The 222,451-nt window shown below is 41.6% G+C and overlaps 3 protein-coding genes across 13 annotated transcripts; all 3 read right to left on the bottom strand.

Moving 5' to 3' along the window:
• Positions 1 to 50,193: 50,193 nt before the first annotated feature.
• Positions 50,194 to 57,349, bottom strand: RPS17 (ribosomal protein S17). Its single transcript, XM_072627844.1, has 5 exons — positions 57,046 to 57,349; positions 56,605 to 56,756; positions 52,379 to 52,484; positions 50,514 to 50,579; positions 50,194 to 50,319 (listed from the first exon to the last, which is right to left on the bottom strand). The coding sequence occupies exons 1-5, from the start codon at positions 57,046 to 57,048 to the stop codon at positions 50,239 to 50,241; spliced, it is 408 nt and encodes a 135-aa protein (XP_072483945.1). The 5' UTR covers positions 57,049 to 57,349; the 3' UTR covers positions 50,194 to 50,238.
• A 2,883-nt stretch (positions 57,350 to 60,232) lies between these two features.
• Positions 60,233 to 135,124, bottom strand: CPEB1 (cytoplasmic polyadenylation element binding protein 1). 9 transcript variants are annotated; one of them, XM_072627812.1, is made up of 12 exons: positions 134,905 to 135,124; positions 124,806 to 124,980; positions 95,423 to 95,611; positions 75,522 to 75,748; positions 74,148 to 74,397; positions 71,659 to 71,772; positions 71,325 to 71,414; positions 70,233 to 70,369; positions 66,360 to 66,558; positions 65,220 to 65,314; positions 64,448 to 64,528; positions 60,233 to 61,691 (listed from the first exon to the last, which is right to left on the bottom strand). In XM_072627812.1, the coding sequence occupies exons 1-12, from the start codon at positions 134,917 to 134,919 to the stop codon at positions 61,581 to 61,583; spliced, it is 1,683 nt and encodes a 560-aa protein (XP_072483913.1). In that variant the 5' UTR covers positions 134,920 to 135,124; the 3' UTR covers positions 60,233 to 61,580. The 9 variants fall into 9 exon arrangements, with proteins under 9 accessions (XP_072483913.1, XP_072483902.1, XP_072483896.1 ...); XM_072627801.1 differs by having other exon boundaries at positions 71,310 to 71,414; positions 134,905 to 135,109; XM_072627795.1 differs by lacking the exon at positions 134,905 to 135,124 and adding an exon at positions 134,436 to 134,660.
• Positions 135,125 to 168,378: 33,254 nt separating this feature from the next.
• AP3B2 (adaptor related protein complex 3 subunit beta 2) lies at positions 168,379 to 221,284 on the bottom strand. 3 transcript variants are annotated; one of them, XM_072627853.1, is made up of 26 exons: positions 221,049 to 221,284; positions 199,111 to 199,186; positions 198,677 to 198,751; positions 198,330 to 198,425; positions 196,541 to 196,701; positions 196,239 to 196,305; positions 195,858 to 196,040; positions 195,165 to 195,451; positions 194,858 to 194,912; positions 193,601 to 193,672; positions 192,538 to 192,600; positions 191,987 to 192,119; positions 191,427 to 191,536; positions 191,046 to 191,222; positions 184,625 to 184,811; positions 179,258 to 179,376; positions 175,070 to 175,178; positions 174,275 to 174,440; positions 172,692 to 172,884; positions 172,472 to 172,532; positions 171,702 to 171,808; positions 171,190 to 171,421; positions 169,973 to 170,057; positions 169,605 to 169,702; positions 169,180 to 169,318; positions 168,379 to 168,878 (listed from the first exon to the last, which is right to left on the bottom strand). In XM_072627853.1, exons 1-26 carry the CDS (start codon positions 221,159 to 221,161, stop codon positions 168,728 to 168,730), a joined length of 3,315 nt encoding a protein of 1,104 aa, XP_072483954.1. In that variant the 5' UTR covers positions 221,162 to 221,284; the 3' UTR covers positions 168,379 to 168,727. The 3 variants fall into 3 exon arrangements, with proteins under 3 accessions (XP_072483954.1, XP_072483970.1, XP_072483962.1); XM_072627869.1 differs by lacking the exon at positions 221,049 to 221,284 and adding an exon at positions 216,069 to 216,330; XM_072627861.1 differs by lacking the exon at positions 221,049 to 221,284 and adding an exon at positions 209,602 to 209,812.
• Between the last annotated feature and the right edge of the window lie 1,167 nt (positions 221,285 to 222,451).

A 222,451-nucleotide genomic window follows, 5' to 3' on the forward strand; every position in this document is an offset into this window, starting at 1 on the left:
TTGACTGATCTCTAAAGTCCTTTCCACCTCTAGGCTTCTAAGTTCCTATGATTCTGGGACAATACTGTACGTACCATGAGACCCTGAGGCTCTCAGTGATTCTGAAATGTAAGCACAAGTTGATAAAAATATGTTTTCAATCAAAACCCTCTGCTACCTCTTCCCCAGGGTCAAATCAGTAGTAGAATGACAACTAGAGGATGTATTACTGATTTCTAAGCTTCTTTTTCATGTTTGTTTATTTGTTCCTACTCATATCACATCACTGCTCCTGTAACTCCCCCCACCTTGCCTATCTCACTCCAGGGAGAAGCTTTCTAAGATATCACTACCTGATCCCATGTTGGTAAGTGCTATTGTGGATCTTAAATTGGTCCTTTAGAATGTTGCCAGATGTTTGAGAAGACTCAGAACTTATATGGAGCAGTATTAAAGTGCACTCATGCTGCAGTCAACTGTAGCAATCACTGATTCTCCATGTGGCCCCAGAATTATAGAAGATTCCATCTTTAACACAGCCTAAGGGCATAAAACACCAAGTTTCCAAGTCATTGTTTTCTTAAAAAGAGCTTGATACCCTCCTTACCAGGTGTTCTGAAAGATCACTGTGCCGTCCATTTGAATGAAATGTCACTTCCGGTAGAACCCCAACAAGAGTGTGGACAATGCCCCAGGTTGTATGTGATAGGAAATGGTTATACCCGTTTAGGGTAGTATGGGTAAGGGAGGGGAGGTGATGGTACTGAGGCTGCTTTGAATATGTGTACATTAGGAGGTGGGAAAGGGTGTTAATCTTCAATTAGCTCAACTGAAATTCCCTCAGTCTATAAGACTAACCTAATCAGCTGTGTGACTTTAGGTAAATCATCTCACTTGAAGCCTCAGCTTCAGTTTCCTCATCTCTAAAACGAGAAGATTGAATTAAATGATTACATCCAGATTCGAAGTCCTATGGTTTCCATGGGTGATTCATCAAAGTATGATCTGACAGCTAACATTTCATACCCACTTACCCAGGCTTAGTAATTATGATGTCACTACAACACTGTCATTCTTGCCACCTACTCTCTTGGATGGAAGGAAAGAAAATAGGAAAGTAGTAGGGCATACTAAACATCTTTAGAGGTATGCCTCTATTTATATCTTATTCATTTCTATTTATTATTAAATTTATATCTTATTCATTTTCTATTCTATTTATGTCTTATTCATAAGAGGCCTATTCTTATATTTATGTTACTTAATGGAAGAGTAATAACTCACACAGTAATCCTATGAGGTGAGTAGTGCAAATACTAAGCCCATTTTAAAGATGATGAAACTGAGCTTCAAAGAACTTAAATGATTTGCCTCTTGTTGCATAGCTAGTAAGTGGCAGAACTGATCTATTAATCTAATTCTCCTAATTTCAGATCTGGTGTTCTTTCATCTTACCGTGGCTTATTGGGTAAAGTCACATGAAAGGTCTCCAAACATTCACTGGAATCCTCAACAATGCAATAACAACATCTGCCATTTTTTACCTTTAATGTTTCTCTGAGTAGCTCTTCTATAATGTGATAGAGTCCTCATATTCACTGGGAGGAATAAAAGCTACAAACAGAGCAAATGCTTCAGAAAAAGGAAAGAGAAAAGAGGTGACTCATCCAGTCATCTGACTGTGGTCACTACAGTCTACACAAGATGAGCCAGCGTTCTCTGGGAAACTCACTCCCAAGAAACAAAGGCATTTTCCATTTCAATTCAACAAACATGTATAAAGCACTTTCTATATGCAAAGTTATATTCTAGGTCCTATGGGTCAAATAAATATCATCCCTACTTTCAACAAGGCACTTATAATCCTTAAGACAGGATAAAGCACAATATAGCTGTACAAATAGCTGTAAGGCAAAATGGAACATCATAAGTTCATAATATTTTTCAAAAGAGGTAAAGGCACATTACCCACAATTACCTTCACTTGTGTGAGCAAGTTCAGTAAATATTCCTATCTCCACTTACTAGGCACAGTTTCTGCAGGGATTAGTTCTCAATTGCCCACTACATTGAATTCAAATGCTTTAGCTTGGTATCCAAAGTTCTGCATGATACAATTTCATTGAATGTGCTAAATTGAAACCTTTTAAAACCTTGGTTAATTAGTAATCTCATCAATATGGGTACTCTCCCAAGGAGTGCTGATTGCACTTCATCTACTCATCCTGTATGATTCTTGTCCATACTTACCCATAAATCCTCCACAAATAATCTACATAGGCTAGAAGCCTTCCTCTAGGTCTCAGTATTGGGTGCCAAGATAGCCCTTGGGCAGCTGTTAATCCCTTGTTCTTGGTTTGTAGCCAGCCCATCTCCTTGTCCAGTCATACATTTCCTTGAGATACCTTTTCTTCTACTTCTTGAGAATAAGTCATCATGGTAATATACTGCAGCATACCTCCACCCACCATCACCCTTCACTCAGCATTCTAATTTTTCCAAGCTTGTAGTGTGTTAAGTGATTTTGAACCATGCAGCTAAAAAAAAAATACTGCTATTAAAAAAGATGGTTCTTGTGTTAGAGAGCAACTTCAGTTCACCAAGAGTACTACTGCACAGTTGCCCAAGCAGAATTCATCCAAAACTCTTCCTCCTTTTCAATTTTGGACGCAGTTCATTGTCCATCTGCAATACCTGTACAAAACAAGTTACTGATGTGCTGACCCATTCAACTGCAGGTCATAGTTTGTGTAAATAGACATTTCCCATTCGGTTGCTCCTGTGTGTATTAACTAGCTCATTCTCATTAAAGAGACCTTATACATTCTAGATCTTGAAGCAATAGCCACAAAGTCATCCTCAAATGAGCATACAGAATATTTCACCATCTATTGGGAGTCCCTCTTGCATCTGAGTCCCCCATGACTGTAGCAGGCATCTTCAGTAAGCAAGCATCTCCTTCTTTAATATCCATAATTAGAGGATCATGGAATCAAGTTATTTTGTTGTTATAACTTTCAAGGAATATTATATAATTCTAATATATTTATGACAGACAACTTATAAGAGGAGAGTCTTTAAGGGTGAGTTTTGTGCTAGTGAGTCAAATGCTTTAAAAAAAAAAACAACAACAAACACAGCGGGAGCTTGTATTTTCTACATATTTCAACCAGTTGTGTGACTCTGAAGATATCTGCCATAGAAAATTTCTCTGCAAAAGGCAGCCTAATCCCTTCCTATATTTTCATCAAGGAAAACTTCAGTGTTTTTATGGTTTATCTCCCACAAAGATCTTAGATTAAGAAAAACCTTTGAGGTATAGTTGTCTTCTTCCTTGATCTTCTACTTTTTAATAATAATATGGTCTATGATTTTTTTTCTAATCATTTGGGGTCTTTCTCTTTTTAAGACACTTCACAAAACAAACTCTTGATGTTTTAAACATTGTTCCACCTCTAGCCCAGCTTTCCTTTGTACACTTGATCTGTTCAAGCTATTATTTCCTACTTCATCTTCAGTGTCACCTCCATTTTGTCATATCATGTACTAAAGTGTTAAAAATTCAGATGTTGTGGTATCATTATCATTGATGATAAGACTAGATCACTCTGGAAATGCTAGCAAATCTATTGCATTTCCCACCAAATGTTTTTCTCCAAGTTTCATCTGTAAATGCCATTGGAATGCTCCGAACGAGGGTTCTCATTTTGCCCTGTTTTTCACTGTTTTACTCTAACGTTCATATCTTGCAATGCATTTGTTCTTGGCTGCTTCTGCTGACTTTCTGCTTGTCAATGATATCAAGTATTGAATGGCTAATGTAGTCTCTGGGTACTTTTATCCTCCTCATTGTAGCAACTAATTTGTAACAGATTAACTTAGGAAATTATGGCAATCAGAATCACATCCATTTCCTATTTTTCAGAGTCAACATCTTATTTTAAAAAGTCAGTATGGAGTTGTGATAGTTACACACAATTTTTTTTATCTTTATCTTTTCTTCTAATTTTGTGCTGACTTTGACCTTTGCTAAATAGTTAATGGGATAGCTGCCCAAAGATGACTGATTTTGAAATGGCTGTAATGTCAATATCCAATTGTTTCCTATCTTAAGGTATAACCAATTCATCTTTCATGTTGCTTTTATGTGCTTACTATATCAATGCTTTCCAATTCTCTTCTGCAAGAAAATATTCATGATATGCATATCCATGACTTCTATATGATCTGGAAGCCTTGTTCTCTTTAATTTCTAAATCCTGGTTCATATTTTCCATCATAGTTTTTGCCCATTCCCCCTTGTGCCTACTTATGAATTGATGTCACTGAGTAGCAAAATATATATTGGATCTTGTCACATTCTTCACAGAATTTCCCTACTTCTTTCTCCTCTACAATAGATAATGGCAAGTACATATACACTTATCTCCATGGTGGTCTCTTTGTTTATGTTCACCATGAGGTGTCCTATTAAATTATGTTCCGAGGTTGTCATTAAGTGTAGGATGAAATAAGTCCTACCATCTCTTAGATTTGCCTCTCCACAAAGAATCTATGAGCCATACCTTCATTTAATTACAATTTCTTGATGTCTTAATACAGTGAGAATGTCAGTAGTGATGTGGTTCAGCTCTTCCAGTAATGTATCAACTCAGTCATTAGAAAAAGATCTCATATTTAGAGTAAGAGCAGTTAAATACATATTTGTAGGTGATCTAAAATCTTTTTTCCCATTCTTAACATGTTCTTCCCCATTTTTCACTAGTCTATTGCCATCATTTCAGAGGTGGAAGGAGACTGTTTGAGACTGAGGTCCAATTCTTCTTTTCTTTGTTTTGCAGGTTTCCAAAGTCAGACAAGTTGACCTTATGGTCAACCTACTGGTGATAAACTTCTCTGTCCTTAGCCGTCCTCATACAGCAGATACAGTCAGTGTCCTTGACAATACCTGAAGCCTTTCCAACCTAATTTTTTTATTGTATTTATTGATTTTTAGATTTTTGACATTAATTTCCACAAAATTTTGAGTTCCAATTTTTCTCCCCATCTTTCCCCTCCCCCCACCTCATAATACCTTGCATTCTGATTACCCCTACCCTCAATGTACCCTCCCTTCTATCACACCCCACCCTTCCCTTATCCCCATCTTCTCTCTTTTCTTGTAGGGCAAGATAAATTTCTATACCCCATTACCTGTGTTTCTTATTTCCCAGTTATATGCAATAATAATTCTCAACATTTGTTTCTAATACTTTGAATTCCAACTTCTCTCCCTACCTACCTACCTACCCATCCCCACTGAGAAGGCAAGCAATTCAATACAGGCTATATATGTGTCATTTTGCAAATGACTTCTGTAATAATCATGTTCTGTTACTATATTGCCCTCTATCCTACCCTGTCTCACCTTTTTTAAATTCTTTCATTTGACCTTGTCCTTCCCAAAAGTGTTTTCTTCTAGTTTCTCCCTTCTCCCATTTGTCCTCCCTTCTATCATCCCCCTCACCCCACTTGTCCCCTCCTCCCCTACTTTCCTGTAGCGTAAGATAGATTTTCATACCAAATTTAGTGAGCATGTTAGTCCCTCCTTAAGCCATATATGAAGAGAGTAAGCTTCCCTTTTCCCCTCTCACCTTCTCCCTTTTCTCCTCCATTGAACAAGATTTTTCTTATCTTTCATGAGTTATAGTCTGCCCCATTCCATTTCTCCCTTTCTCTTCCCAGTATTTTTCTCCCTCATCCCTTAATATTTTTATTTTATTTTTTTATGGATATCATCTCTTCTGATTCAACTCAACCTGTACTCTCTGTCTATATGTGTGTGTGTGTGTGTGTGTGTGTGTGTGTCTGTGTAATCCCTCCACCTACCCCAAATACTGAGAAAAGTCTCAAGAGTTACAAATATTATCTTTCCATGTAGGAATGTAAACAGTTCAACTTTAGAAAGTCCTTTATGATTTCTCTTTCCTCTTTACCTTTTCATGCTTCTCTTGATTATTGTGTTTGAAAGTCAAATTTTCTATTCAGTTCTGGTCTTTTCATCATGAATGCTTGATAGTCCTCTATTTCATTGAATGACTATTTATTCCCTTGAAGTATTATACATAGTTTTGTTGGGTAGGTGATTCTTGGTTTTAATCCCAGTTCCTTTGACTTCTGGAATGTCCTATTCCAAGCCCTTCAATCCCTTAATGTAGAAGCTGCCAGATCTTGTGTTATCCTGATTGTATTTCCAGAATACTTGAATTGTTTCTTTCTAGCTGCTTGCAATATTTTCTCTTTGACCTGGGAACTCTGAAATTTGGCCACAATATTCCTAGGAGATTCCCTTTTCAGGTCTCTTTCAGGAGGTGATTGGTGGATTCTTTCAATATTTATTTTGCCCTCTGGTTCTAGAATATCAGGGTAGTTTTCCTTGATAATTTCATGGAAGATAATGTCCAGGCTCTTTTTTTGGATCATGGCTTTCAATGGTCCCATAATTTTTAAATTGTCTCTCCTGGATCTATTTTCCAGATCAGTTGTTTCTCCAATGAGATGTTTCACATTTTCTTCTAATTTTTCAAACTTTTGGTTTTGTTTTCTACCTTCTTGGTTTATCTCATAGTCATTAGCTTTCCTGAACTCGATTCTCTCTGTTAAAGAATGATTTTGTTCAGTGAGCTTTTGAATCTTCTTTTCCATTTGGTTAATTCTGCTTTTTTAAGCCTCCTTCTCCTCATTGGTTTTTTGGACCTCTTTTTCCAATTGAATTAGCCTCTTTTTAAAGGTGTTATTTTCCTCAGCATTTTTTTGATTCTTCTTTAGTAGGCTGCTGACACGCTTTTCAAGCTCTTCTATGGCCTGAGCCCATTTCATATTCATTTTGGAGGTACTAGAGGCAGAGGCCTTGACTTCCTCTGACAGTATGCCTTGTTCTTCCTCATCTGAAAGGATGGAAGGAGACACCTGTTCACCAAAAAAGTAACCTTCTATGGTCTTATTTTTTTTTTCCCTTTTTGGGGCATTTTCCCAGCCAGTTACTTGACTTCTGAATCCTTTGTCAAGAGGAGGGTCTTAGTGCTCCTCCTCTCCGCAGTACCATGCTCAAGGCTGAAGTTCAGATCAGCTGCTCTATTCCCCTAGGGGCTTTGGGTTGGGGCAGGGCCGCCACTGAGTGCTGAGGTTCAGATCAGCTGCTCAATCCACCAGAGGCTTTAAGCTGAGCTGCCTGGACAATGGGCCCAGGCTGCTTCCACATAGCCACCCATCACCTGCTGCTGCTGCCTCTTGGGGCCAATGCTGAGGGAACCCTGTTCCCTTCTCTCCCAACTGGGAAAGCCCTCCCACACTGACCTTTGGAGCTTTCTTTGTCACTTGTGGGTTGAGGGATCTGGGACCCTCCCTGCTGGGAATTCTGCCCTGGAGGGCTGTTCAGGTCCTGTTCCTCCCAGTGCTGAACAGCCAGGGCTGGGCTCTGCTCTACTCAGAGTCCCGTGAGATAGACCTTTCCTGTCAGCCTTCCAGGTTACCTTTGGCTTAAAAATTCTTTCACTCTGTTGTTCTGTGGCTTCTGCTGCTCTAGAATTTGTTGAGAGTCATTTTTTACAGATATTTTGTGGGCTGTGGGAGAAGCACTAGAGTATATGCATCTTTCTACTCTGCCATCTTGGCTCTGCCTCTCCTTTCCAGCCTATTAAAACTTGCCAGAGTATGTGTTTTGCTAGTATAGCCTTTGAGAACCTTGGATCACCTCTAGATCCAAACTTGCAGTAGGTTTTTGTGAAGGAAGCAGCAAAAACTGTTCTCCTCCTGGACTCCTCCTACCCTGCCAAGGGTTGGGGTTACATATGAAGTCCTGTCATGTCACTAGATAAACACATGGTTTTCTCAGGGATAAGCCCTTTGGTTGTCACAAACCAGCAGTTATAACTACTAAAAAAAACAAGCAAACAAACCATGGGAAGTCCCTGTTTCCCTCCAAATCCGTTAATCAAAAGTCCTGATCCCAGTGCTTACTCCTCCTTCCTCAATGCCTGATAACATCTTCTTTTTTCCTGTTGAGCAGCCTCTGTTCCCAGCTAGACAGGACAACCCTATCATAGAGGGAAAGGAACCAGAGTAAACGGAGCTGGGCTATTTGAGGAAACTGGCTAATATATCCCTGCAACATGGGAAAAGCTTGTGTGTGAGACCAGAGCAAGGGCAGGAGTCAAGTGAGGCTTAGGGGTGTAGCTCAATGGTGCAGCCGACATGGGAAGGAGCCTAGGCATTCTGCATTCTGGACTTGATCCCCTGGCGTGATTATGGGGCATGTTGCTCATCTCCCCCCATTACCCCCCCCCCCCCCCCCCGAGAATGGAAGTCAGGCCCCATGTCCCCCAGGGATAGGATCTGAATGTGACTCTTATTTTCCCTCTCTGGAGTCTGGGACATTCACATACAGGAATCTGATTTTGAGATTTTTTTCTTCTAGGAACATGCTTTTGTCCATGGTGGAGGACCCTTAACAGTTAAGCCCTGGGAATCATAAGCCTTGGCTAATTAGTGATGGGGGTTCATGCTTACCTTCCTGCATGATTCTATATTTTATTGGGTCTATGATGTTATTGATGGGGATAGGCCCTCCACAGATATTGACCAAAACCTATCCAAACCTCATTATGGAATAGTCTTGTTCCTTCTTACACACACATACACACACACACACACACACACACACACACAAAATGCTATACATGCTATTCATGATAACTGGTTTGTCAGTGGCCATCAGAGCCCCTCTGACCTCCTCCCACTTGTCCAGCTGGCCCCTATCTTCCCTATACTTCTCTTTCTTCCACAAGAGTATGGGCTCAAAACCCACACTGACCTTCTGAATTCAGGAAGGTACCCTAACTCTTTCTATTTGCCTTTCTGCCTCCCAGGCCCTACAATGCAGCATATGGAGTGGCCTAGGGGTGGGAGAAGCACAGCTAGTTCCTCCTGCACCAAGGAAAGGGAGCTTATACTAAGAAGATTTTTGTCATCCTCACCATTCTTGCCAGCCTGAAACATCATTCACACTTCAAGGAAGTATAGCTTCACAACCTACATGGGAAGGGCGGAATTTCATTCATCACTGACAAATGGATGGGGTAAAGACTGAAGCCTGGAGACCACAAGCCATGATCCAGGCTAGAGGAAGCAAGAGGCTAGACTAGGAGAGAGACAATGGTAATGAAGAAGCATGGATACATTAAAACAGTGTTCGGGAGGTAGAATTAATTGATGGACCTAAATGAGCAAAAAGGGGAAGACTTTTGAGTTCACCTAAGCCAAGGTCCTCAGAGTCAACAGCCACACACTCAGCTGGTAACTATGGAGGGATCCCTCTTGTAACAAGGGTGAAGGAAAGGTTTTCTTCACTCTACTCGCAGGAGGGCAAATTGCTAGATCCTTCCCAAGTAGAAAGAAGAATATCAGACTCAGTCATACCTTAAATTAATAGAGTGTCTTTGCCTATCATCACATCCAAACAACTTCACAGATTTATCAGCCATTTTCTATTACAGAGCTAATGTCAGAGCTAGAAGGGAACTGAAAGAATATAGCCCACCCCCCTCATTTTACAGATGAGGAAAATGTGGCCAAGAGAGGGAAACTGACTTGCCCAACGACGTACTAGAAGTTAAGTCTCCTAAGATCCAGTCTTGGGCTTGTCCTGCTCTATCATACTATTCTCCTTATCTTCCCCCTTCTGCATAGGAATACATCTTTAAAGAAGTGCAAAGATATCCCAGACCAAAAAGTGTCTTAAGGTTCATGTGCATCATTATTACAAACATATATACACCACTACAAATTCAAATGTCCATATATACACATATGTAAACATTTTGGTCTGTACCCATTATTTCTTCAGCTAGGAGAATTCCCAGTGTGGAAATGTCATTCATCAATGTAGATTAGCAACTCACCTATGCATTATTTGTTTCTTAGAGAGTCACATGGGGAAGTAAGAGTTTAAATGATTTGTCCATACCCAGCTAGGGCTTGACCCCAGGTATCTTTGACTCTATTATGCCACACAGCCTCTCCTATATATCATATAGGCCTCCATCAAAGTCCTAGATGTAGTTCCATGCTCTTAGTGGCTGTACCTCTGGAACATTCACCCTAACAGGCCCTGCCAAGCTGGAGAGGCTTATACAATGGACCTGACAATGGATTATGTGTCTGGCATTTAAGAATCAGCCTACAGAAGTTCAGAGAGACTCTTCTCTGGAAGGATTCAGCCATTGAAATTCTTGAAGAGCATCTAAAAGGCATGTCCCACATTGACAAAATCAGGGACCTTCAAATCTTTGAAGTTACACCAATGTAGAACTCAGAATCTAACCTCATCAATCTCATGCCTACAGCTAGCAAGGAAGGGAATCAGCTTTGCTCACCTGGATACACCTGGGAATTCTGAGTATTCATGAAGAAAGTTAAAAGTACTGGAACTGAAAAAAAGCAAAGAGAGTCTTGGAGATGTGGGTAGAACCATAAGGGCAATAGCTGACTGTGGGAGAAAACCAATCACAGAAGGCAGATTCAATTTTGTTGGAAAGTAGAATTACAAGAAATAGAAAAGGTTGTGGTTTATCAAATAAACATGACAACTAAGAAGAAAAGGAAGAGGGAGAAATAGAAGGGTAGAAGGAAGGAACAATGAGGAGAGAAAATCATGTGGTCCAGAGAAAGAAAACATCTCTGGCCCAATGGAGAAATATATTTTTCAGAGTTTCATTGATGCTCAGTTGACTGTTGTGAATCATTTCTGTTTGTTCACTGACAGTTTCTTACTCTTTGATCTCAACTAACCCAGTTTTCCAGAATGGGTCTATAATTAAAAGGACCATCTTCTTGTTGTTTGGTCATGTCCAACTCTTTGATTCCCTTTTGGGGTTTTCTTGGTAAAGATATTGGAGTGGTCTGCCATCTTCTTCTCTGGCTCATTTTACAGATGAGAAACTGAGGCAAACAGTTCAGTGGCTTGTCCAGGGACATACAGCTAGTAAGTAGCTTCAGGAAAATGGCTGATGATAATCACTGGTATTTATCTAGTGTTTTAATGTTTATAACACACTTTAAGTGCTTGCCTCATTGGATTCTCATAACAACCCTGGAAAGAAGCAGTGTGGCCTAACGGCTAGTCAGTCAACCTCAAAGTCAGGAAGATCAAGATTCAGTCGTGTCTCTAACTGGCTTCATGACCCTGAGCAAGTTATTTTTATCTTTCTGTGTCCTAGGCAATTTTCGGGAATGATAAGTTGCAGAACACTTGTTAACCTGTATTGGTAGAGGGAGTTCTTTACATCAGTGACTTTCAGCACAGAACAATATGAGGTAAGTAATAGAACTATTTTTGCCCCCATTTGGAAGCTGGATAACCTAAAGCTCAGGGAGAAAGAATGATTTATCCAGGGTCACACAGTTAAGTGGCAAAATTGGAACTCAACCCAAAGTCTTCTGACTCCCAATCCAATGCCTCACCACCATTCTTCAACCCCTCCTTGCCTCTCTTTATGTTTCTTGCCACATATCTCCTTCCTCTATAGCTACCATTAGTCATGTTGTTACCCCAGCCTTGGATGCCCTCCTTTCCCATTTTAATCTATCTGGATCTTATACAGCTTTCAGGGCCCAGCTCACATCCCCCTTCCAACACGAGCTCTTCTCCACCCATGCTGACCACAATGACCTCCTCTTTCTCTAAGTTATTCTTAACCAACCTCAGGACTGCTGAGAAGGAGGGGATGGGACCCTCCTCTCTTCCCAAAGACATCCTGGGCCATCTCCAGTTGTCCTAATGAGTATTGGGCCACCAGACCCAGATGGCTCAGGAGGAGAAAGTGAGGCTGGTGACCTTGCCCAGCCCTCCCTCCCTCAAATCAAAGTCAACTGCAAGTCATGGCATCAGCTCCCTGATGTCATGGTCCTCTTTGAGAGCAAAGGACAAACACACAACCTCTAAGTCCTAATTATTCCAACAATCAGCCCTCTCATTTGGATGCATTTTTGTCCTTGTGCTGTTATGTGTGTTTGGTCCCTAGATTGAATGGAAGCTTCCTGAAGTAAGGAACCACGGCCCCTCATGGCTCTTGTCCCTCCTCCCCCATTCCCCTTAATGCAGCACTTGCCACTTGTGAGTAATCAGTAAACATGAATCGAATTGAATTGGAGGCAAAGGAAGAGTTGCATGAACTAGACTGATGCTGCAAGGATGCCAACAATTGGATGAAAATAATCTATAGATACCTCAGCTCCCAGCCCCTGACCCATTCTACTTACCATGTGGAGGAAGTGTGAGACCATGCAGAGTCTGACCACTGGTAAACGGATGAATAGCTGAAGTTTTCTAGAAAGCTGGTGGGGCTGCAGGATGTGCTACCCTTAACTTGGGAAATTGATTAAGGTGGAAGATAGTGAACTGCCTCAGGAACCGGGGGGATTCCAAAGGAATTTCTAGGCATGAACATGAGCTAGAAGAAAAGGTTTTCCTTCACTTAAACCTCTAGATGGTATGTAAGAACACTACAATTTTGCTAGTAGAATTCCAAATAATTGGGAAAGAACACACCATCTTTATAACCTGTTACCAGGCAAGTTGACTTAGGTACAGGTCACTTGCCTGAAGATGCCTGAGAAATTGTCCTATTTAAAAACCAAGTCAAGCCCTATTCCAAGGTTCTCTAAATACCAATAATGTTCCTACTCATTCAATTGCTCAGAATCAGTCCTCAGTCCTCTGCTCCTCTCCTTCCAAATGATCTTCTCAGAGAGCTTGCCCATTTTCATGGCTTCAGGGAGAGAAAGACAGGGAGCTAGAGAAAAAGAGAGAGGATAGAGAGAGAAGAGAGAAAGACAGAGAGAAAAAGAGAGGGAAAAGAGAAAGGGGAAAGAGGCAAAAACAGAGAGAAAGGAGATCCACTAAACAAATTGAAGTCATTGGAGACTATTGATCGTTATTTCAAGTATTCAAGATTCTCCATTTTGATTCCCTCCATTTACTGAAATTTTTTGTTAATATCGAAAACACTATAGCCTTGTATGAAGGGACTAAACCTCAGTACACCGAGAGGTACCATAGATAAATGTTTCCAGGCCTCCTGAGTTGGGAACTACACACCAAAAAACTAAGAAACTCCCTCCAAAATGTACCCAGGCCCTTTGGGTCACCAGAGGCTCTCAGACAAGAGTTATACAAAAGTCCTGGTGGGGTATCCTGTGTAAATGCTAACAGCTAGAAGAGTGCTTGACACTTAGTAGGACTTTAATAAATGTTTCAATTTATTGATTGATTATCTCATGTGTCCCTCAAAGCAATCCTATGAGGAAGGTGGAGCAAGTATTTTATCCTCATTTTTGTCGTGTTATTCTGTCATATCTGATTCTTCATGACTCCATTTGGAGTTTTCTCGGCAAAGATTCTAAAGTGATTTGTCATTTCCTTCTCCAGCTCATTTTACAGATGAGGAATTGAGGCAAAGAGGGTTAAATGACTTACCCAGGGTCACCCAGCTAGTATCTAAGGCCAGATTTAGTGCTCTGTCCACTGCGACACCAGGAAACAAGTTCAAGGATGCTATTACTTGTTCAAGCTCCCAAAGCAAGTGGCAGAGTCAAGACTATAGGTTGAACAATCTTTCCACTATACCACACTGCTTCCTCTTATTTCCCTTAATAGAAGAATGTCTCCCTCAAGTTGGAAGGGGTCCCACAGGTTGGTAAACAAGTCTGTGTTCAGCTTGCTACATGATTTTGTGAATTCTGGTTTTATCTCTTCTCTTTTCAAACTGATAAGTAACAATTACAGCCATAGAATCATTGATGATTAGAGCTTGTCTGACTCTCTAATTTTACAGATAAGAAAACTGAGGCCCAGGGAGTTTCCATGAATTGTCCAAAGTTAATCTGTTGGCTAATGACAGAACCAGGATTTGTAGGCACTCCGTACCTTTGATCGTCTTATCTGATGATCTCTGGACTTTCTTCAATTCTGTAATGTCTTTCTTAATAGGCAGTGACCGGAATGACAGATGCCAAGCACAGATATAACATGGATTAGTAGAAGTATAGGAACAAAAAGGTGGTGCAGTGAGTGGAACATTGGGCCTGGAGCAAGGAAGACCTGAGTTCAAATCCAGCCTTAAAACATTTTCTAGCTATGTAACCCTTGGCAAGTCACTTAACCTCTCTCTGCCTCAGTTTCCTCAACTATAGATAATAACACCCACCTCCCAAGACTGCTGTGGGGATTAAATATTTGTAATAATATTTGTAAAATGCTTCTAACCATGCTAGTATAAAGTAGGCCTTAAAAATTCCTTGTTCCCTCCTCGCCCCTTTTCATCCATTAATTTTCCAACAGATAGCCATAAAGTCTTAAATCTGTTTCTGTCGTCCGTGAGGGGATCAATGCAGGGAACGGAAAAAGCTTCACTCTGATGGGTTGTAGTGATACAGAAGACCAGCTATCTCTCCTTGAGTAAGGCCTTTAAATTTACCTGTTCCTCATTTACCCGTTCCACCTAGGTAGCCAATGTTGCTAGATCAATATCAAATTGTGCCAGCAGGTGGTGCCATTATCCCATGACTCCTCCCCATGACTGAAGTCCAAGGTATTTCTATCCTTTTCTCCATTAGCTAGCTCCCCTCACTGCAGCTCTTTGGTGGTTTCATTCCCCAGCCCACTTACTACACTGGGCAGCCCAGTTTCTCTGCTTGGGAAATTGATTTGCCTTTTCACCACACAAACAACCACTTCAACCACTGCCAGGCTAGTGTCTAGTTTCTTAGTCTCCAGGGACCTGACAGCAGCCCTGAAGTCACTTACCTTAAATAGATTGAGGGAAAACCAGACACCTGCTTCCTTTCATCCAGGATCCTGCCCCTCCCCCACAGCCCAGAGCACACAGCTGCACCCTCTTTCCCATTAGCCCCAATAGTACCATCAACTCACACCCTTTATTCCAGTTTTATTCCTCAGCATCTACCAACCAGTTTTTCCCACTTCCAAGGTCCTCATCCCCTTTTGTCTTAGCAAGGTGGATTTTCAAATGGCATCCAATTGAATCCCCAAAGGCTTACATAACATTCATTTAAATCTCAGAGGAAACTCCAGGCAAATTCGAAGTCCCAGATCTTCACATTGGAAAATAATCTTAAATTTTTCCCTAGCATTTCCTCCCAACTTCAAAATAAACACAGTGTTTCTGACTTTATCCTTTAATACTCCAACAACTTTCCACAAAGTGCTTGGAGATTTAGAATGTTGGCACGGGGAAGGACCTGGGGGTGGGGTGAGGTGTCATCTAGCCCACCCTCTCATTAAAATGCAAGTCTTTTCCCTACAATTCAGATAGCAAAGAGAATCTTTACCAGTCTTGGAAATGAGTGTCTGCAACAGGGCTGGTTAAGGCGTTTGGATTTTATTCTGTAGGCTGACCTTTCTCAAATTGGGCTCCTGTGCTTCCAAAAGAAAAAGACTTAAAATGTGGATGGGCACAAGAGGGAAGATTACAGCTGCTAGAAATTCCGAAGGAGCACCAGTAAGCTCCTGTTGGTCCTTGGGCTGAATCAAAAGCCCACCCTCTCTGACTGCGAGTCTCCCAATCTGGGATGCTGGCACAAACTCAGAAATGGGACTGGCGAGGACTCAGCCATCACTGCCCCTGTGAGACTCATCGTACCCAACCCTTTGGTGCAGCTCCAGCTGCAGCATCCCAGCACACCGTCAGGGAAAACCAGCCAGGTGCCGCTGGGTGCTGACTCTCCTGACAACACAACCATCTCTGGAGCATTAAGGGGAGTGTAACCAGCTGGTGTCACTGTGGAGGCAAGTTTTGCCTTTTTTTTTTTAACTGCCTCCTTTTAACTGGAAAAGGAGAGAAATGGAGCCTTCCCAGGGCATGCATTTCTCCTCCCCCTGGACAGCCCAGAAGTATGACTTTACACTGGTCTCTGTTCTGTTCTAGTACGTTCTTCTTTCCCTTTGGAGGAAGGTCTGAAAGGCCAGCCTCTAAGTAGCATCCTAAGGGACTCACTCTTTTATCTGTAGTGCAAAGTGGCCCCAGTTCACGTGGTTGTCTCTCTGCTATTTGGAACCTATATGACCAACAATATTAATATTATCCTAACTATAAAGCTCTTCTTCCCTTCAGTTCACACAAAGCCGCAGGTCAAGATTACAGCCTGACCATCAGCAAAGAGTTTTAGATCTCTGACTTGTTAAAATTCTATGTATTTCTAGCTAGTCAGTGGCACCCTCTGTTTTGCCTTTCCCTGGGGCCGAATATCCTGTAGGACATACGCACAAAAAGTTATAACTGAGCAAAGATATTTTTATGTGAAACGAAGCGAGAAATAAAAACAACTTAAAGAAAGAGCAAGAAGAAATCCTTTAGAAGGACCTGCTTTAGAAGCAGGCACCAGACAGACAAAGAGGAGAGGTCTTTAAAGGCTTTCACCAAAGGAACTCTCACAAGTGATGGGTTCAGTCTGAGTTCTCTGTTCCAGAAAGCCAACTTGACCCTGATAACAGCCTGCTTATTCCTAGTCCTCAAGCATAGAACTCATACCACAAGAAGCCTGCAGGGACTCAATCACCATGGCGCTACAACCACGGCTCCCTTCTCAGCTTTGTCTCCTCTCTCCTTTGACCCCTAGAGAATCCTTCAAAAGTCCCTTCAATTCACCTTGACTCAAACCTCAAGATAAAACCAGTCTCTTCCAAGGCTGTGAGGGCTACAATTCTCAGCATTCCTAGCTAGGTTTCAGACCTTTTTGCACCAACTGCAAAGAAATTAATCCAAACAAGTCTCACTACTTAGTTTTACTAGTACAGGGGCTCCTAGCCTGGAGTCTTGTGAACTTGTCAGATGGATGGAAAGATGGATTAGATAGATAGATAGATAGATAGATAGATAGATAGATAGATAGATAGATAGATAGATAAGTAGGTAGGTAGGTAGGTAGATCAGATAGATAATAGATAAATAAAAGATAAGTATATTTCAATATAATTGGTTTCTTTGTAATCCTATATACATAGGATTAATTTTATGCATTTAAAAACATGATTCTGAGAAGGGGTACATAGACTTCACCAGACTACCCAAGGGGTCCGTGGAACATAAAAAGGGTATGAACCCCTGCTCTCATATGTACTTTTCATGATCCTGCAGGAAAGAACAGTGTCCTAAGAGGCTAAGATCAAAAGGTCTTAATGGTTCTGGGAGGACCAGGGTGTGGAAGCTGTTCAAACTTGATCCATTCTGCCTCTCCTGGATTGACCCCAGAAGGGGTCTACAGAACAGAAATGCTAGTCTGGGCAGAGAAGCTTTTGGCCCAATGCCTAGATAGGCCCCATTTGAAATCTGGCAGGCACAGCACTCCTTCAGAGCAATAATCCATAAGTGTGGGGGTGGAGAGATCTGGGCCCTTTTTCTTCCATGCAATGCTATGGCCCAGTTAGATAAGGAAGAAAGTTCCAACTAAGTCATTTTGACTATTATAAATATCCAAATTAAAAGCAAAGGACTTTAAGAAAGATGCTATCTACATCCAGAGAAAGAACTGATTAATAGAAGTATGTATAGAATAATTTATATATATATGTGTGTGTGTGTTTGTGTGTGTGTATTATATATATATATATATATATACCTATTTGTGTCTAATGTTAGCCATTTGGGGCAGAGGGGTATGGAGGAGGAAAGAAAAAGAAATGTACATGATAACTTTATTATATATATATTTTAAAAGAATAGCAGGCTGTACATAATAGATTTGCAGTTTCATGTGCAATCATCTTTTTTTTATTATACTGTTATAAAAATGCTTGTTTTATTCCACAAATTAATTTTTTAATGTAGTATTCTGTACTCATCATCTCCTACCTCTGCAAAGAAGGAACACACATTCTTTTATCTATTCTTTGGTGCCAAGCTTGATGATTATAATTTCACGGCATTCAATTTCAAAAAGAGAGAGAGAGAGAGTTCCTAGGATTATTTAACCCCCAACCTGGGACAAGACTAGAGCCTCAGATCCAGAGAGGATAATGGGGGGAATGAATGAATGAATGAATGAATGAATAACATTTATTAAATGCTTAAGAGGTGGCTTAGCAGATATAACCTTTGTTCTGGAGTCAGGAAGACCTGAGTTCAAATCAGGCCTCAGGCAATCACTAGTTTTGTGACCCTTCTGTTTGCCTTAATCCACGGGTCCATGGGGTCATGAAGTCAACTCTATTTTTAGGAATAGATGGGGAGAGGGGAAGGAAGAAGGAAGTGGAAGGAGGAGGGCTGCCCCCAGGCAGGTCTATTCCCCACCTTTATGGCAGATGGCTAAAGAACCAGGAGCATGTGGGGACTTAGTATATCGGGATCCCTAGGGACTCCATATCTTTAAGCTGGTACTGATGCTCAGGCTTGGGATGGAGTCTGAAACAAGCTTTCCTTTCAAGTCCTCTTCCTATCTATGCTCCCGCAGTCTTCCCTGGATAGGATATAAACACACACACACACACACACACACACACACACACACACACACACACACACACACACACACACACACACACACACACACACACACACACACACACACACACACACACACACACACACACACACACACACACCCCTATACTCTCCTCCGCCCCTAGGACCTTGCCCAGTCAGTTCAGCTTTAGATTTAGGAAGGGGATGTTGAGTGAAGAGGAAAGAGGAGGAAAATTCCATAGAAACAGCTGAGCTCTTTGGGAGTGTAGAGAATGCTGAGAACATCTACATTGAACCAGTGACCAGGCCCCCTCAATGTAGCCCCTCCTGGCCCCTGCCCTGGAATTCAAACAATACCTTACAGAGCTCTCATTATGAATCTCCTGCACACCCTTGCCCAAATTGAATTCTGGGAAATCAGGTGGGTCCAAAGATAGACAGTGTCAGATTGTAGGGTAAAACTGAGCTCCTGGAAGAGTTTTGAAAATGACTTTTCCATCAGGGCTGAACCTATAGAACGAACTTGTGGGAGAAGAAAAGTTCATTCTATATGACATTTGTCTCTAAAATAGGAGATATTTAACCTTTTCTATGTCACAGAACACTTTATGAAAAAAATAAATACAGTTATTAAGATTAAAAAAACAACAACAAATTCATGGACTCCAGGTTAAGAATCCTTGCCCTAGGAGAAAGGGACAGGAGAAAGGGACAGTCCATAGGAATAGAGCTCACAGCAAATGGACTCTGTGTCCAATGTTTTCTTAGACCTGCCTGCAGGTTCTCAGGATGCACTGCTCAGGGTACCGACTCCTGGCTCTGAGTCTGATGTCCATGGGGGGGAATGAGGCTGCTCCAGTCACCCTAGCCTTCTCTTGCTTTCTCCTGCTGGCCCTGAGGTCCTCAGTTTATTCCTTGCCCCAGAGGGGAAAGTCTCCTTTGGGGAGGGACTACAATTGTGGACAGAGCTAGGATCATAGTTTTAGAGCTATAAGGGATCTTATTTTTACAGATGAAACAAAGATAAAAATCAGTTATAGATAAAGAGGCAAGATGACTAATCCAATGGGTCACACAAGCCATGGATAATAGAGCTGGGATTCAAAACCAGGTCCACTGACTCCTAATCCCATGCTCTTGTCTCGACCCCCACAACTGCAGTGTTATGATAGTGAGGCAGGGCTGGTGACCTTTGCATCATGACCTTAGCATGGGCATCATCAGCTCAGGTATCTGGCACAAAAGAAGCATCACCCAGTGGGACACACCTGCCCAGCTCTATTTCTGACAGCTCAGTTAATGTTGTGGGCATACCATCTGTCATCCAAGTTTATACTCAGTTCTCCATCCACAGTGAGAGTGACCCCAGCAACAGGGAGCCAGTGGGATGTCTTTCTAGGACTCCAGGGAATCCTTGACATGGAATCTAAGCTGCAATGCAATGGAAACCATCCTTTATGTGTGTGTTTTAGGGGAGTAAGAGATAAGCATGAAGAAAAAGGAACCATTATTAAATATGCCAAGTTGTGATTAAGACCAGGATTTGAGAAGTACATCGCTCTAAGATCTGAGTCATGTTAGAAACACAAGGGGAATCTCACATTGCAGGGGGAAGATGAGGGAAGGAATCACATGCCCTTTTTGACAAAACCACACCATTCATTCAAAAAAGCATTTATGATGCACTTATTGTATAATAAGCATCTTCCTGGCTCATAGTAAGATTTTAGAAAAATCTTTGTTGACTGACTGTATCTGCCCTGTGTCTGACAGAGCCAAATAAAGATTTTCTAGGAGCTTACTATGTGCCAGGAATTGTGTTAGACATTGGGAAAATGGAAAAAGACAAAGGTATAGTCTCTTCTCTCAAGGAGCTCACATTCCAATGGGAGACAAAATATGCAAATAGCTATGTATATAAAATATGCACAATATACCTACAGTATAAATGGGCAGTAATCTTAAAGGGAAGGGACTAGCAATAGGGAAGCCAGGAAGGGCATCCAGAAAAAGGTAGGATTTGAGCTGAGTCTTGAAGGAAACCAGAAAAATCAAGAGGCAGTGGTGAGGGGTAAAGCATTTCAGGTCTGAAGGGCAACCAGTACAAACGCATGGAGTGGGGAAATGGAGCCTCATGTGCAAGGAACAGCAAGTAGCTGAATTGTAGAGCACCTAAAGGGTAATCACGTGTAAGAAGACCTGAAAGATAGGGAAGAGTCAGGTCAGGGAGGGCTCTAAATACCAAAGGGAAGTTTTTAATTTTTTTCCAAAGATAATCAAAAGCCATTGGAGTTATTTTTTTATTATTTTTATTTATCTAGTTAAAATTTCTCAAATGACATGAAAAAGGTTTTCTTTAATCCTTTTTTTTAAATTTTGAGTTCCAAATTTTCTTCCTCCCTCCTGTCTCTTTTCCACCCCTTGAGAATGCAAATAATATGATATTTTTCCCAAAATATTTTTATTTCATTAAATATTTTCCAATTATGTGTAAATATTTTAACATTTTTTTTTATTTTTGAGTTGCAAATTCTCTCACTCCCTCTGGCCCTTCCCCTCTCCTTAAGAAGGAAAGCAATTTTATATCAATTATACATTTGAAGTCTGAAAAACATTTCCATAATAGCCATGTTGTGAAAAAAAATACAGACAAAAAATAAAACAAAAAGTGAAAATAATATGCTTCAATCTGCATTCAGACTTCATAGTTCTTTCTCAGGACGTGGATAGCATTTTCCATCATGATTCTTTCGGAATTGTCTTAGATCATTGTATTGCTAGAAAGAGCTAAATCAATCATCGTTGACCATCACATGATGTTGCTGATACTGTGTAAAGTGTTCTCCTGGTTCTGCTCACTTCACTCAGCATCAGTTCATGTAAGTTTTTCCAAGCTTTTCTGAAATCTGCCTGCTCATCATTTCTTATAGCACAATAGTATTCCCTTACATATATACCACACCTTGTTCAGTCATTCCCCAATTGATGAACATCCCCTCAATTTCCAATTCTTTGCCACCACAAAAAGAGCTGCTATAAATATTTTCCTGTTTGCTTTGATCTCTTTGGGATATAGACCTAGTTGTGGTATTGCTGAAGTAAAGGTATGCATAGTTTTCTATCCCTTTGGGCATAGTTCCAAACTGTTCTCCAGAATAGTTTGATCAGTTCACAATTCCAATGGTGGTTTTTCTCTTTTGTTCTGATTAATTTGATCTTCTGATTGACTAATACTTGCACATGTATAACCTGTATCAGATTACTTGCTATCTTGGGGAGAGGAAGTCGAGGAAAGAAGAGAGAAAAAATTTGGAACTTAAAGTCTTATGAAAATGAATGTTGAAAATTATCTTTACATGTAATTGAAAAAAATAAAATACTATTAAGTGGGGAGACAAATAAAGTTTAAAAAAATATATGCTTCCATCTGCACTCAGAGTTCATCAGTTCTCTCTCTGGAGATGGATAGCATTTTTCATCAAGGGTTAATGGAATTGTCTTGGATCATTGTCTTGACCAGAGTAGCTGTCTTCCACAGTTGATACTCCTCACAATATTACCATTAACATGTATAATGTTCTCCTGGTTCTGCTCACTTTACTTTGCTTGAGTTCATACAAGTCTTCCCAGGGTTTTCTGGGAGCCATCCTGCTTGTCATTTCCTATAGCATGATAGTATTCTCTCACAATCATATATCATAACTTGTTTAGCTATTCCCCTATTGGTGCGCATCCTCTCAATTTCCAATTCTTTGCCACCACAAAAAGAGCTACTATAAATATTTTTGCACATATAAGTCCTTTTCCTTTTTCTTTTATCTCTTTGGAGACCTAGTAGTGGTATTGCTGGATCAAAGGGTATGCAATGCTTCCTAGCCCTTTGGATGTAGTTCCAAACTATTCTTCAGGAGGGTTGGACCAGTTCACAACTCCACCAACAATGCATTAGCCTCTAGAGTTTATGGAGCAGCATAGTCAGATCTGAACTTCAGGAAAATCATTTTGGCAGCTGATTGGAGGATGAATTGGAATGAAAAGACACTTGAAGCAAGGAGACAAATGAGAAGATTATTTTGGTAGCCCTCACAAGATGTGATAAGGGATTAGAAACGACAGTGAGTATGCAAATGGAGGAGGCTTAAGTGAGAGATGATCTGAAGGTAAAAATGATGAGATTTGACAAGTTGGATATGTGGGATGAGTGCAAGTGAGAAGCTGAGGATGACACTGAGGTCATGAGCCTGGGTGACCAAGGGCACGGGAGTGTCCTAAAGAATAATAGGAAAATTTGAAGACAAGAAGAGAGGTTGGAGAAAAAAAAGCGAGTTCTGTTTTAGACTTGCTGCATTTGAGACACTATGGACATCCAGTTTGATATCCAAGAGGTAACTGAGATGCAAGATTGGAACTAAGGAGAGAGATTAGGATGAGATGTATAGATCTGGGAACCATCTGCATAGAGCTGATCATTGAAGCCTTGGGATCTGATAAGATCAAAGTGGGGAGAAGAGAGGGAGAGAAAAGAGAGAGAGAGAATGAGTGTGAGAGAGAGAGACAGAGAGAGAGAGACAGAGAGAGAGAGGGAGGGAGAGAGGGAGGGAGAAAGGGTGAGCACCCAGGACAGAACCTTGTGGAATACTTGTGGTTAGCTGTCAACAACAATATGAAGATCCAGCAAAGGAAACTTGACAAGAAGCAGTCAGACAGGGAGAATGAATGGAACCAGGAGAGAATAGTGTCCAAAAACACCTAGAGGGGAGAGAGCACCCACAAGAGGGTGATCAGCAGCGTCAAAAACTGTAGTGGTCAAGAAGGATGAAGATTGAGGAAAGGCTGTTAGATTTGGCAATTAAGAGGTCCTTGGTAACAATTACAATCTTTTATTTACAGAGATGATTAAGAAATGAGACCATTTGAGAAAGGAAAAACCCCCAGTAGTTGGGGAAATGGAGAGGTTTCCCAAAAAACATGGCATCTGAGTTTAGTTTTTAAGACAGCCAAGGCTTTAAGAGGCAGAAATGAAAACATACATTGCAGAGATGAGGTACCAACTGTACAAAGTCAGGGAAGCAAGAGATGGAATGCCAAATTCACAGAACACTAAACAGGTCAATGTGGCTGGAATGTAGAGTGTGTGAAGGTGGCATATTTGAAAGGTAGTCTAGAGTCAGATTGTAAATGAGCTTTAGATACCAAACTGAGAATTCTATATTTTATTGTAGAGGCAAAAGGCAGACACTGAACATTCAGACCCTGTTTCACAGATTATTTTGGTGGTTCTGTAGAGGCTGTCTTAAAGACAAGAAGGCCTATAAAAAAAAACCTCAGGACTGAGAGATAGTGAGCCCCTGGAGCATCAGTCGTTCACTGAACAAGGATGGGGCTCAATTGAGTCAATGAATTACCCCAGACCACTTTAAAAAAACTAACAAGATACTCTAGCCCTTGTATCATTATCAAATAAGAATATCTCTGTTGGATAAGTCAAAGACAATAAATAAATATATGCCTGGCCATGCCCTGTGGGTCTTCTATAAAAGAGTAAATCAGTTTAGTTTGGAAGTGGTAAGCCAAGAGAGAATAATTCCAGCCAGGCTTGGGTGGGAAGGAGAAAATCCTTGGTGGTCTCCTCCCCTTCCCCTTTGACCAGAGGAGGATTTTGTGAATTTCAAGGATTGGAGGATTTAGACTTCTCTTTGGTATCTTGACAGCAACCCTGGGGCAGTGTGCGTATAAGGAGCCAAGGACAAACTAGACATGCTGAGGAAAGGCAGTTTTAAGACTTCACAAGGAACATTGTGAAAAACTTTACTATATTTAGAGGGAACTTCACAAGAGCCCCAAGACAGGAAAAAAGGTCTTCCTGCAAAATAAAAAAAAAAAAAACATTCAGGAACTCTAAATTACCCCCTTTGCCACATGTGCCCTAAACTTGATCCTACCTTCCCTGAACTCTATATGTACTTGCAGGAGAATATGACCTTCATTAGGGTGGATTTTGATCCAAACTTTTGTAATGTAATGCTTTATCAAATATCTTTCTCTAGAAGCTAGGAAGCCCACATGTGAGATTTGTGAGTGATAGTATTACAAAAGCAACCCCTCAGATGCTCAAGGACTTCTTGTTGTTGTGTTCATCCTTCATTTTCCAAGAGTATCATAACATCATAACATCATCAAGATGATGACATGACTTGCATTTTACCTTGTTTTGAGTGAGAGAGGGCTGTGCAAGGTCACAAGCCTCACTTCTCCACAGCCATCTGAATCCAGTGACTAGATATTTATCAGGATGACTGCAGACAGCATAGAATGCAATGGGAGACCTTGGCCTTTTAGTCTAAGGCCTTTTCAGGTACTCACTTAAAGTGACGTAATGCCCATCCAGTGAATACACCTCTTTAAAAAGTAGTCAGGGGGATGGTCCCTTTAATAGAAAATAAAAAATAAATAAATAGATAAATCATACTGGGAAGGGTCTTCTAGATCCTTGAGGGGAGAAGTAGCATTTACCCTCTGGGGACCCAAAGTGCTATCGTGAGTAGGAGTTGAGGTAGTAAACCCAAAGCATGTGCTATATTGGCATAATAGAAAATACCCTAGGAGAGAGTCAAGATGGTGGAGTAAAGGCAGGGACTCATCTAAGGTCTTCCAAATTCCCCTCCAAACAACTTTAAAATAATGTCTCAAAATGAATTCCAGAGTGGCAGAATCCACAAAAGGATGAGGTGGCACAATTTTCCAGCCCAAGACAACTTAAAAGGTTGGCAGGAAAGGTCTGTCTCACTGGGGTGAGAGTGGATCACAGTCCAGTACATATCACTCCAGTCCAGGCCACATCCTGGCAAGCCAGCAGCAGACTTTGGAGGCATCTCCATCTCTGGAGCTTTTAGTCCACAGACAATAAGGGGACAGATGATCAGGAGATTACAAAGAACCGTTGGCTGGCACAGGATGCAGGACTCTGTTGCATTGCTCACACATGGATCCAGTGACTATCATGGGTCCCACTCCCAGGGTGAGGAGGAGCACTGGCATACTGGTGCTTGCAGACCCAAGGGATGAGGGACCCTGGTCATAGTTCACAAGAGGAAAAGAGTACTTGTGGTTGCTTATAGACCAGAGCACAAGCAAGGAGAGCAATGACCATAGTTCTTCTTGGTTAATACCAACTTGGAAGAGCTGGAAACCTACAGAAACACACCCCCCAAAAAAGCTCTGCAAATAGCAGTACAAAAAACTTGAAACTTGAAACAGTACTGTCTCCACCTAGGGAAAGGAGCTAAACAAAAAGGAGCTTGACAAAAGTCAAGAAATAGACTGGAAATAAATGAGCAAACAACAACAACAAAAAGAACCTAATCTTAGAAAGATACTGTGGTGACAGGGAAGATTAAGACACAAACCCAGAAGAAGACAATGAAATTAACACAGTCACATCCAAAGCCTCAAAAAAAAAATATGAATTGGTCACAACCACAGAAAAGAACTCAGAAGAGTTCTCAGAAGAACTCAAAAAGGACTTTCAAGATCAAACAAGTGAGGTACAGAAAAAAATTGGGAAAAGAAATGAGAAAGATGCAAGAAAATCATGAAAAGAAAGAGCTTGGTAAAAGAGGCATAAAAATCTACTGAAGAGAATCCCTTAATAAGCAGAATTGGCCAAATGGAGAAAAAGAGGTACAAAAGAAATTACTAAAGAAAAGAACTCCTTAATAAAAGTAGAATTGGCCAAAAGGAAAAGGAGGTACAAAAGCTCACTGTAGAAAATAATTCAGTAAAAATTAGAATTGGGCAAGTGCTACTGACTCCATGAGACATCAAAAAACAATAAATCAAAATCAAAAGAATGAAAAAATAGAAGAAAATGTGAAATGTCATATTGAAAAAATGATGAACCTGGAAAATAGATCAAGAATTACTGAACTACCTGAAAGTCATGATTAAAAAAAAGAGCCTAGACATCATAATTCAAGAAATTATCAAGGAAAACTCTCCTGATATCCTGAAATCAGAGGATAAAATAGAAATTAAAAGAATCCACTGATCACCTCCTGAAAGAGATTCCAAAATGAAAACTCCTGGCCAAATTCCAGAGCAACCAGATCAAGAAGAAAATGTTTCAAGTAGTCAGAAAGAAACAAGTCAGTTGTGGAGCCACAGTCAGGATAATACAAAATTTAGTAGCTTCTGCATTAAAGGATTAGAAGACTTGGAATATGAAATGCCAGAGTACAAAGGAGATAAAATTACAATTATGAACCACCTATCCAGCAAAACTGAGCATAATCCTTCAGAGGGACAAAATATACAATTAATGAATAGAGGATTTTCAAACATTCTTGATGAAAAGACCAGAGCTGAGTAGAAAATTTGACTTTCAAATGGAAGATTCAAGAGAATCATAAAAAGGTAAACATGAAAGAGAAATCACAAGGAATTCAAAAAGGTCAGACGGTTTACATTCCTACATGGTAAGATGATACTTGTAACTCATAAGAACTTTCTCATTATTAGGGCAGTTAGAAAGAGTATATATAGATAGAAGGCATAGGTGTGAGTTGATTATAAGGAGATGATTTTTTAAAAAATAAATTAAGGGGTGAGAGAAAGGTTTGTAGTGAGAGAAGAGGAAAGAGAAAGAAACAATGGGGTACAGTATCTCACATAAAAGAGACATGAAAGGAAGAGCTTTTATAGAGGAGGAGAAGATAGGGGAACGGGAAATCCCTGAACCTCTGTCTCATTAGAATTGGCCCAACGAGGGAATAACATGCAAACTCAGTTGGGTATAGAAATCTATCTTAACCTACAGGAGGAGGATAAAGAAGTGAGGGAGTTGATAGAAAGGAGGGTAGATTGGGGGAGGTGGTGGCCAGAAGCAAAACATCTTTGAAGAAGGACAAGGTGAAAGGAGAGAGAGAGAAGGATAAACAGAAAGGAAAACAGAATGGAGGGAAATACAGTTAGTAATCATAACTGTGAATGTGAATGAGATAAACTCATTCATAAAATAAAAGCAGATAGCAGAGAGGGTTAAAAACCAGAATCCTACCATATGTTGTTTACAAAAAACATACCTGAAACAGAGAGACACACACAGAGCAAAGGTAAAAGGCTGGAGCAGAATCTATTATGCTTCAGCTGGCATAAGAAAAGCAACAGTAGCAATTATAATCTCAGACAAAGCAAAAGCTAAACTAGATCTAATTAAAAAAGATAAGCAGGAAACTAAATTTTGCTAAAAGGTGCCATAAACAGTGAAATAATATCAATACTAAATATATATGTGCTAAATGGTATGGCATCTAAACTCTTTTTGGGGGGAGAGGGGAAGCAATTAAGGCTAAAGGACTTGCCCAGGGTAACACAACTAGTAAGTGCCTGAGGTTGAATTTGAATTCAGGTCCTCCTGATTCCAGGGCCAGTGCTCTTCCCACTGTACCACTTAGCTGTCCCTAGCATCCAAATTCTTAAAGGAATAGTGAAATGAATTACAGGAGGAAATATATGGTAAAACTATATTAGTGGAGAACCTCAATTTCCCTGTCTCAGAACTGGATAAATCTAACCAAAAAAATAAACAAGAAAGAAGTTAAGTAGATGAATAGGATTTTAGAAAAAATAGATATGATAGACCCCTGGAGAAAAGTTAATGGGACTAGAAGGGAATATAACTTTTTCTCAGTGGTATATGGTACCTATATAAAAATTAAACACATATTAGGGCATAAAATCTCACAACCAAATGCAGAAAAGCAGCCCATTTTGCAGATGAGGAAACTGAGGCAAACAGGATTAAGTGACTTGCCTAGGGTCATACAGCTAGTATCTGAGGACTGAATTTGAACTAATGAATATGAGTCTTCTTTATTCCAAGCCCAGTGCTCTATCCACTGCACCATCTAGCTGCTCTACTTATAAAACAACTAATTCCAATACTATATAAACTATTGGGGAAAATAATCAAAAAAGAAATCCTACCAAATTCCTATTACAACAAATATGGTGCTGATACCTAAACCAAGAAGAGCAAAAACAAAAAAAGAAAACTATAAACCAATTTCCCTAATGAACCTTAATGAAAAAAAATTAAATAAAATATTAGCAAGGAGATTATAGCAATATATCACAAAGATCATACACTAGGACAACGTGCAATTTATGCTAAGAATGCAGGGATGGTTCAATGTTAGGAAAACTATTAGCATAATTGATCATATAAATAATAAAACCAACAAAATCATATGCTTGTCTCTAGAGATGCAGAGAAAGCTTTTGACAAAATGCACTGTTCATTCCTATTAAAAACATTAAAAAGCATAGATACTTTCCTTAAGATGATAAGTAGTGTCTATCTAAAACCATCGGCAAGCATTGTCTGTAATAAGGATGAGCTAGAAGCCTTCCAAATAAGATCAGGGGTGAAGCAAGGACACCCATTATCACCACTATTTTCAATACTGTACAAGAAATGCTAGGTATAGCAATAAGAGAAGTAAAAGAACTTTAAGGAATTAAATTAGCCAATGAAGAAACAAAACTATCATTCTTTGCAGATGATACAGATGAGAATCTGAGAGAATCAACTAAAAAACTAGTTGAAATAATTAACAACTTTAGCAAAGTTGCAGGATATAAAATAAATCCACATAAATTATCAGCATTTCTATATATTACCAGCAAAATCCCACAGCAAGAGATAGAAAAAGAAATTCCATTTAAAAGAACTATAAACAAGAGTCTACCTGCCAAGACAAACCAAGGAACTATATGAACACGAATATAAAACATTTCACACAAATAAAGTCAGATCTAAACAATTAGAAAAATATCCATAGCACATGGGGAGGCCAAGTCAATATAATAAAAATGACAACCCTACCTAAATTAATGTACTTATTCAATGCCATACCAATCAAACTACTAAAAAATTATTTGTAGAACTAGAAAAAGTAGCAACAAAATTCATCTAGGAGAACAAAAGTTCAAGAATATCAAGAAAATTAAGAAAAATAATGCAAAGGAAGATGGTCTAGCAGTACCAGATTTCAAACTGTATTACAAAGCAATAATCATCAAAATAATCTGGTACTGGCTAACATAACAAATGGATCAGGGGAACAGATTAGATCTAAAATGCACAGCAATAAATGACCATAGTAATCTAACATTTGATCAATGTTTTGTTTGAGGACAAAAACTCACTATTTGACAAAAATTGCTGGGAAGACTCGAAAGCACTTTAGCAAAAACAAGGTATATACTAATATCTCACACCACATAACAAGATATGAGGACTTACACACAAAGGTTTACCTGTCAGATCTATGGAAAAGGGAATAATTTATGACCAAATAAGAGATAGAAATCATTACAGGATATAAAATGGACAATTTTGATCACATTAAATTAAAAGGGTTTTGCACAGACAAAACCATTGCAGCCAAAATTAGAAGGAAAGCAGAAAACTGGAGTTGGGGAGGGGAAATTTACAGCAAGTTTCTGATGAAAGCTTCATATCTCAACTATATAGGGAACTAAGTCAAATTTATAAGAATATGAGTCATTCTCACAATTGACAAATGGTCAAAAGCTATCTTTAATCATATGAAAAAATGCTCTAAATCAGTATTGATTAGAGAAATGCAAATTAAAACCACCCTGAGTTTCTACGTCATACCTATCAGATTGGCTAATATGACAGAAAAGGAAAATGACAAATGTTGAAGGGGATGTGGAAAAAATGGGACAATAATGTATTATTGGTGGAGTTGTGAATGGATCCAACTATATTGGAGGACAATTTGGAACTATACCCAAAGGACTATAAAACTGCATAACCTTTGACCCAATAATACCACTACTAGGTCTGTATCCAAAGAGAATGAAGAAAAGAGGAAAGAACCTATTCGTATAAAAAATATTTAGACCTGCTCTTTTTGTGTTGCCAAAGAATTGGAAATTGAGGGAATGACCACCACTTGGGGAATGGCTGAACAAGTTGTGGCATGTGATTGTGAGGGAATACTATTGTGCTATAAGAAATGGTAAGCAGGATGCCCTCAGAAAAACCTGGAAAGATTTATTTGAACTGATGCAAAGTGAAGTGAGCAGAACCAGGAGAGCATTGTACATAGTAACAACAATATTGTAGTAACAGTGACTTAGCTATTCTCAGAAGTACAGTAACCTAAGATAATTCTGAAAAAAAACTATCCACATCCAGAGAAAGAACTGATTGAGTCTGAATACAGATCAAAGCATACTTTTTTTTACTTTGTTTTTCTTGTTTGTGTCTTTTTGGTCTGTTTTCTTTTGTAACATAGTTAATGTTTTGTCTGACTGTACATGTATAATTTATATCAAATTGCTTGCCTTCTCAAGTAGTGGGGTGGGGAGAGGGGAGAAAGAGAATTTGGAACTCAACATTTTAAAAAGTGAAAGTTAAAATTGTTTTTATGTGTAATTTGAAAAAAATATTTTTTAAATGCCCTTACCTTGAAGTCAAGAGACTTTAACTGATAGCCTACCTCTGATACTTAGTAGTTTTCACCATGTAATCTCTCTGAACTTCAGTTTCCCTGTCTGTATAATAGGGATAATACTTACCCTATCTACTTCACAGGGTTATTGGAAAGAAATGATTTTGTAACCTTAAGGCTCTACTTAAAGTTTGTGAGCTGTGATCAGGTCTAGGACTCCGAGAGACAGCACACTGAGCTTAGCAAAGGGGAACGGAGAGGGAAACAGTGGCCAGGAGCTCCTCAGGCTCGTTCTTTCCCTCATTCTCTCAGGGACAGACCTAAGGGGATACTCACCAGCTGGGATATCTCATGAACCTTTTGCTGGGACTCAGGCTTTGGTAGTTCAGACCATTAAGATGAACCAATTAGAAACTCAAATCCCAGACTCATTCAATTCAAAGTAATATTTATTAAATGTATCTACTGTGTACAAGACATTAGACATTGGGATTACAAAAATAGCTACCATAAGCAATCTTATGTGAACTCAATCTTACATGATCCAATTTTACATAAACAAAAGACGTTTGAGGTTCACCTGGGATACGTCTCCCACAGTCTTGTCAAAATTGAAGATCGTTACTCCACTTTTGGTGGGGTACCAGGTTCATCAAGCTATTTGGGTGAACATTTCTTCATACCTAGAGATATGAGCCCCTACTGTGCCAGACAATTCCAAACAAAGCTATTAGCACAGAGTTAGCAGAGTTTTGCCCCAGGGTGTAAAATAGGGGAAGGAGGTACTTCTTTCCCTGGAGGAACCATCTCAACTGTGACCATCATGTCCATGCCTAACTTTTTTCCTCCAACAGTCATGCCATTATGTAAGCACCATTTGGGAGTCACTCACCCAGCCCTGCCCAGTTCCCATTGTCATGGTATCTCACAGAATCCCCTTCCCCCACAAACTCCAAGAGGGAAAGAACTGAACCATCCCCTCTCTGGGGTGGCTGTGCCTGTGGTCTGATTATCCCTACTGCCTGTCACTTAATCCTCAATCTGCCCCTTCCTTTCCTCTGCATCCAGGCTGGACTTCTTCCTGCTAGGCTCATTTCTCTTATCCCCCTTAAATATCCTTATCTTATTTTTTCCATTAAAGTGATGCCTCATCATGGTGTGATGGTTACCACAGAATTTCAAAGTTGGAAGGAAGCTTGGAAGCCATTTAGTCAATGCATACCTGGGACAAGAATATCTTCTATAACCTAGAACTCAAGTGGTGATCCAGTCTTTGCTTAAAGCCTTTCAGTGAATATTCAATGTAATATATCCAAGATTCAGGACTTGAACCCACTACATCCTATATTCTCTTTTAGAATAGTCCAAATTGAGAGGCAATTTTTCCTTTCCTAAAACCCAAATCAGTTTCTGTGCAACTTGCATCCAATGCTCTTAGCTCTGTCTTCAGGAACCAAGCAGAATAAGTCCATATGATAACCCTTCAAATATTTGAAAGAGCCAAGATCTTGGCTGGGCCATTTCCTAACTATGAAATCCTAGGCAAGTCTTTTCACCTCACTGGGCCTCTGGCTGTGTGACATTTAGTAGAAAAAGTGTTAAATGTGGAGTCAGAAGTCTTGGATTCAAATTCAGCTATGACACTTCCTAGTTTGCTTGGGCAAGTCTACTCCCACCCCTTCCATTCAACTGGTTTACCTCTAGAAGAAAATATTCCCAGTTTTATCTTAATGCCAGATGATACATGAAGTCAAATTACAAGGGATATAATTAAAACAAAATAAAAAGATAAATACAAGGAACTGAATCAGGTAAGAATTAGGTAACTACCCAGTGAGTCCTACTGTTTCCCAACACCACAAAAGAACACAATCAGATCACTCATGAAAATTAATCAGAAACCACAACACTTATTTAATCACAGTCTAGCCGTCTAGCAAGTTTCTTTCTACATGGCTCTGAGGGGTCCATTTTCTCAGATACTTGAGTTTCAGGACCCTGAGAACTAGGTCTATGCTAACCATGTCTGTGCCAGGCATTGGTGTGGCTCAGATGCAGTTGCTTCCTTTCCATCACTCCTATATTTACTGCTACCCACAGTTCCAGCCACCTGGCTTGAACAACTTTTTATGGGATGCTGATAGTGCTTTTTTTAGCCTTTCCATCCTCGGAACATTTCTCATCCAAAGTATGCATTGGATAATGGAGTCACCAAAAAGGCCCTCTGAGAAATGCAACCCACATAATTTTCCCACGGTGTGTGAAGTTCTCTAGGCTGCAAAGGTTGAAGGAACATGAAGCCCATGGACATGCCCTCCACATAAAGAGACAATCTCACCAGAAGGAACTCAGAAGTATTGCTGGTATTATGAAGTCCTGGGTGAGAAACTTAAGACCTTAGAGGAAAGCAGGTGATATTTTCATCACTGCTGCCAATTAAAGGTAGGGGCTTAAAAATAGAAAAGCAAACTTCAAAAGTGAACAAATGGTTAAGAGGATGTTTTCTGAGAAAAGGATTTGGATTTCTCCATCCTGGCTTTAAATACAGGAGTGATGATAGGCTCTTGGTCAGGGATGGAATCTATCTAAAGATGGTTGATAAAAAATATATTTGCCTAGAGGCTTGCAAATCAGATCAAGAGGGCTTTACATTTTAAATGTTAGATTTGGGATTATCTAGCAGAGAGATTTATTGATGGAGGCTCAGATCTTTAGATATGAGCAAAGCTCACCCAAATAGCTCAGTGAACTTGAGTATAAGTAAAAAAGAGTGTCACATTTACATGTGACATGTAAATCTCCAGGAGTGGGTGTTGGTCTGCAGTTTTGACAAGTCTCTGGTGTCTCTGGGAGATATATTCTAGGAGAACCAAAAACATCTTTTGCTCATGTAAAATTGGGTCATGTAAGATTGAGTTCATAAAGGACTGTTTATATAGATGAAATCTGTTTTCTATTTCTGTAATTCCCATGTCTGTCACAGTGTCTTGCACACCGTGTCGTTGAGTTGTTTCAATCATGTCCAACTCTTCATGACCCCATTTGGGGTTTTATTAGCAAAGACACTGGAATGGTTTGCCATTTCTTTCTCTAGCTCATTTTACAGATGAGGAACTGAAGCAAATAGATCTAAGATCATCAGAATAGAGATGGTCATCAAAACTATGGGGGTTGATGGGAATCACCAAATGAAAGAGTATAGAGGAAGAAGACAAAAGGGGTCCTGGGGGATACCCACCTGGACAAAGATGCAGCAAAAGAGACTGAGAAGAAGCAATCAAACAGGTAAGAGGAGAACCAGAGTTGTCCTAGGAAACCTAGGAAAGAAGAGGGTATCAAGGATTAGAAGGTAATTGGCAGGGTCAACAGCAACAGTGAGGTCAAAAAGGATGAGGATTGAGAAAAAGACCATTAGATCTGGCCATAACAAGGTCATTGGCAACTTTGGAGAAAGCACTTTCAGTTGAATGATGAGGTTGGAAGTCAGACTGCAGAAAGTTAAGAGGATGAAAGGAAAGGAAGTCATTATAGAGGGCCTCTTCAATAATTTTAGCCACAGAGGAGAGATTTAGGACAATAGTTCTCAGGGAAGGACAGATCAAGTGAGGGGGGTTTTGAGGATAGGAGACAAATTTGTACTCCTATCTTTGAGCTTATCAGCTTCCATACTCTAGCCCATCATTTTTCTGTCCGTGTTTTCCATCTCAGCCATCTTGGGAATCATTAGAAGACACAGAAACTGTGCCCTTGGATATACTTCTACAGGAGTGACTTTGACTGACGTCAGACCCTAGAACTGCGCCCACTGGAGTACAATCACCATCCCATTCCACAGGATTCCATTTACCTATGAAATGGAAGCATTGGGTTAAATAAATTCCAAGATCTCTTCTAACTTTAAATGTTATGATTCTATAACTCTTCACTCACAATGCTTCACTTAGCCCATTCCACTTTCTGATAGCACTAATTATTTGGAAGTCTTTCCTTATATAAGCTTGAAATGATCCCCCTGCAACTCCTACCCATTGCTCCTAGTTTTAAGGCCAAGCAGAATAAAGCTAATCCCTCTTTCTCAGAATAACCCTTTAAATACTTAATGACAGAGATCATGTTCCCCATTCCTTCTGCAGGAACTCTTTTTTTCTCAGCCAGGCATCCTCAATTCCTTCCACTTTTGTCTAAATGACAGAATCTGTGGACCACTGTGCACCCTGCTTGCCCTCCTCCGGACATCCTTCCTTTTTATTGGTGTCTTTCCTAAAATGCACTGCCTACATCAAAGACAAAGACAACATTGAGAAAACATAGCAAAATTTTAGCATGCAGCCAAAGCAGCCCTTAGGGGAAATTTTATAATGTTAAATACCTTCAGCAACAAAACAGAGAAAGAACAAAACAATGAATTGAACATGCAGCTAAAAGCAATGTAGGATCATGATGACCCACCTGTACAAAAACATTTATAGCAACTCTTTTTTTGTTACAGCAAAGAACTAGAAACTAAGCAGGTGTCCGTCAACTGAAGTGACTAAACAATTATTGAATGTGTAATTAAATATTCAATATGAATATAAATGAATATTGCACAAGATCTAATGAAATGGATGATTTCAGAGAAACCTGGGAAGATTTGTATAAAGTGAGCACAATGAGGAGAACAATTTATACAATAACAATCTCATTGTAAAGACTTAGTCAACTTGGAGAACCCTGAGAACTCTGATTCATGCAATGATCAATCACAATTCTAAAGGCCTGATGATGAAGCATGCTAGCTAGCTGCTGACAAAGGATGATGGACTCGAAAGTACAGAATGAGACATCCATCTGATTGCACTGCCAACAAAGGAATTTGCTTGTCTTGACTGTATATATTTACGGTCAAGGGGTTTTCCCCCCTTTTCTTTTTCTGCGGGAAGAAGATGGGGATAGGGAAAGAGAAGAAAAAGGAAAAGAATGAAAAAAAAAAAGTCATTGAAACATATTTTTTTTTTAATGTACAGAAAGAAGGCCAGAAAGAAACACAAGCCAAATAGGACAACTTTGAATGGTCTATGTTGAATTTATTACATATTATTATATATGGTTATATACTTTAAAAGGAAAGCAAACTGTACACAATAGAGATTCTCAGTTTCATGACCAATTCTTTTCTGTTGCATCATCTATATGGAAAGACCCATTTTGTTTGATGCTTTAAAAGGGAAGAAAAAACACTGAGAATTCTAGAGTACACATAATAAAACACATCCCCTCCTTTATGGCAGAGAGGTAAAGAACAATAGAACAGAATATTTTATAAATTGTCAGAAGCAGTCATCATGTTGAATGTTTTTGCTTAATAGTTTTTCCTTGTCATAGGAGAGAACTCAGCCTTGAGAGGCTGAAATGACTGTGATCTATAAAATTTATTTTTTAAAAAAACTTCCACAGAAAAGATAAGTAGTCTATGTGGATGCCTATTTTATTTTTCAGACTCAGCTTGTTACGTTAGTCAGGATGCAGCTGTTTTGTGGCATACTCCATCTTCTCAGTCTTATTCTTCTAACATAATATTGATTTTGATCTTAGCTCGATAGTCTGACTGCACACAGGCAGCTAATTCAGAAATGACTCCCCGTCAGCTAAGATAGTGTCAGTTTCGTTTCTTGTGATGTTGGATGTTTTTCACCTAACAACTCCTGTCTCTCTTCTGGAAGAAAGCGTTAGTGGATGGAGGCAGGAGGTTTCTGGGTATTACACAAATCCTTTCTGATATTTCTTCATCCTAAACAGTACTTTGTAAGTGATTTTTCATTGTCTTTTTTCCATATATATATATATATTGCATTGTGGTCATTGAGTAGGAAAGTATGTGTTAATTTCATTTGGAGAGTGTGATCAAATTCTACATGGAACGGTCTTTACCCCCTCACCTCTGAAAAGAGGTGCTGGTGAATAAGCTGCAATTTTATCCGTGTGTTTTTGGTGTTGGCTGGGGCACAATTAGTTCTCTCTCCCTCATTTTGTACATATTGTCTCCCTCTCCCCCTCCCAGGGAATGTTTTATTTCTGTCTTCATATACCCAGCACTCAGCACGGTGCCTTGACTGAAGGAGGTACATAATAAATAACTGTTTAATTTAATTAAACTTCTCCACAGATATTTTTAAATACTAGGATTAGCTGGATGGCGTTATCATCCTCCACTCCTAACATTCCCCCACTTTCTGTCTGGTGACATCAGACCTTGATCTCCTTCCTCCACCCCCACCCCCCCCCAGGGCTTAGAAAGCCGAACTTTTTGCCCTTTAGTGAGCCTTGGGCTTGGAGTCAGGAGACCCTGGCTGTGTGATCATGGACATATGGTTTCCCTGAGCTTCAGTTTCCTCATTTGTAAAATGGGGACAATGTTACTTGCACTACCCTAGCTGACAAGGTTGTTGTAAACCTTCTAACAATGTAGAAACATGAGTGGTTGTTGTTTTTCTATGCTTTGCTGCTCCAACTGCGGTCACAGTGGCAGACCCACAGAGACCAGGGTCCAACTTCTCATTGGATGCAAACATAAAAACAACTATGTGCCAATAATAATCACTAAAACTAGCAACCAATAGTTACATTTACATGACTAATTTTTATTTAGCTAATTAATATTTATATAACGCTTTAAGTTCTACAAATGGTTTTACATAAATTATCTCATTTGATTCTCACAACAACCAGATAAGGTAGATATTGTTATTTCCACTTTACAGATGGAGAAACTGAGTCTGAGGAACATTGTAATGTACCTAGGGTCACCCAGCTAGTAATGGAGTCAGATTTTAAATTCAGGTCTTCCTGACTACAGACCGATTGGTCTATCCACTATTCTACACATTCTTAATGAGGTTGCATGGTTTAGGAGCCCACACTAACTCAGGAGAGAGCTCTTAGTAGCTGTCTCAAAAACATGATAAGAGAAGAAACTGGCTGTAAGCCGTCCCCATTTTTCACTGAAATGTCTCATTGGATATAGCATCAGAAAACAAAATGGCAACAACCAAAAGTACTGAGGCAAAATGCTGTTGTCTTACATAGGACAGCTGGAAACTTATTAAGGAGTAGACCAGATGGGTGCAAAGGAAGACAGGCACATCCTAGAAGCCACATACACTGTGCCCCTAGAAGCCACAGAAAGACAGCATTCCCTTGATTTTGTCATCGAATTTCATGCCTTAAATCTTTTTTTATTTTCTTTAACTGTTCTAATAAAAAAAAAAAATGTTCCCCCAGTGCACCAGAAAAGGTGGTGTGTGCCAGGGAGACATGAACATGAAGAAGGCTTAGCTCGCTGGGGGAATGCTCCAGCATTTGGGGTTCCCTTGGGGAACAGGCAAACAAACCAACAAAAACATCCAAAGCCTTCTCTTAGAGCTCCAGAGCCTGCAGAGTCCCGCAGATCTCCCTGGCCTTTCATTTGCTGGGCTGATGGCAGACATCTCCAGGTGAGGAAGCTGGAATGTCAATGGGAGAGGATGCTGTACACGTGCAGCAAGGCTTCTCCTGACCCTTGACATCTGATCAGCTCAGCAGGGTACGTCCCCACAGCAGCAGCTTTACAAAACACAAGGTCATTTAAGAAGGCATGATGTGAAGGAAGAAAAGTCAGCTAACATGAAACATGGCATAATGAGGCAAGTCAAAAAGCCAATTAAACGTACCAAATTAGATCAACATTTGTAGAGGGTATGTACCCACACTACTCACAACACATGTTGACACTGTTGCTAGGGGTAGTTTTCCCCTTTACCGATACTTTCGCCTCTTACCTGGGCTTGAGAGGAGAGGGCATCAGTAACTCCATGTTCCCCAGGTGGGTGTGGTGGTCTAGAGTATCTACTCACAGTACAATCTCAGCATGAGCCAAGTCCCCAAGACTCTTTCAGATATGCTCAGACCTATGCAGTTAGCCTGAATCTCTGTACACACATTGGAAAGTCCTCCAGCCTTCTCCCAGGACCTTCCTATATCCCAGCAGGCCCAATTTAGGGTTTAAAATGTAAAATCATTACCATATGATATTGCATGAATTTATCCCAGTTGGTTAGTGCCCCCATTTCCCATGACCTTCTTAACTTCTGGAGGTGTGAATTGGTCTAATCATTTTGGCAAGGAATTTGGAACTGTCTAATGAGTTATCAAACTGTGTACTGTTTGACCCAGCAATCCCATGACTATATGGAAAGGAGATCAAAGAATGTGAAAAAGAACCCAAATGGACAAAAAATTTACAGCAGCTCTTCATTGTGGTGGCAAAGGGATGTCCAACTTTTAAAATTATGTATACTATTGTACAGTAAGAAATGATGAAAGAAGCCTGGAAAGATTTGACTGAAGTCAGAAGAACCAGGAGAACAGTTTATGCAATAAAAGCAACACTATAAATATACACAACTTTGAAAAACCTGAGAACTCTGATTATTGCAATGACCAGCCACAATTCCAGAGGACTGATGATGAAGCATGTTCTCTGTCCCTGACAGAAAAATGATGAATTCAGGGTGCAGAATATGTACATGCATATAAATTATGCATGATTTATATATTTGTATATACATTTTTGTGTGTAAAGCGAGTTATATAATACATATAAATTTGTGCACATGTGTATATGTATGGATATTTATACATGTAATATATATTTGAGCTATACATTTACATACACACATGTATGTGTGCACTATATGTATACATACACATGTGCATGAGCATTTATTTGCACATCTATGTGCACCCACATGTCACATATAATTTATAGACACGTGTGTGTGTGTGTGTGTGTGTGTGTGTGTGTGACGGCCACACAGGACTAGAATCAGAAAGTCCTCAATTCAAATCCAGCCTCAGACACTTACTGACTGCGTGACTCTGGGCAAGGCATTTAACCTCTGTTTGCCTCAGTTTCTTTGTCTATAAAATGGGGATAATAATAGTACCTACTTGCAGGGTCGGTGTGAAGATCAAATGAGATAATAATTGTTAAATGCTGAGTACAGTGCCTGGCACATAGTAAACACTACAGAAATGTTAGCTAGTGTTATTATTACACATTATTTGTTATAAGGATTTTTTTTCCAAATGGGAGAGGTAGGAAGGAAAGAAAATGTTTTTAAGAAAAATAAAATTTGATTTTTAAAAAGATTCTTATCTCTTTCTTTATTTCATGTGACCTATAAAGAAAATACTTAGAATACATTTACCCTCTGGAATCTGAATTTTAAAGTACATGTATAGAATTAAATTCCTTGCCACTTCTTGCCCTAGTAAGATCTGAGAACCTTCCTTAATCTGTCTTCAATCAGGCTTTACCAGGGCACCCAAGTGACCTTTTAAGACAGCATTCCAATGGGGAAAAGAGAGAAAGGAACTTTCCCTGAAGCTCCCTGTGGCTTGGTTAGCAGTTCATCAGGAATCCAGGCAAAAAGGGCTGCTTGTTATCTCCACTCTAATCGTCCCCAATCTCTACACTCATCTCCTTGCCTTGCCACCTCCATGAGATCTTGTTGGTGTCTCTGCCATCTGAGGAAATCTATGTGGTCCCAGGACAGTCAGGTAGAGATGTATAATTCAGGACTGCATGTAGGAGAGAGATAAGGACTGAATACATACACTGGGAAATCATCAGCAGAGTTCATTGAATCTCTGAAAATCGATGAGATCAGTTGTTGTTGTGTTTGTCCTTCGTTCTCGAAGAGGATCATGACATCAAGATGATGACATGACTTGCAGATGACTTTGATTTCAGTGCGGGGGGGGGGGGGGGGGGGGGGGGGGAAGGGGAGGGGCACGCGGGAACTGAGTAAGGTCACCAGCCTCACTTTCTTCTCCTGAGCCATCTGGATCCAGTGACCAGATATTCATCAGGACTACTAGAAATGGCCCAGGATGCAATGTGAGACCCTGGCCCTTTCAGGCTAAGATCTTATCACATTCTCACTTTGAGTGAGATGCACCCATTGAGCGAACAGGCTTCTTTAAGTAGTTGTTCAAGGGATGGTCCCTTTAAACAAACAAACAAAAAATCAAATTGGGAGAAGACCCTCAGGGTTCAGGTTGTGTTTGTCAAACACAACCTGATGAGATCAGTAGAGAAAAGAGAAAGAAAAGACCCAGTTCAGCCCCTGGGGGACATCCAAGATTAGACAGTAGGAAACTGATAATGAACCAGCAAAGGAGATTCAGAACAATTTAACAGAAGAACCAGGAGAAAAGCAGGGCTACACAAGCCAAAGAAGGAAAGTCTTTTGCAGATAAGGTGATCAACAGTGTGAAAAGTTGCTGAGAGGTCAGTACCTGACAGAGAGGCACCTGGGGTATATTCTCTGACATGGGTTCTGAGGAAAGCTACCCCTAGTTCAGGGTAGTCTATGGATTAGTACCCACTCAAGGCCCCACCTCACCGCTAGTTCCCAATCAAAAACTACAACTCCTTAATCTCCCCGATTGTGTTTATTTTTACCAGCCTAGATGAAGACACATTGGGTCTAGAGATAGTTAATCCAATGGAACAGTAGGTAAGGAGGGATTGGAGGGGAACTTGAATAAGAAAGAAGATACTGTGAAGAAGATTTAAAGGGCTTTGAACTCCCAAAAAGTCCTGAGAGTGAATTGGGGGAGGGGGAGAGAAATTTTGGAGAACTTGAAGAAAAAAACAGTATGAGCTGCAGGAAGAAAATGATTGATTAAGATGGAAGAAGAAGGTACTTGACAAAGTAAGGAAGAAAAAGTGAGCAAAATAAACCTGTAACTCAAGATCAAAGGTCCAGGAGAAAAGGGAAAGGAGGCTGGGTGTGGCTCTGAAATCACTGAAAGGTGATAAAAGGGAATTAAAAAGATGATTTTTAAGGCAGTTATAATGAACTTCCCTGGAAACAATCCTGAGGCAATTTAGACAATTAGGACAGAAAACTTTAATCAATATGGAGAGCCAATGAAATTGTACAGTGACTTGCTCCATGAATGATATTTAAACACTGATGCCATAACTGTGACCACTACCTTTGCTCAATATGTAGACTTGATCTCCCTCCTGAAAGAAGTGAAGGGACCCAATGAATACCTCAATGCACTTCTGGTCATCAGGTACAAAATAAAATCCCTTAAAACACTAGAAACAGGACTTAAATGGGGTGGGGGTGGGGTGGTATCTAAAAATCCCAGAAGAAACCAAAACTGTATCAGGGGGTTGGAATAGGGGGAAATGACAGGCAAAGAAGGAAAGGAAAAAGGACGACAGCATACTTGGAGATGAGAAATAAACTTGAGGCGCTTCCTGATAAAGGACATTGGGACGCTCTGAGTAGAAAGTAGGGGCTCATTCTCCAAAGAATAAGATGTATGTAGAATAGGATGTAAATAGACCTGTAGGTGTTATCAGGTGAGAGATGGTCTAGTAAGGGTCAGAAGAGACCAAAGAAAGTGTGGCTTTTGTGATTTCCTGTTAAAGGGTTTTCAACCTTATAATAATAGGTGTGTTGTCTTCCTGAGATTGGTACACATAACAGGGACTGGTCCAAATAAATGACTACTACTCAGTTCTCATTCACACAAATGGCCAGAAGCAACCTAGAAAATACTGCTAAGAATTACAAAGTCTCATGAGAAGACACTGAATGCCATAAAGCCACAGATAGTGTTCCCATCACTGCCACCCATTAAAGGAAAGGGATGAAGGAGAGATCTTTATTCAGTATATCTGTGAGCAACAAAATTTCAGGGATCTTCTAACAAATGGTAAGAAAGAATTAGATCTGTCCCAGTTGTAATGAAGTCATTTGTGTTCCTTTTTAAAATAATTTTTATTACCTTTTGGTTTTAGGTCACCTGAATTTCCCAGTGTATTCCTCCCTCTTCCTAGCTCCTTTCTAAAAAGACTATCTTTTATTTATATAAATCCTTTACAACTTCTATATGGTGTTCAAAGTCCTTCTCTTCATAACCTAATCCCCTCTTATCTTTCCGATCTTCTTACACCTTACTCTCTGACATGTACTGTCAGACACTCTATCTCTCTGAGAACTCTGGGTACCAAATACTGACCTTTATAGGTTCTGAGGGTTACTGGTTGATGGAGGGGTCTTGGGCCCTTTCTCACTGATAACCAGCACAAAACCAAGAGTGCGTGGCACTTACTGTCTCTATTGTGTCTATTTCCCCCTATTTTTAGGTAAAGGAGATTGATGATGGCTATGATCAGTTTTTCTTGAAAGGTCAGCAGAGCAAGAGTTTCACCCATTCAAGTTCAGCATTTGGGAGGAATGATGTTCAGGATTCATTCAATTGATAGTTGAGACACAGAATCATCCTGCAGCTATGTTATGTTTGGATGTGAAGTTAGTGGGATTGTGTTAAAGTCTGAACCCACTATCCCCACGAATGAAGGTGGTTTAGAAACAACTGTCCTCCTTTCCACTCCCCACCCCAGAAGGGTTAGGGAGAAATGTTTACATTTCTGTTCTTGTGTCTTCACAGTAAATGAAAAATGTACAAATGGCAGACCACTCTCGAGAAGTGTTTAATGAATGTAGGATGAGCAAAAAATTAGCATTATTACCACTTCATTAAATTTTTAGAGCTAGCATATTATAATGTGATATTATAATTATGCTTTTTTATTATTTGTGATATCATAGATAAATAATATCTTTTCTAGAAGCTAGAAGCCCCTCATTCACTGTACTTCAGTACCAGTTTGTCCACTATTCCTCTGTCCTAGAAGACTCAGGGGCAAATGGACCAAAGGGTTGCCATGGTGGATAGTATTCAATTAGTTCTTTAAACAAACACTGCCATTAAAGTGTGTAAACAGATCTTTGATTTAGGAATACTTTGATTCTGAAATGTATACAGGACCATGTGACCTTTGAGGAGCATTGAAAAATGAAAGAAAAGCTTGGAAAAGTTGAATTTAGGATCATGGAATTTTAAAGCAGGAAAGTGCCTTAAAGAGCATCTTGTCAGACCTTACTCTCCATTCAGGAATTCCCTCTTCAGTCTCTTTGGCAGGTGGTCAGTAATTCAGTCCTTGCCTGAATACTGTGTAATGAGAAACTTACTGTTTCATGAGACAACCTATTTTATTGCTGGGCAAATCAATTCAAACTTCTGCACTGAGCTAAATATTGGATGGGGCATGTAGGTGGCACCACAGTGCATAGAGCAATTAGACCTGGAGTCAGAAAGACTCATCTTCCTGAGTTCAAATCCAGCCTCAGACACTAGCAGTATGACCTTGGACAAGTCACTTAATCCTGTCTGCTTCAGTTTCCCACTCTGTAAAATGAGCTTGAGAAGGAAATGGTAAACCACTCCAGTATCTTTGCCAAGAAAATCCCAAATGGGGTTACAAAGAGTTGGACATGACTGAAAAGGACTGAACAAGAAATAATGGATAGCTTAGCTTCCCAGAAAATTCTCCTTACATTGAGCCCAAATCTGTCTCCCTGTATTTTCAAATGGTTGCTTTTAGTATTACTCTCCGGAGCTACCCAGAATAAGTCTAAACCTTCTTTAATAAAAAAGCCCTTCAAATCACTGAAGACTGTTATCATATCATGAAAGGCAGCTGAGTGAAGGACTGACTTCAGAGTCAGGAGACCCTGCTGTGTGACCATGGAGGAGCCATGAAGCCTACAGGGACTCTGCAAGTCTCCAAGAGGTGGCAGAGGGTTTCCACATCAATAGTCTCTATTTCTGGTTAAAACATATATGTTCTAAGACACTTTGCCATCCTGATCACCCTCCAATCCGTACATGTCTCTCTTCAGATGTGTTGCCCAGATCAGGATACAGTATTGTATCTGCAATCTAACCAGTGCCCAGAGTGAAAGGACTGGAATCTTCATTCTGTTCTTCCATTAATTAAGCTTAGACTACAAAATAGTATTACCTGTTTGGGTAACCATTTCACACTGTTTACTTGTATTAAGCTTGCAGGTCATTAAAATCTCAGTAGCTTTTTCTCACAAACTAGCCCTATAATAGCAGCAACCCCACCCTCCCCAATTATAAATCCAATTACATGTTAGATAATGAGATTGCTTTGGTGTATGGATCGAACTAGATGAGAGCTGACGTGCCTTCAAACTCTCAGATTTTGTGATTTTGTGTTCAAGTTATGGCAGGAGTTACAGAATCGTACATTTAGAGCTGGAATGGTCCTTTTAGTTCATCAGAGAGGAAACAAGGGCAAAGAGGTCCACAACAGTCTAGCTTTCCTGAGTCTTACGTATCAGGACAGATCACTCAACTCAGGAGGCCTTGGCAGTCCTTCGACCAGAGCTATTCAGGTAGAAAAGAGAGGAACCCTGCTCAGGCTAGGTGTTACAGTAGATAGACCACTGAGCCTTGAGTCAGAAGACCTGGGTTCAAATCCAGCCTCAGTCACTTCCTATCTGTGACCCCAAACAAATCACTTAACCTCTGCCTCAGTTTCCTCAACTGTAAAATAGGGATATTAACACTTAAAGGCTGTTGTGAGGATTAACTGAGTTAATATTTGTTAAGTTTGGCACAGTGTCTGGCACATAGTAGGTGCTATATCAATGTTTATTTCTCTTTCCTTATTTGATCTCAGTATCCAACCCCCGAGGTCACAAGCAAAGAGGTATCAAACCCCCTAGGATGAAGTAAAGGGGTGCCCAGAAAAAGAAGCAGAAGGTCCAAGGAACAGAGCAAGTTCATCACAGACCGTTCCTGAAACCACAACTAGCAGCAGATGTTAGACTACAACAGGCCAGAGAGAAAACCAAATCCCATTATTTCACCTCATAACCACTGCACAGGGGAGAAGGGGTGCCCAAAAGCTTGGCTTGTAATCTTTCATCACATAATCATCGCGCAATGAAGCTCTGCTCACCATGCCCCTTAAAAGGTAAACAGCAGCAGTGTATGCAGGAATGGCACATGGCAAACTCAAGCCTAGAATTCTCAGCAAACACAGTCAGCCTATTTCCGAAAGCTGACGTGCATGGTTTGTTTAGAGCGCTTCAGTACTGAAGGTACAAGGGGAGCAGCAAAGCTGCCATGAGAAGTCATATGTTTAAGACTGTCATTTCCCCATTTTAATGTATATTCACAAGTATTCTATGCATCTTAATCTTCACCAAAGACAGTTTAGTAATAAATGATTTTTAAGTAGTACTGGCACAATTTTTTAAAAAATAGCTTCTCATAATGATCACACCCCACTTTTTTGCAAAAAAAAAAAATTCACATAAAATCTGCAATTATTATGCAGTGAAATATGGTAGTGATACAGAAATCAATCCTAATACATACAGCAAGTAAATGTACCTTACTCAAGAGACCACTGGAAAAACAGAACATTCAAATGGGAAGGAAGATAATATTTATGCCACCTACTACGTGCCAAGTGTTTTACAAATACTATCACAATGGATCCTCACAATAACCCTGCAAGGTAGGTGATGTTATCTCCATTTTACAAGTGAGGAAACTGAGGCAAACAGCTTAAATGACTTGTCCAAGGTCACATAGCTAGTATCTAAGGAAGAATTTCTGAAGAAACCTTCTGTCAGTAGCTTTTTCTAAGTCCTCGAGGTACTGACTCCTGTTTGAAGAGTCTCCTTAACTCTGGGCCTTCTCTGTCCTCTTTGCTGCTGCCTCTCCCTATATGTGAACATTCCTCAAGCCTCAGGTCTTGATCTTCTGCTTTTCTCTGTAGTCAGCTTCCCCCTTCTGCTGGCTTCAACTCTTGCTCTGACTTTCTAATTTGTGATTGCCAGTCCTGTTCTTTCTCCAGTAATTGCTAAATCACTACCATTTCTACCCAGATACGTCCCACTACTGCCTCAAACTCAATGTGAAGACTGATTTTTTTTTTTTTAAATCAGGGAGAGATTGCCCAATCTAACAGAAAGAACCCTGGACCAAGAACCAAGAAACCTAGGTTCTAGTATTGGTTCTACCAATAACTCAATGTGTGACTTTAGACTGACCATCACTCTCCCTCTCTGGGCCACTTACCTGTCATTTAGGGAACAGAAACTCAAGATGAATAAGAAGAAAACACCTAGGTGCCCCTGATGAGTTCAGGTCATCACACCCAGATGAACTATGTCTCTCCAAGTCACAGGAAAGAAACAGCAGATGAAGAGTTTTGAATCACTGTCAACAATCATGTAAAAGATCTAGGAATATGGGAGAAGTGACCTGGGATTAGAGAATGTCCTCACCTTTAAAAAATGGAGTATGCGTAGACTGTGACATCTGTAGACCAGTAAGTTTTTGATAACTGGCAAAATTCTAAAATGTGTTATTAAAAGGACACTAAATGAACACATAGAAATGCAAGTGGTGATCACAAAGAGCCAACATGGATTCAGCAGGAATAAATATTGGCATATATATCTGGAGCTGGAAGGATCTGATGAGATCAGTCAACCCCTGCCCTAACTCCTACCCCATTTAACAGGTTAACAGACTAAGGTATTAAAGTGCCTTGCCCTGGGTCACACTGATAAGAAGATGGAATTGGGGATGAAAGCCAAATCCAAGCAGACACCACCACACTACACTGTAAACCACATTTCCTTCTTTGGTAGGAGTATTAGACAGATAGATCAAGGAAATGCTGTAGTGGTAGTTCACCTACGTTTATCAAAGCCATGAAGAAAGTCTCTCATCCTTCTCATCCTATCATTGTGAAGATGGTGAAGAGATATAGATTAGATGATTAGACATCCAGGTAGATTCAGAGCTAGTTTAATGACTGGACCCAAAGAGCATCTCAATATCAATTTGTAGGGATGCCTCTAGGGGAGTGCCCCAGGGCTCTCTCTGGCCCTATATGGAATGCTTTTATCATTTAACAGATTAAGATCTACATGGAATGCTTGTCATATTTGCAGAATAATAAAGGATAACACACCGAATGACGATGAAAAAAGATCCTGACAGGTTAGAAACATGAGCTGAATTTAATGACATTGAAAATAGAAATAAATGGATTTTAAAAATAAACTTCATAATATGAGAACTAGAAACACTAGCTGTGTGATCCTGGGCAAGTCATATAACTATTTGCCTCAGTTTCCTCATCTGTAAAACAAAGCTAGAGAAGGAAATGGCCAATTATTCCAGTCTTTACCAAGAAAACCCCGAATGGGGTCAGGAGAGTCGGACATGACTGGAAACATTCTTTTGAAAAAAGCCCTGAAGGTTTTAAAGAGCAAGTCCAACGAGTCACTGATGGGATACTGCGTCCAAGAGCCAATGCAGTCTTGGGCAGCTTTAGAGTTCTGTATACAGACACACTTGTCCGAATACACATCAGATCAACACCCAGGAGCTTCTTTGAACACAGGAATTTTTCTGTTTTCTTTATTTCTAGCACTCAACACACAGTAGGTACTTAATCCATGTCTGCTAAAGGGCAGGACCACCTGCTCCCCAAATCTCCATGTAGGGAGGGAAGTCAGAATAGTCCTCCTCACTTTTCACCAGCCACCCTTACCTTCTGGGTCATGCAACCATGACCTTCATCATCAGGACATCTCATTAGCTCAAGACTGAGTCAACCATAGCACTCACTCAAATCTCATCAATATCCTCTCCCTGGAATTTCAAAACCCCTTTACTTAAAGGAAGAAATGGAGAAAGAAATGAGCATTTTCATAGCACCAAGTGTCAGGCTTTGCGCTAAGCACTTTCCCCAAATTATCACATCTGACTGATCCACAAACAACTCTACAAGACAGCTGCTGCCTGGTTCCACTGATTCTTCCCCAACTCCTTCTGCTTCCTTCTCATCCTATCTATTGGTCCTTCAATATGTAACTTAAAAATATGCTGAGATCTCCCAAGTCCTCAGAAAAGCAAAACTTCTCTGAAAAGACTACAAACGTCTTCGTAATTAAAATCAACACTTAGAGCCCACAAAATGAGTGAAATACAATGGTCAAAGTTGACACCATACTACTAAAAACTGTTTCCTATCCATATTCCTTTTATCTTTTACACATTTTAAACGGTCGCTGTATCAACCAGAATTGTCTTAACATTGTCCTTACAGTACAAATTATGCACATTTCACTATCCAGTTCACACAAGGCTTACCTGGTTTACTGGAAATCACCCTTTTTAAAACTTCTCAAAGGATCATTATTTGGAAGATCCAATACTTTCAGACATTCCCCAGTTGATGGGCACTCCTTTAGCTCCCAATTGTCATTACAAGAAGAGATATATTTTTGTGCTTAAGTGTCCTTTTCCTGGTTTTTCTCTCTATGGGGGTAGTAAACCTAGTGATATAGCAGGTTCAACGAGTAGCCAATTTAGTATGGCTATACCAATTCTCACCTCTGTCAAGAGATTGGTGAGTGAATTTTCTGCTCTCCCTTAAACAATTTTAATTTTCCTTTTGTGACTGTTGCTCAGACTGATAGGTGAGCCTAATTTTAGATAAACATTTAATCTAAAGCACAATTCCCTCCTGCTCAAGGTCCTCTAGCCTCTATCTTCCAAGCTTTCTACACATTATTTCCTTCACACAACTCCAATTAAAGCTTTCCTGGATTGCACTCCCTTCACTTTGGTCTTTTAAAATACTACAGTCTTGGCTCATTCCATCTCCCTATCCAATCTTTCCTGACTTCCCCATTAGATAGATTGTATTTACTATGTGTAGTCTTCATTCCTTCTCTAAAGACTACAGACTCCTTGAGGGCAAGGACTGTGCAATACTCATGAGGAAGGAAGAGTGAATTACGGTCCAAAACCTGAATGTCTTGGGAACAGAGTATTTTTAGGTATCTGGCAGGGTCTTTTGCCTAGAAGTGACCAGAGGGTATACAGAGAAAGAAAAAAAGACAGGGAGTATGAGGCTAGAGTAGAGGTGTCAAACTTCATTGTTCTTGGGCTGAATGCAGTCACCTAACACTATCAGGACCAAACCACATTAAAATCTAATTGAGAAATGTTTAATAAAATAAAGATATAATAAAACATGCTAATATGTGGTCAACAGAGATCCAGTTCTATTTGAGTCTGACACCACTGGGCTAGCAGGAGACCTTACCCTCTACATAACACCAGTCTAGAACCCTACGTATCAAATAAGAGATTCTAGGGAAGGTCACAACTGCACAACTTAGATGACTAATTCAAACTCTCTCCACATGTAGCCTAGCTAGTGCATGATGCAGCATTTAAAAACAAGACAACACTCTGGGGCATTCCCATGTTTATTGGAAAGAAGGAAAAAGTAAACATTAAACAGCTCCTCTTGGTGTTTTGAAATTCATCCCAACTGTGGGCTGGGTAACTTGCAGGTTGGACAAACTGCCAAAGTCCTGGAATGATGAGAAAAAAGATTTCTAAATGTGATGCAATTTTGATTCCTTAAAACATACCTAGAGAAATCTCAGGAGGCTCTCATCCACTAGCCCCTGCAGAAATCCCATAAAAGCTTTAATCCTGGCCCTCTATTTGGTTACTGGTTCTAGCCTCTGCTATTACCAGACCAGAAGTTCAAGGTTATACTCACCAGGAGTTTCAACATTTCCTTGGTATCAGGATCCACTTCAATGATTTCCTGATCCAAAGCAGAGACCTAAGAAAGAAGAACGTGTTCACTCACTAACAACAAGGAGATACAACCAGATATTCTAATGCATTTCCCACACACTTCCCTTTTTCTCCACATCCGTGTAAAAATGTCCCTCCAACTCACCAACCATCAATTAAATATCTCCATCATATGTGCCATGCAGAGTTACCCATGGAATAATAATGCTTGGGTTCAATTCCTCTTTTTTCACATACTGATTGTATGAACCTGGGCAAGTCACTGAGCACTTAAGTCCTGGCAGCTCTCAAATGACATTAGTGGCAGATAGTCACTTATCTGCATCAGGAGAGATGTTGCCACCAGATAGTACAGGTTTGCCCCTCTGCAATATGCCACATACCTGTGCCTATTGAGTCTACATTGCAGGTTTGTCTATCCCAAATCATGTTTTCCCTAATTCCAAAAATCTCAAAAATACGGGGTCACTCAGAAGGGCAAACACTTGCTTTCTCATCCTACATGACTCTTGTCTATGTCCTTCCATAAAACAAGGAAAAAATACTCTTTTCCTTTTGTACAATGTATAATCAGGCTGCACAGTCACTACACAGAGAAAAATGTGACTTCAAGAGAAGGGAAAAGGAAAGAAACATCAGGACCCTAAATGCTTCTTTGTGAACTCCTAACTGCCCAAACACACCATTCCAGGCACAACAGGATCTCACCTGTGACTGGTCACAGCACCATGGCACAGGGAATCAAGAAAGTCTAGCCCTTCATTAAGTATGTGACAATTAGCGAGTCATGTAACCTCCCCGAGCTGTTTTCTATGAAATGAAATCATTTATGTCTTTCCTTACTGGCCCAGAATCAAAACAAGCAGACACCACACAGCCTACAGAGTACCCTCCTCACAATCCTGTGCAATGGTTAGGTGGCACCTTTCACAGAGGAGGAAAGTGGCCCAAATGACTTAGTGATTCTCCCCTACCATCTATCATCTGATTCAATGAGCCCAGAATCAAGATTGGGTCCTCACCAAGAATCCAAGAGGCAGTGGAAGAGAAAAAAGAGGACATCCTTAGTGGCCCAAAGAACAAGAGTCAGGAAAAGAGAGAATGGCCTGTGTTCAGATCCCATAAGCAACAGGCAGAAAATGTGTTTTTGTTCCGGAGGGTAAAATCAAGATCAGTGGACAGAAGTTTTTGATCCAATGCAATTACTAACAGGTGGTTGATGGAGATGACCTAGAAGGCTGAGAGATTTAAGGCCTTTCCATCTCTAATACTCTGTAAGTAAGGTCTAGGCTGCCCCAAAACACAAGAAATCCAGACAATTGGGCACAAGTTTCCAAAAAGCTGAAGACGTCCTTTTCATCTTTGTTACCCTTAGCATGGCGTCTCAAAGACCTTGAGGATTGTGTTTGTTGGATTCAAAAGCCCCAAGCAAAGGCTGACTAAGCATCTGCTGAAGAAAATAATTCCTTGACCAGTTGGAAAGTCAGTGCTCAGGTCCTTTTCTAGAACTTAACAGTGTGATTTTAAGTAGGTTAAGAAATTTCTCATATTTGCAGCAGAGAAATCTAGGAAGGAAAAACTAGACAAGCAAAGACAGCAAAGAGCCAAGCACACTCACTGCTGAGGTCTTTCTTATAAGCAGCACTAAGACCTGAAAAGGTCAGACAGCCAGAGAAAATCTCTTTAGAAAGTCACAAAATGAGTTTCTGCTCCTTTAATTTCAGAACCTATTTAAAAAGGCTTATTCTCAATGCTCCAGAACCCATACCTAGTGCCCATCAGGAAGAAAAGAACCAGAGATCAAGGGGTGACCAGGAAGCTTACCTCAGGGACATAGTTATCCCTCCTTTCTCTTTCTTCTTCCTGCAGTTTGATGGAGATGCCTCTCACAGGGCCTCTCTGGATCCGCTTCATCAGATGAGTAACATATCTAGAAAAAAATAGCACCGAAGTACATGAGAAAAGCACTCACAGACCCAATCTGTGTGTCCTCAGGTGTGGCATATCTGAACAGAAATGAGCAAAGCTGGAGGCACATTACCACACTAGGGAATTTAAAGTGGTGGTGGAAAACTTAACAGCGCAAAAACTTCATTCCATTTTGCTTTAGAGCTATTAGCTCTAAACTAACTACTTATGTATGAATTTGTGTCAGACACATTCCAAACTAGCTAGAAAAAAGGCACTGGCTTGGTTCAATAGTCCCAGGAAAGGCCCATGGCTGATCCCAATCACTGAAACAAATACCAACAACAGTTCACTAAACCAAGCTGCCAGTCCTGAGGTGCTCCCTAGCATTGGATTACAGCTCCCTAGGGATTCTACTACAGGTGAACTCTGGCAAGGAACAGAAGCAGATGTACATTTTGCTGATGGCAGAGTAAAGGACTGAGTTAAAACAAGTAGTTGGACACCTGCTACCATGCAGTCATAATGAACAGGCTGGCTCAGTGGGCAATACCAATCCTGTCAGCCCTCAAACAAATCTCAGTAGGTCACCCTCACTTCTGCAATCATCTCTCACTAAACACTTAATGATTTGGAAATTAACAGAGGATACTGCTCTGCTCACAGTATTTCTTCCCAAGTTCCTCAAAAGAAGTTAACTTTTACTTTAAAGGACATAAGATGTTCTTTAATGCAAAAACATTTACATGTCCGCTATCTCAAAAGCCAGTAGAGCAACATAAACTATGTGAATATTCTAATCCCTGGAAAGAAGCTATAGGACTAAATCTTAAAATGATCCAAGACCGTGCCAGCAAGGATTTACTCCCAAATCGTCTAATCGGTTTCTGGATAAACCTTCACCTTTGAAACTGGGGTGGGACAGTGTTTCAGACACCACAGTGGGATAACTTTAAATATATTTTAAGTTAGTTTTGCCTAGTTCACCTTTTCACTTGGCACTGAATTTATACATATAGCTATTTTAATTCTCTCTTACTTTTGGTTAGAGAGAAAGTAAAATTCAATACAGAAATCAATGAGATCTCCAAACCTATATTCTGGCATAACTCATATAACCAGCCCCAATTTTAAAATCTATAAAATGGGGATAATAAGAATCTAGTTTAAAAAATATCACTGGAAATTAGAAAGAGCCATAAAAATGCATTTCTACTGAATGAGGAAAAGGACTTTCCTACTGCCTACAAACTGCCATCCTCAAAAAACCTTCACCTGATTTGCCATCTCTCTCCTCCTTGCAGCTAACTTCCTTGAGAAGGTATCTGCAACGGGTGCCACCAATTCCTTCCCTCTTTCTCTCTTAATTCTGCAGCTTGGCTCCCGGCTCACCATTCAACTGAAACTGCTGTCTCCAAAATTACCAACGATTCATGTAACTGTCAAATCCAATGTCCTTCTCTGCAGTCTCTGACACTGTCAATCACCCTCTTCTCTTTAGATTTCTGTGACACGTTTCTTCTTGGTTCTCATACCTATCTGACCTCCTTCACTCTCCCCTCTGCTAGATCTTCAACCCACCACTAACTATGGGGATGCTCCAAGGCTCTGTTCTGGGCCCTTTATCCTATTTTATTTGATGATCTCATAAGCCCTCATGGTTCCAATCATCATCCTACTTGTCCACCCCCTAACCTCTGTCTCCTAACCCCCAGACTGAAATCTCCAACTTCCTATTAGATATCTCAAACTGGAAACCCTGTAGACACAAGTCCCTCTTTTCTCTTTTAGGGCTCTCTCTATCCTGGTGCAGACACTTATCACTTCATGCTTGGGCTATTGCAATAGCCCTTTGGTTGGCATCCTTGCCAAGTTTCTCCCCACTTCAGACCATCTTCAGTTCAGCTGGTTTAATCATCATCACCTTATTCAGTGAAATTCCAGTGGCATCCTACTATCTCCAGAATCAACTACAAAATCTTATGGTTGGCTTTTAGTCACATTCCTATCTTTCCAGTCTTCTTACACCTGCTTTCACATACTCTGCAATTCAGTGACCCTAGCGTCCATGGGATTCTTTGTATGACACATCTCCCACCCCCTCACTCTCCAGCAATCCCATATCCAGTCAGTCATTAAGTATTGTTTCTACCTGCCATAACATTTCTCCTGTATGTCTCCCTTCCTTCCCCTTATCCCTGCTGAACCTCCCTAATACATGCTGGTGTCCATCATCTTATGCCTGGTCCATGGTACTAACAGCCTGCCAGTCTGTTTCTGTCTCAAGTCTCTTCTTACTCCAATTCATGCTCTTACTCAGGTATCAAACTGCTCCCCCCCAAAGTGAAGACCTGATCATTGTCAACCTATTTAATAAACTTCAGTATCTCCTTATTAACTACAAAATCAAACACAGAATCCTACTTCTTACCTTTCCAGGATCCATACGTTCCACTGCTCCCCCCGTCCATTGCCTGGCTTATTTCCTATGTTCGCCCCCTCCTCTATGATCCAGCATCAATGTTGCAGTTCTCCAAACATGAAATTCCATGCACGGTCACTGGCTATCCCTCCCGCCCAGACCTCTCCTCCTGATCTCCACCTACTAGCTTCTTTCAAGTCTCTGAAGTTCCACATTCCGCAAGAAGCCCTTCCCAGTCTTTACTTTTAATGCCTCTCCTCTGAGATTACCCCAATTTGTTTTGTCTATAACCTGTTTGCACATTGTTATTTGCATGTTTTCTCCTCATCAGACTGAGCTCCTCAGGAGCTTTCCTTTTTCTGACTTTTTTTTGTATTCTCAATGCTCAGCACTACTGATTAATGGATTAGCTAAGATTCTTTCTAGAAAAACCCACTGGAAATCTAAAAAACTTCAAAAGCCAGACAACCCAGACTAACCTAGACCACTAAGAAATCTATAGTTTCTACCCAACAACAGAATATGCCATGAGTGGTCAAAAATATTAACCTCTTGGGAAATCAATTTATACCACTAGATCAGCTGCCTTCACACCACTCCCTGACAGAGTAACCTTCCTAACTCACAGCAGGTTCTCACTATTTACCTCAAACCTTCCAGTCTCTTGTCAAGTAACCATGGAAAGGTTTCTTCAGATCCTTGCCCCCATTTTCTTAGCCCGGTCTACAGTCACTTACAGATCCAAATAGAAGCCTATGAAGATATTTATTTAGGAATCACTCCCTCCATGACAGGAAGGCAAAGAAAGGCAGAGTACCGGCTCTCAAAGATCTCAGTCTAAAGAAGAAGACATTACACAAACACTAGGAACATATACTCTAAGGCGGACCCAGGGTGCATGGGAGGTCACCTCAGAGGGAAGGCACTGAGAGTAACAAGACTGGGACAGGCTGTGGCAGAGGGTAGGACTCTAGCTGAGACCTGAAGGAGGTCAGGAGGAAGCGATGAGGAGTTTCAGGCAGGGCTGGAATCAGAGTATGAGAAGAGGGAAAGAGAGCTTCCACCGCCAAACACAGGATCTGAGAGTTGGTCCTGGAGGTCCACAGAGTTGCTGAAGGGGCTTCAGATTTTCACCCACAAGCCACCAAGGACACCGACATTCTGCTCCTACACCCACATTCCAAGAGACCCTGTCTGCTAATGCCTGGAATGCCACCCCGCCGAGAGTGCCCGTTCCGAAGGCTTATCCTTCAAGACACCCCTCTTTTAGAGCCTTTTTCACTGTGTGCCCCAAATGCCTTCACGCTCCTGTGCGCTCTGGGTTGGATAAGCACCCTCCGTTGAGCCCAAGTGGGTCACATCAGCCAGGAGTGTTGCCCTCTTACTCAGTAAACCTCAGTGACTGCCTATTACCTACAGGACCGAACCGGGTCGGCGTTTGAAGCAGACACCCGCTCACCCAGCCGCCCTGGGCTCCCCCACGGGCCTGCTCTCGGTCCTGGCCCCCCACAGCACCTTCCGTTCAGGGCGGACGCTGCCAGTGTTGGTCTCCCCGTCAGAAGGCACAGCCCACCCCCGCCCACAGCGGGGGTCCCGCTGCCGCCCCTTGTGCCCCCTGCACTAACTCCTCGCTAACGGCTGGCCCGGGCCCCAGTTCTGGCCCTGCTACTCCCCCCCGCCCCGACCTCAGTCCCTGAGGCTCCCCCGCCCCGAGGCTCACCCCGCGATCTTGTTGCGGAGCTTCTTGCTGGGGATGATGGCGATCTCCTCGCACACGCGCTTGTTGGTGTGGAAGTCATTGCCCAGGCGCGTGTAGTACTTTTCGATGATGACTCGCGCCGCCTTCTTCACGGTCTTGGTGCGAACGCGACCCTACGGCGGACGACAGTAAGGCGCCGGCCCAGCCCGGCCCGCAGGGGGGCGCCCCCCACCCCAGCCCCACGCCCGGCCCCGCCCGCCAGGCCCCGGGTTGGAGCGGCCTGCCGCGTCCGCAGCCCCGGCCCCTCTCGAGCCCCAGCGGCGAGCCCCGCAGACGGCAGCCTCCCAGGCACGCGGCTCCAAAGCAGCGGAGGCTCCCGGGCTCGAGGCTGTTCGCGCGGAGCCCAGGGAAGGCGCGGATGGCGACGGATCGCGAACGGATTCAGCGCCGAGCAGCACCTACCATGTTGGCTCCGGAGAGTGAAGGGAGCAGAGGCTGCCGGGAAAAGGTCTATAAAGCGGCGGCAGCTGCGCTACTTCCGCCTGGCCCGGAGGCTCGAGCTGGGCGCCACAGCGGCCTCCGGCGGGCGGGAGGGCACATGCAGCGTCCTGCAAGCGGAGCTGCGGTTTCCAGGCCCGAGTCCCCGGGGCGGGCGGGTCTCCAGCGTCGGGGCGGAGATCCGGGAGAGTGGAGGTGTGGCCACGGGGTCGCGGTTTGCACGCGGGTGCGCACGCCGCCGCCTCGGAGCGGCCTCTGGTCTGACCCCTGCTAGGGAGCAGGGGCTCGATAAATGCTCCACGACTTCCCAGGGCCGGGCGGAGGTCATCCCGTCAGCCCGTGGTGGGCCCCGCCGCGAGGGGCCCTTACTGCCCGCGCCTCCCATCCCCGCGTGGCGGTGCCTCGGAGTAAGAGCCCCCGGGGCCAAGCGGGGGCGGGGCCCCCGAGGCCTGGGGCACGTCTAGGTGGGTTGATCTCCCCTGCGTTAGTCCTCGTTTCTACCCCAGGGATTGTGAAGAGGAAACCAGTGTTTGCAGCCCCTGCCTCCGCTTTGGCCCGTGGGCCCCGACCCCTGCGGCCTCTCCTCGGCGTCAGACCCGTGGGACTCGCAGCCAGGCGCAGGCTGGGTGAGGCTGTTCCCCAGGTGACGCAGGTTTGTTCTGCAGTACGCCGTAGTTCGATGGAAGTCAGGTTCTTCCACATGCCCTCTCCGGGCCGTGTGCCGAGCCTCCCGGACTTTCCAGCTCTCAGCTGGCCGTTCAGGGACTTTGGGCCCCTGCAGGGAGCAGTCCTCAGGAAAGGCCACATCCCTAACTTTGCTGCCAGGTAGGAATTCTGCCTGAAATTCATCCACCATGCTTACCTAGAATTGTCTGGACAGAGGCCAAGTAGGGCCAAGGAAATGAGGATTGAACCCGGGAATCTGTGGCCCCAAGGCAGTAGAGTAAGTGTAAAGGCCCTACGGAGTCTCAGATGTCCAGTGACTTACCCAAGAGCCCAAAAGTCAGGTCAAACATGTATTGAGCACCTGTCATATACATATGCAAGGAGCAAGATTTTTGGTAAGGTTTTGTATCTGCCCTCATGAAGTTTATACAACAGTAAAGTTACAACATTCATAGGTATATATAGTATAAAACATGAATTTGCCAGGGAAAGGCAAAATGTTACCTAAGATCTAAGGGCTTCCTAAAAGATGTGGCATTTGAGGTGGGTTTTAAAGGATGGGAAGAAATTCAAAAGACGGTTGTGGAATAAGGAGAAGGAAAAGGGGACAGTTCATGCTGAGGGAACAGTGGAAGAACAGGCAGTTCCTTTTCCCCTCTTTATAAATTCTATTCCTCCTTAGATATCAGTATTTCTTTTATATCTTTTAAACACACAACTAATACCAAATAGGTGTCAGCTCTCGTTTTTTAGGTTCGATGTTTGGTAAGATCTTAAAATCTCATCCTCCCTCCCCCACATTTAACATATTGTTCTGTATTTAGTAGCAATACCTGAGATGGACCAGCTCGAAGTGATGCCAAGAGTGTAAACCATACCTTACGTCTTGCCCTTTGGCTATTTTTTTACTCTGCATACATACCTCCAAACTATTTGTTTAGTTCCACTTAACCTACCGTATTTGGTGTTGATGGTCACCTGATGGCTTATCTAAGACTCACTTTCCTAAGACAGTCCTAACTTCCTTTTGGGAATCACCAAAGGGCCTTTGAACTAAAACATCCTAAAGCCCCACCCATTTTCCTTCAACCACCAGACTAAAATAAGACATTTAGTGTTGGAGTAAGAAATAAAAGCATCTGAGCTAGAATGTCTTAGTTACCTTTATGCAAAACAGCCTACAAATATCCGGAGAGGAGGAGGAATTATAATACTAACAGTCTACCCCAAGAAAGGCATCTCACCTTCCTCCCCTACAATCCAGAGTTGGAAAGGTCAAGTCACAAAGAGCTGGATCTTTCTAGGAAACACTTCCAACGAGTCCTGGAGTGCTCCTCCACATTTCCTTCAGGTGCGCCCAATAGGAAATGCTGAGTGAGCTACTTTAGGTGTTGAACCACAGATGAGACAGAACTTCAACCCAAGGTCTAGACCAGGAGTGGGGAACCTGCGGCCTTGAGACCACATGTGGCCCATTCTGACACCTGACCCAACCTCCTTCCCCCACATGACTGGTGGAAAAGGAGGATACCTAACCATTGTAGCCTAATTTGCGTATGTGGCCGTATTATTTCTGAATTCACAGGGGCTGTTCTCTAGACCATCACAACCCTACTAAGGACAAATATCTTGGCTCCAACACAATAATAAATAGTTTTTCAACAATATCAACTAGAGAAGGGACCCGGGTGACTAGGGAATGGCAGCTGACTTTAAGACCTGAAACTTTCATAAAAATCTTATACCATCAGACCTATTTCTCCTAACTTTAGACTTTCATTAGGACAGATGGGCATCCAGATTCAACGACCTGATTCCAGGACACTTATTTTCCAATTATACCATAGACTTTAAGAATTAATGCTCCTATATTAACTTCATGAGGTTATCCTAGCTGGAAAAAAAGTGAGTAGAGGATCTGTAGAAATAAAAGGATTAAAGCCTCTGCCTTGAAATATTTTTCTATATGGAAGTCAAGGTAACTTGGACCTCCTGGATACTTCGATACCTCTAACCACTTTCCTAAAATTATTCTCCCTGTGATGGACATGTAATGGCAGTCTTTGGGTCCTGGAATGAAGAAAAAATGGGGAAGTGGAAAAGGAATGGACACAGTCTGAAAGTAAGAAAAGACCACACGAGAAGCAACCAGAATGTTTATCTATGTGTAGGACTTGGAATGGAGTTCTTGTTAGCACCTAGTCCTACTCCCAGAAGTTACTCAGATGCTTCACGTTACTGATGAGAGATGGCCATCCTTCAGCAGAAGTCCAGAGAGCCTTGAACACTTCCCTTTTCAAAACCTGCAAAGCTCAAGATTAGAGCCCAAAGCCTCGTAAATCTACCTTGTGAGACCAGGCTGCAGACCAAAGTGCCAGGATCTAATGACTCAAAATCCCAACCTGACTTTCTCACCACCCAGGCACCAATCTACCAAGGTGCTCCCACCCCCTATTACCAACATTAATGACAGAGACAAGACCAACACTGCTGCAACGTGTTTATTATGTGCCAAAAAAACTACACCACAGCTTACTCCACACATCTGCAGGAGAGTGCAGTCTTGCCTGCATACACTACAATGAGGTAGGGACTTCACACACAGATTCACAAAAACCCACACAGAGCAGCTGGGATACGCAACAACGCAACATCGGCTCAGCGGGAGGGGGAGGAAAAGGAGGGAAGGTTATGACACTGGTTCTTTGGCACACAGCTTCCCGTAGAGGGGCAAGTTCTATTTTCTTCTTATAAAAAAAAAAAAGTCAAGTTTTCAAATCCCAGCAGCATCAGCCAACTGCCCTGTTGCTTCATACATTTTTTTTTTAAACGGAAAAAAAAAGAAAAAAGGGAAAGGTACTTGTCCCCTCTAAGTGAAAGGGCTCCTGTGAACCTTCATCTGCCCCTGTCGAAAAGCAGCCCTTTTTAGCTCAGTTACAAGAAAGAAAAAATTAAGTCCTGTGACTTTGTGATTAAAAACCTCTATCAACCCCCCACTTAAGTGCAACTTAAGAAAGTGCAAGAAACGGTTTAAAACTATGTACAGCAGCTCCACCATTGTTTATCCGGTCCAGTTTTAAATTTGAAAATCTCTTTTTCCTGGTTGCAAACGCCTCTCTCCACAACTGTGAGAAACCCTAAGCCGCAGTCCCCAGACACAAATTTGCATTAATGTTAAAAGCTGCCAGGAAAGAAAAAAATCTCGTTTCAAACTACTTAAAAACTGTTTTAAGGAGTGTAAAAAGGAACCGGTAAAAACCCTCGAGCGTAAAATATGAAATATGATTTTGGTTTAAATGAAGAGCAAAGTCTCCTTGTTGTTACAGTAAAAAACACCAGCTGAACACTCAGTTTATGCCGTTCAGGTGGGGGTTAAATAAATGGAAAGGCACTGTATGGCAACTGCAAACATGGAGCCACTGAGACCTGCGTCATTACCATCAGTATTGCGAGGAATGTAAAAAAGCGCTTTTAATAAATAAAAAACCTAGACGAAGGCATCTGCATAAACACCTTCTCAACACGTGGTCCTTTTTTGCTTGTCATCAGCAAACTGAGGAACTAAAGTCTGGGAAAACTGCAGAGTCACTTGGGAGGTGATTGGGGGGCCCTTCCCCTTGTAACACCCCCTGAAAACAAAACCCGACAAAACTCACTGTGCATTAGTGCAGAAACAAAGACAGATCAGCAAGTGCAAAGGTGAATGTAAGATTTTCCCCATGTCCTTTGGAAGTGTGCTCCCAGCCTGGGCCAAAGGCTGATAGCAACACTCCAGCTCTCACCACTCAGGTTAAACCAGCTTCACCAGGGGCAGATGGACACCCACCACCCCTCTAGCTGGACTCTCGACTCTTCTGGTTACGCATCAGAGGGCGATGATGACGAAGGCCTTCTGTGCTATGTCGCCAGTGCCAGCAGCTTCGGCAAAAGTACTTGAAGCAGACCTGTGGGGCAAAGTTATGAAAATAAGAAGGGGAACATCAGCTTTAGCATGATCCATCAGCCAGGAGCAACCAATTTCTGAGATAAAAATCAGTTTTTAACAATTCTAAGTGGGGAAGGGGGAGAAAATAGTAGAAATAAGTCATGGATAATGGCAGGCTTAACAGGTCCAACCACACATTACAGCCAAAATCTTGTCCAAAAAGATCACCTCTGGGGATTCATTTACTCTGTACAAAGAACCTTTTAAACTCTTTGCCCAAGGCTTCTTTATGGCCTGACAATGTACAAAATTCTTCAGCATTTTCAACGATCCCTATTCAAATATATGTAAAGAAGCACTAAGTGAACTCCTCCCACCCACCCCCCCCCTTCCTCAACTCTCAAATAATCTGTCCAACTGTCCTTATCAGCTCATTTAGTCCTCTTACAAACATAGCAGCCCTTGTATCTCAGGCACTGCACTACCCAACTGCTGACAGAATTCTATGTAAGCTAGTGCCTTTCTTCCCCACTATCATCAAGGTCTCCTTACAGCTCCTATACTATGTTGCCCTGCATGTCAACACAGGATATGTGACAGCTGCACACTACCATAATGGTAAGACTTTGAACTTGAGAGTCTACCATAAAAGCCAGACATCAACAATTGAGAGCAGTAATGAAGGAGAGTAAGCATCCCCCTGGCACACGAGCATGTGACAGTCACGACACCTATAATCTTTCTTAATGCTTAACAGCAAAGGTGCTTTAAGCATTTCACCTTTGGGCCTAAAAAAGGGAATGTGCTTTTTCAGTCTATCAATAAGTAGCCATTTTATTTAGAAGTCTATCTTAGCAGTGTCTGGATATTCCTTCCCTGCTAAATGGAGCTGGATCTGCACCAAGGGATTCTAGAGCCTGGCAAAAAACTAAAACATGAATGGCAAGACTTGCCCGACTCCATTCTGCAAGGACTCCATAGGACCCCAGTTAGGAAACCAATAAGAGGTTCCAAAAGCTACTTTAAGGAGCATTCAAAGTCTTCTGCTCCTGAATAACCATTTGTCCCAAATCCTACTTTAATTTTAAAAAAATCACAGTACTATCTGACCAAAGACTTGGGAACTTGACATCTTTTCTTTCACTCTGATCTCAGAGGAAGAGGTTTCCCCTTCCTGTCAGGGCCAACTTCCCTCTAAGTACCACCACCTTACAGCAGTCTAGTCCTGCCCCCAGGGTGTTACCAGCAGCAATTTTCTGGCTCCTTCAAGCTCCTTCCGTTGGCTTACTACCCACCACCTCACTGGGTCTCCTCCATCCTTAAACTCTCTATTGTAACTTTACCATTTGCTCTCAGGTGACTCTTTTGTATCCTTTCTCTGTTTCTAAGCTAACCTCCCAGAAAAAGCTGACTGCACTGAGAGCCTGGGCTCCTCTCCTCAATAGGACTCCCCAACTCACTCAACTTAAACAACTCTCTTCAAATTACCAATGATTTTTCACTCATCAAATCTAACGGCCTTTTCTCATTGCTCCTCCTTCTTGACTTCTGCATCATTCAACACCACTGACTACCTTTCCCCTCCAGGATCCACTCTACTCCTTGGGTTTTCATGACACTACTATGTAGAAATTCTTAGTCTCAGTCTTCTGGGCTGGACCTTCATCAAAGAAGATCCTACTCAGGATCTTCTCCTGAGTCTGCTTTTTCTGTTGACTTTCTCACTTGGTGATCTTATCAGCTTCCCAAGGGTTCAATTTTCTCTATGCAAATGATTCCCAGATCTTTATATTCAGCTCTACCTCTCTCCTCCTGATCTCCAATTCTCAAGTCATTAACTTGCTACTGGACATTTCAAAAATGAATTCCTGCAGGTATCTCAAACTGAACATGTCTAAAACAAAACATGGTCTTTTCTCCCAAAGCCTTCCCCCATTACTGTTGAGAAACTTTCAAGTCATCTACATTCACAACCTTGACAGCATGATCCTGACTGCTTACTGTCACTCTACTCATTCAAATGACCAAAACCCGTCATTTGTACTTTCACAGCATCTCTCGCATATGGCTCCTTTTTCTCCACTCACACAGACAAAACCCAGTTCAAACCCTTATCTCTTCCTGATTTTTACACTAACTTTCTGAAGTCTCTTTTCATTCCAATCTGTCCATGTAACTGCCAAAGTAACTTTCCTAAAGTATTAAGCCTGACCATCTTAACTTCTGCTTCAAGTCCAGTGGACCCTCTAAAATCAATTGCAAACCCCTGTTGGGTATTTAAAACTCTTCAGTCTGGTCCTTTCCTCTTTTCCAGTCTTCTCTATTACTGCCCTCCATAGTCCAGCTAGAGTAGTCCACTTGTTCCTTGCACACAACACTCCCTCTTCTCTCCAATCTCTGTGCTTGGCAGTGGCTCATCTGTGCCTGAAAAGCTCTCAGTTACTATAACCTCTGCCTTTTGGATACTCTGGCTTTCTTTAAAATTCATCTCAAAAATCATATTCTGCAAGAGGCCTTCCCAGGTCCTTCCCTCTACTCTATATGTAGCTTGTATGTAACCTAATTATTTACACATTGTCTCCATTAGAATAGAGAAAATTTGGAGTCACTGGAGTTATCTGTAATCAATCGTATTTTTACTTAATTTGTTAAATATCTCCTGATTCTATTTTAACCTGTTTCTGCCACAGTAGGAGTCCTGCAGGCCATCTGAGCATGACACCTCTGCTCTAGAGAATTTAAGAAAGGACAACAGGGTAGGACAAGAAGACTGACCTGATCTCGACAGAAGAACGGACCTGGCTGAGCACTGCAGATGTGACACAGAGAGTCTTCTAGGTAGGGGTCAATCTGAACCTGTACAAAAGCAAGTTACAGATGAGCTGTGTCCTGAGCACCCATGGTCAACAACAGGAGGGAGGGTAGATTATTCTGCAGTGAAGGATGAAAAGGATGTATGACCATCAGCAGGCAGAGTTCTGACAGGGCTCCTTGAAAATGAGGCAAATGATCACTGCAACACATAGTTTCCTACTGTCCCCAGAAAAGCTACGTGGACTGCCTTCAGGAAGTGGGTGGATAACCTTTCCAGCACGGTTTTAGATCTTCTCACATACTGCCCAGTGGGGACAGCTGAGTGCTTTGCACAAAATCCGTAATGCATAAATTTGCTAACTAGGTAGGAAGAAATAGGGGATCAAAATTTGGATGTTATGTTGAGATCACCAAGGCTACTCTACTCACTTTTATACTTGGTGGATTTTATTTAATCTTCTCTAGGCTCTAGGTCAAGTCATGATGTCTATGTTCAATAGAAGCGGACCTCCAGAAATCTTGTCTTTATCTTTCATAACTACATAACCCATTGGGGTATCTCACACCCATGACACTGCCTCCAACTACAGCTGTGATGCAGACAGATTCAGGCCTCTTTAGTTGAATTAGCTGGGTCTGCTACACCATGGGGTAATTCATCACAGGGTAATTTCAAGATGCCACAAGAGGGACACTGAGCCAGCTCCAACAAGAAACTACCCATTCTACTCACCTTCTTGGTGAACTTGGTAGTTTTGATTTCCACAAAAGCAGCACTGACAGCCTTCAGATAACTGCGCTGATTGTTAAAAGTCACTCGACCTGACCCTGAGAATCACATGAACATGGTTCACACCAGGGGTGAATAATATACTCTACATGAATGCAAATTCTAGTCCAGGACAAGAGGGGAGATACTATGCTAGGATGGAGAAAGGGAAGACAAATTTCCTTAGATGCAATTTGATGCCATAAACAGCCCATACAAAAAGAACAAAAGAACGAGAGAGTGGACTAAGGGAAGACTTCAATCACTATCAACAGAACTGCTCTATCAGTAGAAGACAAAGCAGAAAATCTCTCAAGAGCTCCACTCTGAGACAGATCCACAATGCCCAATGTTTTTCACCTCCTACTTAATACTCTTAAGTCTTAGATTCAGAATCCACGGTATATTACCAGTTAGCACACAGTGTTTGTTTCTAGCTTCGTATTGACTCCAGGAACATGAAGAGAAGACAAATTAACCTGTTAGAGTGCGCATATTGTTTGAGGGAAAGCAGCAACCCAACCTCCGGCTCCCCACACTTAGACCCCCATCAACACAATCAACAGTCACTGCTTAGTCCAACTGCTGGAGAAACGGGGAACAACAAAATTCTATTAAGAACTCTAGGTTGGGAAGGACAGCAAAAAATTTTATAAAATTCTCAGCTGCCCCCCAAATTTTCCCTCCTATGCCTTCCTATTTCTGATTTAGTTGAACTCCAGTTGATACCAGGCTCATCCACTACAGCTGGCAACAAGGTACAGAGTGGTTGTCTTTTTAGGTTCACAAACAACTTGAGTGAGTTGGGGGGAAGAGAAATGGTGGTATAGCACATGACTCACCATACCCAGTGAAGTAAAGGAAGGAAATAGAATGATTTCTCTTAGAGGAGCTGCCAAACTGGCATTCACAAAAATAACTTTTCCTTCCTTGTTGGAAAAGGCCAGAAGTCATTCCCTCCCACGGAGGAGTCACAGACATAGGTTAGAGTCTGCTAACCAAAAGGTTTCCCCCAAAGATTCCTAAGGAAAAACTGAGGGTTGCCACACAGCCCCACTTCTAACTTCAGTTATCACATATTCCTGTTGAGAAGGGGGCACTCACCAATAGGATACTTGTGCTTATCCGTGTCAATACCAGCATACACTACTCCTCCAAACAGATCATTTACAATTGCAGCCAGGGCCTCTGCGTTGAGCATCCCATGCAGCGCTCCAACAAAGACAGTTCTGCTAGGATCCAGTCTTTGTGATGGGCTCCGAACAAAGTTGCTATCAGCCAAGACCCAGGGGATAACCTGCACCTGAAACCATCCAGAAATCAGCTCATGAGCAAGACAAGGGGTCACAGAGAGATCCACTCATGGGGGGAAAAGAAGGTTCCTCAAAGAATTAGCAACATGTTCAGCTGACTGAAGCTTTTAGAGCTGATTTCCTTACAATGTCTACCACCTGGTCAAAGGTTGAGGCTGCACTATGTGAACCAGTATCACAGTGAAGAAGATGAGGTCTTCTCATGCTGCTCAGGACACAGAATGGTTGATCACTTCCCATCTGTCCTGCTTGTATAGTTCTCTGCATGCTGTCTTCTCCATTAGACTGGGAGCTCCTCAAGAGATCAGAGAATGTCTTACCTTTTCTTTGTCTCTCCAGCACTGATACAGTGCCCAGCATACAAGTGAGCCACCAGACACTTGATAAATGTTTAATCGACTGAGTGTCACAGAATTTGACAAATATAAGGAAATTTGGGGCATCTAACCATAAAGCAACAAAGACTTAAGCAATATGAAGATTACAGTGAAGGCTTCCAAACACAATTCACAAACATCTCCATCAGATACCTTCTCATGACTTGGCGGACAGGTTTCCTAAACAAACCTAGGCTGCAGTTCATTAAGCCAATAGAAGTTGTGGGAAAAAGCAGCAGCTTTGACCACCTTCCTCTGTTTCCCAGTCATCCATCACCTTTCAATCTACAATCTGAACATGGCCAAGTGACATATCAAGGTGTGCCTCCACCCATTACACAGTATTTCCACAAAGTTTCACTGGGAGGCTCACTCAGGAACCATGCCACACCATGGTTCTGGAGAACTGAGCGTGAGTAAATTCAACTTAGTGAAAGGAGATTTAGATAGAATTTTTTTTTAATCTTTCCCCAAACACACAAGAAGCAATTTTTTTTGTTTTTGCAGGGGGGAAAGCAAAGCAATTGGGGTTAAGCAACTTGTTCAAGGTCACACAGATAGTAAGTGTCAAGTGTCTGAGTCCACTTTTGAACTCAGGTCCTCCTGACTTCAGGGACAGTGCTCTTTTCACTGTGCCACCTACCTGCCTCTAGCACAATTTTTTTTTTAAAACAGACCACATGCCAGGCATCCTGTTCAGTGCTGGAACATGTGAACACTTAAAGGGTAATCCAAAAAGGGTCTGTGATTTCTTCAGTGAGGGAACTCCCAGGGTGACAATCCCTTCCATTAATGCAGATAGAAACTCATCTCTGATAATCTAAGTTCCAGAAGCACTTAACAGTTAAATCACTCACTCATATTTGAAAGATGAATCCTACCTTAGATTAAATCAATCTAGCACTATCGATTATGTCATGCTGCCTCCTATAAATAATGCTAGGAATACAAAGACAAAAACAAAATGATCTCTGCCTTTAAGAAGCATCTGGTCAACTAAGATGAGATATAAATTTCACCTTACTGCAAATTTATAGCACTGGGTATAAAAGGTAATCAAGTTCAAGCCCTCAGCAAGATTTAGTCTGACAAGGAATAAAAACAGCATTTGTTGGCAAGTACATGATGGTAAGATAAAACAGTGAATTGTGAGTGATGGGCAGGGTATTTTTCTCAATGGGTTGACATAAACATTGGGAAAGTAAAAATCAGTATGAGAATCATTGTCAACAATTTCAAACCAGGTCTCAAAAGGCTGGATAGGATCGAAATATGTGGAGATAGGAGTAGCACATAAAGTTTAATATTGAGGACTGATCAAAAACACAGATAAATGGGATGGACAGAGCATAGAAAGAGAGAATGCTTGGAAATGAGAAAGCAAGGTCAGTCTGGCAACTACATGCACAATGAAAAGTTGGGGAAAGAAACCTATGGCTGGGAAACAAACTCAAAGGACAACACAGTTGTTTCTATTTGGGATGAGGTCATGTTAAGGTGTCAGAATGAGACTAGCATGGAAGGAGCAGATATAAGACACTGGGAAGGCACAATCAAGATTTTAGTGACTGAGTCCAGTGGGTGAAGGAGGAACCATAAATGGTTAAGACATGTTAAGCCTGAAGAGGGTAGTGACAGAAATGGCAAAGTATGAAAAGTGAGTTATGGCTTTGTTAGGAGAGAAAGGAGAGCTATCTGAGTGAATAGCTAAAGATAAATTTATAGTTTTGTACAAAGTGAGTTTAAGACCAGTAGCACAAAATTGTGATGTTCTAAAAGGTAACTAAAAATATTTTTCAAGTGATGACAGAACTGAAGGTGCAGATTTAGATGTCATCAAACATAGGAGATTAAAAATAAGACAAGTTTTAGAATCAAGAAATGCACCTGGGGAAAGGAAAAAGAGCCAGTGAAGGATTAAACTAAGAAGGAATAGTCAAAAGAGAACCATGAGAATACATACTCCACAAATCAATGGAGGAATAAGTCTCAAAAAGTAAATGAGTCACTGTCAAAATGCCATAGGAAAAGTCAAAAATTAAGCATGAGAAAAGGCTATTAGGTCAGAAATTTAGGTGGTCACTACTCATCTTTGAGAGCATAGTTTCAGCACATCAAAGCTAAGTCAGATACCATAATGTTAAAGACAGAATTTGTTATAAGTAAAAACAAGTCCCAAAATTAGTAAGGAAAAAAAACAACTGCAAATTCAAGGGGAAAGCACATGATAAAAGGAAACAAGAGGGAAGTATGGAACTCTTCTGCACCACAGACCTCCATCAAGATTAAGAAAGCTAAACATTTAAACCACTGCAATCTAGAGAATAGAGAGGAGCCCACACTAATAAGCACTGAAAATCCACTCTAACAACAAGATAATGGCCAGATGGCTACTGAGGGAAAAGCAGTTACAAAAAAGGTCAATAATAAAGTATCATAGGGTAATAGACTTTGAGTTACATGGTATTCTAAAACTCTTCTAGTCCAACCCCTTCATTTTATAGGTTAGGAAAATGAAGTTCAAAGAGGCAAGCCTTAAGTCAAAGCCAAGATGAGATTTCAAATCTAAAATCAACACTACACATAACAGTAAGAGTTCAAAGGCCACAGCAGAAAGCCAAAGTAGGGAGGACTAAGTATAAACTTCTTAAGTATGAGTTTGTGGAGAAACACTAAATTAACTGTTTCAGCTGAAGGATTAAAAGTTTGGGCCAGAAATGCTGACTATGAATAATATGGACAAAAAAAGCACTGGATATGGTTAAATAGAGTAAATAGCAGAATCTCTATCCATGGTTACCTTAGAATATTAGAGCTAGAAATGAACCATAATGACCACACTTCAACCTCCTCATTTTTTAAGAAGGTGGTCACTGAGGCCATGGGTCTTGTCCTAGTTTCCTAGAACGTGGCTAAGTGGAAGAGCAGGGACTCAAAAATGCTAATCCTTCTGACCTGAGGTTCAGTATTCTCTGTACTAACTTCAGGAAAATGAGGCAAATGCATAAGACTTCACATTTTTCACACTCGGTAGCCAAAAAGGTTCCCTCCCAACACCAAGGTAAATTCATAGGGGGTGTGTATGCATGCGTTTGTGTTGTCTCCGTGTATGCACATGCATGCCTGTGTGTGTGACAGGGAATAAAGGTTCTACTCACCCTCAGCAAGCTCCTAAGCAAACTGAATCAGCCTCATTTAGATAGTGGCTTTTATGTGCAGAAAGCACAATGCCATAACTTTCAGCCCTAGATGTCAGAAGGGAATTAAGCTAGAAAGAATGAACTAACCTCCTTACAACGCATCCTGCGACTGGACATCTTGAAGTAATACTCGCTCAGGCCATCTGGACTCAGTGGATCTTGGGAACAGGCTTGGAGCAGGGCCCGCACAGATTTTTCCAGCTCAAACACCAGGTACACATACCCTGTTTAATGAGGGAAGGGGCAAGGAGGAGACCAAGTTAGCACATCCTTATGATTGTATTCTTGACCACATGACCTGAAACGCAGGCTGGATTTTTTTTTTTTTGCATAGACTCACTTGGAAGGGAATTATTTCTGTTTAAGACACAACTACTGCTATATCTAGAAGATCTTTTCTTGAATATAAAAGCTACTTCTATGCCAAATGTCCACAATGCTTGGATCAGAGAAAGAGCTATAGTAATTGTGCCACCAATATATTTACAAATGAAAGAACTGGCAACTTGGAAAAGTGACTATTAGAAAATGAAGTGCTGTAACCAGTCAGAAAAGATGGCCATATCTAAATCAAAGCAAAGCCAGCAGTATGGGGTAAGACTAAAGTAGATTTAACCTGGTTCCAAAGATACTCATTAACATCCTAATAAAAATCATAAAATGCTCCTTCATTGGCTTTCTTTAGTGAAGGTGAATGAGGTGGAATTGACACCTAATTTCTACAGGGATGGAACTTCAGACAATTCAGGAATAGAACCCCAGGGCTCCTTAATCTGACAACTCCAGGAGGAGCTCAGAAGCAGGCCAGCCTCTGAAGAGAGCTAACTTGAAATGGAGTAAAACAACCAAAGAAGCACATCTGTAAAAGCTCATTTCGAAGTAGGAAAAGCTCCAATATGCTGAGTTTCACTTTAAGTTCATACAAGTAAGCGATCATTACAATTGCTGTGTTTTAAAGTTAGCATAAGGCACAGCAATTCAGAGTTCAAATGAAAACGGAGAGTAAAGCATGTGCTGGATCCAGAGGAGGTGACAGCTAGGTAGTGTGCACCCTGGAGTGCTCTCACCAAGTTACCAGCATGCAGCTGTGACATCCCAGCATCCCTCAGTGTGGTCACATACCAGGGAGGAAAAAAAAAAGTGGTCCTACCATGTCTTTATTACCTTTAGGCATATTACCTTTGGGAGGGCAGCGGGGGTGTTTGCCATCCTTACCAGGCCACTCCACACTCAAAGAGCCAAATACACGGAAGGTGTTAATCAATCCAGCTGCAGAGAAACAGTAAACAACTGTATAGAGGCAGAGAGAAGCAAATGCTTTAGAGAAAAATGTCTCTTCTTGAGTCTGAGAGACTAGCTACCTCTGCCCCACAAAGGATGCTCTTAGAAACTACACGCCAGACTAGGTGGTGGGCCCCTCATGAGACTGTTCCTGCTCCCTTATTCTCAAGCCCCACGCAGTACAAATGCTAACACTACATATCTCATGATCAAACTGCTGGGACTCACTCACCTTCCGTGATGTCCCAAGGGACTCCTCCTAGAAACACCTTACAGGAATAGACAGGGCTCTTGTAGTTCCGAGGAGGAAGCTGACCACTCCAGGTGCAAGTGGCTTCATTCACAGCTGCAAAAGATGAAAAGTGAGATGTCACAGGGTCAACTAAAATTGGCATCTTGCAATAGTGCTTCCTAATAAAAGTAAATGGCCACAAAGGTGACTAACTGTGCCTTTGTGGGGGGACTTTAGAGGAGTTCTGGCCCATTCAAATATTATAGCTAGTTAAGGATTTATTTACTCTACCTAATTCATTTGGCATTAGATTTGACAGGTGGTTTTTGATCAACGCTACAAGAGATACAAATGAACAACATAAATAAGACTGGAGAAAGAAATGTCAGACAAAAATTCTCTTCAATCACCTTCAAAAGCAGCTGATATGCTCTTATGTAATGTCACTGTAATGTTCTTTTGTTTATAATACTATTAGCTTAAAAAATTGGAAATTGAGGGGATATCCATCAATTGGAGAATGGCTGAACAAGTTGTGCTATATGATTATAATGGAATATTATTGTGCTATAAGAAATGACAGGCCGAATGATTTCAGAAAAAAACTGAAACAAATTGATAAAGTGAAGTGAGCAGAACCAGAACACTGTGCCCAGTTTTCATTTTCTTTTCTGAGTTTTCTTGCACAAAATAATTTTCATCTTTGAAAATCTATTCTAAAATAGAAGCTGCCCCATTCCTTCGATCATTTTAGCAATTTTTCTCTGGGCATTCATCTATCTACTACACAAATTTTTTCTTTTAAACACAGGCAAAATGTTGTCTTCTGTTTGGTTGCTAACATGTTTCTTGGATGTCAAACTTTTATGGCTGTAGCAGCACATTTGGTCCGTCATCTTTGGAGAAGAGTAATTTAAACTAGGTTTTAGACGGTGTAAAAATCATTCTGTAAAAGGTATATGTAGTCCTATAAGAGACATAGCTATGCTAGAAAAATTCCAAAGAAGAAAAGCTAAAAATTAACACCAGAAGTAGAGACTAAAAGAGGATATGACTAATGTCTGAACAACCAGCACGGGAATGAAGAAGTTATGGACACTACATCTCAACATTTTACAACAAGGTGATTGTGTGAGAGTGGGCTGGGAGTTCAGGCTTTTGGCAGAGAAAAGAGGTTAAGAGAAATTTTAAAATGCATTATCTGAAGGAGTGATAAAGATTGAAACTCAAATTGAGGGAAAATACAAGTAAGCTTGTCTTTATACAGCAGGTTTAGCTTAGAAACTCATTCCCCAAAGACATGATACGGGCCAAAATCATCAAGAATGACTTTGATAAGTTAATAGGTGGCAGAAGGCTAAAATAGATTATTAAGAAACAAGAGAAAACTCTCACAGGGAAGCAAAGATGGACAATTCTCAACACATGCATTATTTATCATACATGCTTTCTTGAAATGAAAATTTACTGTTACATTATTTTGAAACCTCTCATATTCTGCTATGCACATGACATGCTTTTTCTCCTTTCTTGCAAGTGCCAATATCTGTTTATGATATGTTTTTATTTCTTTTCTCTATTCTGTATTTGTGTTCTGTCCTTTAAATCTAAAACAAAATTTTAAAAAAAGAAACAAAAGGACTGTATGACATCAAGTTTGACTTTAGGGTATTCATATTATATACCTTGGTATTTTCTCTCAGAGACAGAAACGTAGGCCATAAGGACCAATAGACTCCTATGTCCTTGAAGTACAGAACTAGTCTCTACTAATTGCTTAATTCTTTTTTATAAACATGGGGGATACAAAGCCAAAGAAACAGTTCCTGGCCTCAATCAGTTTATATTCTATTAATTATGATTTGGCCTAGAGGAAATAGAATGTTTTCTGTTTTGTTTCCAGTAATCTCCTCGATGCACAGCAACGTTAGTTTTGATAGCTACAGCAGCACAATGGGCAAATATCTTCAGGGAACAGTATCTCTCAGACACAACCAAGCTCAAACTCCATCATCCATATGTGTGTACGCAGAGATGTAGATATGCAGCTATACACACATACACACATATGTATATATGGTCTTCAAACATGTACTAACAGGATGTTAACATTGAAAAAGCCTCAGAAGTCTTTATCCCTGCCTTGTCCGAGACTGCACAGAGTCTCATCTATTACTATGCTTCCCACACACCCCTGAGGCATCATCCTGTAGTTCATCCATATCTGTATGGCCCTCCGCTACCCTGAAAAAGAAAGAGTCAGTCAGCAAACTGTAATTTCACTGTGTAATCCTCCTTCCAGATGATTTGTAAGCATATTCAGTGGGTCTCTCTCCTGGAATTAGACAGTTTGTTCTCTCTATATATAACATTCCTCTGTTTACCAGCAGGGCTCAGTTATAGTCCCATTCAATTAAATAAGCATTTATTGCACACTGTGTCAGACTTGAGGAGAAATGAAAATAAAATTAAACAGGCCCAACCCTTACCTGCAGCTTGTCTATGGAGTCTGGCTTCCCTCTCAATACTAAAAGGATCTTCTGGAGCTTCTAACAAGTCCCAAGAAGGCCACAAGGATGATCCAGGCCATCGCTTTGATGCGCTAGTAGGAGAGGGGGTTACTGCAGCTAGAGCAGCCTGGTCTTGGTCTAGCCAGGACCCAACTCCCATCTTTAAAGGGTCTCTGGGACCAGCCCCAAGGGGCAGAAAGGGCAAAGGAGGGGAGATGCGAAGGCTGGACTGCAAAAGGAAAAAAATGCATATGAAATAGGGTTTCAAGGAGGCAAAGAATGAATTTTTTTATATTTGGAAAGCGAATTCCCTAGTCCATACTTCTACTTGTTTTGTTGTTGTTCAGTCATTTCAGTTGTATCCCACTCTTTGGAGTTTTCTTAGCAAAGAGACTGCAGTGGTTCACCATTTCCTTCTCCAGCTCAATTTACAGAGGAGGAAACTAAGGCAATCAGGGTTAAGTGAACTGCCCATATCATACTAACAAATGTCTGAGGGCAGATTTGAACTTATTCTGACTCCAGGCCTGGCATTACATCCACTGTATCACCTAGCTGCCCTAAAAACTGGATTAAGCCTATATTAACCAACTCTCATTAGTATTTGCTTAAACAACAGGTGACAGACCATAAAAGTAAGTCAGTCACCTTGAGCTTTAAGTAAAGAGTCATAATAAAGTTTAAGTAAACTCCAGTAACCTCTCTGAGCAAAAACCAAATTGGGCTTCACCATCCCAGCAGGACAAATCTGAGCCTCTATCTGTGTTCCAATGAAGGGTAACACTAAAAATTGTCTACACAAACCAAATTGATTTTTAAAATAGCCAACCTCCAAAGTATTCAGACCTCATGCTCTGGAAGTTAGTCTTTAAAGTAAGAAAATTAGCAGGCCATGCAAAGAAATACTCCTAATTAGAAACCCATCCCTGTGAGTTCTGACCAAGCATTTCTCCAAGGATAATATCATTGACAGGACAAATTCATAAGGTAGAGGCAAACCACACAAAAGGACTCACCATTAATCACTCCTGTTCTTAGCTCCCTCCCCCTTCAAATTTTTCTAGGACATTCTAGATGAATTACAGTACATTTTCTTGATAATTTTCTACCTCAAGAAGGATGAGGTATTTCTGGACCATGGGTGATAATCACTGATTTGGACCCTTCAGTCTAATAAAATACATATATAGACCAAAACCATTTCCCAACTGCTCTCCTCTCTATCCCCTACCTCCCTGATACATAAAGTCAAGTTCCAAGTTTTCCAAAGGTGAGGCACAGCTCCTGTACTAGAACATTCACTTAGAATACTTCAGGGGCCCCAACCACTCCCCCTGAAAGCAAATTACATACAATTAAATCCGAGAGATGGTCTGATCCAGAGCTGAACCCACTTGTATCCGAATCAGAGGGGCTGCTGGAACGAGAATCCAGGACAGGACGGGCATCCAGGCGGGATCCTCTCAGAGATGGTGTTGGAAACTTTTCCATCAAGTCAGAGTTAGTAGGATCTAGGGGCAGGAAGCCCAGAGGAGGTTTTCCCAGTACATTTCCCAGTGGGTTGTTGAGCATGCTCAGTACTAGGAAAGAAACAAAAGGTAACCCAATTCAACATCAAAAATTTTTCTTCTGTCTTGGCTATATCTTCCTCCCTTCAAGAGATCTAGAATCAGTCATTGTCAGTACAAAATAGAATAGCTTTTGTGTAAGTTGTGAGGTTTTTTAAAAAGGCATCCAAAACAAAAAGACAAAATAAAACAACCTATAAAAAACCACCTGTTCAATGATCTTTCTGTTCAGCAAAGGCTTTATCAAGAAGTTAATAGCCTATCAGAAAACAGATTATACAACTAAAGCAACTGTAGAAATTCCCTAGTCATAGCAGATACACTAGCTGATTTATAGTTCCCCTGTGACTTGGGCTACTCTTATTTTAGTTAACTCCAACTCTTCTAGCTGTGAAAACTCAAACTTGGGATTGATTAAATGACTGGTCGATGCCATTAAGCAGTAAAGACGATATTAAAATCGAGGACCTCCAACTCTAAACCAAGTATGTATCACCACTTTCACTAGTAAGAGTATATCAAAGGCTGAATTTACTAACTTTTCTTCCTCTTTTGCATTACTCTATGAGAGAGATGGGGTGGGGAGAGAGAAGGAGAGAAAGAGAAAGGGAGAGGGAGAGGGGGGATAGGTGGAGGGAGAAGGAGAGGAGGGAGGGGGAAGGGAAGGGGGAGGGAAACTATTTAGATCTTAAACCCACAATCTCTTTTCATCTCTATCAATCCAATAATGGCTAACAGTGACACTATACTTTAAAGATTTTCTAAGGGGTTTTCATATCTCATCTTACTGGATTGCTAACTGATAAACTGCTAAACTGATAAATAGTGATTACCAAACTTTTAGGAGGCCAATGAACTGAGCACTGGACTTAGAGTCAGGAAGACCCAAATTCAAATCCAGCCTCCACCCTGGGCTAATCACTTACTCTCTATCTGTTTCAGGTTCCTCATTTATAAGACCCAAATAATTCCAGTATTAGCTCCAAGGGTGGTTGTGATTATCAAATGGGATATTTGTAAAAATGCTTTGCAAATCTTAAAAGTGCTATGTAGATAATGGCTATTACTACTGTTCTGTCATCCAACCATAATTCTGTACAGCTCAAAAATATATTTGGCACACATTAAGATTTGGATAAATTAATATTTTGAAATTTTCAGGATTAACTATACCAGTCTTCAAAGTACTCTATATTAGAGCTGAGAAACAAAGCAATCTTCCATGCAATCAAAGGTCAGAGCGCCCACAGTTCAGCCCAAAAGACATTGCCATAGTATTCTTTAATGCAGAAATCCTGTGAAGTTTGGGCTTTTCTACTGCTTTTGATAAAACAAATGCCATTTTTATTTATTGCAACTTACATGAGAAAAGCATGCCCACAAAGCAAAAGGCCTTTTGCCTTCTCCCAAAAGTACATGGGCTCCAATTCCTGGCCACAAAGATTCATAGGAAGTATTTCTAAAGAAACTGAGCTGCCCAAGTTTTTACTATATGAAAGCCAACGTTGTACCATTTATTGGAATTATTTATGGAATATTTATGTTCTGGTCAGTAAAGTGAGCTAAAAATTAATGTGCTAAATCATGCTTTCAAAGAGCTTACTATCTAGTTGTTAAGCTATAAGTGGAACTAATGTAAGCATTAGGAACTAAAAAAAAGTAGTGTATAACCAAAGGTTAGGTCAGGCACTCTTCATGCTTAGTGTTATTAGAGGAGAAATTAATAAGGGTTCAAAATGGCAAGTAAGCTTGCCAAGTCCAGGTGAAATCTCACCATCCCCACACCAAAGACAAGTGTTCACTTAAGTAAAGTACACACCCTCAATACAGTGTGTTAGGGGCATGGGATGAGAAGATTGAATATTCGTAGGTTTCTTGAAGTCAGATCATCAAGGGCTCTGAATGACAGGAAGTTAGACTTGACATAAGAAGAGATAGATTAACGATTCTTAAGTGGGAAACGACTGGCCTGTCAACTGAAAAAGGAATAGATTAGAGCACAAAGACTAAAATGCCAGGTAGAAAGTTGTTAGAACAACCCAGGCAGGAGGTTAAAGGTCTTAACTAGTTTGTCTGTAGCAGAAACTATCTGCCCAGGCAGGACAATTGTCAGCAGTATTCAGATGGCATTCACCTGTGTACATGTCCTATCTTCTCAACTAAACTTCTTAAAACAGGTCAGACTTTACATAATTTCCCACAAAGCAAGCTTCACAAAGTCTTACCCCCAAACAGCTTTCACTAAATATGTATCAAGAATTGTTGTTCTTTTCTACTTCAGAGACAAAAATGAAATATTGTTAGGAAAATCTGCCAACTACACCAGGATGTAGTCTCCTTGCAAAGTGTTTATGAATGGATTGTGTGCTGCCATGTCTATCAGAGCTAAGAAGCCACGACTACCTTTCTTCAGTGACAATCAGAGCAATTCAAAGTGACCACTTTTCTAAGCAACATTTGAAAAGGCTCCTGTATGCTTATTACTTAACTCTCAAGAGGGGGCAAGCGGGACAGTGACACCATGAGCTGAGTGGACCCTTCAAAGCCTTTGCATTCTGAAGTCTTCTGGGCTATACCACTCCCTCTCAAACCGTACTTCAAGAAATAATTGAGATACATCAGAGCCATTGCTTGTATCCCTTATAGGGAAATTAAGATGACTTCTCATTAACCACTTTGGAAAGAAGGATAATGCTACACAGGCTGCTCAGAGTCACCATGAAGCTGCACTGTGTTACAGCTGTGTCTAAGCTACCTCTCTCAGGGGCTGCCATGGTGCCAGAAGAAACTATATGGGTAGAAATGATGAACAGTCTTGGGCCTAAATCAGTTTATAAGAAATTTCTCACTAGCTCTCAAGTCTCACAATTTTGGCAAGGTATTAAAACCACAGTGACACTTCCCCCCTTAATAGTAAGCTCCACTGGATTTAGGATAAAAGGGGCTAAAGTGACTAAGTTTTCCTTGCTCCAAAGGATGGAGGACTCATGAAGTAGGCACCCTCTAAACCTGGGCTTCTTAAACTTTTTCCTATATGGGATCTTGAACCACAGTTTAAAAAGTGCTGCATCTAAAACCTTGGGTTGTATCTTGAGAATAGACAACGAATATATGTCTGATGCTCTGTTTGGCTCTAACCTCATACATTTGTCATGGACAGCCTCAGGTACCTTGCAAATCCAGCTACCTTTAGTTACTCACACTCCCCCTTTTCAAAGGTAGATGAACAAAGACAAAACTACTCAGCTGACATTCATTCCCTCATTCCCTGCCATCTTTGTCATGACAAAGACCAAAAGCAACACTGTAACAAGCAGCTGCTTCACTGAACCATGAAGGGTATGGCTGCAGCAGGATATAGATAAATACCCTCTTAATGAAAACCAATTAGCACATTTGTGTCATTTAGATTAGATGCATTTTTAGGACACCTGTTTCTATCTGGAGCTTGTAAAGTAAGGAGGACTGTTGGGGTCTGGCACAGTTTTAGATCTTAAAATATTCAGTCCACCAGGACTAAGTCTTCATTCCCATTGATAAATTCATTCTGCAGTCCCACAGGCCTAAAACACTCCACTCCCTGCAGCAGTCAGCCCCTTCCCAGAGAAGTCCAATATATGCAGACACTGGTCTAATCTAAAATCTTACTAAGCTCTGCTGAAAATCAGGATGAAGAGACTCTTGGTAAGGATGAAATAATTGACTGAGCTTCATGTAAGTGAATAGAAAAAGTAGAGTAAAAAAAATCCCAACAGCTATTCCATGCCTCTCATCACTACTCTCCCCTTTGCAAAGACTAACAGATATTCATTCCCCTTTTATTCACTATTGGTAATGGTATAATGGAGGCACAAGCAACTCTTCATTATGTCAAACTGTTAAGAAACAAGTCACTACTAGAACTCAGCTGAGACCAAAAACCCTCCAAGAATCTCACTGTTTAGAGAAAATTCTTACTTTAATCCCAGACTACAATGTACCTTTAAAAGTACCTCAAACTGAATGCTAAACAATTTAACATGAAGCCAAATAAGCAGCCATATCACAGTGCTTGTTAAGAGCTGAAAATGTTTCTTGGTCAAATAAATAAAATAAAAGGGAAAGAGAAACAACAGCCTCCAATAATCAAAAAAGTCAGCCTAAAAATCTAACCAGATTTCCTCAATTATATGTCTGCTAGTGGGGTCAGCCCAAATGAGATGAGAGAGGGAGGGAGTGCCTCTACTGCAACAAACAGAGAAAGAGAGAAAAAAAAAATTCCAAAACCATTCTGACTCTTCCTTCTCCCGCTGTAAAGTATCATTTCAAGTGAGCAACTCCAATTATCAAAGTTGACATCAATAATGACAATAAAATGAAATAGCCCCAGGATAGAATGATATTAATATCTAAAGAACTCCCTTCCCATAAGGAAGAAAAAAGGAGGACCTTCTTCCTGGTGGAATTTAACAGGTCGAATCCCAGATCATTTTCCCGAAAAACCTAATCTTCCTAGAACCCTGTCCATAAACTTGAGCTTCTATTTGATTCTTACCCCTCTCTTAGTTCTCATGTTCAGTTACCAAGTCTTATAGATCCCACCTCAGTCACAACCCTCAAATACCTACCCCTCTTTCCACTTTCATTACTCCAGCACAGTGGCTCTCAATGTGGTCTGGGGACCTCTGGGAGTCCCTGACACCCTTTGTGTCTACAAAGTCAAAATTATGTTCCTAATCATTTTAATTTCTAATAGACTAAGTATCTATCTATATATGTGTATATGTAAATATGTTCACATAAAAATATATATACATACGTACATACACACATACATTTGCATTTATAACACAAACAAAAGCCCTTTGAGGAGTCCTCAATTTTTAGGAATATAAAAGGTCCTGAGACTCCCTTTTAGGGAGTTTTTGAAAGGTTGCTCTAGAACATTCTCTAATTACCACCTGCCTAGACCTCCCCTCCTCTCCTCCCTGAAATCTACTGCCAAGTAGATCTTAGTACTAATCATGTGATTCCTCTATCTCACCATCTTTCTGATTCCAGATAGAGCCTCTGCCAGGCACTGATTGAGTCCTGCATGATACCTCCCCGTACCACTCTTTTTCAACACTCCCTTCCACTCTAGACCCAGACACTTTCTCTCCTGCTTCTATGCTTTGGCTCTCCTCTCTGCTCCCGTGCACCAGAGCCTTCACTTCATTCTTGGCCTGTTCAAAATTCTACTCATCAACGCACAAACCATCTCCTCCTGAAAGATCGCCCCATCAGTAATAATGTTCCTTCCTTAGAGGCCACACAGTATTTTGGGGGGTAATTTTCCAATGAAACTATGTAATATTATTTATCTTATTTTTAACAGTATCTTTAAAAAACCCCTTTACTAGACTAACCTCTTTGAGGGAAGGGAAAATTTATATGAAGTTTTCATTTCCTCTCAACCCTAACACAATAGGTGCTAAATATTTTAAGTGCTGTAGAAGCAGAATAGTATACAGTAAGAGTGTCAGACTGGATTTTCAATACCTGCCAGACCCAGTACAGTTTTCTTACACTTTGCTCTCTACAACCAGATCCAGCTCCACTAACCCACTTGCTGACACCCCATCTCCCTAATTAAGTGCCTTTTCATCAGCTGTTCTCCTATCCCATCCTCCTTCCCTACACATCACAGTCTTCCTCCAAAACTTAACTCAAATGCCACTTTCTGCAGAAGGCCTCTGCCGATCCATCCTGGCTACTAGTGCCTACTTTGAGATTATCTCTCATTTAATACAAACACACAGAGGGAAACAGCTATTTGCATGTTGCCTCATTTCAATGTGAACTCCTTGAAGCAGGGATCATATTTTTGTCTTTTTTTTAAAATCTCCAGTACTTAGCTTGGTATCTAACACATAGCAAGTACTTGCTGACTAACTGAATCCAGCCTCAAACACTTTAGCTGAATGATCTTAGGCAAGCCAATTTCTCTGGGCCTGTTCCCTTATCTATAAAATGGGGCTAAGCACTTCATTTATGAAGATGAATGAGATAATGGGCTTAAAATACTTTTAACTGCTACAGTGTCCATTTTGTGAAATGCTTTCAAATAAGAGTTCCTCCCGAATTTTTCCAGACAGCTTCCATGCCATGACTCTGAAGCAATCCCTACACTACTATATACCCCAAAGTAGGCAGGTAAGAACAAGTAAAGCTCTCATATTCTGGAGTTAACTATAACCAGGCCTTTTTTTTTTTTTTTTTGCAGTATCCGATTGCTTCTGGCCACATGAGAGAAACTAGGCTCCCTCTAGGACAGACTCCCACAGAACTGTCAATGCTCTCCCCTTGCTCTCTTCCATCTTCTCCAAAAAAGCTGATGTTCTGTCCCTCAGTTCTTAGGAGACATCCATAGACAAAATCTAAAACTAGTCTATGACTTATACCAACTGACCACAAAGTATCACAGAGCCAATAGATCCAGCTATAGTAGAGCTAATCTACTCAACAGCACAAGCAGTACACTACTGCATGCCTAAAGATCTACCAGGATAAATGTGCCAACTGCTAAGGATCAGAACAAGGACAAGTTAAGGCAAAGGACAAGAATGACTTGGCAAAAAGCACTCAATGCCTTAGCTCCAAAACACCCCAGGAAGCCGACTTCTCAGGATCAGAAGCATAGAGAAGGAAAGATGGGCAGTCCCAGTACAAAAGACAGACACTGCAAAGGTAAAAAGTCCCAACTGATCAAAGCTAAATATTACCTAGGGCTAAGAAGAAAGGTCTATTGGGTACATCAGAAAAGAAGTCATTTCTTAAAGGTTAGAATGTGGCAAGCAAAGTCAAATAACAAGAACCTGGCACATACTTCTATATCCAAAGGAAATCTCTCCATGATCTGTTTTCAATAGTATACTATTCTGTTTTAGTAGAGATGTCAGATGTTCAAGTCCCACAGCCATAAGTCCCCAGCTCTCATGTGTCAAAATAAAAGAGAAAAGATAATAGTCTCAGCACAGCAACTATCAATCCCTATGTCTTTGGACCTGCACACTATCATGCCTTAGCTTATCCTCTACTGAGCTAACACCTGGAGAAGTAACATTTAGATTGTATAAAGCTATTCACATCTAAAAATGAATGAGCTCACTAACTTCCTATACAGCAGAGGTTCTTAACCTAGGTTCATGAACTTATTTTAAGTATATATGTATATACATATTCTTATAATTATTTCAATGTAATTTGTTTTCTTTGTAATCCTATTTATTTTACTATTTTTGCATTTTAAAACATTCTGAGAAGCAGTCCATAGGCTTCAAACTGCCAAAAGGGATCCATGATACACAGAAAAATGTTAAAAACCCTGAATACTAAGAGATGCAATAAGGAAGTTTTAGTAGGAAATGTAGAAAATAGAAGCTTGTTTCTGGTGTTTGGGGGCAGTTTTAAGGCAAGTGAAAGGGGTCGTAAGAAGACATAACACACGAGGGTGAGGGGACGATTATTTCACAATTTTGCCAATGGCAGCCCTTCTCCATAGCATCTCTTCAGGTCCACAAGAAATTTTAGTTGATCCCTTTCAGGATTCTACTTCTCTCTATCCTCTCCCTCCACCCTGAGCTATATATATAGTGAGGGCAGAGAGTTCTTTCTGAGACTTTATCCTCGGTGCCTTATTTATACCACAGTAAGAAAAACTAGTATGATATTCTATAGTATCTTAGTCCTTTGTAGAGCCTTCATCTTAAGCAGGAGTTCTCAGTAAGCCTGTTTGTTTTTAAGATTTTTGTAACTTTCTAATATAATTGGTTTCTTTCCTAATTTATGCATTTCAACATTATTTTGAGAAGAGGTCAACAGGCTTCAGACTGCCAAAGGTATCCATGAAACAAAAACAAACTTGAGCTAATGAGTAACTGTGCCTTTTTACTCATCAAAAAGTTCCTACTTCCCTCTGGATCCATGCCTCCTCCCTTCTTTCCATCAAGAGTGCCAACCCCCCTTGAAATCATCCCCGACTTCCCTCTGCCTCTCTCCACATATGCAGTTGGTCTGTCAGGTCTTGATTTCTCCCTCACACAATTTGGGCTTAGTACTCTTTTCTCCACACAGAGCCACCCACCACCTTAGCTCTGGCCCCCAAACACCATTTACCCACTCTATGGCAATAGCCTTAACAGGTCATCTTGCCTCAAGTATTTCTCCAAAAGTGATCCAGTCTGATCACATTACTTAATTGCATGATATACTCCAATATCGGCCCTTGTTTGCCATTTAAAGCCCTTGGACTTCATTCTATAACATTCTATCTTCTTTATGAATTGCTTTCCTTTGGAAACTTTATAGTTCAACCAAAGGCCTTCTTGCTGTTCTCCATTTCCCATTTCTACGTCTTTACCCAAGTATCATGATAGAAGAGCAACAGCCTCAGAGCCAGGAGGTCCTGGGCAAAAACAGAGCACTTCAAAGTTTGCACATCACTTTACAAATATGATCTTCTTTGGTCCTCACAACACCCCTAGGAAAGAGAAGCTATTATCTGCATTTTACAAAGGGCAAAATTGAGACTGAGAAAGGCTCAGTGACTTATCCCCGAGTCACACTGCTAGTGTCTGAGGCAGGATTTTAATTCAGGTCTTCCTGATCCAAGTCCCGCACTCTATCTACTATTCTACCTAACTCTAAAAAAGTCCTACATCTGAGATATCTTGGTTTTGTAACTTTTAAAAAATGAGGTCATTTAACCTTCTGATGCTCTAGGCAATTCACAAAGACTAGGTTCGCAGAGATGGTAAGATGAAATTCTCATTTTGGTAATTTCCTACAAGTCCACAAAAATCACAGGTCCAATCTCTATCCCATTCCTTTGCACAGCATGACCTCCATGCCTAGAATGCACATCTTCTTTACTTTTGCCTCTTAAAATCAATTCCTAATTTCCTTCAAAGCTCAGTTTAAATGCTACCCCACCCTACATGATCTGAAACTGATAGGGCCTCCCTGCTGAAACTACTGTGTATATAAGATGACACTTGACACTCACTAGTTGTGTGACCTTGGGCAAGTCACTAAACCCCAACTGCCTCACCCTGGGTCATCTCCAGTCATCCTGATGAATATCTGGTCACTGGATTCAGATGGCTCTGGAGGAGAAGTGAGGCTGGTGACCTGCACAACCCTCCCTCACTCAAAACAAAGTCCAGTGCAAGTCATGTCATCATTTCTCTGATGGCATGGTCTTCTTAGGCAACGAAGGACAAACACACACTGTGTATATGCTTTGCATATTGTTATATGTATACATCTTCCTTCCTATGATACAATCTAAGCTTCTTGGGCCCAGAGGCCCATTTCATTTTTGTATCCTTAGGGTCTAAACTAGTGCCCAGAATGTTGGAAAGATTTTGCACACTATGTAAATCTTAACTGTTGTTAACAATAGCAACGATTACTGCTAGATGATGACTACTTCTTGCACAAGCACTTAGCTTTGCCAATTTCTCCGAGGACATAAGGCTATTCCTGTTTCAGGAATAAAGAGAAACAGAGAACTAGACAAAAGTTCTTCCCAACTTAATTCCCAAGCATTTATTAAGAACTCTGTGGCCAGACACTGTCCTAGGGATACAAAGGCAGAAATGACAGAATTCCTGCCCCAAGAAGCTTACACTTCACTGGCCTAAGTTCTACATTCTTTCACTCCAGGACTCATCTACCCATCCTAGTGTTATAAAATACTAAGCCCATCTCAGCTGCACTCTTATTTCACCATAGGACTCTCTGCTCTATGGCATGACTTTCCTAGTAATTACTTAAGCATTCCACCCAGCTGCCCACTATTTAAGATCTGCAGGACCAGGACAAAACATGGGAAGTTAGAGCTCTAGGACTCTGCCAGACAATGCCAATTCTTATCCAAACTTTGTAAGATGCCATCAACATTTCACACTTACCAAGAATTTCAGTGATATTCTTCCTAACACCCCAGAAACCCCTGCCACACAATCTTGCTAATCAGCCCCAAGTACCTTGTCCAATCCCAGGCTACTTAAAGTTGCCAAAGTCACAAAATGATGATACAGAATAAGTCCCTGACCTTCAAGGCAGCCATCTTTTTAATTTTTCACTTGACTATATCCTACTTCCCATAGCAACTGTTTGAAACCTCTTACATATACCTCATCTGTGCAACGTTGTAAAGTTTGAAAAGTACTTCACAATCACAACAGTCCTGTAAGGTATGTAGTACAAAGCATCTCTCCCACTCTGCAGATACAGAAATTAGGCTCTCAGAGAGTAGTACGTCCATGATTACACAAGTAACAGCAGACTCTAGGGATCATAGGTCTCCTGCTTCCATGACCATTTTTTATATGTTCAATATGCTACAAATACCTTAAAGCCCTGAGACCAGCCAAACCACAACCCTCAATTTCCAGAAATCCCTTCCTCCTAACTCAAGATCATCTAATATAAATTCCCTTTAAATTCCTCTCCTCCAATTTTCCCTGTATTTTTTTCCATTCTTTTTCCCTCGTCTCGGCAGACAAATTATCACATATTTGCAAAAGCACCACCCCCCTCCCAATCCCTTTCAGGACTCCACTCTACAATTATCTGCTTTTATACCCTCCAAGTAACTTGGAACTGATGAGTCAGCTCCCATGACTTTAATGATCATCTCTATGCAGATAACTCTCAAATTTACATATCCAGGTCCAGCCTCTCTCTTGACCTGGATTTCCAATTGCCTAATGGACATTTCAAACTAGATACTGCAGAGATAATCTCAAATTCAACATATGCAAGAGAATGAACTTTTCCCCAAACCCTCCCATTTTCCAAATTTTAGTATTTCCATCAAAGATACCATAATCCTTTCAGTGTCTCAAATTTCCAATTTCAGTATTATTCTCAAGTCTTCCTTTTCCCTCACCCCATATGTCCAATAAGTTACAAAGTCTTGCCCTTTTTCTCCCACCTGACCCCCATTCTCTCTACTCCCAACAGGTACCACTTTAGGTCAAGCTTTCAGCCATCAGCTCTTACCTAAATTGTTCCAATAGCATTCCAACTGGTGTCCTACCTCAGACCTCTCACCATTCCAATCTACCTTATATGCTGCTGCCAGATAGAATGTAAACTCATTCTTTGAATTTGTATCCCCAATGTCTAGCACAACACAGAGCACAGTAGGCACTTGAAATTCTTACTGATTGACTATGTCTTTATTCCTTCCATTTCCAAGGTCTAAAATCACACTTAGACTTCCACATAAAAAAAAAAAAAGAAAGAAAAAAAAGCCTGCTCTTAACCTTATATACCATAAGCAAATAGGTCTTCTTTCATGGACAAATTCTTGAACTCAATGTTTCTACTTGAAGATCGACTCACCCTTAAAAATCTGGCTTAGATGCTGTCACACTACTAGAACTGTTTTCCAAGATTAATGGATGTCGAGATCTAAGTATATTTTCAGACACTGGAGATGGAAGGAATAAAGCTACATTGTCCATCAATGGAGAGCTATGTAAAAACACTATATAAAAATCAGTTATCATTACTATCAACTTAAAATATTTCTCACTTTTTTTGCTTTATATTGTTGTGTACTAATAAGTGATTTAAGACCACAGATCAGATTTTGTTTATCTTTGCAGGATGCTTAGCATGGAGCCTCGTGCATAGGAGATCCTGACATATAAACTGAACGATTGTAGATAGTATTAAAATGCTTCTAGCAGATTGGTAAAAGAGGCCCAAAGCCTATACCCTTTTCTATTGTAAATTATCTAGTTACTGTACATTAACATAATTGTATGATTTAGATACAACTTATGCCAAAACAGGGCTTTGAACTACTCCTTCTGGAAATGATGGCTTATCTGATATGGTATAAAGATACATGACAAAGCAATGCAACATACGTATCACTATGATAGGCAATGGAAAGAACCAAGTGGAATCCAGCAACATTCAACTGAACTAATATTCATAATTCCCAATTACTCAGGAGTTCAGTCTAACTAAGCACACAGGAAAAGACCAGATAGATTTAGAATGGCTGCTATTTGGACAAGGATATGACATTGGAGGGATGACCCTTAGAGCTTATCTCTAAGTATATGGCTTGGGCCCAGGGCAGTATTTCACCTTTGGAAAATCTGGTTATCTTGTATGATATAAATCAAAATACTTTGTATTCAAAGAATTGAAGCTCAGGATCCCCAACTAACAAAGAAAAGTACACAATGGTTGCAAGCTGGCTGTACTATACAAAGAGCTACTCAATAAAAACACTGAGGTGAATATCTAAGAAGAGTGTGATAAGAAAAAAAACCACAAGTGGGTCATGTAATAAGAGGAATAATGAACAGGTACTCTGATATTTCATTAGCATCCACAGGTTGTTAAGAAAATCTGAGCAAGGCCCCAGAAGCAAATTTATGGAAAGACATTGACAAAAGTGAACACAATGCAGACTTATGAGTGGGTTTTGATTCATCCTACTTTGAGGTGTACACACCGTTAATGACACTGGAGATCCATGTGAGCACTGCGACATTCACCAGGATGTCTAGGCTCTAATTCTAGCTCTGCATCGGACCAAAACCTCTAGGACAAGTCCTCATCTCTGTTTCAGTTTCCCCACAAACAATAGAAACAACCTCTAAGAGAACAGAATTAATTGACAATTTCTAAGGAAAGCAGGAAACTCTAAGTGAGGAAAGATTTTTCTAGCCAAAACTAAAAGCAACTTAGCATTTTTTTAAAGAGGTCAAAATGTCCATGAAAGCCAAGCCTCTGGGCACCAGCTTAATGAAGTATTAGGCTTCACAATACAATCAATGTTATTAACTCCTGCAAAGTTAACCAGCATCTATATTCAAACAAATGGAGACAAGAATTCCACTCCTGTACCAAAATTCTTTGTTAGGGTTAGGTATTAGGCACATTCTAATTCATTATTAGGTTTAGACTTCTACAGGAAGTCTACTACAGGAAGTCTTCTACTTCACCTCTGTGAGTGAAGCCCTTCATGATACTGGCTTATAAAGAACACTGCAGAGGCAGGACCATGCTGGATGGTGCAATGTTGTGCTGAACACCAACAACAAAATCTTCTTTACCCTCTGAGGTTGTCCTCCTCATCACTTACAGAAAGGGATAAGGAAATGCCTGACTTCTGGGGAAAAGAGCCATACTTCCAAGGTCTCCCTGACCCAGTTTCTAGAAGTGGAATATTCCATGTCAGATAAATTATAGTTGGTGAAATTAGCAGGTCTCTCTTGCCACAGTAGGCAGGGAAATTCTACCACTGATAGATGTCACAGCTGCTACTCCTATGCTCCCCTTAAGCAGCCTGCCAAGATCCTAAGAAAGCAGTGTTAGCTGGAGAAGCTGGTGAATAACACAGCTGACATGTACCCAAAGGTCTCATTGCCACTTGTTACCATTACAATTGTGAAACATGGTAGAAAAGTCACTACATTCTAGAATCCACATTAATTACAAAAGCTCTTATGTTACAAATTTTCAAGTTCTACAATTCTATCTCAACTGAAAGAAACTTAACATGTTGGAAAAGTCTGCTTTAAACTCACAACTTAAATCTCGTTTTAATAACTAAAAATTAGCTCGATGTCTGTCTGATGTGACTGATGAAAAGGAGACACTGTCACCATTGCAGAGAACTACTGTCCCTGTTCACACCCAGCCTGGGCCTGGCAGGGGCTGCAGATACATCTCAGGCAAGTCGTGGTGAGCTAAGTGCCTAGAATGGGATTGCAGCTCATTAATACGATAGCACGGAGGCTGTGGGAGACCAAATCAGCAATAATATTTTTAGATTAATTGTTAACTTTCTCTACTTTCATCCTCCTTTGCCAGCTCCTGTGGATTTTACAGCTGAGTCACCACCGGAACTTTCTAATGCATTCCCCAGCAGCACAAAGCCACTAGTGTAGGGAGTGGCAGCATCAGGGTCACAGAGACAACAAATGCTCAAAGCTTTTTAAAAGGCTATATCTTACCATTAGTCATCCAACATACCCCAATACCATACCAGCCCAAAGCTCATTTTGATAGATGGGAATCTGATCTAAAATGAACATCAAATAGGACTCTTACCACTAATCTAGTCCATTCCCTTCCCCCAACACCTCTGCTAAACAACATTCTTCATAACACCAATTCCTCAGGTCAGGATGCAAATTCTAAATCTAGGCGAGTGTCCTAGAAGGGGAATATTCTGGTACAGAAGTGAGGGTTTAAATCATTAACAGTGATTCCAGGCCTCAAGTGGGCACACTACCAGGAAGTTATTTATGTAGTAATGTAGGTAAAGGAACAAAAACATAGTTTCCCTTACTATTAAAAGAAAGGTCTAATAAAGTAATGAGACAGTATAACCTGTGGGCTTAATTTTATCCCAGTAACTAAAAAAGACAATGCCCAACATGTCAGAGAGAAGAGGTTTTTGTTTTAATTAGATAAATATAGGTACCACATAGCTAACTCCATCACACAGTATTAAAACTGACCTAAATACATAAACAATATAGTTTCTTTCTCCCAGTCTTGGGGCCTGTCATAAAACTGCAATCTTCCCTAATCTCCAATGCAGAGCTTCACCATTCTTCTAGCAGTAACTAACTCCCTCCCAAGATTTCCCTGATTATGTAACTTGTCCCACTCTTCCCCAACCCAGCTTGGTTTCTTGCTTCTGTTACTGTCTGGTCCCACCTAGCTAATTTCAAAAGTAATGCTTCTAAATCCCAGATACGTTATAAATCTGTATTTCCTATCTTCTACCCCAATAAACCCACCTCACACATACTCAATCTCCCAGAGCCTTCCAATTATTTTCTTACAACAATAAGTTCATTTTTTCTTCTAAGTATAACCAAAGTTTGAAGCCCTACAGTCATTATAACAATTTCCCTTTTCAAGAACAGACATTGCCCTAATCCCAAATACCCTAAAGAACTATTGCATTATTAGAATGACAGAAGGAACCTTAGTCATCATAAAAAACATAAATGACTACCTAAAGTGTGAATTCTGTCCCTTCTTATAACATTCCCAACAACTGCCCTAAGTTTTTCTTGAAGATAGCCGAAGAATGGGGAATTTACTCCCACTATGCCAAGGCAGCACATATTGCATTTCTGAACTCTAACTGCTACAATAGGCTTCTAAATTCCACCAATTCATCCTACTTGCAGCCCTCTGAAGGCTAAAGCAGAATGTTATCCTTCTACATCAGGGGCTTTTAACCCTAGAGTCACAACCCGCTTTGGCAACCTGGTAAAGCCTATGAACCTCTTCAAAGAATAATGTTATTAAATGTACAAGATAAAATATATAGGGTTACAAAAAAAAACTAATTACATTTAAAGACAGTTAACAAAAATTTTTTTTAAAAAGCATGGACCCCCACATTATGGGTTCCACCTAATTCAAACTCTTACAAACTAGGAACATGAGGCATGTACTTTGCCCAAGGTCACAGATGATGGAGGTGTCAAAACTAGAACTCAGATCTCCCCACTTCTAGGCGAATGATCTTTCTACCACATGATTCCTTTAGACAAAGGAGAAGCAAAGAATGGTTTTTATTTACATTTTTAAAAAAAGCTTGATTGTATTTAAAACTGTAAAAAATTGTTCTTAGACCCTGGCTATACCAAGTATATATTAGATCACAGTTCACCAAACCCTTATTTAGGTCATTTCACAATGGCTACTGTTTTACTCATAAGGACTGGATATGATCCTTGATTCAAAAAGCATCATTAACGTCCCCATTTCTACACATAGAAAATGCTTCCCCCACCATAAGCTACGCTGATCCAATGATATAACAAAGGGAATTTTCCATCCAGTTGACCTGACATGATTTTAATCAATCTGGCTTCAGAATACAGAAATCAAATAGGCAGTGGTGACCATGATAGTCCAGATAAGTTAGTTATGTTGATATAAGCAACACATACACATTCCATTCCACATTATTTCTCCTCAGACCTTGAAATGAATAAGCACACCAAAACATACACCTCAGAGTTACAGAAGACTTCACCTATTGCAGAAGTGGCATTATCTAGAGACCTGGAATCTAAGATACTGCAGCAAATATCGATACAGGTTCCATGTGAAAGGCTATTTGCTACTTGGAAGAAACCAGAGCTGCAGCCCCAACCAAGAGTGCTGACAATACAACTCTTTTCCTGGTCAGCTCAAAATGGTAGACACTGGGCAAGCCTGATGCTAGGAGGTCCAGTAGATTGACTGATCAGGAGTTGGGGCAGGTAGCAGAACCAAGGATATTCATTTTTAGGATCTTAGAAGACACTCTTTGAGGAGAGATACTGTCTCCTTTAACATCAAATGCTCCTTTGACCTGAAATTTTTTAATCACATTTACTAGGTCTTTCTATCTATACTAGGAGGTAGGGATTACCAACCTGGCCAAATGCCAATTCCCCAGATTTGACAGCTCTGTTGGTGAATGCTCCTTTACAAAGATAACCCTACTGCAAGAAAAAACATCAGGCTAAATCCTCCGTTTCTGTACTTACTGAGCAAGGATGAAGAGAATAGCCCTAACTTTAGAAGCAATGTCCTACGCCTCCAGGACGTCTCACTTACTTAGGAGAGTTGCTTATTCCAACTTTGAAAAATAATGACCCAAAAGAAGGTGCTTGCCAAAGGGCTAACCTCTCCTTAATTTGAGCCTTCAAATTAATTACTTTTGTATAAAACTGGACAAGTTCTACTTAGGCAGAGAAAAGTATACTATTATCAGTACTCAATGATTGTGACCAGCTTCCTAAATATTAGTGCCCTGAGCAAAGTTGTAGATAACATCTAACATTTACATGTAAGGTAACTTTGAGTATATTCAAATAAGCTGTCCATCAGCCCCACTCCTCCCAAAAAGAAATTGTTCCCAGATGACTTAATCATCTTACATCTTACTCAGAGAGCCACAAGATCTACCCAAAATAAGCCAGTCTCCACAAGGATGCAATGAACAAGAAACTCTACTCAGTAATCAACTTACCTCAGAATTTAGATGGCAGAGCACTTAGTACACACAAACAAGATGGATATAGGTCAAGGGGAGTTCACATGAACAAACCCAAATCAGTGCTGACTTGGCAGAAGTGAGGGAGTTACCTCTTAACATAGATTCGAGGTACCAAAAACAAAAACCCACAGCTAGAAGTCTTGTCTTTGATATAGGATTGCTTCAAAGGGCAACTTTTGATTCTCCTGAGTTTTAATAAATCAGGGATTGTCATACAAATAAAAAAATACTTGGAAGGTCTGAAGGAATGTGAGGAGAGACAGGAGATTAGACAAAATATCTAAAATTCCTTCAAGAGCTAAGAGTCTAATACTAAGAACGTTTTAAAAATCCTGCTGCATTCTAACACCCCTTTCCCCAAAATGTCTGAATACTTGGGAGTTACAAAAGATGGTTAAACTTAGCACAGCAGTAAGTTTCTCTTGGAGGACAACGCTTCACATCACTGTAAACAATCACAGGATTTTAGAATTTGTAAAGGCACAACTAAGACACAACCTGCTTGGAAAGTGCACTTCCAAATGCACTTTCAGATCAGATGGCATCACATGTCCAGTAACAACCACGTGTCCCATACACTTTTTTCTCCAACCCTATCTTTATGAAGGAGGATGGTTACTGACCTATCAGAACTCCTACTCTCTCTAAAGGAGTCCATCTAGTCCTAGGGCTAGAGAAGCAGTGTGGGCAAAAAACGTGGGCTGAATGTTCTTGCTTTGTTGGTGAGAAAAAGATCTGGTAACACAGCTGTGTGGTAGGAGTTTTACATCCTAATCCAAGGAGGCAGTATACTCATTGGAGGGTTACAAAGAAGGTACATAGTACAGAGATGGAAATGAAGGAGCTGCCATCAATTCCCAAGCTCCAAGAATAAGGAACAGTGATTTCAACAACAAATCCTATCTTGTCTATGACAAATTAAAATGTCCCACTATAAGGGCAAGGTCACAGTCCATGTGGGACTGCTCACTGTTCCAGAGCCATAGGCTAATAGCCGATATTAGTACAGTCATGTGCTACTGATCACAAGACTGGGTTGGACGCATAGGTGGGTTTAACAGAAATTCGACCCTACTACTATTAAAATAGCCCAAACCAAAGCAACTATGCCACTGAGGCAGGAAGGAGAAGATTCCACTGCTAGCAGATTCCACTGCTAAATACCCAAGTCATGAGCAGGGAGGCCTTTTGTAACACTTCTAAGTGAAGAGAGTACAAAAAAAAGACATGGATTTACAATATCACCTTTCGTATCTAAACACTAAGGAAGGGTCATAATAATCTTAGGCCTAAAGAGTCTGCCCATCAATGATCTGATCCCAAATGAAGCATGATAAAGTTGCCAGTCCCGAAAAGACTGGGTACTGCACCGATTGACTACTCAATGCTACCGAGGAGGGAACAGAGGGAAGAGGTCAAATAATCACAGTATATCCCCTTCTTCACTCACACAAATTTTAAAGCCTCTAAAATCCTATCCCAAACCCCCCCTCTTTTAATCAAAACTACTTATTAGGTATTAAAATGCCCAGACATACAAATCTATCAAGCTTTGCAAAGTACTTGAAGACTTGCAAATAATAGCTAGAGCTAGGCCTATCTCTTTCCCCTCCCTCCAAAAAACACTGCCACATTATAGGGGGTGCTAATGGATATAATAAGAACTTCTTCCTCCACTAAAGCCACAAAGACTTAAAGGTTGTTCCCCTACCTTTCCAAACCATTTTCAAAGTTCTTAAGTTTCTTTCTACTTAGCCTAAACTGGGTTTAGTCAATGATCCTTCATTGAAAGTAACATGAGAAAAGGGTAAGGAAGATATGCTTGCCCATCAATTGTACAGAACTGAGACATCTGGGATGAGGGGTGGGGCCCCAAGTTAGGAATATTTTTCCATATTTGCTCCCAAAACCACCAACTCTAAAGGTCAAGTCCCCATCTCCACTGTCTCTCTAGCTTAAAGACAAATACATTCTGAATGCAGCATGGCTGCAAGATCAGCAAGTTAAAATTCATCCTGTGCTGATATTCTGAGACCATCCTTCTCTCTTTCTCCCTCTCCATCTCTCTCACACGCACACGCACACACACACGCACACACACACATACACACACCCCTTTACATATTAACAAATAAGAAATGTGAGTCTAATATTAAATGTTCAAGCCCCTCTCTTCTTCCCCTCCCCCATCTAAAAGTGTTTTGCTACATCATCTCCAAGATGGAACTAGGCACTTGTAGGTTACTCTAATAATTTCTAGAAAAAAGACAAACATTAGTTGCCTTCCTATCACATGCCCACAGACCCTCAGAAGTATAACAACTTTGGGCATTTATAACATTGAAAGGGAAAAAAAGGCTCTCTCTACAAACACAGGCTGTTTTTCTCACATTCTCATCTATGCAAAACAACTCCATGATAAGAGGATGAAGACAGGGGAAGAGAAAATCCGACAACTGTTGCCGCGGATGTTAGCTGCACACACATACATACACGTACACGTACACGTACACGTACACACACACACACACACACACACACACACACACACACACACACACACACACACACACACACACACACCATCCCCCAGGCCCAAATTCACTCACCCGATTGTGGGCTGCTCTGTGCTGCAGCATCAGAGTCCTGGGTACTCCATGGTCTGTCCCACCCTGTCAAGCTGAGGGACTGCAGGCCAAGGCACAGGTCATTTGCATCCGGGAGGCCCCGGGAAGATTCTTGCGCAGAGGTGGGGAAAAGCATCCTGCTTGTAACTGTTCCTTCAGAGTCTGGGAAGTCTGTTTTGAATAGAACAGACAAGAGCCCAAAAGTTAAGGATTATGTTTAAAATATGTATTTTTTTTTGTAACATATATTATGTGTGTGTGTGTGTATATAAATATAAATATATATGTCTATATTATATGTATTCAAGAGAATTTCCTCAAGGCGCAGGCTTCCAATCCAGGCTGTCAGGGTACTGCAGCCACTGTCCCAGCACTTTTAGGGCGTCAGGTCTAGAGCGGTTGCCATACAACCTCCCACCCCCCACCCCACATACACCTATCCCGTCTGCATTACTGACTGGGCCAGCATGTGATCAGGCTGCTGATGCGTACCCCGCTGCCAGTGACATCAGCAAGGCATGCAATAGAGCGGCATCATCTCCTAGAACTAGAGGGGTGGGGAGGGGAGGAGAAGCAGCTAGGAGGAGACTTCCCTTCCAGAGACAAGACAGCACAGCAGACAGGAAAAAAAAAGTGCAGTTTGGCTCAGCCAAGCCAGAAAGGCAGCACAAACAGGCCCGTGAGCTATAGCAGAGCTGCTGCTGGCAGTCTCTGGCTTGAAATCTTTCGACCACGATAACAAGAGCACCCTGACAAAGACTGAATCCAATGCTTGTTTGCTGCTGCTCCACTCTAGTCCCCTCCCCTCCCTGAAAACCAAAAACACTTTAGTCCTGGACACTCTCCAGCTGCCGGCTTGAGCCCTGATTTAGCAGCCGAATGCAAAGCTTCACAATTCTGCTAGCATAATCTATTTGCTTCAGCTTGGCCCCAGTACCTCCCTGACTGCACTGCTTACCACTGAATAATGTGGATAACCTTCAGAAAACCAAAATGCAAGCCCCAAACCTTAAGTACCTAACGCGGTAGGGCTAGTCTTAAACCAAATTAACAGAAAGAAATGTGGTCAGGGGTCAGCAATTGGCACCCCTTCTCAAGAAGGTTGCAAGCTTGCTGTATAATATTGTCATATTTTGTATGACATTTCCCTATAATTTGTGTGGCAAGAGAAACCATGCCTAGAAAAGAAATCCCCCCTTGCTACCAACCAATCTCTTTCTTGCCCCAAACAGGGCACACCCCATCAATGAATAGCCACATATCCACAAGATAGGTTTTCTCTCTTTTGTGACTCTCCTAAGGAAGATATACACACTCTAAGACTAAAAAAAAATTACGTGTTTAGCATCTGAAAAGACAAAAACAAAGGACAGATGTGGCAGGTTGTTAAATCCCACAACAAACAACATTCCACAAACATGTCTGAATCACTAAAGAGATACTAAAACTAAGCTGCCTAGAAAGCAGAAAAAATCAAAACCTCTCATCCTATCGTCTCTTCTTAATCCAAAGGTGAGCCGTCAGTACTCTAAGGCTATTCCGAGGTTAGGACTGCAGCAATCACTCATTACTTTGAGGGTCAGGAAGCACAACAGGGGCAGCTATCACTACTTTTAAATGGAACAGAAGGCCCTTTTCTTCCTCAACGTCCCTTCATCTCTTTCTACTTAATCTTCACTGCCCCACCCAGCTCCCAACATTCTTTGTAGCGCACTGTCAACTTTCAATCCAGTGAGGTTGCCAGCCAAGAGGTATGGTCAGCCATTGTGTATATATGCTGACAGGCACAGTCAGTCCCTTATCCAATTAGGTACCGCCCTGAACCAGGTATTTATCTCTCATGAAAAACAACTGCCTAACTACTATCTCCTGACACAGATCATCCACTAACTATTCTTTTAACACGTAATTTTTCCTATAGAAAAGAAATCTGCTGATAGAACACAATCCCATCCAAGATCTCTAGCCATATAAAGCACAAGTTAAATCCTAAGTTCTAAGGTATCTAGATGGAATAAACATCACAGTATACCTCCCTATGCAACCTACAATGGGGAGAAGCAACTTGCAAATAGAGAGCAACATCATGAATTCTCTCATTCTGGAAGCAGAGGGGGAGAAAAAGGGCAAGAACAGTCCATCTCCTGCAGAAGTAGCTGGCAGCAAGCCTCCTGCAGCACTCCCTGTTTAGATGCCCAAGCTTACAGGGTGGGGAGAAAGAAGAATCTTTATGGCACACCGAGGTAGACTTATTTGAGATTTAAAATCCCCATGGACTGAAAGCTGGAAGGGATCTTAGGACATTTAGTATAACCTACTCATTTTACAGATGTGGAAACTAAGACTCTGACACATTCAAGTGACTTGCACAAGATGACAAAGCCGCAAGCAGCAGGGGCAAGCTGCAAATGCAGAATTTTTTCTACTGTACCAAAGGGGTTCCTTCCAAGATATTTAGAGGCTGTTGCAACCAAGTCATCCCTAAGCATTCATTCTTCCTGAATGCTACAAGGAACTCCCTATGACTACAGAAAAACACTCCTCATCCTGTGATGCATTATGCGCACAAACACACCTTCACCCCAAATAGAGCACCTTTAATGAACTCTTCCTGCATGTTTTTTCTCACTGGCTAAATAAGATCTTCCCTAGTGCCGTACCACCTCCAATTCCTTGGGACCTCACTCCAATGTACCCCCCCTCTTTAGGAAACACTGTAGCTTAAAATATTTTGCTTCTACTATTCTTCTCTCTATATATAGCCCCCTTTAAAACTATTCAGTAATTCTGTTCCATCAACTTATCTCCCTTCATCTGCCCTCAATTAAATTGGCTTGTTTTTTTGGTTTTTTTTTAGCTGAAGTTTTGTGAGACCAGACTATTAGTGAGCCTTGAGAGACCTAAGGGTTCGGACTTTCTCAGCAGGGAACCACTATAGGGTCATCCAGGAGAATTTAAGTCACTTGAGAGGCATGGTTTTTCTTTCTTTGAACTCAAGCACTTAGCACAATGGCACATAGATATGCTTGTTCAATTAAGCAACAGGAAGAAACTACTTTCTCAAGTTTGGGGAAAGTGATGCTTTATCAATATTAATTTGGTAGCGGTACATGATATGGACCAAAAAGGGAATTAAGAGAAATCAGTCAGAAGGAAGAAAGGGGCTCCTCAGTAGGAAAAGACCTACAGTGATTGAGAACTTCTTGGATGAGAATGGAGAACAGACATAATTCAAACAAAGAATGTACTACTTGGATATTATTAAGATCTGTATGTGGAGTGAGAAAATCAAGAGTCAAAATATCATTAGTATCAAGCCTGAAGGTACATATTGTCTCATAGGCTAGTTAGAGAGATGAACTGGATTAGACAAGAGGTTGGGGATGAAGAGAATACAATCATAAAACCATTAGGAAAGAAAGATACTATCTCAAAAGGAATTTGGACAGAAAATAACAGTAGACTTTGACATCATAGAAATATGCCAACAGGAAGAGAGAAAAAAGAGATTCACCCAAGAAGAAATTCATCAAAGTTACTGGAAAAGAACAGAAGTCACAGAAAAGATGGCATAAAGTGCTGGATTCGGGGCAGAGCCAAGATGGCAGAGTAGGATGGACCTGTAGAAGCTCTCCTCCTATAGTCTATAAAACACCTGTAAAAAATGACTCTAAACAAATTCCAGAGCAGCAGAAGCCACAAAATGACAGAGTGAAACAGATTTCCAGCCCAAAATAGCCTGGAAGACCAACAGGAAAGGTTTATCACGTCGGGCTCAGAGCAGAGCACAGCCCAGTGTGAGCCACACAGTATGCACACGACTGCAGCAGGCTTCAAGGCACAGAATCACAGGAAGTTGCTGAGGTTCCCAGATTTGTCAACTCACAAAAGCCAAAGATAGCTTCAAAGTTCTTTCACTTGGGTGAAAGGAGAGTGAGGTCAGTTCCAGCCTCGGCCTCAAGGCAGTGGCAGTCACTGAGGGAGCAGTGTCCACTTTTGGAGCCTTCTGCCTAAAGACCCTGGGGGAATCAAGTGGCTGATCTGGGTCTCTATCCTACGTGGCAGTCCTGGAATGAGGAGAAGCACTGGTGTGGTGCAGCTGGTGGTGGCAGTGGAGAGAGAATTGTACTCACAGTTCCAGGACAGAAAAGAGGCTTGTGGTTGCTCACCAACCAGAGCGCAGGCCAGGAGAGGAGTAAATTCCTCTCTCTTGATTGTGCCACCTTGGAGGAACCAAGAACTTACAGCTCCCTAGAGATATCACAGAGAACAGCTGCACAAAACCTCTGAAGCCTAGGGTAGTATACCCTCCACTTGACAAAGGATTCAAAAGTCAAGTAACTTGCTGGGAAAATGACCAAAAAGGGGAAAAAAAATAAGACTACAGAAGGTTACTTTCTTAGTAAAAAGGTATTTTCTTCCATCCCTTCAGATGGGGAAGAACAAAGCATACCATCAGAGGAAGACATAAAAGTCAAGGCTTCCACATCCAAAACCTCCACAAAAATGCAATGGTCTCAAGGTCATGGAAGAGCTCAAAAAGGACTTTGAAAATCAAGTAAGAGAGGTGGAGGAAAACCTGGGAAGAGAAATGAGAGTGATGCAGAAAATCATGAAAAGCAAGTCAACAGCTTGCTAAAGGAGACCCAAAAAATGCTGAAGAAAATAACACCTTTAAAAATAGACTAGCCCAAATGGCAAAAGAGGCCCAAAAAGCCAATGAAGAGAAGAATTCTTTAAAAAGCAGAATTGGCCAAATGGAAAAGGACGTTCAAAAGCTCACTGAAGGAAATAGTTCATTAAAAATTAGAATGGAGCAGATGGAAGCAAATGACTTTATGAGAAAACAAGAAACAAAACCAAAAGAATGAAAAAATAGCAGACAATGTGAAACAGCTCATAGGAAAAACAAGTGATCTAGAAAATAGATCCAAGAGAGACAATTTTAAAATTATTGGTCTACCTGAAAACCATGACCAAAAAAAGAGCCAAACATCATCTTCCAAGAAATTATCAAGGAAAACTGCTCTGATATTCTAGAAGCAGACGGTAAAATAGAAAAGGAAAGAATTCACTGATCACCTCCTGAAAGAGATCCCCAAAAGAAAACTCCTAGGAATATTGTAGCCAAATTCCAGAGGTTCCTAGGTCAAGGAGAAAATATTACAAACAGCCAGAAAGAAACAATTCAAGTATTGTGGAAATACAATCAGGATAACACAGGATTTAGCAGCTTCTACACTAAGGGATCGAAGGGCTTAGAACATGATATTTTAGAGATCAAAGGAGATAGGATTAAAACCAAGAATCACCTACCCAGCAAAACTGAGTATAATACTTCAGGGGAAAAAATGGAATTTCAATGAAATAGAGGACTTTCAAGCATTCTTGTTGCAAAGACCAGACCTGAACAGAAAATTTGACTTTCAAATACGAGAAACATGAAAGGTAAACAGGAAGGAGAAGCATTAAGGAAACTCATTAAAGTTGAAGTGTTTACATTCCTACATGGAAAGATGTTATCTGCAACTCATGAGACTTTTTTCAGTTTTAGCGTAGTTAGAAGGGAATACATATGTATACGGGTATGTGTGTATATATATGTATGTGTACATTATATATGTATAGGTATGTATATGTCCATGGGTGTGTGTGTGTATATATATGTATATGTGTGTATACACACATATAAGGGGCTAAGCTGAATATGAAGGGAGAATACCTTAAAAAAATCAAATTTACTCAAGTGGAATGTACTAGGAGTAAAAGAAAGGGAGAGGCAGAATGTAGCAAATCATCTCACATAAAAGAGGTTAGAAAGAACTTTCACAATGGAGGGGAAGAAGGGGAGATGAAAGAAAGTAAGAGAGCCTTACTCTCATGGGATTTGGTTTAAGGAGGGAATAACACACTCAACTGTATATGGAAATCTATTTTACCCTGCAGGAAGGCAAGGGGGAAGGGGATAGGAGAGGGAAGATAATAGAAGGGATAGCTAATTGGGGAAAGAGATAATCAGAAGCAAACGCTATTGTGGGAGGACAGGTCAAGGGAGAAAATGGAACAAATGGAGGACAGGACAAGACAAAAAGAAATGTGGTTAGTCTTTTACAACATAATTATTATGGAAGTGCTTTGCACTGTTACACATGTATGACCTATATTGAACTGCTTGTTTTTCCAATGAAGATGGGTGGGTGGGGAGGAAGGGAGAGAATATGGAACTCAAAACTTTAATAATGAATGTTAAAAATTGTTTCTGAAAGCAACTGGAAATTAAGATATACAGGCAACGCAGTATAAAATCTATTTTGCCCGACAGGAAAATAGAGGGGAAGGGGATGGAAGAAGAGTGGGTAATAGAAAGGAGAATAGACTGGAGGAAGGGGTGGATGGGGTGCATGCTGTCCTTGGGTGGGGGGTGGGGAGAAATGGGGAGAAAATTCTGAATTCAAGTGGAAGCGAACGTTGAGAACTGCGAATAAATTATATAAAATTAAAAGTAAAAAGAAAATAAATTAAAAAGTGCTGAATCTACAGTCAAGGTTCAAGTTTGAATTTGAGTGCCTCAAATCCTTTATAGCATGGGGACTATGGGTATATCAATTTCTTTCAGCCTCAGCCTACTCATCTGTACACATCATTTTACATCTGTAAAATGAATGAGAAAGTATTTATTATACAGATAGTATATGCCCAAAACTGCTAAGTCCAGGAGATACAAATGGGAAAAAGCAAGATCATCTATTCTCTCTAAGAGAATTGACATTAGGAAATAATGCAAAAAAACACTTTGGTTTCAGGGGTATATGGAGAGACCCAGAAGTTCTTAGGATACAGGGCAAATAGAAAGCCTGATGGTCTTCTGTCTCATTGGAAAGATTAGAGTGGATTCTCCCACACTATGGGAGCACTCAGCCAAGATGGGTTCCGGACATCTGTAGTAGCAAGATATTATATGCTATAATAATGAGGATAAAAAGAACTACTTCAGAGTTGTGCTAAATATTACTACTATTGTCATAAAAAAAGAGAATTATTGTTCATGTCAAATTATCCAAACATTAATACAGATGAAACATGGAAAAAGGCTAAAGGACAGAGCTTTAAAAAAAAATACAATGAGCTAAGAGAAATCTAAGATGTAATTCCAGTAGAGTAACCTCCACAAGTATAAGCAGTTCCTCAGTCAAAAATAAATTGTCCACACAAGGACTATTAAAAATTACCAGAAGAGAAGCAAGTGATAAATGAAATTAGAATTTAAATAAGAGCTCTTGAAGGAAAAATACTCTAGAACAGAAGGTGGAAAAATTTACTGAAACAGTGAACTCCACAAAAAATAAAATTGGGCGATCACTCCATTAAGCAAGAAAAGTAAGAAAATACCTACAACCCAAACCAACTGACCCTGAAACAAATACAGCCATTTTAAGAATCAAACTCCCTAAAAACCACAACCCACCCACAAAACCTGAATACCATGTTACCAGAAATCATAAAGGAAAACTATCCAGGTAGATCGGAATCAAAAAGCAAAGTAAAAAATAAAAAACTCCCACTAAAAAGAAAAATTTACCCACCATCACTTCCTAAAACAAGAAAAGCATGGTCAAATTCCAGAGCTTCCAAGAAGAAAACTATAAGCAGTCAGGAGAAAAAGAGAAACAGACAGAGAAACAGAAGAGAGAAGGGGAGAGGGAGATCAAATACCAAGAACCACAGTCAGCATCACACAAGACTTAGCAGAAAATACATTTAGAAGAGCAAGTCATGGAATATGATATTCCAGAAAGTAAAAGATAAAGGCTTACAACTAAGAATATCTTCCCTTGAAAAAGTGAACATCATCCTGTAGGGGATAGGGGAAGAGGCTGGGGCCTTTAAAGGAACAGAGCATTCTCTAGCATTGCTGATGAAAAAAGCAGTACTAAAATAGAAATTCTGAAATGCAAACACATGGGAATCAAGACCAATGTAAGCAGGTAAACAGTATATGAACAGTTGGTAAAAGCTGAAAAATTAAGTGCTTACAATCTGAAGGGGAAGAAGAGGTTAAGAGTACCTTCTGAATCCCATTCTAGAGTCACAAGGGAGGCAAAGTTATATACAAACACAGGAAACAGGCAGGGGTTGTGTTCTCTTCTACAGGTTGTAGTTAAAGGAGGAAAGAGAAGGGAGGAAGAAGGAAAGGAATATACCAGGCAAGAGAAAGAAAGGGAATAAACAATTACTAAGCATCTACTACGTGTCAAGAATTTTGCTAAGCTCCTGCACAAATTTTATCTCCTTTGTTTGTTCCTCACAACAACCCTGAGGGGTAGACACAATTATGATTCTCATTTTACAGCTGAGAAAACTGAGGCAGAGGTTAAGGAACTTGCCCAGGGTCACAAAAGTAATGTCTCAGACAAGTTTTAAAATCAGATATTCTTGACTCTATGCCTAACATTCTATCCACTGGTACCACCCAACTGTCTGTGAAGAAACAAGAAATGGAAACGAACATTACTGGAGTTCATGAAAATAAGAGCCAATATGCACAGAGGAAGGAGCAAGGAGAGCAGTCATTTTGTGATCCTCACTCTTCAAGAAAGGAGGGGTGAATATGCAAATATGTGCATGCTGCATGCATTCACACACCCCCCATGGGGGCAAAATACACACAATCTAAAAATCAAACAAGGAGAGATTAGGCAAGGAGAGTGGTGGAATTTAAGAGTAAAGGTAGATCCAGGAAAAGTCACCAAAAAAATAAATAAATAAAACTGTTAGTTACTCTGGAGGTTAAACTATGAAAAGAGGATGTTTAAAACAATCAAGTAAAAGAACCACTAATCAAGCTCTGGGGGCATGCTGAAGTGAGAAGAAGCAAGAATAAGGCGAACAGAGGACTTCAATTATAGATTACTAGTGTTGATCAAATAAATTCCTTCTTTCATCACCTCCTTTGCAAAGATAAGAAGGAGAAAGTGGAAAATATTAAGAATATTTAGTGTATTACACAATTAACAATCAGAGGCAAGAATGTGAATGGTATAAACTCATTCATACAACTGGATAGGGCAGCAAAATATATTAGATAGCAGAACCTAACAATAGCTTGTTTAAAGGAAGATGAAGTGTTGGAGCAGAATTTTATTATACCTTGGGTAAAATTAAGAAAAGCATGAGTGTAGCAATCAATCTCAAACAAAATAACAGTTTAAAAAAAAAAAGACATAGTAAAATGAGTTGAAAACTATATGGCGCCAAAGGCAATTAAATCATTAAATAGGTTTGCACCATATAAAATAGCATCTAAATACTTAGAGGAAAAGTTACCCAAATTGCAGACAGAAATAGAAAAATTTGTAATTAAGGACCTCATTGTGACCTTTTCAGAACTAGACCCCATAAAGTTAAATACCTAAAACTGACTTTTAGAAAATTTAAGGGGCAGAGCCAAGAAGGCAGAGCCAGGAATTTGCCTGAGCTCTCCCCAGTTTCTCTCAGAAACAATTTTAAATCAAGCCCCTTAAAGAATTCTGGAGTGAAAGAATCCACAAAAAGATGGAGTCAAACAATCTTCAAATCCAAAATGACTTAGGACCTCAGGAAACATGTATCTCACTTTGATAAAACAAGAGCAGAAGCCAGTGCTGCCAGTGTCTGGCAAGCCAGTGGGGGACTTAGTCATAGCACAGATCAGCAACTGAGGCCCTCAATCCTGGCTCAGGAGGTCAGTGGCACAACAGAGCAGCTATGAGGCTTCCAGCACAGCAGGCAAACTGCCAGCCCCAAAACTCAGGGTACAATAGGTTTGACAAGGCCAGGTCACCCTAGCACAATGAGGAAGCCATCAGCCCCAGAGGCTCCTGCATAGTCAGCCAGTCACCAGGCCTCTGCCACTCAGGGCAAGAAGCTTGGGACAGGGGCCCCCTGTACTCTAGGAGCAAAGCTCAACTTTTAAAAATTAACAGAAAACAAAAAAAGGGCCTTAACCATAGAAAGCTCCTATGGTGACAGAGAAGGCGATCAAAACAAATCCAGCAGAGAACAACAATGTCAAAATGCCTACATGTAAAACAACAAAAGGTCCTCCTGGAAAAGCCCAAAAAGGATTTTAAAAATCAAATAAGAGAAGTTATGCAAGAAAATTATGAAAATAGAGTCAACAGGTTGGAAAAGGGAGTACAGAAACTGAAGAAAACAACTCCTCAAAAAGTAAAATTGGCCAATTGGAAAAGAAGATATAAAAGTTAACTGAAGAAAATAATTTCTTAAAAGTTAGATTTGGGCAAGCGGAAGCTAATGACTCCAGGAGACACGAAAAAAACTATTAAAGGAAATAACACCTTAAAAAACAGACTAGACCAAATGCTAAAAGAGGTCCAAAAAGCCAATGAGGAGAAGAATGCCTTAAAAAGCAGAACAGGCCAACTGGAAAAAAATTAAGATTTGAGCAAGTGAAAGCAAATGAATATGAGAAATCAGGAAACAATGAAACAAAACCAAAAAAATGAAATAAAAAGAAAATGTGAAATATCTCACAGGAGAAACAAATGACCTGGAAAATAGGTCCAGGAGAGATGATTTTAAAATTATTGGACTACCTGAAAGCCATGATCAAAAAGGAACCTAGACATCATCTTTCAAGAAATTTCCAAGGAAAACTATCTTGGATGTTCTGGAACCAAAGGGTAAAGCAGAAATGGAAAGAATCCACCAATTATCTCCTCAAAGAGATCCGAAAATAAAAACTCCTAAAAATATTATAGTCCAATTCCAGAGTTCCTAGGTCGAGGAGAAAATATTGCAAGCAGTCAGAAAGAAACAATTCAAGTACTGTGCAACCACAGTCAGAGTAACATAAGATTTAGCAGCTTCTACATTAAAGAATCAGAGGGCTTGGAATATGATATTCCAGAGGGCAAAGGAACTAGGATTACAACTAATAATCACTTACCCAACAAAACTGAGTATAATCCTTTAGGGGAAAAAACAGACATTCAGTGAAATAGAAGACTTTCAAGTATTCTTGATGAATAGATCAGAGCTAAACAGAAAATTTGACTTCCAAATGCAAGAATGAAGAGAAACCTAAAAAGGTAAAGAGAAAAGGAAAATCATAACAGACCTTAAGATTAAATTGTTTACATTCCTGCATGGGAAGATGATACCTGTAATTCATAAGAACTTTCTCATCGTTAGGGCAGTTGGATGGAAGACGTAGACAGAGGGCAAAGGTGTAAGCTGATAGGATGATAGCTAAAATAAAATAAAATTAAGAGATGCAGAAAGAATGTACTAGGAGAAAGGGGAAGGGAGAAGTAGAGTAAGGTAAATTATCTCACATAAGAAAGACAAGATAAAGCTTTCACAGTAGAAAGGAAGAAGTAAAACACTAAATGCTAGTTAAGGAGGGAATGGGTGAAAAGTGGAGAGAGAGAAAAGTATCAATAGAGGGAAATACATAGTAATAACTGTGAATGGGAATGGGATGAATTATACCATAAAACGGAAGTGCATAGCAGAGTGGATTAAAAGAAAGAATCCTACAATATATTGTTTACAAGAAACATATGTGGAACAGAGAGATTCACACGGAGTGCTATAGCAGAATCTACTGTGCTTCAGTCAAAGTCAAAAAAAAAAGGGGGGGTAGCAATCAGTGATCTCAGGCAAAGCAAAAGTAAAAACAGATTTAATTAAGAGACAAAGAAGGAAACTATATCTTACTAAAAGGTACCACAGACAATAAAGTAATACCAATAATAAACATATGCACCAAATGGTATAGCATTCAAATTCTCAGAGAAGTGAAATGAGTTACAAGAAGAAACAGACAGCAAAACTATACTAGTGGGGGACATTAACCTCCTCCTCTCAGAGCTCAATAAACCTAACCACAAAATAAACAAGAAGTTAAGGAGAGAAACAGAATTTTAGAAAAGTTACATATGATAGACCTCAGGAGAAAACAGAATGGAGATAGAAAGGAATATACCTTTTTCGCAGTGGTACATGGCACCTACACAAAAACTGATCATATATTAGGGCATAAAAACCTTACAAACAAATGCAGAAATATTAATTGCATCCTTTTTAGATCATGACACAATAAAAATTATATGAAATACAGGACCATGGAAAGGTAGATTAAAAACTAATTGGAAACTAATATAATCCTAAAGAATGAGTGGGTCAAACAACAAGTCATATAAATAATCAAAAATTCTGAAGAGAATGAATGAGACAACACACCAAAATTTATGGGATGAAGTCAAAGCAGTACTTAGGGTAAAATTTTATCTCTAAATTGTTACAAGAATAAAATAGACAAAGATCAATTCACTGGGTGTGCAATTTTAAAAGCTAGAAAAAGAACAAATTAAAAGTCCCCAACGAAATACCAAATTAGAAATTCTGAAAATCAAAGTACAGATTAATAAAACACAAAGAAAACTACTGAAAAAAATAAAGTTTAGGTTAATTCAATAAAAAAAAGAAGAAAACCAAATTACCAATATCAACAATGAAAAGGGTGAATTCACCACCAATGAAGAGAAAAGTGAAACAATAATTAGGAACAATTTTCCCAATAAATTTGTCAATCTAAGTAAATGGATGAGTATTTACAAAAATATACATCACCCACATTAAAATAAGAGGAAATAAAACATTTAAATAACTCCATTTTAGAAAAAGAAATTGAACAAGCCATTAATGAACTATCTAAGAAAAAGTCTCCAGGGCCAGATGGATTTACAAGTGAATTCAACCAAACATTTCAAGAACAATTAATTCCAGAACTATATAAACTATCTGAAAAATAAGCAGAGTCCCACCAACTTCTTTTTATTACACAAATACGGTGCTGATACCAAAACCAGAAAGAACCAAAACAGAGAAGGAAACTATCGACCAATTTCCCTGAGTATTGAATGCAAAAAGTTTAAATAAAATATGAGCAAAGACATTACCAATTTATCATCAGAATAATACAGTACGACCACAATTTGAAACTTATCAGTTTCTTACGGGTAAACCAAGCTAACATAATAAAAATAACAATTCTACCTAAACCAATTTATTTATTCAGTGGCGTACCAATTAAACCATCAAAATTACTCTATATAGCTAGAATAACAAAAGTCATCTGAAAAAAACAAAAGGTCAAAAATATTAAGGGAATTAATGAAAAAAAGCAAAAAACCATACCAGACCTAAAACTGTATTACAAAATCATCAAAACTATTTGGTACTGACTAAGAAATAGAATTATGGATCAGGAAATGGATTAGGTATATAAGCAAATGACTATAGTAATCTGCTGCTTGATAAATCCAAAGACTTCAGTTTCTGGAATAAGAATTCACCATTTGCCCAAAACTGGAAAATAATATGGCAGAAACTAGGCATAGACCAACATCTCACACTGTATACCAAGATAAGATCAAAATGGGTACATGACTTACATATCAAGGGTGATAACCATAAGCATATTAGGGGAGCAAGGAATAGTTTACCTGTCAAATCTGTGGAGCAGGGAAGAATTTATGACCAAAGAAGAGAGAGAGAATATGAAATGCAAAATGGATAATTTTGATTACATTCAATTAAAAAGGTTTTGCTCAAACAAAACCAATGCAATCAAGATTAGAAGGAAAGCAGAAAAATGAGAAACAATTTTTACAATCGGTGTTTCTGATAAAGGTCTCATTTCTCAAATATATATAGAACTGAGTCAAATTTTTAAAAATACAAGTTATTCCCCAATGATAAATGGCCAAAGAATATAAACAGGCAGTTTTCAGATTTAGAAATTAAATCTATAGCATATGGAGAAGTGCTCTAAATCACTACTGACTAAAGAAATGCAAATTAAAACAATTGAAATACCACCACCTTACACCTATCAGACTGGCTAATGTGACAGAAAAGGAAAATGATATAACACTGGAGAAGATGTGGGAAAATTGGGACACTAATGTATTGCTGCTGGAATTGTAAACTGATCCAATCATTCTGGAGAGCAACTTGGATGTATGCCCAAAAGGCAAACTATATTTACCACCCTCTGATCCAGCAATACCACTATTAGGTCTATATCCCAAAGAGTATAAAATAGGGAAAAGGACCCATATGTACAAAAAAAAATTTATAGCAGCTCTTTTGTGGTAGCAAAGAATTGGAAACTGAGGAAATGCCCATCAATTGGGGAATGGCTGAACAACTGGTGGTATATGAACGTAATGGAATACTACTACACTGTAAGAAATGATGAGCAGGTGGATTACAGAAAAACCTGGACAGATTTACATGAACTGATACTGAGTATAGTGAGCAGAATCAGGAGAACATTGTACACAGTAAGAGCAACACTGTGCCAGGATCAAGTATGACAGACTTCGCTCTTCTCAGCAATACAATGATCCAAGACAATTCCAAAAGACTCAAGATAGAAAATGCTATCCGTATCCAGAGAAAGAACGAAAGTCTGAATGTAGATTAAAGCACACTATTTTCACTTTTTTGTTTTTTTCGTGCCTTTTCCCTTTTGTTCTGTTTCTTCTTTCACAACATGAATAATATAGAAATATGTTTACACGATCACATGCATATACCTGTATCAAACTGTTTGACTTCTTGAGAAGGGGGGGATGGGACATAGGGAGAAAAAAAATGGAACTCAAAATCTTATAAAAAATGCTTAAAAATAAAATACTACTTACCAAAAAAAATTTAGAAAGGATATAGGCTCTAGTGATTAACAGGAATAGAAAAATATTATCTAAGTATGACCACTTTACAAAAACTGACCATGTATTATGGCATAAAGACTACAGGCAAATAAATGCAGAAAAAATTATGAAAAACATCCTTCACTAATAAAAGCATAATCATAATATATGTATAAAATATATCAATATGTAACCAAAACTCATAATAAAAAGTCAAGGTACAAAGGATTAGTTTTAATAGCTACAGACCTAGCTTTGAAACCCAGACCTGGGGGTTTGCATCCCACATTTGACATGCTTCCTAGGTGACCTAGGCAAGTCACAACCTTTCAGAACTGTTGGCAGCTTTTGTAAGAGTATGCAAGTTGTCAAAAGGTTCCTTCTATCTATTAGAGCAAACTTTTTTTTTTTTACAAGAAAAATCAGAGGTTCTAATCTCTGTTCCTAAAAGGCCTTTGTAGAAAGGATTTAAACTTAAGAGTCTAAATAACTGGTGGGTCAAAGAATAAATCATAGAAGACAATATATAATTTTATTAAATCATAACAAAACTTTTGGGATCAAGGGCCAGAGTCAAGATGGTGGATTAACAGCAAGGACTTTCTAGAGCACTCCTGCCAAGCCTAGTAAATAAATGGCTCTCAACAAATTCTGGAGCTACAGAACCCACAGAATGATGGAGTGATGCAAATCTCCAGCCCAAGACAAGCCTGGAAGGTCACTGGGAAGTGTTTACTGTGCCACGCTGGGAGCAGAGCACAGTCCAGCGTGGGTGTCAAGTGCACAGAGGGGACCTGAGCAGGCAATGAGGAGACTGAATATCTCACACCTGTGGTGTTTTCCAGACTTCATGACCAAAACGGCAAGGATAAATTGCAAGGTCAGTGTGAAAAACCTGGGGGACGAGTGCAGGACAGTGGAGCAGTCTGGCCCCAGACCCAGGGCAGCAGAAAGGGGAGGGGGCAGAGGAACCTGCTTCAGCCACAGCAGCAGCAGGGGCAACTGCAGTCACTGTTTCTGGAGCTGTAGGCCCACAGATTGTGGGGGGAACCAACAGCTGACAGTACACTGCCCCCCCAACTCCAACTGGAAGCAAAGAACTACCTTGACAAAGAGCTCAAAAGTCAATTAAATGGCTGGGGAAAAGAGCAAGCACCAGAAAAAGAATCAGACTACAGAATCTTACTTTGGTGACAAGGAGAACTAAAGCATGCAAACAGAAGACAACAAAGTCAAAACTCCCCCATCCAAAGCCTCCAAGAAAAATATGAATTGGTCTCAGGCCATGAAGAGCTCAAAAAGGATTCTGAAAATCAAGTAAGAGAAGTAGAGCAAAAATGAGGAAGAAAAATGAGAGCAATACAAGAAAATCATGAAAAACAGGTCAACTGCTTGCTAAAGGACACAAAAAAAAATGCTAAAGAAAGTAACACTTTAAAAAATAGACTAACCCAAATGACAAAAGAGATCCAAAAAGTCAAGAAGAAGAATGCCCTAAAAAGCAGAACTGGCCAGATGGAAAAGGAGGTCCAAAAGTTCACTGAAGAAAATAGTTCTTTGAAAATTAGAATGGAGCAGATGGAAGCTAATGACTTTATGAAAAATCAAGAAATCATAAAACAAAAGCAAAGAAATAAAAAAAATATCAGACAAGGTGAAATATCTCATTGGAAAAACAACTGACCTGGAAAATAGATCCAAGAAAGATAATTTAAAAATTATAGGACTACCTGAAAGCCATGATCAAAAAAGAGCCTAGACGTCATCTTTCATGAAATTACAAGGAAAACTGCCCTGACATTCTAGAATCTGAGGGTAAAATAAATATTGAAAGAATTCACCAATCACCTCCTGAAACAGATCCAAAAAGAAAAACTCCTAGGACTATTGTAGCCAAATTCCAGAGTTCCCAGGTCAAGGAGAGGATATTGCAAGCAGTCAGAAAGAAACAATTCGAATATTGTGGAAATATAATCTGGATATTGTGGAAACACAATCAGGATAACACAAGCTCTAGCAGCTTCTACATTAAGGCATCAAAGGGCTTGGAATATGATATTCCAGAAGTCAAAAGAACCATGACTAAAACCAAGAATCACCTACCCAGCAAAACTGAGGATATAATATTTCAGGGGAAAAAAATGGTCATTCGATAAAATGGAGGACTTTCAAACATTCTTGATGAAAAGACTAGTGCTGAATAGAAAATCTGACTTTCAAACACAAGAATCAAGAGAAGCATGGAAAGGTAAACAGGAAAGAGAACTCATAAGGAACTCATTAAAGTTGAACTGTTTACCTTCCTGCATGGAAAGATAATATTTTTAACTTTTTAGACTTGTCTCAGTATTTGGGTAGCTGGAGAGATTATATACATATAGAGAGAGGGCACAGGGTGAGTTGAATAGGAAGCGATGACATCTAAAAAAAAATAAAATTAAGGGATGAGAGAGGAAGATATTGGGAGGAGAAAGGCTGAAATGAAATGGGGCAAATTATCTTTCATTAAAGAGGAAAGAAAAAACTTTTTCAATGGAGGGGAAAAGTGGGGAGGGTGAGAGGGAAAAAGTGAAGATTACTCTCATCACATTTGGCTTAAGGAAGGAATAACATGAACATTAAATTTGGTATAAAAATCTATCTCACACTCAGTAAAGTAGGGGAGAAGGGGAGAAGTGGAATGTCTGGGGATGACAAAAAGGAGAAATGGGAGGAAGGGGTAATTAGATGTAAACACTTTTGAGGAGGGACAAGGTCAAAAGAGAGAACAGAATAAATGTGGGGCAGGATAGGACGGAGGGAAATAAAGTTAGTCTTTCACAACATGACTTTTATGGAAGTCTTTTGCATAACACCACATGTATGACCTATATTGAATCACTTGCCTTCTCAGCGGGGATGGGAGGGGAGGGAGGAAGGGAGAGAAGTTGGAACTCGAAGTTTTAAAAACGAATGCTACAAATTGTTTTTACATGCAACTGGGAAATAAGAAATACAGGTAATGGGGTGTAGAAATCTATATTGCCCTACAAGAAAACGGAAGATGGGGATAAGGGAAGGGAGGGGTGTGATAAAAAGGAGGGCAGATTGGGGGAAGGGGTAATCAGAATGTATGGTGTCTTGGGGTGGTGGGAGGAGAGAGATGGGGAGAAAATTTGGAACTCAAAATCTTGTGGAAATGAATGTTGAAAACTAAAAATTAATCAATCAATTAATTAAAAAAACTTTTGGGATCCAACCAAAGCATTCATTAGGAGAAAATTTATTTTGTAAATATTTTTATCAAAAGAAGAAAAAGAATTAAATAAATGATTTTTGAGCATGCAGGTCTTTAAAAAACAAAACCAAAAAGAAAATAAAATTTTGAAATAAAAACAGAACTGGTAAGTAAAACTAGGAAATTTTTTTAAGGGAAAAGAACTAAATGAAGCATTAACTTAATCAAATTTTTAAAAGAAAAACCACAATGTCAATATCAAAAACAAATGGAGAACTCAAAATGAAAAAATAAAAAAAATTAGCAACTTTCACCCAGTTACATGCCAACAAAATTGATAATTAATGAAATGGATGAATATTTGCATAAATATAAAATACACAAATTACAAGTAGAGAATTTTGTTAATTAAATCTCAAAAAAAGAAATTAAACAAGCCATAAAGGAACTCCCTCCCCCCAAAAATCCAAATACCAGAATTCTATCAAAGAATAATTAAGTCCAATATAACATAAATTACACATAAAAACAAAAAGAAACAATTATAACATTTTTTCTATGAGATAAATATGATCCTGATTAACAAAGGAAAGTAAGCTGAGAAAAAGCTATAGACCACCAATATCTCTGATCATAATGCAAAAATATTGAATAAAATACTAGCCAACAAGTCATAACAAATTAAAAATTCTACAGCATGATTATGTTGGATTTGCACCAAGAAAGCAGGTTACCTTCCCTTTTCTAAATCTTGTATGCATTATTTTAATGTCTTTCCCATTAGAATGTAAACACTCTACCATCAAATTGATTTAATACTATTTAAAAAGAGGTGGAGCAGTAGAAAATATTAGGTACAAAACACATAGAAGCCAACAAAAGCAAGAGTCTATCCAAGGTAAAAGGGAGCCACTGAAACTTGAGTATGGAAAAGACATGATCTGACCTGACCTCCAGGATTATTAATTTAATTTCTGTGAGCAAGGAGTAGAAAAAGGAAGCAAAGAGACCAATAAGGAGATTATGGCAACATTACAGGCAAGAGGATATGAAAAACTAAAATAAGATGATAACTATGAGTGGAATTGAGGGAATGATGTGAAAAATTGTGAGGTAACATCAACATGATTTAATAAAATGACTGGATAAGGGGCTGCTGAAAGTGAAAAGCTGAACAGAACTCCTATATGTGGTGAATGCCCAGGGTCCCTGAACTAGAAGCCATTGGTTGTTGTTGTGTTGTCTTTGTCCTTGTTGCCAAAGAAGACCATGCCATCAGAGAAATAATGATGTGACTTGCACTTGACATCGTTTTGAGTGAGGGAGGGCTGTGCAGGTCACCAGCCTCACTTCTCCTCCAGAGCCATCTGACTCCAGTGACCAGATATTCATCAGGATGACTGGAGATGACCCAGTAAGCACTGGGAGACCTTGGCCTAAAGGGTGAGGTAACACCCATTCATTGAATAGGCCTGTCTAAAAGAAGTAGTCAGGGCATGGCCCCTTTAATGAGGCAAAGAAAAGAAAGACATCAGGCTGGGAGGGGAAACAGCAAGAGTTACTATTGATAATCTCACTCTTAAACCAGGAGGGTCCAGAAGAGGGAGTGGAGAGAACTAGCCAGTAGAGCCCAAGTCAGCTGGGCATCTCTGAACTCAGGTCTTGCAGGTTCTGGAATCCAGCACTCCATGCACCATGGCACCCTCAGCTTTGCAGGTGAAAACTGAATATCTGCAAATGTACTAGACTCCAGGCAACAGAGGGGAAAGGTAGCCTCAACAAGGTATTCTCAATGATGCCTTCTGGTATTCCTGCAGTCATTCCTAGATATTAACCACACATATTCCTCCTCAGAATGGAGCCCACCATTACAACCACAATCCAAAAAAAGTAAGCAAAAACCACCAATACAGTGATAGCACATCAGACAACGTATGCAACATTCACCCCTGATAGAGCCCAGGCTGCCTGCTGAGAAGGAAGGCCACTGGATGGATCAATAAAGAGACCTTTGATAACCTTGGAAAAAACTGTTCCAGTGGAGTGGTGGGGTTGGAAACCAGATTGTAAGGCATTGAAAAATGAGTGGCAACTAAGGAAGTGCAAACAATGAGTGTAGGCTACTTTTTCTAGGAGTTTGGCTGTGAAAATAAAGATATAAGATGACAACATAAGAAGACAGTAATATCAAGGGAAGGTTATGTTTTTAAGGCAGGTGAACCAGTGGATAAAGACTGGAAATCTTAAGGAGAAGTTGTGCCAAGCAGCAAGCTCAGGAAAAGATGGGATGCAGGGAACAAGGAAAGGGTTAGCCTCACCAGAATAATCACCTTTTCTCAAACTTGAGTCAGAGGAGAGAAACAGAATAGAGAATAAGGAGAGGCTGAAGGAACTCATGGCAGCCTCAATTTTCTTGGTAAAGTAAGAGGAAAGATCCACTGCTTAAGGTTTGGAACAAATTGTGTAGAGTTTGACAGGCTATCACTCAAAAGAGTCAAAGAACTATAGGAGGAGTCACAAAAGCTCAATTGGGATAAGGCAAAAGTGTGACTTCATTCAAAAAAATTCAACAGCAGAGGTGTCAGTGCAAAAAAGGAGACATGGGAGAGGGCAAGAGGGAAAGGCTATCTGCCAAACATCAGCAGCAGTACAATTAAGAGTGCAAAAGATGAGGGATGTTAAAGGTCATTTAGTCCAACCCCCCTCCCCTCCCTTACAAATGAGGAAATAAAGTCCTATTATATCTAGGAGTACACAGGACAGCAGAAAACTAACTTGGCTCACCTTGGACTGTTAAGAGGAAGAAGTGAGGCCAAAAAAGAAGTAACTGACTTGTGAAATAAAGCAAGGACAGAATGAGTGAAGATAAGAAATAAGGCTAAAGAACAACACCAAACTAAAAGCAAAGCCCCCTCTCCCCCCCCACATACAAATATAAAACACAAAAACTTGTAAGGGAGAAGATGGGTTCAAATCCTCTAACATTTATTGATAGGAAAATAAGAAACAGGAGCAGAACCAGGAGAACACTGTAGCTACAAGCCACAGTGTGTGATGACTGACGGTGATAGACTTGGCTCTTCTCAGCAATGCAAGGTTCTAAGACAACACCAAAAGGATGATGGAAAATGCTACCCACATCCAGAAAAAGAATCAGAATCTGAATGAAGACTGAAGCCTAATTTGCTCTTTTTTCTTCTGTTTTGTTTCTTCTTTCTCCTGAGCTCTTCCAAGAATGCTCTCTGTGCTTCAGACCAGTTCATATTCCCTTCTGAAGTTTCAGGTGGGAGTACAGTCTCAATGCTCACCTCTTTGGTATTTGTGTTTTGGTCCTTGTCCCCATAGAAAGATTATATGGTTTTTTCTTTTCTACTTTGCTTCTTACTCATGATGATCATCCTTTTCCTGACTTTTAAAGTAGATCTTTGCTTCTGGGGCACAAGGGGCTCTGTCTCACAGTTCTTGTGCCTTGAACTTGATGCTTTGTGTGCTGTGGCCTCTGGTTCTTTCAGCTAGAAGCTAAAATGTTGCAGCTTACCTGGTGCTGAGCTGGCTGGTTTTGGAAAGCAGAGGCCAGGTGAAGTCTTTTTGGGTTTCCCTGGTTACCCTGGAGTTAGCTGCATTAAGTGTGGGGGAGGAGTGGTCTGACCATAGGAGGTCTCCTCTGCTGAGCTAGAGCATAGGCAAGCTCAGTGTTGGTGATCCCATCTGTGCTAGTGTCTTCCCGATGTCCCTGGGGTGCTGAGCCACGCCCAGGGTCCTGGTGTTGGCAGTTGCAGGCTCCACCCCCCTGGGGCTCCGGATCTTCTCCCAGGATGCTGACATGGTGCTGTACTGGTCCCCTTCAGCCACAGCAAGAGGGACCCTCTTTAGCGATTTTCCTCCCTTCAAGGGCTAAGAGACTGTTTACTTCTTCTGCTGCTCCCTTTGTTCCAGGATTTTTCCTGGAAAGATATTCTCTGGGCTCTTCAAGGTCAACAAGAAGTGGAAGATAGCAATTACCGATCACTCTGCCATCTTGGCTCCTGGAAGTCCCCTTGTTTCTTCTTTCTCGTGGGTTATTCCATTGGTTATAATTCTTCTGTACAACATGACTAATGTGAAAATGTTTAATATGAATGTATATGTAGAGCCTATATAAGATTGCACTTGGGGAGAGAAGGGGAGAAAATTCACAACTCAAAAGCTTATGGAAATGAAAAAATAAAGTAATTTTTAAAAAAGAAAAGAAGCAAATTATGACCTCTGTATCTTGGTTTTGTCATCTGGAAAATGGAGAAATAAATATCTCTAATTATTTACTTCACAGGGCAGTTGTGAGCCTTTGAATGAGATACTATATCTCAGCACTTGTCAAATTTTAAAGCCTTAGATATGGAAATTGTCAGCTTTTGTAGTTTTCATAATGTCAGATTACAAAACATCCAAAAACTATTTGGAAAATTACAAAGCAGTATGGCTTAGTAATATTAAGCTCCCATTTCATACTATATACTACAATAAATTGCAAGATAAATCAATGATAAAAACATACAAAACATCTGTTTAAAAATAAGAAAATGGGAAGATCTCAAATGTGAGATCTTTTCAACGAAAATAATTTCTAAATAACAAAAGGGTGATTAAAAAGTTTTTTGCACAACAAAGACAGATGAATGCAGAATAAAAAAAGAAAACTGGGAACTGTTGCCATAAACATTAACAAAAGATAAAAATAGCCAATTCCTTATAGATTTTGAGGAATTAGTTCCATTCTCCAATGGATAACTGAACAAAGGAAAATTACCAATAGGTCCACTTGAAAAACTGTTTCAATTTTAGTAAAAAAAAAAAAAAAAAGTAAACTAAGACAACTCCAGTACCACTTTAACACCTATTGAATTCTCACAATATGGCTTCTGACTCTAATATGGAAAATGTAAAGTTACCCAAGATCTGTTGAATCCAGTGGCCTCTGATCTCTCTGTGGCTTTTACATTTTTGATGACCACCTCTGTGTTTGTAAGATCATCTTATTTCCCCACTGGTTGTTGCATCACACTGCTCTTCTCCTGATTTCCACCTATCTGGTTATTCCTCAGTTTTCTCTGCTGAAGCATCCATCTTACGCTCATGTGTGTCCCAACGCTATCCCAGGGCCTCCTCAACTACTCTCCTTTGGAGTTCTCATTGGCAACCATGATTTGAATTATTTCAGTGCAGCCAATTTTCAAATCCATGTATCTATTCATTTATCTTCTTAACTCCTGTCACCACATCTCCAATTTGCCTGCTAGACATCTTTACCTGGATCATCTCTGCAAACCAACTTAACCTGTCCTCTTCTACTTCCATTTCTACTTAATGCCACCTCCCTATTCACACAGATCTGGAACCTCAGTCATCCTTATAACATCTCACTCTCCACATATCTAATCAATGTTCAAGTCTTGTTAGTCATATCTCTATAACATCTTTTGCATATGTCTATAAATAAGCATCTTTTAAGTATATCCTAAGTAACAAGCACTAGGAACACAAGCAAATCAAAACAGTCTCTGGCCTTATAGAGTTCAACGTCTACCAGGGGAAACATACACAGGATAAAGCACAAACAAATTCACAGTGGAGAAGAAATTAAGAAATCCTATAGACAATGGCATCTGAGCCAGACTTTAAAGGAAGCTAGAAAGCTACACCCTTCTTCTCCACTAATATGTTAACCACCCTAGTTGAGACAGTTCTTACCTCTTGCCTAAACTGTTTAGAATCATTTACCTGCTTCTAGTCTCCCTTTTCCAACTTACTTCCATCCAGCTGCCAAAATATTAATACAAAGTCTGAAGATGCTGTTCAAAAGCTTGCAATGATACCCTATTGCCTCTTGGGCAGCTAGTAGTACAATGGATAAGAGCACTAGACCTTAAGTCAGGAAGACTCATCTTCCAGAGTTCAAACCTGGCTTCAGACACTAACTGTGTGACCCTGGGCAAGTCACTTTAGCTTGTTTGCCTCAGTTTCCTCATCTGTAAAAGCAGCTGGAGAAGGAATCGCAAGCTGCTCCAATATCTTTGCCAAGAAAACCACTAACAGGATTCACAAAAAGGTGAACATGACTGAAAAACAACTTAACACCATCTCTTGGGTAAGTCATATACTACCACCCCAGCCTGACACTTAAGACCCTTAATAAATTGGCTCTAATCCCTCTTTCTAGCCTTAGTTCATTTTTCTATTCTTTTCATATAATATTCACAATAGGACTCCTAGCTACTTCTTGTACTCAATATTCCATTTCCATGCATTTGCCTAAGTGGATTCCCAATACCTACCTAGATTGCACTCCATTATTAACCTCTGCCTCTCAAATCTTTATTTTCTTTCAAGGTTCAGTTTTAAGTCTTCCCCAATTCCTTGTTACTAATGTTTTCTCCCTCCTCAAATTATCCTGTATTTACTTATTTGTATATTTGTCAATCTCTCTACCCCATGGAAAAATGTAAACTCCTCAACTAAAGGAAGACAGAAGACCCAAGGTCAAATCCCACTTCAGACATTTGCTGTGTAACCAAAGGGCAAACCACTTCCCTTCTCTCAGCCTCATTTTCCTCATTTGCAAGATGGAGATAATAATACTTACCTCATAGGGCTGTTGTGAGGCTTGGCAAGTCTTAAAGTGCTATATATTTATATAGCTACGTGTTATCATTTTGTCTTTGTATCCTCAGAATACAATGCCTTATACACAGGTATTTCAAATTTCTTTCTTAACTTATCTAAACATAACTTATCTAAACATAAGGCTAGCAAGACTATGGAGGAACAGTAATGGTTGGCAAAATTCAAACTATAATCTCTCTAAAAAGCAGTTTGATGGTATGTAATAAGAGCTATAAAGCTAGTCATTCCTTTTCATTTGGTAATCTCCCTACTACACCAGTGATATCAAACTCCAACAGACACAGGTACCTTGAAATCATGTAAGGCTCCCCTAAAGGCTGCATTAAAAAACCACATGAACATTATCTATGTTTTATTGTCTTTATTTTGTTCAGTATTTCCCAATTACATTTTAATTTGCCTCAGGCCACACTCTGGCATGCTATGGGCTGCAAGCGGTCTGTAGATCATGTTTATTCACCTCTACACTATGTATCGTAAGGATATACAAGAGAAAACTATGGATTTAGGGACAAGCATTCCTGACCTCAAATCCTTGCTCTGAGCATAAGTCCCTATGATTTACATGTACAACAATGTTCACATCATGTTAATAAGCATTTAAGTGTCCATTATGTGGCAGGCATTGTGCTAATCACTAGAGATACCAAAAAAAATAAGTAAAAATAAAACTAACCCCACAAAGTCCCTGTCCTCAATGAGCTCACAACGCAATGGTGGGAGAAGAAATGAAATACAAAAATTGTGAACAAATAAGACAAAAATAAGAGACAATCCAAGCATTCAAAGATTAGGAAATGCCTAAAATATAGTAAGTATACTAACACAAATGAATATCACTGAGCCATAAAAAGTATTAATGTAAAGAAAATGGAGAGACATGCGAAGTGAGACAATCAGAATATACTGAGTATCATGATTTCAAAGGACTCAAGATAAAACATACTATCTACCTACAGAAAGAGAACTAATGGACTCAGAATACAGATGAAAGCATATTTTTTTTCTCACTTTTTGGGGGATGAGGAAAACAGAAAAGAATGTTTAAACTATCTTTTTTTTTTTTTTTTTTGCAGTTTAGCCCAAAGTAATTCTAATTTAAACTATTACGAAAAGTTCAGTCACACAAAACTGGGATTATAACTTCTAATTATAGTGTCTCATTTATCTAAGTATGTCATTTTCTTGTAACCTCAACTCTCTAAACAGCACCATCAACTAACCTCTATATCTAAGCAGGAAAAATCTCAGTACAGTCAATCAGTTCTGCTTAATTCATGTTTCGAGAACTCAAATTTGTTCCACTGATATTGATATATTAGGGAACATTTTAAGCATTAAAGAATTTCAAGTTTGTTTCTGTTCAATTTCTTCCTTAAGAAACAACAAGAATGCAGAAAACAGCACAACTTAATTCAAGCTGCCAACAAGCACTTCTACACAAATACTTCAGGTCTTTGTTGGGTGGCTAATTTATTGCCTATCTTCCAGTGCTGTGGTAGTTATGAGTAAAGGAGGAGTGGTTTGAATCTCTCCTATCCCCTTCAGTCACTGCCAATGACTCCCCCACCCCTGACAATTGCAGTCTAATTTGTTGCAGCCCAAGAAGCATGGTCATGAGCAGCCCACAGCTTCAAATGCTGCCACCATTTATTTTAGTATTTAAATAATTCTTAAGATTTAACACGTATCCAACTGTGCTACCCTTTTATTAGACTCTTATCTTTTTTTAAGATGTCACTGACCCCACAATCCCTGTGGTTTTCACTGCACCAAATTGCAGAGCTCAGTGTTTTTGGCAAATGTACAAGTTTATAGCAGAACTGACTAGGCTCCAAAATGGCTATCAAGACAGTAGGGGATCAAGATCTGGTTGCTATGACCCTCAGTAAACTACTTCTGGGCTTCACTTTCATTATCTTAAAGTAAGGGACCTTTTTACCATTATGATTTTTAAAAAAAACAAATTTACAAGAATATCTCCCCAAAAAAATAACTCAAATTTTTTTAACAAAAAAAGTTGAGACATCTTAAAAACTTATTTCTTGATCTAAAAAATTTGATTTTTACTTCTTTTGCATTTAATAGGAGAAAAAAAAGTTAAATTTCAATATCTACAGAAGCTATGACTTTACCTTTCCACCATGTATTCATTTAGCTTTCTAAAATTTGTTCTTAGGAGGCTCTTTATCTCCCGACTCTGTTCGCTAACTTTCCTATTACTGGGCCACCACTCTCTCAGTCACACAGGTCTGAAACCTGGGTGTCATCTTCAACTCCTCACTGTTTCTCATCTACCATGCCCACTCGCTCAGCTAATACTATCCATTCTACCTGTGTTAACATTTCTTCAACCACCATTCCAGTACAGGCCTTTATCTCCTCACACCTGCACTATTGCAGGAGCCTGCTGGTTGGCCTCCCTCTCTCAGAACTCTCCCCAATCCAGTACACATCTTCCACTCAGCTGTTAAAGTGATCCTTCCTAGACTTCAACTCTGACCATGCCCTAAATTCAATAAATTCCAGGGGCTCTCCCTCTTACTTTGAGTATTAAACATAAAACTTGTTTGACTTTTAAAGCACCTGGTCCCTTGCTCCATATCCACCTCACACACACCCCACCAGAGATCCCTGCCTCCTGCCTGTTCTATCTCCTGCCTCTGACCACTTTCTCCAACTCTCCCCATGCCTGTGCCTCCTGGCTTCCTTCAAGACTCAGACCTCCTGCAAGAACCCTTTTCCAGGGTTCACTAATCTTTGCTCAGAAACTATGCTCCACTGACTGTGTGCCTCTCTAATTTCTATGTAGTTACATGCATGTTATCTGCCTCATTTGACAGTGATCTCCTTGAAAGGAGGGAGGGCCTCTGTATCTCCAGTGCTTAAGTGTCTGGCACAGAGTTAAGCAAGGAAAAGGATAGTTTTAAGCTTTTTTTTTTTTTTTTTTTTTTTTTTTTACAATTTGCTGAAATCTGACTTAATATTTCATTCATATGTAGAAGCTTTATACACAGATTACAAAATTCAATAGCTAGACTTCAAAATTTAGTTATTAGTACTCCACAGGATTGTCAAAGTTGCCTGTCTCAAGTTTTTTACATATTTTCCTCTTTATCTTTGACCCACAACACCTGTACGATGAAATAAACAGAAGTGAATTTGAAGCTACCAACAACAAAGGTATCCAAAATACCTTCAGGAAGTTCATTTTTCTAGGCAGTACAGAGTATACTCCAACTTTGGATGTGGTCTGAGGAAATGTTTCCTAGGGTATTCATGAACCAACTGTATTAAATCAAATTATTCTGCCTGAGGTAGTTTTTTAGTCATTTATTTGTAGGATGAAAAATGCAACTGGTGATAGAAAAGCCAACTATAACCACCTTTCAAAAAGTCTCCCTTCAATTGTTTCTAACATGTGAAAACACAAGGACATACACTCTGAGGTCCATAGGACAAAGTGTGTTTTTAAGTACCTCTGTTCAGAGATCAGTGAAAGCAGTAACACAATTCTTAATATTCTAAATTGAGATATCTGGGATATGAAAAAGTAACCAACTCGTAACAGGGTAACACCACCCATTTCTGACTCTAGGTTTTAGGGTAATACTACCTACCAAGACATCAAGATTTAGGGGCAGGCAGAGAAAAACAAGTTTTCAGGTTTGTTCCATTCACAATTTGGTAGATATAAAATTTTACTATTAGATAAAGCCAGAAATAGAAATTCTTTTGCTTTTTAAAAGATAGTGGTTATATGGATAATCAATACATAATTGTTTAACTTCTTAAGGAGAGGGCAGGTTTGGAAAATAATTTGGGACTCATTTTTTAAAGAGTTTATTAAGAATTTTACATGTAACTGGGAAATATTTAACAAAATAAAAAAATAATTTTAAAAATTAAAAAATGAAGGTAGTGATTATGTACTCCTGGACCTTCATGGGGCAATCTCAAAACCAAAATCTCCACAGACATTTACTACATCAATGATTTCCAAATCCAGTTGTACAACATCCGAGAGGTCTTCAATAATGGAGGTCCATTATGAAATTCCCCAAAACAAAACCACTTTAATGTAAAAACCCCACATACCAATACATACATATCTGTAAAAGTATTCTTTACATTTTACAACTCTATAAAGATTAAGTATTTTATACATCACAACTACATCAAGTATCTTTAAGACTATTAGTCTTCAGCAAGTATTTGCCTCAGCACAAACAGGGAACTGTACATGAAGCTTCTACTCAACTTTCATACCTGGTGAATATTTTACTCCAGTTCCCAGCCCGTTACGACGAAAAGGCAATTAAAACTTCCAAAACAAAGTTAACATTTTTTCCTACTTAACAGGTCATGAGAAAGAAATTCTGCAGACTCTGAATCATCTAGATATGGCAGACATTACCTAAAAATTTTTCAGTACTTTTAGGAATACTTTACTTAAGTGTCTTCTAAAACATTTAAGTTTCAACATAATATCTACTGATAAATGTAGACTCTCCCATTTGCATTCCAAGAACAGAAATTTTTGAATACTAGAAATACAAAACTTATTTAATATTATCATTAACAATCAAAAGGTATGGCATTTCTAGATACTCACATCAAATCTTGAATAAAATTAAAATTAAATATCCAAGATACAGTACAGTAATCCACCCTATCCCTCATAACTACAAATTTTTTTTTTAGCTAACTGCACCTGTAAAAACCCAGTCCACCCCTGCTTTCAGCTGCAGATCAACATCACCTGAGAAGTGATCATGCCTTCCTTTTGTAATAGGTGTTGTGCAGACTCGACTGAAATCCAGAGAGTTGTCCAACATGGCGTTTATTCTACGGAAAATATCAGCATTGCTACAAGTTGAAAGTGCAGGGGCTTCAGGGCTATCCCAGCAGTCTTTGATCCTCCCTGCGTCTTCTTTCTAGTATGACAGAGAAAAGATTCTTTTGGTCCAAATTCATTTAATTCAAACCCCACATTATTAAGTTAAATCAATAATGAACAAATCTTAAGTCCTCCCCTCAGTGGTCTGCTATTTTCTCATCCTTTGGAGTAGCTTTTAACTGACAGGTCTTTTTGCAACAATCAAAGACTTCTATGAAAATGCTTTGGAAATATCAAGTGGCATAGGGAGTAGAACTGGGATTTCATTGATACAGGGAACTTGATGAAAAAAATACTCCCTTTACCAATTCCCATCAGCATCTTCTGTAATTCATAGCTTCAAGGAGTTGCCTGACCCATTGAGAGGTTAAGCTGACTGGTCCAAGGTCATAAAGCCATTATGTGTCAAACACGATTTGAATACAGGTTTCCTGGCTCCAAGACACAACTCTCTACCAAACTGCCTCTCCAACTAATATTATATACATATGAACAATGTTTCATTGGAACATTTTTGTATGTACAAAAGACAGCGTTAAGGTAGATATATATCCTAAAGGGGATATAAAATTGTTGGAATGTATGGTTTGTACCCTCGGAACTTAGTTTATTAATCAATACAAAAAACAAACTACAGGAGTGTTTTAAGTTGTCAAATCAATATAAGAATGCAAAAACAAAAAGGGAGGACATAGTAATATTGGCAGGTCTTAAGGGACATTCAAGTTTTAGTTGAGCAGAACTGGCAAGGGAATGAATAGTAAAATAGAAGAAATTCCATAAGCAAAAGCAAGTGAGGCAGAAACATGGATCTTTAGTTCTAGTGAAGGTTAAATGGCATTATATATACATACTTAAGGAAAACCTCCCCCTCTCCTATTGGGGTTCCACATAACCCCTCCAAGTCTGCATGAGTGCTGCAGCCCTTGCCCTTGGAGGCCTACAGGAAGCAGAGACCAGAGATCTGCTGTCCACAAGTCAAATTTGTGTAATGCAAATTTATTTAGAGCAAAAACTCTAATTCTCTTAAGAATTCACCTAGGATAATTGCTCCTACAAGAGTATCTATCAGGTTCTCTTCACTCACAATCCTGAGCCAACATCTACCAGTCACTGAATGTCCTCACTTTCCAAATTCTTTACACTAAAGAAAATGTGGAAGGCTTTAGAAGGCTAATTAACTTCTCTACCCCAATCACCATTCTTTATCACACCAAGCCTACCATAAAACTAACACCAATTCAGATTCAGGAAAAAGAAAGATCCTGAACTAAAAAACAGTAACAAGAGCAAAACCACACCAAGGAGGAGCACAAGGTACACCTCCAGTAGTTTCAGTGAAAAATGAACAGCAAGTCAGAGACTGAGTTTTCTCAAAGATCACAGGCAATTTTATTGCTGATTCATATACCATCTTATGCTTACTCTGCCACAAAAGATGAAAGCGGGTTTTCATTCCTTTTGTCTTTCTCTAACAATCTGTACTATAGATATTTCTATTCTAGTCTTATCAACTTCTATTAACCCAATTTTCTTGTGAACAAGAACCATACTGCATACCACATCATCAACCTAATTTATAACACTTGATTTGAGCTAACAAAGAATGATGATGAAGAATATAGTACCCAAAGGAATGTACAGATCTTGGGAAGGAGCCCTTTGCACCTCTTCTGTGATGTCTCCTACCAGAGAAGAACCCTGCCCCATCACAGGATTACCAACACATGCAATGCTGCTTCTGTGGGCACCAAGAAAAGAGAATGAATGCTACAGTACTCAACAGCACTGATCCTGCCATCACTATTGGACTGGATTGTCCCACAAGATCAATTGAAAGGGAGCAGGGAGGTACTGTTCTTACAGCTATGTACTATACTGAATTTAAGTACTTCTAATATTCAGTACCTTTTTTTTTTTTTATTAAATGACCCTGCATCTCACCATAGGAAAGGCTAGTATAAAGGGAAATTTCATCATACCAGAACAAAACAAGTACTATACTGTTCCGAAGTGACAAAAACCCAAGGAAAATCTTGCAATTTATTTAAAATTGCTGTTTTGTCAAACATATGAGTGCCTACTGTGTACAAGGAATTATGCTGGCACCGAGAAGTATAAAGAAATACAAGCCATGGACAAGCTGTGGTTCCTGTCCATGTTGAATTTAAATTCTAATTAGGGATATAAGGTAAACATACAAGGTAGCAAACTACATCTCAGGTGAGTACTATAGAAATTAAAATGGCCCAGGAGTCTGCCGGAAGAACTTACTAAGGAGTAGGGAGGGTTGGCAGAAGAAGTCTAAGATGAGGAGGAATAATGAGTAAACCAGTCTGGCTGATTTTAGGGTAATTAGTGGAAGACATGGCTGGAGGAATAGGTAGAGGTCATACTATTTCTCAGTAGAAAGTTTAGAACCACTCCATGGGAGGGGTAGTGGAAGGGAAAATTAAAAGCTTTATAAAAATGAAACTGGCAACTGGAGGAAGCCTGGTACATTGGAAAACACTCTGAACTTGAAGCATAGCCTTGAGTTACAATCTCATCTTTTACTTAGGACCGGTGAGAACCCAAGCACTTATCCCCCAGACCTTTTTTAAGAGGTTCATCGAAGAGGGTCTAAGGTTCCTTACATCATCTCTAGATACAAGTTCCATGATCTGGCAGATTCTGAGCTACGAGAATATGCTAGAAGTAGTGGGAATTAGAAAAGACAGATACGAGAAGAAAAAAAAGAATCTGTGCACCTTTTATGATCGTGGAGAAGGAGTTTTGGTTATATAGCAGTTATTGAGAAAAAGATCTGGCACTTTTTATGGACTGCAAATTCAGTGACTCAATACTGTGATAAAGCAGCCAAAAAAAAAAAAAACAAACCAAAACAATCTCAGATTATGTTGAAAGGTGTTCTGGGAATGGGAAAGCAAGAGTCCCTTTCCAGACTCTGCCCTGGCCAGAACCCATCTTTATTATTGTGCCCAGTTTTAAAGTCCATATTTTAGAAAAGTTCATTAATAACCTGAAAGAACATGCAGAGAAAAGGCAGAAAACCCAGGAGCATCAAGAACCTCAAGATCAGGCCTCTATATAGATAAGCAGTTCAAGAACTAGGGATGCTTAGTCTGAAGAACAGGAGACTATGGGCATGACAACTAGCTTCAAGCATGTGAAATCCTGTCACGTCAGAAGGACTTGAGACTTTCTAACTGACTCTATGACCGAACTAAAAAGCCACGGTTAAAAACTAAAGGCAAAAATTAAAACTTGAAGCAATGACAAATTTCCTGACAACCAGAGCTACCCAAAAGTACAATGGCTACCTAAAAAGGTGGCAAACCGCCCCCCTTATTATTGGTCTCCAAGCGAAGGCTGAATGATACCTCTCTCACAGTCAGAGAGAACTTTTGAACTGTTCCAACTCAGATGCTGTAAAGATAACATCAGCTACTTACTGGCTGAGGGAAGTAAAAGAGAGACAAAGGGATAGTCAAAGATCCCTGGGATGTTGACTCTCAGGAGACAGAGAGAAGGATGGTCCCACCATATCAAATATTTATCAGAAACTAGAGGGATAGGCAATACAGAGACCAGAGTCTTCCCTCAAGGAGTTTACCATCTAATTCTAATTAGAAAAAGACCTACCAGGAGCGAGCCAGACAAAAATGCAAAAAATTGAAGACACGGCTCAAGATTTTTTTTCTTTTTGAGGGGGAGGGAAATGAGGGCTGTTTTAAGTTCCATGTGGATATGTCTAGCAAGTAGATAACAGTCGTGAGATTTAAGTCCAGAAAAGAAGTCAGGGCTGGAAATAGAGTGCAGAGTCATCTGCAGTAGTGAATACTTAAGCTGAGAACAAATGAATGTACCATGAGAAAAGCAGAAGGCTTTAAGCTTTGACTAGACCTACATGTGAGGAGCAATGGAAACAAAAATGGAGCAGAGGGGTAAAAATTGTGAATCATCTTCAAGGTTGCAAAAACCAAGGGAGAATAATCTCTAAAAGGAAAAGGGTAATCAATGTAATTAAATAGAAATAACACTAGTCAAGTTTTCCCAACAGACACATAACCCAAGTGTCAAATCACAAACTCTTAGTTTCCTCAACTACTGAATGCTGGGGTTAAAGCAGATCCTGTCTAATTCCACGACTAAGAAAATCTATTGACATGGTCATTAGGGTGTCACTGTCGACCTTAAAGGAGGTTCTGGTATAGTAGTGGGAAAGAGCAAGACTGAAGGAGGCTGATTTGTCTGTAGGTAGTAAAGGGAGATTTAGTTAGGCCATTAGATTACAACCTTATTAAGCCTTCAATTAACTTCTCTATCTTTAACACCTGCACCTCTAGGCTCACTTCTAAAACCCTCTCACACATCCACTTTCATGCCTCCATCTCTGGCTTTTTGCCAAGACTCAGGAAAAAAGTTAAGGTCAGCCATCATTACTTCCCAGAAACAACCAATACATACAGCTGACCAAAAGTCGTTGCACGTGTTATCTTTGAACCTAGAATTCTACATCAAATGTGTACTGTAGAATGTCTCAAATCAAATATCATAAAAATTAATTTTATTTGAATTAAAACAAATTCTAATTCATTAAAAACTGTCACTTCAATCAGGATACAGAGGATCCCTGAACTAAGTTAGTATTTAAATCCAAAAAAAAGGTGCTAATTACTACTATCTCATGCCAAACCAAGGACAAAAAGCAAAATCCTCTCTCCAGAAGCCTGCTCCTTTATTAGCCAAGATTTCCTGGCTCATCCCTAAGAATAAAGGAAAATCAGACACTGCATAGAAAAGAGATCTACAGACCAGGCCTTTTTCCAGTCTCCCCCCATTGCTAATACCAAACGAGATTACTTCCCATTTACACTGCAGGTATCTTATACGTAACACAGTCGTCGGCAGCAGGTCGCTCCTCCATTAGACTGGTAGTTCCTTGACAGCAAGGGTTGCTTTTACCTTTCACCTTTCTTTGTATCCCCAGTGTGTAGCACAGTGCCTAGCAGCTTATAGTAGGTAGTGAAAAAATGCTTTTTGACTGATGTGCCCTGGTATAGGGCAGAGTAGGATTGATATGAAAATGGGATTCTTGGTATTTTTTTGTCATGGACCCCTTTGGCAGCCTGGTGAAACCTATGGACTCTTTACATTAGAGTGGATTTTTTTTTTTTTATAGTTGAAGGGAATGCTCAATTTCAGTGAGAAATGAAAATAAAGATACAAATTTTTTCCCATCCAAGTTCACACCCCCTTCCCCAAGAACCTCCATGTTAAAACAGAGGATTATTTGCCACTTCTTTTCTTCTACAAATCAAAACTACTGAAGACAATAACCCAAACATTAATAGGTCTGCTGATGTCAGTGGAAAAGTACTACAGTAATTAATTCATTTCACCTGATAGAGCTTAATGTTAGAACTAATTTCCTCCTTTTTAAACAAGTAAAAACTGCTGTGACAAATGGTCAAGCAGAATGGAAACGAAAGCAACAACTGAAATAATTTTAGTGGCATTAAAATTACTATTATAACTAACCTGAGAAACCAATTATATGGGTAACTATTTTAGTTACTAATTCAAGGTTGAATTCTTAACATAGTTTCAGGTTGATGTGTGATGAAAAAGCAGCTAAAGTTACAATAGTTATCAGTTTCCAATGCCGTACCAATTATTGATTTTACAGTTTTTGAGTGGGAAAGATATGTTTATATTTCAGCAAATATACCCACTAGCAAAATCTGATCAACAAAGTTCATCATATTCTACTACTAGCCAACTGGAGTTTGTTGTTATTTCAGACTTTAGAAAGAGTCCCAGACTATTCCTGGAGGAATACTTAACTATAAGCTATTCCCAAAAGAGCCTACTCTGTAGTGTTGAAATTTTGATTAATCCTCTCTGGAAATCCAAGTTGGTATGGGAATTATAGTTAAAGGTAAATTCTGCATTTATTAAGATCCAGTCTACCCTTCTTGGCCCTTAAAGTTTTTTGGATTTTTTTTTTTTAAGATTAATCCAGTTCTAGGAGGGAAACATTCTGGTAATTTTAATTTAATGTCTAACCTGCCCACTAAAAGAGGTCTCCCTTTCAACAGTAAACTTTACCTACCTTTCCTGAAACTCCAGACACTATTAGATCAGCTAACTCTGCCTCCACACAAAAGGAATGGTAAATGCAAGCACATTCCTGCTAACATCAGTATTGCTGTGCCAGTGGTTCAGAACAGCCGTGCTGGCTTCAGCAGCTCCTGAAAAAGTTTCTCAAACTGAAGAGGCTTATGAGAACTGCCACCAGTAGGAAACAGGCAACTAAAAACTGTCCTATTGTATTATTTACATTAAATAAACAGCCTGGCCTAATTCTCGCACCACAAATTAGAGATGTATGTAAAGTTTAATTCTATGCTGTCTTCCCTGCTCTGGTCATCCTTTTCCTTTTTTCCTATCTGACGTCTGGAGTCTAAAAATGTCATTCCTTTTTTATATAGTTACAACTCCAGTCACCAAATGGCTTACTGGTTTAATTTGTTAAGGAAAGAATAAACCAAGAATTTTCACACTCAAACCCTGTTTTGGTGGTAATCATACTTGTAAGGCTCACTGTACATATACAGTCTGTAATCACATAAAATTTGGTTTTACATAAAGCACACCATATGATTTTTGTCATGAGAAGGACCAAAGATCCTGGGGAAATGGGGAAGGTTTGCCTTGTTATTCATTGCTTATTAGCACGGGTAGACAGTTTTTGTATCATTTTCACCCCTCCCCCAAAACCAAAGTTTTTCAGAGTTCCAGACTAAGATTTCGTAGGAAGCCAAACCCACCAACTGACCCATTCTTCTTTAGCTGTTAAATTTGCTTCCCCCTTCAATGAACTTTGGCTGTTAAGAAAACATCCTGAGATACAGATTTGGTATACAGATCCTGGCTCTGAGAAGTTGCTCAAACTACACAACTCCATTCCTAAAAAAACCTACGTATAAACTTGCTATGAACCACACAACATACAACCAAAACAGCTTCTTTAATTTCCAATTTAGATCAACTGGTCTAAATTATACTTCATACACAGAAAAGTGCTCCATACAATGCATTCTCAGTTTAGCTGGCTGAAAATGCTAAAAGGCCTGATAAACCTCAATGTTCTGCCTTAATATTGTTTTCCTTGGGGGCTAGCTACAACTAACTAAATGCTCCTTTGTTATCGAAGCTCCAGAAATGACCTACACTTTAGTGCCTCCTCCTCTGGACAGATTCTACCTGAGAGCTTTAGAACAAAATCGGGGACATAAACAATTTAACTGTTATAAGTGCGTTATACAGTTTGTTTTTTTAAAAAGCCTATTTCCCCAGACACCGGAGGGAACTTAAAGGCAGATGGTCCTCGCAGACATTATTTCTCCAGTGGTTATCAACCTACTTGTTAATATCGTGAGAAAAAAAACTTATTATAAATTCATGTCCTTTTAAAATGAGAGTGCTATAAAATAGTTGGGACTTGATAAAAGCACGTAAATTTTAAGGTGGCCCTGTGGCTAGAAAGAAGTTCGTCAAAGAAAGTTACATTAAGCAGACCCCATGTAACTGGATCTTCCATCACATCCCCCCCTAAGCGTGCAGAGAGCACACCTAACACTTCGTAAGTACCCATGGCTCCAGTACTGGGGGCTATTATTCCCCAATGTAGTGCTTTGGTTTTTACACAGACACAGACAGACACACACACACACACACACACACACACACACACACACACACACACACACACTACACTGCATAGCCCTGCATCAAGTTGTCCTCCAAATTCTCCTGCCACCAAAAAAAATGGAAAGACATTAATATTCTATAAACTTACTTAAACATAAGTCTTTTAAAACAAATCAAACTCAGAAAACAAAAGAAACGTGCTCAACTTCTGGAGGAGCCCTCGCTGAGATTTTAAGTAACTTTAACCTCCCCCCCTTTTTGAATGCTTTACTACCTCCATTAACAGTGTTTGGCGTGTTCCCAATGGGCGGGGGGAGAGACATGGTCACCCCAACACCGAAACGTCCCTCCCAAGTAGATGACCAGTAACCAAGCAGAAGCTGTGACCTGGGAGGATTAAGGCAAGGAGCCGATTAATGCTCTGTTTCTCTTGGCCAGTTCACTGACCAAGGCGAGCTGGACGCCGAAGGGCAGGTAGGTTTGGGGCGGAGGCAGAACCACGCCAGTCCGTGCGGAGCTGTCACCATCAGACACTGAGGAGTCCTGGGGCTTACAAGACCCACAGAGCACGGTCCGAAGCTGGATTCTGCCCTTACTTTGTCAAGCTGCAGAGTGGGTCGGTCCTTAGAGGGTGCACGGCCAACACCTTCGAGGTGAAGCCCCCCAGGAAAGGATCGGGGCGCACCCCTGCACAGCTCGGGGCCCCGGCCCGGGGGCAGCGAACGCCCGACATCGAGCATCCTCCGCTCCTCCGCTCTCGAGGGCCGCAGGTTCGGCCGCCCCGCCCCGCCCGCTCCGGTCACCTCGGGGAAGGCCCTCCAGCCGCGGCTCCCAGCTCGGACCAGGACTCTGGACTGGCCCCTCGCCAGCGCCCCGCCAGCTCCAGGGCCCGGAGAGAACCCCGAGGGTCTGCGCTCGTCACCCGGACGCCTCGCGCCCGCCAGCTCCCCCACCCCCACGTCCACCCCCAGGGATCTCCGTGGCGCCGGGCCCTGCCCGACCCGGCCCGGCCCAACCCGGCCAGCCGACCGGCCGGGCTTGACGTGGCTGCGCCCCGGTCCCACCCTACCTGGGCGGCGGCGGCGGCTGGGGCGGCCGCTGCGGCCGGTCTCGGCCCGTTACTCGGGGACGCTGCCTGCCTCGGGAAGGTCTGGCCCCTCCGAACCGAGGAGGCGGCGGTGGCGACTCCGGGCGGCCCCTGGCTCCGCGCTCCCGGCGCCGAACGTGTGAACCACGTGACCCTCCCTCCCCCCCACCCGGGGCGGAGGGGGGAGCGCGCGGCTGCCCGAAGGAGAGGCCGAGACGAAGCCGAACGGCCCTTAAAGGGGACGCGCCGCCCCAGGGGCCCGAGGTAGCTCTCACTTCCTCACAGACTCTCACAGACCCCTGCAAGGGCTAAGCCAGGCGGACCCTGGTGCGGAGCGGGACGCCGCCACACAGACACAGCAAGGGGCATCAGGGCCTGCAGGGGTCCGCCCCAAGTGGCTCCTCTAGACGCCCTCTCCCTCCCGAGAACGCCCGTCCCTGCTCGTGATGCCCCTGCCTCTGGGCTCTGTGCCTAACTCGGTATCAACACCCGCAACCACGACTACCCACGGGAGCCCGGGTCACCTGGTACCGAGACTGGGAGACCCACCCCAGGGGGCCGAGGGCCCTCTGAGCCTGCCGCCAGCCTCGCCTCCCAGCCCGCCCTGCCGGGTCTGGTCCCCTGCCCCTCGAGGCTCCTCCTCGAGGCCCCTGTACCCGCCTCCTCGAGCTCCAGGCCGCCCGCACCTGCACCCGCGGCTGCCTCCACCCCAGCAAAACGTGCTTTGCAAAGGAGTAGGCCCAGGACAGCTCCATGGCCGACCCCCGCGGAACCCTGGTTTCTTTAAGGTAAAAAAGCCACAGAATCACGAGTAGAGGCGTGAGTTCCTTCCCTCAAACAAACACACGAGGTTCCACGCTAGCGGACATGTGACTCGTGCCCCTCCTCTTCCCCTCCCCCATGCGCTCCCCCCAGGGAACAGGCCCAGCTGCACCTCCGGGCCGGGCCGTGGCCCCACGGCGGTGCAGTGCGCTCAGGCCCTCAGCCGCGCCACGGAGCTCGAGAATACGCCCGCCCCGCGGCGCCCTGGGCGAGGTGCCACCTGCCCGCCCACGCGCCCGCCAGCCCGAGGCGCGTGGCTGGCGGCCCAGCTGAGACCGCCCGCGGCGGCGAGAGGAAGGCGCGCCACACACCCTCCATCCCCCGGCCTCTTACCAGAGAGAAGGCCATGGGGCGGCCCGGGCCCACGGCCTGGACGGGAGAGCTTCGCCGCACCGCCTCGGGCCACCTCCGAGGCGCTATTTTTGCAACCAGCCGCGGCGCCGCCCACCGGACGGCTTATGAAGCCCGAAGTCGCGGCCGTGCCCCCGCCCCCTGCGTCCGCCCCCGGCCGCAGCACCAACTTGGGACACCTGTTCCCCCGGGCTCGGGCACCAGCTCGCAAGTGCCGTCCACCCTCGACGCGGCCCTGCGCGCGCCCCGCGCCCCCGACGCCCTCCGCAGCCTCCCGTCCCCTCCCCGAGGGAGACCAGGAGGAGCCCACCCAAAGGCTGGCGCCTCCTACCCCACCCGCTCCGGGATGCCCTTAAAGGGGACGCCGCCCGAGCGTGGGGCAGAGGTTACTGAGGGGCCAGCAGGTGGGTGCGGGAGGTCCGCCGCCTGAAGCAGCGGCCCGTCGGGGCAGACACTGAGCGCGGGGATGGAGGAAGGGAGGGGAAGGAGACTGGCCGGGCGCCCGAGCTCGTGACCCCCCCCCCTCCCCGTGAACCCCTTCCTCCACCCTCCCCCATTGGGGTAGCCTAGATTATTCCAGGAACCCTGACGTGAGCCTGACCCGGGCCTTGCTTGCTGCAGAAAGAGCGCGGGGGCCTGTAGAGTTGAGCCCGCTCCTGCACGCTACACAGTGGAGGGGAGCTGCGGGGGACACGGCTGTGCCTTTGGGGGAGCCCGGCGACTGTCAGGGCAGGGCGTTGGCCGATCCGAAACCGAAGGGTTGTGGGGTAAAGCCCCGCTGCTCTAAGAACACGGAACTGGGCTCTGTAAGATTCCAAGGCAAAGCGGGCCCTGGAGCGACTCCCCTTCTTTGGGGGGCACGGCAGGGACCCCTCTTGTCTCCATTTACGTAGCTCCCAACTGTTACAAAGCTTGAAGAAATTCAAAGTTTATCAAAGCTGAAGCCCAAAGAACACCTTGCCCGGAAGGGTGAATGGGCATTATTAAATGCCTACCGTGTGCTCCTTTACAAGTGTTACCTCGTTTGGTGGGCCCCACAATGGCAAGTCGGCTGTTGGCACCATTTTTCTGTTGCCAGGACTGAGGTTCAATGACCATCTTTTTATAGCGTTTTCCCGGCCCTTTGGAGATAGGACGCAATTTCACTGGAAGATAGATAATTGTCTTCTTAGGTGTGAGAAACACTTGGGGGGAAGGGGAGGGATGCGCGGAAGAGGGGCATCTCTACAGAGAAGGGTCCTGGAGGTTAGTGAGGACCGCGGGCATCAAGCACCTGGCCAGTGGAGAGCTGCATCCAGACAGCCTGGCACGGGACAGATCGGAGGTGCATGGAGGGAGGGCACTAGCATGGAGGAGGACGAAGCCGGGAATCCCGAGGAGACCCGAGAAGGAAGCGCGTCCCGGGCACGTGGAGAAGTGCCGGGAGGCTGGAGGCGGGTGTGAGCACCCAAGTCCTCCGACCAGAGACGGCTTCTTTTGTCTACGGTCTTACCTTAACACGCTTCTCTGTAACCCTTCCACGCCACCCCGCATTGGCCTCTGCACCCCCAGTCCACCGAGAATTATTTATTTGCACTCTCTCACGTGAATTCTAAATGCTTTGCAGGGCCGTTTCAGGGAAATAGGGGTCGGGGAGACAAATAGACCCAAAGAGAGGGGAGAGAGAGAGGAGGGTAGGAATTTACTTGGACTCTCCGTCTGGAGTTAGAATGCAGTCCTCCAGCCCACCCGCTCTCCAGACAAGAAGCTGAAATGGGGGTCTTGGGTATGAAAGGAAAGATGAATGCTAGAGGGGTGTCAGCGCTCCTTAGACTAAAGCCCAGCTTTCCTCATGTTCTACCCCACTCATTGTTTGTGGCTCACTGACTGGCATCTCCGGGATCATTGAAAGGCAGGAGGCAGGCTCTCTGATCACTGGCAGTGGGTGGGCTCCTCTTAGATGATAACGTACTTGGGTGGAGGGGGAGGCCCGCTTGGAAACACTGAATAAACTGCACTGGGGAGGAGAGATACATAATTACTCTTTGCCCCCAAGAATAATCATGTTTTACAGTATCCCTTTTGTAACGTTGAACGCTTGACAGTTTAACAAAATAATTGCCAGTTCATGATTTCATTTCATCCTCACGCAATCTTTTAAGGAAAGCAGGATGTTATTAAACACCCCCCCCCATTTTATAAATGAAGAAATTGGGGCCCCAAACAAATTAATAATGACTCAGTTATATATTACTTTGGGATTTTTAAGAATAATATTCCAAAGTAGGTAGTGCAGGCAAGTATATATATTAGCCCCTTTGTCAGCTCTTCAAGCTGCTGAACTATGCTGGAGAAAGTAATACAGCTAAACTGACAGGTACAGAGGGATGTTAGCTACTCTCAGCTGGACCCATGATGCCCTACAGCAGCGCTTGATTCTGATTGAGCCTCTGTTATACTCCCCGTAGTAGTTATTCCAAACCTCTTCTATTCTTAATTCCCTTACACTCACCCTCCTCCCTTCTCTGTCCAAAAAGAATTTCAACCCGTACTTTACTAAGAAAATAGAGGCAACTACTATGTGATAAAGTTGAATACAGTCAGGTGTAGTGGATAGTGCTAGACCTAGAGTTAGGAAGACCTGTGTTCAAAGCCAACTGTGTAATAGAGTTTACTAGCAGTGTGACTTTGAGCAAGTCACACAACCTCTGTCTGCCTTAGTTTCTTCAGCTGTAAAACAGGCTAATAGTAGCACCTACCTCATAGGGTTGCTATGAGGGTTAAATATTTCCTTTTCCCTTCTTCCACATGTAAAAACTCATCGTTGTATGTCATTCCCCTGCCCTGTCCCTCCCCCCTCCTACACTCTGGCTTCTTTTGATTCAACCTCTGAGAAAGGGGTGATATTCTTCCCTTACCAAGACTAATACCCCCCATTTATGCCTTTGCTCCCTCCTCTGTAGTCTAGGGGTTTGCCCTCTCAGTCATTTTCTTTCTTCTTCAATCATTCCTTATCCATTGACTCCTGCTGCCTACAACCACTGTCCTTAAAAAAATAAAAAATAAAAACCTGTCCTCAACCCTCTCCTCCACTCGAGTAATCATCCTAAAAATCCCTCCAATGGTTACCTTGACTTTTGTTTTTAATGTGTCTCCTACAGTGCTTTGCTATAAATTTGACTTATTCATTCCTAAATATCATCATCAAGAAAAAAACAGGGTTTATGGAGAAATAGGGTAAAGGGCACAAAAACAATAAGGGATGTCAAAAAAAGGATTGGCGCCTAATCAAAATGTTTGTTTTCATGTTTTCACATATTTTATACATGTTGATGCCTAAGAAATACACAAATACTATAATAAATATCAGCAGCACTGGTATCCACAGCCTCTAACTACTGCTGGACCTGTATCCCAGTTCCCACAGGAGGGCTGGTCAAATTCTTTAGAGTTGGACAGGTGGGAGCCAGAAGTAGTGATAGAAGGTGGCTGGGCGGTAAAAGCAGACCAAGCTAGGTAATCTTCAACCCACAGCTCCTACCACACCAAAACATATGCAATAAATATGGCATTTTACCTTGACAAAGACCTCGTTTCCTTGTGGAAGTAGGTAGTGGTAGAGTTGCAGTTTGCAAGTTATTATGAAGTGATGCCATTTTCTGCATTTTTGCGGTTTCTTGCAGTTAAAATGGAACATAAGCAGAGTTCTAGTTATGTTCAGATGGTTCCCTAATAGAGCAAATTCACATTTTCAGAGCAAGTCTTATAGCAGAATTGACTATATATATACCTATATATGTATATACAATGTGTGTATATATATTGTCTCCCCATCTGAGTGTTCCTCTTCAGTGACTATCCCCATAAATGAAATCCTCTCTCATCACCTGTCACCTGGTTTCCTTCAAGCCTCAGCTCAAATTTTCACTTTTGTAAGAGGCCTTTCCTAGTCCTATTCACTCTCTCCTCCCCACCCCACTTCCTAGTTCCTCCCCTCTAAGGTTGCATCCCATTTACGCTATATATAACTTGTATATACGTAGTTGTTTTCATATTGTCTTCCTCATTAGAATGTAAGTTCCTTGAGATCAGGGATAATGTTTTTATCTTTCTTTGCATCTCCACTGCTTAGCACAGTACTTGACACACAGTAAGTGGTGATAAAGGTGGGTTGATCGATTCATAAAAATGTAAGCTCTTTCTCATATGTTTAAAAGTATTTCTACATTGCTCTTTTTGTAATAACAAAGAACTGCCTCTATCTATTGGGGAATGGCTGAATGAATTATAGTATATTAATATAATGGATTATTATTGTGTCCATAAGGAATGATGAAAAGAATGGTTTCAGAGAAACCTGAGAAGACTTTCATGAACTGATACAGAGTGAAGTAAGCAAAGCCAGGTTAGAACAATTTATATAATAGCAACATTGTAAAGACAACAACCTAACAACTTAACAACTCTAGTCAATACAGTGACCTACCATGACTCCAGAGGATCAGTGGTCAAGCCTGATACCCAACTCGTCACAGAGAGAAGATAGACTCAAGATGTAGAATGAGACATACATTTTTAGACATGAACAATTTGGGAATTTATTTTTGCTTGACTATGTATATTTGTTGTAGGGTTTTGTTTGTTTGTTTTTTTTAATAAAGGTAAAGAAAGGAGGTGGGAAGGAGAGAAAATAAATACTTGTTAAATATATGTGTGTGTGTGTGTGTGTGTGTGTGTGTGTGTGTGTGTGTGTGTGTGTATATATATATATATATATACACATACATATATATTCAAAACAAATGTAAACTTGAGAGCAGGGATTGTTTTGTGTTTGTCTTTGTATTCCCAGTGTTTAGCGGGTGGTAGTACCTGGCTCATAATACGTGTTTAATAATTGCTTGTTGATTGATTGCCCTTCTGCAAGTGAAACTATTGGAAAAGGTCATCTGCACTCACTGCCTTAGCTCTCACTCCTTATTCCCTTGTAATCTGGCTCCCAAACCCAGATTTTCCACTGAAACTATGCTCCTCAAGGTTATCCTAAGTTCCTTAAATGATAAATAGATGAGATCTTTTCTCAGTTCTCATTAACCCAGACCCCCTCTTGGCTTCTGATCAGTAAGCATTCATCATATTTATTCTGGACCCAACATGTTATTTCTCTGCCATTTTCATGCCATGATTGAGCTACATCTTAAAGAAAGAAAGGGATTCACCAAGGCAGAGATAAGGAGGAAATATATTCCTCTGCAAAGTCATGGAGGCTAGAGATAGAAGATAGTGTGGGAAAAACAGAACAGTTTGGCAATGGCATAGTGAGGTAGGGGTAGCACATTCAATCAGCCAGCTCAGGTATAGGGATAGATAGGTCATCAGAGAAAAATCTACTTGATCAATGGTCAGGCCAACTTGGAAAGCTATAGGATAAACTGGAAAAATGATCACAAATATAGCTAGTCAACACTACTCTTTACCTATATGAGCTAGGCTTTACATATAATTGCATATGTTCACTGAGGCATATGCTAATTATTGTATGTTTAAACATGTTTTTGTTTCATTTTCCTGCTCGTGTTTATTTCCCTTTATGCTAAGATCATGCGTAAGCTATGTTAGTCTGCTGACTATGAATGATTTTGCTACTTATTTCCTAATATGCTGCTATTTTGCGTATTTTATTATTTATTTGGCCTACTGATACTATTGTGGCTTCACTTTTGTTCTACACTTTTGAGTATTTGCTCATGTTCTTGAGATACGTACATACTACAGCAATAATGCATACCTTCGATGTCTTCCTGTAATTTAGACCTGCTTCCCTGAAGCAACTTTCATACATTGTACGATATCTAGTGTATGTATTTCTGATGTGTATTTACTGTGAATAGAACCCTGAGAGGCAATTGCTCGGAACACTTATTCTGTTATGTACCGATGTTTATTCTGATGTTCCAGTTTATAATTCCAGATGCCACATGTGCCACCACTGATTTTGCAAGGAACTGAAAAATTCCTGACCCCAGGAGTAAATGTAGCTAGGCACTGCACTAGAGAACTGTGTCTGTCAGTGTATATAAAGTTCCCCCAAAGCCCCAGGGAGCTTGAAAATATAAGCTTCCTCTATTTATCCTAGAAGGAGAGTGAAGATGAATTTCTGGTGGGAATAGGGGGAAAGAAGTAAGCCACTCATTTGGGACAGAAAGGAGTTCCTTTCTGAAATCTTCACAAAGAGAAATGAGAGGAGCTCCTGGGAATTAGCACCACCACTGCTGTTAGAGGTGCTGCTACTGCTGCTGACATTCTCTAAATCGGAAGGCTGAACTTACCAGATAGAAGGCACATGGAGCTGATAATAAAAGAATCTAGCTGAATTATTTTCCAAGACCAATAATGGTGAAGCTTCTCCCCTTTCCTCTTTCTCCTCTCCTTCCCAAGGAAAGTGGTTAACCATTCCAAAGCTTATTTCTGTCTCTTCAAAGTTTACCTTTTACATTGCTGGTCACTTGGTATTTAAGAATAGGTATCAAGATAAAACTGTATTATACCCAATGCATATATTATCTCATTTGTTCATGGGTAGATGCCAATGAGAATATTGTCAGCTATAGACATAAAGAAAAGGAAACTTTAATTTGCAGGGATTATCCATATATCAGGACACAAAATGAACCATAAGGTATTTGTGCATATATATATTTATATATATATGTATATATACACACATATATACATACTTATACATATATATTTGTTCATATATATATATATATTCCCATAGCATGAAAAAAAAACAACCCAAGACACATGAATCAGTATAATCCTGGATTCCCTGAACAAAGAATAGTCTAAGCAGTGGTATTATGGGGAAGATTTGGTACATAGAGGACTGGAATTACTCCTTTAGAAGCAGTTGCCTTATTGGCCTTAACAACTTTCCTCCTTATTATTCCATTTCTATTTCATGGTTGGGAAAGAATGGCCACTCCTACACTATAGTAGGGTCAGATTGAAAAACAAGCTAGTTCTCCTTGTGAACCAAACACCTTCAACCCATAGCTAAAACCGACAAAGCACTATGACATAAAAAAAAAAAACCAGAAAAAAGAAGATTGCACATGAAACCATAAATTCCTATTATGTATAGCATTAGAGTTTTTAATGTATAAAAATTCAATGTAATAAGTCCAAAACAGAACTGATAGTCTGTGTCCTCCCTAAACTACCCTCTACTCTCATCTTGGCAGTTTTAAATTGTTTCACTGATGCTTTTTAAATTTTTTTGGTCTTGAAAATACTACCACACCTCTTCCCCTACCCCAAAATAATTTTTAAAAATATTCCGTATGGCATGTAAGCATGATCAAGCAAACAAACCCTTCCCCATAAACAATTCTGAAAATAGATATCCCACTCACTAACTCTAGTCCACCAGTGCATCCTGGGCCGTCTCCAGTCATTCTGATAAATACCTGTTCACTAGATTCAGATGGCTCTGGAGAAGTGAGGCTGGTGACCTTGCATAGTCCTCCCTCCCTCAAATCAAAGTCAAGTGCAAGTCATGTCATCATTTCTCTGATGGCTTGGTCTTCTTCAGCAACGAAGGATGAACACAACAACAGTTGTCCACCTCTTTATCAAGATATGGGAAATGATTCATCATCACTGTTTTGGAGTTGTGATTGGCTATGACGTTGATCTGAGTTCTCAAGTCTTTTAGAGCTATTTTCATCTATAATGTAGTAATGATTGCATGAATTCTTTTCCTTATTCTGCTCACTTTACTCTGGATCAATTCATACAAGTTTTCCCATTTCTCTGAATCTATCACTTTTAATATTTTCTTACAAATCTGCCTCCCATCTACCTCTCCAAACATTTCACATTATTCCCTTAGATAAGTATAGAATACTATATTCTTGTCAAACTGTTCATAACATGGTCCTTTCCTATCTTTCCAGTCTTTTTATCTATTATTCTCTCCTCCCTCAAACTCTACAGCCCCATCATACCATCCTACTTGCTGCTATTCACACATGGTACTCCAAATCCCATTTCTTTTCCTTTGTAGTTACTGCCAGCCCCCATGTCTCAAATGCTCTCTCTCCTCATCTCCACTTCTTAGAATACATGACTTCCTTTAGGATTCAGTTCCTGATGCCCTGACAGCTGCTAGTGCTTTCATCTTTAAGGTCATCTTCTATCTCTTTGGAAGGGTGATATTGGAGGAAATTGCTTGGTGCTATATCTGCATGTATGTTTCATGCATCTGCCAATTTATATACATGTTCCCTCTACCATTAGAAGAAACCTTTGAACCCTACTATCCTAGCCAAAGAAATCTCTCCTTTCTCTGAAGTCCTATCCTTACCTTGTATTTCTTTAAAATCTCAAATAACCACTTCTTTGTTACCCTATATTTTTTCTAATTGTTCATGTTTACAAGTCTTTTCATTCCAATAATACTGTGGCACTGTTTTCTCTTGTATTCCTTTGTGAGCTAACATACACACACACACACACACACACACACACATATACACATATATAATATCCAGCTTAAAATCCCTAGTGTATTCTGTTGGAACTCAGCTCTCAATATTCAACTAGATGCATAACCCCATCCTTTCAGGAGTTCCCTTCAACTATGAAGATCACAACTCAAACATGCTTGCCCATCCTGTGCAATCCTCATCCATGTCCTTGACAACACTTATCACAGTGGACTCACCCAAAATGCTAGAAACCTTCCTCATTTTCTCCTGATCATGAGACAGTAGCAGTTCAGCATTCTGCCTGTCCACCAATCATCCCTCACTCTCATCACGCTACCAGCTCATCTTCCCTTCCTGTGATACAATTCCTTGATAATATCTATTACTCCTGTTCTTTAGCATTCAGCCATTTCACACATACCACACTCCTTTCCACACATCCTGCAGTGCTCATCTTTTGTTCTTCTGAGGCAATGGTGTTCCTGGTCTTACTGCCATACAATAGTACCAGTAAAATGTATTAATTAAAAAGAAACCTTTCCTGTTAGAAGGCAATTACTTTGAACAAAAGAAAACTTAGAAGGAAGCACAGAAAAGCAGGTTAGCTTTGAAAATGATGTGTGGCATTTATTACATATTTTTTCCAAAAAAAAAGTAAGGAGTGGGAAATGGAAATTTGTGGTTTTATATTGAATTCATTTTTTATGTTATATGTACATGGAAATGTTCCTTTTTTAGGTTTTTTTGTATTTAAGCTCATAATGAATAAAAATTTTAAAGTAAATTATCTCTCTTCCTCCCCTCCCCCCTTTTTGAGAAGGCAAGCAATTTGATATAGATTAGATGTGTAGTCATGCACAATTTTTTTCCATATTAGCCATATTGTAAAAGAAAACACAAACCAAAAAAAATCCCAACAGGAAAAATAAAGTAAAAAAAAATACGCTTCAATCTGCATCCACACTCCATCTGTTCAGCTCCCTTTCTAAAAACAAAAGCAAAAAACTATGTCTCTCTGTTGGGGACAGGCTGGAAGTTCATGAACTGCTCATGGGCTATGGCTTGCTTTGGTGAGGATGGGACCTTTGATTTGCTCTGTATGCCAAACTGGAAGAGTTCTCCTTTCCTTAGTCAATATGGTGGCCCTCCTAATCTGTAGTAATGCCAAGATTAGAGCAGACACTTGACCAGTTTAACTTCTTGCATCTCACAACTCCCAAGGGCCAGCTTCAACCTCTTAGGCAGGCCTGCCACACCATGCCCAACATCTCCCTAATTCATTCATCACCTAAAACCTACTATCCAAGAGTCATTGAACAGAGTGTGTTTTGTAGTTATATCTTCTAAATGATCTTAATGTATGAATGAGATACCTTGTTATAAATGAGTCTATAACATGGTATTTTGGTTTCTCCAAATGGAATTTGTTTTAAAATCAACAAACAAGCACAATAGTATCTTTTATTCTCTACATCTTTCAGCCATTTGTGAGATGGTAAGATATGGTCTATTGTGAAATATCTTTTTCAGAAGTCTACTTGTACTGTATCATATTGCTATTGAAGATGTCCTCAGTTTGTATGTAAATGATTCTCATAAAAATGCTTACACACATATATATGTATACATATGCAGGCATAGTGGTCTGTAACTGTTAAGATTCTCTCACTCATCTTCTTTAATGAGGTTTGATTATTTTTTCCTATTCATTTAGCATTTCCCTTTTTTAAATAACTTGTAATTCAGTTCCTCAATGCCCTCACAATTTCATAGCCTTCAACATAGCTCCTCTCTCTATGTACCTGGTTCAACCCATCAGTCTTTCCCATATTTATTCTCTTTACTGTCATATCTATTTTCTAGATAGGTACCTCAGAGACCACAATGTTATGGCCCATGTGGAAGTGCAGGGACTGTTCATGGGCCCTGTCCTGTTGTGATCAACAAGGGATCTGTGACCGGCTTTTGGGGTGGTTACCCTGTCTTTGATGGGGAGTTTGTTGTAATAGCTTTTACAAATCTTTTCCATTTTTTCTTTCTGTTTATAGATTTTTCATTTTTACTCTTGAATGCTCTGTTTGAACATGCTTTAAAATAGAGGTTCTGAGTATGTCATTGAGGAGAGTCCTGAAGAGTCCTTTCAGGGGTGACTTGTTCTATGAAGGCAATAGAACTTCCAAGAAACAGGTTAGTGAAGAACATTAAGTATTTGATGCAAATTAGGACTTCACGATAATCATTGACTTCAAGGAAGGAAAATAAAATTGGAACATAAACTCTCCCAAGCTCACCCATTGGCACAAGAATATAAAGCAAGGTGTGGATGTAGTGTTTTACTCTTCAGTCGTTTAATAAACTGCATGGAATAGAAAGCCAGTTTCTTCCTCACTTGAGTGATTGAGGAGTTAAGGAAAACTGAGAGCTAGTTAACAAGGGTGAGAAAATTAAAAAGTGACAAGAAAATCACCTCTAATGACTATCCTGAAGTCCTAAAGTTCTTGAACAGAGACTCTCTCTTTTTTCCTATATGAATTCTATAGCTTTTAACTCTAAGAAAAGGTAGGGTGAGCTGAAGATTGTTTACCATTTAGGCCTGGGTTAGATTAAAGCATAATTTGTAATAACTGAAGATTAATGACTAGTCCCTTCTGGACTACTCCCTTTTGGACTGGCACTGGCAAGTTAGGTGCCCAGTGGCTCATCATTCCTAATGGAAACTACTGTCGCTTCTGCTTCTGGCCTCTGGCTCAGCTGGATGGCACCAAGGTCTTTCTTTTCAGCTGGAAAACTACTATGCTTTTTTTTTTCTCCAGAAAGGACAGATACCTTTACTCCTGGATTGCATGCTGTCTACCTAATTAAAGTATAAACTCCTTGAGCGCAAGGACTACCTTTTGCCTCTTTTTGTATCCCTAGCACTTGGCCTGGTGCCTGGTACATCATCGGTGCTTAATAAATGTTGGTTGGTTGATGGATTGACAGAAGCCTCTCTAGTTCCCTTCCTTGACTTGGAGGTAAGTCACTTCTCAAGCAAAAAGCTAGAGAGGTGTGAGGGAAAGGTGTGGAGGCAGTCTGTGCCCAAGGGGCAAATTCATTGTCTCTGCTGGCTTTTTCATAAGCAGCTGAATTACTTAATCAAATCTCAGACTCCACAACAAGGTGTGGAATGCTTCATTTACACCTAAAAGGGCTGACTTTTCCTCTTCGCCTGTAACTTCGCTGAAACCAAACTCCAACACCTTCACAGAGAAAAGATGCCTGATTGAACCTAAGTGTTTATAGGTGTTATGTTAATGTTAACAAGAACAAAATCCTAGAAAATGACCCTAACAGACAAGGAGTCCACATTCTTCACTTTACAGATGAGGAAGCAGCTGTACACAGATAGAAAGACCCCAGAAAGTTCATGTAGCTAGTTACTGGCAGAGTTAGAAACCACAGGATCTTTGACTTCCGGTGCAGTGTTAATGATGCAACTCTGCTGCTCTTCTCTTAATAGAGTTGAGTTAATATTAATACATTGTTAATTCCACAATCATATCATACTATTGGAAGCCTGACCTCAGGGATCACAAAGCTACAGATAGCCTAGGCACCACGGTCTACTTGTTCTCGGTACACCACCTAGGAAGAATACGAAACAATTTTGTAAACCAGACATGCTTCTCTGGAATATTATGTCATTATGGGGTAGGAGAGGGAGTTATGTTTTTTTAGAATAAACAATAACAAGTTGGAGCATGTCTATAATAAGGAAACTAGGATGAGGGGGCAGTGTCAGGCAGTGAAAAGTACTGGATTGGTCATCAAAGGGCCTGGTTCAAATTTTATTTTGGCTGCTTCTTATGTTTGTGGCCTTGGATAAGTCAGTTTTCTGCTCAGGACTTTAGTTTCCTCAGCTGCAAAATGAGAGATTTGGATTATGAATCTGTAATAGCTCCTGTGATCCTGTGAGCTTGGGATGTTTAGCCTGGAAAGAGAAGACATTGGAGGGGGGAGGGACAAGAGAGTGGTTTTCAATTATTTGAAGAATTTCCAAATAGATGGCTTTGCTTAATTCTAGAGGGAAAAACAAGGATAGAAGATAAAAGCAGGTAGATATCAGTTCTATATAAGGAATAGATTCCTAGTAATAAGAGCTAACCTAAAGTGGATTCAACAGCTGGCTCTGGAAATAGTGACTTCCTGTTTATTAGTATGTGTGTTCATCCTTCATTGCCGAAGACCATGCCATCAGAGAAATAATGACATGACTTGCACTTGACTTTGTTTTGAGTGAGGGAGGGCTGTGCAGGTCACCGGCCTCACTTCTCCTCCAGAGCCATCTGAATCCAGTGACCAGATATTCATCAGGATGACTGGAGATGATGCAGGATGAGGCAATTAGGGTTGAGTGACTTGCCCGAGGTCACACAGCTAGTGAGTGTCAAGTGTCTGAGGTTATATTTGAACTCAGGTCCTCCTGACTCCTGCACTGATGCTCTATCCACTTTACTACCTAGCTGTCCCTTGTTCATTAGTATTCTTCAAGCCAAAGCTGAATGACCACTTGTCTGAAAGTGCATATGGGGGATCCCTGCTTGGGGGCGAGTTGGATTAGAATCAATGTTGTTAAACTCAAAAATAGAAAAGGAGGACACTAATCCATAGACAGGGATTCCTGTGAGCCACAAGTTGATGGTTTTTGAATATAATATTATCTCTACTTTATTATATCTTTATTTATTTTGTCAAATATTCCCTAAATACATTTTGATCTGGCTCAAGTCCCAATCAGGGATGCTGCAGATGTTTGACACTTCTGGCTTAGATGACCAATGAACTCCCTTCCAATTCTGCGATTTCACGATGGGGACCTGGAAAACATACCAGCCCATAGAAGCTAGTACAAGGTCAGATACACGGGGGTCCAGAAATTGGAGTTTATTTCAGTTCTCTTTTGTTCCCTCTATCACATCAGGGATGGGATGATAGTCTATGCCAGTGGTTCTCAAAATTTGGGCCCAGGATCCCTGGGTCCCTGATACCCTTCCAAGAGATCCCCAATATCAAAACTATTTTGATAGTAATTCTAAGATGTTTTAATTCCTAATACAGTAAATACCAATAGATAGAACCCAATAACAAAAATTCTTGGTGGCAGAAGGGAGGTTCCTCATGAATTTTTAACGGGATCCTGAGACCAAAAAGCTTGAGAACCACTGCTCTAGGTGATGGCTTAGGTACCCAACATAGTGGGAAGGAGTCTAGAAGAATTCCTTTTTAGGAGCATATATTGTCAGCTCTGTAGTCTTCTCTTCCACCATCACCAAGCCTGCTTCTTGGGCTCTGGAGGGCTCTGCAGTGTCAATCCACTCTTTTTTCCAGAGATCCCAGATAGTTCTAGCTGTCTCTCAATGTACAGCACAGTTACCCCCCATTCCTTCTCACAGGAGATTTCTCTCCTCCCTACTTCCACTCCTTCTGTCCCTAAAGCATGTCTGAAGTCCTCTGAGGTTTAACAAAGCAGGGATTCTTAATTTTTTAATGTCAAAGACCCTTTTGGCATTTTGGCAAAGCCTGCTGACCTTTTCTTAGAAAGATTTTTTAAATAATTGAAGGAAATGATAAATTTCAAGTAGAGGTTGGTGAATATAAAGATGTAATTTTCTTTTCCATTTCATAGACCTTGTGAAATCTATCTATGGATCCCTGGAGGTCTGTAATTCTACCCCAGGTTAAGAACCGCAGTTCTAAAGGCGTACCTCCTAGAGTTGGAGAATCAACATCTCCGAAATTGATTGTCCACCAGGTAGACAGAGGGAGCCTCAGAACCTGCTTCCCGGATGCACAGACTAAGTGGAGACCAGCAAATTTCACCAGGTTGCATTTATGTAGTGAATATGGCTTCTGCTCTTCATACATACATGCCTCTGTTCCTACTCTCTTTCCCTGCTCCCCCTGCTCCCCAGAGGAGATGTTTCCCTTTATAGCCAGCAACAACAAAGAAATAATCAGGGGTAAAACAACAGACATGAGTGAAAGTCTCACAATAAAAAGTGTTCCTGGTATTCATCAAATGTGAATGGACCTTGGCCCTGTTTTTTCCAAGTTCCTCTTGGTCAACTAATGCTGCAGTTTATCCTGTGTTCTGGATGCCCAAGCCAACCTTTTATTCTTATGGTTCTTGCTCCCAAGTCACTCCACCATCACGGAAGAAAACTCCCCTCTATGCATCCCTCCACAATCCCTCCTTCCATTCTTGCCCCTCTCAAGCCTTCTCTCAAGTTGTTTTCAATGGGAAAAGACAAGTCGTGTTTAGAGGATGCTGTTAGCATTTTGGATGAAATAAGATTCCTCTTCATTTAAGAAGGGCCCAAACTCCTCTTCTCAAATGACCATTTGAACTCTTTCCCCACCAAAATATATTTTTTCATTAAATATTTCTCAATTACATGTAAATTTTTAACATTCCTTTTTTTAAAAAAAAAAATGAGTTCCAGATTCTCTCCCTCTTTCCCCTCCTCCCTCCTTGAAAAGGCAAACAATTTTATATAGATTATAAATGTGAAGTCATGCAAAACATATTCCTACAACAGCCATGTTGCAAAAGAAAACACAGACCAAAAAAGAAAAAAGAAAGAAAGTTTAAAAAGTGTGCTTTCATCTTAATTAGGTCTCCATCAGTTCTTTCTCTGGAGATGGATAGCATTTTTTCATCATAAATCCTTCAGAATTGTCTTGAATCACTATATTGATCAGAACAGCTAAGGCATTGATCATATGATCGTTTGATCATAACCATATTGATCGTAACAACATTGCTGTTACTGTGTGCAATGGCCTTCTGGTTCTGCTTATTTCACTTTGGATCGGTTCATATAAGTCTTCCCAAGTTTTTCTGAAACCATTTTGCTCATCATTTCTTATGACACAAGAGTATTCCATCACAATTATATACCACAACTTGTTCAACCCTTCCTCAATTAATGGGAATCCCCTCAATTTCTAATTCTTTGTCACCACAAAGAGTGGCTATAAATATTTTTGTACAAATAGGACATTTTCCTTTTTCTTGGATCTCTTTGGGATACAGCCCTAGTAGTGGCATTGCTCTATCAAAGGGTATGCACTGTTTTATAGCTCTTTGGGCATAGTTCCTCTTTGAACTCTTAGCATGATTCTGATTTTTTGGGGTGGGGTAGTCCTTGCACAGGCTCACAGCCCATTTGTGTTGTTCATGTTTTCATATCACAACAACACAGACCTGTGATTTCATCAGTTTTGGGAACTCCAGGTGAGACATTTCCTCTACCAAGGCAGATCTGCACCTCTACAGTTTATCATCTCAGACCATCCTTCATTGGTTAATTCTTTCTCCTCCCATCCTCTAAACCAAGGCCCTGTCCTTGGTGCTCCTTTCTCCCTCTAGTCTTCCTGTCTTTGAAAGTCTACTAGTTCTCACTGCTTCAACTATCACCTCCATGTGGATGATTCTCACCTTGAAATCTCTGGTTCTGGCTTCACTGTACTCCAGAAATACCTTTCTAAAACTGTCTTTCCTATCTGTATCCTCAGCAAGATGTTTTGCATATTGTAAGCACTTAATTAACACTTCATTCATTCAATCAGTTATTTCAGAGACTTGCCTGGGGTTAAGTGATTTAGCAGACAGTTGGTGTCAGTGGCAAGGTTTGAACCCTGATTCCAGTTGGAGGCCAGGTATTTATCTACTTAACCCTACTCCCTCTCTCTCCTTTTATTCCCCCTAAGCAGATTGAAAACCCCTTGAAGGCAGAAACTGTGGATTCAATAACAAAATCAACAAAGCTATATTAATCACAACTACAGCTGGCTGCTGGGGATGCAAAGATGAATAAGACTTAATCCTGCCCTTGGGGAGTTTACAGGATAATAAAGGTAATGACCTGGACGAAAATAATCATGATGCAATAGAGAATATAGCTACGAGAGAGATACAAAGGACATAGCAAGGTCTAAGGAAAGAAATTAGTAGTTCTAACTGGGGAAAAGAGGGAAAAAAGCTGCTTGAAGATCTAGGAAATGAACTGAGTCTTAATGAATGGCAAGGATTTCATCAGGCAAAGATCTGATGGAATTTATAATTATAAGGGATTATGAAGTCCAGGGGTTTGTAACCTGGATAGAGATAGATAGATATACATAGATATATGTGTGTGTGTATATTAGTGAACGTACAAATCACAGTCTAGTTTATTGTTTCACTGTTTGTCTAGATTTAAAAATTGAAGAAAAAGTTAATAGTGCAATAGTTAATAGATTAATCTTAATACGTATTTGTATATCCTATATATAAATTCATTTTGTTTAAAGTTATCTAAAGATAGATCATTGTAGTTTATTATAACTGGTTTCCTCTGTAATCTTATGCATTTTCTTTTATGCATTTAAAACATTATTCTAAGAAGGGGTACCTAGACTTTGCCAGATTCTCAGAAGGGTCCATGTCACACAAAAAAGATTAAGAACCCCTGATACAGTCCAATCCTCTCATTTTATGGATTAGAAAATAAAGGCCCAAAGAGGTTAAGTATGCTTCCCAGAGTCACAGAACAAAGACCAGAATTCTGATCTTCTGAATGAAAATCCAGTGCTCAGTTCAGGGCTGAGCCACAGCCAGCTCAGAACAGTTCTCATCAGCCCCTTGTTAAATTGTCAGAGGGAGCATTTACACCTCAGAAATCAGTGAACATGCAAATTACAGCCCAATTTATTGTCTTGTCTAGACGTAAGAAGTGATGGAGAAACATGAGTGATGAGAAAAATGTACATTTCTCTCCCCCTTGGGGGGAAGACTGCTAAACTTTTGGTGCTCATTCCACCAGACTCCACTGGCCTGCCATGTAGAGTTGGAGGTGCTAATGGGACATCTAAATAGAGGTACCCAGAAGGCAATTGGAAAGGTATATCTGGTGCTCAGAGAAGCCAGGACTGGAGATATTGAAATGAGAATTATCTTCTTGGAGGTGATATTTTAAGTTATAGGAACAAGTGACCTTGACAGAAGAGTAAGAGTAGAGGGAGAAGGGGGATGGTGTCTAAGGCCAGGGTCTTGGGTAATATCCACATGTAGAGAATGGGAAGAGGGAGAGGAACCAGTGAAGAAGACAGAGAAGGAGTAGTCTGAGAGGCATGGGGACATTGTGTTATAGAAGTTAAGACAACTGCCCAGGATGGTAGTGAATGCTTGTAATCCCAATTACTGAAGAGGCTGAGGTTGGTGGGTCTCTTGAGCTAAGAAGTAGTGAGCTGTATTGGAGCTAAAGGCAAATGGGAGTCTGCACTAAGTCCATCATCAGTATGGTGAACCCCTGGGATACAGGGGCCACTAGGCTGTTTAAGAAGGGACAAATGAGCCCAAGTTGGAAATAGACCAGATCAAAGCTTCCATGCTGATCAATGATGGAATTGGGTCTGAGAGTAGCTGCTGCATTTTCATCCAGGAAGAAAGAGGAGAGGGGAGGAGAAGGAGGAGAAAAAATGAGGAAGGAGGAGGAAGAGGAGGAAAGCATATAAAGAAACAAGGTATGTTGAGGCACCACCTCACACCTGTTGAATCAACAAATACAATTAAAAGCAATGAAATACAGTGCTGACAAGGTTGTGGAGAAATGGTTCCATTTATTCATCATTGGTGGAATTGGAAACCTGTAGACTCCTGTTGCAGAAAAATCTGGCAGTACGTTGTAAAAGGGGTTTTTTTTTTTAATTATCATACACAGACTCAAATAATTCTATTGTTGGGAATATAACCTGAAAATTATTCCCACCTCTTTAGAGATATGTTCAAAGGATGGGGGGAGGGGAAATCAAATCAAAATTGAAGTGACCTACTTGTTCAACAGTGGGGGAATGGATAAATAATTGTGGCACATAAATATAATGGAATGCTATAATGAGATCACCAAGAGACTAACATGTATGAGGAATACAGAGAAATCTAGAAAGGACTTGATGAAATAATACAAAGCAAAAAGAAAAAAGTATGCAGAGGAACGGGATGCACAGTAACTACAGATGATATAAAAATGAATAAATAAATGAAGGGGCAGAACATCCTGATCGGTATTCAGTAGAGTAACTGAAAAAGTATTGATACTTTATTCATTGAAATTAAATAATGTAATGAAAATAGCAAATATTTTTGTTTATAAGGATCTCCAACATTACATTCTAGTAAATATTTAATTTTTAAAAATTGAATTTGACTGTATTCCTTAGTTCCTACCTCATTGTATTGTATACAAAAGACAATCAATAAATGTCCATTGAACTGAATGCTGAAAAGCCATCTCTTACATTTTTCTCTTGATATTTCTCTTCCCCCTGTGTCCTTAGGTAAAATATCCTTAGTAGCTCCATAAGAAAGTAGCACCTCCCTCAGAGAAGGACCAAATAAAATGGTATATACTAGATGCTTTGTAAACCTTGAAGTGTTATAAAACACTGCTATTATGATTATTAAAGCATCTGTCAGTATGTTGGTGTTCTACATCTCTGTTAAACACAAAAAGCAAAGAATGTTGTTTTTTTGTTAATGGTCTTTGACCATTTCAGGACTTTGTGATCTGTGAAACAAACACCAACTCCACAGATAGGAATATAATTAATCCAGAGCCCAGACAATAGAAAATTATTCCTTTTGGACTTCAGCCAGCCTCTGTTCCCTAGATATCAATTTTCTGTTAGGAAAGCTTCATCACTGTCCCCTAGGCCCTGCTGTAAGCATCTGTGGTCACAAAGAACCTTTTAGAATAATCAAGGGCAATGAGGATGGTGTTTACCTTGACAAACTGGGTTTTAATTGGTTAAAAGCCCTGTGGCACAAAGGAGATCCAGATTTCTTTATCTGGTTCATTCTTTGTCAAGAGCAGAGGCCACACAGCGAGAAAGTGGGTTATTGGTTTGCAATAATAAACACTGTGTTCAGGTTAAGCCCTGACCTCAACGCAGTACTAGAACTACTGATGTTCCTCTGTTGATTCCAAGTCCCTTAAAACCTGGGGGTTCAATGAGCTGTTAATGACGAAAAATTTTATTTTTGTTAAAATCCCCTACATTTCTATTTTATTTTAAAGGTCACTCCTCTTCCACTCCCTATTCTATAGTCTAAATGTACCTACCCATGCAATTCAAACTTTTTACTGGATTGCACAATAAAGCTAGCTTTCTGAATCACATATAAAGGAGTATATAAGTATCCAATGAGGCAGTTTCATATCTGGGTAAAAATATATGTATCCATCGATAGCTTTCTTTTCAGTCATAAAGTTATTGACTAATCATAGGAAAGGGGTTGAAGCATTTCCTTTCTCCTTTCCTCTTTTCTTCCTTCCTTCCTTCCATCCTTCCTCTATACTTCCCCCTTTTCTTTTTTCCTTCTTTCTTTCCTCTCTCCCTCCCTTCTTTTCTCCCTCTCTCTCTTCCTTTCCACCTCTTTCTCTCTGGAAAAAAAATGTAAGCCCACGTAAGCCTTAGTTGGTAAGAGTAATAAGAGCCTCTACCCTATGGCCCATGTGTTCCTACAAACTCCATTTTGCTTCTGGTGGTGAGAACTCCATTTCCATCACTAGTTTCAGTTCCATCACTCCTTCTTCATTGTGACTTTGGCCAGTCCCCTTTCCCATTCCTGGTTGCCCTTTTGCTCCAAGGGACCATTCATCTCCAATCCCAGAAGGAGCCAGAACAGTCTCCAGGTGAGAACTCTGCCTGGATCTCCTCTTCCACAGAAGCATTATCTTCAATAGCTTACTCCAGGTTCATTCAGCCACTGTCATTGTTTCTGCACCTTCTAGCAACTACTGGGTTGCAGCATTTCTTAATAAGAAAGGTAGTACCTTAAATCAATATTGTCTTGCAGAGTGATATACAATAATCTTTGTTTTTCTAATGGAGCTACCTCTTCTTGGACAAGTCTGCAGATGATATCACTTTAGTTGAACCCAGCAATTTATTCTTTCAAAAACAAAACCTGTATTGTTATCTTTTTTTAGACAACCATTGTTCTTAACAATATCCCCCATTCAGCAAGTCATCTCTTTTAGCAAAGAATAAAGAAGGGGGGGAAGCAGTTTAACAAAACTATCCAATACATCAACTGTATTTGATAGTGTATATAATGGTCCACACCCATAGTTCCCCGCCTCTACAAAGAAAGGAGGGAGGTGTGTTTTTCATCTGTTCACGAGGGCCCAGCTTCATAATCTAGCAATGTCAGTCTCTAGTTTGGAAATAGCATTGATTTTTCCATAAACTGTTGTAAAGGATGTGAATCATGAGGATTCCTGATCATATCTCCCCTCCTTGTATAGCATAGACATGTGCATTAACACTTTGTTGAGAGAACAATAGACAGCTCCAGATTGCTTTCCGGGAACTGTAGTCATTATCAGTTTCTATTGATTGGGGCTGCTCCCAAGATGATTGGCTGACTAAGATTCAGGAGTATAGACGCTTATCCCAGGGGCTGCTCTTTTGCATTAGCATGTAAAGGAGGAACAACTCTGGGCCCCTTTTTGTCTGTTCACTTCAGTTGTGTTCAGAAGACACACCAGAAGAAGGCAGCAGGACAGACCTGCATTGTACTCTGCACAGATGTCTCCCTCTCAGTCCTTCCAGGAACAAGAAGACAAGAACACATAGGAGTTACATGTATTCCTTGATAATTTTCTGAGCACTGCTCGGAAACTAGAGTACCTGATAATGAACTTCACTGAGCACCTCCTACGTGTCAGGTACTGTGCTAGGTGCTGGGGATACAAAGACAGAAATTAAACCCCCCTTGCCCTCAAAGAGCTTACATTTTATCTGGCGAATTAACAGTTATATGCATGGGTATATACAATAATATATTTTTATATTATAAATAAAATAAAAAACAAGTTAATCTTGTGGTAAAGCAATAATAGCTGGGGGAAATCAGAAAAGGCCTTTGAAGGTGGCATATGAACTCACTTTTGAAGATGTTGATTAAAGGCAGGGGGAAGAGAGACTCCAAAAAAAGGCCCTGGATCTACATTCAAGTAGACGCAAGTTCAGCCTTGCATAGCTTTACCTTAAAGGGAGAGGATCAGGCTTTTTTTTTTTTTTTCTGAAACTCTAGCTCATCTACCTCCACCCCAGGGTAGAACTCTGAGGAAAAATCTCTCAAACAAAGCTTGAATATAACATATCTAAGATCTCTTCTAAAAAGAATTAACAGGTTTTCTTTTAGAAAGATATTCAATGAACAAAGTAAGTATCAGGTGTAGGACAGCTATTTATTTCTTCTATCTCAAAAGAAATGCTCAAATCACAAAAGACTCAGAAGCATACATTAATAAGTAATTAAAACTTGAAACACTTAAGGGGAACGTCATCTTACATAGCACCACTCAATGGTACAGTGTGTGTTCAGTCGTTTTCAGTTGTGCCTTTCTCTTTGAGACCCCATTCTTGTAGTTTTCTTGGCAAAGATATTGAAGTGGTTTACCATTTCCTTCTCCAGCTCATTTTACAGATGAGAAAACCGAGGCAAACAGGGTTAAGAGACTTGCCCAGGGTCGCACAACCTAATCAATATCTGAGGCTAGATTTGAACTTAGTTCTTCCTAACTCCAGGCCTGACACTACGCCCTGCACCACTTAGCTGCCCAAGGTAAAAAGAAAGAACTATAAATAAGAAAGAAAACCAAAAGGAAGTCTAACAGTAATCTTGGTCTCAAATAACAGCTAGTCCTACTTCTTTCTTGTGCAGATAGAAAGTCATGGGAGCAGAATGGTATGTATATTATTAGAAGACATTGTTGTATCCTCCGGGTTTCATAGATTCTTCTCAGTTTTGCTTGTTTATCTAAATCTTCAATTCCAAGGGGTTAAAGGCAGGGACATCAAATAATTGTGACATCAAAACAAAACGCATCAGAAAATAAAACACATATCCTTTCCAAAAAGTGGTAGAGAACGGTCCATGTGTGGTATAGGAGACAGAGACAGTGTGGGACAGAGGGTGAATGAGTGACAAGGGGCCTCTAGATTAAGCCCAGAGCCCCCGCTTGTCACTGGACAAGTTCCTCCGATGAGAGGAACTCGGTGCAAGAGTCTGAGCTCAGTATCTGCTTCCATGATTCACCAGTAATAACTTGATTTAGTCTCGTACCACTAATCTACATCAGGCATTCTCTGAGTTCTGTCAGTTTTGTTTGGAGAAGAGAGTGCCTGGAAGGTGGAGAATCACAAAGGGACCTGGAGCAGAGGGAAATAGCTTAGGATATTATAATTCACTCCAAAATGGAGGCATCCTCAGGAGGTATCTCTGCGTTATAGATGACCAGCTTTGTTATACTTGGTTCTCCCCTGGAAAAGCTTGAAACTGAATTAGAACTGTCAATACCTTCCTTCGTTGACAGTGGGGTTTTTCTTATGCCAGAATTTTCTTTCTTGTGTTAAATTAACATGAGCAATTCTAGAAGTATCTGTAGGTGAGGTCTTAATGTCAACACAAGTTCTTTTTTTCTTTTTCAATTAAAAGGCATTTATTTTTCTCTCCCTTCCATCCATTTAAAAGGAAAAAATAGAAAAAAGAAAACTTCAGAACAAATATGCATGATCAAATAAAACAAATTCCTGCATTTCTGTTGTTCAGTCATTTCTGACCCCGTTTGGGATTTTCCTGGCAAAGATACTGGAGTGATTTGCCATTTCTTTCTCCAGCTCATTTTACAGATGAGGAAACTGAGGCAAACAGGTTAAGTGACTTGGTCACAGAGCTGGTGTCTGAGGTCAGATTTGAACTTGGAGTCCTCCAGACTCTAGGCTCAGCACGCTATCCCCTGTACCACCTAGCTGCCCTAAATTCCCACCTTAGGCAAGTCCAAAAGTGAATGTCTCATTCTGTGTCTATGACCTCTATTGGAAGCTGACTTCATCATTCCTGTGGAATCATGGTTGGTCATTTTGTTGATCCCAGTTCTTAAGTATTCCAAAGCTGTTTTTCTTTACAAGTTGTTACTATAAATTGTACAAATATAAAATAATAACTATAAGGTGCATAAATTATTCTCCTACTCATTTTTCTCTGCATTAATTACTTCATACAAGATTTCTCTGAACCTGTCCCCTTAGTAACTTCAGTTTATTCAGTCCTTACTGACCTTCAGAACATACTTGCATCTGAACACCAACCCTGGAAATTTAGGTCACCCTTCTTCCTGTGCTTGTATAGAATAATGTGCGAGGTGCCAAATTTCTCTCTCCCTCTAAGTCAGTAAAACCAGCTTTTCTGTAATCAGCACCAGGCTGGGGTGAGCTTCCTTGAACCTCTAGCACTTAGCTCTTACCCTGGTTCCCTACGCATAGTAGGCACTTAATCTCTGTTTGATTGAAATTCTGCCCTTTTAAATGTGCTCAATAAGGAACAGGCTCTGGCTTTTGTAGGGCCTGAAATCTGTCCAGAGTTGCTAGTTAATTGCTTTGTCTCTTTACTCTCCTCTCTCTGACTTGGTACTTGAAGTGAGAGGTTCCTAATAGTCTGGAGAGGAAGCTAACCACTGGCTCCTGCCAGACCAGCCTCTTCTCAATAACACAAGGGCCCCCCCCTCAACACACAGATACATACACACACACCATCTTCACTGCCACTTCCCACAGCTCTCCTACCTAGGTCTGGACACAATTAGAGTCCATTCATCAGTCCATAGGGTCCTAGTGCACAAGGCTGACTCTAGAGATAGAGATTCCAGGATATTGCTGTCAGTGAGAAAGGCTGAGGTTCTTTCTCTAACTCCTCCTAGATCCCCCCAGTACACAATCCTAATCCTGTAGAATCATAGAAACTCCTTTGAAAGACCTCAGTGATCATCTGGTCAACTCATATCAGGAGGAGAAATCCCCTCTAGAATACCACTGACAAATAATTTGGCCATCACTGCACAGTGGATGGAGTGCCAGCTGTGGAGACCAGAGGGTCTTAATTCCTTTGGCCTTGCTAGCTTACTTACTAGTTGTGTGACCCTGGGCAAATCACTTAACCCTGTTTATTTCAGTTTCCTCATCTGTAAAAACAACTGAAGAAGGAAATGTCAAACTATTGTAGTATCTTTGCCAAGAAAGCCCCAGATGGGGTCACAAAGAGTCAGACACGACTAATCAACCAAAAAAAAAATGAAGACCGACAGAGCATATTCACCTTCTTTCCAAAATAGACATCTTATCTCTACATTAGAAGGAAATTCTCTGGAGGGAAGTATTTCACTTTTTTTGATAGGTCCTCATCTCATGGATAATCTGCCACTTGTAATTTGACTTTCAACAGAACTAATTTCTTTTCCTTCATTGTTGTTGTAGATGAACTTTTCTTTGGACAGTGTGACTGTAGTGAGCCATAGATAGGATCATAGATTTACAGAAGGAAGGGACCTTAGAGACCAACAAAGCTAACTTATTTTCCAGATTAGGAAACTGAGACACAGAGAGATTGTGACTTACACAGGGTCATATAGCTACTATATGTATAAGGCTTGATTTGAACCCATTTTCCTCACTTCAAGCCCAGTACCCTAATTTCAAGCTTGGCTTCTATTTTGGGAGATTCCTTTCCTAAGCAGAAAAAAGCCCCACTTGTATTAAGTATGGTTTATTGTATTCTTTTTGTTTCATGCTGAGTTAATAGTTTTCTTTGAGGTGTTGCCACTTATAACCTTGTCATATACATGCTAAAAGTTCAACAATTTTTTGGTAGCTTTGGCAAGAAGTCAGACTGTCTACACATCCTCATCTCTCCTGACCCTTCTTGGATAACAGTAGCTTCTTTCAAAGTCATTCCCAGGATAATTATTAGTACCTGAACTGGGCAGGTTACCCACCCTGAGATAACAGCTGCCTCCCCCCAAATCACAGAAGGTCTCTTCTGCAGACTAATTACAAAGAACTGCCTGTTATAGGCCTTGCCTGAGATAAATCACCTTCATCTAAGGTCACTGAGGGTCTTGTATGTATGTCAAGGCTGAGTTACCCCAAAGACTGATAATGAGTTCAGAACAGACTGGTGAACTTAGTCACATGTGCTCTGACTAATTAGCACACCTAAATCTTCAAGACTGATTGAAAAGTGAGAAAAAAAAAGGAGAGGTGGGTGAGTGAGATAACTGCTGATAAGTAATGAAAGAAATAAAGCTTTTTTCTATATATAAATGTAACAAGACATCGGCAGACAGAAATTCTCCAATGCTCATTACTTACATCTTTGGAGATCTGGACTCCTCTCATTTCCTGAGAAACCTCTTGAGAGGCAGCTTGATCAGGAGATTTTTGACAGGGCATCAGGATATTGGCCCAAGGAAACTTCCTGATCTGCCATTACTGTGGCAATCCTTAATGCCTGAGCAGCTGCTGCTGCTGCTGCTGCCATGGAAAATGAGCCTTAGCAACAGCTTCAGATTGACTCAAGTATCAAGAAACAGAGACCTATAGAAAGCATGGAAAGCTATCACCATGGCACCCTGGGCATAGGAACAGAGGGCCAAGAGGAGTGACTGGGCACATCCAGAAGGGCAGATCCAAGATGACAATTCCATTTTCTCTCTTCCTTGATAGGACAGCTTGCATTTGTTCTGAAGCTTGTCTTTATTTCTTTAAAATTTATTTTACATCTTTGGTCACCTAGTATCTGAGTAAATGATAAAACTACGACTAACTAGTATATTACTGATCTTTATGTGTTTCATTTGCTCAAAGAAGGCTATGACTGGTAAATGGCACAGAAGAGAGAAGTAGATTTTTGAAAAATGAAATATGTATTTGCCAGAAAGGAAAATACCCAGTATTTGGGGTTTGAAGCTACAGAAGAGCTTTTCCATCCTCATATCTTTTTTAACTTCCCCAAAGCAGAGAAGAACCAGTGAATCAGACTATCTCAGATGTTAAGTGATCCTAGCAGACTGGTGAAACCTGAATCTGGTAAAAAAGACTTTGCTTCAAGCAGTTCTCCCCTTTTTAATTATTCCATCCCTCCTCAAGGTTTTTTATTTCATTTTTTTAAGGGGGGAAAAAGTTTATTCCCTCAGGGAGTGGAGCCAAAGGTATCAACCAGGGGAAAAGTTATGCTGGATAGTAATAGAACCACTCACACTAGGGTGAGGAGCCCCAGGCAAGATGGAGTAACTAGTTGCCCCGCTCACTGTCTTTTGTCTTCTTTTCCACACACTATGGGAAGCATATCACCACTATCATTACACAAACAAGAGCAAATCCAGCTTCACATGTTACACTGCTGCAGAAGATTTTTCCTGCAGCCCTCAAATGAATGCTAGTGCTTGTACTGGCATAATGAGGCTGGTGGGGGACCAGGGATTTTATAGACTCAGGGAAGTGTGTCCCTGGTGTCCAAGAACCCAGGAAGTAGCTTTTCATGTTCCCTGAGCTCACTCTCCAGCTGGGCCATATCCTTCAATAAACACCCTGGAATATATGTGAATCATGAGTTGTTTTGCTTTTACATTTTAGTGATGGAGAGGGAATACTTACCAAGTCCCTATCCATTTAGGGAGCATTTGCTACTAAACATAGAGGGACAGGAGACTGAGCATCTCTTTAACTCTTGGAATTAGCCTCCTGGATCTATGACTCTATCTAATCCAAGATCTTTTGGTGAAGGATTGCATTACTTTATTTCTTTCCTCCCTTCCCTACTCTACTATTGATGCTGAGAACTTTATGACCTTCTCATGGCAGCTCCCTGGGGCCACCCAATTCTGGCACTCTTTCTTACCACCCCAACTTTCTTAGCTATTTCTTGAGATGCTGTCCTGAAGTAAGAGTTAAGTCTCCTATGCCGGTCTTGTGTCCTGTATCATTGGATTTCCTTACATGCTAAGCTCTGGCTGTGCTTGGTCTTCACCCCAGAATCACTGTTTGCTTCACCTTCAGATTCTGCTCCAGCTTCATGATGTTTTTCCCCTCCACCCAGTCTAATATAAGCTTTTTGAGAATGTGTGTTGGTCATTTATCTTCATATCTTTACATTTTAAACACCAATGTTCTTTTAGTGATGCTAGGCAGCTAGGTGGTGCAGTCGATAGCATGCTAGGTCTGGAGGCAGGAAGATGAGTTCAAATTTGCCTCCAGATACTTACTAAGTGTGTGACCCTGGACAAATCAATTAACCTCTTTCTGTCTCAGTTTCTTTAACTGTAAAATGAGGATAATAGCCCCTACCTCCCAGGATAGGGTCAGTGTGAGGTTCAAATAAGATATCTGCAAAATGCTTTTTAACACAGTTCCGGGCACATAGTAGGCACTTAATACATGCTTTGGTTCCTTCTTTCCTTCCTCCCATATGGGTGCAAAGTATGGAATACCACAGTCTTTGAAGAAGTTTTAAGTTTAAGGTCACCCAAAGGGGCAGTGGATACAAGTATGGTAAACACAAGTAGGCTATCGAAAATTATTACTGGAGAATTACTTATCAGAAGCAGCATTTAAGGTGCTGTCAGAGAGATGTACAACAGTGAAGCATAACACAGATAGCCCATAGATAACACTGGTATCCAGGGAACGTTACGAGAGAGCTAGGGGATGATCCCAACATGTTGGGTGGTAGAGATAGAGGAGGACCTGACAAGTGTGGCACAAGATGAGAAGATGTATGGGTAGAGAATATGTACTCCCTCCAGTGATAAACAGAAATACATATAATATCTAAGCTCTGAAGATCTAGAATGTGCCTCACACATAGCACATTCAAAGAATATTCTCCAGGGGCGGAGCCAAGATGGCGGAGTAGAAAGATGCACATACACATAGCTCCGAACCCACAACCCACAGAACGGCTAGAGGGGACCAACCCACGGTGAATTCTGCACCCAGATGCCACGGAATATTGGAGCGAGGGAGATTTCTGCTCCGGAGAGACCTGCAAACCTCTCGCGGGGGGTCCTTCGCGCTGTGGACTGGGCGCAGGGACTGGGAGCTGAGTGCAGCCCTGCAGCGACCGCGACACCGTGAGGAAAAGATCCGAACGGGCTACGGGGACGAGATATCCTGCGGCCACGAGGGTCCCTCCACCCACAGAGGGACCTGCAAACCTCTCGCAAAAGGTCCGTCGCGCTGCAGACGCGGAGCCCAGCCTGGACCTGCGGCGGCCGCGGCTCCAAGAGGTACAGATCCGAGCAGGCTTCAGGGACGGGATCTCCAGCGGCGGCACAAGCCCCCCCACCCACAGGTGACGAGGGTCGGTGAGAGAGTCTCTTTGGCGGGTCGAGAGGGGAGTGGGGTGCCTCCATGGCTCGGGCTCCCCAGGGAGATAGAAGCTGAGAGGCGGCTGCAGACAGGGGCTCCCCAAGCAGGAGGGAGCCTGAATCCATTGTGGAAGGTCTGTGCATAAACCCCCTGAGGGAACTGGGCCTGAGAGGCAGCCCTGCCCCGACCTGACCATCTGAACTTAATTCTCACACTGAATAGCAGCCCTGCCCCCACCAAAAGCCCTAAGGCGGGAAGCAGCATTTGAATATCAGTCCCCAAACGCTGGCTGGGAAGACCAGGAGGCGAGATGGGTGTGAGGAGAATATTCAGAGGTCAAGTCAGAGGCTGGGGAGAATGCCCAGAAAAGGGAAAAGAAATAAAACTATTGAAGGGTACTTTCTCAGAGAAAAGACAGCTCCTCCCTTCCTTTCTGATGAGGAAGAACAATGCTTACCATCAGGCAAAGACACAGAAATCAAGGATTCTGTGTCCCAGCCCACCCAATGGGCTCAGGCCATGGAAGAACTCAAAAAGAATTTTGAAAGTCAAGTTGGAGAGGTGGAGGAAAAACTGGGAAGAGAAATGAGAGGGATGAAAGAGAAGCATGAAAGGCAGATCAGCTCCCTGCTAAAGGAGAACCAAAAAAATGTTGAAGAAATTAACACCTTGAAAACTAGCCTAACTCAATTGGCAAAAGAGGTTCAAAAGGCCAATGAGGAGAAGAATGCTTTCAAAAGCAGAATTAGCCAAATGGAAAAGGAGATTCAAAAGCTCACTGAAGAAAATAGATCTTTCAAAACTGGAATGGTACAGATGGACGCTAAGGACTTTATGAGAAAGACAGATATCACAGAACATAGCGTGAAGATTCGAAAAATGGAAGATAATGTGAAATATCTTATTGGAAAAGCAACTGACCTGGAAAATAGAATCAGGAGAGACAATGTAAAAATTCTGGGACTACCTGAAAACCATGATCAAGAGAAGAGCCTAGACATCATCTTCCATGAAATTATCAAGGAAAACTGCCCTGAGATTCTAGAACCAAAGGGAAAAATAAATATTCAAGGAATCTGCAGAACACCGCATGAAAGAGATCCAAAAAGAGAAACTCCTAGGAACATTGTGGCCAAATTCCAGAACTCCCAGGTGAAAGAGAAAATATTGCAAGCAGCTAGAAAGAAACAATTCAAGTATTGTGGAAATACAATCAGGATAACACAAGATCTAGCACCCTCTACATTAAGGGATCGAAGGGAATGGAATAGGATATTCCAGAAGTCAAAGGAACTAGGACTAAAACCAAGAATCACCTACCCAGCAAAACTGAGTATAATACTTCAGGAGAAAAAATGGTCTTTCAATGAAATAGAGGATTTTCAAATTTTCTTGATGAAAAGACCAGAGCTGAAAAGAAAATTTGACTTTCTAACACAAGAATGAAGAGAACCATGAAAAGGTGAACAGCAAAGAGAAGTCATAAGGGACTTACTAAAGTTGAACTGTTTACATTCCTACATGGAAAGACAATATTTGTAACTCTTGTAACATTTCAGTATCTGGGTACTGGGTAGGAGTACACACACACACACATGCACACATGCACACATACATAGAGACAGAGTGCACAGAGTGAATTGAAGAGGATGGGATCATATCTTAAAAAAAAAATGAAATCAAGCAGTGAGAGAGAAATATTGGGAGGAGAAAGGGAGAAGTTGAATGGGGCAAATTATCTCTCATAAAAGAGGCAAGCAAAAGACTTATTAGTGGAGGGATAAAGAGGGGAGGCAAGAGAAAAACATGAAGTCTACTCTCATCACATTCCACTAAAAGAAAGAATAAAATGCACACTCATTTTGATAGGAAAACCTATCTTATAATACAGGAGAGTGGGGGACAGGGGCACAAGCAGGGTGGGGGGGAGGATGGAGGGGAGGGCATGGGGAGGAGAATGCAATCCGAGGTCGACACTCATGGGGAGGGAAAGGATCATAAGAGAAAAGAAGTAATGGGGGTCAGGATAGGATGGAGGGAAATATAATTAGTCCTATACAACACAACTAGTATGGAAATCTTTTGCAAAACTACACAGATCTGGCCTATATTGAATTGCTTGCCTTCCAAAGGGAAGGGGTGGGGAGGGAGGGAGCTAAAGAAGTTGGAACTCAAAGTGTTAGGATCAAATGTAATGTTCTTACCACTGGGAAATAAGAAATACAGGTTAAGGGGTCAAGAAAGCTATCTGGCCCTACAGGACAAAAGAGAAGACGGAGACAAGGGCAGAGAGGGATGATAGAAGAGAGAGCAGATTGGTCACAGGGGCAATTAGAATGCTTGGGTTTGGGGGGGGAGGAGATAAAAGGGGAGAAAATATGTAACCCAAAATGTTGTGAAAATAAATGTTAAAAGTTAAATAAAAAAAAAATGAATATTCTCCAGCCAGATTACCATTTTTATGTATTTCAGTTATGTCTTGTTCTTTGCACTTTTGGACTAGTTCCAACCTAAACATACTTCCTAGATTACCTGAAGTTACTCTAACAGGCCTACATTTGGCTATTTTCCTGTTACCATCTTTCCTACCCTTGGAGTTCTTGTGCTCTCTTTCTAGGCTAACGTTTCTACTTCTTGAATTCACTATTTTGTACCTCAGAGGCAGTCTTCTATCGTGTCCCAATACCTTGAGATTCCCACATACACTGGTTCTAGGTGTTAGGGCTATAGGTCCATTGTTAGTATCAACCCCAAGGAGTTTTTTTTTTCACCAGTTCTGAATGGGCTTCTGGGTTGCTTTCCTTCTCTTCTTTCATGGTTGGCAGAGCCTGTTGTCCTAATAAAATCGGTTGTTTCTGACCAGGGTTTGTCACCTGGATACAGCAGGATGGGAGCTCTCTCAGAATGACTTTTATCTCTGAGGCAATCATACAGTCCTTTCAAGGTTTCCTAAGGACTCCTAAGGGAGCAGTGGGAGCTAAACAAACAAACATGGTGGAAATTACAGTCTCACAATAAAAACTGGCTCTAGTATTAAATTGGAGTTTAAATGAATCCTGGTTCCTTCTTTTAGCACCCATCCCCACTCACCCTAGGGTCTACTATAGACCTACATCTGGCTTCTTATCCCAGTGGAAAGAGTCCTAGATTTACAGTAAGATGGCCTGGTTTTAAATCTCTGGCAGCTCGGTGGAACAATAGATAAAGTACAGAGCCTGACGTCAGGCCCAAGCAGAAATCTGGCCTCAAACACTTAACTAGCTGTGTGACCATGGGCTAGTAAATCTGTACCATTGGAGGAAATATGTATTTAATCTTTGCCTCAGTTTTCTCAACTGTAAAATGGGGATAATAATAACATCTACCTGATCAAATGAGATATTTGTACATGATGGAGCTTAGTCATTGCATGTCTCTCCCCTCTCCCCTCCCACCCCCTGCCCCATGTACTACCTGTATAGTTTTGGGCCAATTACTTAACCTTTGTAAGTTGGTATTTATTTCATCATCTGTAAAATGAAGGAGTTGGATTGGATGGCCTCTGAAATTCTACCTATCTCTAAGTCTGTAGTCCCTATGTGTCCTGCTGTAGTTTCTATACTTTTATTTTTGGAGTTGGGATTCAGGGCTCCCCTTCTTTTGTTACATAGGCTTACAATCATTTTCCCAACTACCTTCTTTTTCACACAAAGGTCCGTTTGGATCTCCCTGTACACAGGTATAGTACACAGTTGGTGAAGAACATGCACATAATAGTGTTGGGCCCCAAAATACATAGAGGACTGAAATAACATTCATCTATATTTCAGAGGGAACTCTGGGCTCTTTGATATATGTATGCCTTATTTAATTATCTTCCTTTTTTACAAAAGAAGGTCTTGAAAAGCAGTCTTTCCACCCCACAGTCTCGGGATCCGGGACCCCAAGTACTTTTTTTCTGGGTTTCAGCAATAGCACAGACCATTTTTTTCATCTTGCAACAATAACTACCTACATTTGCAGCTAGGGACTACAGCCAATGGTAGACCAAGAATGCACTTAACCTATAACCTTTTACCAATTGCCTCTTAAACACAGCAAGTCCTTTTGCATTACCTAAAGATGTGTAGTAACTACAGAGGAATGTAGGCTGAACAGAAAAGTCTAAGAAGACAAAGATATAGTGTACAGACTTAGCAGAATCTTGAAGAGGCTGGAGAGTTCATTTTACCATCTCACTTTCCTTTGGTTCTCTTTTGTCCTCTTCTACAATGCCCCCTCATTCCCTAGGTCTGTCTATACCAGCAATGGGAAGTCTCTCCTTCCTTCTCCAGCAAAATTGCTGGACTCTCCTCCACTCTCTCTTACGTTGTCTTGTTGCTTCTCTAAACACTATATGATTTTTCTTCCTGTCTATCAACTTCCAGAGCTTTTGAGGGATTCCTAGGTTCATACTCCTAGAATGATTTGTTTCCATGTTGATCCATGTGTATACCTCAAACCAAAAGTTCTCTAGGGCTTTCTTCATCCTTTCCATCTCTCAGAAAAGCCATATTGCCTGGCATGCTGCTGTGACATCAGACATGGGACAGTATCCTATGTCCCATTTCTACCTGACCAGAGCCAGCCCTAGCTCCTTCTCAGAGTTGTGTGAGAAAGTTCATATAATGGTCACTTGATAGGTTCAGTAATGGTTGCTTCTATAGGGCCTGCACCAGTCTCTGTCCCTCTTCTATGACCATCTCCAGAAGAGCCCAGAGAGAAGGGGTTGGTGAAGTGGGGCAGTTTTATTGAGGTTCTCCATAAGTAAATAAAGGATCCTGGGGAGGCACTGAGCAGGCAGCTGCCACTCCCTCCTCTTCTTCCCCCACCCTTAAGGAGTCCCTTGGGGAGGACAGTGAAAGTAGATAACCAGCAAGGTGAGTCCCTCACCAAAGATGTAATTGGAGGTATGTGTGTAACTAACAGAGAATAGGGATTGAGGAGGGAGACTGTTTCAGGACCCAGTCTGCAGCTTTGGGTGAGGATTTGATGGGGGCAGCAAAGGGGTGGATGCATCATGGCTTGGGGAAAGGGGAGAAGCTAATGAGTCAGACACCAGTGACTGGTGCATAGAATCACTGTGTCAAGGCCTGGATGACATCCTTCACCAGCATGGTACCAATCACCATCTTCTCACTGTTGACTGTGAGCTGAGTAGCTCCACCCACCCTTGCATCCAGGGTTAGCAGAACCAGGCTTCCGCTAGTCAGCGTTCTTCCAGCAAACCTTCAAGGCAGAAGAGAAATAGGTGAAATAAGTACAAAAAAGAGAGGAATCCAGAGAAAACCCCCAGAGTTGAGCCAGAAAGAAGAAGGATAAGATAGCCATGATCTCCTAGTCCTAAATAAGGAGGAGAATGTCACTTATGTGTCATAAGTTAAGGGGCACCTTCCACCCACACAGAGTCCAAGTACTCCCTCCATGTCCTTCCCCACCCGAACCAGTCCCTCATTAGACCCACATTTCATACGGGTCCCTCTACCTTCTTTTTAGAGTCCCTCCCCTCCTACTTAGGGCCCTGCTTCACCTATATTCATCAGGAGCTCCACAGGGTATCCGGCCAAGATTGGCTGTGGCAGTCACCCTCTGGACTATAATATGATCATTTGAGCACGTGTCTGGCAGGGTCAACTTCTCTGTGATTTCACTCATGCCTGTCAGCTTTGCTGTGGGCCCAAGAGTTAAAGAATTGGTGTTAGTGGGGTGTGGTGGGAAGAACCTGGCATCTAGGACTGTTCAGAACCTCTCTGACTTGGAACCGAGTCTTCCCCTGTCAGACCAGGCATGCCAGGAAGGTGAGATCTAAGTCCCCAATCTGCCCACCCCAGGGCTCTCTCCGTGGTTATGAAGAAGTAACTGACTTCTAGGACACAAGAGTTTAGCCAACAACATTGTGGCCTTGTAGAGAGATGATGAGGGGCCCTGGGTTTTTGGACTTTCCTAATTACTCACCCTGTTCCTTCTTGAACTCATTTTCACTCATAAACACAGGGGCCATCAGCTCCCCCACTGGTGGCTGGATGGAGACATAGAACTGTCGAGTTTGAGTGCTGGAGAAAAGTAAGAAAGTAAGGCCAACACCACACCCTTCCTTCCTGACAAGGGCTGGATCTTAGGAACTAGAATTCCAAAGGACTGGGCCTGGACATGAGAGTTGGGCCCTAGGAAATTAGGTTGAGTTGGGAGTTGGGCCCCAGGAATTGGGGGTACATTCTAGATCCACTAGATCTTGGGGTCTTCTCCCTTCCCCTACTTCTACTCCAGGTAAAAACCCAACCTCCCTCCTATAGGGTTTCCTGGAATCTAAAATCAGCATATACCATAGCTGGAACGTAGCTGCCTGGGTGGAGTCAGAAAAGTTGATGCCCATGATGGCTGTAACTGAATCACCAGGTGCCAAGGATTCTGTGATATAGAGAGGAATAAATCTACTGTCACCATCCCTTCAAAATGAACCTGATCCTTGGACCCCATTAAGTTTCAAAAGAAATGAGACTATTATTTCTTTGTTTTTTGCCTCCTTGCCCTATCACTAACCTCGATGAAGGCCTAAGACTAACCAAGGATTTTCCTCCCTTTCTTTTTCCTCTCTTCCCTGATTTCCTCTCCTTCCTAAGGGTCCTCCTTCCCTAAGAAAGAGTCCTCTCTCCCTAAGAAAGAATCCTCTTTGCCCAAGAATGAATCTTTCTTCCCCACCATCTTGTATCTGCTCTGCCTCATCTTTCTATCACATCATCCCCCTATCTGCCTATCCTCAGCCTCAAATCTAGACAATTCCCAAAGCAAGCAAGATTACATTATCTATGACAAGCAATGTCTCCCAGGAACCGTCTGTACTGGCCCCATCTGCACTTAACAAATTTTTATATTGGCACTGTTTATGTCAGACACTATCTTCCAGGCACAATATATATGGGCACCATCTGTTCAGAGCACCATCTTCTGGACGCTTGTATATTGGTCACTATCTTTCTGTACTAGGCACCATCTGTACTGGGCATCATTTATATTATATCAAGCACCATCTGTGTCTAAACTAGTCATTGTTGGTGCTAGGCAGTGTCTTCAGGGTATAGTCTATACCTGCATAGTCTGTGTTGTTGCCATCTGTACTAAGTACTCTCTGTGCCGGTACTGATTCCTGGGCACTGCCTAAACAAGGCTGTTTTTGCCAAACAGCATTTTCAGGGTACCATTGTACCAGGCAACATCACCCTGATCTGCCCTCAGAGACATTTGGCTCCATCACTGTGTGTTTTAGGCATAATCTGTAGAGAGCACTATTGGTGTTAGTCTTAGTCTGTAAGGAGCATCACTGATTTTGGATGTTGTATGTCTTGGGTACTGTACAATATGAATTAACAGTTCCTGTCCCTGTTTCCCTTGGGAAGCTCACAATCTTCAATAAACAGACACACAAGAGAATTTAGATGGACATGTGACATAGATTTAGTAAATGAAGTATGCAAGTCCCTGGTCAAGGGTTATGAGGCTATCAAGGATGCCCTCCCCCCATTTCCCCTATATCCATCCTCACCAATCTCAGGGAACTCTTGGATGCGTATGCCAGACTGTTGATGGGTCACCCCCACATGTAGACCCTTCACAGGGGTATCTGAACTATTGGAGAAGTGGACGCACACAGATACCATGTGTGGATCCCCAGGGAAGGGCTGTCGGCTGAATACATATTCAACAGCCAGCCCTTCCCCTGCCACACGGTGTAGCAGCTCCTGCCGCTTCCCAGGACCCATCACTGGACTGAGCAGCTGTGGGTGGGCAGGAAAAGGGGGAAAGAGTAAAGTGCAGGAGTAGAGATAGAGCATAATGGTAGGTATAGGAGAAACCAGAGAAGAAATGGGTGCAGAAACAGGTCAGAGGGAAGGAAATGGAGAGAGAAGAAACTGATTAGTACAACAGGACAACAATTAGACCCCAGTCCACTCCCCTCTGGTGTTCTTGTCACTTAGGGATTCAGAAATGAACAGTAACTCCCTGTTCTCCACCCATTCCCCCCATGCTTTGCTTTTTCAGGGTTCCCACACTTACTGAGGGTGCCAGTGACGAGTCTGTGAGTGTCAAGCCTTCCAGATCGGTGACTAAGCTGTTAGAAACGACCCTTGGTGGGGATACTGGCTGAATGCTGGGAGGAGTAACTGTGGGGAAGACATAATGATAGCCTATGGGAGGGGAGGAGGAAAGGAAGGGAATGGGACATCCCTGAAGAAGGAACTAGGAAGGCAGTGAGATGAGATTTAGTCAGAGTATGATTCAGCACCATGGACAGTGAACCTTGAGAGAGGCCAGATCTGGTAGGCTTGCCAGCCTTGAACAGGACCTATTCAGCCACAGCAAGAGGTCAGATATTGGATAGGCCTCATTAGCCCAAAGACAGGGGCTGGACAGAAGTCAGATTCTTTGGCCCATAGGCAGAGGTTGGAGAGACAGATACTGGATAAGACTGAGACCTGTGGATCCTTGAATAGAGGTTAGGATTTAATCCCAGCCCAGATATTACCAAATAGAAGTTGTACTATGCTACCTCCCAGCAAGAGATTAGGAACTGCTGACCTCCATATAGAGGCTACACAGGGCTTGCACCCAGACATGGCTAGATACTATTCCCTAGAACTGGCCCCTGACAGTCTCAAGACAACTTCATTCCCGGTACATAATCCACTGATCAGGCTTAAGCTATTCATGGACCCACACATTTAGTAAAGTCATCCTCTACGTGAAGCTCCCATTACGGAAGTGAGTTCTCCCTTCCATCACATAGTCCCCGCCCCCCCCCAACAACAACAAACTTCCCTACTCACAGTCTTCCAGGTCAAGCAGGGAGATCTCCTTGGGTTTGGGGGTTATCTTGCTACTTGGAGGCTGAGCAGAGGGTAGAAAGAGGGAAGGGGGCACACTACGGATTGTGCCTGAGAAAGGCAGAGAACAAACACCTCAGCCAGTCCTTTGGGGGTAAACTCCCCACCGGAATAGGCTGTATCTTCCCTCCTTCTCTCCCGCTCCCCAACCCCTTGTTCATACTGTCTTTCTTCTCCAAGTGTCAGGCTCTGCTTGGTCATCTTCGTCCTCTTCCTCAGATTCAGATGCTGACTCAGATTCTGAAGAACTGCTGTCTGAACCACTTCCCTCCTCCTCCGAGGACTCAGATGTCTCTTTCCTTTCATGTGCTTTCTTCTTTCTCTTTACCTTTTTCTGCTCCTCTTCACTCTGGTCACTGGAGGGATAGACAGGGCTCAAAACCATATTCCCAGAGCTCAAAACCACCTAAATCCTGCCCTTTGAAATAATGAAAGAAGACTTTTCCTGGGTTCCTTATCCAGTTTGGCAAAGATGGTCATTGGCACTTTCACAGAATCAAAGACTCAGAAATGGAACTTTTTCAATCTCCTAGACTACTTTTCTAAAACCTGTACAGGAGTTCCTTTTCCAAGCATAGTCAACAAGGGAGTGCCCAGAACCTCCTTGAAATCTTCTGGAAAAGCACATGAGTTCTAGGAGCCCACAATCTCTCAGAGCATGCCTTGCCACTGTTTGGACAACTTTAATAACTAAGAAGCTTTTCTTCATATTGAGCTAAAATCTACCTCCCTTTCACTTTTCTATCCCTTGCTTCTGTCCTCAGCAGCCAAGTAGAACAAGTTTCAGATTATTCCACATTTTAACCTTTTAAGGACATGAACACTGTTTTCACATTCTCTGTAAATCTTTTCTTGGAGAATCACCCTTAGTTCCTTCAACCTAGCCTTATATGGCATGAGACAATGTATGTAAAATCCTGTGTAAACCCTTAAGGGCTATAAAATATCTGTTTTAACTATCATAATTATTATTGTCTCAAGGGCCCTGAAATCACCTTTCCTTCCACTTCCCTTTGACCTTTCCCTTTCTTAGAATAGCTCTCCTCATGCTGTGCTCTGCATCTATGACCATCCTGGAGCTAAACAACTGGACCCAGCTCTCTCTGCATGTCTCTCCAATGACAGCCTACTCTGGGGATGGTCATGAAGCCCTCTCCCTCCCAGGGTATCCCTTCAATGCTCAAAAAGCAGCAGATCACCTAGACTTGTTCAGCTGTTCCAAAATAGACTTTTAAGCCTTCTCTGGGATGAACAGATAAGACAGCTTTCCTGTTTAGTCAAATTCTATAGCTTGTAATTGGAAGGAGGACAGGTTCAGACTGATGCCATCTATAGTAAAGATGAAGGATATAGAGAGCTCAGAAGTTTAAGTAAAAAATCACTTCAGCTCTCTACAAAATTTCTTCTGATAGATTCAAAGAGCATTCAAAGGCCTTGTATTGCTACTTGACCAAAACTTGACTCTGGATTGTTTCTGGGGGAAGTTGGGAAGGCCAGCTATTGACCAGAATCAGTTCTGACCTCTGACATCTGAGGACAGTGGCTGGCCTGGTAGCCTAGAACACAAGGCTTCAAATTTGTCAGAATGGGCATATGAGACTAGACAATCTCTGAAGTCCCTTTCAGCTCCGTGTCTATGATCTGTGCTTTGTTAATGGCTGCTGCCAGTTATCTGGCCATGTGTCAGGCTGCCTGACCTTTGGTGTCCTTTCTGGTCTGGGAAGGCCCCCCATCCACCCAAATCACCTGTCTCCACTCTCCCTGGAGGCCTCTCGGCCGCCTCTTCTCCCTTTCTTCTTCTCATCTGCTTCCTGCTCGTCACTCTCATCCTCTTCTTCGTCTTCATCGCTGCTGGTTCCTGAGCCACTCTCATTGCTGCTCTTGCTCTCAGACTCGCTCACAGACTCAGGGTCTGTGGTGGAGGGCTGGGTCAGGGCCAGATCAGGGCCAGGGCTCTGTGACAGCTCAGCTCCTGGCCAGACTCCCTGGGCCCAGGGTTCAAGCAGTAACACTTGTAGGTTGAGTTAACTTCTTGACCCCAGGTTCTTTCAGTAAAGCCTAAAATCCCAGTCTCCTGGACTGCTCAAACCACACAACCCATACATAACCTCATGCATATATACATATAATCACATAGATATGAATCAATAGGTGCTCAAACCTGCATTCTGAAATGCACACAAAGGCCCAGACAAACACATATAGATGCCAAGACACTTTGAAATGGATGAAGACACAGAGACACAAGAGACAGATGAAAATTCAATTTACACTTCAGTGTGCACGTGTCTATTGGATATGGGACACACACTGACCCATGAGAATTCAGACTCATGAACATATACACACACATGCAAAGATACATGCATACTATATGAATATATGCACCCAGACACAGACGTACAAATTAATATCCACACAATTAAACACAGACATACTTAGGTAATTGCTACACACTTACAGAAATACACTATGTATATAGAGATTAGAGGGACACACAATGTTGTGGGGTACTCTTATGGGTAGTCATTCTATTCTCACCACTGTCTGCCGACTCCGTGGGCCCTGATTCTCCCTCAGAGTCTGAGTAAAATGGTTTCTCCTTCTCCTTTCTTTTCTCCCGGTTAGAGCACTTGGTCCATTCAGGAACCTGAGTGGTTTAAGGATGAAGAGAGGAATTTAAAGAGGAGCAAGAAAAAGCCAAGTCCAACCTGTCCTCCCCTCCCCTACCTCTCTACACAGTGACACCCGTCTTCATTAGGGTTTCTTCTCTATATCCTGTTGAACCATATTAAGAATGAGGCCAGATCTGGTTCCTGTTTTGGAGGTAGGGGTATCTGACGTAGGATCTAGTAGGTGGGGGGAGAATAGGGAGCCACTGCACACAAATCAGGAATGTCAGATACTGTGTACACAGGAGAAAAGGAACACCCATGGATGGGATGAGTGTTCATGAAGGGAGAAAGGAGGACACCGCACACAGAAGAGCCAAGGTGGGGCACTGTACATGATGGGGAGGATGAGGGATGGGGGAACACGGCACACCAAAGGGACCTGGGTATAGTCGCCCAACAGACCCATGTGGGTTTCAATCAGAGATAGATCCTCCTCCTGTGGGTTGAGAAGCATTTGGGAAAAGTTAGGGGCTTTGATGAAATGATTCCTTGTCCTTTACAAGAGGGGATGAAAAGATCCACTGGCCATCAATGACCTGAATAGGAATTGCTCCGATGGGATCATGTGTATTCTTGGTGTAATAGTTTCGTTATACAAATGGATTACATTGACCAATTAACCAGTTATTATTGTACCATTGAGCTCCAATGTGCCTCACCCCCACCCACTGCTGCACTGCACTATTGACTGCCATCGAAAAGAGCCCCAACATCTTTTGGGTGTGTTTCTTCTAGGCCCATTGCTTCCATTCTATATTGCTCAGCAGCTTAACCCCCACCTCCATAAATCCATAAAGACAGGACTTTACATCACGGAGCCCATGAAATTTCATCTTGTTAGCTTTTACTCATTCTAGCTGCTGCCTAACATATTCCTTCTTCCTTCTAAATTGTGTCATTTGCAAAACTGATAAGCAAAGCTTCTATATCTCTATCCAAAGTCAGAGTTAAAACATTGATGAACACAGTACCAAGGACAGAGCTTTTCTACATATCTATTAAAGGCTATTCTGCCCATCTTTGTCCACAAGGATATCATGAAAGACTGTCAAAATGTCTTGCTGAAATCCAAATATAACACATTCCAGACAGACATTTCCCTGATCTATTAATTCTCACAAAAGCAAATGGTACTTGTTACCTCCTGAACATATTCAGCAGCTTCTCACTTCTGTGACTTTGTTCACACCTTTCCTGGCACCTAGTGGGTCACAGGATTCAGATTTAGATCTGGGAGGAACATCTGAAGCCATTAAGTCCAACCCCCTCCTTTCCCAGATGAGGAATGAAAGTCCCAGCAAGGTTAAGTGACTTGCCCAATGTCACACAGCTTGTAGATATCTGGGATAGAATTTTTACCTAGGTCTTTCTGACTCCAAGTCTAGTGCCATACACCCTCTACCATATTCCCTATTCTTTTCTGAGCCCTCTACATCTTTACCTTTTCTAATCCTACCAGTTCTTTAAAGTTGAGCTCATAGTCCACTCTCTTCCACAAAATCTTCTCTTCACCTGAGCTAGATGTTATCTTTCCCTGCAATAAATTTCCATAGTACATGGAAGGCATTTAAAACCCTTCATCATCTGACTGCCCATACCCTTACAACTTACTCCCCCCTCCACCCCAATAGACTTCAATCCACTGACACTGGCCTCTTGGCTCTTCCTTGAACAAGACGCTCCCTCTCCTGACTCTCATTGGCTGCTTCCCATTCCTGGAATGATCTCCTCCTTCATCTTGACCTCTGGGCTTTCTTGGCTTTCTTCAAGGCCCAGATAAAATTCTACCTTCTGTAAGAAGCCTTTCTCATTCCCCTTTAATGCTACTGCCTTCCCACTGTTGATTACCTCCAACTTATTCTGCCAAATCGTTTGTCTGCATGGTGTCTCCCCCATTAGATTGGGAGCTACATGAAGGCAGGGATTGTCTTTTGCCTTCCTTTCTATCCCAACACAGTGCCTGGAATAATAAGCATTTAATAAATGTTTATTGACCAATTGATTGCTCCTGTCTCTCCTTATACATTTGTCATGTTCAGTTTTTAAAATGCTTTTTTTTTGACCATTTATATCTTCTCTCTCCCACTTGGCTGTTAAGGGTTGGCATTTATCTTTGTAGCTCCACAGCACTTAGCATGGTGCCTTGGACATAATAGACTCTCAGAGCTTCCTAGAAGAATAGTGGATGACTTAGAATCTGACACCTTGGTGTGTTGTGATAGAAGAGGCTCTAGACTTGGAGTCAGAGACTCTGGGTTTGAATGCTGGCTCTGGCATACTAATTCTGTGATGTCAGTTAAGTCTCTTAGCCCGCCTGGGCCTCATTGTTCTCATCTGGGAAATGAGGGAGTTGAAGTAAATAATTGTAGATTCATAGATAGAAGGAAACCTAAAAAGTCAACTGGTCCAACCCTCTCTTTTTACAATCAAAGAAAACGAGGCTTACATAGAAGTGAAATGACTTGTCCTAGGTCACAAAGGCACTAACGTGCCAGGACCAGGAATTGAATCCAGGTCTTCCACCTCCAAACCCTGTGCTTCGTCTGCTGCATCGTGCTCTCCCTTCTCAGAACCCTATTGGCTCTAAACCAAATGATCTGATCAAAGGCCCTTCCTTTACACAACTGTTCTGCACAGCCTTTCGAGAACTCCAATCTTCTAACAGGATAAGACATAGATATATGAAGCTACATGAAAAAGATGTCCTTGAGGAACAGACAAATTCCTGAGCTCCTTTCTGAAATTCATGTGAGTAGTGATTACATCAGCCTTCATACTACTCCAGCCCAGATGGACTCACTGCAAAGGGGAAGAGGATCTGGTCTCCACAGAATTAAAAGGGTATGAAGGGTTGCAGAGGGATCACGGAAACCCAGAAAGATGATGGAGTTTATCAGGGCTTGTTGGAGTTTGTTGAAGCTAAGAGACAGCAAAGCTCCACGCTATTTAGGTTTCAATCAACACCAAGGACAGTTTCCATTGTGAGATTTGTGAGACTTCTTGGAAGTTCTGGTCCCCTGTTGTTGCAGGCAATAGAACTCTCACAAATACCTCAGAGGGCTATGCATTTGCTTTAGGTACAAGAGAGGAAGCTGTGGAATTGTTCTTATATTATAGTTTAACTCTTCCTAAAGATAACGCCTGGTGGAGGCAAAGCAGATTCAAAGCCAAGGAGCAGGGGATCAAAGGGGTCTGTACAGGAGGGGGGTCTGTAAAAGCCAAAGCAAATTTAGGCCAGGAAGTAAGCACAGAAGTCTGCTTGAGGTCCAAGGGTATTTAGCATCATTGGATCGCAAGCCAAAGAGGACTCTGCTGTGACTGTAACTCTGAACGGCCCCCATTTGTTTACTATCTACCTGTTCCACTGAAGTGTGGTAGTAAAAATCCTTAGAAAACCTGCAGAGGCTTTGTGCTTAAGGAATAGCAGGAAAGGGAGGAGAGACCACAACTGTACTCCAAAGCTACTAGTTGGGCTGGGGAACATGGATTAGCATCTGGAAGCATTCAGCTGTGGCAATAAGGAAGGAAGGAGTGAACTGGGATGTCCCTAAAACCCTGGAATAAGTACCCTGAAGAAAAGGTTCAGGACTCTTCCGAACAGGCTTTGAGATTTGGGAAGTCCAGGAAGCACCAATAGACTCTAGCACCACAAGGAAAGGGTTAAGGGTTTGGAGGAAGAAGAGCTAGGAAGGGTCTGGGGAGATTTAGGGGACCAGGGAGGGCCAGGAAAAGGATAGATTTTGCAGGGATCAGATAGATAAGGGAGTTTAAGGGAAATTGCAGAACCTAGGAGTGAGATCTGAGTATTGTTTTGAGCTAGTGTTGTCCATATCATGACCCAAACACCACAGAGACCAATGGATTAGATTTCCTCCCCACTCCCCACCCCCCAGAGAGGATGGATTATGTTTCATTTCTATTGGGTTAAACAAGCTTTTGTTTGGTCCCACCCCTCTGCTTCCCCCTAAACCACCCTCCTGTGCCCCTCCAGTCCTCTGTTCTCTCATTCAACCTTCTTAATCCTTCCCCAATCACTCCCCACCTTCCCAATCACCTCTACATTTCGGACAGATGGGTCAGGAGCTTCCTCAGGCCAATCTGGGAGTTCTTGGTAGCCGGTGGCCTTGGCATTAAGCAGGTGAGACAATGAGCCAAGCTGGAAGTGGTCCCGGTCTATGAAAGAGCGGAGGTGTGATAAGGGTCAGGGTCAGGATTAAGGATGTGAAAGTGAACAGAAGCAGAATTTTAAAATGGTTAAGATTTGGTGGGGGTTTTTCTCAAAAGGCTGCTTATGTTGTCCCAGTAGATTACTAAGTAAAGGTCTCAAGATCCAAAGTTGGCACACTGAACCCTACCCTAACTTTCCGTATTTCTAGGGGGAAGTCTGAAGTTAGTAGGGCTATGGGTGATGATGTTGGGTTCTTAGATCATTGTTAGGAAAAGGGATACACTGTAGGGGAATTTAGTGGTAAGGGGCACAGCATGGAGAGATGTTTGGGATAGAGGGACAGAACATGTATATATAATCAGGAGTTTGGAGGTGACAAGTAGGCCATGGGAGAAGTGTTCAGGCAAATTTTTACCATAATGGGATTTGAGGAGAAGAATTGTCACTGCGGGGTAGAAAAGGTTGAGAAGAAGGAAGCTATAACTAGCATAAGGCAAATGGGGCTTTGCCCCAGAACAGGAGCATGTGTTGGGGAAAGGGTAGGGAATGTTTGCTCTCTTATGTTGAAATCTTCTGCCTTCACAAATTGCCTAAGTGTCTGTAGACTAACTCCCCAGTGGTTTTGTCACCATGGTACCTCTCTCCTAACACCTGTCTTCCTGCCCTAAACACCTAAAGGAGGTGTGTGAATGCCGGGGACATCCTTTCTCCTGACATGGCTATAAATCATAGCTGGGCTGCCCTGTACACCACAGACCCCTTTATATTACCCCTCCCCCAACTATGTTCCCCCAGGTAAAAAGATTCCTAGGTATGGCTCTGGGGAAGGAATATATCATTGGGGACTTTGCAAGGAAAAGATATACCCCTATCAGAGCATAATTAAAAACAATTATCCTCTTACTTCGTTGGAAATGATATATATGTAGTTTTATTTATATTTCTACTGTATATTACATACATATGAATGGAATTATGGGAATTTGGGAAAGTGCCACCCCTTCTGTAGGAATATATGAATGGTTAAGTAATCAAAGACAAGTCAAGGGGGTGGGTACAACTGAGGATCTGAGCTAGCAAATTTGATCACTCATTGGGTCTGAGGCATATTTGTCACGTCTGTTGTGCAAATGATCAGAGAGTTAGGCAGCCTCTTAATTATGAGACAGAAAAACAGGAAGTTCAGGAATTGAAATGGAAAAAAAAGCATAGGAATTCATTTCTGCTTGTTCAAAAAAGCTTACTTGATTCAGAAAGACTGAAAGGAAGGAAGATAGCCACCATTAAGAACTCATGGCCACTAAAAAGACTAGGCCCAGACATGAACACAGAACAAGTGGTGAATATGCTGGGTTTCATCAAATAGTAGAAACAACCTCAAAAATAGCTTAATGAATATACTTCAGGCCAACTGAACAGGACAAAGAGAAATGGAGTAGAGATAAAACAGGATGGGAGAGCCTGGATTCACAGACCCTTCCAGAAGAGTAGAAAAAAGAGAGCTACAGGGTCATTGCTAGATGGCCTGGAACTGCTGAAAGGACTGATGGGCCAAGTAGGAAAGTTCTTCCTCATTCAGGGACCAGGGAAAAAGTGGGAGAAGGGGGGGTCAAAGACTGCTGCAGAAGTGAAGTAAGTTAGAGTCAAGCCAAGAGGGATGACACAGGAGCCATGAGAAGGCTGCTCAGTCATTCAGTTGGTTGTAACTTTCATTAAGCACTGAACATGTGCCAGGCACGGTGATAAGCCCTGGAGATACCCTCAAGGCACTCACAATCTAATGAGGGAGACAAATATGTAGAAAACATATATGTAGAAAAAAGTTATACACAGGATAAATAGGAAATAATTAAAAGAAAGGAGGCACTAGAATTAAGAGGGATTGGGAAAAGCTTGCTGTGGAAGATAAGGTCTTAAAGGAAGCCAATAGGTAGAGATGAGGAGGAGAGCATTGTAGGAATGGGGAACAGCCAGAGAAAGTGCCTAGAGCTGAAAGGGGAGATGTTTGTTCATGGAACAGCCAGGACGCCAGACTGGGATGCAATTTATCTTTAGTCTCTCCCTATCTACTGATTTCTTCCTGCTGCCTATAAATATGACCAAGTCTCCCCCTTTCTTAAAAAACCTCACTTGATTCAACCATCTGCACAAGCTATCATCCTATATCATCCTATATCTCTTTTCCTATTCTTAGCTAAAGTCACCTACACTTAGTGTCTCTACTTCCTTTCCTTTTCTAAACCTTCTACAGTCTGGTTTATAGTTTAAAACTGCTCCTTCCAAAGTTACCATTGATCTTTCCGGTTCCAGTGGCCTTTTCTCAGTCTTGATTCTTCATGATTTATTTTCAGTATCTGACACTGTCAATCACCAGCTCCTCCTAGAGATGCCCTCCTCTAGATTTTCAGGACACTGTTCTCTCCTGGCTCTCCTTTCTGTCCACTGCTCCTTCTCAGTTCCCTCTGCTGATCTTCATCCCTGCCATACTCCCTTGTGCAGTGCCACTATGGGCATTCCCCAAAACTCTGCCGTGGGCCTTCTTCTCTTTTCTCTTCATGCTGTTTCACATGGTGATCTCATTAACCTGCATAGATTCAATGACTATCTCTATGAAGATAATTCCCAGATCAATATATCCAGTGCAATATCTTTCCTGAGCTACAGTCATACATCACTAACTGCCTTTTGGACCCGGGTATCCCAAATGGATGTACTCATGATACCTTTATTTTCCCCTCCTAAACCTCTCCTCTTGGGAACTCTCCTTTACTATGGAAGGCCCAACTATCCTCCAGCTCTCTCAGGCTTTCAGTCTCATTATCATCTTGGAATCTTTACTCTCACTCACTTATTATCAAGCTTGTTGTCAGATTTTGTTGTATTGAACCTCAGAATCTCTCTCATGGACATCCATCCCCTTCTTTCAATTCACATACCTACCACCCTAGTTCATACTTTCATTCTTCACCTGGCCTATTACAATAACCTTCAAAATGGTCTCCCTGTTTCAAGTCTCTCCTTATTCCAATTCATTTTCTCACTCAGATGCCAAGGTAATTTTAAAAAGTTTTATTTTTGCCTTTTTTTTTAACTAGACTAGGAAAGACCACTATCCAAAAATCATACTTCATAGCAAATAAAATGAGTTGATAAAAAATCAACTAGTATCTCACAGTGCCTGGTAGATTTTTTGTCACTTGATATTCATTGTCATACTGATGATTTTTATAAAGCATAAGTCTGACAATGTCATGCCTTCAGTGAGCTTCAGTGGCTCACTCTTTTCTCTAAGATCAAGCATAATATCCTATGTTTGGCACGTAAATCTCTTCATAACCAGTTCCCTTCATATATTGTCAAGTCTTCTCACACTTTACCTCCCTGTCTGCACTCTATGATCCAGCTACCCTGGCTACTTGCGGCCATTTAAACATGACACTTGGCTTTCTATCCCAGCAACTGCACTGGCTGTTTCCTCTTCCTGGAATGTTCTGCCCTCCCATCTCCATCCATTTGTTTCCCTGGCTTCCTTCAAGATTCAGCTCAAAGCCCTGTTTGTGCAGGAGTACACCTTCATGGTCACCTTAGCTGCTAATGCTTCCTCTTTTAAATTACTTTCTACCTACTTTATATATATATGTGTGTGTGTGTGTGTGTGTGTGTGTGTGTGTGTGTGTGTGTGTGTGTGTATGTATGTATATATATATACACATTGTATGTACCCAATTATTTATATATTGTATCCCCCATTAGAATGCATGCTCTCTCTTTTTCGCCTTTCTTTGTATCCCCAGAGCTTAGCACAGTGTCTGACACATAGTAAAGGCTTAATACCTGAGAGCTATGCCAATCCTTCTCAAGAAAGTCTCCCCTTGAGGTTATGATCCTAATTGCCTCCAATGGAAAGGGATGACTCTGTCCATCTTTCCTGCTCCCCATCTCAGGTTGTTATATCCACAACAATGTAGAACCCTGTTCTCGGCAACTCCTTTTTATTTTGGTGACTTTGTTCTGTTGACCTTAGTTTCTCAGTAAAATTCTCCTTTTGTACCTTTAGGTCACTTGTGGTTTAATCAAGAGGTTTTTTTTTTCCCAATAGGGTGAGGGAAGTCTGGTTTGTCAGGGGGCTGAGATGGAGAGAGGTAGGAGATCCAGGAGGAATAGTTAGGGCCAGCTATGGACACTGGAACTCTTCCTGTGTGTGTCCCTCTACATGAAGAAAGGTTTTGTTGGAGGAGAGAGAAGTCCCCCAGAGAGGGATAGATGTACCTGGGTGGTGGTAAATAGTGGTGTAGGAAAGAGGAATATATCCAGAAGTGGTTTGAGGTAAGGGGGAAAGCATAGCATAACCTTACCTTGTGAACAAAGAAGATACTTGAACCATATAGTGTCTGGGCTTCTACCTAAGGTGCAGGTAAATCTTATCACAGTCCTTTGCCTAGTCAGGAACCCAATTCATATATAAAAATATCTGCTGACCTCAAAGGGTCTCAAAGAAAACAAGGTATTGGGGGAGCCCAGGACATAGGTCTCCTTTGAGTATGGGTTCTAAAAACCAACTCCAAAAATAAAAAAGAAGATGGGAAACTCTAAAGCACCAAGAAAGATTATAGAGCTAATGGTTGTGCCAGAGGAACCAAGAGATAGCAGTATTGCGCTCCATGTATATTCTAATTCATACTAGAAATTGCTGTATTATGAAACTTCTGAGACTTTATGCAGGTCTGTAACTTTCTCTTTGTTTTTTGGGTATGTCCTATCTGTTCCCTAATGTCATGAGTTGTAAAGTCTGTAGAAAAACTTAAGGTGCTTGCTTCAAGAATAGGAGGGTGGGAAAGAAGATGGAAAACGGTGCCTGATTCAAAAAAGGCAAGGAGGAAATAGGACCAGTCAGAAATAACTGAGAGGGATGTAGGAAGACCAGTCCCTAAAGCACAATGAAGATCTATCTCAGGAACCAGACAGAAAATGAAGCATGTCCTTGGGAAGTCCATTGCCATGATGGAGGGGATCATGGAGGAAAGCTTTGCCAATGAGGGAGTTTGTTAAAGTTGGGAAGGGACTCCACCACCAGTGAAAGTGGGAAGGGAAGACTGTACCAGGGTCACTGGGGGCTAGAGGTGCCATGTAGGGGAGAGGAAGATGCACTATGTGAAGACAATCTGCGGTCCCATGAGGGATACGATCCCTATCATTTTCTATGAGAAAACTTGGCCTTTCCCCTTCCCTATCCCCTTCTCTTCAGTGTCCTACCTTTGAAGGATGACTCCAGGACAGGGGCAGGCTTGGGAGCCAAGAAGAGCTTCTTGGCATGACGGCTGAGGGTGCCCCCCTGCTCCGAGGGGACAATGAGCTGACGGGTAAAGCGGGCTCGGTCTCGGATGTCATAATTTTGATCGTACTTTGCCAAACTCAGCACATACTGTGTCAGCAGCTTTGTCTGGGAGGGGAGGGATTGGGGAAAAAAGGGGGAGAAAGAGAGTTGAGGCCAGGTAGCCTATCAGCAGCTTTACTGGGGGAAGGGAATGAAACTGGAAGGGACTGGGGAAGGGGAGGAAGGGAGGATGGGATCCTGCTTAAAGATCTTTACAGAGAGGTAGAAATCCCCCTTTTAGAGGTTATGAAATAGATACAGAAATTCCATGAGGCTAAGCATTTAAATTCAAATTTCTCCTAGGATATGATTTCAATGTGGTTCCAATTTCAACTGCTCAAGAACTACAAAAAGGCTAATGGAAAGAATTAATCCAGCCCAAAGGAAGTAACTGTAATGACACGTTGGCATATACAAAACTTAACTGCCTTTCAGAGGAATCACCTAAGAGTCTATTGGTCTTAACCATTTAACCTCATGTATGAATGAAGGGTAAGAAGCATCTAAGAATCCAGGGAGGCGAAACAATATTGAGAGTGGATTCCTTGATTCATAGAAACAGCGTGGCTGATAGAGCCAGTCTCAGGGCTTGGGCAGTCTGGGTTTAAATCCTGACTCCAACACTTACTGGCTTTATGAACCTGGGTAAGTCACTTAAGCTCTTAGCGTTTTAGGCAACTCTAACACTAGAAGTCGCAGGAAAAATTCTGTCTTTCACTGGCAGAGGGAATTTTCTCATCAGGGAGTATATCATTGAAATTACACAAGTTCAAATCCCTATCCCTCTGAAAAGGTACATTGGATTTCTCTACAATTCAGGGGTGTGGAACCTGCTAGATGATGCTAAATTGAGAAACTATGCTTCTAGAGCACATATGCTTGCAGAAAGTTGCCTTAAGACGGAAACTAGGGTAGTCCAAAGAGCCTGGGATTCCCAACACCATTTGAAAATGTTTTAGACTGGATGCAGAACTGGCCCTGGAGTCAGGAGGACCTGAGTTCAAAGCCTCAGATATTTACTAGTTGTGTGACCCTGGGTAAGGCACTTAACCCAAAAGAAAGGAAGAAAGAAAGAAAGAAAGGAAGGAAGGAAGGAAGGAAGGAAGGAAGGAAGGAAGGAAGGAAGGAAGGAAGGAAGGAAGGAAGGAAGAAAGAAAGAAAGAAGAAAGAAAGAAAGAAAAAGAAAGAAAGAAAGAAGGAAAGGAAGGAAGGAAAGAAGAAAGAAAGGAAGAAAGAGAAAAAATAAAGAGGAAGGAAGAATAAAAGAAAGGAAGAAAGAAAAAAGGGAGGGAAGGAAGGAAAGAAGGAAGGAAGGAAGGAAGTAACTCCATGAAACCTAAGAATCTCCTATCTCTAAGACAGGAGTTCTTTACCTTGTTTGTCATGGGCTTCTTTGGCATTCTTGTGAAGTTTCTGGACCCCTTCTCAGAACAATGTTTTTAAATGCATAAAATGAAACACGTAGGATGGTAAAGGAAACTAATTATATTGAAATAATATCAAAATATTAAAACAAAAACAAGCTCTCATGAATTCCAAGCTAAGAAGCCTTGCTCCAAGAGGAAGCTGAATCCTTCCTTCCAGCTGGGGAGATGTTGGGACCCCAGAGGATGAATCATTAAATGGAGGATAACCAGCCATTTTTCCTGAGAATATCCTGCCATTCCTTAGCAGAGTGGGACATATTCTGTTTCTCATCCATACTGCTTTCCCTAAGTAGATTTAGGTGGAGCTTCTAAAATATAAAAATCATGAATCAGTCTAAGAACTGAATCAGTCTAGCCAATTAGCAGCACTTGCTGTGTAGATAATACCTGGACTTCCTGGTAGCAAACCAAGTTCTGATCTATGAGGATTATTACTGGGTAAATGGTTCCCTTGACTAAGTTTCCAACCCAACTTGAGGACCATTTTCACAGCTGACATCTTCTTTCCATAACAACATAATTTTATTTCACCAAAGTCAGCTTCCATGGAGATCAGGTTACCGGAAACCAATCCGTCCATCCCCTTTATGATACCTGTTGTTTAGTCTTCCTGAGTTTGGGTCAATATTGCTTCTAAGACTACTTACTGTAGACTCAACTTTTCCCCTCAGGATCATTTTTTATAATTGATGAGACAGAAATGTAGTAATTCTGTGGATGCATGCTCAAAACCCTAAAAAGCTGATTCTTACAAGATTCCTTTCCCTTTTAGCCTAGCCATTACTTCTGTCAACATGGATGTTCAAAAATGAACAATTGGTAGCAGTTAGTACCTGCCTAGAAAGCTGAATTACGAAGAAGCCTGAGGGGGTCCATATAGAGATTTGCAAAGTCAAGTACAAAACCCCACAACACAAGGCAGATTTCATGGAAGTCACACTTTCCTGCCTTACAGACTAGGCTATTAACAGATATGTGATAGAGCCTTTCCCTCATCTGGCATACATATTCTTTGGTGTGGTGAGAAGAAAAAAAGTCATCTAAGTTATGGTAACACATTTAGGTCTAGTGAGTGAAGCGGTATGTCACTAAGGAAGTGTTGGAATGGGACTTCCTGGGCACCAGTCAGCCTTGTGCAGGACTCATAATCCTTTCGTGTATCCAGAAAGCCACCTTCCATCCCCTCCTGCATGAATCCTTATTATATTCATAAGAATAATGATAAATAGCCCTTCCATAGTGCTTTAAGGTTGACAGGGTACTTTACAAATATTATCTCATTTTATCATCATAACCACCCTGGGAGGCTGAAGCTATTACTATCCTCATCTTACAGATGAGAAAAATAAGGCAGACAGAAGTTAAATGACTTGCACAGGGATCCACAGGTAGAGTGATTGTTTTAAGTCTGTATTTGACTCAGGTTTTCCCTACTGCAGGTCCAGCTCTCTGTCCACTGCGCCACCTCGTGGCCTTTCTTGTGGCCGCTGGTGGTCTAACCACGTCAATTTGTGCCTTTGGTGTTCCTTAGTATATTGTATATCACCATAAACCGGTATGGATTAAAGATGGTTATCTCATTCAAACCTCAGTAATTAACCCATGGTCCCACCTTGTCCTATTTTTTTAGGCACCAAGAAGAATAGGGCCCTTGTAGGCCACCAGGAAGAAGGAGTGATACCTTTCTGCAGACTCTCCTGCAGATACTCACACAGAACCTACCTACCATGCTTTCTCATCAAGGGTATAGATCTGTCTAAGCAGGGAAGCCATTATGAGGTGCATATGGATCACTAAGTCCGTATGGTGGGAGGGGCTTTAGTATAGACCCTGGAATTCCACTGGTGCAGTCAGTGGGCCTACCTGAAGAGCCACTATAGCTGATGGCTATCTTGGCCACCTTTTTGGGAGGCTGGGTCCTCCGCTGGGGAATATACGTACACTTACTGCCCCCCAAGCCATGTCCAGGTTGTACTGCTGATAGCATGTCCTTAAATGTTGCCCAGTGTCTGACGCATTTAATAAATTTTCTTCCCCCCCCCTTTCTCTTCCTCCCTCCTTTCCTTCCTTCTTTCTTTTTCTTTCATTCCTTTTTCCCAACACCAGATACCTAATGGATCTCCCCAACTGGTTTTAGAAAACTCTGCTTTCTGGAACAAGTCCCTTCACCAGAAATGGGTACTAGAACTATCTAAGCATTCTCAGATACTGTCTCTGAATACTCTTACAGAGTTCAAGTTCTGTTCTTCTATAAATAGGACACAATCTAGGGTCAGATTCCTCACCCATACTTTTTTCAAATACCAATTGATCACTTAAGTCATCAATAAGCATTTATTAAGCACCAATTATTTGTCAGGTCTTGTGCAACATTTGTATGTATGATCAGAATGTAAAGACCACATTGTCTCAGCGGCCAGTGCTGTATCTTGGTCTCATTGAAACATGGATCCAGACAAAAAAAAACCTGGCTCAGGATTTAATGAAACAGCAGTTGCCAAGGCTGCGGGCCCTTGCAGAGGTCCACAAGTCAATAAGGTGACACTGCTGGCCTAGCAGGCCCTAAAGCCTCTGAGCCTAAAGTTCTAGGCCCTAAGGATACCACCTCCTCTGCTTCACTGGGCCCATGGAAAATTCTCTAATGTTTCTGATTCTAGAATCCACCAGGCCTCTCTACCCCAGGAGAGATAAAGGTGGGTTCTTAGAAGCATAAGCCTGGCTTGTTGCTAGTTAGTGTCGAATTAGCATTCCAAGTCTCACCCTGCTCTGAAATTGTCCCTTCCTTCCCTACTCCAACCCCAGCCCCAGGCTGAAGACACAGACAAGTGAATCCACAAAAGTAGATACACATTGGGTCCAACAAAGAGCAGAGGGGCAGGGGAAACTCCCGAGATTGGCAAACTTTGTGCTAAGTCCCACTGTCCACCAGCACGTTTTGTATTTTCATAAATTTAGAGACAGAATGGAGCTCAGAAGTCATCCAGTTCAATTCCCTTACTTTTTATGGAGAGAGAGAGGAGAGGAGAGAGAGGAGAGAGGGAGAGGGAAGGGGGGGGAAGAGAGGGGGAGAGAGAGAGAGAGAGAGACAGAGAGACAGAGAGAGAAAGAGAAGAAGAGAGAGAGAGAGATCTGTGAGAGGGATGGGTGTGTGAGAGAGGTGTGTTGTGTAAGAGATGTGTGTATGAGAGAGATGTGTATGTGTGAAAAAGAGATGTATGTAAGAAAGATGTGTGTTATGTAAGAGATATGTGTTGAGTAAGATGTGTGTGTGAGAGAGTGAGAGAGATGTGTGAGAGGGATGTGTGTGAGAGAGAAATGTGTGTTGGGTAAGAGATGCATGTTGTGTATGATGTGTATGAGAGAGTGAGAAAGATGTCTGTGTCCGAGAGACGGAGAGATATGTGTTATGTAAGAGGTGTGTGTGAGAGAGGTGTGTGTGTGTAAGAGAGAGATGTGAGTTGTGTAAGAGGAGTGTGTATGTGTGTGAGAGAGAGAGACTGACAGAGAGAGACAGAGACAGAGAGGGAGAGATGGGGAGAATTTGTTAGGACATTTCCAGATCTATTAATTCTCCTCCCCACATTCATCAAACATTAATTGCAGAAAATAAGTGCCAGATAATAGATATGAAGTGTTGGTGTTCAGTTGTGTCCAATTCTTTGTGACCTCATATGGGGTTTTCTTGGTAAAGAAAACATAACACATATCTTTCTCTCTTACACACATCTCTCTATCACACACACACACACACACACACACACACACACACACACACACACACACACACACACACACACACACCCTCTCACGCATACTGGAGTAGTTTGCCATTTCCTTCTCCCGCAGATTAAGGCAAACAGGTTAAGTGACTTGCCCAAGAACACACAGCCAATGAATATCTGAAGTCCGATTTGAACTCAGGTCTTCCTGACTCCAGACCCAGCTCTATCCACTGAGCCACCTAGTTGCCTCCATTAACAAGTGTGTAAAGAAGTCTCTCAGCATTAGAACAGTCGCTTCCCAGGTTTTACAAAGAGAAGCCCGCTAGCCTGGGAGGCAATAGAGCCCCTGTAAGTCTTGGCCCCTGGGAGAATGTCACACTTCATAAAGAGAAAACAACAACCAGACAGGTCTCTGCACTTTCTTTTCACATATTACTTAGTGCCTGGTCAGCCACCTCCACTGGCTGCCTATTTCTTTCTGTGATGGCATCAACTAAGCTAAGGTAGAAACCGACTTCCTCTGCTACATGAAGATGGAGACACTAAGGTCAGAGAGTGCAAATGACTTTTCTAAGGTCATCCAAATAGAAAAGGGTAGAACCAGGACTTGACCGCAGGTCCTTTGGCTTTAAACCCAGCCTTCTTTACCTCTGTTACACCCTCCCTGTCCTCTCTCTTTCCCCTGAGTTCTGTCACCAAGATCATTTAAATGTTTTCTAGCTCATGCTTACATATAATTCTAACTCACCTCATATTCATTCTCAGTCATTACTATAGAGACCTCTAACCCCTAACCTTTATTCTTTTTTTTTTTTTTTTTGGTCCAGACATGCGCATTTAGGGTTTTTACCAGTTCCCTGATGCAAAATTTCCTCCCAAATCATGCAGATCAGCAACTTATCTCCAAGTTAGCCTTGGAGTATTATCTGGAGCACTGAGAGGCTGTAACTTGTCTGTGTGTGCATCAGAGTCAGCACTCGAACCCAGGTCTTCCTAACCCCAAGGTTTCCCTTCTAGCCATCAGACCACATTGTTTCCTCCCCTGGTCCTATCCCCTCGTGAATTACAATGAGCATTGGCATGTATCTGCATGTATTTGTGGGTGTCCCAGGGTACAAGCGTGTGTCATTGGGTGTTTCTGGGTCCTCTACCTGTTTGGAGTTCGTCAAGTAGAGCTTGGCAGCAAGGTTGATGACCTGGAGTTTCACAATGTCTTCCTCTGCTGTGAAGGATTTTGCCATCTTCCGAAGAACATCAGGGGCAATCCTGGGAACATGCTCACAGTACTCACCAATGAGCCAGAGGATGCTGGCTCGGGCCATGGGCACCTGGGGGGCACAGAGATGTGGGCATCAGAGGAACAGGGTGAGGACATGAGCTTGGGGAGAGGTTGCTTGTCTTTCCGTTGCCTCCTCCTGGACTTCTGAGGGAACTATCTGAGGCATCCCCATGTCTCTGATGCCTGAAGCCGGGTTCCTCCTCTCATGCATCTCCCAGGTTCTATCCTTGCTCCCCAAAGGTCACATGCTCACCTGGATGTTATCTGTCAGTTTAGCCAGGTGTTTAATGATCTCCCCATGTTGTGATGGTTGCATCTGCAGCAGCTTCTTGATGACAACAACTGATTCAGCAACCACAAGCTCTGAGAAGAGAGACAATGTGTGAGGACCCAGTTGACACACACAGGCCATAGGTGACAGACACAGTGAATCCTGGAAAAGCGGACAGACAGATGGACAAGAACTCATGTGATGGACAGATGCACATGTGAGGGTTGAGAGAATGGATTGAGCACTAGAAGACACTTTAGAGATAATCTAACTCCATCTCATTTTACGAATGAAAAAACACAAACTCATAAATTAAGGAACTTGTCCAAGGTCACAAAGAATCATGATTTGGAACCCAAGTCCCCTACTTCAAATTCAGTACACTTTCCACTAGACTGCTTCTCTGGCTCCATTATCCTTCTCATCCTCTGATCCTTCCCCATTGTCCATTGTAGCTGGGCAAATAGATGGATACCTCCCATTCCAGTTGAGCATACTAACACACCACTTTGAGGCTGAAGAGATGGATGGATACTACTAACCATCACGGTTGGACAGAAGCTGCACAAGGCCATTGAGACAGGTATCTCGGACACGGCCAATATTGGTGGCACATCTACCAATGGCCTGGATTGTGGCTGCCACAAAGTCTTTGTCCATGCTTCGGATATAGGTCTAGAAATGCAAACATGGGGAATGTGAGGCTGAGCAATAAGTACCCTTAAGGCTGGGCACTGATCTCCAGGTCCAGTGCCATAGGCAAGGCAGTGACCCCCTTGGAATGCCAGGGGTCACTAGGTCATGTTCCCCAAGTTGGGTGACCAGAATGGGATCACCCAATCAGGCTAGTGACTCTCCTTGACTTAGGAGTTGCTGGGGTAGGGAAGCCCAGAGATGCTGGGAAATAAACAAGATGGTGTTAGAGAGGAGGAGAGGGAGGAACCAGTGCTCCCTTCCTTAAAGCAGATTTGAACTGTTTTCCACTGAACCAGGGGGCCTGAAAGGTCTTGCTGATCTCTTCACTGAGTGATCATCTGGGACAATCCCCATCCCCAGGGACAAAGTCTACTCTGGCCGAAAGATACCCCTGTACCTGAAATTCCCTTAGGACTGTGGGAATGTTAGTCTCATTGGCAAGATTGGTCAGCACCTCCAGCTGCGGAGAGAAGCAGAGAAAGCCAGTAATGTCTAAAGACCTGCAACCTTCTTGTCTTACATTTATGTAGCATTTCAGACTCTCCTAGCCAATATCTCACTTGATCATCACAAAAACTCTGCAAAATATAGCGAAAAGATGATTAACTGTTTTACAAATAAAAAATAGAGAACAATGCAGATTAAATGACTTGCCCAAGTTAACACACAGAATTGGTGGCAGAGTTGAAATCCAAACCCATATTTCCCACCTCTGAGGCCATTTCTCTTTCTACTCGTCAGTGAGGAGATGTTTGTATGAAGGACTGACAGTGTTTGCACCTGGCCAAGAGTATATGCAAATACACATATGGGCCATGTATGTGTTTGCATCGGGGCATATGGTTTCTATAGGGTGAGCAGGTTTGGCATGATGTATTGCTGGAGAATTGCTATGTTCCCATGACAGTATTTATGTGCAGGACAGGTTTTGGTGTGTTTCCACAATTGTGATCACACTTTGGTGTCAAAGTGGATCAGTAAGCAGGATTGGTCCATCTGCCAGGCCAAATGCCCTTTACTGGGGTAGGATCATTGGCATTGGGATGGAGGTAGAAATAGGGAAGGGTATGGACAAAAAGTACAAAAACATAGACAGAGACTGGACAGATGGCTAAGGGAATAGGAATGTTTACAGACAGGGACAGGCCAGTCTGCCCTAAATGACCTTCTAAATGGAATCAAGTGTCTTCGTTTCCCATAGACTCCTCAGATATCAGCTGCTCTCTCACCTAAGCCTCATGCTCTGGGAATCAGGGCTCCAATGCCAATTGTGCATGAAGACCTGATTTAGAAGCCTGAAGCTGCAAATATCAGGAGACAGCAAGGGTTCTGTGCAGGTGTTTGGGGAAGTCATATGTAGGCCTCTTAGGATGGTTAGTATGCTCTTGTATTGGTGGTGGTTACAAATTAATGTTACTACAGGCTACCACATCACAGTCATGTAGGCCAACATCACTTACTTTCAGAATCTTGATCTGTGTTGGATCTGTGGACCTGATGTAGAAGCTCTTCAGGTATGGCTCAAACATGCCCTTACACAGACAAAGACAGATTAGCAGGGACTCATCATCTCAACCTCAGCCCATGAACAAGCTTCCCCCCAGCCCCACATCAGCCCTTTGCTCTCTACTTCTACCTCCTTAGTCCAGCCTCTCATTACCTCATACCTAGACAGTTTCAACCTTCCTGCTTACAAGTTCTTCCCTCTCCAATTCCCCCTATACATTGGTGCCAGATCAATCTCCAATGCTCAGCTCTCATCACGTCAAATTTTTAACTCTTTGTTTCCTACAGGTTTAAGCTTCTCAGCTTCACATTCAAGGCTCTCCAATATCTACCCCCAGTCAACTTTTCCAGGCTTCTTCCTCCTGGCTTCCTTACTCCACCCCTCTACCCTAAATAAGTTCTCTTTCTCTCTCTCTCATTCACTCTCTCTTCCTCTCTCTCTCTCTCTCATTCACTCTCTCTTCCTCTCTTTCTCTTCCTTCCTTTTCTTTCTTTCCTCCTCTCTTTTCCTCTTCTCTTTTTCTTCTGTCTCTCCCCTTTCTCTCCTTCTGTCTCCTTTCTCTTCCTCTCTCTTTCCCTCTCTTCCTCTCCTCCTCTTCTTTCTTCTCCTCTCCTCTTCTCTGCCTCTGCTCTTTCCTTTTCTCTCCCCTCTCTTCCTTTCCTTCTCTTGTCTTTCTCTCTTTCTCCCCCCTCCTCTCCTCTCTTTCTTCTTTCTCTATCTTCTCCTTTCTCTCTCATCTCTTTCTCTCTTCTCCCTCTCTTTCTCTCTCTCTCTCTACTCCCTTCCCTCAAGACTTGGTCTCCCTCTCTCATCTGGGCTGGAAGTGCAAGGGCTCTAAATGGGCCTGATCTCATTACTGGTCAGCACCAGAGCTTTGACCTGTTTTGTTTCCAACCTGGGCTGGTTTGCCCCTCCGTAGGCCCCCTAGTGGGTTCCCCAGCACAGGAGACTCACCATATTTATGCCAGATTTAGTGGGAACACTTGATCAGGTTGGCCCTCTGCAGTACAGAACTCCCAAGGCCCAAGAGAGCATGCTTGGGAGGAGGGATGACAGGTGTGTGCCACCACTATGTTCTCATGACCCCCTGCTGTGTACTATCTTCACCTCTGCTTTGGCTCATGTAGTTCCATTCCATCATGCAATCCTCAAATCTTTTGACCCCACAATGCTTACTGTAGCCTTGAAGTCTTACTTCCAGCTGACTTACCCTCCGCTTGATGGACATAGTGGCCACATTCTGTAGCACCACATACTGGACTTCACTGTGAACAAAAGAGGTTCAGAGATGCAGTGGTCACTGTGTGCAGGGTCAGGGGTCACTGTGTGCAGGGTAAGGGGTCACTGTCCAGCTAGGCACTCACTGTGCTTCTGCAGGGGCCACACCAGGGACCCCACCTCAGCCTCAGAATAGGCCAGAGTTTGTGTAAGTGGGTAGGGCTGAGGTCAAGGTCAAAGTCAGGGGAGGCATAGACATCAGTGTGGTTGGGGGACAGGGCCCTTCTGGTCTGCCCCACCTGTGGCTCCTCAGCAGTCGCACCAACGCTTTGGCGATGACTCCCACCTCAGCTTTGGGGGCCAGGTGGAAGTAGAGCTGAGCCACTGCCATGACCACAGCAGCGCTGCGGCTCTGGAGTAGCGGCTTTGTGTTGCGCAAGAGCAAGCGGTGGTCAGGATCCATGATGTATGGCCTCCGGGCAGCCAGAGGAGCAGCTGCCTCCTCTGGTCCTGGCCCCGACCCCTTCGACTCATCTTCTTCTGACCCATAGAAAGCCTTCTCAGGATTCTCCTCCAGGAGAGATTCCTGGAGGGTGGAGAAGGGATGGAAAGAAGACTTCATTGCCTTTACTTGGGCATCCTCCCCTTTTTTTCCTTCAAATCTGCTGAAAATCTGCCTCTCCCAGGAAGTCTTCCCAAACTGCTCCTTCCCATGAATCTAGCATCCTCTTTACTGCTCCCCCAACAACAGCTTTCTGTGTCCTGTGGGTTCCATTCCCAGACTTCTCTGTCCCCCCTCTATCATTTGCCTTTGCAATCTTATCCAGCAGGATCCCTAGCTGCCTCTCCTGAGACAAAATAATGTTTTCTCCATCAGTCAAGGGATTTTTATTAGACCTGGCTTCTCTCGTATCAATCCCAGGAGTGAAAAAATGTTATTCACTTTAACATTCCCCCATCGCTTGCCCCAAGACCACTCTTCAGTGACTCACATTCTTGTTGGGACTCAGGAACTGTGTGCGGGCATAGCGGGTCAGCATGTTGATGATGACGACCTGGCCCCACTCTTCCACATCAATCAACAGGTTACATAATTTACGGTAGTTCTTGTGGATCAGATCAATACGTTCTGGACACACCTCCTCAAAGGCCATTACCACACTTCCAGCCACCAGCTAAAGAGGACCCAGAAAGGAGGAGGAAGAAAGAACGAGACCAAGATATGTACAGACACACGTGAGTAACAAAGATGAAAGGTCAGGCGAGGGGATGGGAGACATCATAAGCCCTGTAGAATCCTCGCAGCACCCCTCAGTATTTTCTCAGACATCCACACCCCCTTCCTTCCACATCCCCATCTATGCCCTCCATACCGTGGTCTTGTCGGCTAGAAGCTTCTCAATGACTTCAATCAGCTGATCCTTTTGGTCAGAGTCCAAACTAGGGGGATGGAGGGCTTGTTGAAAGGGATTCAGTCTTTGAATCTGGGACCCACTCACACCATGCTATTCTGATGCTCAGATCCCTGGCCCTTTAGTATCCCCACTCCCCAGGCTTCTCTTTTACCCAGTTCTCAGTCATTGTTACCCATGATCTCTCCATCCATCACCACCCCTAAGCACCCATGGTTAAACCTCTGGCGTTGGAGATGAGGCCCAGGGTTCAAGAAGGTCACCTGTACAGTTTGGGGATAGCATGGGCTGCTGTTTTCCGCACATAAGGGGACATGTCTGAGGCAGCTTCCTTGATAGCTAGCATCATGATGGGTACTATGATGGGCACGCGGATGCTGGAAAGGACTCGGAGGGCACTCGCCCGGATCAGCTGGTTAGGGTCCTGCAGGGTAGAGGCAGGGGCAGAAGGAGGTCTTCTGTGGTCACTGTACCCTTCCAGTCCTTAACCCACTCTCACTACCACCTCCCTCTCTCCACTCATCATGACCATCTCTAGTCCCCAAACATCTTCCTTCTGGCACCTCAACCTGAACAATGCACCAATGTGATATAGCTACGGAGATCCATGGCCTAGCTGACTCATGGTCCCATATAAGGAAATGTGGTGATTTAAGATTAGCATGAATTGGCTGGCCACAAGTGTTCACATCAGGTTATAGGAGGAGTCTGTAGAGGGAGCTAATGAAACTTACTTAGAGAATGATTAAAAAAACAAAACCAAGTACCATTTTCAGTGTCTGGCATATGTCCTATGCTTGAGCTCTGACCTGAGATGGAAATAAGATGCATGCTTCTTTATAACATATTCAACAAGTGGTTGTTCATACGATCTCTACTTGTGTCAAATAAGGAGGAACTCAGTACAGCCTCCTGAGGCCATGCATTCTACTTTGGGACCAGCCTAATGTCAAGCCTCAATTGGAATGTTCACCTCTGGCTCCTGGTTCTGCTCTCCAAGGCCAAATAAAGCAAGTGTAATTCAAGTAACAAATCACTGAATCTTGAAACTGAAAGGGACCTGAGAGTCTCTGGTCTAAATCCTACAATTTTACAAATAAGGAAACTGAGCTCCAGCCAGCAAAAATAACTGATATAATGTCACACAATTAATGGCAGAATGAAGACTCGAACCCAGATCTCTTGACCACTAGTTCAATGTTCATTCTAATCATATGTGTGGCTTTAGCTAGAATACAGCAACAAAGGAAACTTGGATTCTTTGAAAAGTATTTCTTGTCTTTTAGTAAGATGTGATTAAGAGGATAATAGAAAATAGAAAATGTTTTTCTTTGTTTCCTTATAGTTTTCAATTTGAGTCCTTTTTTATTTAAGTACTCCGCTACTTGACCTTAGGAAGGTCATTGAAAACTTCTGGGTCTCCGTCTCCTTTTCGAGAAGGTAGAGGCAGGCGCTAGACTAGATGGTCTTCTAGAATCCCTTTCAGTTCTAAAACTCTATGATTCCCTGGTTCCTTCTGGAAGTCTGAACATAACGTTCTGACCCTAAATTGAATTGAGTTCTCTCATCCAGGTGAGATCTTTGTACTCACCTTAAGGTCCTGCCTCTGTTTCCCTTGTCTCCCTTATAGTTTTATCTGGCACAGAACTAGGCACATTGTAGGCATAATATTTTCCAAGAGGAAGGACTCTTGTTCTCTAGCAATTCTTGAAATTATAATATTAGAACTAGAAGGAACCTTGAGTATCATCTCACTTTACAGATGAAGACATGGGGATCCAAAGAAATGACTTGACCAAGATGATATAGGAACCAAGCGGCAGACTTGGGATTTAAACACAGACCCTTTGACTCTAAATTCAGTGTTCGTTCTATTATGTCAAAGGAAATTCAGGAATTATTGTACCTTATAAGTCACTCCTTATAATGTAAAATACAAAAAAGAGTCCTCCCCCATGCCCACCTTGTTCACTTCTGGGAAAAGCCCCACCCCATTTCCAACCCCTCTTCCCTCCTCCCTAGACCCTAGGGAATAAGATTGTGACCTCTGACCTTTAGGCCACGTTGGAAAGTTGAGATGGAGAGCAGGGCCAAGTCTTGCTGCTCCTCTGCATAGCGTACCAGGTACACATACACCAGCTTCTTCACCTGAGAGGACGAATACCTGAGCAGATGGTTCCTGGGACCCATCCTCCCCTAATTAATATGTATATACACAGAATTCTTCATCTGGGAGGGGGAACAGTTCTGAGAAGACACATTTTCCCCAACTCCTACCTAGACACAAGATACATGAACTTCATCAGTTGGGGAGATCCATCTCTACCCCTCCTCTCATTCCCTATAACTCCCTGCCTAGGTCAGCCCCTTCCCGTTGGTCCCTCCCTGTGACCCCTCACCTCAATGTTCTTACAGGCGACATTCTTAACTACAGCTGGGAACAGATCAGAAGCATTCTTACCACGGGCAATCATCTAGGGGAAAAGGAGAGGCCCAGAACAATAATTAGCAGAGAACAAAAGGGACTTTGTCCTAAACCATCCGCCCTTAGATGGAGAAGCATGCGTCCTTAGCACAGTCCTTGGAGGCAGAGGGTGGAACTGCTCCCATAGGACTTCTCTACCCTTGACCTTACCTGCCACCCTGCCTTTGCACCTTACTTATTCTATGTGCTCCCTGTGAATGAATTTACCCAAATTATTATTTTTAGCTGGTTATGGATCTGAAGTGACTCACAAAGTCCCAAGTGGCTAGGACCCCAAGATGGCGAAGAAAGGTTGTTCCCATCAACCTAGGCTTTGCCCTCACTGGCCTCCCCATCCACCTCCCTCACCGCCACAATCCTCTTCATGGCTTCCAACTTGAGGGAATCTTTGTTGGTATCCAGCATTTCCTTCAGGTCATCATGCCTAGGGACGAATGGGAGGGGAGAGATTAGTCAAGGAAACAGAATAGATTGGGGGATGAGGTCAGGGGAGGGCACAGGGAAGACATACATGAATATACAGAGAGGAAATGGTGGTAAATGTCATGGAGATGGAAGCATTAAAAGGTGGGAAGGACATTTCTGTTCCCTAACACCAAAACCAGGAATGCCCCTAGAACCTTGACCTCACAAAGTCTCTTGACCCTATAGTTTTCACAGATCCTGCAGAAAATGTCAGCTTTGCAGATTTTGCAAATGGGCCCACCAGCCAATGTGTTGGCTAAGGGTTGCTCAGTCTCAGATCACTGGTCTGGTTCATAAGGGCAAGTCAAGGAGCATCCTCCAGCAGACTGTGTCAGTCACCAGGAAGCTGGGGAGCAGGGTAAGGGTGAAGAGGCTGTTTCCTGAGCATCCAAAGCAGCTCCATCACGGCAGAGGATCTGCGTTTGAACCCTACTTTGCTCTGTCTGGGTGACTCAGTTAACCTCTTTGGGCTTTGGTTTCCATTTTCTATATTTATCTAAGCTGGAGAGAGGGTGACCTCCTCTATAGCTTCTAGCCCTGGCTTCTGCCCCTTTTATATTATATGGAAGTCTCCTTCTTTAGTTCATCTGGAAAATGAAGGACTTAGAAGAGATAACCTCTAAAGTTCCTTCTAGAACTATTCTAAGGCCCGAAATCCCAGACAGCATTGGACATTAATAATTAAACTAATGAATAAGGAACTCTGTAATCTTGAACTTCAAGAACTTAAAACTGCTGTAATCATTGAGTTAATAAATATTTAATACAAATAACTGATATTTACTTAGCAATTACAAGTTTACACAGTGTTTCATATATATAGGATATCATTTGATCTTCCAATAAGCTTTTGAAGTACTGTATTATCTCAATTTTACAAATAAGGAAATGGAGGATTAGTGGGTAAAGTGGCTTTCTGCTCCTAGGAGCCCACTGTTATCAGCTACAACTGCCTTTATCTTCTGGACAGAGGGCAGTTGCTCCTCAATCCTATCTCTGAAACAATCACAAAGTCCCTTTGGGATTTTCTAAATGTTTTTTATGAGTACAATAGATGGGGCAGAGAACTAGGGAAAGAGACTTTTGTATAGAATAAAGGAGCAACCCAGAAGTCAGGCCTAGAAGCCATAGAAGAGGCATGAGGGGCCCTTCTAGTCTAGATAAATATTGGCATTGTACAGAGTTAAAAGAGATCAGCCTGAATTCCACTTAGGAGCCCATGAAACTTATGGACAATATTGGTTTAGGAACTTTAAGACTTCTTAAAACTGTCTAATTCTCCTTATACTTATGTCAATATTTCAAGAATCTATAATTCCATTAGTAGAGATACCTTAGCAATTCAGATTACAACTGTTTTATGCCTTAGTATAGCAATCAATCAACTAAGAAATCAATAAGTATTTATTCATTGCCAGCCATGTGCCAACCATGGTACTATGTACTAAAGACATAACGGCAAAGATGAAACAGTACCTTCCTTCAAGATGTTTATGTTCTATGTACACATGTAAGGGAATGTGACACACACACTCACAGACACACAAAACCAATGCTAGTGGAGTAGGGAAGAGAATGGGGAGATCAGAAGAGGCCCTTTGGAGGAAGTGACATGAGCTGGGCTTTGAAGCAGATGAGGGGTTCAAAGGGGTAGAGGTGACAGAGCACATTCCAGCCATGGGGGATAACCAGAACAAAGGACTGGTGACAGAACATGGATAGTCAGATTTGGTGAACGGCAAGCAGACCATTTTGACTAGGCCACTGTGTATGAAGGAGAATAATAAATAATTAACCTCAAGAACTTGACCAGAGACGTTGTACAGGGCTTTAAATGCCAAACGGAAGACTTCGTATTTGGTCTAAAGATAATAGGAACCCACTGTGCTTCTTCAGTAGAAGAGTGACAGGGTCAGACATGTGCTTTAAGAATACTAATCTGTAACCCATGTGTACAAAAATATTTATAGCAGCTCTTTTCGTGGTGGCCAAGAACTGGAAATTGAGGGGATGCCCATCAATTGGGGAATGGCTGAACAAGTTGTGGTATATGAATGTAATGGAGTACTATTGTGCTATGAGAAATGCTGAACAGGCAGACTTCAGAAAATCCTGGGAAGACTTATATGAACTGATGCTGAGTGAAGTGAGCAGAACCAGGAGAATAGTGTTCACAGAAACAGCCACATTATGCGATGGCTGATTTTGATAGACTTAACCTTCCTCAACAATGCAAGGACCTAAAACAATTCCAAAGGACTCATGATGGAAAATGAAAGAACTATGGCGTTGGAATGCAGAGCAAAGCAGACTATTTTATTTTTTATTTGTTTTTTTTTCCTTTCTCATGATCTCTCCCATTCGTTATAATTCCTCTATACAACATGACTAATGTGAAAATATGTTTAATAGGAATGCATGTGTAGAGCCCATATCAGATTGCATGCTGTCTTGGGGAAGGAGAGAGAGAAAATTTAAAACTTATGAAAGTGAATGTTGAAAATGAAAAATAAATAAATTGAAAACTGTAAAAAAAAGAGTAGAGAAAAATACTAATCTGTAGCCATTTGGAGGTAGAACTGAAGTAAGGAGAGATCTGAGGCAAGAAGACTAATTAAGAGGCTATTGCATTACCCAAGTGAGAGGTGATGAGGATGTATATGGTCTTCTCAAGTTCAATCATTTTTTTCAATCTTGTCTGACTTTTGGGGGGCTTTCTTGGCAGATACTGGAGTTGTTTGCCATTTCCTTCTCCAGCTCATTTCACAAATGAGGAAGCTAAGACAAATAGGGTTAAGTGACTCGCCCAGGGTCATACAGCTAGTGTCTGAGGCTGAATTTGAACTCAAGAAGAGTCTTTCTAACTCCAGACCTGGCACTCTAGCTACCCATTTGAGAGTTGCTATGTAAAAAAAAAACCACCACCTGGTAGCCAACCCTTTGGAAGAGCCTCTCCAAACTCAGGTCAGCTGGTCCTCAGAGGACAGATAGCCAATCCCATACTTGAAACTAAAGGAGGTAACCTGATACAGCGTAGGGGGCAATGGATTTGGAGTCAGGGAGAACTAGATTCACTTAATTTGTCTGTGCCTCAGTTTCTTCATCTTAAAAAGAGGAGTCAGACTTTATGACTTCTACATTCCCATCCAACTCTAAGTCCATGATCCTACATCATCCACAGTTTGTACTGGTGTAACAATCCTTTGATGACCTAATGTCCACATTATGAAAAGACATCAGACGCAGACACAGACACATACATACATATATGTGTGTGTGTGTGTATGCATATATGCTTCCTTGAACCCTATAATTCTGTAGTTGCTGATAGAAACATTAGCCAAGAATTTCCTCTTTACCTCTCTTCCCATCAAATCACTCAGTTGTCTCCTCCCATTCATCCATATCTCAACTTAAAAAGAGGCCTTTCTCATTGTCAAGGCAAACCTCTCTGCATGCATCTGTTTAAAAATTGTTATTGATATATTTTTAATATTTGCTTAATAATTTTTTTAGTTCCAAGTTATCTTTCACCCTCCCAGTGAAGGCAAAAAAAATGTGATATCAACTATACAAGTGAAGTCATGCAAAGCATATTTCCATATTAGCTATGTTGAAAAAATACAAGAAGAAAAATAAAGAAAATGAAAAAATATGCTTCAATCTGCATTCAGACTTCATCAGTTTTCTCTGGAGATGGATAGCATTTTTCATCATAAGTCCCTTGGAACTGTCTTGGATCATTGTATTGATCAGAACAGCTAAGTTATTCACAGTTGATCATTGTACAATATTGCTGTTACTATGTACAATGTTCTCTTGGTTCTGCTGACTTTATTTTGTATCAGTTCATATAAGTTGTCCCAGTTTTTCTGAAACTATCCTGCTCATCATTTCTTATAACATAATACTATTCATATACAACTTGTTTAGCCATTCCCCAGTTGATGGACATCACATCAGTTTCTAATTCTTTACTACCACAAAAGAGCTGCTATAAATATTTTTTGTACAAATAGCTCCTTTTCCTTTGATGTTTTTGTTACACAGTCCTAATAGTGGTATTGATGGGGCACAGAGTATGTGTAGTTGTATAACCCTTTGGGCATAGTTCCAAATTGCTCTCCAGAATGGTTCTCCATACATCCCTGATCCCATTTCATCCTGTCTTCTCTTCAGATTGTCTGCTCTATCACCTCCACTTTCTACTTGCTCTTTCCCTGCTATCTACAAACATGCCTATCTCTCCCCCTTCATTAAAAAACCCTCACTTGATCATCCATTTCCACTAGCTATTGTCCCATATCTATCCTCCCCTTCTTGGCTAAACTCCTAGAATCAGTGCTTCCATTTCCTTTTCTCTCAGTCTTCTTTACCGTCATCTGCTCCTCCAATCTGATTCCCCCTTTCTAGATCCCCTAAGAGAGCACTATCTCCGCTCTCCTGTCCCTGAAATAAGGGCAGGGAACTAAGCAGAGAGACTTCTATACAAAATAAAGGCACAAACCAGGCAGGGCTGAAAGCCATAGAAGAGGAATGAGGGGACCCTGAGGGGGATGAGGTTTCTTACTTCTTCAGCTAAAGTGCTCTCTCTAAAGCTATTATTTTAATTGCCAACTTGAATGGCCTTTTATCAATCCTCATCCCTCTTGACTTCTCTGCAGCATTAGATGCAGGTGATCACCCACTCCTGATACTTCCTCCTCTCTAGGTTTTCATGACACTGCTCTTTGCTGATTCTCCTGCTATATATCTAAATACTTCTCAGGCATTTTTTTTTTTGTGCCATATCTTCATCTAGGTCATGTCCAATAACCAGTGGGTGTCTCCCCAAGGCTCTGTTCTGAACCTTCTGTCAAACTCAACATCCAAAATAGACCTTATTATCTTTCTCCACAAACCCTCCCTTCTTCCAAACCTCCCCGTTTTCCTCAAGGATATCACCATACCCCTAATCACTCAGGATCAAGACCATGATGTCACTCCCAATTTTCATTCACTCCACATATCCATTGCCAAGTTTTGCATTTTCTACCTTCATAATATCACCCATACACATTTTCTTTTCTCCACTCACACAGCCTACACCCTCATCACTTCTCTCTTGGACTACTGTAATAGCCTATTGATTGATCGGACGTCTTGACTCAAATCTCTCCCCACTTCAATTTAACTTCCCCTCAGCTACCAAAGTAATTTTCCTAAAGGGCAGGCTTGATAGTGTCACCTCCCCCCCACACCTCACCCTACTCAGTGAACTCCCATAGCCCCTTATTACGTCCAACATAAAAAATAAGATCCTGTTTGACATTTAAAGCCCTTCCCAACCTGGTCCTCCTTTCCTTACTAGTCTTATTACACTGCATCACTCCATGAATTCTTATGATCCAGGCATGCTGACCTTCCTGTGGCTGTTCTTCATGCAGGACACTCCATCTCCTGACTCTGTGTCTTTTCACTAATGGCACCATGCTTGGAGTGTTCTCCTTCACCTCCACTCCCTTGGCTTCCCTTGCCCCTTTTAAGATCTGATTCAAATCTTACATTCTCTAGGTCTTCCCTCCCTTTCCCTCACTGTTAGTGCCTTCCCCCTCCCCCCGTGGGGTTACTTTCTATTTACACTGTATATATACCATGGGGCAGCTAGGTGCTGCAGTGGATAGAGCACTCAGGAGGACCTGAGTTCAAATCTCACCTCAGACACTTGACACTCACTAGCTATGTGACCTTGGGCAAGTCACTTAACCCTAATCGCCTCATCCTAGGTTATCTCCAGTCATCCTGATGAATATCTGGTCACTGCATTCAGATGGCTCTGGAGGAGAAGTGAGGCTGGTGACCTACACAGCCCTCCCTCACTCAAAACAAAGTGCAAGTCATGTTATTACTTCTCTGATGGCATGGTTTTTTTCAGCAATGAAGGACGAACACACACATATATACTATATGTTCAATTTTTTGCATTGTCTCCCCCCATTAGAAAGTGAGCCCTTTGAGGGTTCCTGTGTTGTTATCTTTCTTTGCTTGTTGACTGACTAACGCTGAAAAGTAAAGGGTTAGGGACTGCCACTCATTACTTCCACCCCAGGTCAGCTTAAGTCCCTTTTCCAGGTACTTTTCTAAAAATGTAAATCATACGGTGATAATAAACTACAAGGAAACAAAGGGAGCTCATTGACATTCAGATATATATGAAATATTGAATCTGCCTGGGCTGCTCATCCTGGTTTTCTAATACTAGTATGACTGTATGTGTGTGTGTAATGGGGAGGGTGGGGTGGGTAACCACCTCCCAGAACAAAGCCCAGCTCCCCACTGCATACACTCTCACTTGCACTGAGTCACAGCCCACACAATGGGGCTGCCAACTCCACACAAGCCAATTCTCTTGCACAATTTACTCCTACTCCACACTCTGTACCTACACATTCCTCTAATGAACAAACCTGGCTTCTCCCGATCATACTTTGTGTCTCAGTGCTAGCTCTCCTAGCTTCTTTCCACATACCCAAGGGCTAGTTTCTTTACTAAGATCTAACACCACTGATAGAGTCATAAACAGATAAGCTTAGGGGATAAGTGCATGCCTTTGCAATGTGACGCCTTTGGTCTGACAAAAGGATCTGTCTCCTTGCTTTAAGAACTGCAGAAGAAAAGACAATGAAGTATGCTCAGATTCAGCCCAGAGACCAGAAGTGTCCCCAGGAGGGTATACCCTGTGAGGACATGCACATGCGATTCTAATTCTTTCAGTTCCAGGATCCTTTCACAGAACCACTCTTGGGAACTCACAAGTTACATATACTGAGCCTCAGTTTCCTCAATTGTAAAATGAAGGAGTTGGACCAGAAGTTCTCTCAGATCCTTTACAACCTCAGTTGGTCCATTATTTCTGTCACCAGCACTGTTTCAAACTTAGGGTTTGATGGTGCAGTCCCAGGAAGTGGAATGGCTATGAAAACTTGGATCAGCCTAGCTGCATGTAAATAACTGGCAGGTTCGCACTAATAGTCCTCAGTCCTACAGTTTTTTCAGTTGATATGATACTGAAAGTATGTACATTATATGTGTATGCTCAGAATTTCTTAGACATACATAAACATATGTAACCAAAATTGCTCAGCATAAATATTTACACAGATACACACACATACACACACACACACAAGTATAAAACAAGTAAGTGCAGAATTTCTTGAACTTTGCAGGAAACAGCAAAGAGTGGTGAAAAAAAATGTAGTGAGTGGGAGTCAAAGGGATCTGAGTTCCAGTCCCAGCTCTGCCACAAGGAGACCTAAGCTAGGTCACTTCATCTGTCTTGACTTCAGTTTATTCATCTGAAAAACAATGGGATGGACAAGGCGATCCTTTGGGTCCCTTCCTGTTCTGATATTCTATGATTTCTATGTAGAGTCAGCGAATTCCACGTTAATTGGGGACACTGAAACAAAGTATAGAGGCAGCTACTGCCTCAGTGAATAGATTGCTGGGCCTGGAGTCATGGCCAGGAAGACCTGAGTTCAAATCTGACCTCAGACACTTACTTGCTGCGTGACCCTGGGCAAGTCATTTAACCTGTTAGTCTGAGTCTATAGGAGAAGGATATGGCAAACCACTTCAGTAGTCCACAGGGTCATGAAGAGTTGGACATCACCGAAGAACGCAATGTATGTCTGTTGCTTAGCATCCTGCTCTACAAGCCATTGGAAGAAGGGATGGAATGTGGAATATGCTGTGTTATCTGAATATGGGTCATGCTCTGAAATTGAGATCTCTTTAAAAGGGGATTTTGTGTGTGTATGTGTGTGCACACATGCACTTGCTTTAAAAAAAAGCCACTTAGCATGCATTCAAATTTTATAGCTATATTTGAGATAAAGTGAAGTCTACATTTGGACCAATGTAGTATGCTCGTAGGATGACTGAAATGTAATGAGGTTGATTATCACATGAGGGATACTTAATAATTTCCCAAATGGTTTCTGCAGAGGATGTGGCCAATCATCTGGATGAAGGACAGCCTATAGAAAAGCATATCTTTTTCCCTGCCCTAGAGAAATTTCTCTGGTAACTGATGATGCCTGTGACTTAGAGGTCTCTGTTACTTAGTTAAGTATAGTTTAAAAATGTGTTTAGATCCTTTGGATTTGCATAAGATATGACTAACATGGCAGACAATAGAGAGAGGGTAAGGAAGTGTCAGAGAGAATAAATAAAGTGTTCTGGGAGAACACTTTACTAGGTAGTGGCACAGATGTTTGTATTAAAGGCACATTCTGTGGTGCTCCATCTGAACATCCAATAATTTTGATGGAATGGAATGGAAAAAGCATACCTTATAGCACTTACCATGTACCAAGGACTTTGCTAAGATATTGTCTCACTTGGTCTTCACAACAGCCCTGGGAGGTACTGCTATTTTTCCCATTTTTCAAATGAGGAAACTGAGGTAGCTAGAAGTTAAGTGACTTGCCCAGGATCACAGATAAACTGGATTTGGTCACAGGTCTACTTGACTCCAGTCCCAGCACACTATCCACTGAGCCATTTAGCTGCCTCTGATGTTAAATAGATTCACAGCAGAGATATTGTGAGTATATGCTTAACCTATTCCTTCCTTATCCCTATTTCTGTGGGAGGGTGTAGGGATAAGAGATGTACTTTTACCTGAAGAGCCCTTCTACCAAAAGAAGGGCTGAAATGCTTGAAGGCCACATCATGTCCACATCGTGACGACATCATGAAGGGGAGGCCCTTCCAGACTTCTTTTCTCCAGGTTTCAGGTCCCCACTTTCTTTTTAATTACGTTAAAATATTGTTATCTCAAGGTCCTTTCCAGTTGTGTTCCTTTGAGTGGCCTCCAGTTTATCAATGCATTTTAGGGTCAAATGTCCTTGACCGAATATAATAATACTAACTGAATATATTAATTATAATATCCCAGATGTGGTCTGACTAGGGTAGGACACCCACCCAAGGCTAGCATCCCTTCCATTTTAGACCACAGCCTAGGGTTTAATTAGCTAATTTGGGCTACCATATTAAACCATTAATTCATATTGAGTTTGAATGCCACTAACAACTCCACTTTTAAGATAAACTACTGTCTAACCACACCTCTCCCCATTTTTTAGAGGCAAATGGGTAGTGCAGTGGATAGAGCACTGGGCATGGAGAAAAGGAGACTTCAGTTCAAATGTGGCCTCATTCACTTACTAGCTGAGGAACCTGGACAAGTCATTTAACTTTTGTTTGCCTGTGTTTCCTTACCAATAAGATGGGGAGAGTAACAGAACCTATGGGTTCCAGGGTTGTTGTGAGAATCAAATGAGATGATGTGTGTGGAGTGCCTTATAAATCTAAACGTGCACTGAGAATATTGGTTATTAGGATGATTGTCAAGTTGATTTTCTGGATCCAAGTCTAAGGCCTTACACTGATGCCTATTAAGTTTCACCCTATTGGCATGAAACATCAGTCCAATATTCTAGCCTGTCCAGATCCCTTTGGATCAAAGGTTGACTTTGTCAGTCTACTGCGTTAGATATCCTTCCCAACCTTGTTATCTGAGAATGTAGTGAGGATGCCAGCTGTGCCCTTATCCAAATCAATGATTTAAAAAGTTAAGGATTTTTCATAATTTTCCTCGTATTTGTTATTTGTGAGTGTGCTTGCTTCTTCATTGTCACTAAGAAATAATAAGCCCTAAAAACCCTCTAAAAGGGTTGTGTACTTGCTTCAGGGATGGCAACATAGGGGAGAAGCTGTTGAACTGAATCTCATTCTGCATTGGGTCAAGCAAGAGGAAAATCCCTCTTGAAAACATGGGGCAAGACAGAAAGGCAGGTGGGCCAGTCCTTGGGGCCCAGGAGAGAAAAGAATGGGGGTGGTGTAAGGTCAAGAAGCCATTAAGCAAGTAATCAGTCAAGCATTTGTTAAACACCTACTATGCTCCAGGCACACGAAGAAGGTGTGTGCACTCATACTATTCATGTAATAGAAAGCCTGCTGAGCTTTGAGGCTTTCCCAGGCTTGACTTTTCAACGAAAGACTTGTCAGACACACTACATCTCACTCTGGCAGTTTGTGAAATGAGCCTTTAATAATACCCTTGAGAACCCAAGAACCATGGGAGAGGCTTGAAATTCATGGAAACCTGCAGTGGTGTGCTGGTAGGTATGTAATGATTGGATCTCTGAAAAAGCATGGCATACTTTTAACTTTACATTATTAAACACTTTTCCCATCACTTTCTTAAACCCAGAGGCAATCAACAAAACAACTCAAGTCCTGATTTGTAGCATTTGCCAATTTCTAAGATATACTTAACTCACACTGAAAATTTAACTGGTTTCAGCAGAGTCCTGTGCTTACCTCATGGAGATCTAATGTAGGAAGACGACGTGACCCAGAAATTCTGATTGTTGGAGGATGAAGGTACCTGTTCCTAGCTTGGCATGAAACTGGTGTTGCCATAGCAACAGATTCATAGAATTACAGAGTTGGAGGAACCTCGGGGGCCATCTAGGGGAGAGCTCCTTGCCAAGGCAAACCCTTGCACAAATAAGCCCATTCTTTCCAGTTTCTCTAGCAGAGAGTTCTCTAACATTTCCACTCTTACCGTAGTCTTCAATTTCCCTTGACCTACTGACCTTTACTCCTCATAAACATCCCCCATCCTCCCTTGATCCATTCATCCCTCCTAATTATGATCCTATATCTCTTCTCCCTTTCATGGTTAAAGTCCCTGAGAAAGCCATCTACAGTGGGTGCCCCCACTTTCTTTCCTCTCTCACTCTTTTTAGCACTCTGCTGTCTGGCTTCCAACCATGTGACAGAAACTTCTCCCTCCAAAGTTACCAAGGATCTCTTTATTGCTAAATCTAATGGCCTTTTCTCAGTCCTCATCCTTCTTGATCCCTCCTTCTGCAGCCATGGACATGGCTAGTTGTCCATCCATATCTTGATATTCTGTTCTCTGAAGGTTCCAAGACACTATTTAAGTTCTCCCTCTTCCTGTTTGACAACTCTTTCTTGGTCTCTTTGGATCCATCTTCATCCAGGTTGTAGCCACTATCTGTGGTTGGTCTTCAAGGCTCTGTCCTGGGCCCTTCTTCTCTTCTCTTTCAATACGGACCTGATTATTATCTCTACAAAGATGATTCTCAAATCTGTCCAGTCTTAACCTGTCTTCTGACCTCTAGCCAACTGCCTATTGAACATCTCAAACTGGATGTCTCCTAGACATCTTAAATTCAACACATCCATTTTCTTTTCCCCAAAATCCACCTCTCTTTCTAACTTCTCTGTTATTGTCAATGCATCCTCCCAATCACCCAGACTCACAATCTAGTTGTCATTCTTGACTTCTCATGGTCACTCACCATATCCAATCCATTGCCAAGTCCTATGGATTTATAACATCGTATCTTCACAATATATTTCCTATATATATCCTCCCTGTCTCTGGTGACACTTAACAACATCCCAGTACAGACCATTGTCACCTGCTGGTTGGTCTCCCTCCCTCGAGTTTCTTCTCCCTCCAGTTCATCCACTCACTCAGATATTAAACTGATCTCCTAAAGCAAAGATCTGACCTTGTCTCACTACCTCCTCCCCCTATTCAACAAACTTCAATGGCTCTCTATTACCTACTGTCAAATATAAAATCCTGCATTTGTCTTTTAAAGCCCTTCCTAACTTGGCCACTTCCTACTTTCCTAGTCTTGCTCCTCATTCTCCTCCACATACTCTGCAATCCAGTGACACTGGCCTTAGACCAGATATTTCTCCTCCAAAATCCATGTATTTCCATTGACTGATCCTTTCCCCCCATGCCTGAAAGGAATGTTCCCCTTCTTTATATTTACCTCCTTTCTTCCTTCAAGTCTCAGATAAAACTCCAAGCAAGAAACAGTTCCCAGTTACCCTTAATGCTAATGCCTTCCCTCTAAGGTTATCTCCAATTCATCCTGTATATATTTTGTATAGAGTTATTTGCATGTAGTCTCCCCCATTGATTATGAATTCCTTGAAAATAGGGATTATTTATGCCTTTCTTTGTATCTGTGGGACTCAGTATAGTGCCTGACACATAGTAGGTTCTAAATCAATGCATGTTGACTTGATTTGACCACACCTAGAGTTTAACCTCCTCCTCTCTATATTATTCTTAACAAGGGTCTACCCAACCACTACTTGAAGAACTCTGTTGATGGGGAGCTCAATTTCATTCTTGAATAGCTCTAATTGTTAGGAAAAGTTTCCTTAAAGTTAAGCTAAAATCTACCTTTGTGTTACTTTCATCGAGTAAGCATCTCTGTGCCCTTTGGAACCAAGCAAAATAAAATGAATCTCCTTTCCACCTAAAATCCCTTTAAATACCCAAAGATGCGTGCTCATCCAACTGAGTCTTTTCCATATTGAATATCTTTAGTTCTATCAATTGCTAAGTCTTTCCAAAACTATACATAAATAACATGTCACCTATTATCCAGAAAATAGGCTTTGATATCCCACAAGTTGACTGACATCAACTCAAAATGGCAAACCATTCATAAAATGTGGGAAGATGAATTGAGCACTATGCAATCCAAATAGCATCACCCTATCCTCAGTATCCTCATCTATATCCATTATTCCTCTTACAAAGGTCTGTATTGGTGTAAATGGTGGCCAGGGAAGTTCCCTCAGGGGAGATGGAATCAGGTACATATATATGACATTTAAGGTACCCATTGTCCTCCAGGCCTAGAACATACTACCTTTTCATCTCTACATCTAAGAGTCCCAGCATCCTTTGAGACACAGACAGAGTTATGAGGCCATCTTCTATACAAAGTTTTTGCTGACTCCTTTAAGTGTTGACACTCCATTTTAAAATTACTTCATATTATTTGTTATATATTTACTATTTGCTTAATTATGTATGTGGAAACACTCAGCTCTTTGACAGCTAGAACTATTTCACTTTTGTCTTTGAATTTCCAGTGTCTTGCACATAGTAGACATTCAATAAATAAGTTGTAAGAAGCAAGAGAAGTCTTGATTTGGTGGACCATGAAGGAACAATAATCATTTTCATTCCTACTGTAGACTCTGGAATTAATTCTGCTATTAGATGGGGTGGAAGGGACCCTAAACTACTAAGTTTAGGGATTAGTATACAGTCACTTCATTACTGGTCTATGTTCTGAAATTTGTACCCCACATCCAATAACTAAGTTCTTAATCTTTAAAATTGTATAAAAATGTCTTTTGTTTTTACATAACAATCATTTCTGAATGTGCACTCTCCCCCTCTACCAAATGAACAAAATCAAAAACAACAAAAACTTTTGAGCAAACTCAATTGATAAAATAAACGCATCTGTCAGCACATACAATAATCCGTACCCATAGTCCCCCACCTCTTCAAACAAAGGAGAGAGAGTCATTTCTCCCTCTCTTCTCTAGACCAACAAAAACCACTATAATTATATAACATTCTTTACTTGTTTTTTTCTTGTATGTGTGTGACATACAAACCAGCCTACCTAACATTCCCCAAATCAATACCATCTCCTAGCTCTCTTGCATGTCTGAAATGTACCCCTCCTTACCTCTCCCTCTTAGAATTTCTAGCTTCCCGATAATTATAAGCAGTTACTTGTTTTGTTTTTCTTTTATGGGTGACTAATCCTATCTAACATTGCATAACTGAGTCCCTGTCTTTTCTAGTGAGCCCCTGCACTAAATTTATTCAGTTTCCCTGGGACAAAGGTCTTACCTCAGCCCTATAATTCTTTTTTTTTAATGTTACATTGATGTTTTTTTTTTTAAAAAATATCACTAGGGGTAATCAGAATGCATGCTGTCTTGAGGTGGGCAGAGGAGAGAAATGGGGAGAAAATTTGGAACTCAAAATCTTGTAGAAATGGATGTTGAAAACTGAAAGTAAATAAATAAAATTGAAAAAGAATTATTAACATTATTATAAAAAGCAGGAAAAAAAATCAGTTACTTCCCAATGGCATACTCCTACCCCTCCCCTGAATCCTCTCTTCTAACAAATTAAAGTAGTCAAATACAGCAAATATATTGTTGAACTTAAAATTATTTCAGGAACTGAAAGTCTCCCCCTAAATCCCAGTCCCTATACCCAGGTCTCCTTTTTCCTGACACTGGACTTTTTGCCTTTACTCCATCATCTTGGCTCCATCTCCCTCCATGGAACTTCTTGGTACCAGGTACCTGCTTGTTTGGACTTCTTCCTTCTAAAATCTATGATAACTGGATCACCTACCTGCCTTGTCCCTGCAAATCTGTGTGATTGCCAGTCAATCTCAGTTTGTTTTGTCATGCTGGTGAAGGAGACCTAATCTTAAGACTTATCAAATTTAAGACATTTGGAGCCCAGATCAGGGAGGCCAACAACCCCAATCCATTCAATTCTTACTACAAAGCCTCAAAGAGCAGTGATTTTATTGGTTTGAGTTTTTCTTTTTCAGATGCTGTTTGAGATCCATCTGGATTAGCTTGATAATCTAAGATTGTTGGGGAACTGAAAAAAATGTCATTCTCTGGAAGTCATCCTGAGGAGAAGCTTCTCTGAATTTAGCTCAGGTGGTCTTCACATTCCAGGTACACATTTTGCTGTAGGGTGAACACCAGAAGGCCTGTCAGGGCACCTGCTCTACCAGTTCAGCCTGGGAGAGTCTAGGCCACTTCTATGCCATGATAACTATCAAAGGAGAACTTTCTTGGGGCTGATTTACTGCCAAAAATCATTTTCTCCAAACATTGGCAGTCTGCTCCGAGAAGGGTGATGGCTACCTGGTGGGGTGGGGCAGTAAAAAGATCACTGGCTTTGGAACCTGTGTGACCTCAGAGAAGTCATTTAACTTAATGATAAACCCTAAGCTCCTTAAGAGCAGATTTTAATTTTTGTCTTTGTATACCAAACACCTTGCATAATGCCTTGTACACAGTACATCACTGATTGATGCTCACCCTTCAGACATTTATTAGATGTATGACCAAAGACAACCTCCTAATCGTGTTCCCAGTTATGAACCTCTCTTTTTACTAATCTATTCTCCATAGAGTTGTCAAAACAATCCTCCTAAAGCAAGATCTGACCATGCTCCTCTCCTGCTCAGAAAACTGTAAGTGGCCCCCTATTACCTGTGGGATAAAAGTCAGATTCCTCAGTTTGGCATTTAGAGCCCTTCGTAATCAGTTGCCAGGCTACCTTTCCTGGCTTATATTTTACATGACTCCATTTTCACATACCCTACTTTGCCGCCTGTTTACTATTCCTCAACTCAATATTGCATCTCCTAGCTCCTTTGCATGTCTGGAATTCACTCTCTCTTTATCCCTCCCTCTTAAAGTCCAAGCTTCCTTCAAGGCTCAATTCCTTTTCAGCCCTCTAGTGGAAATCTTTCTGAATCTCCTCATTATTAGTAGTTTCTTACCACAATGACATGACATCACAAGGCTTCTATGACTTTCTTCAAGTCCCACCTAAAATCTCATTTTCTACAAGAAGTTTTTCCTGAGCCCTATTAATGCTGGTGCCTTCCCTTTGTGGATAATCTCCAATTTATTCCGTATATATTTTGTATGTACATAGTTGCTCACATTTTGCCATCCTCCCCCATGCACACATTAGACTGTGCTCCTTGAGAGCAGGAACTGTTTTTTGCCTTTCTCTGTATCCCCAAGGCACAGATCAGTACCTGGAACACAATAGGCACTTAATAAATGCTTGTTGATTAAGGACATGGACCTTTGTTTTTGTGACCCCAGAATTTAGCACAGTTCCTTGTATATAGTAGAATATTAATAAGTATTTGTGGGGTTTGGGTTGTGTTGAAGTAGGTGCACAGATTCCCTTTGCCTCACCCTCTCCAATAGACACAGTTATCAGAGGGATGGAGGGCCATCTGGCAGCCCCTAATACATCTTCCCATTCTTTCCCCCTCCCTCCTGTTGCTGCCTACTGTGGGCTGTCATGTAGGAGGGAGAGATGGAATCAGTGATACCCTTAGGGCCATGAAATATTAATCTCCTATAGAAGGATCACTTTACAATTCAGTCTAACCCTGTATTGATCCCTGGCTCTCTAGCTCCTGACTTCTTACCCCATCCTAGTCAGGGGGAAGAGAGATCAGCAGTCCCTTTTCTAGAAGATAGATAGAGTCTACCAGAGAGATATCAGTGAATGCAGGGTCATTAAGGGGAAATTAAGGCCCAACTCCCTAAGACTCCTTCTCTGCTCTCTATGGCAAGGGAAATACTCTCATCTTATATAGCCTTTCCATGCATCTGCTCTCCTGTTCAATCATGTAAGTTGGAGAAGGTTCTCTGTGAATTTTTTTAGATCCTCCCCTGAAAGATACCCCCAGAACTTAGTACTTTTGCCTGCAACAAGCTTTCTTTCACCAGCCACCCTCAATATTTATCCTGGCTCCAACAAATGAGGGAGCCACAAAGGTCATCAGGAACAACCCTATCTCCTATCTCAAAATTCTTTTCACAAATATACTCTGTTCAAACCTATATCCTCCTCAAATATGGAATTGCCCCCCTCTCTACATGCACAAATATACATACCTAGACCCCCCTCTGTGTATTCTACGTCTCTAATAGAACCTAGACATCTTTTCCCTTTGGATCTCTCTCCCCATCCCCTCCACACCCAAACTAACACTTCTCTCCTCCCTTTACACATCCTAGCCAGATTCCCCTTGAGAGTGAGATCAGTTCAGCTCCAGGGACTTAGAGCCTGAAAAAATACTCCCTGCGATCTCCTGGGGTTTATGGAAGTCCCCTAGAGTGCCCCCCCTCCATACCGTAAAGGCTGGCTGTGGCTGGTCCCATCAGAGCCACCTTCTGGGGACACATCCTGTTCAGAGGTCTGGAGCTGTCGTAGCTCATCTGGTTGCAGGGCTTGGTACCAGGCTGGGGTGGCCCCCTCAGGGGTAAGAACAGGGCTGGTTGCCTCCTCACCCACCCTGTTCCCCGGTGGCTTCACCATAGTCCCTGGGAGCTGCAGGAACCGCTGCATTGGCGTCATCGGGCTTCGTACCTCAGATACCAAGATTCCCTGGAGACCCCTAAATCTGGTCCCAGACACCAGGTTTCCCCCCAAGGCAGACAGAGTCCGCCTCCTTCTTCTCTCCCCTCCTCTCTTCTCCCCAGCTGATCTGTGACTCAGTCCTTGCTTCAGTGAGTCCTCACTGATACTCCACCCGCCCAGGCTCCACGGAAACTCAGAAATGTGATGCTGCTATGGGACAGCTGGAGGGAGTCTGGGTAGTAAAGCTGTGGAAGGGGAGGGAGGAGAGGGCAGCAGGGGTCAGCTCCAATTTCTCCTTTTCTTCTTTGAGACTGAGAGGGAAGATTTATGGGTGGTGGGGGGACAAGGAATGTGGCTATTATTTAGTAACTAAAGTACCCTCCAAAAAGCCCCAAACAATTTATGAGGTTATGGGGGGATTGGGGAGGGGGAGAAATAGGGAGGGAGATGTGAGCAGATTTAAGAAAGGGGATATAAGAAGAAGGACAGAAGGAGTGGGGGATGGTAATGAGGGATGAAGAAATCAAGATGGGATATAGCAAGATTGGGGTAGAGATATTGATAGGAATTCTGAGGAACAGAGTATGGCGACGTGTGAGAGTAGATGACCCATGAGGAAGGTAGTGAGTCATAAAATTGTAGATCTGAAGAGATTTTAGATGAGGAGTTCTTAACCTTCTTTTTGTGTACCCTTCTCAGAATATTTTTCCTAAATCTATAATTAAAGAAAATGCTAAATTGCAATTAGAGGTTAATGAAAATAAAAATGTATTTTTTTCCTATTCAGTACACAGATTCCCTGGAATTTGTGGACTTCACGTTAAGAACTCCTGTTATCTCATTTTACAGATGACACCTAGAAAGCTTTACCAACATGAAGTCACACATCTAGTTAGTGTCAGGACTCTGGACTAGAACCCTGGTCTCTTGAATCCCAAGCCCAGTGCTCTTTCCATGGCCTTCACTGGCCTTCTTTTGTGAGTGAGCAAGATTCCTGAGAGGAGTTATTGAGTTTAGATTTCTCTCTGAATTACAAATGAGTCTAATTTCAGACTAAGGATCTAACATTATCATCTAGTCCTTTTCTCTGACCCCAGAGGGGCTCAGTGCAAAGGAGAAGGCAGGGGCATTAGACTGTGAGCACTAACCACAGGAAAACAGAGGTGGAGGATGGGAGCAGAAATCTCCCTGTGATTGCTCCAGAGGGGACCAGGGATCCCAGGAAGGACTATGTTTCATTTACAATCCAAAGGGCAGGTTTAATTCCAGCATCCTGAGAGTTCAGAAATTCGATGTTAGTCTGTAACTTTCCTCATGTGTGTTAAGTGACATCTGCCTGTCTGTCTCCTGCTGTCATGGACAGTAGAACCCTCAGAAAGCTCAATTGACTGTTTCAAGGTCTGGGAGATAAATGAGCAGAAAATACTCTGCTCCTGCTCTGCAGAGTAAAATAACCTCACCTTAATCTAAGGGGGAGATGGCAGTGGAGAGAGACCACTACTGAGGTAAAAAAAAATTATAACAATAATGATGATAATAGCTCACATTTATAAAGTGCTTGCCTTATAACAACCTGTGAGGTAGGTAACCTAGGACACTAAAATGATTTTAGGAATCATACAGGTAAGACAATTAATTTCCCAACTTGGGCTATGAGGTAGATAGGAGTTCTGATAAGAAACAGTTTCATTGGGAGGAGTTATGAAGGAAACATTCTTCCTAACTTCCCCATGACTGCTGAGGTTACCACCATCCTCCCAATCACCCAGGCTCACCGCCCTTCCTCTTTGCTTCCCCCTCCCTCTCCCCACAGCCGATCTTTTGCCAAGTGCTGTTGATCCTAGCTTTGTAAAGGACAGAATACATTCCCATATTTCCTCTGACTCCCTTCAAACCTGGACTATTTGCAATAGCTTGCTGGGTTGGTCTCCCAGCCACAAGTCTCTCCCCACTCTAGACTATTCTACTGTTGAGGTGAGTTAAATTTTTCTTATATTTAAGGTCTGACCTTATTGTTGTTGTTCAGTTGTCTCTGACACTCTACATCCCCATTTGGGGTTTTCTTGGCAAAGATACTGAAGGGGTTTGCCATTTCCTTCTCCACCTCATTTTACAGATGAGGAAGCTGAGGCAAACAGGGGTAAGTAATTTGTTCAGGGTCATACAGCTAGGAAGTGTCCGAGGCCAAATTTGAAATCAGGAATAAGAGTCTTCCTGACTTCACACACAGCACGCTATCCACTGTATCACCTAAGTGCCCCATCTGACCTTATTACCTGCTCAGTAAACAGTAATGGCTCCTTTCCCCTCTTGGATCAAATTTAAAATCCTCTGTTTAGCATTCAAAGCCTTTCCACATCTAGCCCTCCCCCTTTCCCACCTTTCCAGTCTTCTTACTCTTTACTCCTTCCTACTACCCCACCTTCCCCTTGTATTTTCAATCCATTGACATTGGTTTCTTTCCTGTTCCTAGAACAAGATACTACATCTCCTGACTCTGGGAATGTCTACTGGCTGTCACCCTTACTTTAAATGGTCTCCCTCCTTCCTGTCTCCTGGTTTCCTTGGCTTCCAGTTTAAGTCCCAACCAAGATAGCACCTTCTGCAGGAAGGATTTCCTGACCTCCTTAATTCTAGTATTTTTCTTCTCTTGATTATTTCTAATATATTCTCTACATAGCTTGTTTGTACATAGCAGAATGTTTTCTCCCCCAGTCTAATCTATGAGCTTCTTGAGTGCAGGGACTGTCTTCATCTTTCTTTGTAGAATTTATGTGTTTGGCACATAGTAGGCAATTAATAAATGCTTATTGACTGACCGAATCAGAGGCATGGACAAGATGGAGGTGTGGGGTGGCCAGAGAAGCAAGGAATATGACATATATGAGCCTTCTGGGTCCTGGGAATGGAGATTTCCACAGTAGATGAGAGCCTAATACTTTTGACATTTACTGGGGTTTGTTAACATCCCTTCACTGTTCCCTCCCCCAACTCTACAGGAACATTGTACTACTTAGACTCCGATCCTAGAAGCAAAAAGGATGTTTCCCGGGGTACGGAACCTCCATGGAGGCTGCGGGGGCGAGGCGGCACTTGAATTTGGGATTAAGTAGGGAGCACCCTGGAGGGAATTTTACTTAAGGTTTGGGGAAAGGAATAACTGGGAAGGGGGCGCATAGACTATGAAGGGCAAAGAAGGCATCTGGGAAGGAGTTTGAGTGTGGGTTCCCAGAGTCGCCTAGAGAGAGGAGTCATCTAGAAATCCCAACGCTTCAGAACCAGCCTCATTTTAGGCCCTGCCCCACATACGGTGGGGAAGATGACGAGCTCCGGGGAGAAGAACGGTGGTCCTTCTCATCAGCGGCACCTCCGTATGAACCTTGACAGAGTAAGTCCCAGCTCACGACAGTAAGCCTGGGTCAGAGGGATAGGTAAGTCACCCAGTGCAAGGCCGGGCCGCACACAATGTCCAGGGAGGATAAAAAGTAGGTCGCAGCTACAGCAGGCACTTCAAAAACCTCATCACCCCCAAGCTACCCCGCTCTCTCCACGCCCCCTACGTCACTGGCCACAACAGCTGTAGGGTGGAGCTTGAGTGCAGGGGGGCGGGGGAAGAGCTGTCCATGGTCTGCGGCTGACTCTGGACACCACGAAGACCTCGGGGTGGGGGTGGCCACTGTGGGGGTCGAGGCAGATAGGCCCCAAACAGATTTAGCCCTCGCTAGTCGCTAGGACTCTCGCCCGCACTGGCACTCAGGTATTTTACTCCAGGGATGAAATTAGGTTCTGCTCCTAGACCTCCAATCTCTTCCGCTGTTTCTCCCCAAATCTCTCCACTTCTAGATGCCCTCTCCTCACCCTCACACCATCACGACGGTCTCCAGGTACACTCCTGTCCTGGTCTGGTCCAGGGTCTTCACACAGCCTCTCAGATCTTTTGCCATCACGTTACCCTAGATACCTGACTACCCCTGACACTAGTGTTCCCTTCCCTCCTCCCCCAGCAGGCCTCGAGGTTTCCTCCTGCCCCAGGGTCCTCATTTACCTCCCTCTAATCAGGTCTTTAACTATCCTCCTCACTGGGTGTCTTCTTTCCCCAAATCTCCATCCTACGTTCCTTTCTGCCAAGGCACTGCCTGTTCCACCAGACCTCAGGTTTCCTTTGCCCAGGTTGCCTTATATATTACTTCCCACAAAGCCTTGCCCTATACCCTTCTACACTTCATATCACCCTCCTCTGACCCTACATCTCTTCGCTCTCCTGTCTCCAGGCTTATCCTCCCAGAGTCTGGCGCCCCACTCTATAGTGGCAATATCTTTTCTTGGTCTGGACCCTGGGTCTCACCCTATACCTCTTCCAGCCCTCCCTGTCCCCTTTCCCGGTCCCAGATCCAATCGGGTCATGGGCCTGATTGGGGCCGAGATCTAGGTTCCCCCCAACCAAGGAGAAGGAGGCCTCTAATGAAGCTGAGACAAGGATGCCGGGTGAGGACAGGTGTGAAGAAGGGTTCAGTGGCTCCTCGCACGGTGCAGAATTCGGTAGCAAATCTAGGGGCAAGAATGACTGCTTCCTTCCAAGAGCTGCTTGTGCAAAGCCATCCCCCTCGGGCCCGATTTGCCAGAGGGGAACTTGGTTGGTAGCCCCGCCCCCTCCCCACAAATCCCGGGCCCCGTGGCCAGGGAGGGGTCCCTCCTGGAGCTGGGGGCCCGCATCCCAGCCTACCCCACCCCATCCTCCCGGGCCCCGCCTCACCGCTTGTAGTCGGAGGAGAAGATGCCGCCGCTGGCCGGGTCGTGACCGTATTCGGGCTCCCCTAGGCTGGAGGAGCCGCTCTTGTCCTCGCTGTAGGCTGGAGCGGCCGACATGGTGGTCAGGGTCTGGGGAGAGAGGCCGGGCCGGAGGAGGCTGAAGGAGGCAAGGTGTGCCCAGAGATGCTGGAGCAGGGATTTAGAAATCCAGAATCAGGCTGAGCTTCTTAAAGGGCCAGGCTCCGGGAAAGGAAGTGGAGGGGGGAAGGAAGAATGGGGGGAGGGGTGTGGATCCTGCAGCAGGCACCTGGCTCCTCCCTGCCCCAACCGAGGAGCTGCGACGTCATCCTCACGTGAACAAGGAAACCCCCCTCCCCAAAGGGTGTCCCTTCCTCTTAAAGGGATAGAAGGAGGTGCCCAACATTGCCAACTAGGGGCTTCCTCACTCATTCCGGTGAGAAAAGGGGAGCGAGACCTTGGGAAGAATAAGTTATCCGCTATCCTATGATCCTGGGAGGAGGGAGGCGAGGGAACAACCTGAACGGATTAAGCTTCTAAGTGTGAGAGGCAGTGCTATGTAGTGACGTAAGAAAGATGGGATTCGAGTTTCACCTCTGACACCTGCTTGGCTGTGTCACCTTGGGCGAGTCCTCTGTGTTCTAGAGTCTAGACAACTTTCTGAGACTTACAAGAGAAGGTCCTGGCCTGCATTGGCGAGGGAAGTTCCCTGGCCTGAGAGTTCCCTAAAAATGAAATCGCAGGTCCTCCTACCCCTACTTATCACTTAGCCCTACTGTGTGCTACGTACTAGGGATATAAATAGCCAAAATGAAAAACAGCCTTCAAGGGACGGTTTTCATCAATTTGCATTCATCCTTGAGAGGCTCATCTTGTTCATTAGAAGTGACTGGGGGTTATCATGGTATAGGATTCTGGACCTTTCTTCAATTCCTCCTTGTGTAGTACCAAAAAACCTGCTTTATACAAGGCTTCCTGTGCTTGTCAGGAAAATCTGAGGATTTAGAGCTGGAAGGCATGTTCAGAGTCTTCTAGTTCAATTCCCTCATTTTACAGAAAACCAAGACGGCATATGTGCCGTCTCCGAGTCACCATGAAAACCAGGCACTCACACTCAAAATTTAATTCTCTTTTACTGGAGTGGAGGGGTGGGGATGGGGAAAGATGATGTTGACATTTAGGATTCGTTTTCCTTCCAGGTTCGATGTTTAATTACCTTTGGATCCAGTCCTAGCTCATTGTTGGTCTCTCCCTACCAGGTTGGAAGGGTCACTACCTCAGTTTCCCCAGGTCAGGACCTCCCTGAGGACTTTGCTCCTGTATACCTAGTGAGGGTGTCCCCTCATTAGACAAGGGAACTCCATGGGCCTCCCTTCCTACACAGGGCTT

The sequence above is a fragment of the Notamacropus eugenii genome, chromosome 1 (genome assembly GCF_028372415.1).
Source record: "Notamacropus eugenii isolate mMacEug1 chromosome 1, mMacEug1.pri_v2, whole genome shotgun sequence".
NCBI classification, from domain to species: domain Eukaryota; kingdom Metazoa; phylum Chordata; class Mammalia; order Diprotodontia; family Macropodidae; genus Notamacropus; species Notamacropus eugenii.

Excerpts from the sequence above, each read along its gene's own strand:
- RPS17 (XM_072627844.1), bottom strand. Across the intron at positions 52,485-56,604 it reads CTCCGCAACAAGATCGCGGG|ATATGTTACTCATCTGATGA; the intron begins GTGAGCCTCGGG and ends ATTTTTTTCTAG. Across the intron at positions 50,580-52,378 it reads GGGATAACTATGTCCCTGAG|GTCTCTGCTTTGGATCAGGA; the intron begins GTAAGCTTCCTG and ends CTTCTTTCTTAG.
- AP3B2 (XM_072627869.1), bottom strand. The coding sequence starts at position 216,292 with ATGACGCCAATGCAGCGGTTCCTGCAGCTCCCAGGGACTATGGTGAAG. Across the intron at positions 192,601-193,600 it reads CACAGATCAAGATTCTGAAA|CTGGAGGTGCTGACCAATCT; the intron begins GTAAGTGATGTT and ends TTCTCTCCGCAG. Across the intron at positions 192,120-192,537 it reads CAGTCCTAAGGGAATTTCAG|ACCTATATCCGAAGCATGGA; the intron begins GTACAGGGGTAT and ends TTGCATTTCTAG.
- CPEB1 (XM_072627786.1), bottom strand. The coding sequence starts at position 134,504 with ATGGAGCTGTCCTGGGCCTACTCCTTTGCAAAGCACGTTTTGCTGGGG. Across the intron at positions 65,315-66,359 it reads TAAGCACAAGTATCCTATTG|GGTCAGGTCGAGTGACTTTT; the intron begins GTGAGTGCCCCC and ends TGTGATTCTCAG. Across the intron at positions 64,529-65,219 it reads CTACCAAGTTCACCAAGAAG|GTTCAGATTGACCCCTACCT; the intron begins GTGAGTAGAATG and ends GCTTTTGTACAG.